This window comes from Ochotona princeps, chromosome 2 (assembly GCF_030435755.1).
Source record: "Ochotona princeps isolate mOchPri1 chromosome 2, mOchPri1.hap1, whole genome shotgun sequence".
NCBI classification, from domain to species: domain Eukaryota; kingdom Metazoa; phylum Chordata; class Mammalia; order Lagomorpha; family Ochotonidae; genus Ochotona; species Ochotona princeps.
In genome coordinates, this window is record NC_080833.1 from 26,729,266 (window position 1) to 27,000,294 (window position 271,029).

A 271,029-nucleotide genomic window follows, 5' to 3' on the forward strand; every position below is an offset into this window, starting at 1 on the left:
GCTTTCCCAGACCACAAGCAGGGAGCTGGATGGAAAGTGGAGCTTCCGGAATTAGAACCGGCGCCCATATGGGATCCCAGGGCGTTCAAGGCAAGGACTTTAGCCGCTAGGCCATGCCACCGGGTCCAAGAGGCAAATTCTTTTAGCTTTTCTTTACTGTGGAAGAATTTTGTTTCATTTTCAAAGACAAAAGAAAAGTCCTGGAGGAGGTTCCTGGTTCCCGGCTTCGGATCGGCGCAGCACCGTCCCGTTGCGGCTCACTTGGGGAGTGAAACACCGGATGGAAGATCTTCCTCTCTGTCTCTCTTCCTCTCTGTATATCTGACTTTGTAATAAAATAAATAAATCTTCTAAAAAAAAAGAATTTGCCTCTTTCAAACCTGCCCTACAAATGATACTTCAAGATGTTCTCTTGACAGAGAAGAGGAATAGCACTAAACAAAACCAAAGGCGAATGGGAAGAACATCCCAGTATAATGACAACAGAAGACTAAACCAATGAACAACCCATTCCTAAAATGACAGGACCAAAGTACCACCCATGTAGATGAAACTCTGAATGTAAATGGCTTAAGCTCAATCAAATGTCATAGATTAGTAGACTGGATTAAAAAACAAAACCCATCCGTTTATTGTCTGAAGGAGACACACTTCACCAGCAAAGATCAGCGGAAACTATATCACATGGGTTTTGTTGTTTTCTATTTGTTTCATCTCTTCAAAACACTTTCTTCTGGTTAAATCATTCAATGACTCGTAGATCATGCAGTGAGTGGCATCATTTTCTTCAAGAAGGTTCTTGATTTTCATTTCTTCAGGTACACGTTAGTCATTTAATAGCATGTTATTTAACTTCATGGTGTTGTTAATTTCTTTTTTCTCCCTGATGTTGATTTTGTTTTGGGGCTCTTCATTTAAGGGGATGTTTAGTAGCTGTGTAATGGAGTCTGTGATATCTAGTAACTTGTCATTTAACTTCATGGCATTGTAAATTTCTATTTTTCTTTCTATTGTTGATTTTGTATTATGACTGTTCATTTAAGGGGATGTACAGTAGCTGTCAAATGGAGACTAACATCCAGATGTGAGGATACAATGTAGTATGCATTTCTGCTTCCAGACAAAGATGGACTTAGAATGAAACTGTTTACTGTGTCTTGACAATAGGATGCTGGATTCTCTGCCATTGTCCATGCCCACAATGATGGACATATGATTGTGTATGAAGAACTATACTTTAGTAATAATATAGAGGAACTAGGGGGGTGGGGAGGGAATTGGGGCTGGGAAAAGGGAAATACCAGGAGCCTATGGAATTGTATCATAAAATGATAATAATAACAATAAAATGTAAAAAAAAAATGAAAAAAAAGCAAATCAGGGGTTGACAGGGAGACCAAAAACCAGTGAAAATAGTGCTAAAGATGCAACTGACAATAGGTGGAAGAGTTGAGGGTTGGTGAAATCTCCCAGGTCCTTTATCTTCACAACAGTCAGATGAGCGCCTGTCTGCACTGTATCCAGGCTTTGAGAAAGACTGAATGTTTTATTCTGTCCAGAGGATGAAATAATGTTAGCCTGGTAAGTGTCAGGTATAATTGAGATTAGGAATACTGTGCTGAAAATGGGCGGTAAGTGAAAGTTTGTGCACTAAATGTTGAGGCACTGTTGTAAGGACTAAATATGTATCAAACAACTTATTTTCTCCAACAACCATAAAGAAATATTTTATGCCCGATTTACAAATGAGAAGACAGACTAGATTAGTTGCCTGAGGTCACATAAATAGTTACAAAAGTGTGTTGATAGCATGTATGCTATAATGAATGATAGGGTAAGCACCTATTATCCACCACTCATTTTAACCAAAGGAAAAAAAGAGATTATTATTTTTGCCTTTGTTTTTGTCTTTGCTTTTTGAGGTATTGTGTGTACTCTTTCATATTGAGTCCTATTCTTTTCCCTCCAGATGTAACTTTCATTTTTTAAAATTTTAGTTTTAATACTGTTTACATAGTTCAGAGGGACACATGCCCATGTGGGCCTCTGATTAGGGTGGAGATGGTCAGGTATGGAGAAAGTTGAGTTGGGCACATGTTTCAGTCTTTTCTTTTCCTCCTGTGTCCACAAGGGAACAGGAAGGGAGGGCCAATCCTTGCTGTCAAACTACATCAGTACCTGGGGATGGGAGACAGTCCTTTGAAGCTACCTGAAAGACCCTGAATGGGAAAGCGTTCCAAGGATGTTGCTTGAATGGTTTCGAAAGCCCTGAGACACTGTTGGTTTCATTGGTCCAATGAATATCTTTTGAGAATATCTTTTCAAGGTCTACTGGTTGATAAAGTCTACCTTAGTGAATCTATAGATCCAGATACTTGCTTCAAAGCTTGACCAGGAGAATTGTCTACCCTTTTCTGTTTTCCATCTTCTGATAAGGCAATTGATGTTCCCTGCTAGCCTAGATGAGCTTGCTGTCATGTCGCCCGTGTGCATCTGGGCCTGCTGTCCTCTGCACAGACTTCAGCAGCTGAGCAGGTTCAGTCCCAATACCTGCACTCCAAGGTCAGATCACACATCCTGTGCTCTTGCTGTGGCCAGGATCTGAGCCCAGTAGTCCACCTGGGGAATCCCCCAAGAAACCTTGCCTCTGGTGACTTCAGATTTGACTCTTATGTGCATCAGTCTGTGCAGAGTCCAGTATGGTCTGTCACCTGTACTATCCAGCACATATACTGGAGAAGTCAGCTTGTTCAGTTCCACCTCAACCCCATATCTCACCCAAAACAATAGATGCTGTGTCCTAGCCCACATATACTGGAGAAGTCAGCTTGTTCAGTTCTACCTCAACCCCATATCTCACCCAAAACAATAGATGCTGTGTCCTAGCCCAGCCAAGACCTGGCCCTCATGCATACCAGCAGCTACAGCTGCCTAGTTGGGGAAACCCCCAATAACCTTCACCAGGCTTGCCCCCAGACCCAGTTTTTTGCATATACCAACCTTTGCTGTGGACTAGCCTGGCCCAGACTTCATCCCATCTACCTCTTGTGCACACCCGTGAGTGCTGCAGTTTAGCTCAGATGACCTGCCTGTGGACCTGGCCCTCATGTATGCCAACAGGTGCTACTGCCTTATCCAGCCCAATGCACCCCAGTCTCTGGTTCTTGTGCTCATCAGAGATAGGTACAACCTACCAGGAGAGTGCCTACAGTTCCCCTGCCAGTCATGTTTTAACAGGTGCAGCAGCCTAGCCGAGCCTGGCCCTTTCCCAGACCGGCCCACTCCCAGGCCCACCTTACACACTCAACAGTGGAAGTAACGTCCTAGCAAGGGAGTCCCTAAAGGTCCTCACCAGACCAGCTCCCAGCCTTGGGTCTTATGAGTTCTAGCAGGTACTGCTGCCTAGTCTGGCATGGCCCACCCCCCAGTCTCAACATTTGATAGCAGGTGCTACAGCCTGTCTTAGCCTGGCTTGGCCCGTGTCTTAACTGTCTCTGGTGGGTGCAGTAGCCTAGCCCAGTCTAACCCACCCCTAGCCCTCATGTGAACTAGTAGGTATTGTAGTCCAACTTGGCCTGGCCTGCCCCCAATTCTGACAGTTACTCATGCCGTTGTGTGCTGTGGACTGACCCTGCCATGTCTGTCTCCAGACCCAGCTAACATGTATGCCAGCAGGTGCTGCAGCCTAGCCTGGTTCCTGGTCTAGCCTGCTCCCAGCTCTGGCTCTTACACTCATCAGTAGGATCTATACCTAGCATGGGAGTTCCCCAGTTTCCCCTACTGGGCTTGCTCCCAGCCCCAGACCACATGTGTGCCTTTGGGTGCTGCTGCTCAGAGTTGTATAGCCAGCCCCCAGTCCTGGCATTCACCCATGGGTATTATGGCCTAGCCCAATTGGTCCGTCCCTTTTCTACTTCTCACCAATGCCCAACCTGTCTCACCCCCAAACCCAGCTCGTGTGTGAACTGGCAGGTGCCATAACTTTGCCTGGCCTGTCCCACACTCATACTGGCTCTCATGAACACCAGCAGGTGCTGGAGCCAAGACCAGTTTGACCCATCCCCAGATCCAGCGCCTATGCATGCTGATAGCTAGTATGCCCTTGCCCAAACTGGTCTTCCACAGCCCTGGCTCTCACACTCCACAGTGAGAACTGCAGCAAACAGGAGTCCCTAGAGTTTCCCATAGTAGGCCCGTTCCCAGTCTAGAGTCCTCCACATGCTGGCAGATGCTTTGACCTAGCCTGATATGGCCCACCCACAGTCTCAGCTCTCACTGGTGGGTGTTGTAGCCTGACCTGTCTACAGCCCACACAAACGCTGATGATTGCTGCAGCCTTGCCTTGTCTGGCCTGTCCCCCAACCCCAGTTCCCATGATCCCCATCAGAAGCTGCAAACTAGTAAGGGAGTTTCCCAAGTTCCCCTAGCAGGCCTGCTTCCAGCCCTGCATCTCATTTGTGCTAGCAGGGGTAGTAGCCCTGCTTGGCACAGTTTGTCTTCAGTCCTGGCCTTTGGATGCTACAGCTTGACTCCATCCGGCTCCAGCTCCTTTGAGTATCATATGGGTTCTAGTGAGATCAGTGGTTCAGCCTGGCTCTGCCTGTCACCACCCCCAAATCTTCATGTAAGCCAGCAGGCTTACAAGTACTGCAGTGTTACAGAGGTGAGCCCACAATTCCCCTACAGGATCTGCTCCTAGATTCAGTTCTTTCACATTCTGGTGGGTGCTGTCCATTGATTCACTTCCCAGGCAGCCGCAGTGCTGGAGCTGTGCCAGTCTGAAGCCAGGAGCCAGGAGCCAGGAGCCTCTTCCAGGTCTCCCACATGGGTGCAGGGTCCCAAGGCTTTGGGCCATCCTTGACTGCCTTCCCAGGCCACAAGCACTAGCCAGGACTTGAGCCAGGATTCCATGTCGGACATGGGCTTCTGAAGGATTGACTCTACCCATTGTGCTACATGCCTGCTTTACCATGAAATTTTGGGGGGGGTTTTTTGTTTGTTTTTTAGATTTTTTATTTTTTAGCTTCCATCCACTGGTTCACTCCCCAAGTGGCCACAATGGCAGGAGCTGAGCTGATCTGAAGCCAAGAGCCAGGAACCTGTTCCAGGTCTCCCACACGGGTACAGAATCCCAAGGCTTTGAGCCATTCCTGACTGCTTTCCTAGGCCACAGGTAGGAAGTGGAGCTGCTGAGATTAGAACCAGTGCCCAAATGGGATCCTGGTGCGTTCAAGCAAGGATTTGAGGCACTAGGCTACCATGCTGGGACCATGTACATTATTTCTATGCGTGCATGAGTCTGTTTTCAGACTCTGTATAGTAGTCCTTCCTTATCAAAGGCATCACTTTCTGCTGTTTCAGTTGCCCACATTCAACTGTGGTCTGAAAATATTAAATGAAAAATTCTAGAAATAAATAATTAAGAAGTTTTAAATTGTACAGTGTTCTGAGTAGCATAATGGCATCATGTGTTGTCCAGCTTGGGATGTAAATCATTTTTATATTCAACGTATCCATGCTGTATTTGCTTCTAGCATATACTACTCACCCATTAGTCACTTAGTACTATCTTTTCTTCTTCCTGTAACTGGGGGAAGGGAGGAGACAAGGGGAGAAACCACACCCAGCCTCCCAGCCACCTCAGTACCCAGGGATGGGGAACAGCCACCCAATGTCCTCCCAGGGCCCCCAGTGTGGAACATGCTCTGAGGATTCTGTTCAAGTGGTTTTGATAGTTCTGACATACTGTTGATATCGCCTCTCCAAGGATGAGGAAATCCTTCCAAGGTTCATTAGCTGACATAGTCTACTTCAGAGTCTCTTTTCGCCCAGAAATTTGCTGTCAAGCTTTGCTGAGATCATTGACCAATGTGTTCTGCCCTCTTACCTCAGCCTTGCCCACCACATGCCCAGCCCTCACCTACACCAAGGGGAGCTGCAGCCCAGTTAGAGTGACCCCCCCAATAACCCCCCACTGGACCAGCCTCAGCTCTGATTCCTGTGCCTGCCGGCATGTGCAGTAGACTGGTTCAGTCTGTCCCACGTCCAATTCAGATCTTGCATACATAATTAGGCATTGAAGCTAACTTGACCCAACTGACTCTACTCTCCAGCCCACACTCATGAAAGTGAGTGTCACCACCTTTCAGCCAGACCCCCCCTCATGCTCACCAGTAGAAGTTTCAGACCATCAGACAGGTGCCCACAGCCTCTCCACTGGACCCACTTCCTGCCCCAATATTGCACTCTCCAGGTGGTTCTGTAGTTTAGCTCAATAGGACTTTGCTCCAGGCCCAGCACCTGCCAGCTGCTGCTGTGGCAAAGCCCAACCTGCCTGCCCTTACTCTGGCTAATGCCTCCACCAGTGGGTACAGTCGGTTTGTCCAACCTGGCTCTCCCCCTAACCCAGTTCACATGCAGGTCACATGTGTTGTAGCCCTTCTCAGCCTGGTCTGCCCCCAGGCTCAGCCTCTAATGCTCCCCAGCAGAGTAGTGGCCCAGCAGAAGATTCCCCATCATCCCCCTACCAGGCTTGCATGTCCCCTACCCTACCCTGGTCTCATGTGTACTGGGACGTGCTGCGGCCCAGTCTGGTGTGGCCCATCTCACCTCAGCATTTGCCAGCAGGTGCTGTAGCCTGGCTTGGCCAGGTCTGCCCCCATTCTGGCTCTCAAGCTCATCAGTGGGAACCACAACCCAGCTGGGGTATCCCCTTATCTCCCCAGCCAGGCCTGTTCCCAACCCCAACTCTTGTGCATGCCAGTGGTTGCTGTGACTCAGCTCTGCATAGCTTATATCCCATCTTGACTTTTGCCATTAGGCATTGTAGCCTGGCCTGACCCGATCTGCCTCCAGTCCCAACTCTCACTGGCAAGTGCTATAGCCTGGCCCTGTCCAGTGTGCTGTAATCCCTGACTCATTCAAAACCATTGGTGTAATAGCCTAGCCTAGCATGTCCCACATTCTAGCCTGTGAGCTAAGGTTGGCCTTGCCTTGCCTGGTCTACCCCCTTCCAAAACCAACCTACACACTTGCTGATGAATGGAGCTACTCTGCCTGGTCTGACCAACGCCCAGGCCTGAATCACATGCTCACCATCAGGAGCCAAGGCTGTATGAGGGGAATTTCTGAAGTTTCCCCACCAGATCCATCCGCAGACCCAGATCTCGCACATGCCAGCAGTGTTAGGCCTTCACCGGGCATAGACTACCCCTTCTGTCTTGGCCTATGTATGAGCAGTGGATGTTGTAGCCCAGTCCTCCCCACACCATATTCTAGGATGTGCCTGCGGGTGCTGCAGCTTGGACCATCCCACCCTATACCCAACCCCAGTACCCATGAGTGTTGGAGGGTTCCATGGTCATGCCTAGCTCAGCCCATCACCAACCCCACCTCTCAAGCAAACTGGCAGAAATTTCAGGCCCATGGGGTGGGCCCACACATCCCCCACAAAATCTCCCCCAAGACCCAGTTCTCTTTTGTGTTGCTTAGTGTCATGGCACAACCTAATATTTTCCGTCCCCTGCTCCAACTCTCACTGGCAGGTACTGTGATCTAGCCATGCCAGGTAGGCCCCCAACACTAGTTTTAGTGTACACCAGTGAGTGGTATTCAGCATTGGAAAGTCCTAACTACACCAGCTCTGGTCCCCCACATGGGCAGGTGCTTCGGTCTGACCCTTAAAGGTCCTTGCATTGCCCCCTCAAAGTTGCACCACTGGGCAGGACCCCTCCCCAGGCACGTGGCAGGTGATGGATCTGGGCCTGCAGACCTGAGCCCCACCACCAAGAACCTCTCCCACGGGATGAACCAACCCATCTGGTTCCTAGCACCACTTAGTAATATCCTGTCATAGTGCTTGTGTTCCAGTAACCTTCGCTTTACTTAGTAATGACCCCAAATCGCAAGAGTATGCAGGCAGTTTGGATATGCCAAAGAAAAACCATAAAGTGCTTCTTTTCTTTTCTTTTATTTTTTTAAAGATTTATTTATTATATTACAGTCAGATATACAGAGAGGAGGAGAGACAGAGAGGAAGATCTTCCATCCGATGAGTCACTCCCCAAATGAGCTGCAATGGCCGGTGCTGTGCCAATCCAAAGCCGGGAACCAGGAACCTCTTCCAGGTCTCCCACGCGGGTGCAGAGTCCCAAAGCATTGGGCCGCCCTGGACTGCTCTCCCAGGCCACAAGCAGGGAGCTGGATGGGAAGTGGAGCTTCCGGGATTAGAACCGGCGCCCATATGGGATCCCGGGGCGTTCAAGGTGAGGACTTAAGCCGCTAGGCCACGCCGCCGGGCCCCATAAAGTGCTTGTTTTAAGTGAAAAGATTAAAGTACAGTAAGACATTCTGAGGGTTGTGATTGTGATGCAGCGGGTGTAGCCAACACTTCAGACATTCACATTTCACATCAAAGTGCTGATTTATGCTGGTCTCACAACTCCAACCATAGGGAGAGTGGTAGGACCTGTGATCTGAGAGTAGAGTGCATGATTCTGAGTGGGGCCTCCTCAGTTACTGAAGATGGTGCAGTGGATAGCATACCCAGATACATATGGAGGATTTGACAGTCCGTTGGAGCCTGTGTAGGATATCAGGTAGCTTAGCAGAGGAAGGACAGAACACATTGGTCAGCTACTGCAGTAAAGCATGACTTTCCCCTGATCCTCGACCCTTCACCTACCCTGATCAGCTATGTAAACATCATCAAAAGTAAAATAATTTTTAAAAAATGCTTCTTGTGAAAACTGCATCATTGAGGGGTGCCTGGATTTTTTTTCTGATGATTTTTGCAGTTGATTAGGGTGATAAGGGTCAAAGGCTACAGGAAGGTATGAGACCATTATTTCCACATTCTCTTTTTTTCCTTCCTGTATCTGGGGGAAGGGTGAAGATAAGGGAAGAAGACACACCCAGCCTCCCAAACACCTCTGTACTCTGAAATGGAGAACAGTCACCCGACACCACCCCCAAGGTCCCCAATGTGGGGCATGCACTGAGGGTCCTGCTCAAGAGGTTTTGATAGTTCAACAGTTCTAAATTACTGCCAATCTTTCGGAGTGCCTGGATCTTATTCCTGACACTGCTTACGGTCCCAGATTCCTGCTAATGTGCACTCTGGATCAAGTTCTTAGATTCCTGTGTGAGAGACCTAGAGTGAGTTCTGGGCTCGTGGTTTTGGCCACATTGGCCTAGCTATGGCTTTAGCAGGCATCTGGGGGTAAACAGCAGATGAAAGTTTTTCTCTCTGCTTTTTGGATAGAATGGAAATTTTAAAAAAATACTTTGTTATTATTATATTTAAATGATGAATGTATGAAAGTCAACTATTGTAGTCATTTCAATTTTGAGTATATTTGAACATCGCCATGTCTTATTCTAGAAAGTATTCCCAACAGCGTTTTGGTAGATTCTTAGTCCCTTTTTTTCTAGTTTGCTGAGAAGTTTTGTTCTTTATTTTTATCATTTATTTATTTTTAGAGTTATTTTTATTTGAAAGGCAGGTTTAAGGGCTGGCATCATAGCATAATAGGCTACTTTTCTACCTGTAATACTAGCATCTAATAGGGTGCTGTTGTGTGTCCTGCCTGCTCCAATTTTGATCCAGCTCCCTGCTTATTTTCTGGGAAACAACAGAGGATGGCTCAAGCCAAACCCAGGATCCTGGCCCTACATCCAGGTCTTCCACATAGGTGCAGGGGCCCAAGGAATTGGATCATCTTCTCATGCACACCAGTGGGTTCATGGGCCAGCTCTACTTAGTCCATCTCCTGTCCCACAGGAACAGGGACCTTTCCTGAAGGATCCTCACCCATTCCAGTTCTTGTTGAGTGCTACAGCCCAGCCAAGCCTGGTCCGTACCCAGACACAGCTCATGTGTGGTTCAGCAAGGGCAGAGACCTAGCCTAGCCCATTCTATACCCACTCTGGTTCTCCTGAGCACCAGTGGGTGCTGGAGTCTAGCCCAGTCCAGTGCATCCCAGACCCAGTCCACACCTGTGCCAAGAGAACCTGCAGCTATATCCAGACCAGATTGCAGCCCCCACCATCTCCATCATGCTCACCAATGGGAATTACACCTAGCCAGGGTGTCCCCTTTGCTCCCCAACCAGGCCTGTTCCCATCCACAGGTCTTGCGCATGCTAGTTGCTGGAGTCCAGCTCCAGCCAAGTTCGGAACTTGAGAAGGGTGCGTGGAGTAGGTGTAGAGAAAAGAAACGAACCACTACAATTTCAGGATCATAATGGACAATGCAAGAAAACTGTCCCCTTTATTTATACAGAAATAGTCACAAGCTCTGGCACAGACTTTTTACGTCATGGTCAAGTGGGTGTTTCCAAGGATAATTCTGCCGTTCGTTTCACCTTAAAGCTTTCAATAGAAGTTCTCAATAGATGGTACATAGTAATCAGTAACACATTCCTACTGCAATCTTCATTCTACAACTTAATCTTTTTTTTTTTTTAAGATTTTTATTATTATTGGAAAGCCGGATATACACAGAGGAGGAGAGACAGAGAGGAAGATCTTCCATCCGGTGTTTCATTCCCCAAGTGAGCCACAACGGGACGGTGCACACTGATCTGAAGCCAGGAACCAGGAACCTCTTCCAGGTCTCCCACGCGGGTGCAGGGTCCCAAAGCTTTGGGCCATCCTCGACTGCTTTCCCAGGCCACAAGGAGGGAGCTGGATGGGAAGTGGAGCTGCCGGGATTAGAACCGGCGCCCATATGGGATCCCGGGGCGTTCAAGGTGAGGACTTAAGCCGCTAGGCCATGCCGCCGGGGCCCTACAACTTAATCTTGAATCAGTTAAGGGAAGAAATGTATCACAAAAAGGGGAAACCTAAATATCAAGGATGGTCAATGGGAGCAGCAGAGATAGAGACGGTATGAATTGTAAAAGGCCCTTCATATCAACTTTCAAGCTCACACTGATAGTAAACACCAACTCCCGCAGCAGCAAACAATGCCTAAATACAGTGTCCATGCAAATGGAGGTGGAACTGCCATAAGATGGTTGTAGAGACATCTGCTGGGCCCTACCATGCAGCGGGAAATTCCTTGCGGCCCTGCCTGCAATGGAACAATTCTCTTCACATCTTCTTGTCCCCCACATCCACTGCATGGACCCCATCAGCTAGTGATTTCTTTGACCCTACCTGGCATGGCCCCTTTTCTATCTTAGCCTTTGTCTTTGGATGCTGCCACCTGGCCTGGCCTAACCAGCCCCTAGTCCCGATTCTTACTTGTGGGTGCTACAACCTGGCCCTGCTCAGTCTGTTCCCATTCCTGGCTCATGTAAACCAGTAAGTGTGATACCCTAGCCCAGCATAACCTGCAGTTCATCCTGGTTTCTGCACTCACCAATGGGCTAAGGTTTGCTCAGCCCTGCTCGGTCTGCCCCCTTCCAAACCAACCCACATACTTGCCAATGGATGGGGTCACCTTGCCCAACTTGTCCGACCCCTAGGTCTGGACCATGTGCTCACCAGTGGGAGCTATGACCACGTAGGGGAATTGCCCAGATTCCCCCATTTAGCCCCCTCCCAGACCCAGATCTCACATGCACTAGCAGGTGCTTGACCCTTGCCTGACATAGCCTGCTCCTCCATCTTGGCCTTTGTATAAGCTGGAGGATGTTGCAGGCTGGCCCTCCCCACATCCTGTTTTAGGATGCACATGCAGATGCTGCAGCTTGGACCTGCCCAGCCTATTCTCGGCCCCAGTACCTGTGAGTGTTGGCAGGTGCCATGGTCACACCTAGTTTAGCCCATCACCACCCCAACTCTTGAGCTAACCAGTGGGACTTGTATTTCCACAGGGTTTGGCCCACTTATCCCCCCTAGACCTGGTTCTCTCATGTGCTGGTTAGTGTCATGGCCCTGCCTAATGTGACCCATTCCCTGTTCCAACATTCAGTCAGGTACTTGGATCTAGCCCTACTAGACAGGTCCCCAGCCTTAGCTTTCATATGGACTGGTGTATGGTAGTCAGCAATGCTCCATGATAACAAGCCCTACTCAGGACTCCCATGTAGTCTAGTATATCAGTCCGACCCATACAGATCTTCCAGTATCTCCCCTCCAAACCACCAGGTCTCAGTCCCCTCGCTTACCTGCAAGTACAGTGCTTCTGTCGTTGGGATTTCCTTAGGATTCATTCCTCACCTACACACACAGTGGCCTTATCCTTGGATTTCCCTAGGCAGCAATTCCACAGCACCATAACCCCATAGCTCACCGCCAGACAGCCAGTGGGTAAAGCCCAGTGCCAATTGGCTCACTGCAGGACTCACCCATCATGTGGCAGCAATGGCTTTGGCTAGGGCCCCAAACATTGAGTCCGATCTGGCTCATGTGCCCCCAGTAGACACCATGCTTCTGGAAGCTCCCAGCATCCAAGCCCCAAGGTCGAACTTCATACATGCATTTTTAATATAGGTCTAGATTTATTTTATCTTATTTTTAAGACGTTCATATCCTTATTTATGTATGAATACAGCTGATAATATCCTCTTTTGTATATTCCATTGATTTGATATCAGTAATCCTGATATGAGGTGTATTGCAAAGTCTATGCCACAGAAAAATGTGTATAAAATTAGAATGAATATTCTTAACATTCAACAGATTTGTGCCGATACCATCTGAATGTGTATGTGTGTGTGTATGATTTTTAATTGCTGACTCTTTTACTTTAGTAATCCAAAAGCAATTTTTTTTAAAGATTTATTTATTTTCATTACAAACTCGGATATACAGAGAGGAGGAGAGACAGAGAGGAAGATGTTCCGTCCGATGATTCACTCCCCAAGTGAGCCGCAACGGCTGGTGCTGCACCGATCTGATGCCGGGAACCCGGAACCTCTTCCGGGTCTCCCACGCGAGTCCAATGTCCCAAAGCCTTGGGCCGTCCTCGACTGCTCTCCCAGGCCACAAGCAGGGAGCTGGATGGAAAGTGGAGCTGTCAGGATTAAAACCGGCACCCATATGGGATCCTGGCGCGTTCAAGGCAAGGACTTTAGCCACTAGGCCATGCCGCCGGGCCCTCCAAAAGCAATTTTTATAGTAGATTTGTTTTGTTTTTGATGATGTTTACATAGTTGAATAGGATGCATGTCCCTGTGAACCACCATTTAGAATGGGAAGAGTAAAACAATGGGGAAAGTGGCTGAAACAACTGCTTCTAATCTTGCTTTCTATTCCTTCTGTTTCTTGGGGAAGAGGAGAAAAACAGAGGAGAGGGTTGCTCCTAGCAGCCTAACTCAACCAGTACCCAAGGATGTGGGATGGTCACTCAGTGTCATCCAGGGTCCTCGATGTGAAGCAAGTTTAAATGGTTTCAGTAGTTCTGAGATGCTGTTGATTTTGTTGCTTCATTGTTGAGTAAATCCTTCCAAGGCCCATTGGCTGACATAGTCCATCTCAGAGTCTAGACTCACCCGAATACCTGCTGTTGAAGCTCAACCAGTAGTGTTGTCCATTTTGTTGTGCCTTCCATGGTATTAGACATCCTCTGCAGGCTTCAATGATCTGTCATTTCCCTCCATATGCATCATGGTATGTCGTCCCCTGCACAGGCTTCAGAACCAAGGAGGCTCAGTTCTGACACATGCACTCCATGGTCAAACCATAGATCCTGTGAGTTTCCCTGTGGTTGGAGTTTTGAGACCAGCAGTCAGGCTCAGGGGTTCCTCGAAGAAATCTCATCTGAGGTGACTCCAGATCTGACTCCTGTGTGTGCCAGCCAGTGCAGGGTCCAGCTCAGTCTGTCACCCACATCAGGCTACATACACATACTGGTGGTTGCAGTTGCTGGGTCAGTTCTGTCCTTAGCCCCATTTCATACACAAACCAGTAATGCTTTGACTCAGCTAACCCTGCCCACCACACACTTGGCCCTCATGCACGCCAGCGGGAACTATAGCCTAGTCGGAGCAACCCCAAATAACCCCAATAGGCCTGCCCCCAGTCCTGGTTTCTGTGCAAGCTGGTATGTGATCTAGTCTGTCCCACATCCCCAAAAGGTCCTCCAGTTTCCCTCCCTGAAATTCCTCCATCTCAGCCACCTCACTTATTTGCAAGTACAGTGACCTTGTCAGTGGAAGTTCCCAGACGTCATTCCTCACATGCATCAAAATCACTCAGTGGTCCTCCCTTCAACAAATCCCCTTAGGTCTCTCTGAGCAATCCACAGTCCCTATGCCCAGGAGAACATGGATTCCCCAGCCCAGTCTTCCAGAGCCTGGTCTTCCAGGGTGGCGTGTTGGCCTGTGTCTCTGCCTGCCCAACAGGGACCCAAACTCATACATGGGTCCCTAGATCAAGTCCTCTGGCATGTACGCTGGCCTGGGACCTTATCCCTCTGCCTGCCTGGGACCCAAGTACATGCATGGGTTCCCAGGGCCGGCCCTCTAGGACACCATGCCAGCATTGGGCATTTCCCTCCCCACTTCCCACCCACCTGTGGGACCCAAACATGTATGAGTGCCTAGGCCTGGCACACCAGTACACCATGTTAGCATGGAGTCTTTGCCTCCAACTTTCCCCACCTGCTTATGGGACCCAAACATGTGCTCCGGTTCCCAGACCAATTCTGAAGGCCCCAGGTGTGAGTCCCTAGACGCTGGAGCCCATGGAAGAGAACCAAGCTGCCAGCAGAACATAGCTGCCAGTGAGAGTGGTTTTGAAGGTGCTAAAAGTTTAAAAGTTCCAAAGTTTTAAAGTTCTGAAGGTGCTATTTCTATTGTTTCACTTGTTTTATTTATTTTTTAAAAAAAGATTTATGGAGCCTCCCATGTCTCCCACGCCGATACAGGATCCCAAGGTTTTAGGCCATCCCCAACTGCCTTGCCAGGCCACAAGCAGGGAGCTGGAAGGGAAGTGGAGCATCCAGGATATGAACCAGTGCCCATATGGAATCCTGGAACATGCAAGGCGATGACCCCAGCCACTAGGCTGCTGAGCTGGGCCCCATTTCACTTGGTTTTTAATTGAAGATTTGTTCTTTAAGCTCACCTTTAGCCTTGTCTTAAATAGTCCACAGACCTTTAGAACATTACTGTGATCATCCTACTGTCTTAACCTATTGTTGAACAGGCTTTTAGTACTATCCTGTTAAAACAAGCAAAAGAAAACCTCTAACCTTCTTGACCATATACATGAAGTAGTTGCCATCTTTATTTTTTTAAAGGTGTTTTATCTATTTGACACAGAAACACAAAGAGACATTTTTCATCTGCTGGTTCACTTTCCAATTAGCCCCAGCAGCTGGGGCTGAGCCAGGTTGATGTCAGGAGTCACAAAATCCATCCAGATCTCCCACATGGGAGTAGAGATTCACCTGCTGCTTCCCAGGACAGTACAGGAAGCAGATTCAGAAGTGCAGCCAATCCCATATGGGTGCCAGTTCCGGTCTGGACTGTTTCATTTCCTGTCTCCCTGCTAATGGTGTGAGAAGAGCAGCAGAAGGTGGCCCTAGTATTTGGGATGCTGCTACTCATGTGGGAAATCCAAATAAAGCTCCTGGCTCCAGCCTGGCTCAGCCCTGGTTGGGGAGTGATTCAATCAATGGAAGATCTGTCTCTCCTTCTCTCTTTGTAGTAACTGTGACTCAAATAAATACATTTCTTTTGAAAAGTGGAGCCAGGAGTAAAACACAGCCCCTCGAAAATAAAACATGAGCTCCCAAATAGCATCTTGATTGTTCCAAGCACTCACCTAGTTTTTCTAGCTTGATTATGAAAATTTACATATTAATGAAAATTGAGGGTATGAGAATGGGTAAGATGATATATGAGGATATGTCAAAAAGTCCATCGTAGGGCCAGGCACAATAGCCTAGTGTCTCAAGTCCTCACCTTCCATGAGCCACTATCCCATAGGGGTGCCAGTTCTAATCTCAGCAGCCCCACTTCCCATCCAGCTCCCTACCTGTGGCCTAGGAAAGCAGTCAGGGATAGCCCAAAGCCTTGGAACCCTGCACCCATGTGGGAGACCTGGAACAGGCTCCTGGCTCCTAGTTTTGGATCAGCTCAGCTCCTGCCATTGTGGCCACTTGGGGAGTGAACCAGCAGGTGGAAGCTAAAAAATAAAAAATGTTTTTTTCTTTTGTACTTAAAAAGATGTATTTATTAATTTTTATATTTATTATTATTATTATCTGGGATTTACATTTCCCTTACCCCCTTCCCAATTCCCTCCCACCCCACATAGTTCCCCTATATCATTACTAAAGTATAGTTCTTCATACACATTCATATGTCCATCATTGCAGGCATGGACAGTGGCAGAGAGTCCAGCATCCTATTGTCAAGATATAGTAAACAGTTTCATTCTAAGTCCATCTTTGTCTGGAAGTAGAGATGCATACTACATTGTATCCTCACATCTGGGTATGTTAGTTTCCATTTCACAGCTACTGTACATCCCCTCAAATGAAAAGTCACAATACAAAATCAACAATAGAAAGAAAAATAGAAATTCACAATGCCGTGAAGTTAAATAACATGTTACTAGATATGACAGACTCCATTACACAGCTGCTATACATCCCCTTAAATGAGAAGCCACAAAAAAAACCCATCAGGAAGAAAAAAGAAATTAACAACACCACGAAGTTAAATAACATGCTATTAAAGGACTAACGTGTACCTGAATAAATGAAAAAGAAAATGAAGAACCTTCTTGCAGAAAATGATGCTACTGTAAGATCTATGAGTCATTGAAGAATTGAATCAGAACTTCATGGTGAAGCAGACATGTAGCACAGTGGGTAGAGTCAATCCTTCAGTTGCCCATGTCCGACATGGAATCCTGGCTCAAGTCCTGGCTGCTGTACTTTCAATCCAGCTTCACACTAATGCACCTGGGAGGTATCTTGAGTCCCAGTCACCCGTGTGTGAGACCAGATGGAGTTCTTGGCTTTAACCCAAATGAGCTTCAGCAGTTGCAGGCATTTGGGCAATGAACCAGCAAATGGAAGATCTTTCTGTCTCTTTCTTATTTTGATTTTCAAATAAATAGTTTTTTTAATTCATTGAAAATGCAGTTAAAAGTATGAGTTTGTTTTGGTGCATAAAATATTTGAAATGCATGCATAGTTTTTTCATAATACACATTTTCCTATATTATGAAAAAATAGAATGTTGGACTTGTGACTGTTGCTGAAGATCTATACTGTTGTAATAATATGGGTGGAAATGGTCGTGGCAGGGAGTATGGAGAGAGAGGAAGGGGAGACTGAGAGGAGGAACCCTATATATACAAACAGTATCACGGAAAATAACAATCACAATAAAATATTCAGTAAAAAAAATTGTGCATTAAAAACTCTGACTTTTCGGGCCCGGCAGCGTGGCCTAGCAGCTAAAGTCCTCGCCTTGAACATGCTGGGATCCCGTATGGGCGCCGGTTCTAATCCTGGCAGCTCCACTTCCCATCCAGCTCTCTGCTTGTGGCCTGGGAAAGCAGTTGAGGACAGTCCAAAGCTTTGGGACCCTGCACCCGCATGGGAGACCTGGAAGAAGTTCCTGGCTCCTGGCTTCGGGTCGGCAAGCACCGGCCATTGCGGCTCACTTGGGGAGTGAAACATCGGGTGGAAGATCTTCCTCTCTGTCTCTCCTCCTCTCTGTATATCTGACTTTGTAATAAAAAATAAATAAATCTTAAAAAAACTCTGACTTTTCATTCCATTTTTTTTGTTTGTTTGTTTGAAGTGCCTTCATAGAAAGAAAAGACTGTCCTAGGAGTGGAGCAGGGAATGAAGGAATTGTCATGTACTCAAAGCCTGTAGGTGTTAAATTCTGTGCTTGGCCTTTGCCAGTATTCATTAATTAGTTATTCCACAATCCTGAGATTTTCAAAATGAGAAAACCACGATTGTGACCTGGGCTTGTTCAAGGTCACGTGTCTGTGGGTGGAACTGAGCTTTCTGCCAGGTTTATCAGCCTCCAACTGTATCAGTATGTAACACAGTGAAATAAAAAGGCAAAGAACAGAAACATTGTTACTGTTGTTGATAAATATTGCATACTTTGTTTCTGTAAGAAAATATTAGTGTAAAATGCCAATGTACTAGTTTTGTAACAGTATCTTTTGAAAGAATTTTTGAAAAAAGATTCATTCATGGGGCCAGCACTGTAGCACAGTAGATTAAGCCTTCTCATGAGGCACTGGCATCCCATATGGGCAGTAGTTCGAGGCCTGGCTACCTGACTTCCAACACAGCTCCCTCCTAATGGCATGGGGAAGAAGTAAAAGATGCTCAAGTGTTTGGGTCCCTGTACCTGCGTGGGGGACCCAGAAGAAGCTGCTTGATACTGGTTTCATATCAGCCCAGCTCTGGCTGTTGCAGCTGTTTGAGAAGTGAACCATCAGGTGGAAGAGCTATGACTCTCTCTCTTAATTGATGCAACAGCCAGAGGTGGGTCAAGCCAAATCCAGGAGCCTGGAATTCTATCTGAGTCTCCCATATCGGCGGCAGGGGCCAAAGTACTTGGACCAGCATGTTGCTTTCTCCGGTGCATTAGCAGGACGCTAGCTTTGAAGCAGAACATCTGGGACTGGTACTGACAGGCAGCTGCGACTTGAACTGTAATGCAACCCTTCCCCCACAATGGCATCTTGCTCCTTGAGTGTGTAATAAAACATTTAAAGTGAACAGGTATATAATTATTAATTGACTTTATCAGTGGATGAAAATTATAACCCTTTGTGTGCAGGCTTTCCTTTTCCTTGATACATTGATGTGCCAAGGCCATAATTATTGTAAATATTCTTCCACTGAGCCTCATTGAGGATTAATAGAGGTAAAAGAACATAATTGTGGTTGATTTGGCTCCTGTTGTAGCACTTTGGTGACATTACTTCAGTTAGATTATGGATAATTGAATTGTTAGTTCATATCCTGCAAGGAATCAGGCCCGGATACCCCTAGTTTACTATCATATATTTTGAAAAATATTTATTTTATTTATTTAAAAGTCAGAGAGAAAGGGAGAACAGAAAGAGATCTTCCATTTGCCAATTCAATCTCATAATGGCCATAATGGTCAGGGCTGGGTCAGGCTAAAGTCAGGAACAAGGAACTCCAGCCCCATGTGGATGGTAGGGGCATAATACAGATGGCCGTCTTCTGCTGTTTCTCCATGCACAATAGCAGGGACCTGGGTCAAAAGTGGAGCAAATAGGACTGCAAGCAGTGCTGCAATATGGGATGTTGGCATCACAGACAATGTTTTAGATTATTGCACCACAGTGCTTGCCACATGTCTACCAACTATGAACCTCAGTTGGCATAGTATTTCTGTATTTATCTCTGTTTCAGGGAGTATACTGCTTATACCTGACCCCAGACCTGAGTACCCTAGAGTTTATTCCTAGACTTAAATGTTGCTAAGATTCTCCAGCTTCATTGGGGGCAGCCTGTCCAAAGCTTCTACATCATATGTAGGGGTTTGTGACCTCTGTGTACGCTGCAGAAGATGCAGAAAAAAAAATACTTGATCTAGATCAGTTCACTTTTAGCTTAGATGGAATTGCACTGTAAATCTGGGAAAAATCATACTATGAATCTGCCTTGGGTGTCAGAACCAGGGACAGCTCCTCTTGTCATCTTGGCCCCTCTCCTGGCTTGGGCTAGGGAGCGAATGGGATGATTTGGTCTTGGTCTACTCCACTAGCCTTTTTTCTCACTGCTCTTTGCTTCCGTCTTTCTGCTAGAATATTTCTCCTCTCCCTCTTTTGCCTAGCTAATTCCTACTTATCTCCCAACTCTCTAAGAAGTCTACCCTGATTATCCTAGACTACATTAAATAAACTCCTCTTAGTTCTTATATCATGCATGTGCTTCTCTGATTCTACTCAAAGCTGTATTGAAATTGCTGTTCAGTACAGTAGTCATTTCCCACATGTGTTACACACTGGAATTGAGAAGAGTGGTAACTGTCAAATGCACAATTATTTCAAAGATGCATATAAAATATTAATAATTTCTATGCTGATGCCTTGTTAAGATGAAAATATTTTGTGATTTAAGTAAAATACATTATTAAATTAGTTTTACCTGTTCTAGTTTTACTTCTTGTAATGTGGCAAATAGGAATTCATTTTCTGGACCTGGCGTGGTGGCCTAGAAGCTAAAGTCCTTGCCTTGAACGCCCTGGGATCCCATATGGGCGCTGGTTCTAATCCTGGTGGCCCTGCTTCCCATCCAGCTTCCTGCTTGTGGCCTGGGAAAGCAGTCAAGGACAGCCCAAAGCTTTGGGACCCTGCACCCTTGTGGGAGACCAGGAGGAAGTTCCTGGCTCCTGGCTTCAGATCGGCATAGCTCCAGCCGTTGCGGTCACTTGGGAAGTGAGTCAACTGATAGAAGATCTTCTTCTTTGTCTTTCCTCCTCTCCTTATATCTGAGTTTGCAATAAAAAATAAACAAATCTTTATTAAAAAAAAGAAATTCCTTTTTTAAATGAATTTTTTACAATTTATTAATTTTCTTGAGAAACAGATGTATAGAGAGGAGGAGATACAGAGAAGATCTTCCATCCACTGATTTCTCTCCCCAAATGGCAACAATGGCTGGAGCTGAGCCAATCTGAAACCAGGAGCCAGGGGCTTCTTCCTGGTCTCCCAGGCAGGTGCAGGGTCCCAAGGCTTTGGCCATCCTCAACTGCTTTCCCAGGCCACAAGCAGGGAGCTAGATGGAAGCAGGGCTGCCAGGATTAGAAACAGTGCTCATATGGGATCCCAGGGCATTAAAGGCAAGTACTTTAGCCACTAGGCTACCACACCAGGCCCTAGAAATTCTTAAGTTACATATATTGTTTACATGATACTTCTGTTGAACAGCACTAATCTTTGTGTTTTTTTGTTTTGGGGCGTGAGATGGTTCACATTAATCCTTGTGTCTATTTCTGTAGTCTAGTAGTTAGGGATGGGTGAGAGTCCTGATGCTCAGTTAAGGTAATTACTAAAATCTAAAATATTTGCGTTTGTTTCATATCTCTGAATTAGAAAATTTTACTAAAAAATAGTTTCTCAAAACGTAAGAGTGGAGAAGAAAGGGTACAATAGAAATTATCGCATCATTTGATTTCTTGATTTTTCCTTTCAGGAGCTTGGCCTGTCTTTCTGGGTAATCCTGTTTTATTTGTTTGCTTGTTTGTTTTTGTTTCTTCAAAAAAAAATGATTTATTTGGGCAGAATGGCAGAGAGAGTGAGAGCTCATCCTCACCCATTCACTGCACAGCAGCCAGGGCTGGGCCAGGCTGAAGCCGAGAATGAAGCCAAGAACCAGGAATTCCCAACCAGATTTTTCACATGGGTGGCAGGAACTCTAGTGTTTGCACCACCATTGGCTCGCAGATACATAAGCAGGAAATTATACTTTATTCATTTTTCTTTTTGCTGTTTTTCATATTAAAAAGAGAGACATATGTATGGGGATGTAATTTTAGGGGATTAATTTTAGCTTCAGTTTATTCTGGATATAAAGGTGTATAGACTGAGGGCTCTGGCCCACATGTCAGAGACCCTGGGTGTGTCAGCAATGGATTCAAATGCAAAGATTGAACCAGAGGACCCAGCACCATAGTCTAGTGGCTAAAGTCCTTGCTTTGCATGTGCTGGGATCCCATATGGACGTTGGTTTGTATCCCAGCTACTCTACTTCCCACCCAGCTCCCTGACTGGTCTGGGAAAGCAGTCAAGGATGGCCCAAGGCATTGGGACCCTGCACCCACATGGGAGACCTGGGGGAGGCTCCTGGTTTCAGATAGGCTCAGCTCTGGCCATTGCGATCACATGGGGAGTGAACCTGTGGATGGAATATCTTTCTATATCTCCTCTCTGTAAATCTGCCTTTATAATAAAGGTAAATAAATCTTTAAAAAAAGATTGAGCCAGAAACTAGAATCCAATATGTTTTGGGGAACATATATTAGGAATTACTGCAAGTCTGTGTCAACATATAACTCAAAATGCTTCCTGTATTTCTCTTAAAATCTACCATTTTGTATATCCAGTAACAAAACTCTTAATGGTAGGGAAACTCTGTAGAAAGACCCATAAAAGCCAAGTTCAGGTTTCAGTTCACTTGCTGCTTTGGTGATGGATCAAATGGTGACCAGGGGCTAGCATCATAGTATAGCAATGCTAGCACCCCATGTGGGCCCTGGTTTGAAACCTAACTGCTCCACTTCTGATCCAGCTCCCTTTTAATAAGTCTTGGAAAACAGTGGAATATGGCCAAGTTCTTGGGCCCCTGTAGCTCCTGGCTTCAGCCTGGCTCAGTCCCAGATGTTGTGGCCATTGGGTAGTGAAACAGAGGATGTCAGATCTGTCTCTGCCTCTTCCCTCTCCTTCTCTGTTAACTCTGCATTTTAAATAAATACAAACGTCTTTAAAAAAATAACTACAGGGATTTTCCACAAAGATAACTCATGAGACTACAGTGAATGCTGTAAAACATTCTTTGTAGGTTAGAGTGAGCTCTTAGCTCAGTTTACCAGGACAGAGCTCTTGCTATTTCTAAGAGCTATTGATGCCATTTATTTGATTCAGATATACCCAAATTTACTGATCATTCTTCTTCTAGTCACTGCTTGTGCTTGGCACTAAAGGGGGAGGGAAAATATGGCTAATATGGCTTCTATCTTTGAAACTTAAAATACTGTGGGAGAGGTAATTAGTGATTATGATAGCAGCGGTATCTGTTCCAAAGTCAGTTTTTAAATTTATTAACTCATTCTCCACAACAGCATAATGAAGTAAGTTCTTTTAACATCACAATTTCATAGAAGAGGGAACTGAGGTACAGAGAAATTGAGTAATTTGCCCAATGTTACACAGATAGTGAATGGCAGTGCCAAGACAGAAGCCAAGACTAGGAATCAGATTTGGCCATGGTCTTGTTCTTAACCAGTGGTTTGCAAAGTGTGATCTGCACATCAACACTGTCAGTCTCATCTGAAAACTTTTTAGAAATGCACATTTTTTGATTGCACACAAGACCTGCTGAACCACAAACTCGGGAGGAAGGGTTCAGCAGTCAGTGTTTCAACATGCCCTGGGGTGACTTTCTTGGTTCTAGATGGAGAATCTCTGCTGGAGGGAAAGGAGGCATTCTGAAAAGTGTCAGAAATGAATCTCCTCATGAATATGGACTGAACATGGCCAATTTACTAGTCTTATGGCACAGAATCTGATGTTAAGCAGGCATCAAAAACCATGTCTGGATGAGTAGGCATGAATGAATAGATGGGACAGCTGGGTCTTCTGTCACTGTCCTACCATTGCAGCAGACCAATAGGAGGATGTTTTCAGAAGTTGTGAGACGAGCACAGAAGTAAGTGGTTATGATGCTGTGGCACAATATAAGATATGGTCAGCTCGAGGAACCAGGAAGATGGCAGCGGAGTCCCTGGAGAGCAGCTTAGGAGGCAGAGCTGTCAAATGTGGTCAAAAGTGAAATAGGAAGATGACAGAGGAGCTTGTCCTTTTGGCAGGAAGGTGTCATTCCCCGAAACAAGAAGCATAGGACAAGGGTGTAAGGGTGTATGGCTGTAGGAGTAGAGATAGGGGTGTGATTCGGACCCTTGATATTTGACAAGCTGGTAGGCCATCCAGGTGGAGCTGTCCAGCTGACTTGGAAATCAGAGATGTGGCTGGAGATGGAGATTTAAAAGGATAGTTGGGCCCTAAGAATGGATGAGGTTTTTGATGGAGGAATAGAGAGTGGAAAGACAACTGGATTTGCAGACACAACAAACAGCTATTTAATGGGGCAAAAGAAAGAGGGGTGCCTTGAGGAAGAATAAAAGGACTGAGGTAATAGGAGACTTCACAAAATGCTGACACCAAGTAGAAGTCTTAGAAAGGGAGAGGTAGCTTCAGATGTTGTGGGAGAAAATAACCGAGAATCATCCTTTGGATTCTGACATTTTAAAAGCGGCTTGGTGAGAACAGAAGCAGACTGGTAGTTTAGGCGTGAGCTGAAGATGAGAACGAGGGGGGCAGGTGCATCACAGGTGGGGCAGATGAAGTTCTGGAGCAGCACTTAAATGCAGACTGTGACATCCTCCAGGTGTAGCAGGGTCTTTTACATATCTGTGGTCTCTGCGCCCAACACATGGCCTGGAAGAGAGGGTGGCGTCAGTGAGTTCAGTAACTGGGGTCGGAGCAAGACTTGGCCGAGGCAGTCGCTTTGCAATCAGGGCTTGAAGGATGAGAGCGATTGGGAAGAGAGGTGGGGAGGCAAGACCCTTGCATGATGGGGTGCTCGACTATAAGGGAACCTGGGAATGAGGTGGGGTTTCCGTAAAGGGTGCATGGCTCCGGAAGAAGGGCGCGGGCTTTCTGCAGGTCTGGGAGAATAGACAGCCTGGGCTGCTGGAGGGGGCGGGGGTCGCCCCGCCCCACTTACGCCACTGCGCGGTTCCGGGCGCTGGCACCGGAGCCTTCCCGCTGGGCTGCAGGGTGACCCGGTGACCGCCAGGGGCCGCTGCCTCCGGTCCCCGGTGCCCCCGCCCCTCTCCATTGGCCTTTGTTGCCGTCGGAGCGCCCCGCTTGACTCGTTCCCGTCCGCCCCCTGGGCCCAGCGGACGCGCCTGCGCACTGGCAGCTGGCCGGGTGCTCGCAGGGGGAGCTGCTGCAGGCTCCGCGGCGGCGGCAACGGAGGCTGCGGGGGCGGCGGTGCTAGCGGCCGGGCTTGGGGGGGGATCCGAGCCCGGCCCGGGAGCCCGAGCAGCGAGAGTGCGGGGTACCTAGGCCTTTCACGCTGGACTCCACAGTCTCCGGGCCGCCTGACCTCCGCACGGGTATATGGGATGGAAGCGGGACCCTCGGGAGCAGGTAAGGGCCCTTGGGAGGGGGAGCGGTGCGTGCTCCAAGGACCAGCTGGCTCCCGCGCGCAGAGCATGGTTCCCGATGGCGAGGAGGGCTCCCGAGTGAGGAGAGGGGCTCTTTGAGGATGGTGGGAAGCCCAGTTTCCAGGGGGGCTGCGTGCAGTTCCGGGGGAGAACCCTGTAAGGAGAGCTCTGAGATGGGGGCCGCTGGTCCAGGAGGCTGGGTGCAGTTCTGAGGGTAGCGATCCATCCGGGAGAAGGGCCCTAGCGCTAGGAAGGACTCTTGCAGATCCGGGAAGGCCTAAGGAGAGGCCCGGCAGGTGGCACAGGGCGGGCTCCAGGTGTCCAGGAGGGAGGGGGGGCAACACAGATGGGTCTCGAGCTACTGCCTGCCTGGGCGGGGACTCAACCCGGGTGGGCTGAGGGAATGTCCCTTGGGCGAAGGCACCAGAGCTGGGCTGCGAGCTCCGCCCCAACCGGGCCTGACACGGGATGAGGGTCAGGGGGTGGTGGGTGGTGGGTGGTGGGTGGGTGGTGGATGGGGACCCAGCCCGGGGATTCCCCCCCTTGCGGCTGGGGAACCAGAGCAGAGGCGCCCAAGCATGCGCGGAGGTGGCAGCTGGAAGGGGCTGCCCGACATGGCTGGGGGCGTGGCTGCCCGAATATCCCCACCCTTCCCCCCCCCCAACCCCAGCCCTGTTTTGGCGTGGAGAAAGGATCGCGCTGTTGGGGTGCGTTCCCTCTTGAGCGTATGCTACAGACCGCATATGGGAATGTCCCTCTTTCTGTCTTAGGGGTACTTCACCCTGAAGCCAGACAGCTACAATTTATCTAGAATGAGTTGAGGGAAACTGCCCAAGTGTCGATTTCTGACAGTTGAGGAAAGCCAGGGAGAAGGGCTTGAGAAGAGGTGTTGGTTCCTGAGGGACCAAGGACAGGACCACGTCTACCTGGAAGAGCTTTGCCTGGCTGGCCCAATAGGGAGTAAAGGTGGGAACTTTAATCCCTGACTGCCTTTCTTTTCTATTGAGTTGTCTCCTGAGGTTGCAGGATGATCCTAGACTTGAATCTTTTCAAGGCTCTGGTGCCCCACGGGTGTGTCCCGCCTCCTTCCCAACCCCCATCTGCAGCCCAGAAACTGTTAGGACCATGTTTAGTGCCGAACTCACCCTTTAAGAAAGCTGTTTCGAAGAAGTGGTGTTTGTCCAGTTCACCATGGTGGGTCCGGAGTCACAGTCCTAATTGGTTTTTATGCGCACCGGCAGTCAGGAGAAAAGGAGAGAAAAACAACACAGGAGAAACTGAGTCAGGAATGGAGCCCACAGGATGGGTGCTGGGGTGGCTGTACCTCTTGTGGCTCAGGTCTCTTACTCTGCAAAGGGAGAAGCATCAAGTCTGTTAGACCACCTCTGATTACCTCCTTTCCTGTGGTCTGGAGGTGGGACTAGAATTTCCACTTGGCCCATGAACTTTCTTACCTAGTGGAAGAATCTTTGCTATTTAGACGGGACCTGATCCCCCACCCCCCACCCCCCATCCCTGGAAATAGCTCTTAACAGCCCACTTAGGTAATCCATTTAGTGACATACAAATGCTTATTGATTACTTCCCCACCCCAAATTTAAGCCCTCTCTTCTGACTGGGTTGGTCATCAGAAGCTGGAGTGAGAGGGAGCAACTGACTCCACGCCCTCTGTGCTCTTCCTGTCCCAGGAACACTCTTGGTTTTCTAGGCTGAAGACTTTCTAACAACCTGTGACCACAGTGAGGGCAGAAGTCACTGAGGTCCATGTGGATTGCTGAGAACTGGCACCCATTCCAGACTGCTAATGATTTTACCCTGATGCATTCCTGAAGGGCTCTGAAATGATGAAAAAATTGACATTGTTGTAAGAAACAAACTTCTAGGAAAACAGTTAGAAGCTGGTGTGGGGCGTTTGCTATAGCCTAGGTAAAACCCTAGTGGCTAGGCTTTGCCTCCTGGAAGGGTGTGAGTGAAGTTTGGTCTAGAAGCTACTGATGGAGGGACTGCATGACTGCCTCCTTGCTAGAGCTGGTGGAGTGGTGTCCCGAGGAGACAACACACAACTGAGGCCTGTGTGCAGGCTGTCTCTGGTTTAGCTGTGTTCCAAGCATGTGTGCTGGGACTCTGAGCTCCTGGAGGGTAGAGGCACTGTCTGGTTTAGCTTTGAATCCAGTGAATGCCTAACCCATAGACCCTGACACAGAGTGTCTGTTTATTGACTGAATTGGCTCACACTCAAGTGTCAACCTATGTGATTGCTTAATAATTTGTGTCCATTCAGGTACGGACAATTCCTTACTAGAGATTGATCTCTTGCTCTCTGCTGACACACTAGCTGACCTAGCTTTGAATTTGTGTCTTTTGAACAGCCTAGGGAGTCTGGTTCCTTGGGAAGTGCACGGGCCCTGAACTCCTGAGCCAGAGCTTGGGGGTGGGGGGAGGGGAGTGTCCTTCTCAGGGCCCCTCCCTCCTTGCTTTTGTCTGCAGGGAAGGGCCCCGCCCCTTTCCCCCAGGCCCGAGCTTTGTCCTCTGTGCTGGGGCCCTCATCTGCATTACAAAGTGGCCGTCTGTCCCTGTCTGGGCCTGAAGGGAAGTGTCTCTGTTTCTCAGGCTAAAAGCTGGGGGCAGGGGAGGGTTAAGGAGGATACTTTGTATAGATTGGGATGGCTTGGAAGAGAAGTGACCCCCCCTTTGTCCCACCTTCCCTTGCCTCGGGGTAAAGAAGCGCTGTGGGCTCCCGGGTTTTCTCAGAGCCTCCCCGCAGAAAAGGGTGCGTCCAGTCCTGTGGAGGTTCTGAGACCTGACTGCCTCTCTCCCATCCCCAGTGATTTCTGCCCAGCCCCCAGCTCGGGGGTGGGGAATGTTTTTCTCCCAAGGCCTCAAATACTTATTGAGCCTTAAAGACTTAAGGAAAGGAATGGATTCCAAAAACTAGGGAGGAGAAAAGGGTGCCTTCCCAGCTGCACCCCCAAGGGTGTACGTTGATTCTGTGCACAGTTTGTGGTTGTTCCCGTGTCTGGGTACTCGTGTGTTGGCGTGATGTGTCCGTAGTTCTGTTTGTTCACTCACTTCCTGTCTGTTGAGCCCAAGTCCTGCCTTCGCACCGCTCCCGTTGAGGGCAGTAAGGGTGAGAAGTAGGGAAGGTGAGCTGTCAGGACCCGCGTGCCTCTTTGCAGGAGTATGCCTGTGTCTGTGGACTTGTGCTCAATTACTGGCCCTCTCTTTCTGGGGACTCGCAGCCAGGTGCTAGTAGTTAGGCTTTCACTTCCCCGTGGGGCTGAAGGGCTTTTCCTTCCACGTGGGGCCTCCATTTTCCTGTCTGCAGAGTGGGGCTGGGCCTGAAGGTTGGTTGGAGGTAGACTGCGGTTTAGCTCTGGGAAGTATGCCTCTCCCCTGAATTGTTCTGACCTCTTCCTGACCCTCCAGAGAAGGAGAGGCCCCTTCCCCTCAAGCCTGTCTGCCTGAAACCAAAGCTCTGAGAATGGGAGGTTCTGGCTGGGTTATCCCTCTCTCCTCCCACCTGGACTGGTCTTCCACGCCAGGACAATGGTAGCAGTGGACAAAGGCTTCTCTTAGGAAGTTTCGTTTTTTCCTTCCTCCCTCCACCCCCCAAACTAGAAAATAAGATTGAGGCAGCAGTTAGGTGAGTGGCATAAGAGAAGGAAGTAACTGAAACTGGCCTCCCCTGTCTTCACATAGGTCCCCTCTGCTGTTGTCAGCACCCTCCCTATGGAAGAAATCAGTGGGGTCATAGAGAGAATGTGTGTTCTGCCCAGAGCCAGTGCCTCTGCCTTCCCCAGCATGCTAATTACTACTTCTGTCCCAACCCTTTGGCCCCTCACACTGTGGCTTCACAGCCCCCAGTTGCAGCCTCCTGTCCTAGTTCGCACCCCTGACCCTTAGCTCCAGCCTTCCCTCCTCCCAAGGCCCATTTGAAGCCTTCTGTTGTGACCTCTGGTTGTGGCCTTTTCTTCAGCCTGCTATTTCAGTTCCTCTCCTTTCTGGAGTCTCCAGTTGCTAGCTGTCCTTTACAATTTTCTTTCTCAAATCCTAACCATCTAGTTACCTTAGTCCTTTTTCAAAGGCTGTTCCTACCCTCTCCAGCCTGGCTTTATTTGATTCTTCTATCTGCCTGTGTTGCAGAGGAGCACTAAGATGATGCCATTTTACCTTCAGAATGATAATGTGTGACGTGACTATCTGCCTGACAGAGAGTAGGGCATTTTTGGTCTGTTAGATCCCTGGTGGAGGTAGCTGTCTGAAACTAAAGGAAAGAATAGAAGATTTTGTTCCTGCGATCCATATTTATTACCTCCCTGCTTAACCTGTAATGGTAACTTACTAATTATTGACAAAATTTAAGATAGATAATAAAGGTAATCTCTGAAACTAGAGGGAGATTTTTAAAACAATAATAACCAAAAAAATAAAAAGAGCATGGGATGGGATGTTTGACTTAGTGGAAGCCCTCAGTGTCCTTGAGCAGGTGGAGGGAAGCCTCTCCTGTACTCTCCTGTTCCCCGTTCTCAGAGGCCTTGTGCCTTCTCTAGAGGAGCTGCCAGACTCCACCCTTACTAGTTTCTTTGTTTTGTAGCTGCAGGTGCCTACCTGCCCCCCCTGCAGCAGGTGTTCCAGGCACCTCGCCGGCCTGGCATTGGCACTGTGGGGAAACCAATCAAGCTCCTGGCCAATTACTTCGAAGTGGACATCCCTAAGATCGACGTCTACCACTACGAGGTGGACATCAAGCCAGACAAGTGTCCCCGCAGAGTTAACAGGTGAGTGATACACCTGCAAGCTGCCATGTCTAGAAGTCTTCATTTTCCTGAATCTCAGAACCTTGAAAGCAAAACAGAAAAGGAATAGAACAATCAGCAGAGGGTAGTTAGTATCACCAAATACAAAAAAGTTTTTGAGGCAGATGCAAAAAAAAAAAAAAGTTTAACTATTAGAAGATAATTGGAGGCTTTTGTCAGAGCGGTTTTAGTACATCAGTCAGACTAACGTAATTGCAGTGAGTTAGGGAGGAAGGAAAGGTAATGTGGTAAGAGTAGTGAGAGCAGAGAGCTGTTTTCCAGATAGTTTGGAATTAAGCTGGAGGGAAGTTGTAAAGGCCGAGTGTAGTGCCGAGCATATCAGCATATTGGAATGAGTGAATGAATGAGTAGTTTTCAGGACAAGAGATGGATACTTTGTAAATGAGAAGGATCTAGTAAAGAAACCAAATGGTATAGGACAAAGGGAAGGACTAAAATACCCTTGCTGAGACAGGAAAACATTGGAGATACACAGTTGAAGAGATTAATGTTAGAAGAAATCATATTTCCTTCTATAATTCACTTATTTTAAGACTGTGTACAGTATTTTAAAAATACAGTATTTAGAAAGGGTAGCAGTAAGAAGTGTCTCCTTGGTATCTTGGTTCCCATCTCCCAGTTCCTTTCCCAAGGCAATGATTGCCATTCTTTTGTGTACATTGATTTTTCTTTGCTTATGTAAGCATGTATGAATATAACATATTTAGAAATCTTTTGTTTTTGTTTTTTAATGTAAGAGATGCATAGAGAGCTCCCATCTGCTGTTTCATTTCTGCGGTATGAGTAAAGGCCAAGGCAGGAGCCAGAGTCTGGGAACTCAATCCAGAGTGCTAGAAACCCCTATTATTTGAGCCATCACTTCTGCTTCTCAGCTTGTACATTGGTAGGAAGCTGGAGTCGGGAGCCAGAGTTCAAAATTGAGCCCAGGTACTTCTGTGTGTGACACAGGTATCTGTTAGACTAAAACCCACTTCAGATAATGACTCTTCAAGTAGGGTTCAAAGTAAGCTTTTAGAACTGTGTTTAAGATACTGCTTAGAATGCCTACATACCATATTGTAGTGTATGATTTGAGTCCTGGCTCTTTATTTTCCCATCCAGCTTCCTGCTGTTGCAAAGCCTGCCAGGCAGCAGACTGTGGCTTAAGTAGTTGATTCTCTGCCATCCAAGTGGGAGACTCAAGTTGAGTTCCAGGTATTTAGCTTCAGTCTGACCATTGTGGACATTTGGGGAGTTAGCCAGAAAATAGAAAATGGTAGACTGATATTTGTCCAGGTCTTTCTCTCTTATTTTAAATGAAAATGAAAATAAATAGGTAAAAATGTATTTTGTTTGAGTGGCAGAATTACAGAATGAAGGGGAGAGAGAGAGAGTTATCTTCCATCTGTTAGTTCACTTCCCACATGGCCACAATTGCTGGAGCTGTCCTGGTCATAAGCCAGGTGCCAGGAGCTTCTTCTGGGTTTCCCATGTGAGTTCAGGGGTCCAAGGACATGAGCCACACTCTATTGCTTTCCCAGGCCATAAGCAAGGAACTGGATTGAAAGTGGAGCAGCCAGGACTCAACTTGGTGCTTATATGGAATGTCGGCCCCATGGGCAGAAGCATAGCCTACTATATCACGGCACAGCCTTCAGACTGAAGTTTAAAAACATACATAGGACTCTGTAGATCTTGTTCTGCACCTTACAATTTTCCATTGGCATATTTTGGAAAATAGTACAAAGGATTTTAAAAAGTTCACGTAATATTTACCTTTTAATTGTAATTTTTCACACATTTTTTGAAGTCCCTTGGTATATCAGTTATACGGATCTCTTTCTGCAGAGCTCTATAGAAGTTCCATTGAATGGTTATTTATAACTTATTTAATAATCTTTCGAAATCTACTTATGTTGAGTATAAACGTCTACAGAAAACAAAATGATGTTGAGTATTGTTATATACAGATACACTTTGGCATTTCAAATATGAGTGCCTCTGAAGCAGACCTTCTTAGGAACAGAATTGCTGGCCCGATGCATTCTTTTATATATATATAATAAGCTTATTTTATTTTTGCTGATGTTTACAAAATTAAGAAGGACGCATGCCTAAATGGACTACCACTACAATTTTTAAAAAGACTTATTTATTTTTATTTGAAAAGCAAATTTATGGAGAGAAGGAGAGAGAGAGAGGAAGATCTTCCATCTCCTGGTTCGTTCCACAAATTATTGCAATAGCGGGAGCTGAGCCAATCCAAAGCTAGGAGCCAGGAGCTTCTTCTGGTCTCCCACATGGATGTAGGATCCCAAGGCTTTGACTCAGTGCAGATCAGATGTACAGAGAGGAGAGACAGAGAGAAAGATCTTTCATCCCCTGCTGCTTTCCCCAAATGTCCCCAGCATCTGGAGCTGAGCCGATCTGAAGCCAGGAGTTTCCTTGGGTCTCCCCCATGGACGCAGGGTCCCAAGGCTTTGGGCCATCCTTTGCTGCTTTCAAAGGCCATAAGCAGGGAATTAGATGGGAAGTAGAACAGCCAGGACACCCATATGTAATCCCATCACTTATAAAGTGAGGATTTAGCCATTGAGTCATCGCGCTGGGCCTGGCCCAGTACAGTTTAAAGTTGTAAGATAGTGCCAGTTTTTAAAAAGTAGGTACCAATTTATATCCCATAGGCAGGGTGTCCTAGTGCCCATCTGACATACCTGCATAACGCTATATATCTTTGTCATTCTGATAAACAATCATCTTAGTCTATTATTAAATATAATTCTGATGAAAAGCAAAATTTTATATGTTAAGAATTGTAAGTGGAAAGCGCATTGCAATTGTGAGGAAAAATTCATGCATATATAAATATGTAAATAGTATGTATAATATATAAAATTTGATACATATTTGTAGTAGAAACATAAGCAAATATGTTTATACATGGCCTGGGAATTTGAGAGTGGCTTCCCTGTGACCCTCTTCAGGAATATTCTAGCTGCTTTTTGGTAGCAGGCAAGAATAGCTTCTGGAATTAGAGGAAAGTGGAAACGCAGGTCCAACGTCATCTGTGAATGTTGTGCATAATCCGGCTAAAGATTTCTAGGCAGTATGGAAGCCTAACTGGGATTGAAATCATGTGCTTACAGTTATCTGAGGATACCATTTTGAATGTTTTTATCTGGGAGTAGTCAAGAACTTTGGTTCCGAAAGTGGAGAGACAAATATGTTAGGAAGAGTTGGGATTTCGAGAAATGACGGACCTGCTGAGATCTAAGTGATGGAGGGCAGGAAATAAAATCAAGGAACGATAATAAATGGAGAGTCAATGGGATGAGGGAGTTAGGGACTTTGAAAGATGGAGAAGATGCAAATCTTATATAGTTGATTCCTGTTCCAGTTGAGTTTGCTTCCCTTCCTTCCTTGTTTCCTTATCATATTGGGATTTGGAACAGCCTAGAATCTGGATAGATACAGGATCAAGCTCTTCTTTCCCCAGCCTCCTTCCCTTCTCATACAAAAGGCACTGTCACTCTGTTAGGTCCCTTAGAGCCTGCTAATCTGAGGACCAGCAGTGGTATCTGAGAGCATGTTAGAAACATGGAATTGCAGACTGTGCTGTACACCTGCTGAATGAGAAGCTGCATTTTAATAGTTTCTAGGTGTTTCAGAGCAATATTGAATTTTAAGAAAGTTGATGTAGAGTAGATGTTAGCAGTGAATATCATAGGTGGGGCATTGCCTGGGCATTGCATTCCTTCCGAAAGCTTGAAGTGGTAGTCTTGGCTTCTACAGGCCATTCCTATCCTCCACAGGGAAGTGGTGGAGTACATGGTCCAGCATTTCAAGCCTCAGATCTTTGGTGATCGCAAGCCCGTGTATGATGGAAAGAAGAACATTTATACTGTCACAGCACTGCCCATTGGCAACGAACGGGTAAGGTTGGGAGTTAGCCTTGGCCTGTGTCAGGAGTCTGGGGTAGAAAAATGCCATATAGACCATCTTGAATGTGGTGGTCCAGAGAGCCTTTTAGTATTTTGTCCTGAGAAAGTGTGTTTTAGAACAATAGGTGGGTAGGTGCCGTTAAATCTAATAAACAGACTGAGATGAACTTAAAGTCAACCTAAAGGACTTCCTGATAGGTTGAGAGTGACAGAAGCGCTGAGCCAAAATGGCTTCAAACTGAGGGGCTGAACCTACTGTGAGGTCTTGATTGTGTTCCCCATCAGCTGTGGAGCAGAATCCTGGCAGATGCAAGGGATGAGGGTATGGTTGGGGGCAGAGAATCCTGGTCTGTGGCAAAGTGTTGTCAGTCCTTCACGTCTTCTACTCTCCTGAAGGTCGACTTTGAGGTGACAATCCCTGGGGAAGGAAAAGATCGAATCTTTAAGGTCTCCATCAAGTGGCTAGCCATTGTGAGCTGGCGCATGCTTCATGAGGCCTTGGTCAGTGGCCAGATCCCTGTTCCCCTGGAGTCTGTGCAAGCCCTGGATGTGGCCATGAGACACCTGGCATCCATGAGGTACTGGGTATAGTTAGTATCTGGGTACTAATGTCAGCAGGACTGATGCTGGGGGGAGAGGGGAAGGAACACATATTAGGGTCCTATCATGTGCCATCCAAAGAAAAAAAATTATTTTAAGTCCTACCATTTGCCAGGCAAGTATCCATGTGTGTTTAAATGGTTGACAGCCCTAGCCCTGTCCTTAGATATCCTAGAGCCTCACCCCATCTGTCCCTGCAGGGCAGAGAAGGTCAGCCATGCAGTCAGTAAAAGATCAGAGCTGGCATTAAAGCCCTGGTGTCCTACCTTCCAGGCCAGGGCTCCTCAGTGCCCAGGATGCCTCACAGGGTGGGGGCCTGTGCCCGAGGGACCAGTTCTCTGCCTGTCCCTGCCAGGTACACCCCTGTGGGCCGCTCCTTCTTCTCACCGCCTGAGGGCTACTACCACCCGCTGGGGGGTGGGCGCGAGGTCTGGTTCGGCTTTCACCAGTCTGTGCGCCCAGCCATGTGGAAGATGATGCTCAACATTGATGGTGAGTGGGGAGAGTATGGAGCCAGGGGCACCCCAAGTCCAGTGACCACACTCCCAGCCTCATCCCTCCCAAATCTATTACCACAATCCTAGTCTAATTCCAACAGCCCTGGCACCCCTTTCCCCCCCATCCCAATACCCTCTAAGGAAAAGTGTGTGAATTCCAATGGCTCCATTTGCCCTGGGAGACAGGACCTGAGCTGAGCTCTGCTTACCCTGTCCCCACAGTCTCAGCCACGGCTTTCTACAAGGCACAGCCCGTGATTGAGTTCATGTGTGAGGTGCTGGACATCAGGAACATAGACGAACAGCCCAAGCCCCTCACGGACTCTCAGCGTGTTCGCTTCACCAAGGAGATCAAGGGTGAGCACCCAGCTTGCTGGGGAGGGAGCCAGTACTACTTACTCTTTAGTCGCAAGAGGGAATCAATCCCCTTGGGACATGTTCAGAGGAAAGACTCAGCCTGGGCACAGGAGCAAACTATTCTAAACCTGACCAGCAGTGTGTGTGTCTCAGGCCTGAAGGTGGAAGTGACCCACTGTGGACAGATGAAGAGGAAGTACCGCGTGTGTAATGTTACCCGCCGCCCTGCTAGCCATCAGACGTAAGTTGGCAGGGGTACTGAGCCATGCTGTCTCTGTGCAAGAGGGCTGAGATTTCAGACATGTTTTCCTTCTGTATTCCATCCCTGCCCAAAACAAGCCTAGATTGGCCTTGTTCGGGAGATAAGGATTTAGCATTCCCCTCCCAGCAGATCTGTTGATACTCTATTAATTTTACTTTTGGGGTCACTTTCCTCTTTGGTCTGTCTCTGTAGGGCAAGCCCATTACTTTGATTTCTGTTATGCTTCTATAAATGTTTGAACCCCTCTCAGTTTATTCCCCTGGAGAAAAGGAAGCCAGGCTCCTTGGCTTATTCTTGGAGAAATTGCCGCCTGCATTTTTGACTTGAAGCTATGCTGGGCTGTGTGTATCTACTGTGTATCTGGGTTTAGGCTCAGCGTCAGAAATGCAGATCAATCTGATATGGTCCTGATCTTTGCTTGACTTGTCTTGCAAGGCTTCGGCTTATCCTTTGGGGTCTTGTGTTACCTGTTTCCCCAGGAGTGACAACGGGCAAAGAGGTTGGGCAGGATGGAGCTTAATGTGAGGCTTTCCATGTTTGTAAGTCTGGAGAGGTGAGCTGAAGGCTGGGGTTGTGACACTGCCCTTCCCTTCTCCCAAACAGGTTTCCTTTGCAGCTGGAGAGTGGACAGACTGTGGAGTGCACAGTGGCACAGTATTTCAAGCAGAAATACAACCTGCAGCTCAAGTATCCCCATCTACCCTGCCTGCAAGTTGGCCAGGAACAAAAGCACACCTACTTGCCCTTAGAGGTGAGACTGGCAAGGAATTGGCTGGCCTGGAGAAAAGGCCTGGTACTGAACCCTGATTGGCAATGGTCTGTTTTTCCATTGGTAGTCTGTCATTCTCACTTTAGATTTAGGAAACTTGATGTTCTGGGAAAATATAAAGTAGTTCTGTGAAATACAGGCTTCATTCTTAGCTGCTGAGTTCATTGCTTATCCCCTGTCTGTCCTATACACGCTCATTCAGGGCTGCCAGGCAGAGGTGCAGCCTGTGTTTGCTGTTTAATAAGTAGTTCACTCAGGACAGAGATTTCAGATATCCACACTCATGTTCTCTTTTCTTTTCCTTTCCCTGCTCTCTGGAACTGGGAATCTTAAGCGATCTGGAGATACTGGGGCACTTGATTCTCTTGCACATGGAGATGAACATTATGTGTAATGTAATTCTTATTTTCCCAGTAGTTTAAACGCGTTCCTTTTCAAAAAGTTTTAGCTCTAAGATTTGTCATACTTTTTTTTTAGTTTGTTTGTTGAAAATCTGCATTACAGAGAGAAAGAGAAAGATAGAGATCATCTATCCTCAGATGGCTACAAAGGCCAGCACTGAGCCAGGCTGAAGCTAGCATCCTTGGGCTCCCACTGAATATCCCACATGGATGATGGGGGCCCAGACACTTAGGCCATCTTACATTCCTTTTGCCAGGCCATTAGAAGGAAGCTAGATTGGAAGTGGAGCAAGTTGGACTTGAACCAGCACCCATATGAGATTTTGCCATTGCAGGAGGTAGCCTTGCCCACCTTGCTGCAATACCAGCCCTTCATATACTTTTTTATATTCCAGAAGACCGTTGAAATTCTATAAAAGAAAGAATGGCAATGCTATTTAAGTCATAGAATACAGATGTAGAATCATTTGCATATGGCAAAAACAATGTGTAAAGAAAAGCTACTGCTGACTCCTTTATTGTGCAGTGCTTGTGGCGTAGTTCCACACTACTCAAAACATAGTGTCAGGGTACCAATTAGGTATCACCTGGCAGTTTATTTAAGGTGTAAGGTCTCCGGCCCTACCCATATCTATGAATGATATCTAACACTTTTTTAAAATGAGTCCAAAGTTCTTCACACTGGAGAGCTCTCCCTCAGCCTCATTCCCTTGAATCAGTTGTGACAGCCTAGAAACTCACAGAAAGTTAGAGCTTTAGCCGGAGCCACTTGACTCCACTACTCATTTAATAGCTGTTGATTCACAGACAGTGGGAGGAAGGCAATATATTCTCTGAAGTATCAACAGAAGCCTTTTGGGATGATCCCAGCTAAGTAAATACTAGATGGTATCTATTGCAAACTGAGATTTGCTAGCCAGTTAACATTATTTCTGTTTAAACAGTGGTTTACAAGGTGAATAATTCATGTAATGACTTAGATCTTGAATTTTATTGCTTATTTAACAAACGTTTATTGAACTCCTACTATGGGGTCATGCACTCCTTTTAAGGTCTGGGAATCCGGAGATAAAATCTTAGCTGTCATGGAGCTTACATCTGAGATAGACCATTTTAATTGATAAACATGGAAGATACTTTTAGGTGGTGATAGGTGCTTTAAGAACAATAAACCAAATAAAGGGGATAGAGAGTTACTTTAATTATTGTTAAGGAAGATCTTTCAGGAGACCTTTGGGAGCTGAATCCCGAATTCTAATCAGCAAGGAAAGAGCTTTCCTGATAGGAGGACCAGCAAGTCCAAAGGCTTTAAAAGGGACAGACAGAAGGCTCTAGTGTCTGGAATGTATTGGGAGGGAGAAAGTAATAGATGATGTTGGAGGTGGAGGTTCAAATTATCTAACCTGTAGTAGCTAGGTGGAGATTTTTTTTTTAAAGAGTAGTTGTAGCAAGATACTGTTCAGATATCATAAAATTTACTCTTAAAATATACAATTCAGTGGGGTTTGTAAAAGCATATTCATAGAATTGTGCAGCCATAACCACCATCTAGTTCCAGAACATTTTCGTCATTTCCAGAAAAGCGTAGTTATTAACGGTCACTTGCCGATCCCTTAGTAACTGCTCATTTACTTTGTCTCTGTGGATTCACCTATTTTGGACATATAATATGAATAGAATAATGTCGTGATCTTTTGTGACTAGCTTCTTTGACTTGTTTCTAAGTTTCATCTATTTTGTTCCATTGCACAGATGAATCTTAATTTATTTGAGAGTTACAGAGAGAGAGGGAGGGAGGGCGGGCATTTGGAAAGGAGAGAAAGAGAAGAGAGATTAATCCAGCTTCCGTCTGTTGGCTCACTTCTATAATGCACACAATGACTAAGGCTGGACTAGGCCAACGCCAGGACCCTGGGATTCCATGAGTGCCAAGGCCCGCATCTCCTCCCATCTGTGGCTGCTTTCCTAGGAGTATTAACAGGAAGTGGATCAGAAGGGGAGCAGCTGGGACTTAAACTTGTGCTTATTTAGGATTCTGGTGTTGCAGGCAGGAACTTAATCTACTACGCCATAAACTGACCCCTAGATCTATCGATTTAGTTCATTTATCAGCTAATGGACATTTGACTTATTTCTCAGAGTTGTTGGCTATTATGAATAAAGCTGCTGTAAAGAGTCATGCATGTGTTTGTGTGAACATCTTTTCATTTTTCTTGGGTGTTTACTCAAGAGTGAAATTGTCCATAACTGTATTTATCATCTGGAGGAGCAACCAAACTGTGTCTCAAAGTGCAGATGTCATTTCAACAATAAACAAGAATTCTAATTTATGTCAAGGTGAAATTTTATTCTGATTATAACAGGAATCCATTATAGAAGGTTGTAGGGAGAAGAACAGTATGGGTTATTTAAGTCAACTAGCTACAAACTAGAAACAGCCAGTGTCTCCAGTCTACATTTGTGTCTTCCTTACTAAAAAGTTATCCAGGCCAGTAAAAGTATCACCAAAAATCAAAACATGGTTCATTCCTGCGTATAGTCTTTTTTTTTTTTCAAATTATGGTAAAACTTGCCATATTAATTTTTTCATGTTAAACTTACCTTTTTAGTCATGTTTAAGTATACAGTTCTGTGGCATTAAGTCCATTTTATTGTACATTTAAAGTCCATTTTATTGTCTGTCTCTTTAACTTTTTCATCATCTCAAACTAAAGCTATTAGCCATTAAATAACTCTCCTTTGCCACTGGCATCCAACACTCTACTTCCTGTTTCTGTCAGTTTGAGCATACTAAGTATTTCATAAAAGTGGAATAAAAATATTTGTCCTTTCTTAACTGACTTACTTAAGATAATGTCTTCAAAGTTTTTGTTGTTACATGTTAGAACCCTCTTTTCAAGGCCGAGTAAAATAGTCCAGTGTGTGTGTGTGTGTGTGTAGTTAGCTGGCACATATAAATATCCTTTCATCCTTCAATGAACACGTGGGTTGCTTCTAGGTTTTGGCTATTATGAATGATGATGATGCTGTGAATGAAGGTGTGTAAGTATCTGTTCAAACTTAAAAGGGCATTTTGAGGAATCATATCATTTTTCACCATTTTATATTCCCATCAGTGACTCATAGGTTTCTGATTTTACTGCATCCCTAACGTTAATTCTAGAGCTATAACCAACTGTTGAATATTACAACTTTAATGCAACTTTAAGAGAGCAACCTCAAAAATGTAAACAATTATTGAGTTTTGTTAATTGGCTATTTTGTGTATTATTTTCAATATAGAATTTAAAGGCAAGTGACATTTACCTGGTTTTTTTCCCCCTCATTGTTGAGCGTGAACTCTGCGAATTAGGAAGAGAACCAGTACTTAACAGTGCTTTAGCTCTGTGAGAGCGAGTGATAGATTTCATTTCATCCAAATCCTCACAACTTCTGAGATAGCTGAGGTTCTTTTTTCCCCATGACCGAAATGAAAGAAACTGAGTCTCAGATTTAAAGAACTGCCCACAGTACCTAGCAGTGGCTAAGCTGGACTTCATGCACGGACCCGAAAACTTGCTGGCTGTCCATCCTACTACAAAGCCTTCCTGTTCGTGACCTCCTGACAATAGTATCTGGAGAAGAATCTTGGATCAGTAGATAGCCTTGACTCCAAGATGTCCCTCACACCAACAAATTTCAATGCAAGCTAACAGACAGTGATTTCTATGAGTCTGTATACCCAGTGACTGCCTTTAGACTAGACTTGAGTTTAGAACCAGCTCTGGTCTTCCTGGTGGGTTATAGAAAGGAACAACTAACTGCCAACATCAGGGAGAGCTGTCTTAGGAATCTAGCTTGGGTGTGTTGGGTTTTCCAGTATTCAGGAGAACTCCACACTTGGTCCTTTGGTATAGTAATTGTATGTTACAGCTTAATGTTTCCAACGTCCCCTAACTGTTGTTGGCCCTATAAGTGTTTAATTGCATTTGATCTCAAACAACCCTCTCAGATTGTTACTGTTTCTCTTTAAAGTGCATGTAACCTGAATCTAGTTGTGGCTCTGGATTCCAACTTTTTATTGACAAAGCAGCTGTCTTACATTTTGTATCATGCATACGTATTTTCTGATGTATCTGTCAACCAAGACTTCAAAGCAGAGCATATGGGTACACAGGGATTTTGCAGTCCCTTTCCTATGGTTGACCACCTAGGTCTACTTCCCTTACTGTGGAGCTCTGGGTATAGAATGGATAGTATTCAAGCCAGAGCCCGCTGTCCTTTTGCTTTCCTCAGGTGTGTAACATTGTGGCTGGACAGCGCTGCATTAAGAAGCTGACTGACAACCAGACCTCCACCATGATAAAGGCTACGGCACGTTCGGCCCCAGACCGACAGGAGGAGATCAGCCGACTGGTCAGTGGGACAGCACAAAACTGCATGCTTGCTTGCTGGGTCATTAGAGCCTGTGATAGCACACGGGCTTTAATGCCTCAGGAAAGCTCAAGTCTCAGCTTGTTGGCTGAGACTGCACAGGGCTGCTCTGGCCCCCTGGACCTGGAGATGCTTAGTGCCTGTCTGTGTGACTTTCCTATTTTCTTCCTCCACTTCTTCCACTTGTCGGGCTCTTCTTGCAAGCCCTGTCTTCTTGCTAGGGTTCTGTCTTGGGAGACCCAGAGAGTAAGTAGTACGGCCAAAATGCATCTCTGCTAAGATCCTGTTCTTTTGCCTTGTAGATGAAGAATGCCAGCTACAACCTGGATCCCTACATCCAGGAATTTGGGATCAAAGTAAAGGATGACATGACGGAGGTGACAGGGCGAGTGCTGCCGGCGCCCATCTTGCAGTACGGCGGCCGGGTGAGCAGGGTCAGGGCCACACAACATCTCTGGGGCCTCTGTGGGTGGATGGGCTGTATAGCCAGGGGCTTTTGTTCCCCTTCCCACCTGATGCTATTGAGGCTCACCTGGATACCCCCTTTGCCTATCCCCAGAACCGGGCCATTGCCACACCCAATCAGGGTGTCTGGGACATGCGGGGAAAACAGTTCTACAATGGGATTGAGATCAAAGTCTGGGCCATTGCCTGCTTCGCACCCCAAAAACAGTGTCGAGAAGAGGTGCTCAAGTAAGGAGGGCTGGGTATTGGGTTGGAAGGGAGGGAAGGACTCTAGAACTGTTTCCACCATCATCCAAGGGCTAAGTTGACCAGCTGTTCGGCTTTCTGTCTTGACTATCTGCCTGAACTGTCTAGCTCAAGCTTTTACCTGTTCCCCTTTTGTCAGTCTGTGGTTATGGGACTTTGATATCTATGGCAGAGATGGTTTTTTTTAAAGATTTATTTATTTTTATTGGAAAGGCGGATATACAGAGAGGAGGAGAGACAGAGAGGAAGATCTTAAATCGGATGGTTCACTCCCCAAGTGGCCACAGTGGCTGGAGCTGAGCCAGTCTGGAGCCAGGTGTTCTTCCGGGTCTCCCACACGGGTGCAGGGTCCCAAGGCTTTGAGCTGTCCTCGACTGCTTTCTCCGGCCACAGGCAGAGAGCTGGATGGAAAGTGAGGCTGCTGCTGGGATTAGAACCGGCGCCCAAATGGGATCCTGGTGTGTTCAAGGCAAGGACTTTAACTACTACGCTATTGTGCCAGCCCTGGCAGAGATGATTTTAAGGGCATGAATCTCCTAAGAGAATACTTACTTACTTTTGTAACTATTATCATTGGTAATAAGCAGTAGTGATGATCATAATATTTATACCAACATTGTACTTAAATTACTAATGTTTCTTCTCTCATTTCATCTTTGCAGTAGAGCAGATGGTGGTATTTCCATTTTGCAGTCTGAGTCTCAAAGATATTAAGTAATTTGTCCAAAGCTTGTATATAGTGAAAGTGTCTGAGTTGAGATCAAATCAGATATGAACTTGAAAATATTTGTTCTCCATTGGACACAAGCACCTTGTTCCATTAGGTCCTCTGAGCTGTCTTCCCTCATATGCAGAATCGGTTCAGTCTTTTCCCAGTTAATCAAATGAACTTGAATTGTCAGGGCCTCTGTTCCCATGTTTGAGGGTCTGGGTGTGGACAGCATCAGTGAGGAAAGTGATATAGTCAGCTGGTTTAAAGAAACAGGTTAGGGAAATGATAGCTCCAGGGTGTAAATGAATAAGTGAAGGAATCATTGGCCCTTCGCCTGCAGTCTTTTTAAAAAACAAACAAAAAATGTCATTGAGCTTGGTATATGCTTGCAATGAAAGAATCTCAACTGAATTTGACCTGTAATACTGCAACAAGGTGGAGGAATCCACCATGGGAGGAGGGGAGGGGAGGGGTTGGGGGAATCCCAGAGCCTATGAAACTGTGTCACATAATACAATGTGATTAATTAAAAAAAAAGTCACTGGGATAAGTTTAAAATATCATAAAATTCAACCACTTAAAATGTTCAGTTAGATGATTCCTGTGGTGTTTTAAAGTGATCGCAAATCATTCTCTGCATATAGAGTAGAGTTAGTGTATGCTAGGGGTGGGGAAGAGTATTGAGGTTTGCAATTGTGTGAAGTGATGAGAATAATAGAGTTCTGTGCTCTGGGACAGTCAGCTTTCTTGGATCATTCTTAAGAGTTGTTTTGACCATATTGGGTTACCAGAAATTGATAAACTTCGCCTCGAACTTGGAAAGGGTCATGTCACTGGGCATCTCCTTCTTTCACTGACCCATAGAAACGGGGATTAAGAATGTAGCTTGTGCTTGTGGGTCAGTGGAATGATTTGGGGCTAAAGATAAAGATTTCTGAGGCCTTGGTAGTGTATGAGGTTGTCCAGGGAGAGTATGCGTAGTAAGCAGAGGATAAAAACAGAACTCTAAGAAACTGGAAAGTAAATGGAGCAAACCCACTACATGTGGATGAAGAATCGGGATCCAGAACATAGAGGAAGGGTCTGTGTTCCAATGAGGCAGGGGTGAGAGTGGAGGGAAGACAGGGGGCTGTTGCTATGGGCTTGGAGATACTGGTAAATAGGGATGGATAAAGGAGTACGGGTTGAACCCTTGTTATTTTTAGGACAAGTTTCATGACTCCTATCTTAAACATCTCTCAATACATTTTTGCTGCCAGTATTGGACACAGGATAGCAAGTGTGGTCTTGTAGCAGAGACGTAATTGGGAAAATCACTCACCTTAGGGGCTGGCGAGGTGGCTCTACTGGGTACTCATCCCCCTCCAAGTTCATGTCTTGATTGTTCCACTTCCCATCTAGCTCCCAGTTTATGGCCTGGGGATGCAGTGGAAGGTGGCCCAAAGCCTTGGGACCCTGCACCCACACGGGTGACCTGGAGAGAGCTCCTTGCTCCTGGCTTCGGACTGGCCCAGCTTTGGCCTTGTGTCCATTTGGGGAGTGAAACGGGATGGCCTTGTGTCCATTTGGGGAGTGAAACGGGATGAACAATCTTTCTATCCTCTCTGTATGTCTACCTTTCCAATAAGAATAGATAAATCTTAAGCTACAACAACAAAAAACCCACTTGCCTTAAAACAGAGACCAGCTATTGAAATAATTTAGTAACACACTAAACCGTTTTAGTAATTATGCTATAGTTGCAGGTACAGCACCAAAGGAGTACCATTAGTAGTTCATACTAAATGGTTAGGTTCTATATGCTTGAAACATTATTTTGAAACATTAGTATTACTATTATTTAAGGATTTTGGTTGAAGGGCAGGGAGAGATTCCATTCACCTACTGGTTTATTATCCAAATAACCGCAACAGTCAGGGCTGGGCCAAGCAAAGGCAAGAGCCAGATATTGCATCCTAATCTCCTGCATGGATGACAGGGGCTCGAGGAGTTGAGTCATCTGCTACTTTTTTCCCAGGCACAGTAATAGGAGGTTCACCTGGAAGTAGAGCAACTGAGAATCAAACCAACACTCTGATCCAGGATGCCAGCATTACAAGCCCGGGCTTATATCTGCTGAATCACAAACTCCACTGGAAAAATAAAAAAAAATTTTTTTAAATTAGGGCACAAGGGTCAAGGGCTATAGGAAAATGGGTAAGATCATTGTTTCCACATTTTTTTTAATAATCTTACTTAGTTGATTAGGATACAAAGGGTCAAGGGCTACAGGAAAGTGGGTAATACCATTGTTTCTACACAAATATCATCATTTTTTCCCCTCTGTATCTGGGGTCAGTGGAGAAATAAAGGGAAAAGCCCCACCCAGCCTCCCACCCATCCCAGGTCCCCGATGTGAGGCACGCTCCGAGGGTCTCACTCAAACAGTTTTGATAGTTCAACAGTTCTGAATTGCTGCCAATCTCGCTGTTCCAAGCACGATGAAATCTCTTCAGAATCCACTGGCTGACATAGTCTCTTCATGGTTGGGGTTCTGAGATCAGTAGTTCAGTTGGAGGGATCTCCAAAGAAACAGTCTGAGGTGATCCCAGAAAAAATATTTTTAAATAATAGATGCAATGAATAATAGTAAATACCCATGTACTATCATCCAGTTTTGTCATATTTGCCTTACATATTTTTCTGAAGTAAATAAGGTACAGATATTTGGCATTGCAGTTGGGAATCCCATACTGCATATAGAGTATCCGAGTTCAAGTGCTGGCTCTGCTCTCAATTCCAGTTTCCACTGTTGGCACCCTGGGAGGTGATGGCAGGTAATGACTTAAGTGGATCCTTGGGTTCCACTTGGGTGGACACCTGGAGTTCTGGTGTCTTCAGCATGGCTCAGTCCCAGGCTATTGTGATCCTTTGAAGAGTGAACCAACTCATGAAAGATCTGTCTTCTTTCTCTCACTAACTGAAAAACTGATGAAGTAAACAGATGAATTTGGCAATTTTGTATATCGATCCAAGCATACTGTCTTCTGATTGCTTATTCACTCCCCAGATGGCCGCCACAGCTGAGGTGGGGCCGCGTTGGAGTTGGAAACTACTCTAGGTCTACCATAGGAACCTTGGCTCCTGGGCTTTTGTGCATTGCTTCCTAGCTGCATTTGCAGGGAGCTGTGTTGGAAGCTGAGTAAGCCAGGACTGTGATAATGGAACTTGGGTATGCCAAGCACTGACTTCACTTGCTGTGTCACAGTACCTGCTTTCTGATATGATCATTGGAATGAATTGTTGTAATCTTTCTGTGCAGTTGCATATTTTATATACCTGTATGTGTATACAAATGATTTAAATTTGTTATAACATTGTGTTTACCTTTTTTGTGTATTTTTGCAAATATATGGTAAAACTTATTTCCTCACTAAATTGTCATTGGTAGTTTATATACCTAAACATTTGCTTTTATTCTCCTTTTGTACGTTATTGCTCTTACTTTACTGCAAAGATTCACAAATTGAAATTTTTTTAATTTAAAAAAAATTTTTGAATTAAAAAAAAATTTTTAATTGAATTTTCTGTTGCTCATTTCAATCTGTCAATATATTTATAACTTGAATAGTCAGCTATTAGGCTCCAAAGATCCAGTTGGGGAGGGGGAAAATCATGTTTACTAAATGTCTGCTATGCTCCCATCACTGTTGCAAACGCATTTGTTTTGAGCAAGAAGACCTTATCTTGGGCATCTGCCTTTTTTTTTTTCCGCCATGTAATGGAGCACTTGTAATTAATTAGCTGCTTGGTTGGGACAAGGTGAAAATGCTGGGAATTCCCAAACACCTTCTCTGCATTACATTAGTTCTTTGTTCATGCCATTGAGTGAGCGCTCAGCAAGCTCTGTCATGTGTTAACTATGGGATTTTTTAAAAAACTAGTTATGTCCATTAATGTTGGAATCTCTCAGTGCCTCAGAGTGGGGAGCACCTATATCAGAGGCATTTGGTTAGAGATATGGAATGAGATTTACAGCCTCCTGTCATGAGCATGCTTGTGTTACAGGAACTTCACAGACCAACTGCGGAAGATTTCCAAGGATGCAGGGATGCCTATCCAGGGCCAGCCCTGCTTCTGCAAGTACGCACAGGGGGCAGACAGCGTGGAGCCCATGTTCCGGCATCTCAAGAACACCTACTCAGGGCTGCAGCTCATCATCGTCATCCTGCCAGGAAAGACACCAGTGTATGGTACAGTTCTTTTGGGACAGCACTCATCTTAGAGCCTTTCTCAGGGTCATTCCCTGCAGGCCTTCAAGAGGACCCAATGTAGATTCTTGCCCCTAGCCAGACCTGTTCCTCAGTGTCAGTACTTACATCTGGAGCAGCAGCCTGGAGCCGTTAAGTCACCAGACCCTGTTCACCTGCTCACTCCCTCCCAATAATGTTTAGTGGTGTCTTTTTGCTAAGCTGGTCCAGTTGTAGAGATGGGTGAACCCCAGTTCATATTCTTAGCAATGTGTATTGAGACCTGTGCAACACTTCCAAGCAGCATATATGCTGGTTCTGTTAGTGCCTGTTGCCTAATAATGACAGGGCTTTTTGAGCAGTTTTTTTCTCCTCCTCTGCTTCGGTTTAGTAAAAGAATGACTGTATGCCTCTCTGGTTCAGCACTTTTACTCCACTGTCCACCTCTTTGCTTTAGATTTCCAAGGGGGTTGTGCTCTTCCTTGGCTGCACTCCTATGTATTCTTGTTTCCATCCACTCTTGCTGCCTTTGGGACTACATCCCATTTTGCTCTCAGACATCTTTACATTCCTCATCCTAGGGCATATTATCACAATGTTACATTCTCTGTTAGCTTTTGTTCTCTTGTTTTCTTGATCAAACCTTATGAGTGAGTTCTCTTCATTCTTTGAGCATACTTTACCATCCACTTAACTTCTTAGACTTTTCTCTATCTTATTCTCTAGTTCCCTGTGTCTTAAACTGCCTCTGCGAAGGATCACCAGTGACTTTTCCAAATTTTCCTTTTCCCTTGACTACTGAATATTTTCTCCTTATTTTTGTCAGTATCATAAATGCTTAGTACTTTCATGTTTCTGTCCCATGCTTTCACTTTCGACCTTTGCCTTCTGTTGAAGTTTCATCCCTTTTCATTGTTTCTGTCATCACTTGTTGTTATTGTATGTTAAATGACTAAAATTTTGCTCCAATCCTTAAACTCTTTGTTTTTGCATTTTCCTTTTTGCAAGAATTTACTGAGGGTCCAACACAATGCCTCAATTGGCTGATCCCCCCGCACAACCCCCTGCATGGATTGGGATCCCATATGGACGCCAATTCGTGTCCAGGCTGCTTCATTTTTGATCCAGCTCCCTGCTTGTGGCCTGGGAAAGCAGAGGAGGATGACTCAAGTCCTAGCATCCTTACACCTACATGGGGGACGCAAAAGGCTCCTAGCTCCTGGCTTTGGATTAGCTCAGCCACTGCCACTGCAGCCATCTGGGCAGTGAAACAACAGATGGAAGATCTTTCTGTCTGTAAATCTGCTTTTCCAATGAAAACAAATAAATTTAAACAACAAAGATTTATTTAAAATTTTTATTTAGTTTTATTTGAAAGGCAGACACAGAGAGAGAAGAGATTCAGAAAGAGAAATCTTCCATTCCACTGGTTCACTCCCCAGATGGCTGCAACAGCTGGAGCTGAGTTAGCCACAGTGCTGACCCCCTAGCTCTTTCTTAAAAGGTTACTGAATGACACTTTGTACTTCCAAAAAAAAAAAAAAAATGCAATGTTTTCTGTTCAGTACTACTTGAAAAATGTTCAGGATTCTGCTATTATTATTTTTATCTTTTTCATTTTATCTTGTACTGTTTCCTTGACACATACTAGAATGATCAATGGTTCCTAAATTAGAACAGTGGTTATACCAGTCAATTGATTATGCTAGTCAGCTGGCTTAGGTAAATTACCTAACTATTCTGAGACTCATGAGTTAATTATGTGAAGGAAGAAAAAAAAATCATCTTGCACAGTGCCTGGCACCCTAGTGTTTAATATAAAAGCTCATTCCTTATCTGTGTTTCCCAGTCCCTGATTTTGCTTGCATAATTTGCTTTTGCCTGGCATATATGAAGATTTTTTACCTCAAATTTATCTCCCATCCTTCCACACCTAATTTATATGCTAGTTATTCTTTTTTGTCAAGGGTGAACGTGTCTCTTTGTGGACTCTTCTAGTATATTCCCCACTGAACATTTACTACCTTGCTTGATACTACTCTGATTATGGATTAGATCTAATTCTACTTTGAGGCCTTCTTCCTTCTGCACATGTGCACATAAGGTTGAGTTTTCCATCAAATGGTGATTCAGTAATTATTTATCAAGGGAAGTTAGTTGTTTTCCAGTCTGTATTTCACTTGGGCTTTAAATTGATGACCCTGAGATGGGAGATAGGGATGCTTATTAAAGAGCTACCTTGAATTAAGTATCCATGTTTCTGGTTCCTTTAATTAAAGGAAGAATCCAATGTTGTGGTTTATTTTGGGAGTCTGAGTGTTTGTGGAAAAATAGTTAAGAGATAAATTTACTTTTGTAAATCCATGCATATGAGTATAGCATACCTGGGAAAGCAGCATTTATTAAAAATTTCCCCTTCCTGGGGCTCGACAGTGTTACATGTCAGCCTTCTATCTTTGTTAAGACCTTGTGCTTCTTCACTGACATGAAATTCTTTGGTTATATCCCCTGACAGTGGCACTGTGCCTAAAAATTCAGCCAAAAGATAAGTCAGATACTTTCAAGGAGTTTCTACCCCTCATGAGTAGCTCAACAGAATGGCATTCTTTCTGTCATGGGCAAATTAAGGTCCCGTTGGTATTGTGCTCTCTCCTGAAAGTATAGAAGGACAAAGTCACATTTATCCAATTCTGATGGTACTGTACCACACGTCCTGTCTTTAGAGTTATTAACACCATCTCCAATAACTTCATACTATTGGCCTTTGTAAAATGTGGACTCTTAAATTGAGTTATTCATATAGAAAGCCTAAGTGTTGGTCCATCTCACTTTTACCTCACAAAGTGTCATAGCAGTGGAACCAGTGCCCAGGAGATCATTATCCTGACTCCAGGCACCAGTGCCTATAAAGCTCCCCCAGTGATAACTACTATTCTGATTGTTAGTATCATTGCCTGTTTCTGAACTTTTATAAAAATGGAATCATATATAACACATATTTTGTGGTGCATCTGGCTTTTTTTTAACGCTTATTTTATTTTTATGTATTTGAGACACAGTTACAAAGATAGAGGAACTGAGTTTCTGTCCACTGGTTTATTTTCCCAGATGGCTACAACAGCCAGGGCTTGGGCCAGACTGAATCATGGTCTTCCACATGGTGTCAGGGACTCAAATGCTTGGGCCATCTCCCACTGCTTCCCCAGGTGCATTAGCAGAAAGTTGAACAGAAGTGGAATTACTCTGGTAGGACACGGAACCTATATAGGACGTCAGTGTCGCAGGCAGCAACTTTAGTTGGGGGCCATAATGCCGGCCCCCAGTCTGGCTTCTTTCACTCAATATTAGGTTTGTTTCTTGTGTCTAGTTGTAGTTTCTTACAGTTTTTCCATCATGATTTTATAGCACAACTTACATGTGTCCATTGTATTAAAACACAGTTTGGAATTATTACCAATATTTGGCAATTATAAATAAAAATGCTTCCCTGAACATTTTGTATATGTCCTTTAACATATATACCCATTTCTGTAAAGTGTATATATAAGAATGGATTTTAAGTAGCTGCACCCCTACACACACACATATATAGTTCCACCGTCAGTATATGAGAGAAAATCCTAAATGTTTCACATTCTTTTCAAACTTGGCATTGCCTTTTTATTAACTATGTAACCATTCTTATTAGTGTTTGATGGTATTGTTTTTTCTTTTAAGATTTATTTATTTTATTACAAAGTCAGATATACAGAGAGGAGGAGAGACAGAGAGGAAGATCTTCTGTCCGATGATTCACTCCCCAAGTGAGCTGCAACAGCCGGTGCTGCACCGATCCGAAGCCAGGAACCTGGAACCTCTTCCGGGTCTCCCACGCAGGTGCAGGGTCCCAATGCATTCGGCCGTCCTCCACTGCTTTCCCAGGCCACAAGCAGGGAGCTGGATGGGAAGTGGAGCTGCTGGAATTAGAACCGGCACCGTATGGGATCCTGGGGTGTGTTCAAGGCGAGGACTTTAGCCGCTAGGCTATGCTGCCAGGCCCTGTTTAATGGTATTGTTGCAGTGTGATTTTAAATGGATTTCTTTGATAACTGATAGAAAATTGAGTTTTTTCATCTGCATTGGCTGTTTCAATTATGTTTTTTTAATTATTTTTTTTAAAGATTTATTCATTTTTATTACATCCAGATATATACAGAGGAGGAGAGACAGAGAGGAAAATCTTCCGTCCGATGATTCACTCCCCAAGAGAGCCACAACGGGCCGATGCGTGCCAATCCGAAGCCGGGAACCTGGAACCTCTTCCGGGTCTCCCACTCGGGTGCAGTGTCCCAATGCATTGGGCCGTCCTCGACTGCTTTCCCAGGCCACAAGCAGGGAGCTGGATGGGAAGTGGAGCTGCCAGGATTAGAACCGGCGCCCATATGGGATCCCGGGGCGTTCAAGGCGAGGACTTTAGCCGCTAGGCCACGCCGCCGGGGCCAATTAATTTATTTTTTTAAAGATTTATTTTTATTTTTATTACAAAGTCAGATATACAGAGAGGAGAGACAGAGGAAGATCTTCAGTCTGATGATTCACTCCCCAAGTGAGTCACAACAGGACGGTGCTGCACTGATTCGAAGCCGGGAACCTGGAACCTCCTCCAGGTCTCCCACGCGGGTGCAGTGTCCCAAAGCTTTGGGCCGTCCTCGACTGCCTTCCCAGGCCACAAGCAGGGAGCTGGATGGGAAGTGGAGCTGCTGGAATTAGAACCAGCGCCCATATGGGATCCCGGTGTGTTCAAGGCGGAGACTTTAGCTGCTAGGCTACGCCGCCGGGCCCTCAATTATGTTTTTGATGACTGTTGAAGTATTTTTCCTGTTTTTAAATAGTGAACTGCATTTTCCTTCTTAATTTATAGGTGTTCTTTTTCATTCTTTTGTTGAATATGTGTGTATGTTACACATCCTTGTGGTTTGTCTTTTTACTCTTAATTGACTTGTTGAAAGCATTTTAATTTTAATGTAGTCCAGTTTATTATTATTTTAACTAATATGTTTTTTTCTTTAAGATTTATTTATTTTTATTGGAATGTCAGATTTACAGAGAGGGCAGACAGAAGAATCTTTCATCTGCTGGTTCACTCCTCAAGTGGCTGCAGTGGCAGAACTGAGCTGATCTGAACCCAGGAGCCAGGAGCCAGGAGCCTCTTCCAGTTCTCATACGTGAGTGCAGGATCCCAAGGCTTTGGGCTGTCCTCTACTGCTTTCCCAGGCCACAAGCAGGGAGCTGGATGGAAAGTGGAGCAGCCAGGATGGGAACCAGCATCCATATGGGATCTCAACGCATGCAAAGGGAGGACCTTAGCCATTAGGCTAATGCACTGGGCCCTTAATTAATATGTTTTTAAAATATTTATTTTATTTGAAATGCAGAGTTACAGAGAGTAGAGGCAGAGACAGATCATCCATCTACTGATTCATTTCCCAAATGGCCACAATTGTCTGAATTGGTCCAGGCCAAAAACGGGAGCCAGGACCTTCATCTGGGCCTCCCATGTAGAGGACAGAAGGCCAGGTTAAGCCATCTGCTGCTCTCACATGTGCCTGAACAGAGAGGTTAGGCATAAATGTAGCATCAGATCTTGAACTGGTACTTGTGTGGAATACCAGTATTGCATGTGGCTATCTATTGTATTGTGCCACAGTGCTGGTTCCCTGGCTAATACTTTCTGTGTCCTGTTGAAGAAACCTCAAGGTTATGAAAATAACCATGTTTGGGCCTGGCGGCATGGCCTAGCAGCTAAAGTCCTCACCTTGAACACACCGGGATCCCATATGGGTGCTGGTTCTAATTCCAGCAGCTCCACTTCCCATCCAGCTCCCTGCTTGTGGCCTGGGAAGGCAGTCGAGGACGGCCCAAAGCTTTGGGACCCTGCACCCGCGTGGGAGACCTGGAGGAGGTTCCAGGTTCCCGGCTTCGGATCGGTGCAGCACCGGCCATTGCGGCTCACTTGGGGAGTGAATCATCAGACTGAAGATCTTCCTCTGTCTGTCCTCTCTGTATATCTGACTTTGTAATAAAAATAAATAAATCTTTAAAAAAAAATAACCATGTTTTCATGCCTGCAATGGTGATAGAGCAGGCTAATCGTCTGCCCTTTGCTCACACATCCCATATGGGTGGCGGTTTGTGTCTGTACTGCTCTGCTTCTGTTCCAGATCCCTGCTCGTGGCCAGAGAATGGAACAGAGGATGGCCTGAGTTTGAGACCCTGTGTCCACCTGGGAGACGTTGAGGAGGCTCCTGGTTCTCAGCTTTGGGTCAGCTCAGTTTTGGTCATTATGGCCATTTCGGGAGTGAACAAGTGGATGGAGAGCCTTCTGTGTGTGTCTCACCTTCTCTAAAATCTGCCTTTCAAGTGAAAATAATCTTGAAAAATAAAAAGAAAATAGCCATTCTTCCTTTAAACTGGCTTTATTTGAAATCTTTCATGTTTGGAACTAACGTGTCTGAAGACAATAAAAACTTTTGCTGCTTCGCTGTCCACTGCTGGTGGTTTCTCTGCTGCTGCAAAGCTTGGATTCTTACCCTGCTGCTCACACCCAGAATCAAGAAAATAATCAGGATAAAAGGAGCTGCTGAATGGAGTTCGTCTCTGATATTTTCCCTTCTCTGGAGTTTTAGACTCTCTAATTCTTAGGTCTTGGCCTTAGCTCCTGCCTTCAGAGACACGACTTGTGTATTTTGTCTGATTATTCTGGATGTCCTCTACAGGAAAATTGACTTGCCACTGACTGTACCATCTCCCTTGGATGTTTACATTATCCTGTTGGTTTTTTAAATATACTCATGTCTCCCTATAACAACATACCCAAACCTTTGTTGATCATGCACTGAAACAGTTTTTGCCTCAACATCACTAAATCCAAAAGACATTCCTGCTCCTTATTTTACCTGATCACATAGCTGCATTTGGCTTTGTGACTACTTGTTCCTTTTTTAAACATTCTTACTTTTCATGGCATTTATGATACAATGCTGTTTTGGACTTTTTTCTATCTCTAGATTTTTCTCCTTGGCAGATGTCTTCCTGTGCTGCCAATTCTGGCAGTTCTTTAAGATTTCCATGTAAGCCCTCTTCTCTTTCCATTTATTCTCCTTATTGATCACATCAAAATCATGTGTTCACTTAACCACCTATACCAAAATATTGCAAAAATCTGCTTCTCTATTTCAGACTACTCTGTTGAGCTTCTAACTAACTACTGTATCCATTTGTCTGGTTAATATATTCCCTGGGATGTATCCATGGGATGATTAAAAAGCAGGAATTCAAATTGTCTCAAAAAGAATATATGAATATATAGTTCCAGGAAATTTTGTTGTAGCATTTATCAGTTGTTAAAATTTTTCATGTTTGTTCAAATTAGTAACTTTATAATAAGCACTTTAAGATAGGCACTTTGTGTGTTTCTGGTTCCCATTGTGTTTCATGTCATCTTATATATTGCCAGGCATTAAACAGGCTATCAGTAAATATCTGTTGAGTGCACTAATTTATTCTCTCTGCCTGTAGCTGAGGTGAAACGTGTTGGAGATACGCTTTTGGGGATGGCTACACAGTGTGTGCAGGTGAAGAACGTGGTCAAGACTTCGCCTCAGACTCTCTCCAACCTTTGCCTAAAGATCAATGTCAAACTTGGTGGCATTAACAACATCCTGGTTCCACACCAGCGGTATGAATTCTGTTGTCTACTTGTTCTTGTCAAGGTATCATGCTGGGGATTAATGGGGAGATTAGGACCCTGGCAGGGAGAGTGAATTAGACATAAAGGGGGAAAGACCAGAGTGGGTACTGGATGGTGCTAGGGAGAGATGACCCAATTCCTCACCATTTTGTTTTTTCCTTCTTTGCTCAGCTCTGCTGTCTTTCAACAGCCAGTGATATTCCTGGGAGCAGATGTTACACACCCCCCAGCAGGGGATGGGAAAAAACCTTCTATTACAGCAGTGAGTGATACTTTCCAACTTCCTCATAAAGTTCTCTTGGCTTCAAATCCCAAACACCATACATTATTTTCATCCCTCATCTCTAGCTCTTGGCTCTTTGTAAGATTTCCTTGCAGCTCACTGGCTCAGCATCCTCGTTCGTTCCTCCCTTGTCACCTTTATAAAGTTAACTTTGTACAGTGTCCTTTTCATCAGGGATATTGGTGAACATACAGCCTATGACAGGAAACTTAGCCCTGACTGCCACCGCTCAGTATACATTTGAATTTTTATCTTTCTCTCCAAGTCTGCTCTTGGGCCATGTGGAAGTGACTATGTATCTCTTTTACAGAATTTCTCTTAAGATAGCTACTTAGTTGCTTGGACTGTCATTTTCTCTTGCCCATCCCCACCTCTCATTGATTTTGTAGGGTAGATGTCTGTCCAATCCCTCTCCTGCTTTTTCTGCTCCCTGTCCCACTGGGGCTTCCAGCTGCTAAGAATCAAACCTTGCTTGTGACTTGTGTTCCTTCAACCCTCACATTTCTTTGGGCCTGGGAATTGAAAGGGAATCCTATGTAGTCCTTATTTCTGTTTTCCTTGTGGCTATCCCTCCTAGATTCCAGCCACAAGAACATGGTTATAGTCTTGGTTCCTAGGTAGATTAGCAATTGAATGCAACTAAAGAAAAAACCTGGGGACTGGGTGAGGTTACAGTCTAATCTGGTAGTGCCAGACCTTTACACAGCCCTCTGCAAGGGATGGGGAAAGCAAGTTGATCTAGTACCTGCTATGATTGGACCTTGACGAACTTGCTTTATATGGACTACAACAACACTAGAGGTGGGTATTCCCATCAGATGAATTGAGTAAATTCTGCATGTCTGGTAGAATGATGATTACGAACAGGGCTCCTTGAATCTACAGCCCTACCCATTCATTTACCCAGTTTGCTTGCTAAGAAGCCTTCCTCCTAACCCACAGTGTGTCAACAAGGTTGAGTGGATTCTCTGAGAGCTGATCTGTTCCCTTTGATTGTCAGGTAGTAGGCAGTATGGATGCCCACCCCAGCCGATACTGTGCTACCGTGCGGGTGCAGAGACCTCGGCAGGAGATCATTGAAGACTTGTCCTACATGGTGCGTGAGCTGCTCATCCAGTTTTACAAATCCACCCGCTTCAAGCCTACTCGCATCATCTTCTACCGAGACGGGGTCCCTGAAGGCCAGCTCCCACAGGTAGAGCCCATCGTTGAAGGCAGAAACCTTCATGTTGAGTCCTGAAAACTAACTGGTTCTACCTTTTCAAGGCTGCTACACCAGGACGAGTCCCACTTCCTAGGGGCCTTGTGAAATGGGGTTGGCTTGAGGTCAGGGATCACCACTGAGGAAGTAGAATGCCTGAGTAGTATGTAGAGTCCTTGTAACAAAAAGCCCTTGATGCCTACTTACTGTTTGGTCCACACTGAATACTGTGGGTAGACAAGTGGTTCTCAATAAATATAGCATGCATCAAAATCTCCTGGAGAGTTTGTTTAAAGCAGTCTGCAGGGCTCTACTCTTAAGAGTTTCTGTTTTAGTGAATCTGGTAGGGGCAGTAGAATTTGGAATTCTCATAAATTTCTAAGAGATGTTGCTGATCTGAAGACCCTAGTATGAGAACCACTGCTGCTACTAATCTTCCCTTGTAATGTTTCTCTTATTTGTTCTCCATTCTAAACCTGCATTTCTTTTATTTAGACAAGTTGGTAGAACAAACTGGTGTCCTGAACTATATTTAGTAGTAGTATAATTTCCAATCATTGAGCACTCATTATGTACTTCATTTATATCCTGTTAAATCTTACAACCACCTAATGCCAGATGCCCGCTGACAGATGAGGAAACCAAGGCTTGGAGGTGTCAAAATGATTTTTTTTTCTGTGTCACTTAAGCTAATAAGCAGTGGAATTGAGAATCAGATACAATGGTCTCATTTCAGAGAATGTTTTCTTAACCATTATTTGATTTCCCCCCAAGTCACCTTTGTAATAAATACTAAATTATTAAATTTTTTTTAAAAAATTAAGAAGCCTAATTTAAATTGATTCCAAAGTCTATTCTTTTCTACCATGCAATTTTTTTTTAAGATTAAGTTATTTTTATTGGAAAGGCAAATTCCTAGAGATGAATCTTCCATCTACTGGTTCTCTCCCCAAATGGCCACAGTGGCTAGAGCTGAACCAATCAAAAACTAGAAACCAGAAACTTCTTCTGGGTAACCCATATGGGTGCAGGGTCCTAAGAAACTGCTTTCTCAGGCCACAAGTAGGAAACTGGATGGGAAGTAGAGCAACCAGGACACAAACCAGTACCCATATAGGATGCTGGTATTTGGAAGTGGAGTAGTAGCCAGTTAGGCCATTGCACAGGCCCCCACCAAACATTTTTGATGCCTTATATCTGATATTCATGGCTTCTATATCCATTCAAGAACTCTTTGTTCTTCTGCAGTGGTTCAAACCCTGCCTGCCTTTGGAGCTCACAGAGGAACTCCTGTTATCCTCTTGATTCTGACAGAGATTTGCCTAACTTTGGATGTTATGATTTTATTGATCTCTCCATGAACTTTGGCTGTGCCCTGATGTTAGGTCTCTATGCTTAGGACCCAGCTGACTGCTTTCTTCTGATGTCATGCATCCTAACCAAGACTTTATTGGAAGATATCTGGTGAATTAAGTGTGAAGGTGATTTTTCAAGAGGGAACTATCATCTGTAATTGTTAGGCACCAGCATATGCTGCCATGTTCCAGATGGCAATTTTTTAATTCATAAAAATGAGTAAACTCAAAAGGAGCTTGGTGTCTTTGTTTCCTTCCTCCCCTGTGTCTAGATCCTCCACTATGAGTTGCTGGCCATTCGTGATGCCTGCATCAAACTGGAAAAGGACTACCAGCCTGGCATTACCTACATTGTGGTGCAGAAGCGCCATCACACCCGCCTTTTTTGTGCTGATAAGAACGAGCGAGTGAGTATGGGATTGAGGAGAGCACCTGTTCCTTCCTCCTATATGCTAGTTTTGATAGGGAAGATAAAGCTTAGGGATTTTGTCCTTATCCTTTCTAGCATCCCTAGTCCCGTCCTTTCCGCTAGTTCTTAGTGATCTTTCTTCTCCTGTTTCCCTAAGTGTCCCCCTCCACCCCTTAAACTTTCCTCTTGGCTCTCTGAGATAGTCCTCTTATGTAGACCAGCTCCCAGAGAAAGGAAGGGGAACCACCATTTATTGCCAGACAGTGTACAAGGCATCTTCCTCACAGCAGTCCTATAGGGTAGGTACTGTTGTTATCTCCAGGTTAACCTTAGGAAGGTTACATGACATGGCAAAGATGCAGCTAATAAATGGCAGAACCACAACTTAAAAACAGATGTATTTGACTCGAGAAAACTATTGTTTTAAATCCCAGTACCCTCTGGGATAAGCACCTTTTTCTTTGCTCTTGATGTTTTGGTGGCATCAGAATAGAATTCAACTGAGGCCCTAGTTAGGGTCAGGCAGGTCTTGGGATCTTGGTTGTGTTTGTCTCTATACAGATTGGGAAGAGTGGTAACATCCCAGCGGGGACGACTGTGGACACCAACATCACCCACCCCTTTGAGTTTGACTTCTATCTCTGCAGCCACGCAGGCATCCAGGTAGCCAAGTTGTATCTTGGGGTTTCCACTGGGTCAAATGAATTGATTATTTCCAAAGCTGGTAAAATACATTATTTGTTACTGAAAGACATTCACATCAGGATTGTTCTCTTGGTTAGGCAGAGTGTATTTTCAGGTTGCCTGTAAGAATGTTTTGTTTTGTTTCAAAAAATTTGGTTATTTTTGGAAGGCAGACTGGCAGAGAGAGAGAGAAAGAGAAATGCTAACTTCCATTTGCTAAATGGCTACAGCAGCCAGGTCTGACCCAGGCTGAAGCCAGGAGCTCCATCCTGGTCTCCCACTTACCTGGCAGGGACCTAAGTATGTGGCTTTTTTTTTTTTTTTTTTTTTTTTGCCTTTCCAGGCACATTAGCAGGAAGCTGGATCAGAATTGGAATAGTTGACATTACTGGAACTCAGGATACCTGCTAGCATGGCAAGTAGTGGCTTTTCCCACTGCACCACAATGCCAGCAGCAAAAAAGGGTGTTTTTTGAAATTAGTAACATTGTGTCTGCCTGTTAATTGGGTGGGTCATATAACCCAGCTGTGTTCTTCCTTATCATCAAGTCACCCCCTCTGTCCAACCTGAGGCCCCTCACCTTTCTGTCTTCTCAGGGCACCAGCCGACCTTCCCATTACTATGTCCTTTGGGATGACAACCGCTTCACAGCAGATGAGCTCCAGATCTTGACATACCAGCTGTGCCACACTTACGTACGATGTACACGTTCTGTCTCTATCCCAGCACCTGCCTACTATGCTCGTTTGGTGGCTTTCCGGGCACGATATCATCTGGTGGACAAGGAGCATGACAGGTAAGGCCTGAGGTCAGGCTTGCTTCCTTTGTGCTTCAGGTCCCTGAACTAGATCCTCACAACCTTCCCTTTTATAGAAGGAAATGGGTGCTGTTTAGTTTGTGCTCATCTGCCCAAAGCTGGGTTGGCATTTTCTCTTAAGTTGGTATGGAAATTGGCACATCAGGGATGGGTGAGAGAATCAGTAGCAGCTAAGTTCACCAGGAAGGACTTCTTTGATTTTTTTTTTTTTGTTTTTCCTTTTCAGTGGAGAGGGAAGTCACATATCGGGGCAGAGCAATGGGAGGGACCCCCAGGCTCTGGCCAAAGCCGTGCAGGTTCACCAGGACACTCTGCGCACCATGTACTTCGCTTGAAGGAACGCTGTTACCTCACTGGATAGAAGAAAGCTTTCCAAGCCCCAGGAGTTTGTGCCACCCAAATTCAGAGGAAGCAAGGAGGAGGGAGGTGGGGTAGGGAGGAGTGCAGAAGGCCTTATTTCTTTCTGAAGAGTGGGTATAAGGATTGGAAGCAGGGCCAGCAAGACAGACCACCAGCGAGAAATCTCTAAAATCAACCTCATGTCCCCCACCCTTCACCCCATCTTGATGCATCTGGCCCTGACCCCACTGGACCAAGAGGGGCAGCACAGATGTCCACCATCCACACAGATGTCTCATGTGACTCACAGTGCTTAAAGACTCATCTGGACAGCTTGGTTAAGGTTGGCTCCGCAGCCCTGTGGACAAAAGCTGGTAGGTTTGGGTTTAATCCTGTAGATGGGAAAATGAGGGGCTTGAGAAAATGGGTGGGAGAGGGAAGGATTTTTTTAGGAGCCTTAATCAGAAAAGCTCTAGATTTGTTTAAGAAGAAAAATGAAATCAGACCCAGATCAATATTTTAGGATACTAGATGTTTTAATGGGTTCAGAATCCAGTTTGTAGCAAGATTTTTAATGCTAATGGTTTTGGTTGCTCCTCCCCCAGCTGCCACCACCCTTGCCCGTATTCCTGTCTCCACATTTTTCTACCCCACCTGACACCTCCCTGACAGACATCTAGCCCCTAGTAACACTTAAGGCACTATGGCACTTAGCTCTGAAGTGACACGACCCTGTCTTCCTTCCGCCTGCTGGTGGGTAACCAGTGCCTTCCCTGTAACGGTAATGCTGCAGAACTGCAACCTTTTGTACCTTTCTTTGGGGGATAGGGGTGGGGGTGGGAGAGGAGGTAGGTGGGGAAGAAATATCCAGAAACCAACAGGCCTCAAGCCAGCTATTTTGCATTTGAAGGAATAGACTTCTGTGTTCAATAAGCTTTTTAAAAGATCACAACCTCAAGATGGTTCGGATCCATTGACATTTGCACTTTCAGACACGACCAGTCTAGGAGCTGCTGAGATGACGGGCCCCAGGCCTTTCCACTGAAGCCTCCTTTTCTGCCCCCATCACCCCTACCTCCACCCCACAGGGGCCCAGAGTTAACTTTCATAACATTTCTCACTGTTGGTTTCTTTTTCTCCTCTGATGGTCAAATCTCTTAATTTCAATATTTCTTAACTGGGGTATCTTGCAACGAATGATCCTGGTCTCAAATGAGAAAAAAAAACACTGAATATTATTTTTATATCACAACTTGAGTCTGTTGCCAAAATCTGGAAGTCCCTCCCATACCTGATGAGTTTACATCCCGCAAACATTGAGCCGTCAGAAGGAACTCTGGACCTGACTTGTTCTCTGGCCTGGCTAGGTAGGGGCTAGAGAATTCCCCAAGATGGGGCTCAGGCCCTCACATTCCTCTGTTCAGATAGAACCTTTTCTTGTTACAGGCTCCCTCCTCTGCACTGGCCTGCACTCTACCCTGCAAGTGCATCTTTCCTTTCCTCTGGGCTGCCCTTTGATCCTTTGGCTCATCCCAAATTCCAGCATGTCCTGTGGATAGGCTGGGCATTTTTGCTGCTCCCAATTGCTTCTGTTTACACAAATGAACTTTTCCTGGTTTCCCACTAGGGCATGTGAGTGGGTGGCATGGGCTTTCCCCCCCCCCCTTTTTTTTTCTTGTTTTGATATGAGGGATTTGACTATTTTGTGGGACTGGAGAAGAAAGGTGTTCTGACTTTGTCCCTTCTGTCTTTGACTTTTTTTTTCCTGCCTCACTGGTTGGATGGGGACTTACACACTCAGTGTGGAGATTCCTCTTTTTGAGAGCCTGGGCTTGGGTTTGTCCCACTCTGGTCATGAAGCCATGGTACGTCGGGCCTAGCCCAGGCTTGGAGACCAGTCTGAGGAAGGTGGGTCTGAATTCTGGCCTGTGGAGTTGGAGCTGCCCTGTCTTCTCCCCAGCAACCCTTGTACAGACCCAGATTTGCTATGCAAAACAATCTTTCCCAGGTTCTGTTCTGATTGGCTACATTGTTCAGCAACTTCACTAAATGTAGCACAAACATTCATTACAGAGAAAGCATCAGGACTGTTGAGTAAACTCCTCTTACTCCTTCCTTTTTTTCTTGCTGGCTATAGCATGAGGTGCCCTATGGGCACAAGTCCAGCTGAAGAACAGAATGGAGGGCTCTGGGAGGAGACAGCTCACTGGAGAGCCCACATTCCTTACACAAGTGCCTAAAGAGAGTGATGCCAACACTCCATCTGCCCTGTCCATCGCCTTCATAAACAGTCTACTGCGTGTTCTGTCACCCTTTGGGGAGGGAGCTCTCCTTGGACAGTAGGCTCTGCATGTTCTCACTTGGATACATTTTGGGGCTGCAGTTAAGGGCACTATTCCTGGAGGGTCCAGTCATTCACCAGCATTTGCAAATGTCCCTAAGGAGCAGGAGGCAGCTACTACTCCCAGCAACAAGTTTGTGTTCTCTCCTTGTCCCTCTCTGCCTCACTCTCTCCAGTTGGGTTTTGAGCTGACACTTTTGATGCATTGTAGCCGTTTGGTGTTACACATGCCATGCTTGGTCAATGACAAGAAAATTACTTCTTGCTTTGAGTTTCACTTGCTTTTTTGAAAAGTACCCCTGATCTTGTGAATTATTCTTGCTTGAAAAGTGGTACATGTAGACGAAAACGTGGTGTTGGCAGCACACTTCAACTTGCATAGATTTAGTCTAAATGGTGCTTCTTACTGAAGCTGTGAGGAGACACCAGGGAGCACCCAGCCTCAACTTCTTAAACAGGTTTCTCACTTCCTTGATCCCACTGATTTGCCTTCCTTTTCCTCTTACTTTCCATGGATCCCCATTTCCTCCCTTTTCCCACTCTAATCACTTTGCTTGCTTTCTGGCCTGCCTATCTGCATGTGTGACAATGAATTCTCTGCATGGCTTCGATGATCCCATTGTTAGCTGGCAAGATCAGGCGTGGCTCCTTGGCTACAAAAGATCAAGAGTCTGTTCTCCATATCCAGGGGTGTTAACTCTTAACTCTGAGTTGGACTATTAATAAGCCTACAGTGGGACAGAGTAGCAGGCTTGCCCAGCTGACATGAAATTGGGAGGGCTTCTGGCAGTTTCCATTCCTATCAACTCCTTTGAACTGGTTTCTCTCTCATTGCTTTTTCTAGACGTGCTTCCTTTTCTCTCTGCCTTGGGCCTCACTTTTCTTGAGGATATCCAAGGGTTGAGCTACTTGGGTCTCCAGGGTTGAAAGTGAAGGGATGGATATAGGATAGCAGAGAGTGAAAATGTGAGAATGGAGAGAGCTTAGCTGAAAGATGGGAAAGGACAGCACTGCTCTTTGTTTATCCAGTCCAGCCTGGCCCATGGAGGATAAGGTGCTACTGCCAGCTTCTGGGATAGGCCTGAGGCTACCATTGCTGGGAATTTAGGCTTAGAATAAAGCTAAAGCAGGCACCTGCAGGTGTAAAAATCCCCTCCATTGCTCCTGGTTCCCACCTGCTAAATAGCTGTTCTGTGGCCTTTCTGGCTAAGCAGCAATGGTTTTAGATTGTTTATTTTGTTCTGTTTTTGTCCAGAGTCTTATCAATGAGGATTCATTTGTAATGGGCAGCCAAGGGGACACTGACTTCTTAGCTGGCCCACTGTTATGTCTGCAAGGCTCAGTAGGACAGTCCTTTAGAGATGGCATGATGTGTTAACAAAGGATGGAAATTTCTTCCCCTTTGGAGTAGAAAAGTTATCTCAAACTAGCCAAAAGGCAATTTTTGGGAATTATGTCTGGGAAAGTCATGTTTATTTATTTACTGGGCTTAGGCCGATCCAGGATGGTAGCTGGGATGCCTTCCTTCTTAGTCTGATCATGGCAGGGATGTGCAGGGCACTCTTTCCTATTTGGCCTTCTAAGTGGACTGGGGAAGAGGGCTTCTCTGGTTTTCTTTTTCTCCTCCCTCGCTAGGACTTGCCCTCTCCCTGGGCAGGGAGAGAGGCTGGGTTGGTGCTCTCCCTTTTCTCTACTCCTACTGACCTAGAACCTCTGGCTGCTGTTTGGGAGCTCACGAAAGGGAGTGGAAGAAATGAACTCAAAACAGAATGAATTGGGAAGGACAAATTTCCTTCTTTTAAAAGGAAAATAGGAAACCCTCCAAGAATTGTGCAAGTAAAGGCAATGTGTCAAATGCACTGAGTCCCCTGATGTAGTAGCAATAAGGAAAAATGAAATTCCCTGGGCACACAGTCCAATCTACTTGGTGTATGACGTTGCACTTAGCAGCCATGTGATGGGCATGTGTGACTACTCTGGGTTTCACTTTAGTTTTTACACTTTTTATCCCTCTCAAGTCCAGCATGGATGGGGAAATGTCCCTGGAGCCCCAGAGCTGTGTACTTGTATGCATTTGTTTCCCTTTGAGACTTGTGTTTGTGTCCTGCTTTGAGCTGTACCTTGTCCAGTCCATTGTGAAATTATCCCAGCAGCTGTAATGTACAGTTCCCTCTGAAGCAAGCAACAGCAGCACAATTCTGTGTTTTATAAAGACAACAGTGGCTTTTATTTCTAAAGTACGGTCTCTCTTTCTCTCTCTCTCTCTCTCTTTTTTTCCTGCCAGCAAAACAAACTTGGAATTAATTATATCTTTAATAGGTTTTTGGTTGGAGTAAGAGATCATTATGCAATAATACTTCATAGGCTGACATTCTTTATTCAACAGACATGCAAAGCACCGTGCTAACATTGCTAGTGGGGGAAGAGGTGGGGAGAAGGCCAGCACAGTTCAAAAATGAGGAAAGAACAATGTTTCTTTATGGAGTTTTTTTTTTTTTTTGTAAGGGTAAGGGTGGATATGGTTAGTCAGATAGTTCCCTTGGACAGGAGAAAGATAATGATGGACTGAAATAAGGCAATGGAGATAGACAAGAAAAGGTAAATTTGAGTGATAGGAGATGGAATGAATAGGTTTCAGTGGCTGGTGCTAGGGGTGGTGGGAATGGGAGAGGAGTAAAGAGTAGGGCCCAAGTTTCTCCCTGAGCATATAAGCTTATTGGGACATTTCTCTAGTCAAGGCAGGGATAAGAGGGGACTGTGGAAGGAATGTGGCCTGTTTTGTGAAGAATGACAGCCTTTTAGACTGAATTTTGAGGTTCCTGTTGGGCAGGGAGGTTAAGGTTTCCAATAAACGTAGATTTGGTGCTCAGGTAAGAGAATAAAGCTGCAGTTACACAGATTCCTGGCAGTAATAAGATTACCTAGAGGAGGGAATACACCTCAGTTGGGGCGAGGTCGGGGGAGAGCCAGCAGAACCTGAAGTGAGGAGATGGTGGATACCTCGTGTTTTCTTGAGTGGCTTAGTAAGGTGGAGAAATAAAATCCCGATCATAAGGAGGTCCACAAAGGGAGGGATTAGCAACATGAAGTACTACGGAAAGTGGATTTTTCTGCTCATTTTACTGAACTCCCCATTTTGAAATTTTACATCTGCATATGACTGACTTGGGTTATACAACAGTATTTCTTGAAAATGAGCATTGCGAATCCCAATTAAAAGAAGTCTAAGGTTACAACTTGCAAGTTGTTCACAACTACTGACACCACCACCTCAAACTTCCTCTTGTCCTTGGGAGATAAAGAATAAAATAAAACCTAGTTTTGTTCGTTACCATTATACTAGATAGCAATTAATAGCTTGCTTTCTTATTTTCAGTGATATGTTATCCCTGAGACCTGTCAAGTCCTAACAGCAGAAACTCAGTTCTATTAGTTTTTATCCTCTTAGGGCCATAGGTTATACCAAGGAATTAATATTTGTGAAAAGAATTAAAACGAACTAGAAATCCACATCATTCTTGAGGACAGGGTGTGGGTGCTAGGCAGGATGAAGAAATGATTCGGAGTGTGCAGAATGGACACAGTCTTCCTGAATCTTCAGGTAAGCACAAACAAAACCAAATCATTTTTCCCTACTCTCAACCCACCTTGGAGGTTCTACGCTTTTACCTCAAGCTGGTGATTCAACTGTTCAGCATGTCGGTTTTAGCTTCCCCTTCTGATCCTGCTAGAGCATTGTTATTTCTGTGCTCTTAGGAAAAATGGCTCATAGAAAGATGGAAAGAGTCTGGCAGGGAGCCCAGAAAGAGAACACCCCTAGCAGCCAGTGTGTACATAATGGGCCTAGCATTCCTCTGGAGGCCAAGTGTTGTGACTTTTCAAATTGCAGCGCTAACCTGTGGCCACCATCTGCATGATTCCCTGGGGAAACAGCCAGCCTGACCTATGCTTCATTCAACAGCAAAGGTTGGAAAAGCTTTGAACTTGAACTTCAAGAACACATTGAAAAATCGAAGCAAGACAAAATAGATGTGACCCTGTGTAAAGCAACAGTATTTACTAGAAAAGGAGTGGGTGGGTGACCATTTTGGCAGTTTGGTTTAGAAATAATTGGTGTTAAAATGATTCCAGAGTTTGGCTGTTGGTTGCTACTCAAGAAATACTGGGAGCTCCAGATGTGCATTTTCTGATTCTGGGGGCTGAAGTTTAGCAGGAAGGCTTGTCTTCCTCTACCAGATGTTGCTTTTTAGCATCAACTGAGTAGCCCTCATATTATCTGGTCAGTTGGAAAAATACATTGTAGTTCATTTTTTTAAAAAAAGATTTATTCATTTTATTACAGCCAGATATACACAGAGGAGGACGGACAGAGAGGAAGACCTTCCGTCCGATGTTTCACTCCCCAAGTGAGCCGCACGGGCAATGCGCGCCGATCCGAAGCCGGGAACCTGGAACCTCCTCTGGGTGCAGGGTCCCAAAGTTTTGGGCCGTCCTCGACTGCTTTCCCAGGCCACAAGCAGGGAGCTGGATGGGAAGTGGAGCTGCCGGGGTTAGAACCGGCGCCCATATGGGATCCCGGGGCTTTCAAGGCGAGGACTTTAGCCACTAGGCCACGCCGCCGGGCCCATTGTAGTTCATTCTTGTCCAGTAGTTGCCTTGGGGTGGAATGAGGCCTTGAGTCTGAAGAGTTTGTTAGTTTTGCAGGCCTTATAAGCTTACGGCCATTAGACTTTGATGGCTGGCGAAGTCTAGTTTCAAGTGCTGAGTCTAGCTATCTGCAGGCTGCAATAGGTACTCCTTAAATGGAAAGTAGCATTGATCTAGTAGATTAGTTTTTCCTTTTTGTCCAACTTTGCATACATTTATTCCTCTGGAAGAATTGGCAGGTTTAGCAGGTACACAGTCTGACACTCCTGCTGTGTCAAGGAGAAGGAACCGGGCAAGTGGACTTGCTGTGTAATGAGTACACTTAGAAGTTGTTTACCACAGCTACCTTCCCCAGGATGCCATGACAAGGCTCTTTAGGTCTTGTGGCTTATCCTGCAGGAGTGTGATGTTTTCTTGTTCTGGACTATAGCAGCGCCACTGCCAGTATCTTGGTAGTGTCTTTTTGGGAACACATGATGTCGAGAAACCTTTCTAGGCTGCCCTTTGGATCATTGCCCCATCTTCCAAAGGCAGGAAATGTATGAAAAGAGGCAGTGAGAACTTCCAGCAAGATCTTTGAGAAAGGGCCACAGGTTTTGAATGGGAGTGCACTGCAAAAGGAGTAGCTTGGGCACTTTTAAGTAGTCAAGCATCTGTTATAATTGCACCTTTACAGAAGAATTATTTTATCGGTTCAGTTACAGAGTTTCAGTTAAACTGGCTTACATAAGGACACAGTCACTTCACATGATAGACATCCTCACTTAATTTGAGGCTTGATTGATTAATCTGTCGGCTCAAATGATCACATCAAAGACCCAGGTTCATGTCGTGTTTTTGCCTTGCCATCGTTGATGTTGGATTATCCTCAGGCTAACTCACCTCATCCCAAGATGGTTATTTTAATTTCAGGAAGAATATACAAAACAATGTGTTAGGAGAAGAGAGACCAACTTTTCCCAGTGTTTCATTCTAAAGTAAGGAAATCTTTCCCTGGAGGCTGCAGCATGACTCAACTATATGTGTTATATATAGAAGTGGAAACTCATGCCTGGCGCAATGGCCTAGTGGCTAAATCTCACCTCTGAATAGCAAAGCAGATAAGGTCATCCGTCATGAGTGGTTTAGATTAACAAGAGCTAGTCTGAGTTATATGGACTAAGAAGACTAGTAATATCTACTAACCAGGAAAGCAAGTATGGGGTCAGTGCCATGGCATGACTGGCTAAATCTGCCTACAGCCCTGGCATCCCTTATGAGTTCTGATTTTCATCCTGGCAGCTCTGCTTCCAATCCAGCTCCTGCTTGTAGCCTGGGAAACAGAGGAGGATGACCCAAGGCAATGGGTCCTTGTACCCAAGTGGGAAACCCAGTAGAAGCTCATGTCTTCAAATTGGCTCAGTTCTGACCGTTTTGGCCGTTGTTTAGTGAATCAGCAAGTGGAAGATCTCTCTCCTCTCTGTAACTGTCTTTCAAGTAAAAATAAGGTGGGGTAGGACAGAGCTATTTGACATGCACCTAGCTTCTCAGATCAAGAACAAGAACCTCAGGAAGTTCTGAAGGGTCACAGAGAGTAGCAGAGTGTCCTCAGTCTTGGTTCTCTGAAGTCCTTACACCTTACATTGTCTGGCTGCAGCACAAAATTGCTTTCTACCATAGAAAGTATTAAGAGATTTGAACTTGGTGTCCAAGTTGACTGTAATATTGGCTCATTTGAGAGGGAAGAATTTTATGTAGTTACTCATTCAGTGATGATGTTTCTTAACACAGGAAGCACGGGAGTATGAAAGTTTTAAGTGGAGTAAGACAACAGTCACAGCTTGGAGGACGATGGGAGTTCTGAGCTTTGCTTGCTAAACCCTGGGACCTAACCAGCAGTTAGCTGACTACCCTATCTTTTTAACACACTTGGTATTTGGTAAACCATTGTGCTTCTCCTTAATGACAGTGCTCACTGTCCTTTTACCTTCTCTGTATCTTCTTTATATCATGTGCCCATTTTTTTAAATTAAAGATTTATACAAAGAAAAGGAGAGCGAGAGAGCTTTCCATCCACTGGTTCACTTCCTAAATGCCCACAATGGCCAGGGCTTGGTCAGGCCAGGCCAGGAGCTTCTTCCATCTCTCCATGAGGGTGCAGGGTCCCCTATACATGGACCATCCTCTGTTGCTTCCCCAGGTACATTCACAGGGAGCTGGATTGGAAGTGGAGCGACCAGTACTCAAGCCAATGCTCATATGGAATGTTGTCATTGCAGGCAGCTTCATCTGTATCAGTATGCCAACCACATTTGCCCATTATAAATTTTTGTTGTCTTACTGATATGTAAGAGCTCATAATAAGTTTTGGACACAAGTCTTTTATTTGATATATGTGTTGCGAATATATTCTTCCAGCTTGAATTTTAAATTTTCATATCCAGTTTAAAAATTTTGCTTGAAAAACAAAGACCATTCTGCTGGTTGAGCCAAAGCCAGGCCCCTTGGACTACCCTGTGTATGGCAGTGACACAAATACTTGAGCTGACATCTAGATGTGCATTTGCAGCAGGCTGGAAGTGAAGCCAGGCACTGCAACTTGGGATGCAGGTGGTATCTGCATCTGTGCAAACACCTGCCTCCTGGACCACTGTGGTTCTTCCTTCTCCAGTGTTAACAGGAATGAGGACAGTTTTATCCTGCCTGCTAAGTCCTGTTCCTGAACCCCAGTCTGTATTTATGCATGCAAAAGATAGTTATTAGGTGCTGCCATGTGTTGGACACCAGTACTGCTTTATTTTTATCTGAAGCAGATTCACAGAGAAGAAAACAGAGTGCTTCCACCCATTGGCTCACTGCTCAAGTAGCTGTAATGGCTGGAGTTGAGCTGGTCCCTAGTGAAGAGCCAGGAGCTTCTTCTGGGTACAAGAATCTGAGCCATCCTCTACTGCTTTTCTGCACCATAAGCAGGTAGCTGGATCCAAAATGGAGCAGCTGTGACCTGAAGCACTTTGGAGGCAGAAGATGGTGGCCAAGTTCTTGGGTTCCTGCTACTCAACCTGGTATTGTGGATGGAATTTCACTCCTTGTGTCTGCCTCGTCCAGCTCTGCATGTTGTGAGCATTTGGACAGTGAGCCAGCAGATGGAAGACCTTTTTCTCTGTCACTTTACCTTTAAATCTTTTTTTAAATTTTTATTGCAAAGTCAGATATATATACAGAGGAGGAGAGACAGAAATATCTTCTGATGATTCACACCACAAGTGACCACAACGGCCGGTGCTGCACCAATCCAAAGCCAGGAGCTCTTCCTCCAGGTCTCCCATGCAGGGTCCCAAGGCTTTGGGCTGTCCTCGACTGCTTTCCCAGGCCACTATCAGGGAGCTGGATGGGAATTGGGATTGCCTGGAATAGACCTGTGTCCACATGGGATTCCAGAGCGTTCAAGGTGAGGACTTCAGCTGCTAGGCCACCACGCAGGGCCAACCTTTAAATCTTTTACAAAATGTGTTGAATGGGGTTGAATCAGAGGGTTCAAATCCTGCTCCATCCATACCAGAAGGGTCATCACTGTGGCTTCTGGGGAAAGCCAGGGGAGCCTGCATTTGTTTTTGGGAGCAAGTTTCAGGATTGGGGATTAAGGATGTGATAGACGACTTCATCATGTTGGTATTTACCCTGTATGATGCTGCTACCAAGAGTTGGGTTAGTACAGATTGAAAATGACCTTTATGATGCTTTTGGTGACACTTGAGGTTTTTAAAAAAGATTTACTATTTTTTTTTTTTTATTATAAAGTCAGATATACAGAGAGGAGGAGAGAAAGAGGAGATCTTCCGTCCGAATACTCATTCCCCAAGTGAGTGCAACGGCTGGTGCTGTGCCAATCCGGAGCCAGGAGCCAGGAACATCCTCCAGGTCTTCCACATGGGTGCAGTGTCCCAGTGCATTGGGCCATCCCTTGACTGCTTTCCCAGGCCACAAGCAGGGAGCTGGATGGGAAGTGGAGCTGCCGGGATTAGAAGCGGCGTCCATATGGGATCCTGGTGCGCCAGGCCACTGTGCTGGGCCCGACATTTGAGATTTTTTTAAGTGGGCAAGGGGAGGTATTTCCAGTCACAGAACTAGGGATGTGAGGGAAGAAGGGGCGAAATTGGAGTCAGGGTTTTCAGTTTCCTCCTATTATTATGGATTTATTTTATGGTAGATTGTATTTAATAAGTGCTTTCAGTTGAAGGCTAAATACTTTCGTTACTTGTAACATTTAGGAAGAGTTTTCCTTGCTGTTTGTTCCCTAATCTCACAGCAATTATGTAGGGTACCTCTGTTCTTTCCCTGTTTTTCAGATGAGGAAACTTAAACCCCAAAAGGTCACATGATCCAAAGTTTCACAGTGAGTGGAGGGAAAGAGGATGGAGTTAAGGTCCTCCCCCCACTTTTTCCTTTTAAAAGACATTAAGTGTTAATAAGTTCTGATAACCCACTACCATCGGACCAGCCTAAAAGACATTAACTGTTGACTAAACAAAGTCTGAACAGTATTGATGCTTAGGGATGCGTGGAAAAATCGTCGGCCATTGCTTAGTATCAGATTTCATTAACGGCATGATATTAACGACCATTTGCCTGCAATGGGCAGACCTGGTTTCCTTATGCGGGAAGGGAGGAGCTCAGGATAAGGTGAGCGAATCACCGAGTAGGGGAGGCGTTGCCAAGGTGATACGGCAACTGAGTAAGAGGGGTGGTCCAGGTGAGGAGCTACGCAGTGGCCGCGGGGTGTTGTGGAGGGGTGGCAGGGCAAGGTGAGAAGAAAGAGCGAGGCTTCCTGGTACAGAGAAGCTCAGAGGCTCCAAGTCAGACGAAAACCAGCGCCCGATCCTCCTGAGGAGCCGGAAGCCGACGTGTAGCTACTGCCTATCACCAGGCTGAGTTCCGGCAGAACAGAGTTTTACCCCCGGAAAGGAGCTTAGGTCACTCAGTGTGACGAGGCTTTAATAAAGAGGTTTAAACACGGAAATTATGAAACAGCTTATTACTCATTTTCCCCCCAAACTACCGTACCGGCCCCCCTATTTAAAAAACTGAGGGATGCATGCGGGTTTAGACTTCAGTCTCGCAGGTCACTTGGCCGCCTGTGAGGCGGCGGCTCCTCGGCGGGCATGGCGGGAGGGTGGCCTCGCAGCTGCAGGCAGGGGCTTCAGTCAGCCGGGCAAGGCGGCATCCAGGTAGGCAGGCGAGTCAGCTCGGAGCCGCCGCATCGCCTCAGGCCGGGAGGCGGCCTCCCGAGGGCAGCGCGACCGGACCCGGACACACCCTCGGAAGCGTCCTCCGCGCCGTCCGCTTCCCGGTACTGCTTGGGTCCCGGAGGCGAGGCGAGGCGAGGCGTGGACGTGGGGTGAGGCGGGCAGCGGAACTGACGCCGGCGGGCTTCCGGGGCGGCCCCCGCGGAGGTCGACAGCTGCCCGCAGTTGTGGAGGAGTGGTGGGAGCGTCAGCGGCTGCGGGCGACGCCAGTTCCGGACGGGGCTCCCCTCAGCTCTCCAGGAGCGTCTCCTGCCTCGCATCTAGCCCCGGGCTGCCTTCCGACGGCGGCTGTTCCGGCTGACAACCTTGTGAGTGCGGGCACTGTGGGGAAGCCGTCGCCGCCCCCGCCTCGGGGCCGAGGAAGGGTGCCTGTGGCGCCGCGTCGCCCAGCTACGCCGCCTCCTAGCCCTCAGTGGCGGCCCGGTTCTCGCTGGAAGCACTCCCCCCAGCTCCATGAATGGAAATCGGCTCCGCAGGTGAGTGAGTCATAGCCTCCGGGCCGACTGGGGACCGGTGTCCCTCCACTGCCCCAGCCGAGGTGCGCCAGGTGAGCGCGGGGCTGGTGTCTCCCGTGGCCCAGGCGCTCCGCCGCAGTCCCTCCGGGTGCCGCCGAGTTGGCGACTGCGCTTGCAGCATTTGAGAGCGGGGCTCGATGACTCCTTAAGTCCCGGGAGACTTTGCTCTGGGCTCCAGAAGGCTTGGCCATAGCTGCCGCTGTTCCAGCTGACAGTCGATCGGGATGCGTGTCCCGTCCCCGGCGTCCCCTTACGTGCCCTCTGAAGGTGGTTGGCAGGGCGCAGTGGGATGACCCGGGAGAGTTGGGTTTGCAGTGCATGTGAATGCAGCCGCCAGCGCAAGGTGGCATTGCAGGCGTCCACGGTTTCCCTGCCGCTGTGGGCTGCAGCACCAAGGGGAGTTTGCCAGGAGCTTGGGTCGCTGCTTGTATGAGGACAAGGAGCTTAAAATTGCTGACAGGATGCTTTTCCCTTCAGTTCTCCATTACCTGGAGATGTGCTTATCATATTGTCAGAAATTGGAATTTTAGGAAAACTGCTTTCTCTCCCAAGGGGAAAGCCGGCAGTCTGGAGGGAAAATTGTAACAAGGATGTTCCTTTTAAAAAACAAAAAGCACTCTCCAAGGTTCTAAAGTAACTAATTAGGAGTATAAAGGAGGTATTACGTAACGGTTTGTTTACCAAATGATCACACTTTGGGATGCCAGTTTTAAATGCATGCTTCATCCAGATGAAAGGTTTATAAATTAATGTTCAGAGTATTTTCTATAGAGTATCTTGAATTTCACGTCTTTTTTGCCACCTTGAGAAGTACCTGCATACTTACATAAAAGGAACCAATGACATAAAGACAAGTGAAGCACTTCGTTGAATAGCTAATGTAGTATTAGTGGCAAAAGGTTACAGTGGGACTGAGAGAGCTTATTGTTAACTTTGAATAAATGGAGTTTTCTCCATATCTTCTTGAGAAGAGAAATTTTGTTTTGGCCTCTCATTCATTTATTATTGATTTTCTCCTGAGCCTGTGTACCTCTCTTCATTTGAAATTTTCTTCTGCAGTATTGGTTTTACTATGCAGGAAATGTGATTGGGGCCTAGAGCTGATTTTTCCATGACTGTCCAGTTGTCAAACCTGGGGAAAAAAATGAAAGTTAAACACTGTTAGTTATCCTAAAAGTTTTTTTAATATTAAAACATTTTTTATGTGTTTTTCTTTTTCTCCTTTGTTTTTTGTTTTTTTATTTGTATGAAATTTTGCACAAATAACATGGCAACATCTTGGGAGACACTGCTGTCAAACCACCTACTTGACTGGCGTAGCCTCCTAGAAATGACTCTGAAAATAAGTTTTGCCTCTTTTTTTGAGGAGGGGGGTGTCCCCTTGCTAAAATAGGTATCCAGACAGCTATCCTCATATCCCAGAAAATAGAGTTAAGTTGATCAGCCATATGCTCCTCCATCCTGAAATATAAACTTTATTCTTCAGTGCAGTTTATATGTTATCTGCTGTATAATCTGATAAGGAAGATAAGATATGGTGTGACTCAAGAGTACCTTTTTTTTGAAACTTATGTGTAACTGCTATCACGAATGGGAAATTCTTAGCATACTGGACAAAAACATATGGCTAACTTACTTTTAAAAAAAGATTTATTTGTATTTATTTGGAAAGCAGAATTACAGAGAAGATAGACAGAGAGATCTTATATCTACCACTTCACTTCCCAAATGGCTACAGTGATTGGAGCTGAGAGAGCTTCTTCTGGGTCTCCCACACCAGTGCAGGGTCCCAGGGTGCAGGTTTTGGGCTGTCCTCCACAGCTTTACCAGATCACAGAGAGCTGTTTAGGAAATGGAGAATCTGGGACTCAAACCAGCACCCACATGGAATGCTGAATATCACAGGCAGAGAGTTAACCTGCTATGTTATAGTACCGGCCTCACCAAAACTTTTAAATCTGGAATTTGACAGATACATATTTAGTTTAAATTTTTTTAGATGTATATGTGCTCTAATAGGATGTTGGTTAGTATTAAATCTTGGTGGCTTTTTGTGTGTGGAAATTTTCAGATATGATAATAGGATATTTTAAATTCTGTTTGTTACATACATAGAAAAGTATTTAGCGGTTGGAGGACTTTAGATACAAATACCATGTAATTGTTTCCTTGTTTATTTGAAAGGCAGAGTTACAGAGAGAAAGGGAGAGAGAGGTTTTCTCCAGGCTGGTTGACTCCCATATGGCTGCAACAGCCAGGGATGAATCAGGGCAAAACCAGGGGCCTGCAATTCCATCTGTCTCCCACACGGGTAATACGGCCTCAGGCACTTGGACCATCTTGTACTGCTTTCCTAGGCACCTGAGCAGGGAGCTGGATCAGAAGAGGAGCCATTGGGACTCTAACTGGTGCTTACATTGGGGGGGATCCTGTTATCCAGGCCATGGCTTAACAGTGAGCCACAACATGGAGCCCCATGTGATGTGTTTTGGTAATCATTTCTCACTAAAAGTTAATTGTTGTGTGTTCTTCTATTTGAAATATTTTAAATGATTTTTTTTTAAGATGTACTTGTGGGTGGGCCAGTACGATAGCTTAGTGGTTAACAGCTTCGTCTTGAATGCACCGGGATCCCATAGGGGCGCTGGATCTAATTCCAGCGGCCCTGCTTCCCATCCAGCTCCCTGCTTGTGGCCTGGGAAGGCAGTCGAGGACAGCCCAAAGCCTTGGGACCCTGCACCCGCATGGGAGACCTGGAGGAAGAAGCTCCTGGCTCGTAGCTTCAGATTGGCTCAGCTCCAGCCATTGCGGTCACTTGAGGAGTGAACCATCACACGGAAGATCTTCCTCTCTGTTCTCCACCTCTCTGTATATCTGATTTTCCAATAAAAAATAAAGTACACATTAAAAACAGGATGTACTTGTGGGGGCCCTGCACAAAGCCCTAGTGGGTAAAGTCCTCACCTTGCTTGCACTGGGATCCCATGTAGTTGCTGGTTCTACTCCCGGCAGCCCTTCTTCCCATCCAGCTCCCTGCCTGTGGCCTGGGAAAGCAGTCAAGGACGGCCCAAAGCCTTGGGACTCTGCACCCATGTGGGAGACCCGGAAGAAGCTCCAGGTTCCTGACTTCAGATTGACTTAGCTCTGACCGTTGCGGCCACTTGTAATCAATCAGTGGGTAAATCTTTATATATATATATATATATATATATATATATATATATATTTTTTTTTTTTTTTTTTATTACAAAGTCAGATATACAGAGAGGAGGAGAGACAGAAAGGAAGATGTTCTGTCCGATGATTCACTCCCCAAGTGACAGCAGGATTAGCGACAGCAGAAATGTTCTTGCAGATGCATGTCTACATAACTTTTCTAGAACCATACTATTCTATCTGTAGGCTAAGTGAGACCGGTTAAGAATGGAAGGAGTTATGTTTAATTAAAAAAAAGACAATATTTTTGCTCTAAATTAATGAAAGAATTGATTTGACATTTGATGCTTGAAAAAGGTAAAAAATGTCTGTATGTTTATTTGGAAGAGATCTTCCATCTGCTGGTCACTCCGTAAATGGTAACAATGGCTGGGACTAGACCAGGCTGATACCTGAAGGCTAGAACTCCTTCTCGGACTGCCAGTGTGGGAGCAGGATCTGAAGTGAAGCAACTACATTCGAATGGAGTCTCCTGTGTAATGCTGGTGTGGCAGGCAGTGACTTAACCCACTGTGCCATAATACTGGCCCCCTTGATAATTGTTTCACACATGGTCTTACAAAAATAAAACAGACAGTTTCTTTAAGGTTTGTTTTATTTTTGTTAGAAAGGCAGAGTTACAGATTTACTGATTTACTCCCCAAATGGCTGCAACAGCCAGAGCTGAGCAATGCAAAGACAGGTGCCAAGAGCTTTTTCTGAATCTCCCACATGGGTGCAGAGGTCTAAGGACTTGAGTCCTCCTCCACTGCTTTACTAGACCATAAACAGGGAGCTGGATTGAAAGTGGAGCAGCTGAGACTTGAACTAGTACCCATGTGGGATGCTGGCACTGCAGGTAGGGGTCTAGCCTACTATCCATGGCTCCAGCCTCGATTTTATCATCGGAAAGGCAGAATTACAGAGAGAAGGAGAGACGGAGAAAAATTCATCCACTGGTTCACTCCCAAGTGTCCGCAACAGCCAGAGCTGAACCAATCCAAAGCCAGGAACTTCTGGGTCTTCGTTGCTGGCACAGGGTCTCAAGGCCTTGAATCTTCGGCTATGCTTTCCCATGCCACAAGCAGGGAGCTGGATGGGAAGTGGACCAGTCCCATATGGGCTCCTGGTGCATGTAAGGTGAGGGTTAAACCACTAGGGTATTGCACCAGGCCTACTTTTTAAAATACTTATTTATTTTTATTTGAAAGGCAAATTCACAGAGAACAGGAGAATTGAATTGAGATCTTCCAGCCGTGAATTCAGTCCCCAAATGGCTGCAATGGCTGAAGCTAAGGTGTCTTGAAGCCAGGAGCTTCTTCCAGGTCTCCCACATGGGTGCAGAGTCTCAAGGATTTGAGCCATTCTCCACTGCTTTCACAGGCCGTAAGCAGGAAGTTGGAATCGAAGTGGAGCAGTCAGGGCTAGAACTGGCATCCATATGGGATGCCAGCACTGCAGATAGATGAATAGCTTGTTGAGACACTGCGCCAACCTCCTTTTCCAATGTCTGTAGTCATATTTCAGTATAGTTGTATTAGAGTTTGCGTTTCTTTAATATCAACTGAAAAAATCATTTGGGATCAAGTTTCAAAAGGATAGAAATTTCTTGTGTGGGAAACCAGAAGTATTGAATGAGATGGAGACGTTTTAGTTTCATAATGCTGAAATGTACATAGCATATGTTTATTATTTAAAATAATCACTAGCCATTTTAGGAAATGTCTATTGTTAAACTTTCTTTTGTTTTTATCTTAAGGGAAAAATGTCACATACTGCTTTGTCTTGTGGGCTTGAATTTTGAGAATAGTGAAATTTTTCTCCTGAGTTATTTCTTACAATTTTACTTGTGCTGCTCTGGAGTGATCATTGTAACTTTTTTTTTTTTGTATTTGCCACTTGTGACTGACAGACTTAAAGTGTGCCAGACTATTTTGATTTTTGTTCTGGAATTTAATTTTTTGTCAGTTATGGAACACCCTGGGAAAAACTGGGGACAAAAACATTTCTCCTGTAAACAGACTTAAAAGTGAAGAAAAGAAAAAGCACATATATAACTTTTAAATATAATTTGATTGACATGACAAAGATATTTAAAACATCACCCTTCATTCCGTCACCCTGATATATCATTTGTTACGTTTTAAACCTAAATAAATATTAATTTGTTTTTTCAAAACTAAGTTATTTTGGAAATCAGTATAGTGAGAAGGTATTTAGAAGCCACCTCCTTTTGCTTTTTTGTAGAATTTTATACGTAATACATTGATAATCTAGAATTACTTTTTATTACTTTATGTTTTCCAATGGGAACACTGCGTTTGTATCTGTAAGCCTGGCCCGACAGTATGTGGAGAGGCCTGGGGCCCTGCAAAGGGTACATTTCCTGAAAGAATAATCTTTTGTATATGGAAAAACCCTAGCTCAGAGTCGATATCCTGCCAGCTTGTCATAAGCTGTTGAATTCTAGTTGAATACCATTTGGGGTTGTAGCAGAATCATCTAGTTTCACATTGGTTTCCATGTTCTTAAAATATTTATGGGTTTACATAAAAAACAAATAGAAAACCATTGTTTTAACCTTACAAAACATAGTCTCTTATGCTACTTATGTCTTAAAAAGTAATGTATTCAATTTATGGCAGCTATTTCATAAGGAAAAAAAAAGGCCAAAGTGATAGCTCTGTTTTCAAGGATATAAAAGTGAAAAGATTATTTTAAAACATCAGTATCCTTTGTCTTGTGTAGTCTCAGAATGTTGGGATGAACAGTCTTCACCAGAAAGTCCTACTTGCTAATTCAGTTGTCTAGGATACTCAATAGGCCCTCATTCTTGGCTTATTAACAAAACAGATATGAGAAAGAATCTTGTGTGGTTTTTCAACCATAATGGTTATGCTGTTAGGACACATGAACAGCCTTTCTGTATTTGGAGCTTCTGTGGTTTTCTGTCATTATCTGTGTTAATATTAATGACTTTCCTGGCTAATCATGGCTGAAAGGAAAAAAAAAAAAGCTGAGCTTTAGCAAAACCTGTCACACAACTGATGGTTTCTAAATGGGGACGTTTGGTGGTTACAATAAAAAAAATTATGTGCACTTGGAGTATCATAATGAAATATTCAGTTTGATGACATATTCCAGAAGAATTCTGTTTTACATTAGCCAGTTACTTTATGCACTTCCTAATTGTTAAGTTCGTAGAAAATTTTAAAAATTATTAAATATGGATGAAATGTTTTTAGATTTTTCATTTGCAAAGAATTTTTGCAAAAGTGTTCTTAATATAGGATTATGTAATACCATTTTTGAGTTATTACTAATCCTTGACATTTTAAATTAAAAACTTCGAACAATACAAGAGATACATAGTGTTTCTCTAGATTTTCAAAATCGTTGAAAGGGGACTGGCATTGTGATAGAATGGTTTAGCTGCTGTCTGTGACAGCATGTTGCTGTCCACTTCCCATATGACACTCATTTGTGTCCAAGCTGCCCCACTTATAATCCAGCATCTTTGCTGATGTGCCTGGGAAGGCAATGGAGGATGGCCCAGATGCTTGGGATGCTGTCACCTGTGTGAAAGACCCAAGTGAAGCTCCTGGCTTCTGGCTTTGGTCTGACTAAGCTACTGGGGCTATTTGAAGAGTGAACCAACAGGTGGAAGATCTCCATCTCTCCCTTTCTCTGTAACTCTTTTGAATAAATAAATAAACTTTTTAAAAATAAATAAATAAAAATGATTTAAGACTAGGTTACAAAGTGAGCTACTTTAGGCAATGCCCACTTTTTATTATTTTTGTTAATTTAAAAGTATTTAATATTTATGAAATTTTAGTTAGTTGATAGTAGCAAGTAGAAGTATAGCTGCTGACAGAAAAATTTGAGCTGGAGAGAAATTCTAAATAGTGCTTTGTGTTTTATATATAATTAAACTTTTGGTTCTAGTAGTCAGTGTACATATTTGTTTTTTGTTTTGTTTTTTTTAAGGATTTATTTATTTTCATTGATAAAGCAGATATACTGAGAGAAGGAAATACAGAGAGAAAGATCTTCCAAGAGAAGGAAATACAGAGAAAAGCATCTTCTGTCCACTAGTTCATTCTCCAAGTGGCCACAATGGCTGGTGTTGAAGTGATCCAAAGCCAGGAAACAGGAACCTCCTCCCAGTCTCCCACGTGGGTGCAGGGTCCCAAGGCTTTGGGCCATCCCCTACTGCCCTCCCATGTCACAAACAGGGAGCTGTTTGGAAAGTAGAGCAGCCGGGATTAGGACTGGCACCCCTGTGGGAGCCTGGGCATGCAAGGTGAGGATTTAACTACTAGCCCATTCTGAGGGTCCCATCCATATTTGTTAAACAGCAGTATGTTTCATTGGAAGTATCCACTGTGTTGATAAAATTGCTTCATCTACTTGTAACTGTGGTGTTCTGCTCATTACTAATTCATTAATTTTGCTTTTATCAGCGAATAAAAAGCAAAAGGCAAAATAATTATTAAGGAGGAAAGAATTGGCACTATGATATAGTGTTAAAAAATGTGGGTTTTGGAGACAGATTCTGGTTCTTAAATTAACTGAGATATATTAATGAGTTAGTAAATTTTTTTTTTTTTTTTTTTTTTTTTTTTTTTTTAGAGTTAGTAAATTTAATTGTAGCAAATAAATTATTTTGGTGAGATATGCTATAGGTATATAGGAGCAGAGAGTAAATGAGAAACCCCTACCATTTGTTTATTTTACCTTTTTGAAAAAATTTTAAAACTTTCTTTTTGTTACATTGTCCTAGTCCACTGGCTTACTTTCCAAGTGTCCAGTGTGCCAGGAGTCAGAACGTTAGCCTGAATAGATGTCAGGAACCCAGTCCCAGGGACCATTACCTCTGCATCTCAGGATCTGTGTTAGCAGGAAGCTGGAATGGAGTGCAGGCATCCTGGTGTGGAATGTGGGCGTCTAGATTGCTAGCCAAACACCTACACTATGTACTCTGTTTACATTTTTGTTATTATTTTATTTGAAAGACAGAGAGAGAAAGATCTTCCATCCATTGCTTCACTCCCCACATGCCCACAACAGCTAAGGTGGAGCCAGGCTGGAGCCAGAAGCCCCATCTCTCCTTGGGGTAGCAGGGAACTGAACAGCTATGTGATTCATCATTGCTGCCTCTGAGCATGCACATTTACAAGAAACTAGAATCGCAAGTGGAGTCAGGTACTCCGGTATAAGGGCATGTTTGCAATCAGCATGTTAACTGCTGCCCCAAATGCCCCTGCCAGGTTATTTTGAAATGTAGACACAATGCTATTATCATAGCAAAAATAATCTGAACAGTCCTTTCTATTAAATACCTAGTCATTGTTTAAATTCCTACTTATCATCTTCAAATATACTTTAGCAGTTTTCCCTTTTCCCCCATGTTTTAAGAAAAAAATATGTTTTTATTTGAAAGACATTGCTACAACAGAGAGAGAAGGAGAAACCAATCTTACATCCGCTAGTCACTTCCCAAATGACCTCAATGGCCAGAGTTGGGCCAGTGCCGGAGTCCAGCTCCAGCCTGGGTTTCGGAACTCGGGAAGGGTGCGTGGACGAGGCGCAGAAAGAAAGAGACGGACCACTAGGATTCCATGATGATAGTGGACACGGCAATAAAACCTTCTGCTTTATTTATACAGAATCAGTTAAACTCTGGCTCAGACTTTCCACGTCATGGTCAAGTGGGTGTTTCTAAGGACAACCATGCCATCTGCTTTATCCAAAAACAATAGGAATTCCTGCTACAATTCTTATCCTACAACCTAATCTTGTATTACAAAGAAAAGGAGAACCTAAAGATTAAGGAAAGGATGAAACCCTAAACACAGGTCCCTTGATTAGCATAAGGTCAATGGGGACACCCAAAACAGTAGGAATAATAGAAGGCCCTTTTGTAAGACATTATCATTGACATTAACCTCCAAGTTCACATTGTGTAAAAAGCCAGTCTCACAATAGCGAAAATGCCTGGACAGATTAGAATTCTTCCGCTGAGCCGGCATAGTAGGCATGGCGAATGTCCAAGTGAAAAGCAGTGACACACAGAGACCATGGTGGTGGTAGAATTGCTGGGAGCCGTCTGCTCCAAAGCCTCCTTATTACATATTATCTCCTCTTCCCCCCAAGTCCATCAACAGGACAATAGGACGCCAATGAGTCTGCAAAGGCCAGGTGCTACTGCCTTAGGCCTGATTCCTGAGTGCTCAGCTAAAGCAATGTAAATCAGCTCCACAGCCCACAACAGGCCAGTCCTAACTCAGAAGTAGAAGGTTCATCTGGGTCTCCCATGTCGGGGGCAGACCCAGGGACTTAGGCCTTCTTCCACTGCTTTCCCCGGATACTCGCAGGAAGCTGGATCAGAAGTGGGGCCACCAGGACTCAAACTATGGGATGCCAGTGCTGTGACACCAGCCCCCATTTTTTTTTTTTTTTTGACTCAGGAGTCAAATAAATTTTATGCCTTGTGCTCAACTGATATGTTTTACAAATGTGTGTTAATCTATACATTTCTTCCTTCTGTCATGTATAAGTTGTTTATTCTTTTGAAGTTTCTCAGTTTGGGTGTTACTGATTCCGTCTTCACAATACAGCATGTTCTGGAGTTTCTCTGTAAACTGCTAGTGAATATAAGGCTTGTTGAGGTTCAGGCCATTTGCTTTGAACTTCAGTTGAGTTTATGACCTGTGTGCCTCACTGAATTTCTTTCTGTTAAGATCACTGAAGACTTCCCTAAATCCAACAGTCATTTCCTGGATCTTCATTTGACATTTTAGCCTCATCTGATTTTGTTATTGTATTCCTGAAACAGTATTTTTAAATTGATTTTTCGGAAACCCCTCCCTCTAGGTCCTCCTTCAATCATATTGGCCATCACTTTCCTCATTCTTTTGCTTCTTCCTCTTTTTTTACCCAAGCTCTAAACACTGAAAGCGTCTCAGGGTTTAGTGTTCTTCTGTATCCATGTCTTGCTCTGAGAGATCTCCCCTAATCAAGGGGCTTTAAATGCTATTTACATGCTGAGTATACCCACATTTGTGTCTCCAGCCTGTACCTCTCCTGTGAACTCCTCCACATCAGTCTAATTGTCTGTTAGAAACCTGTGTTTATAGAGATTTCAAACTTAACATATCTTAAAAATCTTGTTGAATTCCTGTTCAGATCTGATGCTCTCGCTGAGTCTTTCCTATCTCAGGAAATGACACTTCCAGTTTTTTCAGCTATGTAGACCAAAAATCCTTGAGAGCCCTCTCATACTAACATCTGGTCACTAGCAATTTCTTTCAGGCCTACTTTGTAATATTTTGTCACAACCACTTTGTTACTTTAGTCCTAGTCAACTTTATCTTTTGTCTGTACTGTCAAATAACCTGCTAACTGGACTTTCTGCTAGTTCTTACACATTTAATATTTCATAGAGCAGCTAGAGTGATCCTTTAAATTTTTTTTAAACTTTTATTTAATTGGGTGTTTGAAAGGCAGAGAAATAAGAAGATAAAGATCCACTTGTGCATTCCTTAAGTGCCTGCAACAATTAGGACTGGGCTAGGCAGGCAGTAACCTGAAGCCAGAAACAAACTGTGTGAGCTGGGCCCCATGGTAGCCTAGCAGCTAAAGTCCTTGCCTTGTGTGTGCTGGATCCCATACCGGTGCTGGTTCTAATCCTGGTGGTCCTGCTTCCCACCCAGATCCCTGCTATGGCCTGGGAAAGCAGTTGAGCACAGCCCATGTGGGAGATCTAGAGGAGGCTCCTGGCTCCTGGCTTCGGATTGGCTCAGCTCTGGGTGTTGCGGTCACTTGGGGAGTGAGTCAACAGATGGAAGATCTTCCTCTTTGTCTTTCCTCCTCTCTGTATTTCTGCCTTTCCAATAAAAATAAATAAATCTTTAAAAAAAATGTATGTGGCAGGGACTTACTTAACTAATTGAGCCACGACTGCTGCCTCCAGGGGTGCAGATTAACAAGAATCAGGATTAGAAGTGAAGGTGAGGGCCCGGCGGTGTGGCCTAGCGGCTAAAGTCCTCGCCTTGAACGCCCCGGGATCCCATATGGGCGCCGGTTCTAATCCCGGCAGCTCCACTTCCCATCCAGCTCCCTGCTTGTGGCCGGGGAAAGCAGTCGAGGATGGCCCAATGCATTGGGACCCTGCACCCACGTGGGAGACCTGAAGGAGGTTCCTGGCTCCTGGCTATGGATTGGCTCAGCATCAGCCATTGTGGTCACTCCCGTTGTGGGAGAGAATCATTGGATGGAAGATCTTCCTCTCTGTCTCTTCTCCTCTCTTTATATCTGATTTTCCAATAAAAATAAATAAACCTTTAAAAAAAAAAGAAAGTTTTTTATTTTGATTTCTTCAGTGACACATTGGTCATTCAGTAGCATGTTATTTAACTTCATGATATAAATTTTCTATTTTTTTTCCTGTTGATTTTGTTTTATGGCTTTTCGCTTAAGGAGATGTATAGTAACTGTATAATAGAAACTGTCGTATCCAGATATGAAGATAAAATGCAATATTCAGCTCTACTTCCAAATTAAAGATGGATTGCCAGTGAAACTGTTAAATATATATTTTGACAATAGGATGCTGGACTCTTTGCCATTGTCCATACCTGCAGTGTCAGGATACACTTAAATTACAGAATAATGGGCTTATGTCTGTTTATGAAGGACTATACTGCTGTAATAATATAGGGGAAATCAGTGGGTGGGGGAGAATTTGGGGAGATGGGAAGGGAAATCCCAGAGTTTATGGAACTGTATCATAAAGTCATAATAATAAAGTATTTTAAAATGGCAGGAAAAAAAGAAGATTCTAAAAGGTAAGAGTTGAGAAAATTAGATGTAGAAGAAAACAATGTATGCTGAGTAGTGGTTGGAATGCCAGTGACAGCAATGTTATTTGGTGCACTAGTGAAGACAGTGCTTGAGATCAGTATCAGAGTACCTAGGTTCAAACCTCTATGCCACTCCCACCTTCAGCCCCAGCTTCCTGCTAATGTATGCCCTGGAAGGCAGCAGGTGGTGGCTCAGGCACTGAATCCGTGCCACCCACAGGAAACACCCAGATGGAGCTCTTGTCAGTTTTGGATATTGCAGGCTTGTGGTGAGTGATTAAACAGACAGGAATTCATCTATTTGTCTGACCCCGTGTCTTTCAAATATATGAAACCAGTCAACAGAAATTTAAAGGTATAAAAAATGCTGAAAATAAATTTTGAAAAGTAGCAGTGTTGCCTAGAGCTCATCAGTTTTATCTTTTCAAATAATTGCGTTTTTGCTTAATTGATTGTGGTTTTCATTGTATATCACTTTTTATCTTGTTAATTTTTGTTCTTTATTTTCTCCTAGCTTCTTTATTTTGGTGTTGGTCTTGTGTTCTTTGACTTGCTCATCATGCCTACCTGGGTTTGATTTCCCCTGTCTTTTTCTCTTCTAGAAATGTATACATTTTCAATTTTTTAATGAAAAAAGGAAGTTGGGATGAAGGAAGATAAAGTACTAAATGTGTTTAAGTTGAAATTTGTCATCTTTCTGTAGTAGGCTTTAAACACTAGTATCTGTACTTAGAGTTTTAATATGCTCTGGTTGAAAAGATTATTAAATGTGGTTTGTAATAGTGTGACTCTTGTCCTTTTTCTTGGCAGGACCTGTTGGGGCCCAGCCCCTACTCATGGTGCCCAGAAGACCTGGCTATGGCACCATGGGCAAACCCATTAAACTGCTGGCTAACTGTTTTCAAGTTGAAATCCCAAAGATTGATGTCTACCTCTATGAGGTAGATATTAAACCAGACAAGTGTCCTAGGAGAGTGAACAGGTAAGAGTGGTGGAACAGGCCGCATCTTTGGCCGTTTGTCTTTGCTGTAGTTATTGCTTTATGTTTACTTTGTATCTCCAAATATGTAATAGTGTGACCAAGAACACGAGATAATTTGTTTTTAAACTGATTCCTTCAGACACATGGTAGTAGGGAAAATCTACAAACAGCCTTGAAATTATAACATTGTAGCATGAGCTCACTTAGTCTCTCTGTGGTAATAGAAAGAACCCAAGTTTTTTTATATATACTTTGAAATAAAGTTGAGCATCCTCATCATAGCTTTTTCCTTGCTCTTGGGTGGTACATCTGTTTCTTTGTTCTCCCCACCCCACCTTAGCTGCTACTCTCATATTTCCTTTAAGATGATGATGATCATGGTAGGCTATGATGCTGATTGTCATTCTTTGTGATTTCCTTGTCCTCAGCTCCTGAGTGTTTTTTATTGTTATGTAGAGATTGTTATATACTCATGTAGTAAGTTTCTCTCCCCTCCCCCAAGTGATGCATTTATAACTGGTGGTGGTTTAGATAATACAGAAAATAGAAGAGAAATTTATGAAGTAACATATATATATTCTGATTTTTAGAAAGACATTAAAAAAAAAATAACAAGGTGGTATTCAGTATAGCATTTGGGCTTGTGTTAATCCCAGACTTTTCCTATTTGATCAGTGTTTTTCTCACACATTATTTGGAAGGCAGAAAAAGACAGAGATTGAGCGCTTCTTAACCATTGTTTTGCTCCCTAAATGCCTACGATAATCAGGGCTAGACCAGGTCTTGATCTTCCACGTGGGTGGCAGAGACCCAAGTAGTTGAGCCACTGTCTCTTGTATTCCAGGACACATATTAGCAGAAAGCTGAATTTGAAGTGAGAATCTGTATCCCAGACCAGGAACCTTGATATGAGATGTGAAAATTCCAAGCATCAACTTATTCCTGAGTCATATGTCTACTCCTTAGATAGCTATTATTAAGGGCCTCCATTTAAGACAGTAGGCATTTGGCCTACTGGCTAAGATGTGCTGGATCCACCATTGGAGCGCCTGGATTTAATACCACCTCCAGCTACCGATGGATTGAGTTCCCAGTTCCTTGCTTTGACCAACTAAAATACATAGATGGTTCTTATTATTTAGTACAAGAGCATTGAAAAAATATGAAGGCCTAGTAACGTTTTCTTGGATTTAATAGCATAATTGTTAACATCTGTTACACTTGAGATTGAAGCACTATGAAATTTTGTGGTAATATGTTTGAAAAGCAAGAATAACTATTTGAATGCTATATTTAAAGTATCATAAAGAGTTCTGTAAAAGATCAAGAAAAACTGAATGTTAAAATTCAAGGAACTTCTAGAAAAGTAGTCTAATCCAGTATCTCCTTTAAAAAGAAAATAGCAGGCCCAGCACAGTAGCCTACTGGCTAAAGTCCTCCCCTCGCACACGGCGGAGCAGCTCAAACACAATCTGGCGCCCATATGGGATCCTGGCAAATGCAAGGCGAGGACTTTAGCCACTAGGCTACCGCACTGAGCTCTAAAGACAATATTTTTGACTTGAGTCAGATGGTAGCTTATTTTTCTGAGACCCACAGTACTTCGTATACATTTCTATTACAATATTTATAGTACATTGTGGTAATTTATTGTGCCTCCTTCTTCCCAGTATAATACCTTCATGAAAAGGAATGTTCTTTTTCATAATTTGTAGCCATGGTCTCAGTCCAGTGATTAACACAGAATACATACTACAGTGAACTTTAAAAGTAAATAGAATGAGTGTGATGATAGAAGAAAGTGAAGAGAACTAGGTAGGTGGATTAAGCCACTGCTTGGAATGCCAATATCCCATATTGGAGAGCTGGTTTGACTCCTGGGTCCCCTGCTTCTGATTCAGCTTCTTGCTAATGTGTCTGGGAAGATAAGTGGGTGGTGACTTCAGTACTGGGATTCTGTCTCGCACACAGGAGACCCTTATAAAATTGTAGGTTTGTGGTTTGAGCCTGGCCCAAGCCTATCTGTTGGGGGCATTTGCAGAAGGAACCCAGGAGGTAGAAGATGTCTGTTTTTCCTTCTCTCTCTGTCACTCTGCTTTTCAAATAAATAAAAATTTTTAAGATAAGTACTGGGTTTATGAATCTTAGGAAAGCACTTACCTGTTGGGATGTCTAATGTAGTTCTTTCTGAGCTGGACTGCTTATTGCTACCTCTCCAGCTCACCCTGTGTGAAAGAATTGATTGTAACCTTAGCAGTACATAGTGGAGAATTATTACGTGTTACTGAATAGAAGAATTATATTGCAACAATGTCAGCAAACAAAATCGCTTGAAACAAAATGGTTTAGAATTGAGGGAATGGTGGTCAACTGCAGCGTGAAGTATGCCCTTTAAGATGTCTTTAATATATCTGATGTTGTGAAGAATTAATACAGTGACAGCAATTTAGGTGAAAAAGAACTGAATTGTTCATTATGTTTGTTTTTTCTCCTACCTGTTTATTTTTGGTGGACTTTAGGAGGTTAAGGGACAATTTGTGTTTCATATATGTGTATATAAAGTTTCATAACATAATTTCACAGGCTCAGTATATTACGTTTGAGATAAATATATATAATAATGAAGTGTGGTATATTTTGGGTTTCACTTATGATTTTGTTGACATTTGGTCTTTAGAATATTTTGTTTTCTAGCATGTGTAATTTAGATGTTTTCAAATGGAAAGTTCTCTTGTATTTTCTACTTGAGTTTTGATAGGAACTATCAGAGTTGGGACACTTAGGAAAAGCACAAGTCAGCTTGATGTAGTCATTCCGCAGTGTGGGGTTTAGCTCCAGGACACCCTGTAGATACCAAATTCTTAGATGTTCAATTCTTTTATATAAAGTGGCATAGTATCTTAATATAACCTCCATATATTTTAAATCATCTCTAGATTACTTATAGTATCTAGCACAATTTAAATAGCTATTATACTGTATTTTTTAGAGAGTGATGATAAGAAAAAGGTATTCATGTGTCCAATGCATACACAATTTTTTCCTGAAGGTTTTTAATCCATAGTTGGTTAAATCTACAAATGTAGACCCATGGATAAGAGAGCGCCAATCATACGTTTAATAATATTTTCTTTTTTTTTTAAAAGATTTATTTTATTTTTATTACAAAGTCAGATATACTGAGAGGAGGAGGAGAGATAGAGAGGAAGTGGAGCTGCCGGGATTAGAACCAGCGGCCATATAGGATCAAGGCGAGGACCTTAGCCACTAGGCCACGCTGCCTGCCAATATTTTCTTGATTTAATGTCAATATCTATTTCCTTTATTTTTTTCAACAGGTTTGTATTATATAACTATTCAGTTAAAACTGTTTGTGGCCTTCCAAAATTGGCAATTCAAGTGCTTTACTTCAAAAACTAGAATTCTAGAAATTAGAAGGAACTAGGTAAAATTTTACAATTCCTTTAGAGCAAAACATTAAGTACCAAAATGCAGCAGTTCAGAAAAATGCAACTTAACTTGTCCCAAATATTAGAACTGTGAGAAATTTTTTTTATTAGTGTATAAGCTTTTGTCATTGTTTTCTGTATAGTCATGGTGATTGTATTCTAGCAACTTATAATATTTGGATCCCATGTGTGATGTTTTTCTTGTCCAAATGCCACATGAGCAAATATTTGGCATTGAGCATAATAATGGAGTATGTATTACAGTGAAGTGTGTTTCCACTTTAGTCAGAAGAGTTTTCTTGGACAAATTATCAAAAAATGTTTTGAATCATTTTTTGAGTCAACCTCTGTACGGATTTGCTCTAGATTTTATGCCTGTTGCTTTTTTGTCTTTTGATCACACGCCACTTTTTTAGTGAAGAGATCCTTTCATTTTTTCCCTATTAAGTGGTTTTGACTGCAAATGATAATTTGGTAAAAGATCATGTTACTAAGTAGATTTCTAATATTACTCTTTTAGGATTTTTTTTTTTTTTTACTGAATGAATGATCTCAAAGCCAAGTGTCTTTGAAAATATTCTGACATAGAACATAAATTTGTATCTTAAGATTTTATGCTAATTTGTTCACTGCGAAATATACATGGGGTTAAAACCATCAGAATGTTAGTGATTTATTCAGAGTCATTAAATGATGGAATAGATACCTGTGAAAAAGTTATATGGACCACATGATTATAACTACAAATCTATTTTATACATCAATAAGTACTTTTAGGGAATTTTGAAATAGTTGGTGATAGGTTGAGAGATCTTGCTGCAATGACCAGGCCCCAGAGTGAAACCGGGAGCCTGGAACTTCATTTGGGTTTCTCACTTGGGTAGCAGGGGTACAAGTACTCATGCCGTCTCATGCTGCTTTCCCAGGCACATTAACAGGGAGCTGGATCAGAAGTGGACAGCTAAGACTAGAACCTTGCTCCAAAATGGGATTCCAGTGCTGTAGGTGGTGGCTTAACTTGCTGTGCCACAATGCCAACCCTAATAAAAAAAATCCTCTATCAAAAGTAATTTAAATCTAAGACAGCATTACATTATGGTAATTTTTACTATTATTGCTGTTACATTTCTATAATGATTAATAGCGTAGTGCATAATCATGTAATGCTAAAGATTGGATTTTAAAAAGGGAAGAAATCTAAGTAAGTACCATTGTGGCTTTTTAAATGGGACTCTTAGATCAGTAGAATATTTGAAAAAGATCAATGCTGCATTAGGAATATTGTTGGTACAATGTTATGACTGGATAGTCATAATCGCAGCCTTATTGATACATTATTCACCTATCATATAATTCTGAAGTGTGCAGTCAGTGGTTTTTAGTATATTCACAGAGATCACGTATAGCCAAAACCACAGTCCAGTTTTAGAGCGTTTCATCTTCTCACTCATTGGTAGTCACTCTGCATTTTCATTCTTCCCCAAGTCTCCTGCCAACCATCAATCTAATTTATGTGTATAGATTTGCCATATCTGGACATTTATTGTAAATGTAATCCATAAGATATGTAGCTTTTTATTCTTGCTTTTTGAGTAATGTTTTTGGTATTCATGATGTTTTTAAAATTTTAAGGCTGTGTGTCATCTCTTTCTATTACCAAGTAATATTCCAGTGCATGAGTATGATACATTTTGTCTGTTCATTCATCAATCGGACATTTGAGTTGATTTATTTTTGTCTAGTGTGAATAATGCTGGTATAAACATTTATATACAGGATTTTCTGGGGGTGTATGTGTTCCTTTCCCTTGGGTAAATGCCCAACAGTAGAATCATGAAGTAACTAATATTAACTGTTTGAGAAACTGCCAGATTCCTTCCTAATGTGACTGTACCATTTTACGTTCTCACAAGCAGTGTATGAATATTCCAGTTTCCATATATCCTTGCCAATGTTATTGTCTTTTTCAATTATTAAAACCATCTTACTGGGTGTGAAGCAGTAGCTCTTTATCATTTGGATTTGCGCTTTCCAGGTGACTGGTGTTGTTGACTGTATTGTCACATACTTACCGTTTGTATGTTTTCTTCCTGGGAGTGTTGAATTGTAGGAATTCACTATACATTCTTTATGAAAATACCTTATCTGATACATGGTTTGCAAAAAAATTTCCACTTTCTGAATGTTGCTGTCTTACTTTCCTGATCGCACCTTTTATACCACAATTTTAAAAAACATAGATTTATTTGAAGGCAAAGTGATGGAAGGAGGGACAGATAGAGATCTTCCAATTACTGATTTACTCCCCAAATGTTCACCACAACCAAGACTGCGATTTTTTATCTTGATGGCAGGAAACCAAGTACTGGAGCTGTCAGCTGCTGCATCCCTCTTGAAACTGGATACAAAGGGAGGCAGAACTCTAACCCAGGTGTGCTGATAGGGGATGCAGATGTCCCAAGCAGCAGTTTAACCCACTGTGCTACAAAAATGTGTGCAACACCAAGAAATGTTCTAAATCTTGATGATACCTGACTCTTTTCCTTAGTCATTTGTGCTTTTGTTGTCATATCTATAACTGGATATGCTTCTAATTAAAATAATTTAAACGACATGTATCAGAAAACATTGTCAGTGAAGATCAAATGGTACAATTTTGAGTAAGTATCTAAAGAAACTGAAAAATACAATCTACAGAACACCAAGCTATGCAAAATGCAACCATATGGAATATGTCAGCTAATAAGTTTTATTTTCTTTGGTAACTTGAAAATTAGGAATAATTTGGAAGGTAGGAAAACTAACGTGATAATTACTTCAAATTTCCAGGTTCTTTGAAAGTATCATAATAAAAATACTCAGTGGAAATTAGAGGTTTTTTACTTATATTCCCATATTTGAAAATTGGAGAATAATTTTTATTTATTTATTTTTATTGGAAAGGCAGATATACAGAGAAAAAGAGAGACTGAGAGAAAGATTCTGTGTCCTCTGGTTCACTTCCCAAGTGACCACAATAGCCAGGGCTGAGCCAATCCAAAGCCAAGAGCCAGGAGCTCCTTCCAGGTTTCCCATGTGGGTGCAGGGTCCCAAGGCTTTGGGCTGTCCTCTACTGCTTTCCAGGCCACAAACTGGGAGCTAGAAGAGAAATGGAGCTGTTGGGATTAGAACCAGCAGCCATATGCGATTCAGATGCATACAAGGCAAGGTTTTAGCCACTAGCGAACCAAGCTCAGCCTCAGCCATTGTAGCCACATGGGAAGTGAACCAACAGACAGAAGATCTTTCTGTATCTCCTTCTCTCTGTAAAATTGGCCTTTTTCAACAAAAATAAAATCTTGAAAAAGATTTTTTAATTAAAAAATCATAGTGTTAGCAGAGTGTACAATAAATTATAGAAGAGAAAGAGAAGTCTTGCAGAAGGTGATTTTAGAAGTTTAAATCAAGTCTTCATACCGTTGATCACACAACAGCATTATCTTTCCAAGCATTCAGCAATAAATAAACCTATATATATATATATATATACATATATATAAAAAGTTATAATTTATAGATATGTATTCCTCTTAGTATATTGCAGAAAAATTAAAAGTGTAATAATTGACACTTTAAAATATACTTAAAATATACTTAAACAATGTTAACTTCAGAGTAATAACAGAGTAAAATCTGACTAATTTGAAGTAGACTGAGTTGCAGCATGCTGAAAACCAGTTAATGAGAGCATCCCTGTTAACTATTATTTTGTAGAATTCCGGTTACTTCCATAGGAATTCTGGATATTCCACACATGATACAGGGGCTAATAAGAACTAAGTAAAGGCACTATTGTTAATCCACATTCATGAATATTAGAAAAATATAATTTCTAATTGTCAGATAAAAAGTCAATATAATTATTTCCGTTTTTTTTTCATAGTGCAGCATGTTTCCTGATTTTAGTGAGTGTTATAACAGGGGACATCTGATGTTAGGCTGACATACAATATTAACCAGCACATGAGAGAACCAGATCTGGGGGCAGATTCTATGGGGAATATATGGGCTCATACCTGTAGAAATGTAATATCCACTGATTTGCTCAAGACACAGGTCGGGTGGGGTTTGATGAGCCACGCTTAACCATGGAACCCTCCGATACTCTTGGGTACTCTGGTCCAGGCTGCAGCACCCAGGAATGGGGTGTGGGACAGGCCGGGATACAACATCCACCAGCAAAGACTGGAGGGGGCAGCACCTACTGACACATGTGAGATCTGGGTCTGGGAGTGGGCCAGGTCTTGGGGAATTCTCCTGGTGGACTGTAGCTCCTGCCAGTGAGCACATAAGTCAGTGCTGGGTGTTGGTCAGGGCAGACAAGGCTGCTCTACTTGTTGGTGAGTGTGAGGGCTGGTTCCAAGGGGATTGGGGGACATATCGGGCAGGGCCAGGATGGGCAAAACAGAGCACTCTGGTCTGTGCAGGATCCAGGATGGGATGCAGGTCATGCTGGGCTAGGCTATCACATCTGCTGGTTTGTATGAAAGCCATAGATGGGAGCAGATTGGGCAGGGCAGGGTGTAGCTTCCACCAGTGAGAGTTGGGACTGGGGGTGGGCCAGACGAGGCCAAATTGCAGCATCAGGAAGAATCGAGATGGCGGAATAGGGTAAGGACACGTTTAAATGGACGGAGAAACATTTAATCAGGATGAAGCAGAGAGGACATATTCCAATAAATAGGAGAGGACAGAACAATAGCAGAGGGGTACCTGGAGTCTGACAGACACAGGAAAGCAGCGGACACAAGGTGTGGTGTTGCAGTGGCTGAACTCCAGCGGCATTCAGCTAACAGCGAACTGACCACCCCCAGCAGCCGGAACTCCACTAGCAACCAGGTGGGAATGGATTCTCATTGGGAGCTTGGGAGGTGAACCCAAGAACCGTCCATCCTGCTGGTCCATTTGATTTGACCAGGAGCAGAGACAGAGCAGCAGATCTCAGACGGGCAGTGCAAGAACAGGGTGGATTTCACAGCCCAGTCAGCCCCCTAGAGCCGAATTCGGCACCATTTTGCAGAAGGAGGCAAAGGCAAGGGAAAGGACTGAGCATGCACTGAGCTGGGAGTGAACTCATTTCTGACTCAGTGAACTGCATCAACGTGGCATTTTACAGGTTCCACCTGGGACAGGTCTGGGTAGCCCTCAGATCTGACGGCCAGCAAATCAAGAACCCTACGTCAGGTGCCATTTTGTACACTGGCAAATGCTTTAGGACTGCAGGAGACAACAGTGAACTGCACATGTGCTGAGCTCACGAGAACTCACTGAGTTCCATGGATTGCACTGGTCCTGCAGGAAAATAATGCCGACTGTGGCAACATATGGGTCAAAATAGGTCCGTGTGGCACCCAGACCTAATGTCCAGCAGGTTCCGGCAAGATCAGCACCACCAACAAACTAATTATGTAGGACACCTGGTGTCTCTCTACTCCTGGGATCTACTCCAACCGAAAGTGGGAGAAAAGTTGCAGAGACAACGGTGCAGCCTCAGCACGGTATCACAGGAGGTGGAGATTGGTGAGCCAGAAGTTGGGGCTGTGGAGTTCCTGGTGGAAATCTAACATGAGAACCCAGACCTGGAACTCACTGGAGGGAGTGGCACAATTGGCTGCAATAAGGAGTTGTGTACCAACTGCAATAAGTAAAACTGAACTGTAGACCTGTGGGTGACACAGCTTTGAAACCTACCCCAAGAAGAAGATTCTGCTAACCAGAAATACAGTGATCAAGAGCAAAAGAAGGGCCCGGCAGCGTGGCCTAGCGGCTGAAGTCCTCGCCTTGAATGCGCCGGGATCCCATATGGGCGCCGGTTCTAATCCCGGCAGCTCCACTTCCCATCCAGCTCCCTGCTTGTGGCCTGGGAAAGCAGTCAAGGACGGCCCAATGCATTGGGACACAGCACCCACGTGGGAGACCCGGAAGAGATTCCAGGTTCCGGGCTCCGGATCGGCGTGCACCGGCCCATTGCGGCTCACTTGGGGAGTGAAACATCGGACAGAAGATCTTCCTCTCTGTCTCTCCTCCTCTCTGTATATCTGACTTTGTAATAAAAATAAATAAATTTTTTTTAAAAAAAAGAGCAAAAGAAGAGACAAAGGCACAATGAATAATACTGAAAACTCCCCTGCAAAGGAGCAAAACCCTTTGCCAACCTCAAAGTTAACTGAGGAAGACATCGAAAATGGGGCTCAGAGAATTTAGAAAACTCATTTTAAAGCTTCTGATCAACTATGAGAAGCACATACAAGAGTTCAAAGAATTTAAGGAAGCAATAAAGCAAATCAAGGCTAGTATATCAGAAATTAAGAACACAGTAGAGCAAATTAAAAGTACAGCGGAGAGTCTCCAAAATACAATGAAGGAAGGAGAAGAAAGAATCTCAGAACTGGCAGATATTTCCTGTCATCAGGGGAAAGCAAACAAAAAGCTGGAAGCAGAGGTGGATCAGGCCAAAGAAAGGATTCAACAATTGAAAGACACTATTAAGAGGCCAAATATAAGAGTTATGGGAGTCCCAGAAGGCGCAGAAACTGATTTTACAAATATATTTAATGAAATAATAAAGGAAAATTTCCCTAATCTAGAGAATGAATTGGGAAACAAGATCCAGGAGAGGCACAGAACTCCCAACAGGCTTGACCAAAAGCGATCTTCACCAAGACACATGATCATCAAGCTCTCTTCAATTGAACATAAGAAAAAGATCCTTAAATGTGCACGTGAAAAAAATCAGTTGACATATAAAAGAATGCCAATTAAACTCACAGGAGACCTCTCACAGGAAACTCTACAGGTAAGAAGAGAATGGAGTGACATATTCCAGGAAAAAAGTTGTTGACCTAGGATAGCATATCCAGCAAAGCTTTCTTTTGTCTTTGAAAATGAAATAAAATTCTTCCACAGTAAAGAAAAGTTAAAAGAATTTGCCTCTTCCAAACCTGCCCTACAAATGATACTTCAAGATGTTCTCTAGACAGAGAAGAGGAATAGCACTAAACACAACCAAAGGGAAATGGGAAGAACATCCCAGTAAAATAACAGAAGACTAAACCAATGAACAACCCATTCCTAAAATGACAGGACCAAAATACCACCCATACATATTAACCCTGAATGTAAATGGCTTAAGCTCAATCAAACAGCATAGATTAGTAGACTGTATTAAAAAACAAAACTCATCTGTTTGTTGTCTAGAAGAGACACACTTCACCAACAAAAATCAGCGGAAACTGTATCTCATGGCATTTGATGTTTTCTGTTAGTTTCATCTCTTCCAAACAGTTTCTTCTGATTAAATCATTCAATGACTCATAGATTATAGAGTGGCATCATTTTCTTCAAGAATGTTCTTGATTATTCATTTCTTCAGCTGCACGTTAGTCGTTTAGTAGCATGTTATTTAACTTCTTAGTGTTGTTAATTTTTTTTTTCTTCCTGATGTTGATTTTGTTTTGTGGCTCTTCATTTAAAGGGATGTATAGTAGCTGTGTAATAGAGACTGTCATATCTAGTAACATGTTATTTAACTTCATGGCATTGTAAATTTCTATTTTTCTATTGTTGATTTTGTATTATGACTTTTCATTTAAGGGGATGTACAGTAGCTGTGAAACAGAGACTAACATATCCAGATGTGAATAAAGAGTGCAGTTTGCATTTCTACTTCCAGACAAAGATGAACTTACAATGAAACTGTTTACTATATGTTGACAATAGGATGCTGGACTCTCTGCCATTGTCCATGCCCACAATGATGGACATATGACTGTGTATGAAGAACTATACTTTAGTAATGATATAGGGGAACTAGAGGGCAGGGTGGAGGGGGAATTGGGGCTGGGATAAGGGAAATACCAGGAGCCTATGGAACTGTATCATAAAATGATTACAATAATACTTATAATAAAATGTAAAAAAAAAAAAAAAACAGATTGCAGCATCAAATGACAAAGACCAAGATGGGGAATGGGCTATGCTGAGCTGGGTCAGAGCAACCACTGGTACATGCAAGATCTGTGGCTGGGAGAATGCCTGATTGGGGAGCTGAGGCGAAATCCCTGCTGTGTTTTGGTTCCCACTGGTGAGAGTGAGAGCTGGAATGGTGGACATGACTGTAGTATACCTACCTCAGCATGGATGTGGATTGGGTCTGGCTTATGCCGGACTGGGCTAGGTTCCAGCACCTGTTGCTGCTCCTGAGAGCCAGAGTGGGTAGGCTGGTCTAGGACTCGGCACTGGATGAACCATGCAAGAGCTGGATGTGGGGCACAGCTGGATTGTAGAACCCAACAGTTAGATCCAGAATGACCTATCAGGCAAGGCTGCTCCTCCTGCCAGGACAGGAGGTGAGCCAAATCAGGCTGGGCCAAGAACCCACCAGTGTGTACAAGATTTGCCACTGGGAGGTGACCTGATAGAGAAGCTGGGAAACTCCTCTGTCAGGACGCAATTCCTACACATGAGTGCAAGAACCAAAACCAGGAGCAGCCAAGATGAGGCCAGGTTACACTACCAGCCATCATACATATGCGTCAGGTCTGGGAGTGGGCCAGGCTGGTCCAGTTCATAACACCCACTGGCAAATGTGAGAACCAGGATGGGGTATAGGACAATCTGAGGTGGGCCGCAGCACCAACCAGTTCACATTAGAGCCAGGACTGGGGACAGACCAGGCTGCAGCATCCGTCAACAAATGCCAAACTAAGGCAAGTCATACCGAACTGAGCTGCAGCACCCACTAGCACACATAAGACCTGTGTGTGGGGGGGTGGAGTTGGGGAGGGAAACAAGCCCCATAGGGGCTCACCAGGGGTTCCCCTGCTGGACTACTCCTGCTCGTGAGTGTGAGAACTTGGATCAAAGGCAAACCAGACTAGGCAGGGCTACAACATCCATTGACCTGCATGCGAAATGTCATGGGGAGAGCCAGGCTGGGCTAAGTGACTGTATCCACTGGTGCATGCGTAAGCTAGAATAAGTGCAGGCTGGTTGAGCTTTGCTACAGCATCACCTGGCCAGTGCTAGGACTGGGAGCAAGTCTTGTCAAGCTAGACCACAGAACTACCTGGAAAGTACTAGATCCAGGACTGGGAGTGGGCCTAGTAGGGAAACTGGGTACCTCCCTAATGGACTGCAGCTTACACCAGTGAGCATGAGAACCAGGGTTGGGGGTGTACCTGACTGGTCAGGCAGTTGCTCCCAAGCATAAGTGATGGCTGGATAGTGAGGTCGGTTAGACTGAGCTAGTCTGTAGCACCCATTGAGAGCCAAATGGGATGTAGGCAGACTGAATCAATCTGCTGCGCATGCTGGCATGCACAGGAACAAGGCTGAGGGCAGGGCTTGTGGAAGTTATAGGGGGTCACTCTGACCAGACTACAGTTCTCGCTAGTGTACATGAGGGTTGAGTATGTGGTGTGGAGGGCTGGTCTGGGCTGCAGCATTCATTGGTTTGTATGAGATGGGGCTGGAAACAACTGACCCAGCAACTGCAACCACCCGTGTGTGTATGTGTAGGCTGATGTGTGCAAAGGACTGAACTGGACCTCGTACTGGCTGGCACATACAGGAGTCAGGTCTGGAATCACCTCAGTTGAGGTTTGCTTGGGAACCTCCTGAACTGGATCACTGGACTCAGAACTCCAGCCACGGGGAGAATCACAGGATCTGTGGTTTCTCCGTGGAGTGCATGTGTCAAAACTAGGCCTCCTCAGTTACCTAAGAGGGTGCTATGGATGTCATGTCCAGATCTACATGGAGGATATGGCAATTCATTGTGGGCCTGCAGAGGACATCTAGTACATTAGCAGAAGGTGGAAGGCAGAACAAATTGGACAACTCTTCCTACCAGGTGTTGACAGCAAGTATCTTGGCTAATGGAAATTCTAAGGGGGACTGTGGGCTTCATCATCCCAGGAGCAATGAAATCAACAGCATCTCAGAACTATCAAAAGCTCTTGAGCAGTACCCTCAGAGCATGCTCCACCTTGGGGACCCTGGGATGACATCAGATGGCCATTCCCCATCCCCAGGTACTTAGGCAGTTAGGAAGCTAGGTGCATCCTCTCCCCTAATCTTCCCCCTTTCTCCAGATACAGAAAGAAAAAAGTAGATTGGAAGCAGTTGTTTCATCAATTTCCCCTATTCCTCGTTCCTCCTGCCCTAATCAGTAGTCCACATGGGCCTGCATCCTTCTCAACTATGTAAACATCATCAAAAACAAAATTCAAAAACTATAAAAAAATATTACAGACCCTGATGGACAGCAATGTTGGCTCAAACAGCTAGGTTTCTGCCACCCACATGGAGGCTTAGATTGAGTTCCTGGCTCACGGCTTTGACCTCAGCTTGACCTCAGATGAATACATGTGTACATGATAGGGAGTTTTATAGATCAAGATAACTGGAATGAGCATTGTAGTGTAACAAATTAAGCCACTGCTTGGGATGCCCACATGCCATAACATAGTGCCTACTTTGATTCGTGGTTGCTGCACTTCAATCCATCTTCTGCAGGGAAGGTGAGAGATGACAGCTCATATACTTGAGTGGCTGACATCCACTTGGGAGACCTGAATAGAGTTGCAGGCCCCTGGTTGTTGTGGGCATTTGGGAAGTGACAGCAGATAAAAGATCCATGAACTCCTCATTCTCTCCCTCTTTTTCTCCCTCTCCCTCCCCACTTTGCTCCCTGTGAATCTGCCTTTAAGTAAATAAATATCTGCAGGAGAACTGAGGTTAGATCTCTGGAGATATTAGCTAAGGTTTGCCAATGCAGACATATAGAGATGGAAAGATAAAAGAACTAGGACAGGGCCCGGTGTGGTGGCCTGACAGCTGGGGTCCTCGCCTTGCACACATGGGATCTCATATGGGCACCGGTTCTGGTCGTGGTGGCCCCGCTGCCCATCCAGCTCCCTGCTTAGGGCCTGGGAAGGCAGTCAAGGACGGCCCAGGGCCTTTTGACCCTGAGCCCACATGGGAGGCCTGGAGGAGACTCTAGGCTCCTGGCTTCAGATTGGCTTGGCTCTGAACACTGCGACCGCTTGGGGAATGAATCATTGTACAGAGGAGCTTCCTCTTTGTCTCTCCTTCTGTGTATCTGACTTTCTAATAAAAAATTTAAATTAGATTAAATTTAAAAATAAATATATATGAATTTTAAAAAACAATAAACAAAAAGAAGAATTAGGACAATGTCAAACTTATTTCAGAAAAGTCAAGACATGGGATATGATTTTTTTGAACAGTATAGTTCAATCACTGTTGCAAAAGTGAGGAGAAACCAGGAGTATAAAGGCTGAGAAGATGCTGTTGTATCTGGCTTTTAAATTGGTGGCTTGAGGGAAAAATATTCTAAAGGAGAGTTGTTGATGTAGACAGGTTGGGTTTAAATGTTTTTTTGCTCTAAAAATTGGATATGAAATACATGCAATTTATTCCCTTTATATAAATAAAAATTAGAAAAATATTTTTCTCAGTTGATTTATCAATTAGCTATGAATATAGTACTAGAAATTTTGCTACTCTGCCAGTTATGTGTGATAATGCGATAGTTCATACCCTGTGAAATTTTCTATCTAGTTTTAAAATAATTTATATGTGAGTGACTAAAGAGATAGGTTATAGTAAAATGCTCTGCTGTACAACAGATTTTATAAGCTATCAAGAATTTGATCTAAAGTACAATTGCTTTCTTTTCTCTATTGCATCTCCTAAACTTGATGCAGAAGTTTCTCCTAAACTGATGCAGAAGTATCCATTGACTACCTTTGCTGTTGCTTACTATGGAGCTCTGAGGGTAAATCAGAGATTGGAAGGATAGAGAAGAGGCTGCCAACTGTATCAGTTCTTTGATCCCCTGGACAATGTTGGCATTTTGTTGTGCCTTAGCAATCTTGCTTCTTTCTGTGTACACTGTAGTGACAGATTAATTCATTGTAACTATGAATACTTACTCATGTGAATATGTTTGGGGGAAAATGCTCTTTAATATCATGTGCTATATGCTACAGTAATATTTCCCATTTTACTTTTTGGGAGCAGAGAGACCTAAAAACAAGACAAAAGTGCATCTCTGCGCGCTTATAACAATTCATAGAAAAAATACTGGGTTTTTTTTTTTCCATTTAAGTTCCCTCTCCTAGAATTTTTCTGCTGTCTGACTAAGGTAGTAAAATGGAATTTACTGAAACCACTATTCAATTTTATTTTTATGGTCTGTGCACCAAAGCATGATGGAGTCAAAAGACTTGATACCAGAATGTAGGGAGTAGTGGTTGAGGTAAGAGTGGGAAGGTAGGCTGTAGACCTTGTAAGACCTAACATACTCAGTAGGTTCCATTTTTGGAATAGTTAGCAGTTATCCTGAAGGATATTTTGCATCATAGCTTAAGGTTATTAAAAAAAAATACATCGTCGGACCCAGCACGGTAACCTAGTGGCTAAAGTCCTCACCTTGTGCACTGGAATCCCATATGGCTGTCAGTTCTAATCCCAGAAGCCCTGGTTCCCATCCAAATTTCTGCTTGTGGCTTGGGAAAGCAGTCAAGGATGGCCCGAGGCCTTGGGACCCTGCACCTGCGTGTGAGACCCAGAAAAAGCTCCGGGCTCCTGGCTTTGGATTGGCTCAGCTCCAACTGTTTCAGCCACTTGGGGAGTGAATCAGTGGAAGGAAGATCTTCCTCTCTGTCTATGCTGCTCTCGGTAAATCTGACTTTCCAATTAAGAAAAATAAATAAATAAATAGTAAATTCTGTAAGAATTCTCTACCTCAACTTAGGTTAGTAATAAAAGGAAGCCAGTAAAGACTGGTAAAAGATTTTATCCCCATTTACCCCATTTTATCCCCATTTCTTTCTCAAATCATTTTTCTAAGTACTGTTTTAGAAGTAAAAAACACTTATGTATTATGATTATTAGGGTTTTACTTCTTACTGTAAGCTAAGAAACTGGCTTAACAATATACTATTAATTATTTTGCTAGAATTTCTGCATTCAAGATTAAGATTCCATCCAATCACTCATGTTCCGTAACTACAAAGAAAACTCAATCATCAGTTTCTGTCAATTACCAGAATTCATTCTTTGTGTTACCTTACTATATTTGATACTAATGCATTGTATCACATCGTTGTAGTTTTTGGAAAACTTCATAATTGCTGAAGTATATTTATAATTATGAGATACAATTTATATAATTATATAGCTTATATAATTATGACATAAAAATAGTATCACACATTTGCTCCTTTATCCAATTACTATTACACTAATTTCCCATTTGATCCCTGAGACCATTTTCCTAAAAATGAAGTTGAGACGCTGAGTAACTTGCATTAACAACTTAGTGACAGAATGAGGCTAAAAGCTCATGTCTACTTACTTCTTTCTTTTTTTTTTTTTTTAAGATTTTATTATTATTATTGGAAAGCCGGATATACAGAGAGGAGGAGAGACAGAGAGGAAGATCTTCCATCCCACGTTTCACTCCCCAAGTGAGCCGCAACGGGCCGGTGCGCGCTGATCCGATGCCGGGAACCAGGAACCTCTTCCGGGTCTCCCACGCAGGTGCAGGGTCCCAAAGCTTTGGGCCGTCCTCAACTGCTTTCCCAGGCCACAAGCAGGGAGCTGGATGGGAAGTGGAGCTGCCGGGATTAGAACCGGCGCCCATATGGGATCCCGGGGCTTTCAAGGCGAGGACTTTAGCTGCTAGGCCACGCCGCCGGGCCCAACTTATTTATTTCTTACCTGCCTCACCACATATTTAAAGGTTTTTCAAGTTTGCGCTTTCCCAAATCTAACTTTGTTCATAATACAGTAATACTTTTGCTACAATAGGAGATAAATTAACTGGGTGTGCTACTGTTGCAGAGTTGTCTCTCAAGTTTCTATGCCTGGCTGATAAACTACCCTTTGCTGTAGTATTTTCTTAGATAAGGAATCAGAACGTGGGATCCCTGCAGTCCTGTGGTGAGTTAAGCATCTGCCTGCATTACTAACATCCCATGTGTATGCCGGTTGGAGTCCAGCTGCTCCATTTCTGATCCTGCTCCCTGCTTATGGCCTGAGAAAGCATCAGACACTGATCCAAGTCCATGGGCCCTTACAAATAGGTGGGACCCCAAAGAAGCTCCTGGCTCTTAGCTTTAGACCTCCCCAACTCTAGCCATTGCAGCCATTTGGGAAGTGAACCAGCAGGTGGAAGATTTCTCTTTTTCTCTCTGTTTCCTTCTGTCTCTTTCCAATAAAATTTTTGAAAAAAAAAAAAAACTAAAAAGAACATGCAATGCCAAGATTTGTCATTTTGTTGATTTACATACTCAAAGTTCACTAAAATTTTAAATATGTCAGATAATGTCATTAACTCAGCAGGAGATTAGAGTGAAGATATGCAGTGATAACCACTGATCTTCTGAAAATTTGCTCACTTTGTAGCTGAGTGATAAAATTGTCCAATATATTACAGAGTTCTATTGCCATTCCCTTAAGGCTCTGAAGTAAATTATCAAATATATTCATAAAAATGTTTGTGTATCTAATGTGTTCATCTATAGTTTTACCTTAAATGTTGTTCACTCATTGAATTTGACTATCAGAGAGGGTTGCAGAGATTATCCATTTCAGTCTTAAACTTACGTCCTTCCAGGGCTGGTGTGGCATAGTGGGTAAAGCTGCCATCAGTATCACAAATGACCTGAAAGAAGCTCCTGGCTTCTGGTTGAAGCTATCTGGGAAATGAACCAGCAGGTGGAAAAATCTGTCTCTCCCTCTCTCTGTGTAACTCTTCCAAATAAAGTTTTTGCAGTCTTAAACAAACTTATATTCCCTGACTTTGGTCACATAGCAGCTCCTGAATTATTCTAGGAAGAATGAACTCAGGTTCTCTCTAATACATACATTTTTCTATAAGGCATAAACAGTAATTTTTTCTGCGTATTTTTTAATAACTGGCTGTTAGAAAATTTGGAAGGCTTTGCTTGAAATTATAGTTCCCTATATTTTTCAAACTGTTTCTATCATTTTAAAAGATTTAGTTTTTTAAAAAAAATTATTCTTATTTGAAAGAGACAGAGTGAGAGATAGAGAAATGTTCCATCCGCTGTTTTACTCCCCAAATGGCTAGAATAGACAGAGCTGAGCTGATCCAATGCCAAGAGCCAGGAGCTTCTTCCTTGTCTGCCATGTTGCTATGTGGACCCAGTAACTTGGACCATCATTCTCTATCTTCCCAAGTACACCAGCAGGGAACTGGACTGGGAATATAACATCTGGTACTCAAACCAGCACCTAAATGGGATGCCAGCATTGTAGATAGTGGCTTAGACTGCTTTGCCAGCTACGCCAGCCCACTAGTTTTATCTTGAATACATGATAGATTTTCTACTGAATTCTGCATAGCAATCCATAAATTGGCTGAAGATTTCCATAATTTCCCTTGATTCTCTCCTATTCCAGACTAAAAGTTGCACACACAGAGAAAGAATGTTTCATCACTGGTTCATTCCCCTGATGTCCAGAACAGCCAGAGCTGAACCAATCTGAAGCCAGGAACCAGGAGCTTCCTCGGGTCTCCTGTGTTGGTGCAGGGTCCCAAGCAGCTGAGCCGTCTTTTGCTGCTTTCCCAGGCGCATTAACAGGGAGCTGGATCAGAAGTGAAACAGCCAGGACATGAACCATCACCCGTTAATGACACTGGTGCCACAGTTGGAGTATGCCCTAACACTAAGCCCTTCTGATCCAGTCTTCTGATAGTGCACCTGAGGTGTGGCAGATGGAAGCTCAATTACTTGGGTTTCTACCATGTATATAGGAGACCAGAGTTCTTGTTTCCTGGCTTTAACCTGATCTAGCCCTGGCTACTGTAGGCATTTAAAAAGTCTCTTGCCTCTCAAAATTTTGTATGTATACAAATGGACATGGACATATAAAACATGGACATTTTGCTAGAAATTACTTGTAAAAGCTAAACTACCAGCGAATTAATATCTAGACTAGACTGTGACATCTTCAGTGAAACAGAAAGACTGGAATACCAAAGAAAAATGGGCAAGGAAGGGTCTGCTGCTGGGAGCATGTATGTCCCATATGGTGTGCCCATTCAAGTTCCCAGCTGTTTTGCTTCTGATTCAGCTTCCTGCTAATGCACCTAGGAAGGCAGCTGGTGACTGTTCAGTTATTTGGGCCCTAGCACCCACGTGAGAGATCCAGTTCAAGTTCCCTGGCTCCTAGCTTCAGCTTTACTCCGCCCTAACTGCTGCAGCCATCTGCAGAGTGAACTGAGGGATAAAAGATCTCTTTCTTACCCTCTATTTGTCATTCTGCATTTCAAAAAAAATAAATATTCTTGAAAATATTTTTAAGTATTAAGATAAATCTAAATTAAAACAAGTTTTAGGGGGTTAGTATCATAGCAAAGCAGGCTAAGCCTTTTCCTGCAATACCAACATCCCATATGGGCTCCAGTTTGAGTCCCACCTGCTCTACTTCTTATCCCGCTCTCTGCTGCTAATGGCCTGGGACTGCAGCGGAGGATGGCCCAGTCCTTAGGCCCCTGCACCCATACGGGAGGAGCCAGAAGAAGTTCCTGGTTCTTGGCTCCTGGCTAATACTGGCCCAGCTCCAGCTATTGTTGCCTTTTGGGAAGTACACCAGCAGATGAAGACCTGTCCCTGATTGTTCTCTCTGTAAGTCTGCCTTTCAAATAAAAATAAATTAAAAAACAAGACAAGACCCTGGCACGGTAGCCTAATAGCTAGCGTCCTCGCCTTGCAAATGCCGGGATCCCCTATTGGCCCTGGTTCTAATCCTGGCTGCTCTACTTCCCGTCCAGTTCCCTGCCTGTGGCCTTGGAAAGCAGTACAAAATGGCCCAAAGCCTTGGGACCCTATATTCACATGGAAGACCTGGAAGAAGCTCCTGGCTCCTGGCTTCAGATTGGCTCAGTTCCAGCCCTTGCGGCTGCTTAGAGAGTAAACTAGCAAACAGAAGATTTTTTCCCTCTGATTCTCTTTCTCTATATATGTCTACCTTTCCAATAGAAATTACAAATAAATCTTAAAAAACCAAAACAAAATAAAGAAAAACAGCAAGGAGCCTGTGGGATGGCTCAACTGACTAATCCTCTACCTCCAAACATGGTATCTCATACGGGCGTCAGTTTGAGTCCCAGCTGTGCCACCTCCCATCGAACTCCCAGCTTGTGGCCTAGTCCAAAGCCTTGGGACCCTACACCTGCATGTAAGACTTGGAAGAAGCTCCTGGCTCTTGGCTCAAGATTGGCTCAGCTCTGGCTGTTGCAGCCACTTGGGGAGTGAGCAGCGGATGAAAGATCTTTTTTTCTGTCTGTCTTTCTCTCTGTAAATCTGATTTGTCTTTTCAATGAGGATATATAAATCTTAAATAAATATAAAATTAAAAAATGAAGTAGAAATAAATACTTTAAAAATCAAGCTTTCAGTTTACGCCTAGTAGAGTACTAAAATTAGCCAATTCGGTAATGCCAACTCTTGCTTGGGATTTAGGGAAATCAGAACTTTAAGGAACATGGATTAGTGTAGTACTTCTAGAGAGAAGCTTAGCTATTTATCATCTAGCTAATAAAATTCATTTTGACGTAAGTCTGTTTCTGAGACTATAACCAGAAATTAATTCTCCTGCAGGCTCATAAGAGGTCATGTAAGACCGATAATAACATTGTAACATTGTTTTTGTAATTGGAAGTTAAAGATACTCTGAGTGTGCATTGCTAGGAGAATGGATAGACAGATTATGGAGTACTTTGTATCAGAAACCATAAACCAAAATTTTTTTTAATTTGAGAGGTGGAGACAGACAGAGCTCTTATCAACTGGTTCAGTCCCCAGACAGTGGCTGGGGCTAGGACTGAGCTAGACTGAAGCCAACATCCGGGAATTCAGTACAGGCCTCCAACATGGATGTCCGGATCTAACTACTGCTTAAGCTGTCACCTGCCACTCCAAGTGTCTGCTTTTGTGGGGAAGTTGCAGTCCAGAGCAGGAGCTGGGACTTGAACCCAGGGCATTCTGATATTGGATACATGCATCTTAACCTACATCTTAACTGCTAGAATAAACACTAGCCTGTTAAGTTAGTTCTAGATTGTATACAGGGTTTAATGATGAGCTCAGTGATTAAGATGTACTTATTCCATATTGGAATATTTGGGTTCAGTACCCAGCTCCAGTTCCTGAGTTCTACTTGCTGCTAATGCAGGCCTGGGGAGGTGATGGTGAGTGTGCAGTGAGTACCTGCATCATGTCAGGACTGTGGATTCATTTCCATGCTCCCCTTTCAGCCCCATCCCTGCCCCAGCTGTTGTGAACATCTAGGTAAAATAAAGATTTTTTTTAAGCAGTAAAAAAAAATTTTTTTTAAAAAAGAAACAAGGAAGTAAGCATGCTATAGCAACACGATTAGATCCTAAAATAGTAGTGCAGAAAGTAAAGGGAGGAATGCAAACATGTTATTCACTAAACGTATTACATGGATTAACTTCCTGGTAAGGGGATTGGGCATAATGCCAATGGAAGGAAAGAAACCAGTTACAAGGGGCGCTGTATATATTCCTTTTGTGTCTGAGGAATAGAAGTTGATTTGTGGAGTCTGTGACAGTGATGTATAAATTGGTTGGTGAGGGGAAGAAAAACTAGGAACATTAAAATAAAAAAGAAACTGAAGAAAATGAAGGGAATGGAGGAATGGAGGGGAAACTAGTGTAAGAAAAATACTGCAGGAAGATGGAGTCAGCAGTTTACTTGAGAGAAGAAATGAGTTAGGTTTTTAATATGGGTAACTGGGAATAGGGAGGCACCATTACAGTAAAGTAACAAGCAGAAGATAACCAGGTTTAACTAGGAAAAGGTATGTTGAATTTAGCTTTAGATCCATGTTCTATTGGAGTTCTAGCAGTTCATTGAGATAGATTATCCACAGTTATCAACAGTTTATGGAGGGCATACTGTGTGCTAGGCATCAAAGCAGGTATTTTTATCCTTTTTAGGCTGATTTAGCTGACTTTCCAAGAATTGCTAGGCTTGTGGGGAGATACTGTGATACAGTTGCTTATGCTGCCACTGGCATCTCAATCTGGTGCCAGTTTTGGTCCCAGTTACTCCACTTTCAGTCCAGTGACCTTCTAAAGTGCTTGGGAAAGCAGTAGGAGACAGTCGAGCACTTGGGCCCATGCCACCCATGTGGAAGCCACAGATGGAGTTCCTGACTTCTAGCTTCAGCCTGGCACAGCCTAAGCCTTTGTGGCCTTTGGGAGCAGTAAACCAGTAGATAGGAGTTTCTCTCCCTCTTTTGTGTGTGTGCGCGCACACATGTATGTGTATGTGTGTGTCTCCTTTTTCTGCAGCTTTGCCTTTCAAGTAAATAAATCTTACAAATAAAATTAGCAAGCTTCAAATTGAATCAGTTTGAGTAACGAAATGAAGCAATAAGTCAAAATATTATGGCCAATTAGATCTGTAAAATGTCACCTGAGAAATTAGATTTAGTAGAAATTGCCACAAAAGGAAACTTTGAACTGGTAGAAAGTCATTAAGATTATTTTAAGGGCCCGGCGGCGTGGCCTAGCGGCTAAAGTCCTCACCTTGAAAGCCCCGGGATCCCTTATGGGCGCCGGTTCTAATCCCGGCAGCTCCACTTCCCATCCAGCTCCCTGCTTGTGGCCTGGGAAAGCAGTTGAGTACAGCCCAATGCGTTGGGACCCTGCACCCACGTGGGAGACCTGGAGGAGGTTCCTGGCTCCTGGCTATGGATCGGCGTGCACCGGCCCGTTGCGGCTCACTTGGGGAGTGAATCATGGGATGGAAGATCTTCCTCTCTGTCTCTCCTCCTCTGTGTATATCTGACTTTGTAATAAACATAAAATCTTTAAAAAAAAAAAGATTATTTTAAATACAAAAATTAAAGGAGAATCAAATTTCTACTATTAAGTTTACTCTAGAAAAATTTGCAGTTAGCTTCAGCAAAACAAAATTTAAAAGAAAAAGTAGAAATTTTGTGTCATATAGAAAAAAATTGCTCTTAGATCAAGTGAGTTTGACACATGTACCTAGAAAGTGCTGGTTTGTTTTTCTAGTCCTCCTCAAATGGCTGGGCTTAATTTGGATGTCTTTTTTTCTTTTTTCTTAAGATTTATTTATGGGGCCCAGCACGATAACCTAGTGGCTAAAGTCATTGCCTTGCATGGGTCAGGATCCCATATGGGCCCCGGTTTGTGTCCTGGATGCTCCATTTCCTATCCAGCTTGCTGCTTTTAGCCTCAGAAAGAAGTCTAGGTCAGCCTAAAACTTTGGGACCCTGCACCTGCATGGGAGACTTAGAAGAAGCTCCTGGCTCCTAGCTTTAGATCAGCTCAGCTTCAACCCTTGCGACTACCTGGGAAGTGAACCAGTGGATGGAAAATTGTTCTCTCTGTCTCTCCTGTGTAAATCTGCCTTTCCAAACTAAATACATAAATAAATCTTTTTCTTAAGATTTATTTAATTTTTTTGAAAAGATATACAGAGAGAAGGAAAGACAAAGATCTTCTGTCCACTGCTTCACTCCCCAAGTAACCGCAACAGCCAGAGCCTAGCTTCTGTATTTTAAATTATATTAATGAGTTACTCTTTTTGTGTTATTTTTAGATTGCAGAAAGAGAAGTCACCCTATGACCTCATCACTTTTCTCGCCAGAGATGACAGTGTACCTGTTTAGTACATATTTTATAGATATCTTGTCTTAAAATGTGATTTGTGGAAATTTGAGGTCATTCTCTACATAATCTATAACTTTTTAAAAATATTTTTATTTCAAAGGCAGAATTACAGAGCAAGGGAGAAGTAGAGAAATTTTCTATCCAGTGGTTCACTTCCCAAATGGCTACAATGGCTAGAGCTGAGCCGATTAGGAACCAGGAGCTTCTTCTATGAGTGCACAAAGAGCCCAAGAACTTGTGCAATCCTCCACTGCTTTTCAAGCCATAAATGTGGAGCTGGATCAGAAGTAGAGCAACTGGGACATGGACTAGCACCCATGTTGGACACTGAGACCACAGGCAAAGACCTAGCCCAACAAACCATGATGTTAGCACCATAGTCTATAATTTTAAAAGAATATATAAATCTTGACTGTCTTTCCATATTTGCTGGGTAAATGGGAGATTCATAAATATCCTTACTGGCTGGTTGCCATGGAAAGGACAGAGAAATCCAAAGATTTCTGGTGTGTTCATTGCTTTGCAGAAGTTTACTGATAGTAGAAATGAAGGGTATCAGAATTCACTAGCCTAAGTTTTTAATGGAGATAACATGCTAGGTGCTGTTTACTTAAATGGAAAGAGTATCTCTAAGAGAGGTAAACATGTCATGGAGTACTCCGAGATGGTGAATGGGGATTTTGGATCAGTTTCTTAAGGGAATATGAGTACTTTGTAGGCCAGCTGTGTCCTGCAATAGTTAAGTTAATATACTAGTTTATTCTCTTGGATGACATGCCTTTTGTCATTTGACAGTTATTAATATTTTTGGTAACCTGGACAATGACTGAGGACGAAAGACTTCATCGTATAGGAACAAATGCCTTTTAGATTTTTGATGGCTTTAAGTAGTGCTAGAAATTGTTTTAGTTAATATTTTTGTATTCCATCTTGCAGAGGGTTATATGAATGTATTCTTTTTCTACTCTAGGGAGGTGGTTGACTCAATGGTTCAGCATTTTAAAGTAACTATTTTTGGAGACCGTAGACCAGTTTATGATGGGAAAAGAAGCCTTTATACAGCCAATCCACTTCCTGTGGCAACTACTGGGGTAAGATATGACATTCTATCATACTTTTACATTGTCATCTTTTAAATGAATTTGTTATTTTAAATTATGCATGTTAAAAAACTCATAAAAATCTGTTTTCTAAATAAGAAAGAATACATATATGTGTATGTATGTGATGAAAGGTATTTCAGAGCTTTTGTGGAAAAATGTAATGTTTATTTTGGTGTGAAAAAATTTAAAACCATGTGATTTTTCCATAGTTTCCATTTTCATAAACTTTTTTTAAAAAAGATTATTTATTTGTATTGGAAATGCAGATTTACAGAGAGAAAGAAAGAGAGAGAACAAGATCTTTCATCCGCTGACTCACTCCCCAAATGGCTGCAACAGCCAGAGCTTAACCAACCTGAAGCCAAGAGCCTCTTATGGGTCTCCCATGTGGTTTCAGGGTCCCAAGGTCTTGGGCCATCCTCCATTGATTTTCCAGAGGCAGAATTACTGAGAGAGGAGGAGAGACATATCTTCTGGTTCACTCTGTAGGTGGCCACAGTGGCTGGGGCTGGGCCAGTCTAAAGCCTGAAGCCTGAAATTCTGTGGGTCTCTCACCTGGGTGGCAGGGGCCCAAGCATTCTTCTGCTGCTTTCCCAAGTTCATTAGCAGGAAGCTAGTTCAGAAGTGGAGCTGCCAGACTTGAACCAATGCCCACATGGGCTACAGTGCCAGCCCTAATGTTCAGTGTTTTAATGTTTTTTAGTAACAAGTATAAGAAGAGTTTCATTATCAACTTCATTATCAACATTGATACAGTATTTCTATCTGGTCAGTCTATATTCTAATTGTCACTTATTGCAATTGTGTTCTTAAATGTTTTTCCTCTCTGATACAAAATCAAGTCCAGAATTAAAATATCATAAAATTAAAATCATTCATTAAAATATCATGTCTTTTTCGTCTTCAATTGAGAACAGCTCCACAATCTATTTTTTCTCCTTTCATGATAGTAACATGATTGAAGATTATGGGCAAACTATTTTGTAAATTGTCCCCCATTCTGAGTTTGTCTGATATATGCCCATGATTATATTCTGTTTGATTTTGACAGGAATATTAAGTTTTCTTTCCTTACATCGGGTCAAGAGGCATGTAATATGTATTTGTTTCAGGAGTGGTGATGTTAACTTTAAGCATTTAGTTCATTTGGTATTTGCCAAGTTTTTTTTTTAACTAGAGAAAGATGTTTTTCTTTCTCTAATTAATATATATACAACATACACACAAAATTTTCCATCTTAACTACGTTTGATGTACAATTGAGTGGTGCTAAACACATTCACATTATTGCATAGTCATTACCACTTTCCATTTCTAGAGCTGTCTTGCAAAACTCTAATTCCTTGTCTGTTAAGCAATAATTCTCATTGCCTCCTCTTTTCAATCTGAAAACCACCTTCTTTGTTTCTGTCTTTGTGATTAGAGTTACTCTGGATACCTTATGGTGGAATCATACATTTGTCTTTTTTGTGTGTGATTAACTTATTTATTTTTGTATAATGTCCTCAAGGCTTATCCATGTTGTAACAATATCTTAGAGTTTCTTTCTTCAGAACTGGATAATTTCCCATTGTGTTTATACAAAATTGTATATGTTCATTCATCTGACATCAGATACCTTTTGGCTATTGCAAATAATCCTACTATTAATTAGGTATACATACTCTGGTTTCTCTTCAGATCATTTAAATCTTTCACTTAATGAATTGGGTATACAAATATCTCAGAAACTCTGCTTGCAATTTTTTGAGTATATATCCAGAAGTGAAATTAGTTTATCATATGATTTAATGTTTGTTTTTTGTGTTTTTTAAAGATTTGTTCAATTATTTGAGATCAGAATTATAGAGAGACAGAGAAGGAGACATCTTCCATCTGCTGGTTCATTCCCTAGATGACTGCAAGGATCAGATCTGAGTCAGGCCAAAGCTAGGAGCCGATGCTTCATCCAAGTCTCCCACTTGGGTACCATGCGATCAAGTGCTTGGGCCATCCTCCTCTGCTTTTCCTGATCCATTAGCAGGGAAATGGGTCAGGAGCAGAGCTTCTGGGACACAAAGTGGTACTTACACGGAAAGCTGTCCTACAGGCACTGACTTTACCACTGTTTTCGTTACAAATTTTTTTTTATTTATTTGAAAGGCAGAGTTAGAGAAAGAGGGTAATCATCAAGGTCACTCCCCAGATGGCAGCAACAGCTGGGACTGAACTAGGCCAAAACCGGCAGTCTGAAACTTCATTTGGTGCTCCCACATGGGTGGCTTTCACTGCCTTCCCAGAGACATTAGCACTGAGCTGGATCAAAAGTGGAACAGCCAAGACTGTAACCAGCACTCATATGGGAATATGAGGCGGCTTAACATGTTGTGCCACACTGCCAGCCCCAGAATTACCGTTCAAAACTTTTTTGCAAAATGGCTGCACCGTTTTACATTCCCATCATTAGTGTGAAGTGATTCCAGTTTTTCAGTATCCATGCCAGCATTTGTCTTTTTCCCTTCACAGTGGCTGTCTTAATGGATGTTAGATGATATCTCATTATAGCTTTGATTTGTGTTCCCCCAATAATTAGTGATTTTGAACATTTTTATGCATTTATTGATTATTTGTCTTTAGAATATGTAAACTCATGTCCTTTTCCCATGTTTTTAATTTTTAAAATTTTTCTAAGATTTGTTTGATTTTTATTTAAAAGGCACAGTTATAGAGAGAAGGAGAGACAGTTTTCTATTCATTGGTCCACTCCCCAAGTAGCCTAAGGGTTGGAGCTGAGCTGATCCAAAGTCCCCTTTTCACATTTTTCAATTGGACTCATTTTTATTGTTATTGACTTGAGTTCTTTATATATTCTGCTTACTAACCCTTTATCAAATATATGATTTGCATACATTTTTCACACTTTTCTGAGTGCCTTCTCTCTCTTGATTGTGTCTTTTGATGCATAGGATTTTTTGAATTTTTTGAAGTCTTTAATGAGTGGAACAAAAAAAAATATATCTAAAACTGCAGTTTCTGGAAGAACCACCTGTTTTTGCCAGTCTTGTACCTCTCCTCAAACTTGATCTTGGCCTCCCCCGGGCCTTGCATTTCAAAGCAGGGTCTCTGAAGACATCCTTGTCCACCACAGTTTTGTCCAAGGGAATATCTACGGAGTACTTGGTGGGCGTGAGGTGGTTGTAGTTATAAACCTTCCCGAAGGACTTGATCTTGGAGTGCTTGGCAATCTTCTTCTTGCCCATGGCGGCCATCACTTAATGGGGATCGTGGTCTATGCTGGGCACCAGCGCGTGGCTGTAGGGGTGGTCCGAGGTGCCATTGTCGGTGTTCTTCACGATCACGGCTTTGTGTCCTGAGTAGCCTCCGGCCAGGACTAGCACCACCTTCCCAGGTTTCATGAACTGGCCATTTTGGCGGCAGCCACTAGGGCCTACAGCAAAGAAGGATTTTTTTAAAAAATTTTTTTTAAACATGTTTATTTTCGGCCCCGGTGAGCGGGTGCTGCGTCCGGCTGCCTGGAAGGAGGTGTGGGCATGGCGGAGTTGGCCGTGACCGATCCCCGGACTGGAGCCGCCGCCTAGGGCGCCATGGGGCCGTGTGGATGGCCCTGCTCCGGCGGGCCGCGCTTGCACTCCCGCTGCTGCTCCTGGTCGCCACCGCTGTCGCGTCCCAGGAGAAGGCCCAGAGCACCGACTGGCGGGCCACCCTGAAGACCATCAGGAACGGCGTCCACAAGATCGACACGTACCTAAACGCCGCACTGGACCTGCTGGGAGGCCAGGCTGGGCTGTGCCAATACAAGTGCCGGGACGGCTCTAAGCCCATCCCACGTTATGGTTATAAACCCTCCCCACCAAATGGATGTGGCTCTCCATTGTTTGGTGTCCATATCAACATTGGCATCCCTTCCCTGACCCAGTGCTGCAACCAACATGACAGGTGCTATGAGACGTGTGGCAAAAGCAAGAACGACTGTGATGAGGAATTCCAGTACTGCCTCTCCAAAATCTGCCGGGGTGTGCAGAAAACGCTGGGACTAGCTCAGCACGTGCAACCGTGTGAAACAGCAGTGGAGCTCCTGTTTGACAGCGTCATCCACCTGGGCTGTAAGCCCTACCTGGACAGCCAGCGGGCCACATGCATGTGTCGCTACGAAGAGAAATCTGACCTTTAAAGAGAATGCAGACAGCTGGGGACAGATGAGGATGGAAGAAATATCTTTGGGCACAGAAGCAGGCTTTTTGTGGCAAAAATATGTGTGTTTTGTATGCGAACGGATGAAGACTTCGCAAGACTTATATTTTGATGTTAGGACATCATGCCTGTCGTGATGGTCAGGTGGCTAAATCCTAGCCTTGCATCCACCAGGATCCCATAAACGCACCAATTTGTGTCCTGGTTACTCCACATCTCATCCAGCCCCCAGCTTGTATCCAGGAGGGCAACACAGGACAGCCCAAGGCCTTGGGACCTTGCACTTGATGGGAAATCTGGAAGAAGCTCCTGGCTCCTGGCTCCTGGCCTCAGAGGAGTTTAGCTCCAACTGTTGCGACCACCTGGGGAGTGAACCTGTGAACAGGTCTTTCTGTATCTGCTCCACTCTGTAAATCTGATTTTCCAATAAATCAATAAATCTAAAAAAAAATACATCAAGCAAATTAAAAAAAATGTTTATTTTCATCTTGAAAGAGCAACAGAAACAGAGAAAGCTAGATTTTCTTTTTTTTTTAAAGATTTATTCATTCTATTACAGCCAGATATACACAGAGGAGGAGAGACAGAGAGGAAGATCTTCCGTCCAATGATTCACTCCCCAAGTGAGCCTCAACGGGCCAGTGTGCACCGATCCGATGCTGGGAACCTGGAACCTCTTCCGGGTCTCCCACGCGGGTGCAGGGTCCCAATGCATTGGGCCGTCCTCGACTGCTTTCCCAGGCCACAAGCAGGGAGCTGGATGGGAAGTGGAGCTGCCGGGATTAGAACCGGCGCCCATATGGGATCCCGGGGCTTTCAAGGTGAGGACTTTAGCCGCTAGGCCACACCGCCGGGCCCGAAAGCTAGATTTTCCATCTGCTAGATGGAACTCCATCCAGTCTGCTACATGGGTGGCAGAGGCCCAAGCACTTTTGGTCATGATTTTCTGTTTCTAGCATTCATTAGCAGGAAAGTGTATCAGAAGTGGAGATCCTAGAACTCAAACCAACACTTGGATATAGAATATGAGCATCCCAAGTGCAGATTAACCTGGTGTGCCACCACATTTGCCCATCACAGGAAGTTTTAAATTTTTATGTAAAAGATATTTTTAGGCATCCTGTGTCTCATTGGACTTTTTATAGCAGCTGACCCTTAAAGGAATCATCACTACTATGTACTAATGCTGATTTGCTAATGGTGTCATTTTTACTACATTTTTTTTAGTTGGTATTCTGCTATAAGGGAGAACATTTTCTTCTGCCTTATTTGTTGAGCTGACTGCCCAAGTTGTGTCAGTTTTGGCCAGTAAAAGCACTTTAAGCTGTCTCCTGGGTTTCATATGACCCATTTTCCCCACAAACAATTCATTACTTTCTGGCACTATAAGCTACCCCAGGCTAATCTTAGTTTCCCTTGCTGTAGCCCTGCAACAGCCATTTCTTTTTTTTTTTTTTTAAGATTTATTTATTTTTATTTGAAAGGCAGATTACAGAGGAGGAGAGACAGAGAGGAAGATCTTCCGTTCTATGGTTCACTCCCCAAGTGACCGCCACAGCTGGAGCTGAGCCAATCTGAAGCCAGGAGCCAAGTACTTCCTCCAGGTCTTCCATGGGGGTGCAAGGTCCCAAGACTTTGGGCCATCCTCGTCTACTCTCCCAGGCCACAAGCAGGGATTTGGATGGGAAGTAGGGCTGCTGGGATACGAAGCAGCACCCATATGGGATCCCCAGCACATTCAAGGCAAGGACTTTAACCACTATGTTACGCTATCGCACCGGGCCCACAGCCATTTCTCAGAGAGCTCTTGATTTCTGTTAGTTGGAGAAGCAATTTTGAAACCAGGCATGTTCGTTGCCACTGGAGTATGTGCATATGTAAGCCATCTCAAAGGTCTGAAGCCAAAAAGATAGATAAATAAGTAAACATAATAGAAATAATACTTTTAAAAAAGATTTATTTTTATTAAAAAGGCATATCTACAGAGAGAAGGAGAGACAGAAAAATTTTCCGATCGCTGATTCACTCTCCAAGTGCCCACAACAACCAGAGCTGAGCCAATCTGAAGCCAGGAGCCAGGAGCTGCTTCTGGGTCTCCCATGCTGGTGCAGGTTCCTAAGGCTTTGAGCCATCCTCAAGTGCTTTCCCAAAGCCACAAGCAAAGAGCTCGATGGGAAGCAGGGTCACTGGGATAAGAACCGGCACCTAAATGGGATCTTGGTGCATGCAAGGCAAGGATTTAGCTGCCAGGCTACCACACAGGGCCAGAAGCAACACTTTGTATATTGAGAATTACTTACATGTCTTGGAAACCTGAATTTATATTTTTTCTTCTAATTTTGATTTATATCCCCAGAATTCTTCCTTTCCTCAACCCATTCCTTATTGTGTCTTCCTTATTCTTTACCCAGTTTCCTGGTACCTCAAGAACATTCTTTTTTTTTTCTCATTTGCTCATTCATACAGTGCATATGAGGGGGTCTTTAAAAGTTCATGGAAAGTGTGTGTTGTGAAAAAACTGCATGAATTTCAAGAATTTTCAACCCAAATAAACCATACCTTTTAATTCAGTTTTCATAAACTTTTAGGGATATGCTAGCATAAATACTTTCTGAATTACTTTATACAACTGCATAAGACAGACCTACTATTAAGAGTTTAAGGTTTTGTTTTTAATGGAGTTCTTCAAGACACGCTTTTTCTTCATCTACATCCTATAAATTGAGGGTAGAGAATTCAAGAATTTCTTGCATTATTGGTGTTTTCTTCATTTGAAATACGTTTTTGGTTCATTTGATTCTGTCTATATTCAGTTACAAATTTTCCTTCCATTCTTGTGATTATTTAGAGATGTTAATATGAAGTTACGTTACTATGCTTCCTAACATTAAAACTGTACCAAAAATACACTCATATTGTTCTCCCTTATTTCTTCTAATCCATTTCTTCCCATTTTTTGAAAGTAACCCACTTTCTTTGTTTCCACTCCATACTTGCTGTTTGTGAAAATAGATAAGTGTATATTTTCTTATTACCCTCTTCTTTCCCAAACAGAAGATGTCATAGTGTTGGTAATCTTTTATGCTGATACTTTGTATATTTAAAAATATGGCTTAGAAATTATTTCATAGACTCTCCAAGAGATCTTTCTCATTCCTTTTTAAATTTTTATAAACTGGGCCTAGCACAAGATGGTTCAATGGCTAAAATCCTCACCTTGTATATACTGGGATCCCAAATGGGCACCAGTTAGTGTCACTGCTGCTCCACGCCCCATTCAACTCCCTGCTTGTGGCCTGGAAAGCAGTAGAGGACGGCCCAAAGCCTTGGAAGTCTGCATCCACATGAGAAACTTAGAAGAAGCTCCTTGCTCCTGGCTTTGTATCAGCCCAGCTCTGGCCATTGAGGGTGCTTGGGGAGTGAATCAGTGGATGGAGGCTCTTTCTGTCTCTCTTTTTCTTTGCACATTGCTTTCTAATAAAAAAAATAAATCTTTAAAAAAAAAAGTTGGTTAGCCAGGACTTACTCCTGCGCCATAAGGGATGGCAGGGCTGCAGGCAGAGGTTTACCGTGCTATAACCCAGCACCAGCCCTTGCCTTATTTTTCTTCAAACTTTTTGCTTAAATCTTAGATCTCTTTATAAGTTAAACTTGAAGTTATTGTGTTTGTCTTTTTCAACATTTACCAATTGACTGTTCTCCCACCAACAGGTAGATTTAGATGTTACATTACCTGGGGAAGGTGGAAAAGATCGACCTTTCAAAGTGTCAATCAAATTTGTCTCTCGGGTGAGTTGGCACCTACTGCATGAAGTACTGACAGGACGGACCTTGCCTGAGCCACTGGAGTTAGACAAGCCAATCAGCACTAACCCTGTCCATGCCGTTGATGTGGTGCTACGACATCTGCCCTCCATGAAGTGGGTTCTTTTGGCTTTTATTCCTCTTTAGATTTTAAATATGAAGATTTTCCTTTTAAGAATGAGTTGTACAGACCTCCCTTGGATAAATTTTTTTTTGGATATTTTGATTATATCAGTTGAACCGGAATAGCATACATCTATAAATTCATTGAGAGACGTTACAGAATAGTTCTCTAACATTTGCGAATAGATACACATTATTAGCGTATTTATTCTAATTAGCACATTCAAAGAAAAATGTCTGACCCTTTCTCTTAGTAGTTATAAAACTTGGTTGACTGGTATGTTTTCACATATTTTCCTCTAGATGAATCACCATGCTTTTTAGTAAATGTGCAGCGGAAGCAAGCACAATCAGCTTGCTTTTTAAAAGTAATTTTACTATTTGTATAGCAATCTCAAATTATTTTGAAGTCACTACTCTTAATCACACTATTAGCTCACATGTGTATATGTTTACATGTGTATGTATACACGTATTTATACAGAGCCAGTGTATCTTTTTAAAGAAAAATACTGTGTCTTACAGACATACTTACAGAAATAGGTTTTTTTAATGTTTACTTCTTTATTTGAAACAATTACAGAGAGAGAGAGAGAGAGAAAGAGAGAGATCTTTCATCAGCTTGTTCTCTTCCCACATGACTGCAGAGGCCAGAATTGGACTGATCCAAAGCCAGGAACAAGGAAATTCTTCCAGGTCTTCCACATGGATGCAGTGGACTAAATACTTAGGCCTCTTCCACTGCTTTCCCAAATGCATTAGCAGGGAGCTGGATTGGAAGTAGAACAGCCAGGAATCAAATCAGCACCCATATGGGGTACCAGCATTACAGGTGACAGCTTTACCTGCTATGCCATCATGCTAGTCCCAGAAGTAGTGTTTTGATTGATAATTACATGTTCTTAAACTGGTGCTGTTGACTTTTTTCAACCTATTTGTAGGGAAGTATTTTAAATTACTCTTATGCAAACTAACATTAGTTTTGTGAACCGAGACTTTCCGTGAAAGATACTGAGGGATGTTTCATTTATGAAGGCTACTTCATGCCCTCACAGGTTTGGGAACTATTTGAGTTTCTGGAGTCATAATGGTAAACTGTCTGTGATTTAGTCCTCCCTGTTCTTCAGATTTAAATACTTGTATGAGACAGAAAGAATTAAACATGCTGTTTTAATTTTTGTAGGTACACACCTGTGGGGCGCTCCTTTTTCTCAGCTCCAGAAGGATATGACCACCCTCTAGGAGGGGGCAGGGAGGTATGGTTTGGATTCCATCAATCTGTTCGGCCCGCCATGTGGAAAATGATGCTTAATATTGATGGTAAGAAAACTAAAGCCATATTCCGAATTGGTCAGCTGATTCCTCTATGGCCTGTGAAAATGTTATACATAATTGCATGTACTGGTGTCCTGTCATAATACTTTTCACTTTAAAAAGCCTCTATATAGAACTTGCTCTGGAATGCTACTGAACCTGAAGAAAGTACCTGAAAACAAATTTAAAAGACCTGACATAGTCTTTATGCAGTTTTCTGTTTTAACTCATTCTTGTACTTTAACTCTACAAGTCATCATTTCATTTGAAATTTAAAGAAAGAACAGTCTTTTGGTCACAGTAACCTGACAACAGGTATTGTGTCTGCTGCTAGTGTGTGATGAGGTACCAGCTGCAATTGTTTTTAACGTGCTTTTTTTTTTAACCAATATTTATAAAAGTAGAGAGAACAATATGACATATTGCTGCATGTGTAGCCATTATCCAGATTGCCAGAATTTTTCCACCTTCATTTATGTGGCTAAATTGCGACATTTCTTCCCCAAATGGCTGGACTTGAGTCCCAGACAGCATGCTATTTTTCTCTTTTACTCCTCTATGCACTTCTTTTAATGTAGATGTTTTCTTACACAACAATGTCATTTTCATATCAGAAAGTTAAAAATATTTGGACCCTCTGACATTCTCTTTATAATTGAAGTTCCCTGTTTGTGTCAAATATTTCTTTTTTTCTTAGCTGTTTGGGTCTAACTAGACTCTAAAACAAGCTTCACATCTTAAAACAAGTCTCATCTTCAGTTATTATTGCATTTAAAAATCTAGTCATTCCATTTTCTTCTCTACTGTTTGTTGCTCTCTTTTCCTTTGGTATGCCATTGGCTTATTGCAGAAACTTATGGTAACTCCACATAAAGAATATACTCAAATCTGAATTTTTCTTGTGTGTGTGTGTTATTATTGTGTACCTCTATCCGCTGTATTTCCTTAGAAAATAGAAGTTGGGGTTTAGAAGCTTGATTGACATCTGTTTTAAAATAATTCTAAAATGTTTTGTATTATTTCATATTAGGAAGTATAGCATGCAGTATCTAGTGGTCCTAAATTGAAAAGGAATGCATAGGTTCAGACAATCAATAAATATAGGGATCTCTCCTGCAAATTTCCCAATCTTTTATTTATTGATGTTCTATTTAACAATCATTGTATTCCAAATAAACTTTCTTTTTTAAAGATTTATTTTTATTATTTTGAAAGGTAGAGTTATAGGGCAGGTATGGGAGCTAGGCAGACAGAAAGAGAGAGACCTTCCATCTGCTGATTCACTCCCCAGATGACCACAGTGACCAAGATTATGTCAGGCTGAAACTAGGAGCGTCTTTCCGGTCTCCCATGTGGATAATGGGGTCCAAGTACTTTGACCAGTCTCTACTGCTTTCCCAGGTCACAAGCAGGAACTTAGATCAAAATAGAGCAGCCAGGACTTAAAACGGCATCCACAGGGATGCTGACACTGCAGGCAGCCAGCCCTCAAATAATTGATTTAAATATGGATTATCAAAGGATAATTTTTCAGTTCGTTAATGTTTGATAGTTGGTTTCTGGCACAAGAGGATATTCCAGACTCACGTTTCCTGCCTGACAGACACTCTGAACAAGCCGTTCCTTTGCGGATCCTTGAATCTTTCCACATCACTACACAATATGCTCATTGTATTCAGCTGTATCTGCCATTGTGGAAATATTTTCAAGGTGGAGGGATATGCACTTTAAAAATTTGTTTTCAACTTTTCTCTTTTAATTTCAGAGAACCTATACACAGTTCATTTTCCCAAATGGCTGGCTGAATCCTAGAGCCAGGAACTAATACATATCTCCCACATGGGTAGGAAGAACCCAGGCACTTGAGTTATCACAACTGCTTCCCAGGGTCTGTGTCAGTGGGAAGCTGGTTTCAGGAGCTAAAGCTGGAGCTAAGTATCAGACTCAGGCACTCTATGGGAAGTGGATGTCTTAACAATTTAACCAAATGCTCACACAAGGAGGGAGTATTTACCAGTCCCTAGATACAAATACTAGGACTGTTTAATCATTTTCTCACATCAGAACATATATAGATGGATAGATAGATTGATTGATTTAGATATATCTAAATATGTATATTTAGATATATCTAAGATAATTTCTTAGAAATGAGATTGATGGGTTAAGGATAAATGTAACTTTGTTATTGATGTTGTTGTTTTGAGAGACAGAGAAAAGACACAAAGAGAAATCTTCTGTCTGCTCATTTACTCTCAAATGCCACCAACACCCAGTGCAGGGCCAAGCCACATCTTGGAACAAGGAATTTATTCCAGGTCTCCCATGTGGACAGCAAAGATCAAAGTGCTTGAACCATTACCTGCTCCCAGGGAATACATTTGCAGGAAGCTGGAGGCAATAAAAGAGCAGGACCTGAACCCAGGCACTCCTGCAGTGGGATGCAGATATCCTAAGTGCTACACCACCACAACAGCTCCCAAGATTTATTTTATTTATTTGAATGGCAGAGTGACGGAGGAGAGAGAGAGTGTGTGTGCAGGCATGAACTAGCTTTCATCTGCTGATTCACCGCTCAAATGACCACAGCAGCCAGAGCTAGCCTAGCCGTCAGAACTCCATCCAGGTCTCCCTTGGGGGTGGCAGAATCCGTCTTCTACTACCTCCCTAGTGCATTAATAGGGAGCAGAGCACATGATAATGCAAGCAGCACTCCAGTATTGGGTACAGGTATCATTGGCAAGGACTTTCACAGGTCCCTTAGAGTACAGTCTGAATTGGGCGATTACATGAATTACAGATATAACACTTAAGTTGTTGTTTGTCTTTTGACCTTTAGCTCTGTAGAGTTTGGTTTATTTTACCATGCAGAAGTTTATCTGTTGTCACACACATATACACGTATGTGTTAGTTGCTGACTTTTGTTGTGACTTTTTAAGATTTGGTAGGGCTAATCTCATTTTCTTTTTCCGGAATTTTCAAGGCCTCTCATACTATAGCTTATGTATGTTAGAAACCCCTAAAGAGAACAGGTTGTTATTTTTATTTAAAAGTCATTAAATTTATAAATCACCTTAGAAATAAGAGACATTGTTAAGGTATTGAGTCTTTCTATCCAGGAACATATGCTGTTTGTTCAAGATTATTTTTATTTCCTTAAGGCATTTTATTTATTTATTTATTTATTTATTTATAAAACTAGATTTACAGAGAATAGCAGAGACAGAAGGAACTTCCATCCACTGGTTCACTCCCCAGATAGCTACAGTGGCTAGAGCTGAGCCGATCCAAAGCCAGGAGCTTCCTTTGGATCTCCCACCTGAAGGTAGGGTTCCAAGGCTTTGGACCATCCTCTGCTGCTTTCCCAAGCCAAAAGCAAGGAGCTGAATGGAAAGTGGAGCAGCCAGGACTTGAACTGGAACCGCTATGGAATCCCATTGCTTGCATAGGAAGGATTAGCCAATTGAGCCGCCTTGCACTGGGCCCTAAGGAATTTTTTTTAGATATATACACGTATTTATTTGAAAAGCAGAGTTACAGGGGCCCTGCTTGTGGCCTAGCGGCTAAAGTCCTCGCCTTGAAAGCCCCGGGATCCCATATGGGCGCCGGTTCTAATGCCGGCAGCTCCACTTCCCATCCAGCTCCCTGCTTGTGGCCTGGGAAAGCAGTCGAGGACGGCCCAATGCTTTGGGACATTGCACCCGCGTGGGAGACCCGGAAGAGGTTCCTGGTTCCCGGCTTCAGATCAGTGTGCACCGGCCCGTTGCGGCTCACTTGGGGAATGAAACATTGGACGGAAGATTTTCCTCTCTGTCTCTGCTCCTCTCTGTATATCCAGCTCTCCAATAATAATAAAAAAAAAAAATTAAAAAAAAGAAAAAAGAAAAGCAGAGTTACAAATAGAGGAGGAGAAACAGAGAGAGTGTACTATCATCCATTGGTTCACTTCTTAAATGGCCCAGTGGAGCTTCTTCCAAGTCTCCCACTTGAATGCAAGGGCGCAAGCACTTGGGCCATCCTCAGCTGCTTTCCTAAGCATGTTAACAGAGTGATGAATGACAAGTCTCTCCTCTTTGTAAATCAATCTTTCCAATAAGAATAAATAAATCTTTTTAAAAATTGTACTTTTGTATTTTAAAATTTTGCTGTCCTCTGTACCCTTCAATGTATCCTTTGTGACTTTATTTTATGCTGCTCACTACAGTTCTTTTTTAAAAAGATTGTGTTTTATTTCAAAGGCAGAGAGAGTTCTTCCATCTACTAGGTCACTTCCACAAATGACCATAGCAGCCAATGTTGGGCCAGACCAAAGCCAGGGGCCAGGAACTCCAACCTGATCTCTCACATGGGTGTCAGGGGCCAACTTCTTGAGACATCATCTGGTTTATTAGCAGAAAGCTACATTGAAGCAGAGCGCCTAGTACTCAGATGTGCCATGCTAATGTGAAATGCTGGCTTTGCAAGCAATGCCGTAGCCCACTACACCACTAGCCTCATAGTCTTTATTTTGGGATTTTAAAAAGTCCTTTTCATTCATCTTTTTCCTGCAAAGATGTTTCACTTCCTCCTGTTTACTGTATTTCTTCCGTGAGTTATTAAATTTCTGCTCTGAGATTTTCTTGTTTTGTGGTGCTATTGTCTGTTGAGTTCTCTTTGTCAGAGATCTTGCCCTGCTTTTCTACATTTTGTTGTGGTATCTTTCTGTGGATACTTAACCACTTTTTTGTGCTCCAGTTTGAATGAGATGTGTTTTACCAAACCTATTAGAAGGGACTTTAAGGCTGTGGCAGGAATAATAGGAGGTCTTTAGTAACAAGATAATTTTCTAGATTTCTCTGCTCAAGGCCTCTATCCTTGGTTCTGATGAATTGTTTCTTCAAAATATAGTCATATCTTTTTTGACCCTCAGTAACTGAAGTGGTTTAAATCACATTACCAACCATGAGCCTCCCCAAGTCTTTACTCATTTCTATTACCAAGGGATAAAGCTTCTGCCTTTCAAATTGCCTGCTTTAGGGCTCGGCAGTGTGGCCTAGTGGCTAAGGTCCTAGCCTTGATCCCATATGGCTGCTGGTTCTAATCCCAGCAGCTCCACTTCCTCTCTGTCTCTCCTCCTCTCAGTATATCTGACTTTGTAATAAAAATAAAATAAATCTTAAAAAATATATATATATAGTTCAAATTGCCTGCTTTAGATGTTGACAGGGAGTTTTTAAAAAGCATACACGTGTTTCGTGTATTCTTTTTATAATATTTCTCTAAGTTTGAAACTATTTCAAAAATAAGTTGCCGAAGAAAAGTGCGTGTATCACTTTGAAAGGTGGTTGTTTCTGGGAGTGTCACTGCCAAGCCATCCTCTCCTTACTCTTGTGGTCTCTCTGTGCTCCCTTTCTCTGCTCTCTGAGACTGTTCCCTTCAGTCTCAGCTCTAAAAACTGCAGTTCACACCTGGGATAGGATCCCTTCTGAGAGTAAAAATTGGCAGTTCCTCCACTAGGGTCCTTTACACTTTTTGTCATCCTCCTACATTTTCAGATGTGACTTCTTACATAGATTCTACTAGCCTCAAGTACTTGGGGCCTTACTTACTTACAGTTTGGCATTTTTCTAGTTTGTACTATCTCCCAGCTTCACTGAAGATGTATGGGTTTTCTTTTTTCTTTTTAGCATTGTCTTTATTGTTCTATACAGGTTCTGGGAGAAAGATGGGAAATTTTAGAACAAAATTGCATGAAGTCTTTTTTGGAAATTATTACAAAGTAAATAAACAGCCTGTTGATTGACCAAAAAAATCACAAAAGAAATTTAAAGTATGTTAAATTGAAGGATAACAGCCATAGTACATTCAGAAGTGATACAGTCAGCTAAGGAAGGCTTAGAATTTGAAACTTTAAATCCATCAGTGACCTGGTCATTCATTTCAGCAGATTAAAAAAAAAAATTACAGAAAATTAACTGCAAAGAGAATAGAGAACCAGAAATTAATGAAATAAAAGCAAAATTATTCCTACCCTGTAGGTAGGGAGACTTCAGCAGTTTTAAGAATAGTGACATGATCATATTTATTTTCCAGAAAGAGACCTCTGAAAGCAGTGTGGAGAATAGATAGAGGAGAAAAAACTAATCTGAGAAGCCAGTTAGAAGGCTTTTCAATCTCTAGTTCAGGTAAGAGATGGTGATTGTCTGTTGTGGGATGATGAGGTAGGAACGTATTAAAAGGATTAAGTTGGGGAAAAAATAGGTATGAGAGCCATGTCTAGACATGGGGGAAAAACTTTGTGTATAGGTATTGTTATTTGGAACTGTTTGAAAACACATTGACCAGAAGCTCTATCAGGTTTTTGAAGAAATTGTTTTGTAAAGAAACTACACGTCTGATGTATCAGTAAATTTGAACAAGAGAAGCAGAACCAGTAGGAGCTATATGAGAACACTGAGAGCAGTTGCTGGGAATGGCTAGGCAACTCTGATATCTTTAGGGTAGGCTATTGGGAAGGACAATCTGGAAATCTCAGGCCCAGGCTGGATAGGTTGTCTATACATAGAATTTGTTTTTTTCCCCCCTCCTGGGAGAGCTTCAGCACTGCTTATCACACCTTCCAGGTAATTGAATTAGACTTGTCTAATTCAAAATCAAGCATCCAGGAAAGTGTCTCTGATTTAAAATTGACTGGGTTTTTTTTTGTTTGTTTGTTTGTTGTTTTTGTTTTTGTTACATTTTATTATTATTGCTATCATTTTATGATACAGTTCCATATTCCCTTATCCCCTTCCCAATTCCCTCCACCCCCACCTAGTTCCCCTATATCATTACTAAAATATAGTTTTTCATACTCAGTCATATGTCCATCATTGCGGGCATGGACAATGGCAGAGAATCCAGCATCCTATTGTCAACATATAGTAAACAGTTTCATTGTAAGTCCATCTTTGTCTGGAAGTAGAAATGCATACCACACTCATCCTCACATCTGGATGTTAGTCTCAATTTGACAGCTACTGTACATCCCCTTAAATGAAAAGTCATGATACAAAATCAACAATAGAAAGAAAAATAGAAATTTACAATGCCATCAAGTTAAATGACATGTTACTAGATATGACAGTCTCCATTACACAGCTGCTATACATCCCCTTAAATGAAAAGCCACAAAACAAAATCAACATCAGGGAGAAAAAAGAAATTAACAACACCAAGAAGTTAAATAACATGCTCTTAAATGACTAATGTGTAGCTGAAGAAATGAAAATCAAGAACATTCTTGAAGAAAATAATGCCACTCACTGCATGATCTACGAGTCATTGAATGATTTAATCAGAAGAAAGTGTTTTGAAGAGATGAAACCAACAGAAAACATCAAATGCCATGAGATATATTTTCCACTGATCTTTGTTGAAATGTCTCCTCCAGATAATAAACAGATGGGTTTTGTTATTCAATCCAGTCTACTAATCTATGACGTTTGATTGAGCTTAAGCATTTCCATTCAGAGTTTAATATACATGGGTGGTACTTTGGTCCTGTCATTTTAGGAATGGGTTGTTCATTGGTTTAGTCTTCTGTTGTCATTTTACTGGGATGTTCTTCCTGTTTGCCTTTGGTTTTGGTAGGTGCTATTCAACTTCTCTGTCAAGAGAACATCTTGAAGTGTCATTTGTAGGGCAGGTTTGAAAGAGGCAAATTCTTTTAACTTTTCTTTACTGTGGAAGAATTTTATTTCATTTTCAAAGACAAAAAAAACCTTTGCTGGATATGTTATCCTAGGCCGACAATTTTTTTCCTTTAAACTCTGGAATATGTCACTCCGTTCTCTTCTTGCCTGTAGAGTTTCCTGTGAGAGATCTCCTGTGTGCTTAATTGGCATTCCTTTGTATGTCAACTGATTTTTTTCACATGCACATTTAAGGATCTTTTCCTTATGTTCAATTGAAGAGAGCTTGATGATCATATGTCGTGGTGAAGATCTCTTTTGATCAAGCCTGTTGGGAGTTCTGTGCCCCTCCTGGATCTTGTTTCCCAATTCTTTCTCTAGATTAGGGAAATTTTCCTTTATTATTTCATTAAATACATTTGCAAACTCAGCTTCTCTTTCTGCACCTTCTGGGACTCCCATAACTCTTAATAGTGTCTTTCAATTGTTGAATCCTTTTTTTGGCCTGATCCACCTCTGCTTCCAGCTTTTTGTTTGCTTCCCCCTGATGACAGGAAATATCTGCCAATTCTGAGATTCTTTCTTCTGCTTCCTTCATTGTATTTTGGAGACTCTCCACTGTACTTTTAATTTGCTCTACTGTGTTCTTAATTTCTCATACACCAGCCTTGATTTGCTTTATTGCTTCCTTAAATTCTTTGAACTCTTGCATGTGCTTCTCATTTTTTATCAGAAGCTTTAAAATGAATCTTATGGATTCTGTGTGCCCCCATTTTCGATGTCTTCCTCAGTTAACTTTGAGGTTTGGCATAGGGTTTTGCTCCTTTGCAGGGGAGTTTTCAGTATTATTCATTGTGCCTTTGTCTCTTCTTTTGCTCTTGATCATTGTACTTCTGGTTAGCAGAGTCTTCTCCTTGGGGCAGGTTTCAAAGCTTTGTCACCCACAAGTCTACAATGCGATTTTACTTATTGCAGTTGGTACACAACTTTTTGCTTGCAGCCATTGTGCCACAACCTCCAGTGAGTTCCAGGTCTGGGTTCTTATGTCAGATTTCCACCGTGGTCTACACAGCCCCAACTCCTGGCTCACCACTCTCCACCTCCTATGATACTGTGCTGAGGCTTCACCGTTGTCTCTGCAACCTTTCTCCCACTTCTGGTTGGAGCAGGTCCCAGGAGTAGAGAGACACCAGGTGTCCTATATAATTAGGTTGTTGGTGGTGCTGATCTTGCCGGAACTTGCTGGACGTTAGGTCTGGGTGCAACGTGGACCTATTTTGACCCATATGTTGCCACAGTCGGCATTATTTTCCTGCAGGACCAGTGCAATCCATGGAACTCAGTGAGTTCTCGTGAGCCCAGCACATGCGCAGGTCACTGTTGTCCCCTGCAGTCCTAAAGCATTTGCCACAGTGTGCAAAATGGCACCTGACATACCACCACTACAGTTCTTGATTTGCTGGCCATCAGATCCGAGGGCTATCCAGACTTGCCCCAGGTGGAACCTGTAGAATGCCACGTTGATGCAGTTCACTGAGTCAGAAATGAGTTCACTCCCAGCTCAGTGCATGCTCAGTCCTTTCCCTTGCCTTTCCTCCTTACACAAAATGGCGCCCAATTCAGCTCTAGGGGCTGACTGGGCTGTGAAATCCACTCTGTTCTCGCACTGCCCGTCTGAGATCTGCTGCTGTGTCTCTGATCCTGGTCAAATCAAACGGACCAGCAGGATGGATGGTTCTTTGTCTGGGTTCACCTCCCAAGCTCCCAGTGAAAGTCCCTTCCCACCTGGTTGCTGGTGGAGTTCAGATCGCCATGCTGAAGTATCAGTCACTGTAGCACCACATTGCTGTGTCCGCTGCTTTCTTGCGTCTTCAGACTCCAGGTACCCCTCTGCTGTTGTTCTGTCCTTTCCTATTTCCTGGAATATGTCCTCTCTGCTTCATCCTGATTAAATGCTTTTCTGTCCGTTTAAATGTGTCCTTACCCTATTCCGCCATCTTGATTCTCCTAAAGTTGACTGGTTATGGTCTTGAGTTACATCCACAAAACGTAGCGCAACACCTTCTCTAGCATTTTATTAAATTAATGTCAACTAAGAGCTGAACCAAGTTGACACATTAAAAAACAAGAGACTGCCTTTCCGAAATTTTTTTGTGGTTACTTCAATCCTTTGAAAAATCTTTGGATACACTGACTTTGCTGTATTATAAAATGGCTTACATGAAAGCCATATATTTACAGTAGTGATTTTGAGATTTTTAACAGATAAGAATACTAATGTTGTCAACTGATGGTAAGAGGTAAATCTGATGTTTATCTTAAATAAATAAACCAAATGTTAACATGTCCAAAACTTGAGAGTTCCATGGAACGTGTTCATAGAGATATCTCATATGTAGTTAGAAATTTAACTTCTGGAAAATTTTAGTGATAGGAACTAAAAAAGAATGTTGGGACTCCTCATAATATAAATCCCACATTTGGAATTACAGAAGTGGGAAAAAAATCTTCAGAAATAGTAGTTAGATTAAAACAGGCAAGAGAAATAAAAAAAAAAATGGGGGAATACCAGCATTTAAGGAAGAATCAATAGCAAGTAATGACTAATGCATGCAATGTGAAAGTAAAAGAAAAAAAAAAAAACAGCTTTGAGGAAGCCAAAAGAAGAAACATACAGAATCTCACAGTTAAACTCATGAGAGCTTTCTCAGTAAGGTAAGATTGCATTGCTATGACTGGTAGTCTCTATTGTGTTTGCTACCTTCTGTTCTTAAGGTTTCAGTCTACGTGTTGCTTCCTTGAGAAGCAGTGCTTGAGCCCCTTTTCTCCCCATCCAGCCCTCCCCCAAGTCTGAGTTAGGTATTTCTCTTATGTATTCCCATAGCACAGCGTACTTCCCTCTGTAAGAATCTGAATTATAAGTGTTTATGGTTCCATATCTCCTGTTAGAATGAAAGTTCCATGAAGCTAAGAACTCTTGGTCTTAGTAGGCAAAGAAGGAAGAAATAAACCATAGAAGAGGAGTTTGAAATACCTGCACGAGTGACATTTTAGCTGAGCTGTAAGAAATATCATGAGATAAAGAGCTTGGAGTGAAAAGGAATGAAAGCAGTATATAAAATATTATAAAACTTTATTTGAAAGGTACAAGCAAATCTAAGTAAATGAAACAAACTCAGAAAACTCAATTTTGTAAGAGTACAGTTCTTCCAAAACTAATGAATTCTAAATAAAATCTCAATAAGCATGTCGGAAAACTTGGGAACTTACTAGTAGCATTTATCTAGAAAGACAAATGACAAAATCCAATATAATTTTTTTAAGATTTATTTATTTTTTTGAAAGGTGGTGTTAGAACAGGCAGAGAAGAAAAAGTCTTTCCATGCACTGGTTTACTCCCCAAATGGCCACAACCGCCAAGCCAAAGCCAGTAGCAGGCGCTGAGCACTTGGGCCAGCTTCCGCTGGTTTCCCAGGCCATTAGCAAGGGTATCAGAAATGGAGTAGTGAGGAATTGAACTGTTGCACCAACATAGGATGCTGGCACTCCAGGCAATGGTGATTTAACCCACAAAGCCACAGTGCCAGCTCCAAGTCAATATAATTTTTAAAGAAAAGCAGAAAAGCAGTAGCTGTTCTACTTATTAAAACCGTAATTTTAATGCATATCTTTGAGTGTAGGCCCAAACAGATGAATGAAACAGGAAGGGAGCTTAGAAATAAGACATAGTATGTGATTATGGAAACTGTAAATGCCTGAGGTATCATTTCACAACAGGCAAAGAGTCGAATATTAAATAAAATGTGTTTATGTAGTTATTACCCGCTTGAAAAACTAATTAGATCCATCTTATATAGTACACATTTTATAGGTGGATTGTAATGTAAATGTAAAAAAGCGAAACTGATATTCTTTTGGAAAAAATATGAGAATATGGGCCCGATATGATAGCATAGTGGTTAAGGTCCTTGCCTTGCACATGCTGGGATCCCATATGGTCGCCGGTTCATATCCTGGCAGCCCTGCTTCCCATCAGCTCCCTGCTTGTAGCCTGGGAAAACAGTAGAGGATGGCCCAAAGCCTTGGGACCCTGCACCCGTGTGGGAGACCCGGAAGAGCTCCTGGTTCCTGGCTTCGCATGGGCGCAGTACCAGCCGTTGCACTCACTTGGGGAGTGAACCATCGGATGGAAGATCTTCCTCTCTCTTTCTCCTCTTCTCTGTGTATCTGCCTTTCCAATAAAAATAAATAAATCTTTAAAAATAATAATAATAAATGAAAGAATATCTAACACTTAACAAAATACAAAACCTGAATGTAAAGTATCAGTCAGCTTACTACATAAATTTGTTTGGTACAAGATGCCATAAAGTTGAAATACTGGAAGAAAGAATATTTTACATTGACAAAATTGAGGGCTTTGCAAAATTAATAGAAAAATAGGTGGTTCTTAGAAGAGGGAATTTAAATGACTAAAAAACATGATAAGATTTCACAGACTCAGTAGTCAATAAGTAATGAAATCAGCAAGAAACCACTTTATGTATATAGCATTTGTAAAAATGAAAGTCTTATAAAGTACCAAATGCTGGTGAGGATGAAACAAAAGAGACTCACAAATCACTATTGGAAGAAATGTAATTTGGCACAAATGTTTTAGAGAACAGTTTCCATTATATTGAAAAGGTGACATAACTTTTTTTCTTATTGGAAAGGCAGACATACAGAGAAAAGGCGATACAAAAAGATCTTCCGTCCACTTGTTCATTCCCCAAGTGGCCACAACAGCCAGAACTGAGCCAAACCAAAGCCAGGAGCCTGGAGCTTCTTCTGGGTCTCCCATACCGGTGCAGAGTCCCAACACTTCAGGCCATCCTCTACTGCTTTCCCAGGCCCCAAGCTGGGAGCTGGATGGGAAGTGGAGTAGCCAGGACACGAACCTGCGCCCATATGGGATCCCAAAAGAGGCAAAGCAAGGATTTAGCCATGAGGCTATTGCACCGGGCCTAAAACTTCACATAATTTATAACTCATATTCTAGACATACTTTAGTAGGTGCCTGAGGCATTTCATGTGTAGCAGAAATTTAGAAATAACCTCACTTCATAGAATAATAGAATGAATAAATAGTACATAAATTGCTAAATAGCACTGTGTAGTGTACTTTAAATGGATGAACCAGATCTCTGTATCAGTATGGCTTATTAAAATAGTATTAGGGGAGAGAGTAAAGAACAAAAGGATATGTTATTGTTCACATAAATTTAAAACAACAAAATTATATACTTATTATAAAATCAGTAAAGTAATAAAAGCATAGAGGAGGTAATACTGAAAAATTTCATTATTTCCCTTTGTGAAAATGGAGGGAGTTGACTGACACAAGAAGCAGAGATGAACAAAAAGGGTGGGTGCTGAAGAAAACTATCAAAGTATTTGTATGCACAGTTATTTGTGCTATTTTGAAGCAAACAAATAAGATCTTCTATTCAAAAGATGAGATAATGAAATGAAATTATAGTCTGAAATGTTTAGATGGGTATATTTTTCCCAGCTTTGTTAGGTATCATTGACACTTAAAACTGTGTATATTTAAGGTATACAGCATGACATTTAATAATATGTATGCATTGTAAAAAAAAAATACTCCCATCATGCTAGTCAAATGTATCACTTCACATAGTTACCTCTGAGTTTCTTTTGGTATGCATATGAGATAGGAATGCTTGACGTGTGCTCTCAGCAAGTAGCTAGTATTCAGAACATCAGTTATTCATTTTATTCATCTTGTTGTGCACTACGTCTCCAGAATTTAGAATGAAAAATGTGTTGCCTTTCCCCAGCATCTCCCCATTTTGTACCTTTCAATGCCTTGTGACTACTACTCTTCTCTCTGTTTCTACAAGCTCAGCTTTTGTAGATATCTTAAAAGTGACATTATGAAGCATTTATTTTTCTTCATGTGCTTAGTTCACCTAACACAATGCAAATTCATTTATGCTGTCACAAATAGCAGGACCATTTTTTTTCCATGCTAATATCATTTTTTCCCCTGTATCTGGGATAAGGGAAGAAACAAAGGAAAAAGCCCCACCCAGTCTCCTACCCATCCCTGGTCCCCCAGTCCCCTGTGTGGGCCATGCTCCAAGGATCCTTCTCAATCAGTTTTGATAGTTCAACACTTCTGAATTGCTGCCAGTCTCGCCATTCCAAGCACGATAAAAATCTCTTCAGAATCCATTGGCTGACATAGTCTCTTCATGGTTAGGTTTCTGAGATCAGCAGTTCAGTTGGAGGGATCTCCAAAGAAACTTCATCTGAGGTGATCCCAGACCTGATTCTTGTATGTGCTTGCCAGTACATGGTCCAGCACAGCCTGTCGCCCCAGTCAGCTTATACACTTGCTGGTCATTGCAGTTGCTGGGTCAGTTCTGTTTCCAGCCCTGTCTTCCACTGGTACCAATGGTACCAATCCTGCCCACTTCATACTGGGCCCTTACACAAACCAGTAGGAGCTGCAGCCTAGTCGGAGCGACACTCCCCAAAACCCCCACCAGGCCTGCCCCCTGTCCTGGTTCCCATGCTTACCACTATGTACCGCAGACTTGTTCAGTCTGTCCCACATCCCATTTAGCTCTCATACATGTCAGTGAGCATTGAAGCCTAGTTCAACCCAACCAACCCCACTATCCAGTCCACACACATACTGGTGAGTGCCGTTCTGTCTAGCCACCCCTGCTCCTGTTCTGGTTTTTGTGCTCTTCAGTGGGCATGGTAATCCAAGAGGGAGGAGCCCAGTTTTTCCCTACTGGGCCACTCCCACTCCCTGATTATACACTCTCCAGGTGGTTCTGGAGTTTAACTTGACAGATTTAGCCCCCAGTGCCAGGCTCTGCCAGCTGATGCTGCAGCAAAGCCCAACCAATCCTCACCCACTCTAATTTTTGCTTGCACCAGTTGGAACAGTCAGCCCAACCTGGCTTTTCCCTGATTTAACTCACGTAAGGCCCACAGGTGTTGTAGCTGTGCCTGGTCTGTTCTGCCCCCATCCCAACGGAGACTCTCCAGTGGGAGTGGTTGTCCAGCAAGGGAGCCCACATTCCCCCTGCCAACTTTGCCCCCTCCCTCCCTGGTTCTCACATGTGCTGGTTGGGAGCTGCAGCCACATCTGATACGGCTCAACTCGGCATTCTGTAATGTACACTGGTTTGTGTTGCGAATGAACCTGGTCCAACCCACACTCTATTCTGGTGCTCGGATTCGCCAGCAGGCGATGTGAACTGGTTCAGCCTGTTCTTCCTCCAACCTATGCCAAATGTATGCTGGTGGGTATCTTTCTCTGGCCTGGTCTGGGTTGCTCCCTGTCATGGTTCCTGTGCTCACCTGCAGGGACCATGACCCAACAGAGGAGTTTCTCAAGCTGCCCCATCAGAACCTCTCCGTATGCCAGATCTTGTGCATAGTGGTGGTTCCATGGGCCAGCCCTCCTTGCTGGCCTTCAACCCATTCTGGTTCTTACTGTTGGATGTTTCAGCCCAGCCAAGGCTTATCCATACCCAGACACTGCTCACACATGGCTCAGTAGGGGTAGAGACATAGCCTAGTCCGTCCTACATCTACCCAGGTTCTCCAGACCACCAGATGGTGCTGGCACAGGACCATTTTTTAAGGCTGAATAGTATTCCATTACATATAATAATACTGCATATGCTTTTGTCCACTTACCTATTGATGGACACTTGTTTCCATACCCAGCCATTGTGAAAAATGCTACATGAACTTGGAAGAGCAGATGTCTCTTGAAGATGACAGTTTCAGATTTCCCTTGGAGGTAAACTCAGATTGCTGAATCATATGGTAGTGCTATTTTTAATTTTCTGAGAAACCTCCACCACTGTTTTCATTACGACTGTACTAAGGGTTTATTTGCTTGTTGCCAGTAAAATGTGGTACTGCTCTGACAAATAAGAAGAAAAAAAATATTCTACAGAGCCCTTACTTACATTTCTTTTATTATTTTTGTAATTTTGAGTTTGCAACCTTTGAATTGGTGTACTTAGCTAAACAAAACAATATTCTCTTCTGCAGCATATCAAATGCAGAAGAAACACGTAACAGGGATCTCCGTGTTTGAGGACAGTTTCCCTGAAGGAAGAGGCGGATGGGAGTTGGGTGAAATTGGCAGGAGAGACAAGCATGGAAACTGTTAAGAAAGGGAGTGATTTTATTTTCTCCAGTTGTGATTTGTTTTGATAATAATGTTAATGGTAGTTAATGCATTTGAAACTTTCTAATTAAACTTGCTGGATTTTGCCAATGTAAGACTTTTTTTTTAAAACATTTCAACATTTCTGAATGGAAAGATATCTCTTTTTTTTTAAGATTTATTATTTTTATTTTTATTGGAAAGGCAGATATACGGAGAGGAGGAGAAACAGAGGAAGATCTGCTGTCCGATGATTCACTCCCCAAGTGACCGCAAAGGCTGGAGCTGAGCTGATCCAAAGCCAGGAGACTCTTCCAGGTCTCCCACGCGGGTGCAGGGTCCCAAGGCTTTGGGCCATCCTCCACTACTTTCCCAGGCCACAGGCAGGAAGCTGGATGGGAAGCAGGGATGCCGAGATTAGAACCGGCGCCCATATGGGATCCCAGTGCGTGCAAGGTGAGGACCTTAACCACTACGCCATCGTACTGGGCCCTGAATGGAAAGATACCTTAAAATTCATAAATTGATAGATTTTTTTAATATTCATATTTTATTTATTTGAAAAGCAGAATTTGAGAAATACACACACAGACACAGAGAAAGAGGTCATCTGTCCACTGGGTCATCCCAAAATGGCTGCAAAAGCCAGGAGTCCATAGGGCTTCCTCCAGGTCTCTGGTCTTCCAGAGTGAAAAGTTCACACTTAATTTGCTTTCTTTGTAAGTAAAACAGACTCCCAGTAAATAATTCATTAATCACAATTACAGCTTATTTTATGATCTTCTTCAGTTCATTTCTAACTAAAATTAAGAAATAATTTTATTTTATAATATTCTAATTAGCCATTTCAGAAGTAGATTAAAACAGAACACATTGGGCCTAGTGCAGTAGCCTAAGAGCTAAAGTCCTTGCCTTGCACACACCAGGAACCCATATGAGTGCCAGTTCTAATTCCAGAGCCCCACTTCCCATCTAGCTCCCTGCTTGTGGCCTGGGAAAGCAGTCAAGGACTACCCAAAGCCTTAGAACCCTGCACCCTTGTGGGAGACCAGGAAGAGGCTCCTGGCTCCTGGCTTTGGATTAGCTCAGCACCAGCCATTTTGACCACTTGGAGAGTGAATCAACAGACAGGTCTTCCTCTCTGTCTCCTCTGTCTATATATCTGACATTCCAATAAAAATAAAAAATAAATCTTAAAAAAAAAAAAGAAAGAACGTTTTTAGGAAGTATAATGAGAGTTACCAGAGGATTTAGGCAGGAACTTTGTTAACATTTGGTCAAGCAAGGCAACTAAAAATGGGTCAGACTGGCTCAGGCAGTCTGTCCACACATTAGAAAAACAGTGTAAGGACTTGCTTCTTATGATGGTGGCATCTGATATCAGAATGCCAATTCAGAGACTGGCACTGTCACTCAACAAATCCTCCTCCACCCTAAGGCCCCAGAATCCCTTATGAGGGCTAGTTCATGTCCCAGCTGGTCCACTCCCTATCTAGTTCCCTGCTTATGGCCTGGGAAAGAAGCAGAGGATGGCCCAATTCCTTGGGCCTCTAAACCCACTTGGAAGACCTGGCAGAGGCTCCTGGGTCCTGGCTCCTGGCTGTGCATCAGCTCAGCTGTGGCCATTGTGGCCATTTGGGGAGTGAACCAGCAGATGGAAGATCTATCGCTCCTTCTGTCTATAAATCTGCATTTCATGTAAAAAAATAAATACATCTTTTTTTAAAAAGTCCCAGCTTCTGCATATTTCCCATCCAGCTTTCTGCTAATGCTGGGAAGGCAGCTAAAAGATGCCCCAAGTCCTTGGGTTTCTGCCATCCATGTAAGACACTAGGATAGAATTTCTAGCTTTTGGCATAAGTCTAGCCCAGACCTGGCTTTGTGAACATTTGGAAAGTAAGCTTGTAGATGGAAGATTTCTCTTTATTACTCTGCTTTCAAATAAATTCATAAATAAATCTTTTTTTAAAAAAAAAAGGTAGGGAAAGAAATAGATAGATAGAAAACGGTATGATTAAGATCTCGGTGTTAGCCTTTATCCTACCTCATTCTTGTTTCATGCCATTTCAGTCTGGTTGGGTGTACCCTTGACATTTTGGGACAGAGTGATCTAGAGATCACAATGCAGTATCAGCCCAGGGAATTCCTTTTGTCTTGCTTCTGTGTTATTCTGTTTGCTTTTCTACACTTGCCCCTCTTTTTTGTTTAGTTTTCAGATGCCTCATAGGAAAAAAGTTCAAATCGCAATAGCTTACATATTACAAAATTATTACCAGCAAATTTCAGTTATGCGTCATCTGAATTTCCATGTTGAGATTTTCTTTCTTTCAGACACTTAACAGCATTACTCCAGGTTTTTAAATAGCTATATTGAGATTTGTTTAATTCATATATTATAAAAGTCATCCATCTTAAGTATATATCCATGATCTTTGTATTTTCTTGGTTTACATTCTAAAAAGTTTACTCAGCTTCATGTTCTAACCCTTTTTTTTGGTTTTTCACTGCTGCTGTTTGCTGAATTTTATGTTTTTATGGCATAGTTTCAGTCTCTAGCTTAGTGAGCACACTATTTTGTGGCTATTGTACATCCTCACACTGCACCAGAATTCCTTTTTGTTTGTTTTTCTCTCTCTCTTGTATAGATGAGGCTTTTCGTCTGAGTTTCCTCATAGGTGACTTTAGTGGTCTAAAGTTGGAGAATTCTCAATCCTTTCATCTCCTCTTAGCTGATTAAGTTATCCATTGGTGTCCATAGGGTAGCATTCTGGTTACCTATCTTCTGGAAGTGGAGTTGGTGATTCTGGCTGGTAGAACTTCTGAATTCAGTGTTCAGTGTGTTTACTGTCATTTACTCCTTTGTTTTTGGTACTGTTGAGAGAGTGTGTACAGAGGGCTTTTATTGTACTTTTTCACAGCATAAATATTTCAGATTTATGCAAAGAAGGAATTCTGCAGCATGGAACTAGACACGAGATCTAGGGTCCTATCTGCTTCTCAAACTACAACCGCCCCCATCCTTTGCCCACCAGCATCAGAGGTACCTGGCACTGCCACTTATGCCTTTTGAAGGGTCCATAGTGCAAGTATAGTGGTTCTTGATACCATTTTCTTGGATCTGTTTTGTCAGTTACAACTTACCCACTTTCCATCTTCCAAAACATTGATGATTTTCCTATTTTGTTCTCACCTCCTTCTATGTTTATTCTCTTTTTTTGTTCTTTTAATTTCTTAACCATAGTTTAGTGAACTTTGGGAAACAGTGTAATGAGATGCTCATGTTTCATGCACTGTGTTAATCCAGAATCTGCTCTTAGGGGTCAGCTTTGGTGTCTAAATTCTAAGCCAGAAAAAAAGAAAATCTCTGATACAGTAGATACTTAATAAGGTTAAAGTGAATAATTAAATCCTATTTTATTTTACTTATCGTTGCATTTCAAATTGCCCCCAAACTTAGTGATTCAAAGTAACAATAAACGCTGACACATAGCTTTTATGAGTTAGGAATTGACAAGAGCCTTATCTGGCTAGTTCTGATTCATGGACTCTCATGAGAATGCAGTTATCTGATGTCCTTACTGGAGCTGGGAGCATCCAGTTGCAGGATGATTCACTCAGTTAGTAATGAGTTATTTCTGGAATCCTCATTATTTTGCCGTGAACCTCTCCATGAGCTGGTTGTCTACACAGACTTACAGCAAACTTTTCCAGTGCAAATAATCCATGAGAGAGCAAGACAAAAGCTGTAAGAGCACTAAGACCTGGCAGCGAAAATTACAGTCTACCGTTTCCATAGTGCTCTGTTGGTTACAGCGATCAATTATGTTCATGTGAAACAATACAAAACTGAAGCCTGTAAGTCGAGGGTTATTTGGAACCATCTTGGAAGCTGACAGCTATAGAGTTTCCATCTTAAGCTAACTGGAAAAATTAAAATTAAGCACAAAGTAAGTAGAAGATTAATACTAAAAACTCAGTAAAAATTAACTACTGCAGAAAAGCACTGAAGTCAACTGTTTCTTAAAGAGTAATTAATAACTCCAGCTGTAGGCAACTACCTAGGCTTCCTTGTACCCAGGTAAATGTTACACTTCTGGGAGAAAAGCAGCCAATAGCTGGCAGGCATTCTGGCCCTGGTTCATGCCAAATTTGTGTTAACTGTACCACTATGCCATTATAGTTGCCTGTTCTTTTTTTCCCCTGGAAATATTTGGGGAATGCCAAGCTGGAACATGCCACCCTGAGGACCAGGCCAGGAGGCTGGAGGTAGAACTGTAGATAGCCAGGGAAAGGGGTCTGGGGATGCATTGGAATGGGAGCAGCTGAGGGCATGTTTGACAGGTGAGGAGTGACTTCTGAGGTAGTCCATGCACTGGACCACTGCAATCGCAGATGGGTGAGGAAGCTGAGACCAGGTGATTTAGAGGGAGAAAACTGCAGGGCATCTCAGCCAGGACAAGGCATCTGCTTATGTGGGAGACCCGGACTGAGCTAAATTAGCATTACCCACCACCCATTGGCACATGCAAAAGCTGGGGCTAGGAGGTGTGCCTGGCTGGGCATCCTGTCATGTGTGTTGGAGCAGAGATTAGATTGTGAATGCAAGAAATCAGATCTAGGGGCAGATTCTGTAGGGGACTTATGGACTTACCTCTGTGCAATTCAGCACTCGCTGATTTGTGCAGAGTGTTGGGGGTGGCAATGGGCCAAGCAGGTTAGACCACAGAACTCACCAGACACTCACTGGAGTTGAGACTAGGAAGAGACCAGACTGGGCAAGGTTGCTGCACCTACTGGTACACGCAAGAGCCAGATTGGGTAGAGACCAGCAGGACTAGGCCACAGCACCTGCTGGCAAGTACTAGGACTGGATACAAGTCATATCAGACTGGAACACAGTTCTCCCTGGTGGGCACTGGATCTGGGGGATCTGGGACTGGGAGTAGCCCTAGGTAAGGGAACTGTGGGCACTCCCTGCTAGGCTGCAGCTCCCATTAGTGAGTGTGAGAGCCATGGATAGGGTAGCACCAGACTGGTGAAGGCAGTACACGTCTGCATACACGTGGGCTGGGTCTGGGGCCTGGTTGGTCTGAGCTAAGCCACAGTACCCATGAGTGTGCATGAAAACCACAGCACATGCCAAAAAGTCAGGGACAGGCCTGGTGGAGGTTATTAGGGATCACCCCAACTAGGCTGCAACAGCTGCTGGTATCCTTAAAGACAAGGGGCTGAGTTGGGCTGGACTGGGTTGAGCTAAGCTGAGCTGTAGCACCCATCAGTTTGCATGAGACATAGGATTGGGAGCAGAACTGACCAAGCAGCTGCATCTACCAGTATGTGCATTGGCTGATGCAAGTGACAGAACAAATCTGACCCTTCACTGGCAGGCACACAAAAGAGTCAAGTCTGAGGTCACCCCAGGCAGGGTTTCTTGGAGGATTCCCCAGCTAGACCACTGGACTCAGTTGCCGGCCACAGTGAAAATCCCCTTTGGGACCTGCAGCCACATGGGAAATGAGGAAGAAGCTCCTGGCTCCTGGCTTCGGAATGGCTTCTGGCTTCAGCTCAGCTAGACTCTAACCACTGTGGCCACTTCTTTCCAAAGAAGATGAGTAAATCTTTTTTTAAAAATAAACAAACACAAACTCTAGAGATAAAGGCAGATTACTAGTACTAGGGAAGAGAGACATCACTAAAGGTCTTTCAGAATTAAAGAGAATGAGGAAGCGGCAGGCATTGTAGCACAGCGAATTAAGCCACCACTTAGTATGTGCCCATTCCGTATCAGAGTACTGATTTGGGCCCCAGCCATGCAACTTCTGACCTCAGCCTGGCCCATTCCTTGCTACTGGGGAACTTAGGGTGGTGAAGCAGCAGACGACGATCTCTCTGTGTCATTCTGCATTTCAAGTAAATGAAAAGAAAAAAATTTAAAGCATATGCAAATAAGGAAATGTTATGAACAACTTATACAATATAATTTGATATTTTAGGTGAGACAAATTCTTTGACAAGTACAGGTTTATTGAAATTGACTCAGGTGGGGTCTCAATAACCCTGTGTCAAAGAAATTGAACCATTATTCCTTTGCACTGTGACAACTCCAGTCCCAAATGACTTCGCCTGAAAGTTGTATCTTAACTTTTACGAATAATGTATTACCAGCCTTTCATGAATTCTTTGAGAAAATAGAAAAAATGCTTTCAAACTCATCTTTCAGACTATGTCTGTGGCAGACATAGAAGCCTCTCAACAAAATAGAACATAAATTTTGTTTTTTCTTACCTGTTATAGTCTGCTATCTTAATGGTTAAAGTTTTAGTTTTCATACAATGAAAAACAAAGTGAATAACCCTGATGTCTTCCTCATGGAAAATTCTTGCATTCAACCTCTGCAAGGAATTAATTTGCATTGGCAAAATGATTCTGCCTACAGTTAAAACCCCAGTAGGTCATTGAGAAAATGACATGAGTAGCCACTTCTTTAAAAATAGGAAAAGGGCTCTGTGGTACTGCTGGTATGTTTCAGTACAGGTACCTTGCAAATCTTTACTCCAAAGCTGCGAGGTTTACAGATAAATGAATACAAGCTCCAGAGAAGTGGTAACCAGTAAGTATTTAGATCTACTTGGGTTTTTTTTTATTATTCTAACATGGCTACCCATTAAAACATTAAGCCAAATTGAAATAATAAACATTCAATAATTAAGTTAATAAGTTAAAGGATACATTTACTAAGAAACAAAAATATTTTTGCCAATTATTTGTAAATAAACCTAATAAAAACAAGACATGAGTTTTAGACTATATTATAAAACTTTAATGGCTTTAATAGAGTCAGGTATGCAGCGCTCATGAATTGAATGACTATCTCACTGGTATTCTGAAAATATAGTTTGTATCAGTAAATCTTTCCTGATTTTGTATTTATCTAAATATTGGATGGTTAATACATTCTTTCCCCAGACTCCTCTGTAGAAATATGTGCATTTTATTTCTCCGAATTCTAGTGTCTGTCCATTCATTTGAATTTTGGAATGTGCTCTAGCTTATCCATTCTATTGATGGCATCTTTAGGCTATTTCCATTGTTTCTGCTTTCATACGTGTGCTGCCATAAACATTCTTACTTATGTCTCTTCTTGCAAAGTGGGATTTTTCTAGACTATATAGTCCAGCATAGTGGAATTGCTGGGTTAAAAACATACACATCTTCAAATTATATATTATAATTTGCTCTCCTGAGAGACTAATTAGTTGATATTTAAACAACCTAAGATCTTTCATTCTTCCATTGGCTTGTCAGTGTGTTTTAACAGTTGAAATTTTCTGCTAACCTTGATTGATATAAAATGGAAGAATGGATTTTTGTTGTTGTTTTGAACCAGAGAAAGCATTCCTGTCCATATTTCAGTCCCCAGATGCCCACAGCAGCTGGACATGGGCCGGGACCAAAAGGTGGGAATACAATCCATGTGTTCTACATGGATGGCCCATACTCAGTTCCAGGAGCTAGAGGTAGGAATGAAATCCCAAGCACTCTAGTATTCCAATTTGGCCTGTGGCCATCTTAACAGCTCTTTTAATCACTAGGCTAAATTCTTGTCCCAAAATATTTTTAAAGGAGAGTGATTCAAAAAGTTCATGGACAGACCGACATTGTGGTGCAACAGGTTAAGCTGCCACTTGCAGTACTGGCATCCCACATTGGAATGCCAGTTTAAATCTCTGCTTCATGCTAATGCACCTGAAAATGCAACACAAGGTGGCCCAAGTACTTGGGCCTTGGCCACAAGAATGAGAGGACAGAATGGAGATCCTGACTGCTGGTATCAGCCTGACCTAATCCTAGCTATTACGGACATTTCAGGGGTGCACTAGCCGGAGGAAGTATCTCTCCCTCTCTCGTTGTCTATTTGCCTTTGAAATACTAAGCAAGCTTTTGAAAGTTTGTGATAAGTAGGATTAAGGGAAGTTTATTTTGATACAAAAAGGTTTTTTGGAATCCATGTACATACATGGAGTCCTCAAAAAATGGAAAATGTCTATTATGGAAAAATTATGCATGTGTTTCGTTTTTTTTGCCCCCAAGTAAACCTGTTTTGTTTACTTATTTGAGAGATAGATTTGCAAAGAAAGACAACTTTTTTTTTTTTTGAAAGACAACTTTCATCCACTGGTTCACTCCCAAAATGCCAGCAGTGGCTAAGACTAGTCAGCTCAAGTTAGGAATGAGGAACTTAATCTAGGTCTGCCATGAATATGGCAGCAACCCAATTACTTGAGCCTTCATCACTAGCAACTAAAATATGCATTAGCGGAGCAGGCACATATCAAATACAGATAATCCAATATTGGATGTAGATGTCCTAGGAGTATTTTAAGCATTAGACTGGATTTTCATCTCTTTCACACACGTTTTGAGGTACTCTCATATCTATTTCCTTAATTACAAATATTATTAGTGAAAATTTACATACTTGAAATTTGGGTGTTCTATGAAATGTCTGCTATATCTGTTGGCCTTTTTAAACATAATTATTTATTTGTTTGAACGGCAGGATTCACTTCTCAAATAGCTGCAGTGACCTAGACTGGGCCAGGATGAAGCCAGGAACCTGGACCTCCATTCGCTTGTTCCACATGGGTGGCAGGGGTCCAGCCCAAGTACTTGGGCCATTTTCCACTGCTTTCCCTACTATGTTAGTGCAGCACTGGATCAGAAATGGAGCAACTATGACCCAAATGAGTGCTCAAGTGGGATGCTGGTATCAAAGACAGTAGCTTAACCCACTATGCCACAATGCCATCCCAAGGTGCCTTTTTTTTCTTTTGCTTTATCTTGTTTTTTGGGGACTCTTTATATATGCTAGATAACTAATTATTGTATGTATTGTACATACCTTCTAATATATAGCTTCTTTTTTTAAAAGTTTTCTTTGTGGCATTTTTTTTCTTACAGTTTTTATGATTTGTAGTTTCTCACTTGAATTCTTTACCTCCAGTATCATATTCTACATTTTGTAATATTTATTTTCTTTTTCATATTTAGTTATTTGAATTGGTACTTGTTTTTGTTTATGCTATTAGGTAAGCTTTCAAATCTGTTCATTTGTGTTTTTAATCTCATAGCCCCTTAATTTGAATAGGATTAGAAAAATCTTGATGAATAAGAAGGCAGGTCTTATTCTAGAATTTTTTTGTTGGGACTGGCACTGTGAATAGTGAATAAAGTGTGGCCTGCTGTGCTGCCATCACATATGGTTGAGTGTAAGTCCTGGCTGCTCTGCTTCCCATCTGACTCCCTGTTAATGCACCTGGGAAACCATCAGAGATGGACCAAGTCCTTAGGCCGCTATACTGCTGCGGGAGACTTGAATGAAGCTCTGGCTTTGGCCGTGGCCCATCCAGAGTCAGGTGGCCATTTGGGGAGTGAAACAGTGGATGGACGAGTTCCCTCTGCCTCTCCTTCTCCCTCACTTCAAATAAATGAGGGGGTTTTTTTATTAATTATATTCACTATTCTTGTTTCATTGTTGTTTCAGTTTTATTTAGAATATCAGCTTCTTAAATTCCAAGGGGGTGTGAAGGTTGCTTGCTTCCTGTTCGTATTTTGACCAAAATTGTTTAGCATATTCAGATTCATTTGTGGTAATTTATATTAATAGGGTATATTACTTTGTTAATTTAGCTCTTGTGTAATATCTTTCAGTGATTCAAATACTTGTTACTCCAGTACTCCAATACATCTTTTGTTTACACTTTATCCTAGTGCCTTGTGTTTTTTATTGGGATTGTAAATGTTATCTTCTTTAAATTACATTGCTAATTCAGAACTGTTGAACTATCAAAACCACTTGAGCAAGACCCTCGGAGCATGCCCCACATTTGGGACCTGGGATGGGTGGGAGACTAGGTGGGACTTCTCCCTTAAAACACCCTTTTACATTAGATATATTAAGGAAACAATACGGAACTAATTGTTTTGCCCATCTTCCTCTAGTGCTTGAACCTTTTTACCCTAATTATGTCAAGATTGTCAAAAATAAATAAATAAATAAATAAATAAATAAATAAATAAATTACATTGCTAGTGTATAAGAATAAATTTATTTTTTTCGATTACTTTTTTTTTATTGTTGACAATCTTTACATAGTTAATTATGGTATAAAGTTTCAGGGGGTATAGGGAAGTGGGTAAGACTATTATGTCCATATTGTTTCCTTCATGTATCTGAGGTAAAGGGGGATATTGAGGGAGAAGCCCCACCCAGTTTCCCACCCGCCCAAAGTCCCGGATGTGGAGCATGCTCTGAGATATTTGCTCAAGTGGTTTTAATAGTTCTGCAGTTATGGATCGCTGCCAGTCTCACCACTCCCAGCTCGATGAGGTCATTGAAGAATCCGCTGATTGTCACAGTCTATCATAGAGTCTTCATTTGCCCAGTATTTCGCTGCCCAACATATAGCTGAGGTGGTTGATTGATTTGTTCTGTCCTCTGTCTTTTCTTGGCTAGGGTTCTGAGTCCAGCAGTTCGATTGGGGAGATCGCCAAAGAAACTTTGAGGTATTCCCAGATCAGATTCTTGTATGTTCTAGTAAGCACGGGGCCCGGCACAGTCCATCACCCCGATCAGCTGGTGGTTGCAATTGCTGGGTTGGTTCTGTTTTCAGTCCCGAGTTGTGCTGGAACCAATGGGTGTTGCAGTCCAGTCTGGTTCTGCCCAGCACATACTCGGCCCTTTCATCAACCAGTGGGGGCTACAGCCCAGTCGGGGCGACCCACAATAACCCCACCAGGCCCGCCCCTCACCCTGGCCTGCCAGTATGTATAGCAGACTAGCACAGTCTGTCCCACATCCCATTTGGCTCCCGTACCTGTCAATGGGCATTAAAGCTTAGTTCCCTCCAACCAACTCAACTATCCAGCCCTCACGGATATTGCTCAGTGCCTCTCTGTCTAGCTACCCCAGCCCCCGTCCTAGTTTTCATGCCCTCCCCCCAAGAGGGGGGAACCCCACCACTTCCCTCCTGGGTCTCTCTCAGTCCCGGTTTATGCACTCTTTGGGTGATTCTGTGGTTTGACTTGACAGAATTAGCCCCCAGTGCCAGCTTCTGCCAGCTGTCTGCGGCTAAGCCCAAACAACCTTCACCTACTCCAATTTATGCTTGTACTGGCAGGAATAATCAGCCCAGCCTGGCTTTTCCCTGATCTAGTCCACATGTGGCACTCAGTTGTTGCAGCCCTGGCCAGTCTGGTCTGTCCCCATCCCAGCCCACGCTATCCAGTGGGAGTAGCTGTCCGGAGAGGGGACCAGCCCCTCAATCTCCCCGCTGGCTCTGCCCTCTCCCTTCCTGGTTCTCATGTGTGTTGGTTGGGTGCTGCAGTCAGTCTCACCCTGGCATTCCATATTGTGCACTGGTTTTTGTCGCGACCAAACCTGGCCCGACCCACACTCTGTTCTGGTGTTCGGGTTTGCCAGTGGATGACATGAACTGATTCAGCCTGGTCTGCCTCTGACCCATGCCAAATGTATGCCAGTGGGAAACTTTCCATGGCCTATTCTGGGCTGTTTCCTATCGTACTTCTTGCGCTTATTTTGTGCATACCAGGGGGTCCATGAGCCAACCCTTCTCAGTTCACCTTCTGTCCTAGCAGGAACAGTGGCTTTTCTTGGCTGGCTTTCACCCCAAAGAATAAATTTATTTTCAAATATTGATCTTAAATCTAGCAACATTACTGAACTATTAACTAACTCTGTAATTTGTCCGTAGATGTAACGTCTATGGACAATCATTTTGTGCATAGAAATAATTTTGTTTCTCCCCTTCCAACCTTTTTTCACCTTTTATTTTTCTGAAATTGCTCTGCTAGTGAGGGCTTGATATTAAGTTAAATTTATCTGAGTTTTGGTAAATAACTTTAATGAAATAAAGAAACTTTCTTTCCTATCCTGATACACTAACAGTATTTGTTAAAAGTCTTACCCACTTTCCGGTAGCCCTTGAACCTTTTTACCCTAATCAACTATGTAAAGATTGTCAAAAAAAGTAATTTAAAAAATGAAAAAAAAAAAAGAGTACTTGTGGGCCCAACATGGTAACTTAGCAGCTAAAGTCCTCACCTTGCACACACCGGGATCCCATATGGATGCTGGTTTGTGTCCCGGCAGCCCCTCTTTCCATCCAGCCCCCTGCCTGTGGCCTGGGAAAGCAGACAAGGACGACCCAAAGCTTTGGGACCCTGCACCCACATGGGAGATCCAGAAGAAGCTCCTGGCTCCTGACTTCAGTTTGGCTCAGCTCCAGTATTGCAGCCACTTGGGGGGTGAATCAACAGACAGAAGAGATTCCTCTCTATCTCCCCTCCTCTCTGTGTATCTGACTTTCCAATAAAAATAAAAAATAAATCTTAAAAAAAATATTTGCCACAGTACTGAATTTTAGCAAATGCTTTTTTGGGAGCTGTTATCAATGGAAATGATGGTATGCTTATTTCCTTTATTAGTTAATATAATTTATTAGTAGATTTCTAAAACATTAAACACTACTTATTCATAATAATTAGTTAAATTGTGAAAGGCAACAAAGCAATAACATAAAAATTTGTTACATATTAAGGTTCAGCCAGTGAGAAGAGAGATAGACTTTTGGATATTAAAATTCACTCTTAATTTAAAACTATAGTCAATGATTTCTTAACTTTATAAGAGCTTTCACTATTGTATTTGGTTTTCAGTTGCTTGCCTTCCTGTAACAGTGATGGTAAAACAGTAAAATGATTGGAAGTACAATAGGATTAACAGAGGAAAAAAGAATTTTAAGCAGAACAAATAGTTCTCATCTGTTCATTTAGTGATTACATCTCAGCAATATGTGAAACGTTTGTTGTGAATGTTAACACTCCAATGAGAATTTACTTGTAAGATTACAAAAAAAAAAGAAAAAAAAATATTATGGGAAAAGTGGGCTCAGCACGGAGCCTAGTGGCTGAGGTCCTCGCCTTGCATGTGCCATGATCCTGTATGGGTGCCAGTTCCTGTCCTGCACCCCGATGAGAGACCCAGAAGAAGCTCCTGGCTTTTGATCAGATCAGCGCTGCCTCTTGTGGCTACTTGGAGAGTGAACCAGTGAACCCAAGATCTTTCTGTCTGTCCTCTGTGTAGATCTGTCTTTCCAGTAAATAAATAAATAAATATTTTTTTTTAAAGATTTATTCATTTTTATTGCAAAGTCAGATATACAGAGAGGAGGAGAGACAGAGAGGAAGATCTTCTGTCCAATGATTCACTCCCCAAGTGAGCCGCAACAGCTGGAGCTGAGCCAGTCTGAAGTCAGGAGCTTCTTCCAGGTCTCCCATGCGGGTGCAGGGTCCCAAAGCTTTGGGCCATCCTCGACTGCTTTCTCAGCAGGAAGCTGGATGGAAAGTGGGCCTGCCGGGGCTCAAACCATAAATAAATATGTTGCTCATATTTATTTTCCTATATATTTACTTCTAAAAAGTTAACCCAAATAAGTAATAATGAATAATTTTTTAATTTATCATCAGAGCTCACCTAAAAAAAGTTGTTTACACATGTATCTGTAAGTACATATTTTTTATTTTACTTTTGTTTTCCATTATACAGATATCTATCTATATATTTTTTTTAAAGATTATTATTTTTATTGGAAAGGCGGATATACAGAGAGGAGGAGAGACAGGAAGATCTTCCGTCCGATGGTTCACTCCCCAAGTGAGTGCAACGGCTGGAGCCGAAGCCAGGAGCCAGGAACTTCCTCCAGGTCTTCCACACAGGTACAGGGTCCCAAGACTTTGGGCCATCCTCCACTGCTTTCCCAGGCCACAGGCAGGGAGCTGGATGGGAAGCAGTGCTGCCGGGATACGAACTGCGCCCATATGAGATTCCGGCGCATTCAAGGTGAGGGCTTTAACCACTATGCTATCATGCCGGACCCTATTACAGATATATTTTTTAACATTTGTTTTATTTTTTTTTAAAGATTTATTCATTTTTTATTACAAAGTCAGATATACACAGAGGAGGAGAGACAGAGAGGAAGATCTTCCGTCCGATGTTTCACTCCCCAAGTGAGCCGCAACGGGCGGGTGCTGCGCCAAACCAAAGCCGGGAACCTGGAACCTCCTCCGGGTCTCCCACGCGGGTGCAGGGTCCCAATGCATTGGGCCGTCCTCAACTGCATTCCCAGGCCACAAGCAGGGAGTTGGATGGGAAGTGGAGCTGCCGGGATTAGAACCGGCGCCCATATGGGATCCTGGGGCTTTCAAGGCGAGGATTTTAGCCGCTAGGCCACCGTACCGGGCCCTGTTTTATTTTTTATTGGAAAGCAGATTTACAGAGAAAAGGAAAGACAGAGAGGAAGATCTTCCATCTGCTGATTTACTCACTGAATGGCTGTAACACCCAGAGCCTAGCTCTAATCTGAAGCCAGGAGCCAGGACCTTCTTCTGGGTATCCCTCATGGGTACAGGGTCCCAAAGCTTTAGGCCGTCCTCAGCTGCTTTTCTAGGCCACAAAGCAGGGATCTGGATGGAAAGTGGGGCAATCAGGAAATGAACTGGTGCCCATATGGAATTCTGGCACATGCAAAGTGAAGGTTTAGTGACTATTCTATTTGAAGGTCAGAGTTACAGAGAGAGGGATAGGTAGAGAGATCTGTCAGCTACTTAGCCCCTAAGTGGCTGCAATGGCTTCATCCTGGTCTCACATGGTACAGGGTCCCCGCCTTTGGGCCATGTGGAATTTTTTTCCCAGGTCTTCAGTAGGGACCTGGATTGGAAATGGTACAGCTGGAACTTAAACTGGCACCTACAAGGCATGTTAGTGTCATAGTGATAGCTTTACTAATCTAGACCACAGTAACCTCACCACTCAAATGAATTCTGAGATTAACTACTGAAAACATTCTAGTGAATGTCCTTGTTGATGTGGAGATATTTATGGTAGATATTTAATCCTAAACCAAATAGAGAAAGGGAGAAGAGCACTACATAAATAGTTCAGCACCCAGTAGGCATGTTTTTTTTAATTTTTTTTATATTTTATTGTATTGTTGTTGACAATCTTTACATAGTTAATTGCGGTTAAAAAAAAGGTTCAGGGGGTATAGGGAAGTGGGTAATACTATTATGTCCATATTGTTTCCATCATGTATCTGAGGTAAAGGGGCATATTGAGGGAGAAGCCCCACCCGGTTTCCCGCCCACCCCAAGTCCCGGATGTGGGGCATGCTCTGAGATATTTGCTCAAGTGGTTTTCATACTTCTCCAGTTATGAATCGTTGCCAGTTTCGCTCAGTGAGGTCGTCCACTGACTGATATGGTCCATCATGACGTCTCCGTTTGCCCAGTATTTCGCTGCCAACATATAGCTGAGATGAATGATTGACCTGTCCTGTCTTCTGTCTTTTCTTGGTTAGAGTTCTGAGTCCAGCAGTTCGATTGGGGAGATCGCCAAAGAAACTTTGAGGTATTCCCAGACCAGATTCTTGTATGTTCTAGCAAGCACAGGGCCCGGCACAGTCCATCACCCCGATCAGCTGGTGGTTGCAATTGCTGGGTTGGTTCTGTTTTCAGTCCCGAGTTGTACTGGAACCAATGGGTGTTGCAGTCCAGTCTGGTTCTGCCCAGCACATACTCGGCCCTTTCATCAACCAGTGGGGGCTACAGCCTAGTCGGGGCGACCCACAATAACCCCACCAGGCCCGCCCCTACCCTGGTTTGCCAGTATGTATAGCAGTAGACCAGTCTGTCCCCCAGCCCATTTGGCTCTTGTACTTGTCAGTGGGTATTAAAGCTTAGTTCCATCTAACCAACTCAACCATCCAGCCCTCACGGATGTTGCTCAGTGCCTCTCTGTCTAGCCACCCCAGCCCCCGTCCTAGTTTTCATGCTCTCCCGCGGGACTAGTGACCCAGGAAGGGAGAACCCACTTTTTCCCTCCCAGGTCTCTCTCAGTCCCAGTTTATGCACTCTTTAGGTGATTCTGTGATTTGACTTGACAGAATTAGCCCCCAGTGCCAGCTTCTGCCAGCTGATGCTGCGACCAAGCCCAAACATCCCTCACCCGCTCTAATTTATGCTTGCACCCACAGGAATAATCAGCCCAGCCTGGCTTTTCCCTGATCTAGTCCACGTGAGGCGCACAGGTGTTGCAGCCTTGCTTAGTCTTGTCTGTCCCCATCCCAGCCCATGCTCTCCTTCCGGTGGGAGTAGCTGTCTGGCGAGGGGACCAGCCCCTTAATCCCCCTGCCAGCTCTGTCCCTCTCTTCCTGGATCTCACGTGTGCTGGTTGGGTGCTGCATTCAAATCCAGTACAGGCAACCTCACCCTGGCATTTCATAATGTGTACTGGTTTTGTTGCAACCAAACCCGGCTCGACCCACACTCTGTTCTGGTGTTCGGATTTGCCAGTGGATGACATGAACTGATTCAGCCTGGTCTGCCTCTGACCCATGCCAAATGTGTGCCAGTGGGAAACTTTCCATGGCCTATTCTGGGCTGTTTCCTGTCATGCTTCTTGCGCTTACCTGCAGGGACTGTGTCCTGCCAGAGGAGTTGCCCAGGCTCCTCTATCAGAACCCCTCCCAATGCCAGATTTTGCGCATACCAGGGGGTCCTTGAGCCAACCCTACTCAGTTCACCTCCTGTCCTAGCAGGAACAGTGGCTTTTCCTGGCTTGCTTTCACCCCATTCTGGTTCTTGTTGTTGGATGTTTCAGCCCAGCTTTGGCTCGTCCATACCCACATACAGCTCACACATGGCTCAGTAGGGGGTTGAGACCCAGACTAGTCAGTCCCACATCTACCCTGGTCCTCCATGACACCAGTTGGTGTTGGGGTCTGAACTGGCCTGGTGCATCCAGTCCCAGCCCACACTAGTGCCTCGGGTGACTGCAACTGTTTCCTAGATAGAACGCAGCCCCCATTCCAGCCCACGCGCCCCTTGGTGGGAACCTCAACCCTGTTAGGGTGTCCAACTAGGGGAACTTGTATTTCTACAGGGTTGGGCCCACACAACCCCATAGAGTCTACCCCCAGACCAAGTTCTCTCGCATGCTGGATACAGTCTTGACCCTGCCAAATGTGACCACTCCACCAAACAGTTGGGTAATGGTACCCATCACTGCCAAAGAGGCCCCCATCCATAGTATTGGTGTGGGCTGGCGTGTGACGATCAGTGATGTTCTAGGCAAACAGGCCATTTCTGTATTCCGAATTGGGTTGGTGTATCTGACTAACCGTAATTGTCTCCTGGATACTTCCCTCCAAACCACCAGGTCTCAGTCCCCACGCATGCCTAAACCTTCCATGACCCTGTCACTGGGAATCACCCAAGACTGACTACTCACCTACACTAAAATTGGACTTAGTCATGGGTGTACCCAGGCAGCAAACATATCTTAAAAAAAACCCAGAGCAGGCCGCCGGGCGGCCAGCAGGCAAAGCCTGGCACCGCATGGTGTACTGTCCGCCCTGGGTGAGGCCGAGGACTCATTCATTGCCTTGCAGCAGTGTCTTTGGCGTGAGCCCCCAGCATTGGGTCCGACCCGGCAGGGGCACCCCCCACAGCCGCTACACTGTGAGGAGCGGCACTTGCCCCCAAACCCAAGGCCCAAACCCCTCCCAAACTCACCTAGCTGCAAGATATTAGCAGCTAGGCGGAGCTAGGAATTTTAACCCAGTTCCCAAGTTCCCTCATGGCGCACTTACCCTGAGGAAAGAGCTCTCTTGGGTCCTGGGTGAGGCCGAGGACTCGTTCACTGCCTTGTGGCAGTGTCTTTGGCGTGAGCCCCCAACATTGGGTCTGACCCAGCAGGGGCACCCCCCACAGCCGCCACACTGTGAGGAGCAGCACTTGCCCCCAAACCCAAGGCCCGAACCAATAGGCATGTTTTTGAGGGAAAAATATTACGATAGTAAAGTGAGAATAAAAATTGTTAAAGTAGATAAAAAGTTGAAAGTAGATTAATTGCTTTTATTTGGAGTTGCACCAATTTTTTGGCTCCTAAGACCAACAAATAACTACCATCCTTTAAAAGCTAAGAAATCCATAATATTACATATGGTGGCAGGAATTAGCAGTTCTTGCATACTTTCTCAGTAGATAAGGAGCTATTAACCTCTATTGCTAGATTCACAATCTAGTATTTTGTTTAAACTATATCTACAGTACATAATGCCGAGAATGATTTTAGGGTTGATTGATAGAAGGAACTAGGATTAGAGGAACTAGGTGGAATCATATTAGGGAGTGTTCATGTGTAAAGGATGGGGTTATGTTATTGATGTGATATGTAAGTTTTCCTTGTTGGGTGGTGGAGAGTATGCAAAGAGTATAAAGGGCGGTGATTAATATATTAGTTCCTGCTAAGATAATTGTAAAGTTAGATCAAGAGAATGATGAGATAATTATAAATAGTTCTCCAGTTAGGTTAATTGAGGAGGGTAGAGCTAAGTTTGCCAGGCTTGCTAGTAGTCATCATGTGGCTATAAGGGAGAGAATGGTTTGTAGTCCTCAGGCTAGAATTATTGTTTGGCTGTGAATATGTTCGTAGTTAGTGTTGGCTAGACAGAATAATATAGATGAAGTTAGACCATGGGCGGTTATTAGAGCTGTGGCCCCTATAAAGCTTCATGGGGTTTGGATTAGGATTGCAACGATTACAAGCGCTATATGGCTGACGGATGAATATGCGATTAGAGACTTCAAGTCTGTCTGTAGTAAGCAGATAGAGCTTGTTATGATCACCCCTCATAGTGATAAGAGGAGAAAGGAGTAGGCTATGTACTCTGTTACAGGGTTTAGGATAAGGGGTAAGCATGTTATCCCATATCCGCCTAGCTTTAGTAGGACTGCTGCTAGGACTATGGAGCCTGCAATGGGGGCTTTTACGTGGGCTTTGGGGAGTCACAGGTGTAGTCCACATAGGGGTATTTTTACTAGGAATGCTATCATGCAGGCCAGCCATAGGAGGGAGTTAGATCATGAGGAGTTGGTCAGGGGCGGGCTAATATTTGATTAATTAGAAAATTTAGTGTTCCTGTGGTATTATGAATATAAAGTAGAGCTACTAGGAGGGAGAGGGATCCCACTAAGGTATAAAATAAAAAATAGGCTCGTGTGTTTAGTCATTCCGTTTGATTACCCCAGCAAGTAATAAGTGTAGGAATAAGGGTGGCTTCAAATAAAACATAGAATAAAATCAGTTCAGTGACTGAGAATGTTATAATTAGGAAGATTTGTAATAGGACTAGTATTGAGATAGTTTTTTTTTCGTGGTAGGCTTTCTTTGGAGAGATGGTTTTGGCTGGTTTAAGCTATGATAACACATAGCTTATTATCTATTTTAGACTTCATTCTATTTTCCCGGTTTTTTTTTTTTTAAGGTTTATTTTTATTGCAAAGTCAGATATAAAGAGAGAAGAGACAGAGAAAAGATCCTCCACCTGATGATTCACTCCCCAAGTGACCTCATCGGCCAGTACTGAGCCAATTCGAAGCCAGGAACTAGGAACTTCCTCCAGGTCTCCCACATGGGTGCATGGTCCCAAGACTTTGGGCCGTTCTTGACTGCATTCCCAGGCCACAGGCAGGGAGCTGGATGGCAAGTGGAGCAGCCAGGATTACAACTGGCGCCTACATGGGATCTTGACACGCTCAAGGCAAGAACTTTATCTGCTAGGCCACTGCCCCCGGCCCTCCCAAAGACTTTTTTAACCTGGAGTAGTTATCAGTATTTGTTTAAGAAATGAGTGATGATGATCTACTAACCAATAGTGAAAATTTCTTAAACCTTCAAAATCCAGGTTTAAGAAATGCTGATTGACAGAAAACCACCAACTGTTGCTTTAGCATTGAGAACAAATTCCCTAGTATTGCCACCGGTAACTTGTATTAACACCAACATCCGGTGCCATTGTTTTCTCAATTACAAGGCAAGAAAAACTCATTGGAATAGATGAACAGTGTGAACTTGCATAGAAATCTTATTTAGCCTAACCCTTTCATCTGGGATGATTCAGTTACTCCTTATGAAAGAAAAACTGTAACAGTTGTAATATTTGGCCTTTTTAATGCTTTAGAGATCAAATTGAAACTTTCTGTTCTTCAGTTAAGATATATATGTCTATAATTGATATGTTAATAATTAATATGCTTCCTTCTACAATTTTATGTACCTGTGTACATAGATGTGTGTGTAGAAATGTATATAAGGATTCATTTTAACTCTGGTTACTCAAGTGTCATGGAACCTAAAATGAAGCTTTTGAATCTTTTAGGGAGACTCTAATTTGTATTATTTGTGTTTTTCTACTTAGTTTCTGCCACTGCCTTCTACAAAGCACAACCTGTGATTCAGTTCATGTGTGAAGTTCTTGACATTCATAATATTGATGAGCAACCAAGACCTCTGACTGATTCTCATCGGGTAAAATTCACCAAAGAGATAAAAGGTGAATTAATTAGCATTTAGAACAACTTACCCATAAATTACATGCATATTATATCCTTTTTTTGAAAAGTTTTTGTAATTTATGTTTGTAACATTACTTGTAGAAATTTAATTGTAACAAATTCATTGCTGTCAAAAAAATTCATTTTGATCACATATTGGATAGTGTTTGAATGAAAGATATACCAAATAATGGAATTAATATTGTCACTAGCTAATTTTTTGTTATGCATTGAAAATGTGCCTATGATACTATTAAAAAAGGAAGCTTATTTTATAAAAATATCGTTAGTTCAGAACTAGAATTGTTCTTTGAACGTATTCTGGCAAAGTGACTTCCTTGTTTTTCTGAAATGATAGATTAATTTTATTCCTTTTAAAATTTATGCAAATAGGGTAGTATGCTTAATGTGCATTTAAATTACGTGTGTTATAGATTTGATCATTGATACTCTAAACTTAATAGCTAAGATTGATCAGTGGTGCTGCATCACATGTACATTGAACTCACGTAAATTTGATTTCCCAAAATGAAAAAATTTTAATCGTATTCTAAAACCTACATTTTATATACTCTTTATATTATATTTAGATACGCATGTATGGCTTTATATTCAAACCGATATAAGTTGTACTTTATCTGCAATTTTGACAGGATTTTTAAATAATTTTTGATGATTTTTTAGAACCCGTAGTGATGATTTAGACATGAAGGGAAATAAGATGTTCTCTAATCAGGATGAATAGTCTAAATCCTCTTTAAGTATTAGTTCTTAAATATCTAGAAATAATTATGCTGTTTTTATTTTAAGAAATGACCTATTTGTTGCAGAAAATGTCCAGCTTGTGGTTTGAATGAAGCATTCAGGCATGTTCCCTGAACATCCTTCAATTCTCCAAATCAATTAGAGTAACACGATGGTTCAGTAATCAGTTCATTTTTTGTCATTCAATAACCAAGAGAAAGTCATTGTAATAAAAAACCTTAAAAGGAAAATTTTTCCTTCTTACAAATAAGCATCCATTTATCTCAGATTATTTAATTGCCCAAATAAGAAGCTATTAAATGTAACTGTTTGCAATCATAATCATTGTCTGTTCATAATCTGTGTTAACTGCACAGTTGATGTTGTCAGGAGGGTAGCACATTATCTCCCATTAGGGTATGATTATCTAAATGCTGTGGTACCCAGTAGAGTTGCTGCCTAGTTACCAACTCTGCCTTCATGAAGTCACCTAGTTATTTCGCAGTAACTATGCGATCAACTCATATCACCACTGTGTCACAGAGAGCACGAGATGTACCAAACCAGGGTTCAACTGCCTCCCAAAGAGCACGGACTCGAGCTTAGCTTCAGCTGCTCAGGGGCCCAAAGAAATGACTGAAAAATCACTAGAAAGCATGTTAAAGTTGATGTTATAGTGAAGGTAAAGCCAAGTTTTTAGGTTAAATATTTATTAAAACCAAATTTTTTGGTTGGATGGAGGGCTTTGGGAGGGACTTGGGCAGAGAGTTTTAAAGTTCCAGCTTTTTCCTAGTCCCTGGATTTCATTCTAATTCTTAAACTCCTATAATACTAAATTTGGTATGAAAATATTTGAATTGTATCTGAGTAGTAGATAATTTTCTTCTCCATTCAGAGTCCACAGGGCCTTTTTTTCTTGAACATACATCATGTATTCCTACCTCAGCAACTCAAGAGCATCAGAATTTTGAATTCTGTCCTGTATATCTGGGTTTAAATTTTAGCTGGCATGAGAAATTTGATGATAACTATTACATAGAAAGTTTGTCTATAATGAATAGGTTTTTAAAAATATCTCCAAATCCCAGTTGAACTTCTCCCTAATCATTTGCTAATAACTTTATGATTTTTTGTTTTTGTTTTTGCTCAGTAATTCGTAGTAATTAACAACAGAAACAGAAGGGTTAAAGTACTACAGTATTAAAAAGTGCCAATTTATTTTTTTGTAAAAGCATATTTAGTAGACTTGTAGAAGAGTACTAGTTTTTTTTTTTAATTAAGGGGAACAGTTGAAAACAAATTGCTAAGTGTTACAAATAGCAAAAAATATTTTAAATTTTTTCTATTGCATTTTCCCCCTAAACATAACATTATTATATCTTGCTTATTTTATTTTTTAAGGTTTATTTTATTTTTATTGCAAAGTCAGATATACAGAAAGGAAGAGAGACAGAGAGGAAGATCTCCCATCCAATGATTCACTCCCCAAGCAGCCGCAACAGCCGGTACTGCACTGATCCGAAGCCAGGAGCCCAGAGCCTCTTCCAGGTCTCCCACACAGGTGCAGGGTCCTAAAGCTTTGGGCCATCCTCGGCTGCTTTCCCAGGCCACAAGCAAAGAGCTGAGTGAGACATGGGGCTGCTGGGATTAGAACTGGCACCCATATGGAATCCCAGTGTGCACAAGGCGAGGACTTTAGCTGCTAGGCTACTGTGCAGGCCTGTTATTTCATATTATTAGTATTTTCTGTTTTTAAAGCCTCCCCATGGATTTTCTATTATCCCGTGTAGAATAAAGCCATAATTATTTAATTGATCTTAAATTTTAATTTTATAAAGGTTGTTACAATAAAAAACTGCTTCTTACTGATTAAATTAAGAATACGTCTCAAGAAAAGTCCATATCCTGTGGTAGAGGCACAGTATGTCCATTTAATGGCTAGCTTGGGCAAATAGAAGAAAATGCTACTTACTAGTTAGTAATTAGATAAACTAGTCTATTCACTAGCAGGATTTCTCAAACTTAGCACTATTGACATAGTGGACTGGATAGTTCTTTGTTGGTGTAGAGGGTAGTACTGTTCTTGAATTGTAGGATATGCACTAGATATTAGTAGCATCACCCCTTCCCCCAGTTGTTATAACTTAAAATGTATGCAGATATCACCAGATGTACCCTAAAGGCCAAAATTTTTCCATTCAGAACCACTGCACAGTAGGAAACATAAAAAAGAACTTGGGCCCAGCGTGATAGTATAGTGCTTAAAGTCCTCACCTTGAATGAGCTGGGATCCCATATGGGCGCCGATGAGTATCCCGGTGGCCCACTTCCCATCCAGCTCCCTGCATGTGGCCTGGGAAAGCAGTTGAGGATGGCCCAAAGCCTTGGGACCCTGCACCTGTGTGTGAGACCTGGAAGAGCTGGAAGAGCTCCTGGCTTCGGATTGGCTTAGTTCCGGCCGTTGCGGTCACTTAGGGAGTGAATCAGCAGACAGAAGATCTTCCTCTCTGTCTCTCCTCTGTATATCCGCCTTTCCAATAAAAATAAATAAATCTTTTTAGAAAAGAACTAATGCAAACCCTAATAACTATAAATATTATCAGAGAACTTAACGTGGCCTCCATTTATCTGTCATTCTTTGGAATCTAGATCAAACTTCAAAAATGGAGGTGCTTCTCTATGACCAGTAGTCTTTGTATGCCTGATTGCTAAATTGTCTCTATTTGATTTTTAAATAGTATAATAAAAGAGCTGTCACTGTATTATACTTCAGCAAAACTGTCATTCACTTTTGTTAAAGTGCCTGGCTCCAAAACTGTCCTTGTGTACACAAGTGTGGTAGCCACTGGTCTTGTGTAACTATTTCAACTTTTATTAGAAATTTCAGTTTCTCAAATGCATAAGCCACTCTTCATGTGCTCATTAACACGTTACTAGTAATTGTCTGTTAGCACGGATGTGGAACATTCATCATCTCAAAACTAATTGTGTTTTATAGCGCTTCTTAAGCAAATTCATTCACAAGAATGACAGCAGATAGTTGAAAGCCCATTTCTTCACTTTCTCTGTAGAGCAAAGCTCGGATCCTCAAGTGGCTAGTCTGTAGATGGACCACAGGACTCCTTAGGAACACCTAAAATCATCTCTAAGCTGTGTCTCTGCACATAGTTTACGTCTCTGAGAGTTTATTGCTTGCATCGGATTCTCAAAAGGGTTAGTGACTGTAAGAAGAAAGGGATCACCTGCCTTAAGAATTATTTTGGTTATATTTGATTTCCAATAGTCAATATTGTAAAAGAATTGTACCATTATATTACACTTTAAAAAAGATAAAGGAGGTGCTGTTGTTTCTTTCTTCCTGCATTGTAAAACTTTGAAGGGATTTCTCCTTGAACTTTAGGAAATTCTGATCTTCATTCACTATGTGATGCCTAGGCTATTAAAATATCACATACTCTGAAGGTTATAAAATGCCTGGAGTATTATTGCAATTCCTCCTTTATTTCCTTTTCCTTGGATAAATACCTGACTTTATTTTGTTATAAGCAATTTTTTAAAACTAATGGATAATTTTGTTTCTTGATATATGAGCTTTGAAAATATAATGATTCTATTTTTAATTAAAGGAGCTTGATAGAGTAGAGGATAAGCGTGAAGTCTAATTATGATTACAGCTGTTCATTTCACATTGCCTGTATCACAGATTTTCTCTATCAGAATTAAATTTTTATAGCAATGAACAGACTTTGTTAGTATAAATATTTTACATGTGACAATTCTGTAACTCCTGCTTATTTATTGGGTACAGGTCTGAAGGTTGAAGTGACTCATTGTGGAACAATGAGACGGAAATACCGTGTTTGTAATGTAACAAGAAGGCCTGCCAGTCACCAAACGTAAGAAAAGCTGGTATTTGTCAGAGCAGGGACAATGGGAAGCACCTTGCTGTAAGTGGGTGGGGAATTTTGCTGGCTCATGAGTGGGTAAGAGTTAATGTTCACTTTGTTTTTTCAGCTTTCCTTTACAGTTAGAAAATGGCCAAACTGTGGAAAGAACAGTAGCGCAGTACTTCAGAGAGAAATATACTCTGCAGCTGAAATACCCACACCTTCCCTGTCTGCAAGTGGGGCAGGAACAGAAGCATACCTACCTGCCCCTGGAAGTAATGCCTTTATGCTGCTTGTTAAGATCTTCTCCCTCACTCTTCTTTTAGGGTTTTCCGTGGTCTATAATCTACCTCATATTCTCACATTTATTTCGGAATACAAACTATTCTGAAAATTTATTTAAATTTTTCTGCGGTGAATAGATATGGAAAAAAGTTCATTCATACTGTAATGTAATCACTGTTAGCATTTATCCTTACTATTTTTATCGTGTGTACCATTTTTCCTCTTTATAATCATCTTATATAGAATTTTGTTGACCTCTCTTACCTAACATGATATTGAAAAGCAGTTTAATGAAGTAAATTTGAAGTTTTTATTTCACGTACAATTGGCATTGAACAAGAGCTCAAAATAGATTTTTATATTTAGTGTAATACTTTTTTCCTCTTGTAGGTCTGTAATATTGTGGCAGGGCAACGATGTATCAAAAAGCTAACAGACAATCAGACTTCCACTATGATTAAGGCAACAGCAAGATCTGCACCAGATAGACAGGAGGAAATTAGCCGATTGGTTAGTATTCAACTCTAGAAATGAGAATTTAAAACATGTTACATGTAGAGGGATGACATTTAACTAGTGGTTCAGTCCTGCCGTGGTCCCCTATCAGAATACCTGGATATGATCCTTGACTGCAGTGCCTGATTCATCCTCTTTATTTCTCTCTCTCTCTCTGCCTCCCTCCCTCCCTGTAACTGCGTTTCAAATAAATAAAACTTTTGTTTTCTAAAAAAAAAATATTTTTCTGCTTTTGTAATAAATGAAAATGCATACATTTGTATTTTAAAGAGCCATGTTTTTTTATCAGTCCATACTGTATTACCATCTCATTGACTACAGAATCATAAAAGTGATCTGGAAAAAAACTAATCTGGAAATAACCCAGAGATAATTGCTAATAGTTTGTAGGAAAAGGGCAAGATCCTTCTAATATAACTATAAACTCATTCATTAGATCCAGGGAAGAGATGTTTCAATCAACTGAGTTGGCACCTCCACTTAAAGGAGGAAAGAAGAAAAGCTAAGGTGTTATGACCAGCAACACTGAAAGTCCTAACACAGCCTAGGATTGCTTGGTTCCCAGTTTCAGTCCAAATAAAGAAATGAAAGATATCTTTAGTTTTAATCTCTATAAAGAATAGATTGGGGTGCATTTTTTGGTGCTACGAGTTAAACTGCCTCTTGGGAGGCCTGCATTTTATATCAGAGTGGCTGGTTGGAGTCCCAGCTACTCCAAGCTTCTGATTCAACATCCTGCCAATTTTCCTAAGAGGCAGCAGTGATGGCCCAAGTTTCTGCCACCCACATAGGAAACCAAATGAACTTCCTGGCTCCTGACTTCAATTTAGCCCAGCCCTGACTGTTGCAAGTATTTAGGGAGTGAATCAGCGATGAAAGATCTGTCTGAAGTACATTTATGCTGTCTCTTTCTCTCTCTCTCTCTTTCAAATGAAAACAAAAAAAAATTTTTTTGTAAGATTAATTTATTTTTCATTACAAAGTCAGATATACAGAGAGGAGGAGAGACAGAGGGGAAGATCTTCCATCCGATGTTTCACTCCCCAAGGGAGCCGCAACGGCCGGTGCTTGCTGATCCGAAGCCGAGAACCAGGAACAACTTCTGGGTCTCCCACATGGGTGCAGGATCCCAAATCCTTGGGCCATCCTCCACTGCTTTCCCAGGCCACAAGCAGGGAGCTGGATGGGAAGTGGAGCTGCTGGGACTAGAACCGGCACCCATATGGGATCCCGGGGCGTTCAAGGCGAGGACTTTAGCTGCTAGGCCACGGCACCAGGCCCGAAAACAAAAGAGGTTCCAGGTTCCCGGCTTCGGATCGGCGCAGCACCGGCCCGTTGCGGCTCACTTGGGGAGTGAATCATCGGACGGAAGATCTTCCTCTCTGTCTCTCCTCCTCTGTGTATATTTGGCTGTAATAAAATGAATAAAATCTTTTAAAAAAGAAAAAAAGATAACTAGAAATTCTTGCTTATTGTGAGAAGATTCTATTTACTTTTATTAATTAGCTTTTATTAAAATTTAATTTAATTGTATTTAAATGGTAGAGTTAGAGAAGGAAGGACAGAGAGAGAGAGACAGGGAGAGAGAGACCTTTCATCAGTTGATTTCACTCTCCACGTGGCTGCGATGGCCAGAGCTGGACTTGTCCAAAGCCACGAGAAGATTCTTTCAGATTTCCCATGTGGATGCAGGGGCCTCCGCTGCTTTCCCTGGCCTTCAGAAGAGAGCTGGATGAGAAGTGGAGCAGCCCAGAGAGGAGCGGCAGCCATAGGAGGCGCTGATGTCATGTGCTGCTGGATATGTAGCGTTTGGATATGGACTTTGACTCACAGAATTGAACATCAACTTTTTTTGATAACCCTCTTTGACCTTCATTCTGAGAACAAATAGGTATGTTTTTGAAAAAAAAATCAGTTCATGTAACATGAGTTAAAATAAGATCCAATAAATTCTTCATCTTTAACTGGACTCACTGATGCATTGTATTAAATTGCAGCCCATAACTCATATAATTCTTGTTTTTTTTTAATTATTTTCAAAGGTTTATTATTTTAAAAAATAAATCATTAAAAAAAAAAACAGAATTATTGGGCTCGGTGCTGTAGCCTAGTGGCTAAAGTCCTCAGCTGGCATGCGCCTGGATCCCGTATGGGTACTGGTTCATGTCTGGTGGCTCTGCTTCCCTTCCAGCTCCCTGCTTGTGGCCCAGGAAGGTGATCGAAGATGGCCCAAGGCCTTGGGACCCTGCACCCACATAGGAGACCCTGAAGAAGCTCCTGGCTCCTAACACTTCAGATCACCTCAACCCCGGCCGTTGCAGCCACGTGGGGAGTGAATCTGTATCTCTCCTCCTCTCTGTATTTCTGACTTTCTAATTTTAAAAATAAATAAATCTTTTTTCAAAAATTTATAGAGAGAGAGGGACAGAGAGAGAAATAATTCATCTGCTGATTCACCCTCACATAGTCACAATGGCCAAAACTGGTCCAGGCCAAAACCAGTAGCCAGGAGCTTCTTCTGGATATTCCATGAGGATACAGGGTTCCAAAGACTGGGCCATCTTCTACTGCTTTTCCAGGCTGTCAGCAGGGAACTGGATTGGAAGTGGAGCAACCATACTCACACCTATACCCATGTGAAATGCTGGTGCCTCAGACAGAGGCTCAAAATACAACCCCACGGCACCAGCCCCTCATGTTGCTTTTCTTATCTGAAGTGTACCCTAAGTATGCTTTATAGTATGTTACTGTTTATCTGAAAATATTAAATTTTATGTAAATTATAAATCAAGTCATTAGAAAAGAAGCTTTAGGGCCCGGTGCAGTGGCGTAGCAGCTAAAGTCCTTACCTTGCACGCACTGGGATCCCATATGGTCACTGGTTCTAATCCCGGCGACCCCGCTTCCCATCCAGCTCCCTGTTTGTGGCCTGGAAAAGCAGTCGAGGACGGCCCAAAGCCTTGGGACCCTGTACCCACGTGGGAGACCCAGAAGAGCTCCTGGCTCCTGGCTTCGGATTGGCACAGTACCGGCCATTGTGGTCACTTGGGGAATGAATCATGGGACGGAAGATCTTTCTGTCTGTCCCCGACTCTGTATATCTGACTTTGCAATAAAAATAAATAAATCTTACAAAAAAGCTTTACTCCATGTAAAATAAATTCATAATGTATGTCTGGATCCTTTATGATCAGAGGTTAAGTTCTGTTAATTTATTTAAGAGGCAGAGAGGTGGGGAGAAAGCAAGATTTCCCATCCACTCTTCACTCCTCATATGCTTGCCAATAGGGAAGAATTCAATCCAGGTCTGCCATATGGATGGAAGACTCCAATCATCTGAGTGACCACCACTTCCTCCCAGGGTTTATGCTTCAAAATCTGGAGTCAAATCAAGAGCTGGAGCTGGCTATCAAACTCAGATGTTCCAGCTTGGGACACAGCAGTCTTAAAAGTTAGACCAGGTTTTTGGACCTGGCACAGTAACCTAGTGAGTGGCTAAAATCCTCACTTTGCATGTACTGGGATCCCATATAGGTGCCAGTTCATATCCCGGCAGCCCCACTTCCCATCCAATTCCCTACTTGTGGCCTGCAAAAGCAGTTGAGGACTGCCCAAAGCCTTGGGACTCTGTATCCACATGGGAGAGACCCGGAAGAAGCTGCTGACTGCTGGCTCCTGTCTTCAGATCAGCTCAGTTATGGCCGTTGCAGCTACTTGGGGAGTGAACTAGTGGCATAAGATCTTTCTCTCTGTCTCTCCTCCCCTCTTTTGAAAAACAAAGCTGTAGGCCCAATTTTTAAAGTGAGGTGCTTTTATCTCCCTCCCAGAATGTAGGCTCAGTTATGTAAGTTACGAGTCATAAATGGTTGAAATTTCTTAGTGTTCAGCCCAATATATTACGCTTAAATATTATAAAAAATTAACAAGAATTTATAGTCTTCCTGTTAATGTCTTCATGATCCATTATCCTCAGGTTAAAAAATTGTGTTGTATAGTTAGTTGACTGTTGATTAAACCCATTGTGAAACATACAGTTGACACAGTGACAAAAGCAAAGATGATTGTAATGGTTAAAGAAGATTAGGGGGATTTTGAGAGTAACTGCAAACTTTTACTCTTGATAGGTAAGAAGTGCAAATTATGAGACAGACCCGTTTGTTCAGGAGTTTCAGTTTAAAGTTCGGGATGAGATGGCACATGTCACTGGCCGCGTACTCCCAGCGCCTATGCTCCAGTATGGAGGACGGGTAAAACCTCTTCACATGTTAATCATGTACATACAGCTTGTAAGTATGGAGAGAAGGGCATCCTAGCTCAGTTTGAAATTTATAAAGGTATGTTTTACTTTTTCAACAGTACATGTTTTTGTTTTAAGATGAGAGTCTTTGCAAGACTCTAGTAAAAGTTTTAGGTTTTTATATAACATCAGCCTAAAAGCCCATTCTATGTCCAATATCAGAAACATCAGTTCAGTGACTTTGACATGCTTATTTTTAACTCACTAAAATAGATGGCTTTTATTTTTATCTACCATGTTATTTCTCTTTCTCCCTCTTTGGCAGAATCGAACAGTAGCAACACCAAGCCATGGAGTATGGGACATGCGAGGAAAGCAGTTCCACACAGGAGTTGAAATCAAAATGTGGGCCATTGCTTGTTTTGCCACACAGAGGCAGTGCAGAGAAGAAATACTGAAGTAAGGCATGTCATGACTTAGGTTTAGTGACTTTTTTGTGTTTGGATTTTAAATTACTCATCTAGTGTTCTAACATGTTGTCTCAATGTGTGGTATCGTTCATCACTGAACCTTTCAAAGCATTTGTTTTTGATACTTGGATAAAGATTTCTGAATGCATTAGTTATATGAAGAATCATTGATTTATTCTTCTAGACATCCTGAAAGACTAACTTTTGTGTTGCAGCAGCATTATCTTTTATTGACAGACACGTTATGTTTAATTCTCAGCTTTGCCACTTCCTGACTTTAGTGCTATAAATAATTTAATTCCTTCTTCAGGTTTCACCTATGTAAAATAGCCAGGTGAGGATAGATCCTGATTTCTCAACTGAGGTTCTTGAAAAAGTGGTTAGACTTCTTGTTTCTATTTACTTATTTTCCAAAGTTTGACCTTCACCATCCCCTCTTTTTCACTTTTCCTCAGATTCCTATCTTGAATTCTTAGGTACTAAACAAACTTCTGTTAATTTTTTTTTAAAATCTGGAATCTTTAATTTACCTGACAGTATCTTGGGCTGCAAAATTCTACCTCTCCTCCTCCCTGGAAATCTTAAGGCGCTACTCTAACTGGTTCATAGAGAATCTCCTAGATTCTAGGCCGCTGTTTTTCTCCAAATAGAAAAGTACTTGAAAAAGTTTGTGGAAAATGGGACTAAATATTTATTCTGGTACCAAAAAATGGGAAATCCATGCAGTTTTTTCACAAAATACACTTTGTATGAACGTTTGTGAAGACCCTTTGTCTGTGAGGCACACAGACCTTTGTTTCGTCCACCGTTCCTTTCCCAAACTTTCCACTACTGGTTTATATGCATTGATGTCTAGACAGAAGTTTCATATTTAGTGGTTTCTCCTAGGGGGTTCACAGACCAACTGCGGAAGATTTCCAAGGATGCAGGGATGCCTATCCAGGGCCAGCCCTGCTTCTGCAAGTACGCACAGGGGGCAGACAGCGTGGAGCCCATGTTCCGGCATCTCAAGAACACCTACTCAGGGCTGCAGCTCATCATCGTCATCCTGCCAGGAAAGACACCAGTGTATGGTAAGGATGCCTTAAGGCTGCATTTTTCCTCAATACTTGATATTCCTTTTAGGAATATACTAAACATTCTAAAACTTCTAAGTATTAAAATATGTATTTTGTTATAGTAATTACTCAAGACAAACCAGTACTAAATGATTCAAGAAGTTGACCCTGTGAAAAGAATTTCAGTAACTAAAAATGGTACTTAAGGGAATAATTATTCAGTAAAAAACAGCTGAGATAATTTGAGTGTGGGAATCTAATGTATCAGTTAAAAACATAGATTCTGTTATCATGCTGCATTATGCAGAATTTTGGTATTCCCAGTTGTATTACCTGTGTAATTTGACTAAATTACTCGGTAAACCTGTTTGTTCATCTGTGAAACTGCAATATGAATAATAACTTAACCTGAATATTCAGTAGTTATAAGGATTAAATCTTATCTATGCATATGTTAAGGGCTAGTACTCAGTATATGTTGGTTGTTATTGTAAATAAATTTTTGTGAAACTTAAATCACTGAATCATAGAAGAACATGAAGAAAGCATTATTTTCTAATCACTGTGCGTTGTAAAATCATTTGATTGTAGATACTATGTAAGAAGTAACAAGAGAAAAGTAGGTGGTTTAAGGACGAGAGCAGGTTCTTGGCAACCTATGTTAGCGTGCCATTTCAAGTCCTCGCTGCTGTGCTTCTCATCCAGCTCCCTGCTAATGAGCATAGTAAGCCAGTGGAACATGGCCCACTTGATGTGCTCACTTCACCAGCACATATACTAAATGGCCCACTTGCTTTGGTGCTTGCTGTCCATGTGGAAACCAGGATGGAGTTATAGGCTCCTGGTTTCAGGCACAGTCCCAGCCATCGCAGCCATCTGAGGGGTAAATCAGTGGGTGAAAGATTATCTTTCTCTCTCTTTCATTCTGCCTTTCAAATAAATAAATCTAGAAAGAAAAAAGAGAGGAAATTCTCTAAGGACATACTGTATGTTCTACCCCCCCCCCCCAAAAAAAAAAACATGGGATTTATATTTTCTAGGGCTGGTGTTTGGCAAATTATGAGAATCCCTTGCTATTCTGATTATTAATCTTATCATTAATATATCTTACAAATGTTTTCTCACATTTTGGGGGTTACTTTTTTATTCTGTTGATAGTGTCCTTGGATACACAAATGTGATCATTTTCATGAATCCCAATTTATCTATTTGCTTTGTTGTTGCTTAGGCTTTTGTTGTCATATTCAAGAACTATCACCAAATCCCATGCTGTGAAACTTCCTCTGTGTCCATCTAAGAGTTTTAGTTATAACTTTTATTTTAGTTTTATTAATTTTTTATGTTGTTTACATAATTGTCTGCAGGAAAGCAGCCCCATGAGGACCATCAAATAGGGTAGGGAGGGTCGCAATACGGAGGAAGATGGGTCGGGAGAGTCCAGGTGTGGGTGGGTGGGACAAATGCTTCCAATTGTCCTGTTTCCTTTACTCCTGTATGGAGTTGGGAGAAGGGAAGAGGGAGGGGGCTGCTCCTGGCTACCAGACCGTATCAGTACCCAGGGGTGTCTACTTGATGTCATTTTAGAAACCACATGTGGAGAAGAACGTTCTGAGGGTATTGCGTAAGTAGTTTTGAGAGTTTCAAGACACTGTTGGTTTTGTTGCTCCAAGGTTGAGAAAATCCTTCCAAGGCCCATTGGCTGACAGAGTCAACCCTAGTGCTCTACTCATACACCTGGGCATGCCATCCACTGCACTGGCATCAGCAATCGAGGAGGCCCAGTCCTGAAACATGCATTCCAAGGTCAGACCACAAATTCTAGGATTCTCCCTGTGACTAGGATTTTGAGTACATTTGCCCAGTTTGGAAGTCCTCCAAGAAACCTCACCTGGTGTGACCTCAGACCTGACTCTTAACATATGCCAGCCAGTACAGGGTTTGGTTTAGTCTGTCACCCATATAAGCCTGCACACATGTTTGTTATTGTAATTCCCTGGTCAGTTCCATCCCCAGCACCATATTCCATGCAAATCAACAAGTGTTGCAGGCGAGTCCAGCCCAGTGTTCCACACACCTGGCCCTTGCACACATCAGAGAGAACTGCAGCCTAACTGGGGTAATCCTCAGTAATCCCTACCAGACTCACCCCCAGCCCCGGTTTCTGTGGATGCCAGTGTGTGCAGCAAACTAGTCCGGTCAGTGCCACATCCCTGTCGGGTTCTCATATATACCATTGAGTATTGTAGCTTAGCTCAGCCCACCCCATCCCAGGTATGCTGGTGGGTGCTACTGTCTTATCCAGCCTGGCCTGCACCCAGTCCTAGCATTCATGCAAAGCTTCAGCCCAGGAGTTTCCCTAGTAGGCCCAGGCCCAGGCCCAAATCTTGCACTTTCCAGGGGTACAGTGGACAGTTCTGACTCAACTTGCAGCCTGTCACAGCACTTGCTAGTGGTTTCTGCAGCACTCTAGCCAGTTAACACTTATTCTGGCCCTTGCATCTGCCAGTGAATTCAGTGACCTAGCCTAGCACAGTGCTCCCCCAAACCTAGCTCACATGCAGGCCAGCAGTTGTCATAGTCCTGCCCACAGCATGTTGCAGCCTGGTGTAATCCCAGTCCCTGCTGTCACACTCACCAGCGGGAACAATGGCCCAGCAGGGGAATCCCCACAGCCACCCCATCAGTTTACTTCTGGCCTGGGGTCTTACATGTACCAGTGGTGTTGCGGCCAAATCTGGCGTGACGCACCTCACCTCAGCATTCACCAGTGGGTGCTGCAACCTGGCTCCCCTAAGCCTGCCCACAGTCCCCGCTCTTTCTGAGGGGTCCTTAAGCCTAGCCAGCACAGCCAGTCCCCATTCCTGGCCTAATGTGTGAACTAATGGGTGTTGTGTCCCAACCTGGCCTGGCCTGTGCCCTGCTCTGACTCTCACACCTGCCAGTGAATTTTGCAGACTAGCCCAGCCCAGTCCTCCATCAGACCTGACCCACATGTATGTTGATGGATACTGTGGCCCAGCCATTGGGGCCATTTAGTGATTGAATCAGCAGGTAGAATATCTTTTTGTCTATGTCTCCCTGTATGTGTGAATCTGCCTTTCATCTTTAAAAAAAAATAAATAAATGATGGATAAAACATCTGTAGGGTAAAGCATATAGTTACAAGAAAGTAAGTAAGACTAAGGGTTGATCCTAGAGGTTGTGCATATCTATCAGGGTCTAGTATTTTATTTTAATTTGAAAGGTGGATCTACACAAAGAGGGAAAGAAATATAGAGAGGTCTTCCATCTGCTGATTCGCTCCCCATATGGCCACAACAGCTGAAGCTGAGCCAGTCTGAAGCCAGGAGCCTTCTCTGGGTCTCCCACATGAGTACAGGATTCCAAGGGCTTAAGCCATCCTCTACTGCTTTCCCAGGTGATAAGCAGGGAGCTAGATGGGAGGTAGAACAACCAGGACATGAACTGGCACCTCTATGAGATGCCTGCACTTGCATGCATGCATTAGCCAGTCAAACCACTATGCCAGCCCCAGTTCTTTCCATACCTTGTGGTATTGAAAATAGAATAAGTGCTGCTGCTATCAATGATAAAAGCAGCCTGGGGCCCAGCACAATGACTCAGTAGCCAAATCCTTACCTTGTAAATGCCAAGATCCCATAGGGGCGCCAGTTCACATCCCATCTACTCCATCTCCCATAAAGATGATAGAAAAAGATCTGGAAGATCTTTCTCCTCCATAAATCTGATCTTCCTTTCCAATACAAATAATAAGTCTTTTTTTAAAAAAAGAAAGAGAATAAAAGTAGTCTACATTGAGATAGAAAACACATTGTACTAAGTGAAAATGACAAGCTGAAAAATAGTACAGGATCCTATGGAAATCTGTGGGGAAAAAAACAGGGACGTTTTATTTTATTCTGCAGTTTCTCTGCTTTCTTAAAAATAACAGGATTGAAAGCTATCAGTGTATCATAATTATAAATGCATTAAAAAATTAGAAAATTACTTGGCAAGAATATAATAAAGTGATAAACAGAATTATGTATAATTTTCTTTATATTATTTTGGTTACTGTGCTTTAATTTTTAAAATGGTCCTAATGAGAAAAAAAAATAGTTTTCCCTGAGTCTAGTAATTTATGTTTTGGACAGACTCCTGTAACAAAAACAAAGATTTATAAAGAAAACAAAGCCGGTAGATTAACACATTACTGTGTGCACACTATGTGTGAAAAAATTGAAGGCAAATCCTTAGGCGTTTGGCTTACATACCGTATTTAATACAGAGCAATAAAAAAAATAGCAGTCCCAGGTTTTCAGAGATGAAAACTATAGGAAGTTAAATGTGCAAGAGAATGCTAATGGAATAAAGTTGGCTCCAAGATTCTTCTGAACTGATAAAGTTTGAAGAACAGTTTACATCCGGTCTTCAGTCTAGAAAAATAAGGGCGGATAAAAAAGGCCCTTTGCCATTGTAGTTCTGTCTTGTTTTTGAACAAACTGAAAGAGAAGGCAGAGATCCACTCTGCATCTTAATGCTCTTCATTCAATAATCATTCAAATTTGGGGTAGGCATATTCTGGTTTCTCCCAATGGGAAAAGCATACTTTTTGATAGAAGAGAGCAAAAATACAAATCTGTCATTTAACATTGAAGTTAATCTTCATGGCAGTATATTTTAAAGTTTTAGCCTTATTTTAGTTTTGATGTAATTTTTATTGCCCGATGATGCAGTGTTTCAAGAGAGAAATTATTTTTTTTTGCAGTTAGTAAATTTATTTTTCACGTCTTTTGACTAGAGATATTTGCATTTGTTCCATAGCTGAGGTGAAACGTGTGGGAGACACACTTTTGGGAATGGCTACACAATGTGTTCAAGTCAAGAATGTAATTAAAACATCTCCTCAGACTCTCTCAAATTTGTGCCTGAAGATAAATGTTAAACTTGGAGGGATCAATAATATTCTTGTACCTCATCAAAGGTAAGATAAGCTTTTTAATAATTTATGAAAATTTCCATAGTTTTCATTTACGTTTTTCCAAATACAGCCATAACTACCATAGAATGTGAATGAGACCCTGCATTAATTATTCCAGCCATGGGAGATAACCTAGACATTTTAATTATGAAAAATTAAGATAGTTTTGATTTAAAAGGATAAGAGATTTCTTTTAAAAATTTATCTCTCACACATACACCCAGCCCTTTTCATTTAGTGAAAGTACCTCCTGCCTACCCAGAAAGTGTTGAGAATTTAATGATTTAATTTTAATTAAAATCAAGTTCAATCCAGTATCTTTCATGAAGCCATTCATTTATTTAGAATGTGAGAATGAAAAGAAGAATTGAATGAACATTTGGTTAGTCAAGTAAATAAACCATATTAACCATATCACAGTCAATGAGACAACAGCTGCTGCTGTTGGATGGCCTTCATAGAACTCTTAAGAAATATGTGACATTGTGACCTAGAAACAGGAAATAGCCCATTCTTTAGGTCACTGGGGAAAAGTCAGTTATTTGAGAACTTGGAACAGGTTCTCTTAATATTTGAAACAACTGGGACTGAAAAAATTAAGTGTCTTGATCCCCTGCAGCAGAAAGGAGTTTTAAAATAAAGGCTGACCCACCTGTATTAGACACAAAGCCTTTGCCCCTGCTTTTTCCTCCTGCCTCTGCTTACTGTCCCTGTTCATATGAGGTTAACGAATGAAGTGAATGTAGAACTTAATCAACAAGTCTATAAATTAAGAGAAAGTATTTTGGAACTTAAAGGCTACAATTTTTTTTATTAAGACTTTTTTTTTTAAGGGGAGAACATCTGAGTAATTGGAACATCTTCCACTCACTCTCCTGAAATTTTAATAGGAAGCTAATCCAGAAACAGAGTACCCAGGACTTGAATCAGCACTCTGGGAGCCAGTGCTGTGGTATTCCTGGTGAAATTGCCATCTGCAGCACTGGCATCTTACGTGGGCACCAGCTCATGTTCTGCTGCTCCACTTCCAATCCAATACCCTGCTCATGGCCTAGAAATAGCAACAGAAGATGGCCCAAGTACTTGAGTCCCTATCACCCACGTGGGAGACCTGGAAAAAGCTCCTGGCTTTTGGCTTCAGCCATCTAGGGAATGAACCAGCAGATGGAGGATATCTTTCTCTGTCTTCCCTTATGTCTGTAGCTCTGACATTCAAGTAAATAAATTATAAGGTCTTAAAAAAAAAAAAAAAGAGTGTAGAAAGCAATCTGATCCTGCATGTCAGCATCACAGGTGGTGGCTTAGCATACTGTGCCACAATGCAGGCCACTAAAGGATCTAATTTTAAAACAAAAGGATATATTAGAGGGCAGACATTTGACATAGCAATGAAGGCACCACCTGGAATGTTTGCACCCCACATGAGATCCCAGCTTGTGCTTTCAATTCCAGCTTCCTTCTGACACATTTCCTGGGAGTCAGTAGATGAGGGCCTGGATACTTGTATCCCCACCAGTCACATGGGGGCATCCTGCTATAGATCCAGGCTCCTGGCTTTGACATGGCCTAGCCTTGGCTAATGTGGGCATTTTGGGAAGTGAGCTAACAGATGAAGATCTCTCTCTCCGCCTGCTTTGTTTTCTGCCTTTTAGGTAAAATGGAAAACAGATTTACTTTTTGATTTTTACATTTGTTATTCAAATTGGCACTTGTCTTTTAGAACCACCAGCACCACTGCTTAAGACAAAAACTTCCAAAGAAGACATTGAGCAGTCCTGTTACAATGATTTTTATGTCTTTGAGGATTCATCAATTAATAGTAACCAGAAGTTCAGGCCTATGAAGTTATCTACAAACCTCTGTACTTGTCAGTAACTTGCTACTTAGATTACAGTCTTGTGAGACAGATAAATGGATAATGAAAGGAAAAATTATCTAACCCTTTTAAAATGTGTTTAAGACCATCTGTGTTCCAGCAACCAGTGATCTTTTTGGGAGCAGATGTCACTCATCCACCTGCTGGTGATGGAAAGAAGCCTTCTATTGCTGCCGTGAGTACTATTAGACAGGTTTATTTTATGTTAAGATCAGACCAGAAACAGGCGATTAGCCTTGTGGTTGAGAAGTCTAACATCCTTGGGCCCGGCGGCGTGGCCTAGCGGCTAAAGTCCTCGCCTTGGGCGGCTAAAGTCCTCCCATATGGGCGCCGGTTATAATCCCGGCAGCTCCACTTCCCATCCAGCTCCCTGCTTGTGGCCTGGGAAAGCAGTTGAGGACGGCCCAATGCATTGGGACACTGCACCCGCGTGGGAGACCCGGAAGAGGTTCCAGGTTCCCGGCTTCGGATCAGCGCAGCACCGGCCCATTGCGGCTCACTTGGGGAGTGAATCATCGGATGGAAGATATTCCTCTCTGTCTCTCCTCCTCTGTGTATATCTAGCTGTAATAAAAAATAAATAAATCTTTAAAAAAAAAAAAAAGAAGTCTAACATCCTTGAGGCGGATGTTATAATCTAGCATAAGCCACTCACGGTATCTGATTCCCATCAGATTGCCTGGAATGGAGTCTCACTTTCACTTCTGATCCAGGTTCCTGCTAGTTTACCTGGGAAGCAGCAGATGATGGCCAAAGTACTTGGGTTCCTGTCACCCACACAGGAGACCTAGATGGGGTTCCTGACTTTTGGCCTCACTCAGCCCCCAGCTACTGTGGACATTTGTAAAGGGAACCAGCAGATAGAAGACTGACCTCTGTCACTCTACCTCTCAAATAAGTAAATAACTTTAAAAAAATCCAACTTTAGAACAACTTTGGGGTCAGCTCTTTTAATTTTCATGATATTTCTATTGTAGCAAACTTTTATAAATGTTCTTTGAATGTTTTGGAAGAATGTTTATTCTGGTTTGGGGGTCTGCAGATTCCATGTATAATTTTATCTGTGTTTTGTTTTATTTTTATTTGAAAGGCAGAGTGACAGAATCGTGCAGAAAAAAAGAGATCTTCCAGGCAACTGGATTCAAAGCTAAGGCAGGACTTATCCCAAGCATAATATTATGAAATGCTGTGTACCAAGCAGCAGCTTAACTTGCTGTACCACAACACTGACCGTTATATCTGTTAAATCAAGTTTGTTTCTCAAATATTCTTTTTTTTCTTGTTTTTTTTTTGTTTTTATTTTTTTTGTTTCTCAAATATTCTGTACCCTATTTTAATTTGTCTATTTGACCTCTCCATCATTGTGTATTCTCTTTCCTGTGATTTCAAAGAGTTTATATTTCATAGCCTGTTTGTTACAGAAATGTACCTTACATATACACTTGGTAGACTGCATTTTTTTGGTAGTATGCATTGTCTTCTATATTCATCTACTTCAATACTTTGTGTCTAACATTTTTTAACATTGCTATTCCTACCTTTAATATCTGCCTGGCTGTAAATTCCTGTAATTTTAAACTTAATTTGCTTTTTTAAACAAAATTATTTAGGGCCCAGCACAGTAACCTAGCAGTTAAAGTCCTCACTTTGCACACCCTGGGATCCCATATGGGCACCAGTTCTAATCCCAGCATCCCTGCTTCCCATCCAGCTCCCTGCTTGTGGTCTGGGAAAGCAGTGAAGAACTGCCCAAAGCCTTGGGACCCTGCACCCGTGTGGGAGACCCGGAAGAAACTCCTGGCTCCTGTCTTCAGATCAGTGTAGCTCCAGCCATTGCGGCCACTTGGGGAGTGAATCGATGGACAGAAGATCTTCCTCTCTGTCTCTCCTCCTCTCTGTATATCTGACTTTACAATAATAATAGATCTTTTAAAATTTTTTTATTATTTTTATTGAAGAGGCAGATTTACAGAGAGAAAGGTCTTCCATTCTCTGGTTCAGTCCCCAAGTGGCTGCAACAGCCACTAATATTTATTCATTTTGCAAATCACTTCAACAAGTGCAGATGTTGTTAAAATAGCAGCATATTTTAGATATAGCTGACAATTTTCAGGAATTATACTACAAGGCTTTTTGTTTTCTTCTATCATACATGCATTTTAACTAAGTGGTAAATCTTCTTTAACTCTGAAAATTATATTGGAATGAGAATTTAGATGCTGCTTGTGACATTCAAACCCTGTGTAGAGTGCCTGAGTTTGAGTTTTGATTCAGCTTTTCACCCAATTTCCTGTTAATGTGCATTCTTGGAGGCAGAATGATGGCATAAGTACTTGGACCCCTGCCACTTAGGTGAGAGACAAGCATGGAGCTCTAATTCCTAGCATGGTTCCTAGCGTCCTGGCCAAATTTGGGCACCTGGGGAATGACCCAGCAGATGGAATATCATTTTCTGTATCAGTTTACCTTTTAAATGAATACATCTGGCAACAGGCCTTGTGGTGTTGTAGGCTAAGCTGCCACTGGGATGGGCACATACCGAACCAGTGGAGTACCCGGAGTCAAGTGGTGCCTGTGCTTCTGACCCAGCTTCCTGCTCTGCACCGGGGAAACAGAAGATGATCCAAGAGTTTTGTCTCCTGCCACCATCCAGGAAACCTGAATAGGTTTTTCTGGCTCTTGACTGTTACAGGCATTTAGGAAATGAACCCATGGATAGAAGATCTCTGTCTCTCCCTCTTTGTCAAAGTCTTAAAATTTTTGTTAAAAGAAAATGATAATAGTAAATGTTTCTGCTAGTTTTCCACAGATTTTATTGATGAGTAAAATTGATTTTATTAACTTGTATGAATTTCTATATCTTTCAGATTTTTATTTATTTGAAAGGTAGAAAGATGCAAAGATCTCCCATCCACTGGTTTAATCTACTAGAACCCAATCCAGATCTCCCTCATGCATGGCAGAGGCTCAACTATGTGGACCTCACCCTCTGCTCTCTAGGATGTGCGTAAACGTATAGCTGGGGCTCAGACCCAATCACTCTGACAGGAGATTTGGAAATCCCAAGTGCCATCTTAGTGACCACACTGAATTCCCACCACAGGAAAAGAATTTTTGACCCTATCGTGTATATTTTACTCTGTTTTTCACTGGAGATTAGCTGTTTTTGATTATTCTCAAAGAAAATGTTATAAAACGATAAGATTATAATTAAATACCAATGTAAATGAAATCCATATATTTTATGCTTATTATTATTTATGTATTATTTTATTGTTGTTATTTTTTCCCACATAGGTTGTTGGAAGTATGGATGCCCACCCAAGTAGATACTGTGCCACAGTTAGAGTACAGAGGCCCCGGCAGGAGATTATTCAGGACTTAGCCTCCATGGTTCGGGAACTTCTCATTCAATTTTATAAGTCGACACGGTTCAAACCTACTCGTATCATCTTTTATCGGGATGGTGTTTCAGAGGGACAATTTAGACAGGTTGGTTGCCTGGAATCCCATCAGACTTTGCTTGAATCAGATGCTGGGTTTGTAATATGGTTTCTAGTTCTTGAGTTCAAAACATCAAGTTCCTAAAGTTAAAATTTGATGTTGCAGAGATTTTTTTTTCCATTTAAAATGAATGTATAAGCCTTGATTACTAAACCATGTTGTCATAAAAGTTAAAATGGAATGGAGATATATTTAGCTATAAAATGGTGAGTTTAAGCAATTATAAAACTGTATTATATTTTTCTTTGAAGTGTATAAAGGGAACAACTGACTGATAGTCTTTCCATTCATCTCCAGGTTTTGTATTATGAGCTGTTAGCAATTCGAGAAGCTTGCATCAGTTTGGAGAAAGACTATCAACCTGGAATAACCTATATTGTAGTTCAGAAGAGACATCACACTCGGTTATTTTGTGCTGATAGGACGGAAAGGGTAATCAAACATTTTGTTCATTTGTTATGTTACTGTCATAAGCTAAATTTGTCTCACATATTTCACAGAGCATTTAATAAGGGTTCTCTCCCAACAGCCGAGTTTCCAATATAGAGTGCCAAATTTCGACTATTTTAGTATGAGTAAAGAAGTTTCCAAATAGGTTTGCATTTACTTTTTATATGTTAGAAAGGCAGAGAGAGAAAGAGATCAGTCAGTCTTCATCTGCTGAGTCACTGCCTAAATGCCTTCAACAGCTGAGACTTGGCCAGGCCAAAATCATGCTCCAGGGAGTCCATCTGCATATTCCACATGGGTGGCAGGAGCCCAAGCACTTGGGCCATCTTCTGCTGCTTCCAGTTATGTTAGCAGGAAGCTGGATCAGAGGTAGAGGAGCCAGGGTTTGGCATTATAGTACAGCAGGTTAAGCCACAGTCTGTAGTGCCAGCATCCCCATGCAGGCACTAGTTCAACTCTCAGCCCCTTCCTGTGAAAGCAGTGTTAGGCCCCTGCCACCCACATGAGAGACCTAGGCTCCTAGCGTCAGCCAGACACAACCCCAGCTGTTCCAGGTATTCAGAAAGTGAGCCAGCAGATAAGATAGTGTTTTCTCGTCTCCTTCTCTCTCTCTTTGCCTCTCAAATGTCATTCCCTAGATCACACAACTAGAAAATAATGAAGCTGTGATATGTATCCAGGTATTGCTCTGTGTATGTAAACAAAATACACTTCACAAAAATTTTAATCAACTCATGCACATTTTTACTTTGTTTTGTCTTTTAATTAGAATCAGAAATAACACTGTTTCACTTCTCCAAATGGTTGCAACAGCCAGAACTGAGCTAGACCTAAGCCAGAAGCTAGGAACTCACTCCATGTCCCCACGCTAGTGACAGAGACCCACTAAGCTGCTTGGTTTATCACCTGCTACCTCCCAAAATTCACATTAACAGGAGGCTGAAATCAGGAACCAGAGCAAAGAATCAAATTCAAGCACTCTAGTATGGAATGTGTCTTAATTAGGAGGCCAAGCATTCCACCCCCACCGAGAGTACAACTTGAAAAGCAGAATTACAGAAAGAGGAGAAATGGCATCTTCTATCCACTGGTTCAGTCCCCAAATGACCACACTGGCCAGAACTGAGCTGGTCCAAAGTCAAGAGCTTTTTTAGGACTCCCTCACAGGTTTAGGGGCCCAAGGACTTGGGCCAGCCTCTGTGCTTTCCCACACCATTAACAGGAAGCTAGATCAAAATAAGAGCAACCAGGATTCAAACTGGCGCCCATGTGAAATGCCCAAGCTACAGGTGGAGGTTTAACCTACCATGCCACAATGCTGGCCCCTAGAGTATATTACTTTTGATAAGAAGTTTCTGTGTTGCCAGATTTATTAGTTAAAGTTTGGTATTTCTTTCTTTGTTCTTTTTTGTTGTTGTTGTTCTTTTCTTTTGAGATTAGGCATAAGTGAGTAGATTATTGCTGTTTTATTTTTAATAAATTAATTTTATTTTTTGTGATGCATACATAGTTGAGCGGGATGCATGCCCATATGGACCTCCAATTAAGATGGGGAGGGTTGAGGAATGGGGGAAATGGATGAGACAGCTGCCTCCAATCTGCTTTTTGATTCTGATATCTGGGGGGAAAGTGGTGGGATAAGGGGAGAGGGCTGCTCTTGGCAACCCCACTGCATCGGTACCCAGGAATGGGGGAAGACCATTGAATGTCACCCTAGGGTCTCCGATGTGGAGCATGTTCTGAGGATACTGCTTAAGTTTTGATAGTTCTGAGATGCTGTTGATTTTGTTGCTCTAAGGTTTAGGATGTTCTTCCAAAATCCATTGTCTGACAGTCCTCGTTAGAGTCTCCATTGACCCAGATACCTATCTAGGAGAGCAGTCCAATTTATTCTGCCCTCTATGGTACTAGACGTCCTCTGCAGGCCTCGGTGAACTGGTTATGATGTTCCCCATGAGTATCTGGGCATGTTGTCCACCACACAGGCCTCAGCAACCAAGGAGACCACATATCCTATGACTTTCACCGTGGTTGGAGTTCTGAGTCCAGTGATCCAGTTGGGGGTACTCAAAGAATTCTCACCAGAAGTGAACCTAGAACTGACCCTTGTATGTGCCAGCCAGTGCAGGCTGATCTCAGATCAGCCCCATCTCATGCAAACCAGTGAATGCTGTGGCACAGCCTAACCCTGCCCACCACATACTCTGCCCTCACACAGACCAACAGGAACTGCAGCCTAATCAGAGTGACCCCCGGTAACTCCCACTAGGGCTAGCCCTGGTTCCTGTGCATATCAATATGTGTAGCAGACTGATCCAGTCTATCCCACGTCCCATTCAGCTGTCATACACATCAATGAGCGTTGGAGCATAGCTCTACCTAACTAACCCCGCTGTCCAGCCAAACTCACACTGGCAGTTACTACCACCCATCTAGATACACCCATCCCCAGCCCTGGTACTTTTGCTCACCAATGGGAATTGCAGCCCATCAGAGAAGTGCCCACTGTTTCCCTGCTAGGTCCAATCCCAGCCCCAGGTCTTGTACTCTCCAGGTAGTTCTGCAGTCTAGCTTGACAAAAGTGTCCCCAGTCCTAGCATTTGCCAGCCGATGCTGTAGCAAAGCCCAATCTGCCTGCATGTACTCTGGCTAATGCAGGCCAACAGATGTTGCATCCCTGCTCAGCCTGGTCTGCCCACAGTCCCAGAGGTCATGCTCACCAGCAGGAGCCTTAGCCCAGCAGGGGAGCTAACCCCAACCCTCCATTTCCAGGTCTTACATGTGCTGGGGGGAGTTGTGGCCCAGACTGGCATAGCTCACCTCACCTCAGTATACTCCAGCAGGGGCTGCAGCTTAACTGAGCCCAGCCCAGCCCATCCCAACCAGGACCCGGTCCCAACCCTAACATGAACTGACTGGTGCTGTAGCCCAAACCAACCCTTCCCTCACCCTGTCCTGGTTTTCACATCTGCCATTAGGTGCTGTAAACTGATCCAGCCTGACCTGCCTCCAGACCTGACCCACACATTTGTGGGATGTTACTGGTCTGGATCACTCCCGCCTTTGGTTCTTGCATTTACTTGTAGGGACTGCATCCTGACAGAGGAGTCCCCCAAGCTCCTCTATCAGGTCACCTTCCTGTGGTAAATCACCTGCACACCGGTGGGTTCTTGACCCAACCTGACTTGGCCCACCTTCTTCTTGGCAGGTAGAGCAGCCTTGCCTAACCAGCCCACACCCATTCTGACTCTTACTTTTACATGCCTGGTGCACCACCAGACCCAGTTCTCACATGGTTCACTGGATGCCGAGACCTAACCCAGTCTGTCCTACACTTCTCATGAGAACCAGTAGGTGCTGGAGCCTCGTCCAGTTGGCACACCCCAGACCCAGTCCACACCCGTGCCAAGGGCTGTTGAGGCCATGTCCACCACCCCGATTCCAGCTCTCAGACTCACTAGAGGGAATCACAGCCCAGCCAGGACATTCCCTTAGCTCCCCAACCAGGCCTGTTCCCAGCCACAGATCTTGCACATGTCAGTAGCTACTCTAACCCAGCCCAACATAACCCATCATCCAGTTTGACCTTTGCCATCAGATTCTGCAGCCTGCTCTTGCCTGGCCCACCCCCAGTCCTAACTCACTTGTGCATACTGCAGCCTAGCTCGGCATGTCACACACGCCACATTCTGGCTCCTGCGCATGCCAGTGTGCTCTGGTTTGGCCTGGCCCTGCCTAATCCACCTTCTACAAAGCCAAGCCACATACCTGCCAACAATTGAAGCAGCCCTGCCTGACCTAACCAACACCCAGCCCTGACTAACCTGCTCACCAGCTGGAGCAACAGCCCACCAGGTTCCTCCACCAAACCCATTCCCAGACCCAGATCTCACATGTGCCAGCAGGTGCTAGGCCCTTACTCGGCAATCTGCCCCCAGTGTTGTGGCCTTTGTGTAAGCTGGCGGATGTTGTGACCCAATCCACCCCATACCTGGACCAATCCAGCCTGTCCCCAACCTTAGTATACATGAGTATTGAGTTTATGGTCATATGTAGCTCAGCCTGTCACTACCCCAACCCTCAAACTGGTAGGGTAATCCTACAATCCCCCACAGAATCTGCTCCCAGACCCGATTCTCTTGTGAGCTTGTTAGTGTCATGTCCCAGCCTAACATGATCCAGCCCCTTCGCCCACCCTGCCCCAACAATCACTTGTGGATATTGTGGTTAATCCCTGACAGGCAGGCCCCACAGACATGGCTTTGTGTGCCCTGATAGGCAGTAGTTGATACCAAAAACTCAAGGTCAGCTCTCCCATGTGGGTGGGTATATTGGTTTGTCCCTGAAAGGTCCTCCAGTTTCCCTCCGCTAAACCACCCAGTCTCAGCCCCCTTGTTTACCTCAAAGTGCAATAGCCAAGTTAGTGAAAGTCCCCCAGAAGTCATCCCTCACTTCAGCAGTCTTCCCTCCCACACATCTCCGGATCTACTTCACTGGAGTAATGGATTGTGGAGCAATCCACGACCCCTCATGCCATCAGACCCCCAACCCCAATCCTCTGATAGTGTGCCAGCCCCAGGCTCTGCCTGCCTACCCAGGGCCCACATACATTCATGCGTGGGTCCCCAGACCCTATCTGTTGGCATGCAGGCATCTGCCCCCCACCTATCTTTTGGGAGAAAAAAATACAGAATAGGCCACCATGCTGGCACACTGGTATGGTAAACACAAATTTGGCATTAACCAGGTCCAGGATGCCCGCCAGTTATTAGCTGCTTTTATCCCAGCAGTGTAACATTTGCATAGGTACAGTGCAACCTAGGCCAATGCCTGTAGCTGGGATGAGCTGTTTGTTTGATATTTGGCAAATCTAGATGGTTGGCAAATCTAGGTATAATTCAAGGTGCTATAACAGTCGCAATCCAGGAATCTTTCATATGGCAGAAATAAGCCTGAGTCCACAAAATAGTTTCTTACCTACTAGCCGTATAAATCTAGACATATAATGATGTTAAATGTTTTAGTGTTGGGCCCGGCGGCGTGGCCTAGCGGCTAAAGTCCTCGCCTTGAATGCCCCGGGATCCCATATGGGCGCCAGTTCTAATCCCGGCAGCTCCACTTCCCATCCAGCTCCCTGCTTGTGGCCTGGGAAAGCAGTTGAGGATGGCCTAAAAACCTTGGGACCCTGCACCTGTGTGGGAGACCCGGAAGAGGTTCCAGGTTCCTGGCTTCGGATTGGCGCAGCACCGGCCCATTGTGGCTCCCTTGGGGAGTGAATCATTGGACGGAAGATCTTCCTCTCTGTCTCTCCTCCTCTCTGTATATCTGGCTGTAATAAAATCAATAAATCTTTTAAAAAAAATGTTTTAGTGTTAAGCATTTAGAGATGAGTATAATACAGTTTCAGGTGTTTTCTTAAGACCTTTCATGGCCCCAGCACGGTGGCCTAGCGGCTAAAGTCCTCATCTTGAACGCCCCGGGATCCCATGTGGGCACCGGTTCGTGTCCTGGCAGCTCCACTTCCCATCCAGCTCTCTGCTTGCGGCCTGGGAAAGCAGTTGAGGATGGCCTAAAAACCTTGGGTCCCTGCACCTGTGTGGGAGACCTGGAAGAGGTTCCTGGTTCCCGGCTTCAGATTGGCTCAGCAACGGCCATTGCAGCCACTTGGGGAGTGAATCATCGGATGGAAGATCTTCCTCTCTGTCTCTCCTCCTCTCTGTATATCTGCCTTTCCAATACAAAAAAACAAATCTTAAAAAAAAAAAAAAAAAGAACATTCCTTTAAAAAAAAAGAGCTTTTCTTTATCAGGAATGTTGAGTCATTTCAGTGACATCTACTCAGAGAAAATCATGATACCATTTTTCTTTTCTAAGATGGTAAAACTGACGGTATGCAATAAGAGGAATAGGGCCTGTGCAGTCACTTTGATCGTATCCTAGTCTGTTGTATAATGTGTGTGATTAGGCAATTATTTTGTAGTCCTAGCCTTAATTTTGTTATACAAATGGATAATACCTAACTTGCAGGATTGTTGTCAGGAATTAAATGTATCCAAAGTGCCTGACATCTAATTCTTGTTGAATATTGTCAGATTCTTTGTTTCTAAATGTGTGCTATAGAATATTCCAAGGAAAATTCTAGCTTTATGAACTGACAGATTGAAGAGTACCTAGTGGGCCCAGTGTAATGGCTCAGTGGCTAAATCCTCACTGTGTATGTGCCAAGATCCCATAAGGGTACCAGTTCAAGTCCTGGCTGCTCCACTTCCCTCTTGTGATGTGGGATACAGTAAAGGGCCAAAGCCTTGGAACCCTGCACCCATGTGGCAGACCCAGAAGAAGCTCTTGGCTGCTGGCTTCTGGTTGGCTCAACTCTACCCATTGCAATCACTTGGGGACTGAACCAGCAGATGGAAGATCTTTCTCTCTGTTTCTCCTTATCTCTGAATCTGATCTGCCTTTCCAATTAAAAGGTATATATATTTAAAAAAATAGTACTTGGGCCCAGCACAGTAGCCTAACGGTTAAAGTGCTTGCTTTACACACCAGGATTCCATATGGATGCTGATTATAATTCCGGCAGCCCCACTTCCCATCCAGTTCCGTACTTTTGGCCTGGGTAAGCAGTAGAGGACAGCCCAAGGCCTTGGGATCCTGCACCTATGTGGGAGACCCGGAAGAGGCTCCTGGTTCCTGGCTTCGGATTGGCACAGCTCCGACCATTGCAGCTGCTTGGGGAGTGAAGCAGCATCTTCCTCTCTGTCTCTCCTGCTCTCTGTATATCTGACTTTCCAATAAAAATATAATAAATCTTTAAAAAATAATACAAAATTTTCAAAAATAAAAGAGTACCCACTGTCTTTCACTTTTACAGGGTCCATAAATTGGTGCACACAAGCTAGCAAGATTGTGTTTTTAAAGATTTATTTACTTGAAAGGCATAGTTAAAGAGAGAGGGGCACAAAGAAAGGAAGAGAGAAAGAGAAGTCGTCCATCTACTGGTTGGATGAAACCAGGAGCCAGTAGCTTTTTCCAGGTCTCCCACGTGGGTAGCAGGGACTCAAGTATTTCTGCCATCTTTTGCTGATTTTCCAGGAGCCATAACAGGCAACTGGATTAGAAGTGAAGCAACCAAGACTTGAACCAGCACCCATACGTGCTGCTCATATCACAGGGCGCATTTTAAACGCTGCATCACATGGCCCCGACAAAGTTACTTCAAATGTCTTTCACTGACGTTGGAATCAACTTCCAGTGAAGCAGAAGTTAAGACTCATATTGGGCCCGGCGGCGTGGCCTAGTGGCTAAAGTCCTCGCCTTGAAAGCCCCGGGATCCCATATGGGCGCCGGTTCTAATCCCGGCAGCTCCACTTCCCATCCAGCTCCCTGCTTGTGGCCTGGGAAAGCAGTCGAGGATGGCCCAATGCATTGGGACCCTGCACCCGCGTGGGAGACCCGGAAGAGGTTCCTGGTTCCCGGCTTCAGATCGGCGCAGCACCGCCCGTTGTGGCTCACTTGGGGAGTGAATCATCGGACGGAGGATCTTCCTCTCTGTCTCTCCTCCTCTGTGTATATCTGGCTGTAATAAAATAAATAAATCTTTAAAAAAAGAAGAAGACTCATATTAACAGCTGTTTATCAACACCAGGAACTGCATTGATCTGGGAAGTAGGAATTAGGAACTGTGTGAGGCAGCTCTTAAGCTCTACATTGCTGATTATATAGTGTCCCAAACTGTAAATAATGAAACATCAGATCAGCCAATATATGTGTATATTTCAGATTATCTGTAATTTGGGCCTGGCATAATGGCCCAACTGGCTGAAGTCTCACCTTGTAACTGCCAGGATCCCATATGGGCATCATTATGTTCTGGCTACTCTGGTTCCCATCCAGCTCCCTACTTAAGACTTGGGAAAGCAGTTAAGGATGGCCCAAACCTTGCAATCCTTCATCCATGTGGAACACCTGGAAAAAGCTCCTGACTCCTGGCTTTGAATTGGCTCAACACCCAGTGTTGAGGTCAGTTGGGGAGTGAACCAGCAGATAGAAGACCTTTCTCTCTGTCCCTTTCTCCATAAACCTGATCTGTCTTTCCAGTAAAAGTAAATAAATCTTTAAAAGAAATATCTGTAATTTATTTTACTTACTTGAAGGAGAGACAGGGAGACTTCTCCCATCCACTGATTCACTTCCCAAACGCCTGCAGCAGCTGGGGTTGGGGCAGGCTGGAACCTGAAAACAAGACCTCAGTCCAGATATCTCCCACATGGATGACAGGGACCCAGCTACTTAAGGTATCAGTCACCTGCTGCTCCCCAGGGTACGCATTAACAGGAAGCTAGAGTTCAGAGCAGAGCCAGAACTCGAACCAAGGTACTTCATTGTGGGATGTCAATGTCCCAATCAGTGTCTTTACTAAGCCAAATACCTGTGTCAATTTATACATTTTTTTAAGGCTCTCATATAAGTTATTTACTTTTCTCTTGTCTATTTAAACTTTGACGAAACACATCTAGGTTGGAAGAAGTGGCAATATCCCAGCGGGAACAACAGTTGATACAGACATTACACACCCATATGAGTTTGATTTTTACCTCTGTAGCCATGCTGGAATACAGGTAAGCCTTCCCTCTGAGTGAAATGTTTTAATGCAAAAATTTTCATTCTCACGTGAATTTTTTAAATCCCAGAAAAAGGAGTACTCTTCATCTTCTCCCTTACCTTAAGAGGAGCTGTTTTTGTGAGAACAGAACATAATTGGTTTAACAGACTATATCTGCCTAAAATAAGCCCTTAGTTTAGCCTAAAACTTTGAAAAAAAAAAACCACAAAACCAAACACTTAAAGTAACTTAGAGTTCTTTTGACTATTCCTCTCTTTGATGGTATCATATAGAAAATTTTCACATTTACTGGTAGCTGTTGACCATGGGAAAGAGTTTGATTGCAGAATTAACACTTAACTGTTTCAGTTAAACAATTTTAAGAGCCTATTGTTTCCAGAGAATTTTTTATTTACTTTCTGATTTTGCTTGGCAGTTAATTAGTTACTTATTTCTCAGACTTTGCAGCAGTAGGATATGCAAATATATCCAAGAGGGTATAGACCAAAGCTCTGAAGTTAGTGGAAATTTCAGAGTGATAGACCATACAGCTGTCTTACAGTTTAATGAGCCTCACTTTTACTAACTCCTGTCAAACTCCTGTCTTTAAAGTATTATTACACTCTTTTATCCATGGTTCTGCAGTAACAATCCGCAAAAAATAGTTCATGGCTAATGGTATTTGGCTAATGGTATTTCTAGGGCTAAAGTCTGTATCACTGGAGTACATATTTTCTTATTTTAATATTTTTGTTATTTATAAAAAGGAAACAAATTTCATATATGTAATTTGAAGAACGTATTTCTTCCCCTGGAGTGTGTATTTCAGCCTAGTATTTCTCCTCCCAACCCATGTTTCCTAAGGAACACTGTTGCTGTGGCTAGCTAATAAATGCCATGGAGAAGGGGAAAAAAAATCTGTTTAAGTTTTGTGAATATTGGCTTAACAGAGTGTTCAATAACTTTTAGAGGCCATTTATATGCAAATGGCCAATACGAATCTTCAGGGATATTTCTCTAAACCTTAAGAAGCAGTTTTCCTTTGGGACACCAATGTCAGGTTTCTGCTCTAGTAAGCAAATAATGAGAACTATTTCAAAGGGACTATGTTTTCTCAACTTTACTAAGAATTTTCCTTTTAAAAATTAATTAATGGGCCCGGCGGCGTGGCCTGGCAACTAAGGTCCTTGCCTTGAACGCCCCGGGATCCCATATGGGCGCCGGTTCTGGTCCCGGCGGCTCCACTTCTCATCCAGCTCCCTGCTTGTGGCCTGGGAGGGCAGTTGAGGACGACCCAGAGCTTTGGGACCCTGCACCCGCGCGGGAGACCCGGAAGAGGTTCCTGGTTCCTAACTTCAGATCGGCACAGTACCGGCCTTTGCGGTCACTTGGGGAGTGAATCATCAGACGGAGGATCTTCCTCTCTGTCTCTCCTCCTCTCTGTATATCTGACTTTGTAGTGGAAATAAATAAATCTTTTTTAAAAAATTAATTAATTGTATATATTTAAGAGGCAAATAAATACAGACAGCTCCCATATGCCAATTCACTCCCCAAACAGTTTGAGCCGGGCCAGGCAGAGACCAGGAGATGGGAACTCAGTCTGGGTTTCCCATTGTGATTGGTGGCCACAATTATTTGAGTTATTACCTGCTGCTTCCCAGGGTATTGAAATATGAGTGGGACACAGTTGTCCCAGTCAGTGTCTTAACTGCTAAGCCAAATGGCCACACCTTTTAAATTTTTTAAAAATTTGGGACAGAACCCAGCGTGATAGCCTAGTGGCTAAAGTCCTTGCTGTGCATGCGCCAGTATCCCATATGGGTGCTGGTTCTAATCCCGGCAGCTCCACTTCCCATCCAGCTCCCTGCTTGTGGCCTGGGAAAGCAGTCAAGGACAGCCCAAAGCCTTGGGACCCTGCATCCACATGGGAGACCCAGAAAAAATTCCTGGTTCCTGGCTTTGGATAACGTTGTGGCCACTTGAGGAATGAACCAACAGATGGAAGATCTTTCTCTCTGTCTCTCCTTCTCTCTCTAAATCCGACTTCCTAACAAAAATAAATAAATCTTTAAAAAATAAATAAGTAAAAACTCTGGGACAGAACTGCAGCATAGCAGGTAAAGCCACTGCCTATGACACTAGCATCTCTCATGTGGTGCCAATTGGAGTCCCAGCTGCACTGCTTCCAATACAGCCCCCTGCCAATGTCCCTGGGAAAGCAGCAGAGGATGGCCTAAGAACTTGGGCCCCTGCACCCATCTGGGAGACCCGGAGGAAGCTGCTGGCTTTTAATTTCATATCAGTTTAGTTCTAGCTGTTATGACTATTTGGGGAATAAACCAGCAGGTGGGAGACCTCTCTGTGTCTCCCTTTCTGTTTGTCTTTCAAATGCCAAAGACATCGCAAGCAATTACATATGCCCCAGCTCCTTTAGATTGAAGATCCAGTTGCTTGACTCCCTGGTTTTCTGTTTCTCTATTTATGTTCATTCCTCTTTTATTTTTTAAAAGATTTACTTATTTTTATTTTGAAAGGCAGCGCTAGAGGAGGGAGACAGAGAAAGAAAGAGAGAGACAGAGATCCTCTATCCCCTAATTTACTCCCAAAATGGCCTCAACATCCACAGCTGGGCCTGTTGCCTTCCCACCAGAGAGCTGGGTTGGAAACAGAGCAGCCAGGACTCAGATCAGCACCCACATGGGACATCAGCGCAGCAGGGAGTGGCTTTACGTGCTACACTGCAGGGCCAGCCCCATAACTTTAATTCAGAGTCCATAGCAGAGTAGGCCTATGGACTCTGAGCTCAGGAAGCACCCAGGTAGAGAATAAGATGATGAATTTAAGTCTCCACTTTTTTTTTTTAGATTTATTTTCATTACAAAGTCAGATATACACAGAGGAGGAGAGAAAGAGACAAAGAGAAAGATCTTCTGTCCAATGAGTCACTCCCCAAGTGACCACATCGGCCGGTGCTGAGACAATCTGAAGCCAGGAGCCAGGAACTTCTTCCGGGTCTCCCACGTGGGTGCAGGGTCCCAAGGCTTTGGGCCATCCTCGACTGCTTTCCCAGGCCACAAGCAGGGAACTGGATGGGAAGTGGAGCTGCCAGGATTAGAACCGGCACCCATATGGGATCCTGGCGCGTTCAAGGTGAGGACTTTAACTCCTTGGCTATTGACCCGGACCGTAAGTCTCCACTTCTAATATGCTTTAATTTTTATGACCAAATCTGTTAGAGTCCCTTACTTGTCTTCAGGTGGAGAGAATGTATTTTCCTCACGGATAAAGTTTTATGCTCTCACCAAATTCAAAGCCACTCTTCCTAAACTGTGAAAATAGGAGTGAGGTGAGAAGAACCCAGACCCTAGGATATTAGCGGTGGGATATCAATGGTAACACTTGTCTTGAAATTATTCCTTTCAGTGCGTCCATGGGGGACGATGGCTGCCTCTGGCTCCTTAGAATGGGTGGTATTTACCAGGCCTCTTCTCTCTGTTGAGCCTTATTTGAAATTCCTTAACAGCAGAAGGGAAAGCCTCAATTGGCGCACTTTTAGAGCATGTACCCTCTCCTGCTGACCTATCAAAAAAAATTCCAGAAAAGATAAGTGTTCCCCACAGAAGAATCAGAGTTGGCTTTGCCCTAAATCTAGCTTCCTGGTAGACTCCGGAGGCAGTCTTCGCTGCTGTTCGCTAGTCCTTTGATGCCTCTTTCATTAGCTCTTTATGCCACTTTTCTTGGACTTGTAAGCTTGGTCTGTTGCCTCAATATTCAGCACATGACCACTTTTACCATGCTAAGAAATTATATTGTCAGTCATGCCTACTTTATTTCTTCACAACAAAGGTCAGTCTGCAGTGTTCTCTCTTGCCTGCCTTAGAATGACCTTAATTTAACAGCTTTTTTCTTATGTCTTCATTCTCTTGGAAGCTTCTGGTCCCATTCTTTTTAAGAAAAAGATGGATTTATTCATCCATTCACTTGTTCATTTGAAAGGCACAGTCATGAGAAAAGGAGGCCTTCCATTTACTGGTTCACTCCCCAGATGGCTGCAATGGCCAGGGCTGAGGTAGGCCAAAGCAGGAGCCAAGAACTCCATCCTGGTCTCTCACATGGTTGGCAGAGGCTTAAGTATTTGGGTCATTTTATATTCCTTTCCCAGGCATGTTAGCAGGGACCTGGATTGGAATGGAGCATCCAGCACTCAAACTGTGGTTCTTCAGTATGAGATACCGGTATCATAGGCAGTGGTTTAACCTGCTGCAACCAACACCAGCTCCCCGATTCCACTCTTTCAGCCTGTACTTTCTCCCATCCTGAAATACAGTTGCTTGATCCTGCTACTCTGTGTTAGATTATTGCCTATGTCTTTATCCCATTTACCACTAAATTGTCCTTGAAAAACAATAGTAGAAAGTGTCAGCATTATGGCACAATGAGTTAAGTTTTTACCTGTAATGACAGCATCCCAAATGATGGAAGAGGTAGAGAGAAAAATATCTTTCATCTGATCGTTCACTTCGCAAATTCCCACAAAAACCAAGAGCAAGGAACTCCCTGTGTGTTTCCTAGGCACCCAAGCACTGGAACCGTCAAGTGCGTTAGTAGGGAACTTAATTGGAACTACAGTAAGCAGGACTCAAACTGGCACTTTGCTATGTGATCCCAACATCAAATGCTTAACCGACTATGTCAAAATACTAGCCCCTAATCTGCATTTTAGTATTCATTATAGCCCAATTTCTGATGGTTTTATTATATATTATCTTTCTCTTATCATTGTAATGTGTGTCTTATTCACTGGCATGCCCTGTACCAGTAAATTTTTCAATGTGAGAATGTACAATGTATGATATATACATTATAAACATATCATTGGAGGAGGTAGAATCTAGTAGAACTCAAGTTTTATCCTCAAAATCTTCCACAGCTTCTAATGCTAATAAGAAATATGGAGTAAAATAAAAATAAATAAATCTTTTTAAAAAAAGAAATATGAGTTCAAGTGTGAGCTAATATATATTCTTCTATATGTTATCACTGTCATTTTTTCAATTCAGCCCTTCATCCATTTTGCCAGAATTAATGTAACATTTCCCAACTACTGCTGTTGCTTTCAGTCCATTTATAATCCATATTCTGAAATTGCTGATGTTAACTTTTTAAAAAAAATATTCATTTTGGACACGGCACGGTGGCCTAGCAGCTGAAGTCCTCACCTTGAATACGCACTGGGATCCCATACGGGCGCCGGTTCTAATCCTGGCAGCTCCACTTCCCATCCAGCTCCCTGCTTGTGGCCTGGGAAAGCAGTTGAGGACGGCCCAAAGCCTTGGGACCCTGCACCCGCATGGGAGACCCGGAGGACATTCCTAGCTCCTGGCTTCAGATTGTCTCAGCACCGGCTGTTGTGGTCACGTGGGGGTGAACCATTGGACGGAAAATATTTTCTCTGTCTCTCCTCCTCTGTGTATATCTGACTTTGTAATGAAAATAAATAAGTCTTTTTAAAAATATATTCACTTTGTGGGCCCAGCAGCGTGGCCTAGCGGCTAAAATCCTCGCCTTGAACACCCCGGGATCCCATATGGGCGCCGGTTCTAATCCCGGCAGCTCCACTTCCCATCCAGCTCCCTGCTTGTGGCCTGGGAAAGCAGTTGAGGACGGCCCAAAGCCTTGGGACCCTGCACCCACGTGGGAGACCTGGAGGAGGTTCCTGGTTCCTGGCTTCGGATCGGCGCGCACCGGCCCGTTGCGGCTTACTTGGGGAGTGAAACATCGGATGGAAGATCTTCCTCTCTGTCTCTCCTCTCTATATATCCGGCTTTCCAATAATAATAAAATCTTTTAAAAAAAAATAAAAATAAAAATATATTCATTTTGTTATTTGAAAGATTTACAGGGAAAAAGAAAGACAGAGAGAGATCTTCTGTCTGTGAGTTTACTCCCTCAAATGATTGCAGTGGCTAGAACTAAACCGATTGAAGCCAGGAACCAGGTGCTTTCTCCGGGTTTCCCACACGGGTGCAGGGGCCCAAGGACTTGAGCCATCCTTTGTTGTTTACCTTAGCCATAAGCAGGGAGCGTTATCTGGAAGTGGATCAGCTAGGTCTCAAACTGGAACCCAAATGAGATGCTGGCACCACAGGTGGAGGCTTAGCTTAGTACACCACAGCACTGGCTCCTGACATTAACTTATAAAACCCTAATCTCCTCATGCCTGAAAGTTCTCCTAACTGCCCAGTGCTTTCCCTGAGGTATATAGATGAAATTCCAGAGTCCTAAGCATGTTATTCAGTCTGATTCCAAACTTTGATTTCATGTTCATCTTCTTTGTGTTATGTGCCACGCTCTGCTTAAACTAATCTGTTAATCCCCAGATACACCTTGAAATATTACTTTCCAGTACTTTTTTTAAGGCTGCTCATTCTATATGATGTCTTTTTCCCCTGTCTCCAAAATGCCAACTCTTACTTATTCCCTCTTGGTGAAGAGCCCTCAATCTCTCTCTCTCACAATTACTTTCTTTTGTATTCTCATATAAGACCAAATATGGCCAGTAATTCTGTAACTGTTCATTTGTTCCTTTATACCTGTAGGTGCTGTGTCTCCTCTACTGTACTAAATTGTTTTCCAGAAGACAAGAAATCCTTGGTCCTGTCAGTTTTGTTTTGAATCCGTAATACCTAGCATAATAAATGACATCCTATGTCTGTATGTAAAATTTACCTTAAATTCATCATTTTAGCCATTTTTAAGCATGCAGTCCAGTGACACTAAATATATTCATGTTGTTGTGCGTCCCCAGAACTCTTTCATCTGCCCTACTCACTTTACTTATAAAGCACCGACTCCCTCCTTCCCCTTCGCAGCCTCCTGACTTTCACCATTCTGTCGCAATGAATTTGACTGTTCTGGGTATCTCGTTAAGTAGATTGTACACAGTATTTGCCATCCTGGGGCAAATTCTTCCATTTAGTATGAGGTCCTCAGGGTTCATCTGTGTTGGCGTATGTGTCAGTTTTCTTCCTTTTTCAGGCCGAATGATAGTCCAGTGGATGTGTATACCTCCTTTTGTTACCCATTCATCCACTGATGGACGCTTGGGTTGCTCCTCCCTTTGGGTTGTTACGCATAACGCTGTTACGAACATAGATGTACAAGCATCTATTTGAGTCCTTCCATTACTGCTCAGTACATATCCAGAATCAACTAAATTCTTAGCTGACTATTAAATAACAATATGTTTTCCAAATGTACCAAGCTATTTTAAATTACTTAATCCACGCTGAATATGTAAAAGTTTGGCAGTCAACAGAACATGCCGTTCATTGCCTTCTCCATAGGGTACCAGTCGTCCTTCCCACTATCATGTTTTGTGGGATGATAACTGCTTTACTGCAGATGAACTTCAGCTGCTGACTTACCAGCTCTGCCACACATATGTACGCTGTACACGGTCTGTTTCTATTCCTGCACCAGCGTATTACGCTCACTTGGTGGCATTCAGAGCCAGATATCATCTCGTGGACAAAGAACATGACAGGTAATGTAAAAAACTGTAGCAAGTACCAATTCTCTCCCAAGTCCAAATACGGTCTGGGTGTTAGGATTTTCTTAGTAAATTCTATAGATGCTTCCCTGTAAGAATGGGCCTCTGTATTTACCATAAAGTACTACCATTTAAATTTAAAATTCCATGGTCTACTAGAGAAGTTGGTAATTGTGAAAAGCTGTGAAAGTCAGAACTAACTATCCAAGATAAAAAGTTTTCTGTTGCAATATGCTACCTGGGCTCATAAGCAATGGAATAATATAGTGATTTAGCTTCTTTACAAAATTAGTTCAAGGAACAAATCATTGGTAATAGTAAAATGAAACATATATTGGTAGATGAAATTATATGTCTAGGATTTGCTTCTAATCCTGGGAAGGGATAAGAGATGTAAAAAAAATCGATCTTGAATAATATATTGGAGCTGGGTGAGACACACATGATGTGTTATACAAGTCTGCAATTTGAAATGTTCAGATTTACTACATCAGAACAGAAGGTTTGCTTTTGTGTGCATTGCCACTTCTCTTTTTTTTTGTATTGTTTTTTAATACAGTTTAGTTGGCACTGGGGTCTCCCTTCCCTAAGTTCCCAACCCCCTCGCCCCCATTCTCCCCTCCAGTCTCACAATGGGTGTTTTTTGTGTGAATTTTCTCAAGTCCATCATGGTGCCACTGGAGTGTCTCCCAACCGTGTAAGAGACTGTCAGCCATTCTTTGTGAGTTCATTCTTGTATCCCAGGACCCTAATGAAGGTACAATGAGGACTAGATCTTCGTCATTTATGCATTACCACTTCTCTTACAGTGCCGAAGGAAGTCATGTTTCAGGACAAAGCAATGGGCGAGATCCACAAGCTCTCGCCAAGGCTGTACAGATTCACCAAGATACCTTACGCACAATGTACTTTGCTTAAAGAGTCCAAGTATATTCTCTGAGAGGAAGAACTGCATTGACACACAGCCTATGTTGAGTGAAGTCAATCGAGCAAGGAGGGACGCCTCCAGCCATACAGAAACCAACACAGTGGGGCCCAGGGTCAGATCCTTATGTTGGTACAATGAAGATTGTCTGCTTCATCAAGGAAGGCAGCACCATTATGCAATATGAAACCAGCCAACTGCTTTTTGTGCAGTCTCCGTAGGAAGTATTGCAATTGTTTTCTTTTCACTTCTTATAGTCTAACCGTTTTAATGCCTTTACCTCAAGTTGCTTGGCAGCACAGCTATCTTTGCAAAAAAAAAAAAAAGAAGAAAATGTAAATGATGGTTGAAAAAATACATACCTACAGGAATAATCACTGATTGTTCACAATTATGTGCAAAAAAATTAACATGCACTCATGTATTATCTTGTAAAAGTAGTCTGTGTATTTTTAAAATATATACATGCATACTTCCTATGCATATGTATCTGGATCTAGACTGATAACAGATATATATGTATCTGTGTATATATTTTAGAGCTCATTCCATTGGGGAAGCGTCTCCCTTTATTCCCCCGTCTTTGTTTCCCTCTCACACTGCTTGCCTTCATCAGCTGTATTTTTTCTCCTCTGATGCTGCCAGTGACATTCAAATGTTCATGCATCTAATTCACTTGACTGTGAAGCATGGCAAACTAGATTTCTATATTTATTTTGCACACCCTACTCCTGTCTCCTGTCTCATACACAATTTTGAGTCCTCAACCCTGATAGTGCTTTAAGAAACAAAATTATTTTCTATCTGTATCTTTACACAGTGTTGTCATATGTCTCCAGACTGAACTTCACATTTGCCCCTGAGCAATGTGTGCATAAGCAGTAGCAACCTAGTATTCTTTATCTTCAGTGAGTTTATCAAAGCTGCTACAAATATGAAACCTTGTCAGAAATTGTAACTCTTCCTCTCTGATAAGTGACATGTATTCTAAAGCCTTCTGCTCCTACAGGACAGACATGAAAATTCCTTAAAGCTTTTATAAAGGATAAATATTTTAAAAGGTTGGAACTCTGTAGGGTTGAGGCCTCTGAAATTGAGTAGAGGAAAGAGGATTATGGAGTTTTTGTTTTGTTTTGATTTGCTTTTTGCTGGGTTACTTGCTGCCTCTCAAACCTTAATGTGATTTTCATATATATTTTTATATATATGTATGTTTGTATATATATATATATATAAACATATATGTATGTGTTTTGAATTATAGCTTCCTTTTCTTTTATATTTATTAGAATAGTGCTTTAATAATTATAGGACCGTGTTGACAGCATCTTTTATAGAAATATAATCATGTTTATTTTAAGAACTGACAACTTGTTTTTTGCTATCTTTTAGTGCAATAAGCAGTTTTAAAGGAAAGTTGTATCTTTTTGACATCTCTACCATGGGTAATGGGAGGAATGGGCACCTCCATAATTTTATAAGGATGAAGTAATACAGCCTTAATTTCAGAAGGGAGATTTTATAATTTTCAGTTTTAAAGCATACCTTTAAAAATCGTAATGAAAATGAAGAAAGCCTAATTGCTTGCCTGAGTTTGACCTTAGATCTTAAAAATAAAGTTGAACGTTAACAAGTGACAATAAACAACCCAACACTTAAGAGATGTCTAAATTATTTGAAAATAGATTATGTTTATTGAAGATTCATACCAGCCAGGTGCCAATTTTTATTTACTAAGATGAATCAAGAAAGTGTGAATTGATATTTTAAAGAGAATTTTTGCTGATTTATCACCAGTATGACTTTCCTTTTAAAACTAATGTGATACTGGCAAAGGAAGTCGAGACTTCGATCATTTTAAATTATTTAAATCACTAAAATGTGGGTGGGGTGGGGGGAGTTCTGCAAAACTTTCGTCTGTTGATTTCACTTTAAGATGTTAAGTACTAAAAAGCTGTCAAAACCAAGTGTATCAATAACATTGGATTCAGAGGAGTTTTATGCCTTATAGTTCATGAAAATTGCGTTTTGACTTTTTTTGTTTGCACTGGTTAAGAGTATAGATATTTCAGATTGCTTCCAGCGGGCATTGTTATTAGCCTTTCAGAATTCCATCTGCACATGAAAACTAATGGATTTAGATCTTTAGTTTGTCTCTTACCTTCAATCCACTAACATTGCCAATTTACTGTATTTTGAGCCTAAAATCTGAGCCCATGCCCTTCAATAGGCATGAAATCTTTTGTCCCAATGCCAGAAAACTAAGAAAGTACTGTATTTTGTATCTTTATTATTTTGAAGCATCTGAAATGAGATTTACGATACTGTTTCAAAGCACTTTACATAATATTTATATAGTATATATACATTTTTTTCCTCCCAGCCTGCTACCATCTCCTCAGAACAAAAAAAAAAAAATCCCATTAAAGTATGCTTGTTTTCTTACATTGAAACTTCACGGAATAGAGTCAGGAGCATGAGCTAGAGAAGACAGCCATATACCCTGGGTGGTGCAAGTTTTATTTTTCTGTGCTTGCTCAGTATGAATAAAATGTCTTCCTTCATTCGTGGGAGCTACAGAGACTCATGTGGAAAATTTCAGGGAGCAACTGTAGCTACCCTTTCCCTACTCACTGCTTACCCTAATCTCCAGTCACTTAGTGTCACACGTGCTAGGGAGAATCCGTGAAATTAAATGTACTTGGAAGGACATTTTTTAAGATGAAAAGTATTTTTTCTAAAATATAGAGCTTTACCTTTTGAGTGATTTCTTTTTTAGAGACTTAACACTATTCAGCATTGTTAGTTTAAGGTTGATTAACTTGAAAGAATATGTATAGTATATTTCTATTTTGCTTACTAACAAATTGATATATAAACCTAATTATTTAAAAAACCTTATGCATAGAGTTTTAAGATAAAGGCTAAGTGGCAAATATTGGAATTTGTTCTTATTATTATTGCACTTTTGGTGCAGAATTCCTAATCTTTAAATTTTTAAAAAGGTTGCTTTGAGTTTCTTTGTAAATTTAAATATGAAACTCAGAATGATCTCTCTGCTTCTACCCTTGCTCATGACTGAATGCTAAATTTTGATCTGCTATTTTCTGTGATATGTCATATAAGAGAGACTTTAAAATGTCACCCCCAGCAACTGTTAAAAATGATTTTAATGTGAAGAAGGGTTGGGAGTTTAATGTATATTCCTGTTGGCAATGTCTGTGAAAAGTGCAGATACATGTTCTTATGTTACAGTATTGAGTAACTGGCATTGAGGACTACGTGTTTATAATGCTGTAGCTGCTATATTTATTTAAGTAGGGTCTGACAGTTACTGCACTAAACCTTAAGATGAACAGGATTCAAAGCTTGTGTTATGCCTATTGTTTTGTTTCATTTTCCCAAATTAGATTAAGGAGATAAAATACCAAGGTTAACAAAGGGTGCTGCCATTTAGTTACAATTTAATACCAGAATAATATTTTAGAATTGTAGATTTTCACTTCTATGGTTTGCAAAAGGGTACCTCAGCCTGGTTTTTTGGCACATTTTCACAGAACTTAGTTTATTCACAGATGCACTTTTTTTTCTTTAGCGTTACCTGTTCATGAATTTCTTGGAAAAACTGTCCCATGGAAATATTCCTGCTTATACCCTATTAATTTATTTCTCTTCCTAAAAGAGAATCTAGAAGGAATTTTCATAGGAAAATTTTTAAAAAATTGGATGTTTTATAAAATATTTGAGAAGATTCATCTCCACCTTCTAGCCTGGGGACTTAGATCCTCCGAAAGCCCCATCATAATTTCTCAGGCTAGGTTCTGTATGACCCACCACTGCTTCATTGTATCTGTTTATTGTCTGACGGATTTTAGGACAGCTGACAGAGGCGTCGTGGAAGACTTAGGCCTCAGGAAGTAAAAGTTCCATAGAAATGACTGGCAAAGGAGCTCAGTGTCAAAGGAATGAATGAGCCCCCGGAGTGCCAGGAGAGATATAACATACTCATATGGGTTATAGATCGGGCATTAGGCCATACTCAAGGAACTTAGGGGTCTTTCCAGACATTGACATGAATTTGTGGGAGGCAGCGTTTCTTATGAAATTCAAGAAGCTGGTCACTTGCACACAGCTAAAATGTTTTGTAGTCTTCCTGTTTAAAATTTGAGAGTAATTCTGATTCAGGATTTGTCACCCTGAGTGTAATGTGTGCTGAACTCCTGGGAGGCATTGTGGTAAAGAGGAAGGCTGGCATTGACAGGAACTTGCTACTTCAGTTCCCTTTTATATATCAGCCAAGTTGCAAAAAGACATCATCAGTCTGGCATGTTTATTTTGGCTTTTTAATCTTTCTGAAGTATTAGACATTTTCATTCTTTTTGAGAACTTGCGGATGTCTTGAGCAGAGGCAGGCTGGGTAAGGCCTTGCAAAATCATTTGATCTGCCTCTGCCAAGGCAGCTGCAGGTGGAACTTGAAATTCAGTGAATCTCATTTTTAAATTGATTTTGTGTGTCTCGCAAATGATGTTGTAAATATCCACAAACTCCTGGACAGAAAAAAAGCATTCCCTCCCTGCTTAAAGCATCAGTAATAATGGCTGGGAGACTATATCAGTGGGGTCTTCCAAATGGCGATGTAAGCCTGATTTAAGATCTGTCCTTTTTTTCACATTTTTCATCCAGTTGAGCGTACAAAGTACTTTTGTGATGCTATAGGAGTCAAAAAAATACATAAGCTAAGAGTGGTTGTGTTAAAAAAAAATGCAGAAATTGGAAGGAGAATTTTCTCCAAATAAAAAATATTTAAAACAAAAATTCTGTTTATCTTAAGAACATTCTTCACCATTAGCAGTGAAAGTCAAACTAAGTCCCAAGAGGAGGGAGACACAGACACACAGGGTACTTCAGAGTTTGTGGAAGTAGAATTAAAAGATAAGTTTATTTTGGTGTAAAACATGCATAATTCTTTTCATAATATGCAACTGTGAATGTCATAAAGTAAAAAAATATTTTGACTTGTTTTTGTGCTTTTGAAAATGTTACATTTAAGTTTATAATTTTCCATATCAGTAACAAAATTTTTAATGGACAAAGCTTATTTTAATGTTATCTACTGCTAGCTCAAGTTTATTTTACTTGACGCATCAAAAGTAGCACTTTCTGTTTACATTGTTGATAAAATCTTAAGAAGTTTTTGTTCTTAGAGTATGGAAGTTACGCATACTTTAGTCTGAATGAAAGATAGAAGGATTGTCCAGCCTTAAGGTTTACCAGTGAGGAGACCCTGTTGAACTAACAAGTAACTAACTGTGACAAAATTGGGACCCTGTCAATCATCTATCCCACCACTGGACTTCTTCCTTCTAGAAGCCAGTGTCTGAGGTAGCCAAAACCTGATGTTGTGTTAGGGTCTCTGTAAAGCAAAGATTTCTGTTCAGGTTCGACTCTAAATGAAATTTTAAGTCATTTTCTGAAACAAGGAGGTTCTTAGAAAGTGCCTTTACAGAGGATGGTGCTGTAGATTTTTATTTTTCAAAATTTAGAGGTAAATTGTTTTAGAACTCCAAGAGTGTGACAGTTTCATACAGATAGGAATAATGTTTTATGTTGTCCTTAATCTAAGGAAGCCAAGGAAAGCTTTATTGCAGTAAGTATCTAAGAAAGTGCTCACCAAATTTATTTTGTAAATTTGAAGACAAAAAAAATGTTAACAGAATTAGCCCTTTTTAATGAAGTTAAGGGTATAGTGGCCCGGAAAAGGTAACTTACAGGGAATTACCTGTTATCTGCTAGCTCCCTCTGCCTTTTTTCCTTCAACATACATTGACTGTAAAGGTTATAGACGTTGTTTCTGACTCACCAGTATTAGAGATGACTGCGCACAAACAGCCAAGGCATTGAGAGAGATTGTTTTAAGAAAGAAAACCAACTGCTAGATATCTTTATTTCAAGGGACTTTTTTTAGAACCTGATGAATATATTTTAAATGACTAAATGATACCTTTTCTTCTTTTTTTCTTAAAATAGGAAGATCTGTGAAAAATGATGACAATGCATTTAAAAGAATAGTGATTTAAAAATAAAGCATGCATAATTGGGCCTTAGTGATCCATGAGAAGGCAGTTTTCCCCCACACTGAGGCACAATAAACAGCAGGACATGATCCTGTAACTAGGTCTTACTTATGAATTTGTTGAGTATTCCTCCAGAAAAAAATAAACTAAAAACCCAAAGCACCGTACCTCAGTAACCTTAGATGCTGCATTATGTAATAATGATAGTAAAATTACACTGATTGTTTGGAGTGTACTGTTTGCAGATATACATGCACATTAAACTTTCATTTTCATAATGTTTCAAGCAATTATAATTTTATATTTTAAGGTTAATTTTTTCTATTGTGATGTGTATATTTATTGATAATTTGTGTGCAATTTTATATTTTGCTTAGATGCTGGTTTAAGGTATTTTATTTAATAGATATTTCTAGTTTTTCCTCTCTGTAATTTTAGCAGGATTTAAAATCAAATATTAATATACAAAACAAATTACTAATTCTATAATTTTTAGAGATGGATCTCTACCAATAAACCATTAACACTATTTTTTTGATTTACAATATTTGATGTTGTTTATACTGTGGGCATTAAAGATAGTCTTTAGGCAGATTTCTATGTATGGAGGAGAACTTTGACTTTTCTAAAAAGTTAAATCTTTTTCTTCTTTAATAGCAAACTGATACTAACAGATTGGGTTTTATTTTACCTAACAGCTGTTTTTTGAAAATGTGTCAATTAAGTGGTCATTGATATTTCTTTTTTTAACTTTAGGTGCATTGAAACTGCTTCAGTGGCCACATTGCTCAGCAATAGGATTACAATACCTTTTATAGCCTAGGAAAGCAAATAACCCAGAAATCATTGATTCCCTTTGAAGTGGGGGATTCCCTGCAACCAACCTAATGAGTATGCTATATGGAAGATCTGATCTTTTTTTTTTAATATTCATTTATTCATTGATTACATTGCAGATCTGATCTTTTAATTACTGGATTATCAGTGGAGGAACCAGAGATAAAAGAGAGCCAGGATTATAGACTGATTAAGAGCATTTCAACTAATTAAAATTTCCACTATTTCAGTAGTAAAAATGTATGAATGTGAGTTAATTAGAAGACAGTAAAAATTGTGATAGTAGTATACTCTTTTAAAGCCTGTAGAGTAACTCCAGTGTCCTGGTAGATGGATCAAGACTACTTGTTTTGGCACATGAGCTTTTCTTATAAAAGTGCATGAGAAAATATATTCCCTTTAAAAGGAAAAATATTTCCATTGTATTTTAACATGATGAATTTCTTTGGTAAGAACTCTTTCTGTAAGGAATTAAGTGATAAATTTTATCCCATTCTCTGATTTCTTAAATTCTCAATTACTGGAGTTCAGTGAATGACACTGTGTTGTACTGTGTTCTGTTCTTGCACTGAGAGGGAGGGAAATGGGAAATTTTTTTCAAGTAATTATAACTGGAAAAACTTTTATTTTTATATTGTGTAAAGTTTTACACTTTAAAATTAACCAGCATGCGGATTTTAGCCATACCATTTCTTAATGCACTTTTGCGCATTACATGGGTTTGCTTTATAATCTGCTGCTCGGAGTCGCTTCCTTCAACCCCACGTCAAGAACTCGTTGGAGATTGGTACTCTGACTATAGGCATGTATTACTTCTAATTAAGAACTAATATATTTCAAGCGGTCAGATACATTTTTGCTGCAAGAATGTCTCTCTTTCAAGGACATGTATTGTGCTCTGCGTTTTTATTCATCATATTTCGACATTTTCCTAGGTTGCCAGACAGGCAAGTAATTCTGGAGGACCATCTCTAGTGCTGCTTCCTACCTGGCATGTGGAGCATATTTTAACCAACTGACTCCACAGGTTCAGATACCTAGCATCAGCACTACATTAACACAGTAGAGTCCTTGATGACTTGTTTGGATTTGTAGTCCACCTCTTAAAAAAGACCTATTTGTGCAGTAACAGGTCATTCCAAGAAAGAACTTTCAGGAACAGTCTTTTGGGTAGAAGCCAGATGGAAGTGTTGATCAGTAGAACTTTATTTTATTTATCTTATTCTTATTTATCTTGTTTATCTTATTCTTTCCACAGATGGAGCTATATGAACACCCATAATTTCAGATCTGCAGTTTAAAAGGCTGCAGTGGAGAGTAGAGAGGGAGATTACTGTGCTTGTTAGTGCCCAGGCCTTCCATCTTTAATCGTGGCTTTCGGTTAGAACAAACAAATTCATTAATTTAACCCTTTAATGATCTTTTTAGACCCAAAGAAGGAAAGACTGGGGGGAAAAATCTGTTTGTATATACATATCATGATGTGACTCTGTTTTTCTCTATTATAATAATCTGTAGCAACAGGTCTTCCCAGAGAAGTGGGACTAGTGGAGTTGAGCAAATATGTAATGAGAAAAACTGAAGCTAAGGTTTCTTGGTTGAGATATTCAGACAGAAACCTTGTAACTGTTCCATGCTTGTCAAATTCCTGTGTCTACATAGTATTAGAGCAGCTGCTGCTGTGAACCTACAGAAGAGACTCAAGGAGAGTGCCTCTCTGTGTAAATTGTGCTTTGTTGTTCCAGGCCCAGCTATCCTCGTTTATGTTAAGAAGTCTTAGAGACTGCTTCTGAATGATAATAAGGGACTGAAGTGAAGTATTTTCCTTGCTCATGGCACTAGTATCAACACAACCTTAAGTAAAACAGTCTTTTCTGTGAAGAAAGTATTTTTGGTGACTTATTCGTAGAAAATGCCCGTACGAGGTCATACAGAAGGCATGTTCAGCACAGTTTAATCTAGCTAATGGATGCAGATAGTCCAAGGGAGTTTAACAAGAAGCAGCAATGATTTTGGTAGCAACTGACTCGATGTCCAGAGGTAATTAAATTGCCAATATCTTCCTATTTCAGACCGGAAATGACAAAAAAAACCTTCTTTCTTTGAAAAAGGTACAGAAAGAAGGAGAGAAAGAGTGAGCTCTTCCATCATCTGCTGGTTCATTTCCTAGATGGTTGGGACAGCCAGGACTTCATCTGGGTCTCCCACACGGGTAACAGGGCCAACCGCTTGGGCCATCTTCCACTGCCTTCCCCGGGCCATTAGCAAAGAGCTGGGTTGGAAATGGAGCAGGGGAGACATCAACCATCACCCATAAGCAATGGTGGCACCACAGACGGTAGCTTTACTTACGCCACAACATCAGCCCTGTTGATTATTGCCCTGTAAAAATGTGTTTTGTTTCTCTCTAACTAAAAAACCAGAAACGGCAAGCACTAACTACAATGTTCTGATAGTTTGCTCCTATAAAACTATTTGAAAGCTTTCCAGGAACATTATTATTTAACCACAGATGCAGCCACTTTCCCTTCTTTGAAAAAGAAGAGGGCCTGGTGCTGTAGCCTAGTGGCTAAAGTCCTCGCCTTGCACATGCCAGGGTCCCGTATGGGCACCAGTTCTAATCCCGGCACCCCTGCTTCATCCAGCTCCCTGCTTGTGACCTGGGAAAGCTATGAAGGACTGCCAAAGCCTTGGAACCCTGCACCCACGTTGGAGACCTGGAAGAGGCTTCTGATTTTGAATCACCGCAGCTCGGGCCATTGCGGCCACTTGGGGAGTAAATCAGTGGACGAAAGATTTTCCTCTCTGTATCTCGTTCTTTCTGTCTGTCTGACTTTCCAATAAAAACAAAATAAATTATTAAAAATACTAAATGGGAAAAACAAAATATACTTTTTAAAAAGGGTGGGCCTGGCGGCGTGGCTTAGCAGCTAAAGTCCTCGCCTTGAAAGCCCCGGGATCCCATATGGGCGCCGGTTCTAATCCCGGCAGCTCCACTTCCCATCCAGCTCCCTGCTTGTGGCCTGGGAAAGCAGTCGAGGATGGCCCAAAGCTTTGGGACCCTGTACCCGTGTGGGAGACCCGGAAGAAGTTCCTGGTTCCTGGCATCGGATTGGCACGCACCGCCCGTTGCGGCTTACTTGGGGAGTGAAACATCGGATGGAAGATCTTCCTCTCTGTCTCTCCTCCTCTCTGTATATCCGGCTTTCCAATAATAATAAAATCTTTAAAAAAAAAAAAGGTAGAAAACTATTTGTATAGAATTCTGTGTGTAAATTACTTGGGTGCTTTTAAAGCATTTTTAAAATACATGGAAAGGAGTATCACGTGTCACAAGAATGAGTTCTAGGAGAGCATCTGGCAGAGCAGTTCAGACGCGGCTTGGGACATCCGTGTCGTGTATCTGAGTGCCTGGTCCCAGTTCTGCTTGGAGCTTCCTGCTGCTTTGCAACCTTACGAACATGGGAGGGGTCAAACAGGAGGGTCCCTGCCATCTCAGAGAGATCCAGATTGAGTTCCTGGTTCCTGGGTTTGGCCTGGCCCCATCTCAGCTGTTTTAGGCATTTGTGGAGTGAGCAGGCGAATGGGAAACCTCTCTATCTCTCTGACTTTTTTTTTTCTTTTTTCTTAATTGGAAGCAGATTTACAGAGAAAAGGAGAGACTCTGACCTTCATCCACTGGTTCACTCCCCAAGTGGCTGGAGCTGAGCGGATCCGAAGCCAGGAGCCTGGAACTTCTTCCGGGTCTCCCACATGGGTGCAGGGTCCCAAGGCTTTGATCCATCCTCCACTGCTTTCCCAGGCCACAGGCATAGAGATAAGTGGAGCAGCCAGGGTACCAACTGGCACTCATGGGATCCCTGCACTTGCAACGGGAAAATTTAGGCCCTGACTTTCAAATAGTTTTGAGAAAAGAGGAAGACTGTTATACCATGTTTGTTTTCTGAAGTTTTGTCCTCTAATACACCATTTTTTTTATTTACTTGGCTGTCACCATTTTTGTGACATAACCAATGCATTTCTTCTGTCCCACACACATATATTCATAACACACAGAACCAAACAGGAAAAAAGGTAAAACAAAATAGAAATATAATAGGAACAATTAATGTTTTAATTAATATAGATGAAAAGAAATCCTAACTCAGTTAAGTGAGAGTGAAAGTTCTGAGTATTAATACAACAGGTATTCCCTCCAGCCATGTGTTTCTGACTGAATGCACTGTGTGAATGGAGAATGGACCTGGAATATGATGTATTATAGCAAAGTGATAAAACCTTCTACCACAAAAATCCCATAGCCCTGTAGGTGAATGTGTTTGTTCTGTCTTCAGGGTTGTGACTATCGTGTCATAGATGAGCCTTGACAAGTACAAAATCCCACCCTAAAAAATGTGTTAAGCCAGTTGTTTAGCCTGAGTTATAATGAAGAAGGCATAGGGGTTTTTTTTAAGATTTTTATTTATTTTTAATGGAAAGGCAGATATACAGAGAGGAGGAGAGACAGAGAGGAAGGTTTTCCATCCGATGGCTCACTCCCCACATGGCCACAACGGCTGGAGCTGCGGCAATCTGAAGCCAGGAACCAGGAGCTTCTTCCAGGTTTCCCACGTGGGTGCAGGATCCCCAAGCTTTGGGTCATCTTTGACTGCTTTCCCAGGCCACAAGCAAGTAGCTGGAAGGGAAGCGGAGCTGCTGGGATTAGAACTGGCACCCAAATGGGATCCCGGCGCATTCAAGGCAAGGACTTTTAACTGTTATGCTATTGCACCGGGCCCAGGTGTTTTCAAATGTAGGCACTTTTTAAAAGATTACAAACTGGAAAAGGGCTATTCAGAACTGCCTTGGGGAGTAGGAAGGAGCTCGGAATTTGACTGGAGATAGAGTTTTGTCCTGGCTCTGCTGCTGTCACCCAGAGCAGGTTCCTCAAGTTCCGTGTGCCTCATTTCCCCCTGGTAACCTGCCCTCAGCTACCTCACTAAGTTATTGTAGGAATAAGATGATGTCTGTGCATGCAAATATTTGCGTTCTCCAAAGGAAAAACTATTCAGAAGTTCAAGATACTTTGATGAGAGGTTCCTTCCCCTTTTGCCTCTGTGAATGTGTCTTAGATTGCTGTAAATCGTTTTGTTTTGTTTTTTAAATATATATATATGTATTTTTAATTTATTATTTGAAAGGCAGAGTTATGGGGTTGGGAGGACAGACAAAGTGGTCTTTCATTTGCTGGTTCACTCCCCAGATGGCTGCCACCACTAGGACTGGGCCAGACCAAAGCCAGGAGCTTCTTCGGATGCTCCATGTGGGTGCAGGGGTGCAAGCACTTGGGCCATCCTCTGCTGCTTTCCCAGGCACAGTTGCAGGAAGCTGGGTCCAAGTGGAGCAACCAGGATTCAAACTGGCACCCATATGGGATGCTCGCACTATAGGCAGAGGCTTAACCTGATTTGCCATAGCACGGTAGGCCACTGGTTTTTTTTTAAGTTTTTTGTTTGTTTTTTTAATTTATTTGAAAAGCAGAGCTGGACAGGGAAAGACAGAATTGTCTTCCCTCTGCTGATTCACTCTACAAATGGCCACAGTGGCCAGAGTGAGCCAAGCCAGAGCCAGAAACCTAGAGCCTGGAATTCTGGCAGAGAGGCCCACGCACTTGGGCCATCCTCCACTGCTGTCCCAAGGGTGTTAGCAGGGCTGGATCAGGAAGCACTGCATTCAGGACCAAAACAGGTGCCCCAGTGGGAGGCTGTTGTCACATGCAGTGGCTTATCGTGCTGCACCACAGTGCCACCCTCTGTAGATCATTTTATGAAACAGGCATGAGAGAAGCACAGGCCTTGCCATCATGTGATCACGCACAAGTCTGTCCTGCTTGCTTCCTACCAGATATCCACGCACAGGTTGTGCTTTTCTTCAGAAATAATCCTTGTGAAAGTATAGGCTTTTCACAAACCGGAACCCTTTTAATGGTGCTGTACAGCTGCAGTATGTTTTTAGAGTTGTGTGCTGAAACCACCAATTACTCAGAAACTAACTATGCCTTCTGCCTTCAGCCACCTTTGTACGTGTTGGGCATCAGAGCTGTTTTACAACCAGATAGCTGTTCCTTTGTTTCTTAGTGGATTCTTGGTCCCTTGTTTTGGATTAAAAGGATTGTTTGAAAGAAGAAAAATGTGCTTTGCAGAATTGAACTTTGCTTTACTTAAACAATTCCAGTTACTATGGGCCTATAAAAATTGAAGTAGAAGTCTTTACTTCATGTTAAGTCTCTTCTGAACATCTGCAGGTGGTACCAAGTATCTGACCCAGTTGTCTTTATAGAACTTACATTTCGACAGGTTTATGCATTTCCATGGGGCTGGGTGTCATGTTTCTAGGAAATCACACAGGGCACATCATCACAGGAGGGTAAAAGCAATCCCTTGTTACAAGCAACAAGAGTTTTTTTAAGAGAAAGATGCATTTTAGATACACAGGGTGTTGAAGCATTCAATATTGATCTCACCTGCCCTTGTTGCAAGCAGCTGGGCTTTTCTAGCCTGTGGCATTGGCATTAGTTTTACGGGACAGTGAGAATATTTTTTTTTAAAGATTTATTCATTTTATTACAGCCAGATATACACAGAGGAGGAGAGACAGAGAGGAAGATCTTCCATCCGATGATTCACTCCCCAAGTGAGCCGCAACGGCCCGGTGCGCGCTGATCCGATGCTGGGAACCTGGAACCTCTTCCAGGGTCCCAAGGCATTGGGCCGTCCTCAACTGCTTTCCCAGGCCACAAGCAGGGAGCTGGATGGGAAGTGGAGCTGCTGGGATTAGAACTGGCGCCCATATGGGATCCCGGGGCTTTCAAGGCAAGGACTCTAGCCGCAAGGCCATGCCGCCAGGCCCGGGACAGTGAGAATATTAAGTACTAAAGAAGAGGTGGAGAGACTCAAGCTTGAAACACAAAATCAAAAATCCACCTTGCACAGTGAGATAGCTGATACTGATATATCAGGAATACTTCTAAACAAATTTTGATGTAATATGTAGCTTTACTGTCTTTTTTCAGTCATGGACCACCAAAAGTATTAACTAGATCTTGCGAATAAAGATCATTTTGTGGACTAGTATATACAATGCATTCCCTAAGCCGTGGGAAGCAGCAGTGTGAGTGTGTATATGTGTGTGTGTGTATACATACGAATGCTTTATAGCACCAAGTGTGATCCACAAATTTAAATAGGAAAAAATGCTGCTTTCATGTTTTGAGAAGCTAAAATTTATATCATTCCAGTACAACTCATATGCTAGAGAAATTTCTGTTCCATGCAGTGCACACACACACACCCCTAACACACTGCTAGTTGGTTCCCACTGGAGATTAACTGCTGCCTTTTCTAAATCTTAACCAATGGAGAAAGAAGTGTTCTTTTTAAAAAGGGTCTTTTCTGAAGGGTGCAGTGTAAACAGGACGTGGGGAGGGTGGGGCCCTCCTGAAGAATGTCCTGCAGATGGACAAATGGCCTTTGTAATTTTGCTTTTTAATCACTTTGACCGTGTGTGCCTATTTGTATTGCAGATGTGAACTATTTTGGGGGATTGATAAGGGTATGTTGTGAAAATTAATTACTACGTAAAATCAGACTAACCTGTTTGTCCATTCTCCTTTTCACACAAACTGTTCTTGCCAAATATTTCTGTAAACACCAGGTTTCAGCAAGGCAAAATGATGGGACTCACGTCTCCCTCCCTATCCTCCCCTACCCTTGTGTCTTATGCCTGGCCTTATATATTTTCTATTGGCTTTTCCTAAGCAAGGAAATTTAGTGTTTTAAGGTGTTGTCTTTTAAAATGTCTAGTTACATGGTAACAGTTAAAGCAGTGGAATGAATTCAAATCTGTAATATGCTGTGGGACCAGGTTAGATCTGAGTGATACCAAACTTGGCTGCTGTGTTTTAAGAAGAAACTAGAACTTTCTGATGGGAAATAGATGGGAGAGGAAGTCCGGGAGATGGATTTGATCACTGTGTAATTAGAAACACCAAATGCTGAATCCTATCACTGTGTACTTGGAGGCCAGGTTTTGGGTCTGCTTGTCATTTTAATTCCTTGTAGATGATATGTAATTATGATTAACAGAGGCAAATAAAGTTTTTAAACAAAGTGCTTGTTTTCAATATTTGAAAATTGATGGTAAATTTTCTACTTTCAGTTAAACTATCTACTCACACACACACACCCCCAAAAAAAGTACCACTACTACAAAAATTTAAGGGATATGCTTGGAAAAATTTTTAAGAGTAGATTCTTAAGTGATTCAGTCACTAGTAATAATTGACTAAATAAACGGTCCTAATTCCCTCTGAGCCTATTTCCCACTAAACTGTCCTGTGACAGAACCACTCTGCTTTTCTCTGCCATTCTGCATAGGACAAGTGCTCTATATTGTGTTTGCTTTTAATCCTTGATTTAAAGAAAAATAATAGTTTCAGTATTGCTTAGCTTCATTTTGAAGTGTGACCTTCACTGATGACTGCAATAAAAGTAAATGCTTTGCTCCACACTTTGTGTTTGTGTGGTCCTCACTCTGGCTCTTCAGTCTGGGCAGGGGGAATTCTGGCTGCAGAGCTGTGGCATCCTGGACTCAAACCTTGATGTTGTGATCTGTTGGACTGTCTTCGATGCTTTTTCTGCAGTAACAAGGAAGATAATACAGCGGTTTGGGCCTTAAATGAAACAACAGTGCTGCTCACGTGAGTGGAATTTGAATGACTTGTTGGATTATTTTGGTTTCTTTGGTGTTTCTATAGTTTATTTTTATTACAGGGAGAGATCCATCTATCCACTAGTTCACTCCCTGTGTGCCCACAGTAGCGAGGACTGGGCCAAAGTCGGAGCTGGGAATTAAGAACTCAGTCCAGGTCCCTCAAGGAACTCACTCACACGAGCATCTCTGCTGCCTCCCATGAACCATGTTAGCAAGGAGCTGGGATCAGAAGCCCTGGCTCCTCTTCTGTTTCCAGCTTCCTGCTGACGATCCTGATACTGGCATTTCAGGAGTGAACCTGCAGAAGTGTCTTGGTCTCTGTCCCTCTGCCTTTCAATATAAAAACAAAAAAAAAAAGTTCACATAAAAATCCAAATTGTCTTCTCGTGAAGAATGAGGTTTCCGGGGCTGCTGTTGTGGTGCACCTGTGGCACTGGCATCCCATAAGAACACTGGTTTGAGTCCTGGCTGCTCCGCTTCTCGTTCAGGCTCCCTACTAAAACACCTAGGAATGCAACAGAGGGTCTCTCTCTTTGCGTCTCCTCTGCCTCTCCCTGTCCCGGTCCCTCTGAAACTCCAAGAGATCTGGTAACTTAGCCGGTATTCCGTTACAGTTTCCTTCAGAAGGTGCAGTCGTAGCTGTCCCCTTTTGGATGGGACAGACTCCATAGCCACAGCTACTCTTCTGGGCTTGCAGAGCTATTTGTGTGCCATTGCTGGACACAAAGCAATCTTGGTGAAAAGATGAGGGCTCCAACAAATGCAGGAATCCCTGTGAGGACATGCTGCTTTCCTGCAAGTTACTGGTTTTTAAAAATTGTTTTATTTGAGTGACAGCAGAATGGGAGATTGAGAGAAAGATTTCTCATCCACGAGTTCACTCCCCAAACGCCTGCAATAAAACCAGGGCTGAGCCAGACTGGCTCCAGGTACCAGGAACTCTGTGCAGCTATCCCAAGCATTTGGCCATCAACTGCCGCTCCCTAGAATGCACGTTAGCAAAAGTTAGGAGGCAGAGGAAAGACTTCAACCAGAGTGCTCTGATGTAGTGGGGCATCCAAAGTACTATGCTGTGATTCCAAACCCTAGGGGTGACTAGGCCCTCCAGCTTGTTTATAATTTTAAAATACCCCTTTATAGGTTCTCAAAAACATCAGAGAATTAAAATGTTGTATCTTCTTTCTGATATGTTTGCAGCAACACTACCATCACCCCCCTGTTCTCCCTGCTTGCTGTCCCCCGTGTCTGCACAGTCCCAGCAGTACTGGTCACATTCCATGGCTCATAACACTAAAACATAAGTAAGCTGCTAATAAATGACGGTTTGCAAAAAGAAGAAAAAAAATTTAGATGTACCCATTCATTGAGCCTGGTGGTGTAACCTAGAAGCTGAAGTCCTCACCTTACACACGCCAAGGTCCCATATGGGTGCCGGTCCTAGTCCCAGCAGCCCTGCTTCCCATCCTGCTCCCTGCTTGAGGCCTGGGAAGGCAGTGGAGGACACCCAAAACCTTGGGACCCTGCACCCGTATGGGAGACCAGGAAGAAGATCCTGGTTCCTGGCTTCAGATTGGCTCAAACTTGGCTGTTGCAGCCACTTGGGAAGTGAACCAGTGGATAAAAGATCTTTCTGTTTCTCCTTCTGTCTATGAATTTGACTTTCCAATTAAAATAAGTAAATCTTAAAAAAAAAAAAAAGTAACAACTGGGACATGAAGTGAAGCCCATTAGAGATACTAGCACCACAGACAGAGGCTAAAGCTATTATGCTGCAGCATTGGCCCCTGCACTTTTAATAGTACAAATAGAAGATTTTCCAGAAAATACTTAAATGTTACTAAATCAGTACTTAAAAATATTTGAGGGAGGGCCCAGCACGGTGGCCTAGCGGCTAAAGTCCTCAACTTGAATGCGCACTGGGATCCCATATGGGCGCCGGTTCGTGTCCTAGCAGCTCCACTTCCCATCCAGCTTCCTGTTTGTGGCCTGGGAAAGCAGTCGAGGACAGCACAAGGCCTTGGGACCCTGCACCCGCATGGGAGACCTGGAGGAGGTTCCTGGCTCCTGGCTTCAGATTGGCGCAGCACCAGCCATTGTGGTCACTTGGGAAGTGAATCAACGGATGGAAGATCTTCCTGTTTCTCCTCTCTGTATATCTGACTTTGTAATAAAAATAAATAAATCTTAAAGAAAATTTTTTTGAGGGTGCTAGTGTTGTGGTGTAGCATGAAAAGCCACCACATTTGACACTAGCCTCTGGTATGAGCTCCGGGTTGAGTAATAGCTGCTCCACTTTGGTTTTTTGGGTGTTTGTTTTTTCCATGTGTTGGAAAATTGTTTGGTAGTATAAACTTTATTTTTTGATAATTTTTACATGTAAAAATTAGGGTGCAAAGGGTCAAGGGCTAGAGGAAAGTGGATGAAACCATTCTTTTCACATTCTCTTCTTTCCTTCCTGTATCTGTGGGGAGGGGAGAGATAAGGGGAGAATCCCCACCCAGCCTCCCAACCATCCCAGGTGCCTGATGTGGGGCATGCTCTGAGAGTCCTGCTCAAGTCATTTTGATAGTTCAACAGATCTGTATTATCGCCGATCTTGCCACTCCAATCATGATGAAATCTCTCCATACTCCCCTGGCTGACACAGCCTACCTTAGAGCCTCCGTTTGTCCAGGTATTCACTGCCAACACTTGGCTGGGGTAGTTGATTGATTTGTTCTGTTCTCTATCCTGTGTATGGTACCAGGTGTTCTCTGCAGGCTGTATCCTCCATGTGCACCTGGATATGCTGTCCACTACTCTGTCTAAGCTACTGAGAAGTCCCAGCTCTGGCACATGCACTCCATGGTCAGACCATGGAACCTGCAATTTTCTCTGTGGTTGGAGTTCTAAGTCCAGCAGTTCAGTTGGGGGGATTCCCAAAGAAACTTCATCTGAGGTGATCCCTGACCTGATTCTTATGTGTGCTTGCCAATACAGGGTCCGGCACAGCCTGTTGCCCAAATGGGCCTTTGCGCGCACTGTTAGTTGCAATTGCTGGGTCAGTTGTCTCCAGCCCTGTTTTCTACACAAACTGATGGGTGTTGCAGTCCAGTCAAATCCTGCCTACTACACACTCGGTCCCCACACAAACCAGTGAGAGTTGTAGCCTAGTCGGAGCAACTCCCAATAACCCCCACCAGGCCCGTCCCTGCTCTGGTTCCCATGCTTGCCAGTATGTACAGCAGACTGGCCCAGTCTGTCCCACATCCCATTCAGCTCTCATATGTGTCAATGGGCATTGAAGCCTAGTTCAACACAACCAGCCCCACTATCCGGCTCACACATATGCTGATGGGTGCCACTCTCTATCCATGTCTGTCCCAGTCCTGGTTCTCATGCTCACCAGTCAAGTGGCAACCCAAGAGGGAGGTGCCCACTATTTCTCTAATGGGCTCACTCCCACTCCTGGATCTTACACTCTGCAGGTGGTTCTGCAGTTAAGCTTGATAGATTTTCCCCCTGGGCCAGCATCTGCCAGCTGATGCTGCAGCAAAGCCCAATCAACCCACACCCACTCTGGCTTATGCATGTACAGTCCGCCTAGCCTGGCATGTCCCTGATCCAGCTTACATGTAGGCCAGCAGGTGTTGTAGCCCTGTCCGGTCTGGTCTGCCCCCATCCCAGCTCTCATGCTCACCAGTGGGAGTAGTCCAGCAGGTGAGCTCTCTGTAGTCCCCCTACCGGGTTCACCTGCTCTGTCCTGGGTCTGATGTGTGTTGGTTGGGCACTGCGGCACAGTCTGGCATGGCCTGCCTCACCTCAGCATTTGCCAGTGGGTGCTATAGCCTGGTCCAGCCCAACCAGCCTCCAGTTACAGCTCTTGCTGGTGGGGAATACAGCTAAGCCAGAACAACCAGCCCCCAGTACCGGCCCTAATGTGAACTAACTGGTATTGTGGCCTGACATAGTATGACCCACACACCATTCTGGCTCTCAGATTTGCCAGCGGATGAGATGAACTGGCCCAGCCTGTCTCACCCCCAACCTGAGCCAAAGGTAAGCCCGTGGGTACCATAACCTGGCCTGTCCTGGGCTCCTTTTCTTGGTTTTCATGTTCACCTGCATGGACTGTGTCCCAACAGAGGAGTTCCCCAAGCTCCTCCATCAGAACCTCTCCCAATGCCAGATCTCATGCACACCGGTGGGTCCGTGGGCCAGCCCCACTTAGTACACCTCCTGTCCTAGTAGTAACAGTAGCCTTTCCTGACTGACCCTCACCCATTCCAGTTCTTACTGTTGAGTGCTACAGCCCAGCCCAGCCTAATCCACAGCCAGACACAGCTTATGCATGGATCAGCAGGGGCAGAGAACTAGCCCAAGCCATCCTACACCCACCCTGGTTCTCATGATCACCAGCTGGTGCTGGAGTCTAGCCCAATCTGGCACACTCCAGACCCAGTCCACACTTGTGCTGAGACTGCAGCCATGTCCAGACCAGAACGCAGCCCCCACTCCAGCCCCATGCTCACCAGTGGGACCCATAGCCCAGCCAGGGCATCCCCTTAGCTTCCCAACCAGACCTGATCCCAGACACAGATCACATGTGTACCAATGGTTGCTCTAACTCAAATTGGCACAGCCCCTCCTCCTGTCTTGGCCCTTTCCTTCAGAAGCTGCATCTTGGTCTAACCCAGCTGGCCCCCAGTCCCAGCTCTTGCTGGCAGTTGCTGCAACCAAGCCCGGCTCAGTCCACTCTCATCCTGGCTCGTGCAAACCAGTAGGTATGGCAGCCTAGCCCAGCATGATCTACACTCCATCCTGGTTTCTGCACTTGCCAGTGGGCTATGATTTGCTTGGCCCTGCCTGGTCCACCTCCTTCCAAAACCAACTCAGACACTTGCCAATGGATGGAGCTACCCTGCCCAGTTTGTCCAACACCCAGGCTTGAACCACGTGCTCATCAGCGGAAGCTATGACCCAGTACTGGATTTTCCAAGGTTCCCCCATTCAGGTCACTCCCAGACCCAGATCTCATGCATGTTAGTGGATTCATGGTCCTTACACTGCATAGACTGCCCCATCTGTCCTGACCTTTGTATGAGCTGCTGCAGCCCAGCCCATCCCACACCCTGTTTTAGGGTGCTCATGCAGATGCTGCAGCCTGGACCTGCCCCACTTGTTCCCAGACCCAGCACCAGTGAGCATCGATGAGTTCCATGGTCACACCTCACTCAGCTCATCACCATCCCAACTTCAGCTAACCAGCAGGACTTGTAGTTCCATAGGGTTAAACCCACATATCCCCTCACAGAATCCACCCTCCCCAGACCTAGTTCTCTTGCTTGGTAGTTGGAGTCATGACCCAGTCTGATGTGACCCATTCACTGATCCGACACTCACAGTCAGGTACTAGGATCTAGCCCTGCCAGACAGGCCCCCAGCCATAGCTTGCATGTGTGCTGGCATGTGGTGGTCAGCTATGTTCCCTGCTAACAAGCCCAACCCAGGACTCCCATGTGGGCTGGTGTATCAGTCTGTCCCATAAAGATCTTCAGGTCTCTCCCATCCAACTCACCAGGTCTTAGTCCCCTCGCTTACCTGCAAGTACAGTGGCTTTGTCATTGAGTGTCCCTCATGATTCATTCCTCACCTACATTTCCAGTGGCCTTATCCATGGATGTCCCTCGGCAGTAATTGATACCTCTAAGACCCCAGAGCTCGCTGCCAGGTGGCCAGTGGGCAGAGCCCGACGCCAGTTGCTGCACTGGCTGCCCACAAGCCTAGGAACCTACCCAACCTAGCAGCAGTAAATGGGGAGCTAGGGTCCCCAGCAGGCAGCCTGGTGCAGAACAGGTTCTCCCAGCCACAGCCATGTGGCCGGGAGAGTAAGTTACCTGCTCCACTGCTCAGACTTTCCTGGGCTCCACCCCTAGCTGCTCCACTTTGAATCGAGATCCCTGGGAAAGCAGTGGAAGATGATTCAATGTCTGTCCCTACACCCACGTGGGAAACCCAGAAGCAGCTCCTGGCTCCTGGCTTTCAACTGGCCCAGTCCTGGTTATTGTGGCCATTTGGGAAGTGAGCCATTGCATAGATCTTCTCCCTCTCTGTAACTCTTTTTTTTTTTAAGACTTATTTATAGTTTATTAGAAAGGCAGATATAAAGAGAAGGAAAGACAAGAGAGAAAGATCTTAAATTTGTTGGCTCACTCTCCAAATGACTGCAGTGACTGGAGCTGAGCTGAATTGGCTCTGAAACCAAGATCCAGGAGCTTCTCCGGGTTTCCTACATAAGTGCAGAGTCCCAAGGCTTTGGATCATCCTCTGCTGCTTTCCCAGCCCACAAGCAGTGAGCTGGATGAGAAGTAGAGCAACCAGGACATAAAGCAGGACCCATATGGGATCCCAGTGCCTGCAAGGTAAGAATTTAACTATTGAGCTATGGCTCTAAGCCCCTGACCTTTTTTTTAAAGATTTATTTATTCTCATTGGAAAGGCACATCAGATTTACAAAAAGAAGGACAGAAAGCTCTTCCGTCCACTGGTTCACCCCCTCCAAGTGGCCATAATGGCCAGAATTAAGCTGATCCAAAGCCTGGAACCAAGAGCTTCCTCTGGGTCTTCCAGGGAGGTGCAGGGTCCCAAGGCTTTGGGCCATCCTCTACAGCCTTCCCATGCCACAAGCAGGTTGCTGGAGGGAAGTAGAGCAACCAGGATATGATCCAGTGCCCATCTTGGATCCTGGCACTTGCAATGCGAGGATTAATCCACTGAGCCATTGCGCCAGACCGACTTTCAAATAAATCTTAAAAAATAAAAAGCTTTCAGGTGGTAGCAGAGTAGCTTAAATCTTAATTCATGTGAAGTTGCTATTTGCTCTGATTCGAGGGCTGTTCTAATGGAGTCGAGTATAATTGTGCTATGAAACAGTGTGGATGGTAATCTTATAAACATAAAGCTGTAATTACTGTCCACCAGTGTCACAGTTCTTCCATAAGTGTAGTGATTACTACTTAATGCTCCGGGGAAGATAGAAATGATAGGGCAGCAGAGGAACCATAATTGAAAAATGAAGCATCATTTCCAGAAATAGCTAATGTATGCAACAAAATTCAAATGCTCCTTGCATTCCCTCTATCCCTGAATACTTGAACAATATGCTCCAGGGGCCACTGAAATGTCTCACCTATCCTACGCCTCCAAGTGCCAGGATCCCACATGGGCATTGCTTCATGTCCCAGCTGCTCCACTTCCCACCCGCTCCCTGCTTGTGGCCTGGGAAAGTAGCAGAGGATGGCCTAAAGCCTTCGCACCCATTTGGGAGTCCCGGAAGAAGCTCCTGGCTTCAGAGCGACGCCGCTCCAGCCATTGAGGCCACTTGGGGAGTGAACCAGGGGAGGGAAGAACTTTCTATCTCTCTTTCTTTATATAAATCTGCCTATCCAATCAAAATAAATATTTTTTTAAAAGTAAGAATATGTTCCAGAGTGCTGACATTTTGACTGACCGGGTAAGGTCACTGTCTGATATGCCAGCATCCCATATGGTTCCCTTTTCAAGTCCTAGCTACTCCTGTTCTGATCCAACTTCCTGCAAATGCACCTGGGAAAGCAGCAGGAGGGGTCTTAAATTATTGGGCCCCTGTATTCACATGGAAGACTCAGATGAAGTTCCAGACTCCTGGATTCAACCTGACCCAGCCTGAGCCACTATGGTCATTTGGGGAGTGAAGCAGTGGGAAGACCTTTCTCTGTATCTCCCTTTATGTAGTTCTTTCAAATAAATACATCTTTAAAAAATTTTCCGCAGAAATTTTTATTTAAACAAGATGCTTGACTTGAGAGAAAAACATTACAGGATTCATTTTGTAAGAGTAATTTACAATGGTAATTGACCATTTGCCACGCTGTACTAGGCTAGGCTTCTGCCTGCAACACAGGGATCCCCGATGGCCACCTACTGGAGTTCTGGCTGCTGTGCTTCTAATCCAGCTCTCTGCTTGCGGCCTGGAAAAGAGAAGATGGGTCAAGTCCTTGGGCCTCTGCACCCATATAGATGAGACCCCCCAAGATGCTCCTGGTTTCTGATAGCTCAGCTCTGGCTGTTGGGGGCCATCTGGGGAGTGAACTAGCAGATGGAAGATGCGTGTGTGTGTGTGTGTGTGTGTTTCTATCTCCCTCCCTATTTGTAACTCTGCCTTTCAAATAAATCTTTTTATTTGTTGTTATTTTATCTGACTAGGAAGTCAGATACACAGAGAGGAGGAGAGACAGAGAGGAAGATCTTCTGTCTGTTGATTCACTCCCTAAGCGACCTCAGCGGCTAGAGTTGAGCCAATCCGAAGCCAGGAGCCAGGAGCCTCTTCCAGGTCTCCCATGCAGGTACAGGGTCCCAAGGCTTTGGGCCATCCTTCATGGCTTTCCCAGGCCACAAGCAAGGAGCTATATAGGAAGTGGAGCTGCCAGGATTAGAACCAGTGCCCATATGGGAACCTAACATGGGCAAGGCGAGGACTTCAGCCACTAGGCTACCACACAAGGCCCCATAAATCTTTTAAAAAGGTATTGTCCTACAGCTAATAACTATATAGGAACATTAAATTGTCCTTGGTTGGTCCTACACAATGGCTCAGTGTCTAAATCTTTCCTTCATAATCCCCAGGATCCAATATGGGTGCCAGTTCATGTCCTGGCTCCTCCATTTTCCATCCAGCTCCCTGATTGTGGCCTGGGAAAGCAGCCAAAGATGGCCTAAAGCCTTGGGCCCCTGCACCTGCGTGAGACCTAGAGGAAACTCCTGGCTCAGGCTCAGAACGACTCAACTCAAGCTGTTGCAGCCACTTGAGGGGTGAATCAGCAGACAGAAGATCTTTCTGTTTTTCCTTCTCTCTATAAGTCTGCCTTTCCAATAAAAATAAATTAATCTGGGCCTGGCACAATAGCCTAATGGCTAAAGTCCTCACCTTACACTCACTGGGATCCCATATGGACACTGGTTCTGATCCCAGCAGCCCCGCTTCCCATCCAGCTCCCTGCCTATGGCCTGGGAAAGCAGTTAAGGATGTCCCAAAGCTTTGGATCCTGCACCTTCATGGGAGACCCAGAAGAAGCTCCTGGCTCCTGGCTTTGGATTGGCTCAACTCCAGCCATTACCATCCACTTGAGGAATAAATCAGTGGACAGAAGATCTTCCTCTCTGTCTCTCTTCCTCTCTGTGTATCTGACTTTCCAATAAAAATAAATAAATCTTTAAAAAATAAAATGCACCTTTGGGAAAAAAAATGTTTTCCTTGGTTTTACAGAAAGTGAAAACATTACAATTTGAAATGCAAGGATTCTTAAGTTGCTGAATGTTTCTGAGAAAACAGTGGAAGCAAAAGAACTCACTGGAATGTGAAGAGCTGAATGAACATGACACTCATGGGGAAAGCAACTCTTTCCACAACCAGTATCTTTCCTCATTCCATGGTTTTTTGATGTCAATACAAACATACATTGGCCACTTATTTTATTTTTAAAGAAGAAGAACAACAACCAATGTAGTATGATTGGGCACATACACCAGTTTATCACAGTGAAGGAACCAGAAGGGGAAATGACGGAATGGAGGAGACCACCTCTGAAGTTCTGAATGGAGGAGCTGCTGTGTCTCCGCCCTCCTGGCTCCAGATCACAGGTGTCTCACTGACTGATGGGTTGCCCATCCAATCTGAATCTGATCAAATCCCCGTGGCAAACCCCATAGCCCCAGTGGGTCTTCCTGAGCTTCCTTGGTGATGGATGCTTCTTAGCCCATACCACGGAGCTATCCTGCCTGCCACCCTCCCTCTTGTGGGCCACTTTGAGTGCTGGAGTCCCCTTGGCAGCCACCTCAGAGCAGAGATTCCAAGGTGGCATCCAGCAAGCAACCTTTTAGACACTTAAAAAAACTACCCCAGGGCTCGGCAGCGTGGCCTAGTGGCTAAGGTCCTCGCCTTGATCCCATATGGCTGCTGGTTCTAGTCCCGGCAGCTCCACTTCCTCTCTGTCTCTCCTCCTCTCAGTATATCTGACTTTGTAATAAAATAAATAAATCTTTAAAAAAAAAAAAAAAAAAAAAAAAAAAAAAAAACTACCCCAGCTGTAGTCAACTGCCCAGGTTGCTTTGTACCTAAAGCAAGTGTTATACTGCTGGGAGAAAAGCAGCCAGTAGCTGGTGGGCATTCTGGGCCTGGTTAATGCCAAATTTGTGTTAATTATGCCAGTATGCCAGCATAGTTATTATTCTTTATTTCTATCGTTGTTGTTAAGTGGGGAAGGCAGGCAACACGGGATTAGGACACGCGACCCTTGTGTCCAGGCAGGGGGGTGCAGATTGCCCCAGGGAAGGGGGTCTGGAGATAATTTGGAGTAGGAGTGGCTAAGTGTATGTTTGATGGGAAGAATGACTTCTAGGGTCTTCTAAGGACCAGGACACTGCACTCACAGGTAGGCAAGAGAGCTGAGAATGAGCGACCTTAGAGGAGGAAGTTTCCAGATCACTTGGGGAGTATCTAGTGTCTGGGTCAGGCCAAGGTACCAGTCTGGGTGGGAGACCTGTACTGGGCTAAATAGCACCACCCATTGCCTGCTGCTGTACATAAAAGTTGAGTCTGGGAGCCCAACACAGTAGCCTAACGGCTAATGTTCTCACCTTGCACATGCCAATATCCCATATTGACGCAAGTTCTAATCCCAACAGCCCCGTTTCCCATCCAGCTCCCTGCTTGTGGCCTGGGAAAGCCCAAAAGCCAGCCCAAAGCTTTGGGATCCTGAACCCGCATGGGAGACCTGGAAAAGGTTCCGGGCTCCTGGCTTGAGATCGACGCGTGTCAGGCCACTGAGGCCATGTGGGGAATGAATCATTGGATGGAAGATCTTTCTCTCTGTCTCTCCTCCTCTTTGTATATATGACTTTCCAATTAAAAAATAACTAAATGGGTGTGGGACAGGCCAGGCTAGGTACCTGCTGTTTCACTTGAAAGCTGGGTCTGGGGGTGGGCCAAGCTGGGCTAGGCTGTAATACCCATTGGTGAGAGCTGTAACGGGTGTGGGCCAGTTGGGCTAAGCCAGAGTATCTACTGGTGAGTTCCAGGATTGTGGGCTGGCCATGTGAGTCTGGGCAGTAGCACCTGCTGGCACAAATGAGATCTGTTGCTGGGAGCAGGCCTGGTAAGGGAACCTGGGGAACTCCCCTGCTGGGCCACAGCTCCCACTGGTGAGCACAAGAGCCAGGGCTGGGAGCAGGCCAAAACAGTCTGGTTGCAACACCCATTGGCATGTATGCGAGCCAGGTCTGGGAGTGAACAGGGCAGAATCAGTCCACAGTATACACTGGCATGAATGAGAGCCAGAACAGGGTGTAAGCCAGGCTGGGTTAGACTGCAACACTTGCCAGTTCACATGAGGGCTGGGGGTGGGCCAGGCTGGACTAGGCTGCTGCACCTAGTAGTGAGAGCTGGGACTGGTCCTGGGCCAGGCTGTAGCACCTACTGGCAAATACCAAGACTAGAGGGGTAGGCCATCACAGACTGGACAGCACCACCTGCTGGTATATGGAAGATCTGGGGCTGGGAACAGGCCTGGTAGGGGAACTCCAGGGACTCCCTTGCTGGGCTGCTGCTTCCACTGGTGAGCATGAGAGCTGGGACAGGATATGACCAGGCTGGGCTAGACTGCTGCACCTACACTGCTGCAAGTGCCAGGACTGGGTGCGAGGTTATGTCAAATTGAATTGCAGTACCCCGTGGCAGGAGCAAGATCCTGGACTAATGGCCTGGCACAGTAGCCTAGCAGCTAACGCCCTCACCTTGTACATGCCAGGATCCCATATGGGTGCCAGTTCGAATCCCAAAAGCCCTGCTTCCCATCTAGCTTCCTGCTTGTGGCCTGGGAAAGCAGTCGAGGACAAGCACAAGGCTTTGGGACCCTGCACCCATGTAGGATACCTGGAGAAGGCTCCTGGCTTTTGGCTTCGTATTGGCTGAGCTGCAGCCATTGTGGCTGCTTGGGGAGTGAATCAGTGAATGGAAGATCTTCCTTCCTCTTTGTCTCTCCTCCTTTCTGTATATCTGACCTTCCAATAAAAATAAATCTTAAAAAAAAAAAAAAAAAAGATCCAGGACTGAGAGTATACCTAGCAAAGGAAACATTGGTATTCCCCTGCTAGGCTGTACCTTCCACTGATGAGCAGTTCTGGGGATGGACCAGGTTGGACAAGGCATCAGCATCTATCAGCATATGTGAGGACCTGATCTGGGAGTGGGTTGGGCTGAGCTTAGCCACAACACCCATGCGCATGCACAAGAACCATATAGGATGCAGGATGGACTGGGCTAGGCTGCAGCACGTGCCAGCACACACGAAAACCAGAGCTGGGGGAGGGCCTGGTGGTGGTTATTGTGTCACCCTGACTAGGCTACAGCACCTGCTGGTATGCATGAAGACTCAGTCTGTGGCAAGCTGGCTGGGCTGGGCTGTAGCACCCACCCAGTCAGCTGGGGCCATAATGATCAGGCAGCTATATCCACCAGTATGTGCTTTGGCTGGTTCAAGTAACAGAATAAATCTGACCCCTCAATGGCAGGCACACACAAGAGATAAGTCTGGGATTACCCCATTCAAGGTTTCTTGAGGGACTCCTCAGCTAGACCACTGGACTTTGTTGCTGGCCATAGAGAAAATCACAATATATGTGGTCCAACCTTGGAGTACATGTATCGGGACTAGGCCTTCTCAGTTGCTGATGCCCGTGCAGTGGACAGCGTGCCAAGATGGAGGGCATGACAGCCAGCTCATCTCGGCCAGCAAGGGACACCGACTGCCCTGTCAGAAGATGGAAAACAGAACAGGTTGGACAATTCACCTGGCCAAGCTTTGTAGCATGTTCCTGGGTCTGTGGATGCATTAAGGTGGACTTCATTAACCAGGAGATCTTGGAAAGATGTTCTCAACCTTGGTACATAAAACTGACAACGTCTCAGAACTATGAAAACCACTCAAGTAACATCTTCAGAACACCCTTCCCCTCTTCAAGATCTGATAGAGTTTGATCAGCAAGGAGCAGCACCTTCCCTCTCCTCCCCTGTGGACACTGCAGAAGAAAACGAAGCAAAAACAGAAACAAAACAAAACAAAAAACTTTTGTCTCACCCACCTGCTTCCACACTTGACCCTCCCCACCCTAATCAAAGGCTCACATGGGCATGCAGCCCTCTCAACTATATAAGCAATATTAAAAACAAAATAAAAAGTTAGAAACACAAATATGCTCTAGTAGACGGATTGGGTCACCAATGACGTCAGAGTTCAATTCCTCCAAACTGCGCAGGGATAGAGAGCTGACAGTAGCCATGTGGAACCCTCGGTTCCAGTGTTCCAGGTGTGTTAGCCTTTGGCACTTTGTCCTAAGCTGGGAAGACTTGGTGACCCTTGTGGGTGTTATTTTTTTTAAATTTATTTATTTTTATTACAAAGTCAGATATACAGAGAGGAGGAGAGACAGAGAGGAAGATCTTCCATCCGATGATTCACTCCCCAAGGGAGCCGCAACGGGCCAGTGCGCGCCGATCCTATGCCGGGAACCAGGAACTTCTTCCAGGTCTCCCACGTGGGTGCAGGGTCCCAAAGCTTTGGGCCGTCCTCGACTGCTTTCCCAGGCCACAAGCAGGGAGCTGGATGGGAAGTGGAGCTGCCGGGATTAGAACCGGCGCCCATATGGGATCCTGGGGCGTTCAAGACGAGTACTTTACCCGCTAGGCCACCATGCCAGGCCCCCTTGCAGGTGTTATTAGGAAATGAGCGAGGCTGGGGCAGTGGCTGAAGCTGCTGCTTGGGGTTCTCCCAGTTCCATGCTCCCTTGCAGCTGCCTGCCAAGGTGCACCCTGGGAAGATGCCTGCAAGGGCCCTGCTGCCCTGGATGTTGCAGTTCTCTCTCCTTCTGTCATGTTCCCTTTCAAATAAATACTTTGAAAAATTATTATTGGGGGCCTGACTTGGTAGCCTAGTGGTTAAAGTCCTTGCATGTGACTTGCATGTGACAGAATCCCCGTACGGGCACCTGTTCATGCCTTGGCTGTTCCACTTCCCATCCAGCTCCCTGCTTGTGGCCTGGGAAGGGAGTTGAGGACGGCCCAAAGCCTTGGGACCCTGCACCCACATGGGAGACCTGGAAGAGGATCTGGGCTTCTGGCTTTGGATCGGCGCAGCAAATGCCGTTGTGGTCACTTGAGGAGTGAATCATCGGACAGCAGATCTTTCTTTCCTTCTCTCGTCCACTCTGTATATATCTGACTTTGCAATAAAAATACATAAATCTTTTAAAAATAATTTTTAAAAAATATATTATGAGCCATTATGATGAATGCATCATTTCTAAAGTCAAGAACGATTTTTGCTGAGCCACTGAGCCAGCACCTAGCCTGCCCAGCCTGCCACCACCCCTGACTTTCATGTGAACTAGCAAGTACAGTAGCCTAATCTGGTGTAGCTCCATCCTGGCTCCCAATAATGCCAGTGGGTGCTATAGCTTGGCCCAGCCCAGCCTGGCCCCTGAGCCACCCACACACATGCTGCACCCTTGCCTGACCTGGCCTGGTTCTCCCCCCGTCCTGACTCTTGTGCTCACCAGTGGGAGCTCTAGCCTTTTAGGGGAGTTCCCGAAGTTCCCCCACCAGGCTCACTCCCAGCCCAGATCTCCTGTGTGTCAGCAAGTGCTAGGCTCCTGCCCAAGCATAGTCTGCCCCAGGTCCCAGCCTTTGCATGTGCTGGCAGGTGCACATCGGCCCATCACCAGGTACAACTGTCATGCAGACCAGTAGGTTCTGCAGTCCTACAGAAGTGAACCCACAAATTCTCTAAGGAATCTGCCACCAGGGCCCGGTACACTAGCCTAGCAGGTAAGGCCCTCGCCTTGCACGTGCTAGGATCCCATATGAGGATCTGCTCTAATCCTGGCATCCCCGCTTCCCATCCAGCTCCCTGCTTGTGGCCTGGGATGCCAACATCCCATCTGGTGCTGGTTCATGTCCTAGCTGCTCCACTTGCTATCTAGTTCCCTGCTTATGGCCTGCGAAAGTAGCAGAAGATGGTAAGGTTCTTGGGTCCCTGCGCCCCCATGGGAGACTCAGAGGAAGTTCCTGTCCCCTGGCTTTGGACCAACCCAGCTCTGACACTGTGGCCATTTGGGGAATGAAGCAGAAGATAGAAGGTCTCACTATCTCTCTCCCCATCTCTCTTTCTGAAACTCTAATTTCTAAGTAAAGTAACATAAATATTTTTTTAGAAAGAAATTTTGAATAATACACTTCACTAACAGGTAAGTCTAAAATTAATGGGAAGAATGGGCCTGGTGCCATGGCCTAGCAGCTAAAGTGCTCACCTTGAACATGGCGGATTCCATATGGGCGCCGGTTCTAATCCTGGCAGCCCCGCTTCCCATCCAGCTCCCTGCTTGTGGCCTGGGAAAGCAGTCGAGGATGGCCCAAAGCCTTGGGACCCTGCACCCGCGTGGGAGACCCGGAAGAAGTTCCTGGCTCCCGGCTTCAGATCGGCGTAGCACCGGCCATTGTGGCTCACTTGGGGAGTGAAACATCGGACGGAAGATCTTCCTCTCTGTCTCTCCTTTCTGTATATCTGACTTAGCAATAAAAAGAAAATAAATCTTAAAAAATAAAATTAAATTAACAGGAAGAAAAACTAAGACCACAGGCTGCACAAGCATAATCCTTGGACAAAGCTTGAAGGTACATGATTTATTTCGGTCTAGGCATTTTGTGTCTCTTAGGAGGGATCATGTCTCCCATGATTTCCAATGCCTTGTTCCACTCTGTGAGTCGTTTTTCCTTTTTAATCCATGGTAAAGCCATACGGATAGTCGGCTTGTTTAAACTTAAATAAAGAGAGCAAGCAGCCGAAGAAGATCACGATGAGGCCCATCCCGGTCACACACATCACCGTTGTCTTGATGGCGCCCCTGCGACACGTGGCAGCTTTATCCAAAAGCACCATGCCCAGGGTGATGCACATATAAAGCAGAGAGACAAGGTACGTTTCTGGGATAACCTGTATGGAATTCCTCCAGGCAATGTAACGCATCTGTCCTGTGTAACTGTCCCATTCGCCAAACGACGCCCCTCGGATCTGAACCCACATTAAGCCAGATGTCATCACAATCACAAAATGCAGAGCCACAGCTGCCCAGAAGACGTTGCTGCAAAGCAGCTTTCTACTGCAGCGACAGGAGAGCGCACACCCGCCCAGCAGAACCAAAAGCACCCCCGCTGTGATGCGGCCGTAGGGTACAGGCTGCCTGATGGCGATGTGCACGTTTGCTTTCTTGGCCACCCACTCAGCTATTTGCTCGGCTGTGATGCCCTTTTCACCCACGTGAAGAATGTCATCTGTTGACAGTATCCTTTTGTCAGAAAAGTAGAAGAAGTTGGGGACATTTCTCACTTGGAATCTTTGAAAGACCTCAGGGCTCTCTCTGTAATCCACTAAAGCGAAGAACACTTTGGTTGTAAAGGCACTGGGGTGCTGCCAGGAGCTGACCAGGAGCTGAAATGCTTTGGCAGCCTGGGTGCACAGGGAACACATCGTGAACTTATCAACCACGGTGAACAACACAATCACAGAGTAGTTGCTTGGTGCTTGTAATACATAGTGATGAAACATGCTGGTACTCATTCTGATGACCCCCTCCTTCTTGGCCTTATGTGTCAAGTAGTTCACCTTCATGGCTAGCGCTTTCTTCCCTCGCGGCTTGTGCATGGCAGCCTCACGAGCCATGAATGCCAGGACTAACATCGCAATCACAGGTACACGCCAAAGCTGTCGCAGTACCACCATATTTGCTACTTGTTTCTGGTGGAAAACATTTAAAAACAAAGTTGTATGTGTTTTTCCAGCCATTGTTGTCCAAGACCTGGCCTGCCCCCATCCCTGTTTCCGTTAAGCGTGGTGAAGGAGCTACACCACAGACTGCTGCACATGTCTGCTATATAAGACGTACTTGGAGAAGGCCAGGGAGACTGTGTTAGACGGACTTCAGCCTTCCGGAATTCAGGCTTGGGGTGCGGCCTGCCTGCTGGACAGCCCCTGCCTCCACCACACAGCGTCTGCAGCTCCTCAGAAGCCAACCCCTGCCTCCTGCATCCTGCCAGGTAACAAGGTGTGAAAGCTGAGGGCCAATTTTTCCTCATCTGTCACACCTGAGCTTGGCGTCAGGGTCAAGGCTGCCTGGGTTTGACTCAGTTGGTTAGTTCTGTGACCCTGACCCCATTCTTCACTGCCCTGTGTCTCACCTGGAAGACCCCCATGGAAGGCCAGCTACCCATCTACCTGGGTGTCCATCTTGCTTTTCGCTCACTCTTTCCCTCTCTCACTCTCTCCTTCCCCCTCTCTCATATGAAAAGGAGAGAGACAGACTTCCCATCCCATCCACTGGTTCACACCTCAGCTGCCTGCAGTGGTGGGACTGGGTCGGGTCAAAGCCAACAGACAGGAACCTGGAAGGGAGGCACAGCAGGGGCATGAACCCTCAAAGCGTTCCCACAACAGCATGGGGCTCTTAACCCTGACATTTCCACTCCTAAGTCAGACCCTTCTGTCCTCACCAACATACAGTCCTGCCCAGGGCCACCTAACAGTTGTCAAGATCCAGCGTGAACATTTCCCGAGGTACAGACAGCATTGAACCAGCAGACGTGGGTGAGTTTTTCCTCTTTTTTGAAGAAGTGGTAGAGGCACTGACTGGGCTGTGGTGCAGCACGTTAAGCTTCTGCTTGCTAAGCCAACACCCTTTGTTAGAGCAGCAGTTCTAGTCCTGGTTGCTCTGTTTCCTGTTCAACTCCCTGCTAATGTGCCTGGGAAGACAGCAGGAGATGGCCACAGCATGGGAGCCCCGAATGAAGTAGTTGGGGAATGGGCAGATGGAATCTCTCTCTCTCTCTCTCTCTCTCTCTCTCTCTCTCATATTCTCTCCCATCACTCTGCCTTGTAAGTAAATACATCTTAGAATAGATAACAACAAAAAAGAGAAATGATTGGATTTTGAAGGTTGCGTCTAAGACCTCAGTTCCCTGCCCTAGGAATGAGTAATTCCTGACTTTCTTCAAGAATGTGAAGGGGGGGGAGGGAGATGGCAGCAATGTGTGACTGACCCTAGCCCATCCCACCCCACTCCGCGAAAGTATTCGCCTCTGAAAGGGGCCCTGCAAGTGGCCGGCGCCTGAACAGAAAACTCGCTTTTCCTAAGTCTTAGCCCCATCTACCATCACGGTGACAGTACTTTTCTCAAAACGCAGATGTTTCATTCGTAGATGCAGTAGGTGCACCCCGCTAGTCTCCCGGCCCCAGCTCCTCCCGCCTGGGGCCCTGGGCTGCCCACTCCCCCTCTCCACCCCAGACCACCCCACCCCAGCCCAGGCGGGTCCCCGCTGCCTGGTTCCTACCCTAAAGGCTTTTGTGGACGCTGTACCGCAAGCCCACGTTGCGGTTGCCAAGGTAAACATAGGGCCTGGCTCGGCGCGCGCTGGGAGGGGCGGTTGCCTAGCAACAGGTGTGCCAAACAGCCGAGGAGCTGGGCGAGGGGGGCGCTCGGCGCGCGAGCCTGAAGGGAGGTAAGGGGCCGGGGCCCCCCGGCGGGGACCCGGGGGCGCGGCCTGCCTCCCTCCCTGCCCGGCTCCCTCCGCCTCCCGCCTCGGCGCCAGGGTGTGCTCCCGCGGCGGGGAGGGGCCGGGCGTGGCGCGGGACTGGGCTCGAGCTCCCCCAACCTAGGGTGATGCAAGCCAGGGAGGCGCTCCCCGCTCCAGCCCGCTCCGTCCCGCAAAGCTTCGGGCATGAGAGAACTGGGTGTTTTGATCCCTTAGAGCCCTCAGGGACCTACCCCTATCCCCCTTTCCCAAGGGAGCAACAGAAACAAGCTCCGGGACCTGTGTTTGCTGGCAGCCCGAGTGGGAACTGGAGTCGGACTCTTCCCTTGCCAGCCACACCGTCTTCCACACACATTAGGCCCCAGGGGCGCTAGTACCTCCTCGCCCTGTGCCAGGCCCCCACGATGCAGCCTGGGTAGGTGGGTGAGATGAGGAAGGGGACCTCGCAGAGCTGTTTCCAAGGAGACCTCTTGCAGACGTCTCTTGGAGCGTCCAGTGGAGGACGCTGTCGAGCCAGGAGGCTTCAGGTGGCTAGGAGTCTATAGGCCAGTTTCCTCCCATCTTCACCCTTACCCGCAGGTGGTGCGCCTTGGACCAGGCTTTGAGACGCTTCGGACCCCTTTGTGGCCATGGCCACGCTGAGCACCAAGCCCAGCCAGCGCTTCCGGCTGTCCGACTGGAACACCAACAGTTACCTGCTGTCCACCAACGCTGAGCGGCAGCGGGATGCTTCGCACCAGATCCGCCAGGAGGCCCGGGTCCTCCGCAATGATACCAACAACCAGGTCGGGGTGCCAGAGCCCTGGCAAGTGGGCCGAAAGGCAAGGGGAAAAGAGCTCCCCCAAGCCGCCAACACCCCTGCTTCTTCCAGACCCTTTGGGATGAGCATGACAACCGGACTCGGCTGGCAGAGAGGATCGACACGGTCAACCGCTGGAAGGAGATGCTGGACAAGTGTCTGACGGACTTAGACGCCGAGATCGCCGCCCTGGCAAAGGCACGGCAGGGGCTGGGAGCTGGGACATTGCACAAACACCCCTCCTGCCCTCCAAGAGAGTTCTTAGGTGTCACCTCCATCTAAGGCCCTCACTGTCCCCTCTCCCCAAAGCCAGGCTGGAGTAATTCCACCATAGATGGACTCACCACCAGCCTCGCGGGCCTCCTTTATTCCAGATGAAGGAGTCAGCAGAGCAAAACCTGCAGGCCAAGAACCTGCCGCTGGATGTGGCCATTGAGTGTCTGACCCTGCGGGAGAGCCGGCGAGACATCGACGTGGTGATGGACCCAGTGGACGATGAGCTGCGCAAAGAGGTGGAGGTCATTGAGACCACCAAGAAGGCCCTACAGAACAAGATTGGCCAGGCCTTTGAGCAGCTCTGGTAAGGTAGGGGGGAGAGGGTGGCGCCTGCTGCCGGGGCTCATGGGCCCCAGGGACCTTGGGCCTTAAACATGGGGCCTGGGTCTGCAGTTACAGGATACCGTGTGCCTGCGTTCAGCACCCTCCCCTGGAGCCTGATGCCAGCTCCTGCCAGAGCAGACCTCAAGAGGCAGTGGTAATGGCACAGGCAATGGGACTGCTGGCAGCTACACGGGAGATCTGCCCATGAGTTCCTTGTCTCAGCCTTGGTCCAGTCCCGGATCATATCTGGGAATGAACCAGGAAATAGAAGATCCCGCTCTCTGCATCTCACACAGAAGTACATTAAAAAATGTATTTTTATTTGAAAGACTGATAAAAAAATTAAAATAACAACAACAAAAAAGAAAGGCTGATTTTATAGAGAAGCAGAGACAAAGAACTTCCATCCACTGGCTCACTTCCCAAGTGGCCACAACGGCCAGAGCTGAACCAACCCGAAGTCAGGAGCTTCTTCCAAGTCTGTCATGGATGCAGGAGCCCAAGGACACAGGCCATTCTCCACTGTCTTCCCAGACCATAAGCAGGGAACTGCACTGGAAGTGGAGCAGCCAGGACTTGAACCAGTGCCCATATGGGATGCTAATCCTGCAGGCAGAGGATTAGCATGCTGTTCCTACCATGCCAACCCCCATAAATACATTTTTTTTAAATGTGGAGCACAGCTATGGAAGATAATGAGCAACTAGCTGGCTTCTACATACCTCTCACCTTTGTATCCATGGACAAATCCACCGTTTGGCTGTAGCACTTGTGCATTGCCTGGACAGTGTCCGGGTCTCAGGACATTTTTAAGGGTCCTGCACTAGGCAGTCATGACCAACCAATCAGAAGCCTGTCCACCACCACCCCGAGTATCTTACTGTGTGAGGGTCTGGGTGAGTCTCTGGGGTTGTGACTACCCTCCCACGAGTCCCTAGGGACAAGTATCTGCCCTTGCATGTCACCACTCTGTCCATAGGAAGCTCATCCAGCCTGTCTCAGCTGCAGCCGCAGCCCCTCCTCTCCCTCTCAGCCTCCTGCAGGAAGTCCGACAGCAGCTCGGCTCCGACCATCGGGGCAAGATGGAGACGTTGGAGATCGACAGGGGCTGTCTCTCTCTCAACCTCAATTCTCCAAACATTTCTCTGAAGATCAACCCAACCCGTGTCCCTAAGGAGTAAGAAGGCAATTTCCATCAGTCTCCTACAGGGCAGGTGGCTAGGTTAGGGTCCTAGAGCTCCTCCTGCCCACCAGTCAGTCAGATGTCTGCCCTCACCTGAGACTTCCCCTCAAACACGCTCCTTTTCAAACTCCTGAGAAGCCTGGCCACCAGCATGGCCTCTCCCAGGCCACCCCATTCCTGACCACAGCCCACAGGTGTCTGAGACTTCCTCACCCCCTTAATAAGCTGTTGGTCATATTTGTGCTGGGATCTCGCTTTTCTAAGAGGTAAGAACAGGGAAGAGGGACTTTAGCCCCACCTGCCTTAGTATTTCCTGCCACCACAGCTCCACCACACTGCAGGAGTGGGATGAGTTCAGCCAGTTTAACAAGGACCGGGCGGAGGCTGAGATGAAGGCAGCCACAGAGCTGAGGGAGGCCATCGTCTTAACGATTGCTGAGGTAACCCGGCTGCTGGCCCCACCTGCTGCCCGCCTGCCCCACCTGCTGCCCACCTGCCCCACCTGCTGCCCGCCTGCCCCACCTGCTGCCCGCACGGCTGGGGGCAGCCCCCAGTGTGCACCCAGTCTTCCTGCTTTGACCCCTATGAAGCAAGTAGCACCCTTTCCCCACACCTTCAAGATGGCCCTGTGCTGAGCGCTCCTCCTCCCCCCCTCCCTGCCTTCTCCTGGGTCCCTCAGACCAACAATGAACTCGAAGCCCAGAGGGTAGCAACAGAATTCACCTTCAGGAAGCGGCTGCGCGAGATGGAGAGAGTGTACAGTGAACTCAGATGGCAGGAGAAGAATGTGAGCCTCCTGGGTTTTGGATAGTGGGGTAGAGGGAGGAGGCCTGGCAGTGGGAAGCCCTGGGCTGGGGGCACCCTGGCCAGCCCGGCGGCAGAGGCCACCCTGTCCCCGACAGACCCTGGAGGAGATCACCGAGCTGCAGGCGGACATCCGGCACTTGGAGGAGGATCTGCGCAGGAAGCTGCTGAACCTCAAGCTAGCCCACACCCGGCTGGAGGCCAGAACCTACCGGCCCAACGTGGAGCTCTGCCGGGACCAGGTGCCGGGGGCTTCTGGGACGGGGGCATAGTTCCTTCACGACTACCCCCCAGCACAGACCCAGGGGAGGACAAGGGGGCTGGCCAGGGGCAGCAACCACAGGCTGCAAGACAGCACGGCTGGCCTGGAATTCACACACACACCTCTTGGCCTCCAGGCCCAGTATGGCCTCACGGACGAGGTTCACCAATTGGAGGCGACCATTGCCGCCCTGAAGCAGAAGCTGGCACAAGCACAGTACGTTGGGGGACACACCACCACCGGGGGGGGGCCTCCTGGCTCTCTTGGGCTATGGTCCTGCCTACAGGCTAAGGAGGGGAAGGGTTCACCTGGACCCTCCCAGGCTCATGCAGGAGTGCTGGGCCGAAATGCCCTCTCTCTAGGGATGCTCTGGATGCCCTATTCAAGCACCTGGCCCGGCTGCAGGCTGACATCGCTTGCAAGGCCAACTCTATGCTGCTGGACACCAAGTGCCTGGACACGCGGCGCAAGCTGACTGTGCCGGCGGAGAAGTTTGTGCCCGAGGTGGACACCTTCACCCGGACCACAAACCGCACTCTAAGTCCGCTTAAAAGATGCCAGCTGGAGCTGGCCTAGCTTCCAGGGATGAGGGAGCATGGGAAGGTTAGGCGAGACAGGGAGGTGGGGGCACAGGATGAATTTAATAAAGATTGCTGTTTCCAGACCAGATTGTTCTCTTACCCATCCCACACCCACTGCAGCCAGCAAGTCCAGACCCTCCTGTATGTGAAGGGGGTGGTGGGTACACATCGTCTTCCAACACTATGTGTTCCAGATCCAGTTCCTTCCTACCGCTACCCCAGCCAGGGAGCCAGCCTGTAGGTAGCTTAGCTCTGCCCCTCTGATGCCCAGGATGACATTTGGGGGAGAGAAGAGGGAGGAAAGGGGAGCATGGCCCAAGCCTGAGCTAGGGTTGCCGATGCTAAGTTGTATGTCCAAGGCATGTGGCCTGAGTGACCCCACGGGGTCTGGCTCAGTGCCTACTACGAGCGTCAGGAACCTACGAGCGTCCAGCCAGTTGGCGCGGACAGAGAAGCAGAGAACCAAGCAGCGGCGGGCGCCGGCTGCGGGTCGCCGCGACTCCAGGCCGCTGGGTGGCGCTGTGGGTGAGGGAGCGCCACCAGAACCCCGGGAAAGCAGCGGCGGCGGCGACACCGGAAGTGGAGGGTTGTCCAGCGCGCGAACGGCGGCGGCCATGGCGGCGGGCTGCGGCGGGGCCGGCCCGGCCCGCTCCCTCTCTCGCTTCCGAGGCTGCCTGGCTGGAGCGCTGCTCGGGGACTGCGTGGGCGCTGTCTACGAGGCGCACGACACCGTCCACCTGACGTCAGTGCTGCGTCACGTCCAGAGCCTGGAGCCGGACCCGGACGCGCCGGGCAGTGCGCGGACAGGTGGGCGGGGCCGGCGCACGTGGTGGACGCGGGGACACTGCGCGGACACGGAGGGAGGGACGGGGGGAAGGACGCGGGGCCGCCGCGGCTGTCGGAGACAGTGTCGGGCGGAGACGCCGCGGCAGTCAGGGAGGGTGTCGGGCGAGCCACGTCCGAGCTCCGCCTTCCCGGGTCTCCGCGACGGCGTCCTCCACCCTGCGGGCCGCAGATCTGGACGTGGTGTCCACCCCGAGCCGGTTCATGCGTCCTGCCCACAGCGGGCAGGGTCCTTCCTCCTCAGCCCTGAGCTTGCGCCTCTAAGGTGTGCCTGGCCCTGCCCTGCCCTGCCCGGGAGGTCAGCAAGAATGTCCTTCATAGAAGGATCGCACCCTTAGTCCTGGGGAGGAGCCAGTGTCGGCTCCTGGAGCGACTTTGTCAGCCCAGAGGGGGACATGGAAAATGAGCACACGAAATGGTTTGGCCTGAAAGGGAAGGGGCGATGAGCAGCGATTGCTCTGGTGGAGGTCAGAGGCATAATAGGGAATCTTTAAAATTTCTAGCTTTCATGCTAAGAGGAGGAACAAATGTGTTATTGCTGGACAGTGTTTTTAGAACCCTTTCGATGTGACAGAAAAGCCAACTTTTTGTAATGGGCCCACGCAGAGGGGCCTGTCCCGATGCAGTTCCCTTCTGATACACCTGGGGAAGCAGCTGAAGAAGGCCCAAGTGCGTGGGCCTTTGCTACCCGTGTAGGAGATGGTCGGTGGAGTCCAGACACCTGGGTCTCTGCCAGGCCCAGCCCTGGCCACTGTGTGCCAGGCCCAGCCTTGGCAGCTGTGTGGGACATGAACCTGCCCCTGGAAGACCTCACTCTGTCTGGCCCTCTCTCTCTAACTCTGCCTTTCAAATAAATAAACGTGTGTGTGTTTTTCTGCTTAAATGGCTTACACAGAAAGAAACCATGTCAGTAGACGTAACCGCCCTCCAGTGAGAGTGTAGCTGTGGATGGGGCCAGCTAAGAAAAGAAAGGAGAAAGTGGGCTTTGGAGCGGGGATGTACCAGGTGCGGTGCAGTAGGGGTGGGGAGAGGGGGGCTCTGTGGAGGGTTCTGCACCCTTTTCCATAACCCCCACGAGAGAAGTCACAATAACATGCTCCTGGCAGTGCCAGGGCAGCATGCACAGGCAGGCAGAGAAGGAGATGCAGGGTAAGGGTCTGTTCTGGAGGGACTGCTCTGAGATGGGTGCTGAGGGTGTGTGGGCAGCAGTGGGTTTAGGTGCCAGGGCTGTTCGTGTGGACCTCCCCCTAAAGGCAACAGATGGTCACTGGGAGGAGAGCGGGGTGCGGGGAGTGACCTGCTGAGGGAGGAATTTTGTTTTGAAGTTGAGAGAGCGAGCGAGCTCCCATCTGCTGGTTCACTCCCCCAAGTGTCAATCCCAGGAACCAGGGAACTAAACCCTGGTGTCCCACAAGCGTGGCAGGGACCAAGGATCTGAACCGTGCTGCCATGCAGGGTGCGCATCGGGAAGCTGGAGACAGAAGGGAGCCTAGCCTTGATCAGGCATCCTGAGTGCCATCTTAGCACTGTGCCAAATGCCTGCTGTCTTCCAGAAAATTCCCTGGCTGCTCATCTATGCTGGCTGAGAGGCATGGATGTGACTGGGAGGGTGGTGTCCTGTGGGCTGGAGCCGTGGCGTTGTCAGCCCAGGAGAGGGTGGGAGGTCTTTGTGCGGGAGTCCGAATGTTTGCAAGTCTCAGGGCTGGGAAACTGGAGGCGCTTGGCGTCCCACTGCTAGAGGGGACTGAAGGACGATGCTAAGAGGCGGCAAGCAGCAGGGGGGCTTTATCCTGAGACCTGTGCTCGCCCTCACCCATCCTCTGTCCACAGAAGCCTTGTACTACACAGATGACACGGCCATGGCCAGGGCGCTGGTACAGTCCCTGCTGGCCAAGGAGGCCTTCGACGAGGTGGACATGGCTCACAGGTGAGGGGCTGGGTGGCCTGGGAGCAGCAGGTGGGCAGAACCCCCTTGGCTAGAGGGATGTCTGCATGCCTAGGACGCCAACCCCAGCCCCGCAGGACTCTGTTCCTCAGACTGACCCAGCCCCCCAAGCTAAAAACAACAGTGCCACCGTTGTCACCGCTGTGTGCCACAGCTGCCTCCTAAAACAGGTGTCCCATGTGGGCACTGGATTGAGTCCCAGCTGCTCTGTTTCCATCCAGCTGCCTGCTAACACACCTGGGAAAGCAACAGAGGATGGCCCACGTGCTTATGGGAGACGTGGATGAAGCTCCAGCCATTGCAGCCAGCTGGGGAGTGAATCAAGTGACCGAAGGTCTCTATACCTCTCCCTCTCTGTGTAACTCTGCCTTTCAAATAAAGTGGTTTTGGTTTGTTTGTTTTTTGATTTTTGATTTTTTTTTTAAAACCAGTACCTCTGGCATCAATTCCTCAGATCCCCCTACTGCCTCTTTTTGCAAACCAATAAGATTTCTCTTGTAATCCTGAGGGATATCTTCCCCCTTTTAAAAAGATTTCTTATTTATATGAAAAGCAGAATTACAGGTAGAGATCTTCTGTTTACTGGTTCACTCCCTAAGTGGTTGAAATGGGCTGGGTAAGACCAAAGCCAGGACCCTGGAACTTTTTCCAGGTCTCCCACATGGATGACAGGGACTGTGTACTTGGGCCACCTTCTGCTACCTTCCCAGGTAACATGAGCAGGAAGCTGGATGAGAAGTGGAACAGTCGGGACCAAACCGGCTCTCACATGGGATTCCTGTGCTGCAAATGGCAGCTTAACTGGCTGTGCTGCAGCGCTGGCCCCTAGGGGAATCTTTTTTTTTTTTTTTTTTTTTTTTAAGATTTATTTTTTATTTTTATTACAAAGTCAGATATACTGAGAGGAGGAGAGAGAGAGAGGAAGTAGAGCTGCCGGGATTAGAACCAGCAGCCATATGGGATCAAGGCGAGGACCTTAGCCACTAGGCCAGGCTGCCGAGCCCCCCTAGGGGAATCTTAAACCCCAGTTCTGGCTTTCTTCTCTCCCCTAGGTTTGCTGAAGAGTACAAGAAAGACCCTGACCGGGGCTATGGGGCTGGCGTCATCACCGTCTTTAAGAAACTCCTGAACCCCAAGTGTCGCGATGTCTATGAGCCTGCCCGTGCCCAGTTTAATGGGAAGGGCTCCTATGGCAATGGGGGTGCCATGCGGGTAGCTGGCATTCCCCTGGCCTATAGCAACACCCAGGATGTGCAGAAGGTACCCCCGGGGCGGGCCGCCCTCAGGGTTCCGCGTGCTCTGCTGCCACGGGGGCCCTGGGACAGCAGCTCTTCTTCTCCCTAGTTTGCCCGACTCTCGGCCCAGCTGACCCACGCCTCCTCCCTGGGTTACAATGGGGCCATCCTACAGGCCCTGGCTGTGCACCTGGCTCTGCAGGGGGAGTCCTCCAGGGAGCACTTCCTCGAGCAACTCCTGGGCCACATGGAGGGGCTGGAAGGGGATGCCCAGGCTGTCCTGGATGCCAGGGAGTAAGTTGGGGCTGGAGGCAGGGCTTATGGGGGCTGGGGAGGGCAGGGAGCCCCTTTAGTGGGTTTGGAATCTCTCGGGGTGGCAGAGAACAAGATGACCTGCTCTTATCTAACCCCCCGCCAGCCCCCGGTGCCCTGGCAAGAGCCTGCAGTCTCTCTTCCCTGACCCTGCCTCCCCCTCCCCCAGGCTGGGCATGGAGGAGCGGCCATTCTCCAGCCGACTGAAGAAAATTGGAGAGCTGCTGGGCCAGGACTCGGTGACCAGAGAGGAGGTGGTATCTGAGCTAGGTGAGTGGACTCTGCCCAAGGCTTATCCCCTCACACTGTTTTCCTTTAGGGTGGCCTCAGGCTCGGGGGGGTGGGGGTGTGAGCAAATGGCATGCTTGCCATCACACCTGTGTCTGGCTGCCAGGCTCCGTGGTGTCCTTGGCAGGGAGCAGCAGCAGCTGGCCTGCAGTGTTTATGCCAGGGCTGGCAGTGGGCACTCTGACCGTCCCCCACAGTCTCACTCCATCCTCTCAGCAGCCCCTCTGGGGGCTGTCTACATTGAGGAGTTGAACCTAGAAATAGGAATCCCCGTGATGAGGTGGCTTGCCCAGTCGCACAGCCCTGGTGGGGTCAGGCTTTCCAACCAGAGAGTCCGGGTCTGGGGTCTGGCTTGCACCCCTGCTTGCAGCTGAGCAAATGGGAGGAAATCAGGGGTGTGGAGCAAGTTAAACCCATGGCTTCCTGCAGGCAATGGCATCGCGGCCTTTGAGTCCGTGCCCACCGCCATCTACTGCTTCCTGCGCTGCATGGAGCCTGACCCCGAGATCCCGCCCGCCTTCAACAGCCTCCAGAGAACTCTGATCTACTCCATCTCACTCGGTGGGGACACAGACACCATTGCCACCATGGCCGGGGCCATCGCCGGGGCCTATTATGGGATGGATCAGGTGCCAGAGAGCTGGCAGCAGAGCTGCGAGGGCTACCAGGAGACAGACGTCCTGGCCCAGAGCCTGCACCGGGTCTTCCAGAAGAGTCTGTGAATGCCACAGCTGCTGATTCTGCCGTGTCCCCTGGGACCAACTCCCGCCCCGATTGAAAGTCCTGAGGTCCTGAAGGCCTGACTGCGCTGGCCGAGTATATGCTGGGACATTTCCTGGAACCCTCAGCAGAGGCCTGGGCCGCCAGCTCCTCAGACATGGGAAGCGCCAGGCAAGTCTTCTTGGAGGGAATTACTGAGGCCATTTTCCTTTTGCATCCAGGACATGGAATTCGGGGAGGTGCAGTGGCATCAGTTCTCCAGGCTGGATTGTTACAAACTGGCCAGAAGCCTGTTTTTGCTGGGGTCGGTTGCTGAGCAGTAGGTTGGATCAAAGGCTGGTTATCAGGTCCATGCCTGACCCTTGGCCATCCTGGGCTTGGCTGACAGCCTCTGGTGCAAATCACAGCAATAAACAGGCCCCAGAAAATCCTGTCCCTGTTTGCTATGGTTCTCTTCTGCCCTGAGTGCCTCCCTGCTCCCACCACAGCAGCCTGACCTCTGGAGCCTATGGCACCATCTGCACTGGGCCCCCAGCGTAGAGAGCCGAATCCTACGCTCCTTCCCACTGGCTGCATCCTTCAGCCAGGAAGGCCCTGGCAGGCATGACATGTCACTTCCTGTTGAAGATCACTCCAGTAGCCTGGGCAGTTATGTCAAGGCAGAGGGCAGGACCAAGCCAGGTTGTCCCCAAGCAGGACCCAGTTCTGGCAGGGTCAGAATAGGAACTGAGTAGGAGGCCACCCTTCTCACAACACATGGGCATCCCCTCTGGTGCCTCCCACTGTGTCTCAGGACGCAAGCAAAGGGCCTCCCCTGGGACAGCACCCACTTTGAAGAAAAGAGAAGGAAGAGGAAGGGCTCCCTCCCTCTGCTGCAAGGGATGCTCTGTGGTCTGGAGGCTTTGCCAGGGAGTCCAGTGTGCCCAGCTCTGCGGCTGCCCTGAGAGTTCCCAGCGGCTGGGGTTCCTGTCCTCCAGGCCGGGGCGGGGTCATTCAGGTCCACTATCCAATCCCCAAGGCCTCGCTGCTGAGCATGATAGGTGGTAAGCTGATTGGGTCCACCCAGGACAGCTCCCCCAGCCCTGGCAGCGTGGGGCCAGTCAACAGCCCCACCCTCGGGAGTAAGGATGCACAATTTCATTCATAATTCATCTCAGATGTTGAAACTTGGCCATCAGGCCTGAGCCAGCTGTCATGCTCCACTGCCCCCAAGATCCTGCAGGAATGTTCCAGCAAAACTCAGTCCTGTTCATCTCCCCTTGCTCCAACCAGTGCAGGCCTTGGGGCTCCCAGTGTGCCCAATGGTGCTTGCTTACTGCAGAGCCCAGGCAGCCAAGGAGCATGAGACATTTCTGCGGTGGGGGTGGCAGAGCCCTTGGCTGGCTAGGGAGTTGGTGAGCAATGTGACACCCCCGGTGGGGGTGCTGGTACTTGAGCCACCCCCAGAGGGCTCTTGGGACAGTGGCCCGAAGCTGACCTGCCTCTGTACCCATGCCAGACCCAGCACAGCAACATTTTGTACAACAGGTTTTATTGAAGTTGCGTCAATACAATCAGATTGTTTTTCTTTTCAGAAGTCCTGTTTCCTTTGATTTCCAAGTGCATTTTTTTTCCCAAATCTTGCGTGACACAGAAGTATGTGGAGAACGAAGCTTCCTCTACCAATCACTAGTTGAAAACATTTAAACTTTAGCCTTTAAAAAAGAAATTAGGAACTAGAGTATAAAAATGCACAAAGTAATGTAGTTCTCATAGTTCCCACCTGTTTATCCAAGCCAGTCTGTTAAGTGAACACCTGCAGCTCAAATCCCAGAAACATCTCAGAAATGCCAGCCACCCCTTCCTTGGGGCTCCGGGAGTCAACGCTGGCGGAAGCTCGGCTCCTGTTTTGTTTTGTTTTGTCTTGTTGGGGAGCAGGGGGTGTCCCATCCAAAAGGCAGTTAATTTCTGCCCATCCAGATTCTTCTCTGACATGGGGCTGTGGTGGCTTTGACCCGGAAAGGTGGTGGCTGAGCAAAGGTGCCCCATCAGGTGTAGCTGGAGCCTTCAGCTGCTCTTCCCAGGCAATAAGGAAAAGGAAATGCACCCTGGGCCCCAGCTGGAGGCTGTCCCTCAGGCATCACTGGAAAATCTGGGCTTTTTCCTCAACAGAGTGAAATTGGTGAAATGGTGTCCTTTGTTTGGAGGAGTCTTGGGCATGAGAACAGCACTGGCACGTAGCCTCGGGACCACAGCTCAGCTGGGCACCCGGCAGCAGCCAGCCTCCCTTTCCAGCATGGGCACTGAGGATTTGGCCACAATCAAAGCAATGCACCCAGATCGCCTACCAGCAAGGAGGGCTGGGGAAGAGCCTTGAGCCACTGGGAAGCTGTCCTCCATCCCTGCCCCTGCCCCAGTCCCAGCTTAGAAGAGGGCCCAGTGCCTGGGCTCTCCCAGGGCTCTTGCAGAAGGGCTGTGACCTGGCAGAAGGACCCAGAGCCCACTGCTGCAGCGGGCTGCTGCTGGCGTCAGCTGGGGTCCTAATCCTGCTTAGAACAGGAAATTGGAACCAGAGGGTGAAAGAGAGGAAGCCCCCAGACTTAGCCCGGCTGGTAGACACAAGTACACACCATGTGGTTCTTATTAGGGAAAGGCAAGCAGAGCCTTCATCCTAGGGCTCGTGTGCTCCCTGGTCACAGAGCCAGACAAGTGCCTCCCTGCCCAGGGCAGCCTCCACATGGGGCAGCCTGCCTGGCAGGGAAAGAGAAACGGAGCAGCAGTGAGGTCTGTGGATGGACAGTCCCACCTCGAGCCATGATCTGCTTTGGGCATCTCCAGCTGCTAGAGCTCACACTCTCTGACCGGGGGCATCCCCCTGCAGATCAGTGTGCTCATGCCAAGGCAGAGCCCAAGCTGGGGAAGGGACATGGGCATAAATGCCTGGGCCCAGCTCCTCCCGAACCGCCTTCCCTGTGGCCATGGCTGGAGCAGTGAAAAGGGCTGGTCCTTTCCAGGATCCTGCAGAGAAGGTACCCAGCTGTACCTGCTGTGGATTGGTCTAACACCACTGCAACACCCCTGGGGCCACTGTGGTCCTGGCAGTGACCCCACTGGCCACCTGCACTGTCCTGTTCACACCCTGTCCCCTGGAGGAAACAACAAAAAAAAGTGCAGGGAGCCTTCTATCATTCAATGAGGCCCTAGGAACCAGGGAGACCAGCCAATGGCCACAAGGGAGGCCACATCCTATAGCCTGAGCAGGTAGCCTGAGGGCCAGCAGAAAGGACTGTCTCCCATGGGAGTAGGGGGCTTAACACCCCCCTGAGCTCCACCACAGACAAGTCCAGGACTGACACAGACTAGGCAGGGTGGGATCCAGGGTACAACCCCAACACTACACAATCATTTGAGGGTGGGAGGCCAAGGCAGGGAGGAATTCAGGCTAGCCCCTTCCACACAGTCTCAGCCAGTCAGTCACCCCGGGCCAAGGCCTCGGTCACAGCAGCCTTGGCCTCTTCCTTTAAATGGAGCTTGTCTGTAACTGAAAAGGTCACTCTACCACTAAGGAGGCGGAGGCCAGGGCGGCAGGGTCCACCAGGGGTTATGTGGGACACAGCAGGAAGCCCGAGAAGGAGGAGTGGATGTACTCAGTGGAGTAGAGGCCGTTGGCCTGGTCTGAGGGCATCTGCACCCAGACCTGATCGTTGGGCCGCAGCTGCAGCACTGCCCCGCCAGACGCCTGGTCCAGGTAGCCCTTCTTATATTCATCGTAGGTGTAGGTGGCCGGCACATTGTTCTTATACAGGGCCACCCACACGTTGGTGCCCTTGACGTGCACGTGGTATGCAAAATAATAGACGCCACCCACGGGGCAGGTGAAGATGCCAGTGGCTGGGTTGTAGCCGCTATGACCATTGTAGAGAGTCCGGTCGAACTTCACAGGTGCTCCGGAGGCTGGGAAGGGCGAGGTGAGCACAGCAGTGAAGGCTGGCGTGGCGTGGGCTGACAGCTCACCCAGCCCGAACTGGGGCTTGCCCCCCTTGCCCAGCACAGCCCCCTCCACACCTCCGTCAGGCAGGTGCAGGCCTGCAATGCCAGTCTCATCGAAGGTGCCAGGGGCACCGGGAGGACCAGGAGGCCCGGGAGGCCCAGGTGGGCCTGTGAGTCCTGGGGAGCCAGGAACCCCAGGGGGCCCTGTAGGCCCCACCGAGCCAGGCTCCCCAACTTTGCCCTCCCCTGGAGGTCCTGGCAGGCCAGGCTCACCCTTGAGACCTGGCAGGCCTTGGGGTCCAATAGGCCCAGCTGGGCCCTGGAGCCCTGGGATTCCCGAGGGGCCCCGCAGGCCAGGCTGCCCGGGGAGCCCCAGCTCTCCCTTCTGTCCCAGTGCTCCCGCTGCCCCCGGGCCACCTGGGCGGCCAGTGAACCCCGGCTCACCCTTGGGTCCAGTTGGTCCAGGAGGCCCATGGGCCCCAGGAAGCCCCCTCTCACCTGGGAGACCAGGCTTCCCAGCCAGGCCACTAGGACCCTGGTCACCCCGCAGACCGGGAACTCCTGGGGGCCCACCAGGCCCTGTCTCCCCCTTTGGCCCAGGTGGCCCCCGGCGGCCAGGCAGCCCTGCGGATCCAGGAAGCCCGGGGGGTCCTCCCAGACCCTGGGGGCCCTGCTCCCCTGGCTCACCATCCTCCCCCGGCTCCCCCCTGTCTCCCAAGAGCCCTGGGACCCCCGCTGGGCCCCTGTCCCCCTTAGGGCCTGGCAATCCTGGCATCCCATAGCCAGTGGGACCTATCAGGCCAGGGGGGCCCCGGCTGCCTGGCTCCCCTTTGGCACCTGCTGGGCCCTGTGGCCCTGGTACCCCTGCTGCCCCTGGCAACCCCACGCCATCTATCCCTGGGGGACCCTTGGGGCCCACAGCTCCTGGCTCCCCTCTGGGGCCTGGAACTCCAGGAGACCCAGGTTCCCCCTTGTCTCCAGGGGCTCCTGGAAGTCCATCCATGCCAGGTTTGCCCAAGCCTACTGGACCCGGGAGGCCAGGTGGCCCAGGGGCTCCCCCCTGCCCTGGGGCCCCCGGAAGCCCTGGCTGGCCCACTCCATTATCCCCCTTAAGGCCTCGATCACCTGGGGGTCCAGGCTCCCCCTGAGGCCCTGGCTCCCCCCGGAATCCTGGGGGCCCTGGCATCCCCTGAGCACCTGGCTTTCCAGGGACAGTGATGCCTGAAGGCCCAGGGAGGCCAGGGGGTCCTGGCAGGCCCCGAAGGCCCTGGTCCCCTCGTATTCCTGGCTCTCCCCGAAGCCCGGGCTGACCCGGTGGTCCAACCTTGCCGGGGAGCCCCGGGGGGCCTGCCTTGCCCATCCGGGAGAAGCCAGGTGGGCCAGCGGGGCCAGGCTGCCCGTGGAGCCCCGGCTTGCCTGTGCCTGGTTTGCCTGGGAAGCCGGGAGGGCCAGGAGGGCCCCGAGGCCCGGGCTTCCCAGGGGGCCCAGGCTCTCCTTTCAGGTCCATTGGCAGCAGCGGCAAAGGCATTTCTGAGGGAGACAGAGAAAAGCAGACAGTCAGAGTCCTGGACAGAGGTGACAAAGGACACGTCTAGCAATTCCCCCAGAGCTCCTTATCTGATTTTAAAGCCGTTTTCTCCGGGGTGGGCCACTCTGCTCCCATGGCCACATTGTGGGCTGCATGGCATCTTCACTCAGGGGTTGTGGCTGCCCCACCCCCATAACCACCCCATGAGTTTAGTATGATGCGCATCCCCAAAAGACCTCAGGGCAATGGCCATCAGGGGGCACTCGTGGCCCACCTTAGCACCAGTACCCTCCCGTCTCCCCTACCTTCCCGGCCCTACACCAGTGCCAGCCACATCTGCCCACAGATCTTCCGGGATCTGAGTGCACCCCTGGATATGGGGAGAGCTATGATGGGGGCTCGGGAACTCTAAGGAAGGGGAGTCTAGGGGACACTCACCCAGGTACTGGCCCTTGCCTTCACGGAAGGGCGGCCCCACAGGTCCTTTCTGCATGGGCTGCACGTACTTCACAGGCGCGTAGCCAGCTGCCCCGCCGCCACAAGCTGCCTGTGGCCCCCACCCCAGCAGCAACAGCAACAGCAACCAAGTCGGAGGCCCCCACATGGTGTCCGAGCGCTTCCTGTGGGGAAGAGCATGGAGCTCTCAAGCCTACCCTTGGGGGAAGAGGGGTTGGCAACAGATCCGAATTTAGGTAGGATCCCAAAGCAATTCCCAAGACCAGAAATTACTGCCTGAGTGGCATCCAGCTTTGCCCGTGCGCCCCACCCCACTGCCACCTCCTGAGATCCCTTGTCCTTAACTGTCACTCTCCATGGCTGAACTGCCCTTCAGACTGTTCTGGCCTCCTTATAGCTTCCCTGGAAATCCCTTCCATATCTTGTGGGGACTTTTTATTTTTTTTCCCTTAATTGCCAGGTGGAGTGACTAACACAGCGGGGTAGACCTCTTAAACACTTGCTGAGCCAGGTGGACACCAGGCACTGGGAACTCAATCCAGGTCTCCCACATGGGTGGCAAGGACCATCCACTCAGGGTCTGCATTAGCAGGAAGATAGATCAGGCCCTGGGGACTCAGGCTCAGCCACTCCAGCTGGACACAAGTGTCCTAACACATCACAGGCCCATGGATGCCATTACAATCCCCCACAGCAGAGGAAGCCCACATGTCTTAACCAAGCAGTGACCGCTACAGCTGGGAGAGCGATGCAGTTTAGCGTGCTTTAGCAACAAAAGCAGAAATTCTAGGCACAGCTACAGCATGCAGCAATCTTGGAAACCTCACGCTAAGTGAGAAAAGCAGGCACTGAATCATACGCCATGATCCCACGCATATGCAGTAACCAGAATGGGCAAACACCAGCACAAAGAGTGGGTTAGGGATTGCCCAAGCTTGGGACAGGAAACTGAGGGTGCCTGTTAACTGGCATACAACTTTGGTTAGGCTTAGGGTTGCACAACTGTGAGAAAACAGTGGCTTGTACACTGACATGGGGCAGGTGTCTGAGCTGTGAATTCTGCAATCAAACTGTCATTTTAAACAGGCAGGTTGACAGTCTGTGTCCCAGGATGCAGCAACGGGGAGCACAGCATGCCTGGAACAGGGTGGGCTCCTGTCTTTGAATGAGGGGGTCATTTTTCACATCCAAACAATGTCACACCTTCCTTGGTATCTGCTCTAGGCTCCACTCTTGCCACCCAGCATCCCCTGTGCTCCAACACCTGGCAGCAGGTGGGACTTGATGGGGAAAGGGTTGTGCTGTCAGAACCCTGTGGGGAGCGAAACTCAGCCTGGTGCTAGCTGGGTCTGGGGCCACAGCCAAGGGCTCCTTGAAGCCCAGGATCACGGAGAATGGTGGAAGGACTCTGAAGAAGGTCTGGGGAGCTGCTACGGCCAGCTTCCAGGTTCAAATCCCAGCTCCACCACCAACCTGTGCTGTGACTTTGGACACATCTCCTGCCCTAGCTGAGCCTCAGCATGCCGGTTATACCCATAACACCTGCCACCCCCAGGGCGCCCATGTGCCTGGCTCATCTCAAGCCATCTTCTCCATCAGCCACTAGGCTCACCCCATGATGCTCCCTTTTATAGTTATAGAAGTGGGATATAGATGGCAGGATCTTGCCTGGGACGTGGGACCCAATCGTGTGCAAACAGGGACCATCTCCACTGCCTGCCCTCAGCACACACCCCTGCTTCATCTCGGTGTGACTGACACCTGGACTCAGTGGGTGGGGCTACACAGGCCTGCCAAATCCTGCCAGGCACCACCCTTAACGTGCTTTTTTTTTTAATTATTTATTATTTTTACTTCATTAATTACATTGTATTATGTGACACAGTTACATAGGTACTTGGGTTCTCCCCACCCCTCCCCAAACCCTCCCACCATGGTGGATTCCTCCACCTTGTTGCATAACCACAGCTCAAGTTCAGTTGAGATTCCCCCATTGCAAGCGTATACCAAACATAGAGTCCAGCATCTTATTGTCTAGTCAAGTTCAACGGTTTCTTAGGTATACCCTTTCTGGTCTGAAGACAGAGCCAGCAGAGTATCAATTGAAAGCTCCAACATACTATCAGCAAAAATTTACATCATTATGGAATTAATTGACATAGTAATGAGCAACCAATATGTTAAAAGTAAATGCGAGTTCCCAGCCACCTTCTGTGACCACCTCACCTACACTTCAATTTTAGTTTATACACAACATATAACATTCATAACACAACATGTTATACATAACATCATATCATCTTAAATTAAGGCAAACATGTGGTATTTAACCTTTTGGGATTGGCTCATTTCCCTTAGCATTATGGTTTCCAGTTTGGCCCATTTGGCCACAAAGAACTGCATTTTGTCTTAACGTGCTTTTATAAAAGTTTCAGTTACAGGGTCTGGAACGGTAGCCTAGTGGTTAAAGTCCTCGCCTTGCACACACCAGGATCCCACATGGCTGTCAGGTCTAATCCTGATGGTTCCACTTCCCATCCAGCTCCCTGCTTGTGGCCTGGGGAAAGCAGTTGAGGATGGCCCAAACCCTTGGGACCCTGCACCGCCTGGGAGACCCGGAAGAGTCTCCTGGCTCCTGGCTTCAGATAAGCTCAGCTCCAGCAATTGCGGCCACTTGGGGAGTGAATCAATGAATGGAAGATCTTCCTCTCTGTCTCTTCTCTGACTTTCTGACTTTCCAGTAAAAATAAAATAAATCTTTAAAAAAATTATTACTACTTATTTTTATTCAAAGAGTGACACAGAGAAACTGATTTTCCTCCCACAGTTCACTCCTCAAATGCTCACAAGAGTTGGGGCTGGGCTAAAAGCCAGATGCGTGAAACTCTGTCTCGGGCTTCCCCCTGGGTGGCAGGGATCCACTGCTGGAGTCCTTGGAGTGCTGGCTTCCAGCATGTGCGTTAGCAGGAAGCTGAGCCACAAGCAGAGCAGGAGACCTGAATCTCATATGGGATGAGGGTATCCCTAACAGCACCCTAAGTGATGTGCCAAACACCTGCCAGGCCCTGATGCTGTACAGGCAGTCCTCAGACAGCCCCATGAGGTGCAGTATGCCTTTGAGGTGTCATATTCCCGTGAGACAAAATATCCCTGCTTGAGAAATGATGAAGTTGGAGGGGGGAGGGTTGTCACCTAGTACCAAACACCACCACAAGTGGAACCAAACTCTTGAGCCGCAGCCCCTCACTCACCTCTCCTAAACAGTGCAGGGCTGAGCTGAGGGGAGAAAGTTGCTCACACTCTTTCTCCCCAGAGTTCTTGGTAAGGTGTTCTTGGTAGGTGGTTCTTGGCAGAGAGCTGGGCAGCAGGTGCAAGGGGGAAGAGCATGCAGCAGGAAGCAGAGGGTCAGGAGGGAGTCACTTGCGGGCCAGGGCCAAGGTCATGACACCACTCCAGAAGGACACAGTACAAACTGGGATGTGTGAGCTCCACAGGGCTCGTGGAGGTGCAGGTGGGAGGAGCTGGGAGCATAGGCAGGTGCCATGGGCAGGCCCCAGGGAGCTGCCACCTTTCCTTCATCCTCTGTAACCCTCTCAAGGGCATCCCTACCCAGCCGCCTGCAGCTCCCTAAAAACTTGACCCTAGCTGAGGTCAAGATCCCCCGCAGACCCTCACAGCAGGTGTTTCTGGGAGTGAGCAGCTAGAAGAGGACCCAGGGTGAGGCATGACCACAGTAGGCAGGGAACAGGGTGTGTGTGTGGAGGAGAGTTATCATGGGCCCCCACTCTGCAGAGGACACAAGACGCCACGAGTGGAAAAGCCACGGAGATGCGGGCCAGGTGGTAGAGCTGGGTGAAGTTTGGTCAGGAACAGGTATGAGGGAGGAGGAGGAGGCAGCCATGGGAGAGGGAGGGAGGGAAGATGGACCAGGAGGGAAGGGATGGGGGGCTCTGGCAGTGAGCAGGAGGCTCCCTCCTACCCTTGCAGGTAAGGCAGGCACGTGTGGAGGTGAGTTCCTGGTGAGGAGAAGGGTGGACCAACATGCCAGGTGTGGGAGGATGGCCCCGGACCAAGCACAAGGCCCTGAACCTTGGGTTGCCTAAACCCCTGAGCCCTCCTGCCCTCCACCTCCCTCACAGCTTTGGCACAAGGCTCCGCCACTCACTCTCTGCCACACCCCCACCCTTCCACCCCAAGCATAGCACACAGGGTTGAACAACATGACATCCAGCAGCAAGGTGCTGCAGCCGGTGAAGCCCAGCATCCCATGGGAGCCACAATCAAAGACCTGGCCACTCTACTTCCAGTGCGACTGCCTGGGAAAGCAGCAGAAGATGGCCCAGCCCTGCTGCCACTCACAAGGAAGAGCCTGATGGAGAGCCAGGCTCCTGGCTTATGCCTGACTCAGCCCAGTCCCATGCACCCATGTGGGGAGTGACCCAGCAGATAGGCGATATCCTCTCTCCCTCCCTCCTTCTCTCTTTCAAATATATACACACTGAAATAAAGGGCAAGTTTCCGTCACCAGGTCCTTTCCACAGATGGCACATAGACCAGGGCATGTCAAGAAGGTTCATGGAAAATAGAATTCCGGGTTCAGTTCAGGTGAGTGCAAAAGACAGATGTCTGAATCCATGCTTAGGAGCTCATGGAAAATGCACGGATGAAAAGCTGATGGGGGGATTTCAAATGTCTTGCACCTAAATAAATCGATCTTTTAATTTGCTTTTCCTCAAAATTGTGGAAGTTCCCAGTACAGGTCACAGCCAACCAGGGCCCCCCCTTTCCCTAGGCTGGGAAGGCTCATCCGGGCCGGCACAGTTAAGAGCTGGGGACTTGGGCCTCCAAGCACTTTAGCTATGGTGGTGTAAAGAGAACAATTGACTCTTGTCTTCCCCCAGGGTGGGGAAGGGTGGCCAAGCTGGGTGTCAGGCCAGACCCTCCCTTTCCCAGCCAGGCTCTGGCCCAGCTCTGCTGCCTTCGGCTGGCTGTGTGATCCTGGGCAGGATGGCACCCTCTCTGGTAGGGGCAGGGCTGGCAGAAGCACTACATCCGGGAGCCAGGCGCCACCGATTCAGAGGCCTGCCGGGGGCGGCCACGGGGTGGATGCGGTGTTTGGACAGCTGCGAGTCCTCCACCACCGGGATGCACCCCCCCCCTCCACCACCGAGCCTGTAAAACAGCCTTTCGGCCAAGTCAGCGTTTTGAGGCAGCCTGGGCCTCCTCCCCGGGCTGCCGCGAGCAGGGAGGGGGTGCCGGGGTCTTCCAACCAGGGCGGAGTGGGGAGGGGGCCCAAGGGCAAGGGAACCCCTCTCCTTCCCCCGGAGAGGCCCGGGAGAAAAGGGGGTCTCGGGTCCACGCGCCCCTTCCCACGCCACGCCACCAGCGTCTGTCCCGCGCGTGACCAGCAGAGGGGGCCCAGTTCACAGAGGAACTAGCGGAGAGAAGCACCCCCCACCCCACAACCGAGAGAGGGGCTGCAGGCTCCTGCACCCCCAAGCCCGGCCTCATCAGCGGTCGTGCGGTCCTGCAACCCGGATGGACCTATCGGGCCCGAGAGCCCCTGCTCCCGGGCAGGGGACACGGGATGGGGGTGACGGGGTTGGGGGCGCAGCCCCTGCGGCTCCAAGCCCCCCGCCCAGGCCAGTCGGCGGCGGCCGCAGCCAAGGGAAGTGGGGAGCGCTCGTCGGCCCCGGGCCCCGGCCAAACCACAGGTATGTTATGAGACGCTTCCTGTTGTGGAGACATTTCTGCGGATCAGGCTGCCCGCTCGCCCGCCCGCCCGCCGGGTGCCTCCGCCGTCCCGCTAGCTCAGCCCGGCTCTGGGCTCTCTCCCAGACTCCAATCCTGACTCCCCCAGCCCTCTCCCTCAGCCCTGCTGGCCCTGCCCTAGTCACCTTGTTAGGTGAGCGGCTTTTGTTAACTCCAGCTCTCCCCATCAGGACCCCAGACACAAACCGTGACCCTCCTAGTTACCCCCAGCAGCCTCCTGGGACACCCATTGGGATTCTACCACCTGGGCAACCCTGGGCGAGAAGAGCCTTCATCCCTCGGGACCTGGGTCTCTCCTTGTCCTCATGTGGTACGCCCCACCCAGCCCCTCCTTTGTTTTGCCCAGGGCTGCTACCCTGGCAGCCAGGAAGTCCTCCCTTTGATCTGCCCTGAGCTCTGCCTGCTACAAAGCAGTGTCCCTCCTCTGGCCTTGCAAGAACCCATGTGACTAGCTGCCACAGGCCAGGGCCCGGTGGAAGGACCTCAAGGAACCTGTCTGACTTCGGGCTAGGACTGAGTTATAAACCTCGGCAAGCAGCCAGGCCAATACCCTCCTCACCCACTGGGCATAACCTCTACCCACAGCCACCTGCCGGGTGCCCCTCCTATCTCCCAGCCGCCTTTCCTGAACCTCAGAAGAAGGGGTCCTGGCTCCCCTACATCTCTTCCTCTCCCTAAGGATCCTGGCCCACCCCATCTCCAGCTTCTACATGCCTCACCCCCTCACACACCCCCCATCCTCCTCCCTGCCACCAGGGCTGCCTGGGCCAGGCCTCTGGAAAGAATTGCCTCTTCCCTCCACGCCCCACTCACTTCTCACCTGGGGGACCCTGGCACCCAGCTTCCCTCCTTCCTTCTGGGCTCCCTGCCCCGGCCTACTCGGCAGTCACAGAGCTGGCTCAGGCCTCACTCTGCCCTGCCCATGTCCTGCCAGCTCCAGCTGCAGTCCCATCTCCCGGAACCGTCACATCTGCCTGCAACAGCTGCCCACCTCCACTTCTCAGCACTTAGCCGTGCCTAGTCTGCACCCTGCCCCCACTCTTGTCTCCAGCCTCCACACTTGCTCTATAGAGCCCAACACTGCTTCCCAAGCTCCTACCAATGTCAGACTCATGGTGACAGGTTGTGAACACCCTGGGTCCTACACTCCGTCCTGACTCAAGTGGTGTGGGGGACGGACCAACATCACAACTCTGACAAGCTCCCAGGGGCTGCCGATGTGCCTGTCCATGGGCCGCTCCTTGCCACAGTCCGCCCATCATCACCCCTGCTTTGCGTTCTGCTGCGACTCCTTACACCAACAGGAGCACTCAGCAGTCACACATCATTCTGCAATTCTCAGGACTTCCTGGAAGAGGAAGTGTGCTATTTAAGATTTATTTATGGGCCAGGCGCGGTAGCCAAGTGGCTGAAGTCCTTGCCTTGCACACACTGGGATCCCATATGGATGCTGGTTCATATCCTGGCTGATCCACTTCCTTCCAGCTCCCTGCCTGTGACCTGGGAAAGCAACAGAGGACAGCCCAAAACTGTGGGACCCTGCACCCACGTGGGAGACCCGGGAGAAGCTCCTGGGTTTGGATCGGCTCAGCTCCAGCCATTACAACCACTTGGGGAGTTAACCAGTGGATGGAAGATCTTTCTATCGCTCCTTCGATCTGACTTTCCAATAAAAATAAACTTATTTATTTATTTGCAGATAGAAGGAGACACACGGAAAGACCTTCCATCTACTGCTTCACTCCCCAAGTGGCTGCAACAACAGGACTGGCCCAGGTTTAAACTAGGATCCAAAAGCTCCATTCAGGTCCTCCCATATGGGTAGCAGTCACCCAAGCACTTGGACCATCACCTGCTACCTCCCAGATGTGACAGCAGGAAGCCAGATAAAAAGCAGAGGAGTAGGGCCAGCTCTGTGGGGTAGTAGGTAAAGCCACACTCATCCCTTATGGACACCAAGCTGCTCCACTTCCATCCAGCTCCTTTCTAATGCACCTAGAAAAGCACCAGCAGATGACTTGAGTATTTGGGCTTCTGGCACCCATGTGGGGCACCTGGAAAGAAGTTCCTGCCTCCTGACTTTGGCCCAGCCCAATACTGGTCATTGCAGTCACAGTCATTTGGGGAGTGACCTAGTGGATGGAAGACCTTTCTCTCTCTCTGTAATGGTGCCTTTCAAATAAATACAAACAAATCTTCTTTTTTTTTTTTTTTTTTTTTAAGGGAGCTGGAACTCAAACCAGGCCCTACAATATGCAGTGTGGATTCCCCAGATGGACCTTGCCCTGCTGTGCCACACGCCCACCCCAGGAACTCAAGGCACCTGTCTCCAGGCCAGGCAGGATAGGGGCCAGCGAGAAAGCAGGGGTTGTGAGTAAAGGGATCCACAGCATCCCAGGGGACACTCAGAAGAACCTGCTCCGGGTCTGAGTGTGGGTGCCAGGAGGGCGGGGGCTGCTCAGTGAGGGCACCAAAAGGTGCTCTGTCCGTCCTGGTCCCTTCCTCCACGTCCCACTTCTCACCTGCCTGGGTTGCAGACATCGCTTTAGGAGTCACCATCCCCTCGTCTGTTCTCCCATCTCTGTCTCCTCCCGCGTACTCGGAGAGGCCGCCCTGCCGGTCCGCCTGCTCTGCTAAGCTGCTGGCCATTCGCTGGGCCCTCTGCAAGGTCGCCCTGCTGGTCCACCTGCTTGGCTCAGCTCAGCTGTGTGTCTGATCTCCTTGGATGACATCAGGATGTCCCCACTGGACCATGACGGTGACATTGGGGGTTCTGCGCCCACAAACTGGGTTGTGCTCTCTGACTTGAGGATCACAAACCCATTTAAACATAGGGGTGAGGCCTGTATGATGCTCTCTGCCCCCCTGCCCTTTATTCCCTCATCCTTCAAATAAATACATGTCTCTTCACTTAAGACCCTGCTTAGAGGTCAGCGTGAGGGCTCAGTTGGTTCATCCTTCCCCTTGCAAGCACCAGCATCCCATATGGGCAGCAGTTCATGTTCCGGTTAATCCTTCCCATCCAGCTTCCTGCTTATGGCCTGAGAACACAACAGAGGATGGTCCAAAGCCTTGGGACCCTGCATTCATGTGGGAGAGCCAGAAGAGTCTCCTGGCTCCTGGCTTTGGATCAGCTCAGCTCTGGCTACTGTGGTCATTTGGGAGTGAACCAGCAGAAGGAAGATCTTTTATCTCTGTTTCTCTCTGTGAATATGATATGCCTTTCCAATAAAAAAAAAAAAAACTGCCCAGTGCTGTAATGAGTGAGAAAGCCACCATTTGGGCCATCCACATCGCAAAGCACCAGTTCGGGTCCCCACTTCTCTGCTTCTGGGTACCAGTGTGCATCTTCAGAAACAGCAGGCACAAGTATTTGAGTCCCTGACCCACATGGGAGACCCAAATGGAATTCCAGTCTCCTGGTTTGGGTCTGGTCTTACCCCAGGCTTAGCTGCCACATGGGAGACTGGGAAGAGGCTCCTGGCTTCAAATGAGCTCAGCTCCGGCAGTGGCAACCACTTGGGCAATGAACCAGCAGATGGAAGATCCTTCTCTCTGTCTTTCCTTCAGTGTGTAAACCTGACTTCATAATAAAAATAAATACATCTTTAAAGAAACTGACCCTTTGTTGAAGAAAAACAAGTGGACTAGTATTCATTTGTGGCACCAACATTGCATATAGGAGTGCCAGCTCAAATTCTAGCTGCCCTGCTGCCAACCCAGCTCCCTGCTAACGCACCTGCAAAGGCAGTGGCAGACAGCCTAGGTAGCTGGTCCCTGCAATCCACGTGGGAGACTTGGATGGAGTTCTTGGTTACTGGCATCAGCTACAGCGCTTCAGCCCTACCCAGCTGTTATAACCACCTGAAGAGTAAACTATGTAATGGAAGATCTCTCACACACTCTTCATTTTTCAAATAAACAAATAAAAGACCCAGCCCAGGAGCAGGTGGGTGGCATAGTGTATGCCCCATGTTCTGTCACAGTGCCTGCTTCCAGTCTCAGCTCTCCCCGCTGCAGATCCGGCTTCCTGCTACAGTGCACCCTGGGAGGCACCAGTGATGGCTCCAGCACCTGGGGCCCCTGCCACCCATGCGGGAGATGTGGATGGAGTTCCTGGCACCTGGCTTCAGCCTGGCCCAGCCTGGCTGCTGCAGGCATTATGGGAGTCAACCAATGGACAGCAGCTCTCTCTGCTTCTGTTACTCTACCTTTGTGTCAACTAAAGATAAACAACTACAAAACAGAACAAAGACCCAGTCCCAGTGCCTCTTCCTCCAAAGCAGCCTTCCCTGATTGGCTCAGGCAGAACAGCCACTTCTCCAGGAGCTCTTCCCCTTGACCTGTGGCCTAGCGCACAGGAATTCAGCATTCCCGCTGGCAGGGTGGTGGGGCGGGGGGATCTGACCTCTGACATGCCCACCTGCTCTCTCCAGGCAAGCCCTCCTAGGTCCCTCTTTCCCTGGCCCTCCCTGACCCCTGGGACTTCCTCCCTCTCTGAAGGTGATGTACCTGCCCAGCAGGTCCCAAAGCTGGGAAGCCAGGCTCCCTGCCCCCGTTGTGGGAGGAGCAGCCAGGCCAAGTAAGCCTCCAGGGAGGGCAGAGTGGCCCCTGAAGGAGCAGATGAATCAGGCGCACAGATGAGGCCTGACCTCAGGCAGGCAGCTGCTCTTGAACCGCCTCCCCCAGCCCCGGCACTCGGGGCCCCAGCTGTGACCACTGTCTGCCTCTCGGCGGCAGCACAGCCTTCGTGCTTCTAACCTGGACTGCACATCTGAGGGTCCCCCACAAGACCCAGCCAGCCCCCTGGGTCTCTGGCTGGGACAGGCAGAAGCCCCTCGCCTTCTGGTTCTCATTTACAGCCTTTTCCTGAGCGCCACCCGCCGCCCGGGGCCGCCCCACGCCTGCCAAGATTCCTGGGCCTCAGTGGCTTCCCCGCATGGCGGCGGCGGCGGTGGCAGCAGCAGCGGGAGGAGCCGGGCTGGCGGGAGACTGGCCAGGCCACTGCACCCAAGCCAGGCCAAGCAAACATAGCCGCGCCAAGGAGCCGAGCGAAATAGTTCACAAATGAGAAAAAGCTGCATCCGTGTTGGGCCAGGGCTTGAAAGCTGGGGCTGCAAGGAGCTGAAGTCACCTACAGAAAGGGCCGCCTGCAAGGACACCCTGGGTCTGGGAGGGATTTCCGCTGCAGCAGGAGAGAGCAAGGTGAGACCACATCATGCACAGGCCTCATGCAGGCTGGAGGGTAGGGGGTCAGGGTGAAGACCTCGGCCCACCCCAGCATGTGGCTTACCTGTCAGCTTGCAGGGGCCTGGAATGGTACCAGAAGAGGCAGAGCCTATGACTGAATAAGAGGAATAGTGAGAAGACAGCAGGAGCCTTGAAAGCTTCCTGCCTCCGCCCACAGCCATGGTATTGCCTGCTAAGACTGTGGCCCCAGCTTTGGGGCGGCTTCTCTGACCCCTTCCTCTCAGGGAGCACCCACACTCCGCCTATGCACCTGCTGGGTGCCCGACCTGGAGGGCTCAGGAGGAGGGGGTCCTTTCCGGGTGCCAGGGTACTCTGGGTAAGTCCCTACTCTATGTGAGGTCTTGGGTCGCATGCTGGGCAGGCACTTCCTGGATGAGCTTCAGGTCACAGAAATATCCCTACCCCATGCCTTGTCTTGATCTGCAAGGAGCTAGGAGGTCCCCGCCACCCCAGAGGGCTTCCTGGAGGAAGGGACATTGGAGCTAGACGCTGAAAGATGACTAGGAATCTGAAAGGCAGAGAAAAAAAGGAATTTCAGACACTAGGAAGCCACTTAGAAGCAAGTCCAGAGGCGCCATGGAGTTGGGAAGTGAGAAGGCTTGTGCTTCTCTGGCAAGCAACAGGGAGCCCAGGAAAGTTGTGAAGCCAGAGAGGTGATGCCAGAGCTCTGAGAGTCAGGTCCCCATTTCTGTCACAACCACGCCTGCAGCCAGCCCCTATCAGAAGCTTTGGTCCAAGGTCCCGCTGCTGGACACCAAGGAGCCAGGGCTGTAGGCCAAACCCAGACGGGACTCCCGGTGGATGGGGAGGGGCTGGCCAGCCAGCCCACCTGGCAGGGAGGCCGCAGTCACGTCACTCTCTCCCCCAGCTGCTTGCTGGCCTCTCCTGCTCCCATGGAAACTCTGACATCCCAGCCCTGCCTCGGCACACATGCGCCTGTGCAGCCAGATGTGAAGCCGCTCAGACAGCGAGGCTTTCTCCCCAGCTGTGTGCTTGGGACATCTAACCCCACTTTTTGAGGCTGCAGCCTGACAGATGGAACCTTGCGGGGGCGGAAGAGGGGCAGGTCCTCACCATCTAGTGTAACCCTAGCTTCTCTGGCCCCAACCTTTCACCCTACCATGAGTTTGAGGATGGAGCTGGGCTCTGGAGGCAGGGGCGTGGGGAACAGTCAGCCGCAGTGGGCTTATGAGGGTCCCAGACTCCAACAAGGAACGGCAGGAACAAGAGAACAGGTGAAACAGGTCTGTGCTGGGGCCGTTCAGTGGGCACCGGCTGGGCACAGGTCTGTTCCAGGTCTTCCCTGGGGTCACTGCATTGAACCCTCCCAGTTTCAGGAACACTTCATCACTTCTTGAGGGGAAATTCAGGGACAGAGAGGCTGACTGAGCACTCTGGAGAGGCCCGATCTGCAGCTGCACTCTCCAAAGCTTGGGCTGTACGGGCAGTGCAAGGGGGAGATGGGCAGGCGGGCTGGCTGGATCTGCCTGGGACTCCACCCTATCAAGACCAGAGACCCCCCCCCTCACACACACACACACTCAGCCGGATGCTGCCTCACAGCCCCTCTGCCCGCACCCTCCTGGAAGCCCCAGTGCCTGGTCCACAGCAGGCACAGCCCCAGGGTCTGCTTTATGAAGCTCTCCTGCACCCTGCAAGTCTGGAACTGCTGTCCCTTGTGACTGAGGAGCGCTGAGGTTGGGGAGGTGACAGTCCTTGTCCCAGCTGGCAGGGCAGGATTTGCACCCGGGCCTGCCCAGCTACCTGGTTCCTCAGGCCTACTACATTTGGCCTTCCTGGAGACCTGGTTTCTGTTCCTCACATCTGCCCATCCCTCCCCCTCCCCTGCCCCACTCCGCACCCTGCCCTGCCACCTGCCACCTGCCCTGGCTCAGTCCCAGGGTCAGGCAAGGCTGAGCAGAGTGCAAGGACCTCAGGAGCTCCCTCTAGTGGACCAAGGAGGACATACCCTGGCAAAAGTTGTAGAGAGCAAGGGTGTGGGGGTGTGAGGGGGTAACGGTGTCGGGGGGATGGTAAGTAGGTATGTGCTGACTGATGCATGAGCAGACTTTTCTAACTCCTGCCCCTACCCCAGCCCTGCCTTCCCTAATCCCCTCTTCTGGTGACATCTCCCCGTTGCACGGAGCCTGCTACTATGAGCTAAATCCCAGGCCAGATGTGTGTGTGGGGGGGTCTGCAGCCCCTGCCCCCTGCTGCAGGGCTCTGGAGGGTGCCAGCCGGGTCCCCAGGCCCACCTCCCCACCTGGCCATTCCACACTGGGTGCTGCTGGCCATGAGGTGAACATCAGCTACCCCCGTCATGGCGTTGGTTTGGGGTGAGGGAGTCCCCACTGCTGAGACCCCACCAAGGGGAAGCTTGGGGATGGACTCGGAGCAGCACTCTGGAGCCTGCGTCTTAGCCAGGCTTGCACCCCTACTCATTGCCAGCCTTGGCTTCCTCATCAATAAGATGGCAGTAATTCCTGCTAGATAGGGCAGCTGTGTGGTGGACTCACAGCCACATGGGGCACCAGGGATACTCAGCAGGTGTGCGTTAGCATCAGTACAGCTCTGTGAAACCAGGACTAGCAACTCCACCTTACAGACAGGCAGCTGGTGCCCACACTCACCTCACCCACCAGGGGGGCCAGTCCCAGAGCGTGGTCACAAGCTGAGCCTGGAGTTGACCAGCACAGCCCCCCAACTCCTGGAGTCAAGGCTCCCAGTGGTGCTGGGGGCTGGGGAGGGTCGATCCTCCACACCCTGTCAGTTCCTGTCCACTCCCATCCAGGGGCTCCACCCCCACCCACAGCCCCTGCTGCCACTGCAGCAGGGGGCTCTGCATTCCTGGCTAAGCGGCCGGATTTGCTGTGCTCCAGGAACTATGAAAAGAATGTTTGCCACGAGCTGAGCCGTGGTTGCCTGTCAGGGAGCGTGGCCCGCAGGGCCCACGCAGAGCCTGTAGCCGCCAGCACAGTGGGAGAGCAGGCAGCTAGACACAAGGACAACTTCTGGGTGGACACTGGCCCGGGGCTGGAGACGGCAGCCGGCCTTCAGGGATCTCTCAGGGGAGCAGTAACAAGTCTGCTGCCCTTCCCCTCTCTGGCCTGGCTTTCCGTGGGGTGGGAATGGGGGCAGGCATGCATTGCCGGCCTGTCTCATAGAGGGGGCAGCTGGAGACTCAGAGGAAGACACCCCTGAGGTCACACAGCAGCCAGGGACACTATTGTAACCAGAGGCCCTTCTTCCTGGACCAGGTTGGTCCCCTCCTGTTTGCCCAGGGGGAACTAAAGTTTCTTTTTTTTTTTTTAAAAAGATTTATTTTATTTTATTTTTATTACAAAGTCAGATATACTGAGAGGAGGAGAGATAAAGAGGAAGTGGAGCTGCCGGGACCAGAACCAGCAGCCATATGGGATCAAGGCGAGGACCTTAGCCACCAGGCCACGCCGCCCAGCCCACTAAAGTTTCTTAGTCACTCAAAAATGCCACCCACTTTCCTGTCTTGGGCTCTTCCCTGAACCCCTAGTGCCTGCTAGTCCCAATGCTCCCTGCCCCCTTCCAGTGCCTGGCACACTGGGATTCCCAGGGTTAAGTCTCCATGCCCTTTCCCCACTAAGCCCTGCAGGGGCCGAGCCTGAGGGCTGTATTCTCCTGGGCCTGGGGGTGACTCTGTCCTCCAGGGCCTCCTGGCCCACTCTGCAGAACCAGCAGCTTCCTCTCCACCCTGAACTTGCGAAGAACTCAGACGATGGCAGCTGGACCAGGTTTCCGTAGTCTAGCCCTGGGATCCCATCAGAGCACAGTGCTGGCCACTGAACAGGAGACGGGTGACCATGCCAGGCACCACAGCCCCTCTCAGCCAGGACCTGGGCCTGCTCCTTACCTCTCTGAGACAAGTATTAGCATTCTCATTTCACATAGAGGGAAACCGAGGCTCAGGTCCAGGCAGATCTTCAACCGGTGTCCCCCAAAAAGGAGCCCAGATCTTCTTGGCTCCACAGACCTGTTCTCCACGACACTGTGTGTGATGATTTCCCTTGGGACCTGCCGTCCACACCCTCACCCACCCTGGAAATGCCCACAGAGATGAGAGGCTCTGGAATTTTCTTTGTGGAAACATGTCTTCCATGGTTGCTGTCTGGGTCCAAGCAGGTACACACCTAACCTCACACATGTACCAGGCTTCTATGTACACCCCAGGCCTCCAACTCTAGGCCAACCTCTGCACCAGCTCCCACTCAGCTCATATCTGACCCAAACCCACGTGTCCCCTGCACCTGCCTCTTCTGGGGACAGGCAGTGGCCACCAATGCATCCCGGCCTGCCCCTCTCCTCTTGCCCACAGCCAATTGGTTCTGCCATGACTCTTCCATCCTTTTCATCCTCTCATCCCCATGGCAACCACCAATCCAGCCCCCATCACCTTCCCCCCCAACCTCTTCCATGGTCTCTCTGCCTCTAAAAGCCCCACAGAGGCCTGGGTCACACCACCCTGCAGCCAATACCAGCCCCTTCCCCGGGACAAAGCCCTCAGAGATCTGATCTCAGGACAGATGGTGGCGTCAACCCCTACCTCCACACCTGCCCTTCCCATTCCTGTCAAGGTGCCCCTCACCCCTGAGAGTCCAGCAGGCTCACTTTCTGCAGCTGCTGCTCCCTGACTCCACACTTCACCCCCGCCTTGCCTTGTACCTCCCCACTGGGTACCTTCTCAGACACCCTGAGACCTCCCATACCCCATATGGGAGATTCTGCTACCTCCACTCAAAACGTCCCGGGCCACAGATGAAACAAGCTCATCTATGTAACCCACAGTGGTGCCCCACACCTGCTCCTGGGCAGGGTGGGACAGCCAACTTGGGCCAGAAGCCAGTAGGGTAGGGAGGCTAAGGCTGGGCCACCCTTTAGTCTGGCGCAGGCCTAGAGCCAACGAAGCTGTGGAGAGCAGGGGCTCAGGCGGACAGCCCTGTCTGGTGTCTCTCCCCTCCCTCTTGCTAACAGATCATTCAATTGCATTTTTTTCCCCTTTTCCCTTCCTCCAAGCCAAGAAACGGAAATACTCATTTTCACTGCGGTGAACAAAGTGAAACCGGAGAGAGAGACCCCGGTGCGCACGTCTGCATGTCAGCGCCAGCGTGTGCTGCCCTGCCCTCGTTCGTCTGGCTTGGCCACGTGGGGCCTGCTGTGTGTCTGCAGGAGTGACTGAGCGTGTGCGTGCACACACGTGCACACGCCGCTTGTCACTGTTTTAGCACTGGCAGGACTGTGTGTCTCAGGAGAGGAGTGTGTCTAATGAGTGTTTGACTCCATGTGTGATTGTGTGTGACTGCCGGGGGAGGGCACGGAGCTGCGCGTGGCTGTGCGTGTATCTGTGGTTTGTTCTCCTCATGGTGTGGGGGGTAACTGTGCCCAATGCGTTTGTCAGCCATCCTGGGGCACCTATGCCCGGGACCGCCGGCTCCCCCTGGCATTTCTCCCACATGCTCACTCCTCCCCAGCCACACAGGGCACTAAGAATCCCTCTATCCTAGAAGGCACCCCAGGCTCTGTCTAATCATCAGGCCAGCCCAGCCCCATAGCCTCACCCCAGATGCCCACCACTGGAGGACCCCTTTGCTTCAGCCACAGCCACAGGGGAGGGTCAAAAGAGGCATGGGAGGCAGACAGGGCACTGGGCAGGGACACCCTGAGGAATCTTCAGTGTTCTTACTGAGAGCCTCACACGTGTGTGTGGACACACACACACACACACACACAGGAGCTGCCCCTCCCCACACGCAGCTCCTGGTCCTTTGCTTGGCCTCCTGACCCAGTGTGTCCCTGCTTGTGGACAGAGACGTGAGGGGGGTCTGTTATAGGAAGGGGGACCCTGGGACTCCCTTCCCTCTTGGCCGAGCTAACCTCTGCCCAGACTTGGGGGGATGATTCTTCAGAACATCAGTGTCTCTCCAACTGGTGGGGTCTAACAGGGCACCTAGACTGGGGGTGGGGGGACTTGGGGAGCAGACGCAGAAAACCTTCCAGTGTGACTGGAAGATGGCCAGCGAATCAAAAATGGCAAACTGCAGGGTTGGGAAGAAAGGGTCTTTGGAGTTCCCTCTACTCCCCGCCCCAAACCTCGCCAAGGGCGCTGTGATGCTCCCATTTCACAGGTGCTTGGGGGACCTGGAGAGGAGAGGTGGGGCCCCCAGCCACCCTGAACTCCACCTCGCCCTGTCTGATGGCTCGGTCCTTGCCTCTCAGACAGGAAGGCCACAGACTCCATCTGGATTTCTGCCGGGGCGGGAGGGGGGCCAGGGGAAGCCAGGGGCAGGGAAGGGGAAGGACGCCCCCATCCTAGCGCCCCAGCCTTCCCGCCAAAGCCGTCCCCACCCGGAATCGGAGTTGCAATCGCCCGCCCTGCTGTCCAGGACCGTCTTGGGAGACACCCGGCCAGGGTCGTGTCCTCCGAACCCCTCTCCCCACGCCCGGGGCCGGCGCCCGCTTCCCGTCTCCCATCCTTACCTTGCCAGAGCGGCCCTCGAGGCGGCCGGAGTAGCGCGGACTCCGGGCAGGGACGGCGGTGCGCGCGCGGGCGTCGTCGTGGTCGTCGTCGTCGGGGTCCGCACCGCCGGGCTCCAGCCTCTCTGCCCGCGCCCCTCGCGGCCGCTGGAGTGGGCGGGCGGCGGGAGGGGCGCGGCGGGGCGGGGCCTCCACCCGCCTCTTTCCACAGCCAAGGCCAAGGCGCCCCGCCCGGCCCGCGCCGCCTGCCGCCACTCGGCGCCCCGACGCCCCGGCCGCCCCCCACCTGTCCCGCCCTGCCCTCGGCGACCTGGACAGGGGCGGCGGGAAGGCAAGAGGGGCGAGGTGGGCGGTTGCGGCTCCCACTTGACCTTAGGGGACACAGGGAGTCCCGGAAGGCTCTGCTTCCCCGTGTGTGCCCCTTGGCTGCTGGGGGGAGGCTGATGGCACTGCCCTGGCAGGGATAAGTGAAGGAAACAGGGACAGTGAACCCAGCAGGATGAACAGGCAGGGAAAGAGAACGGGGGTGCTGTGCCGACCAGAGCTCTGGCCGGACCCCCAGGTCTGAAAGAAGGGTGTGGGTTGTGTGGAACTTGATGTGCCTGTGGCACTTCCAGGACCCCTCTAGGGATCGTGAGAGTCATGGGGGCTGGAGTGATAGCCCACGGTGTACAGACGGTAGTCACTGAGGGTGGCTCCTGGAGGCGAGGGGGGCGGGGAGACCTGGAGGTAGTGCAGTCCTGGCCCGCTGGCTGAGGGGGCGTCCATAGCAGTCTCAGGCGAGCAGAGGCTTAGTGGTGGGCAAGGCGGACAGAGAGGGTGTTTTGTCCCAGAAGGCACAGAGGGCAGAGAGCGGCAGGTGTCACAAAAGAGTGACCTTGAGGATCTGAGCATAAGGGGTGGGAGCAGGGGCTGGAGCTGGGCAAGGCTGGCGAGACCAGAGGGGCAGCTGCCAGCCCTGGCTATGGTGAGACTGAAGAGTGAAAGAACTCAGCACCCACTGGACAGGGCCCTGGCAACCTGTGAGTCGGGCCCTCCCATTCCCCTCCCCCTCCCCCTTCCTGCCTGCCCTCCCAGGGCCTCCCACTTGGCTGTCCCCCTGCCAAGGTACACAGCAGCCCTCCGCTCCACTCTGGCCCCTCACCTCCGCCCACCCCAGAACCCGCTGCAGCTCGGCCCCATTCCCCAGGCTGTGGGGACTGCCGGGATGGGGGTCAGGGTGCGGTGTCCCTGGGTCTAATTTTCTGGCCTGTGGCAGCCTACCACCCCTCCTTTCTCTGGTTGGCAGTGTATTTATAAAGCAGAAGGGACATGGCTGGGGTCCTCCCCCAAGGCTGGAGGGAAAACCAGACCCTGGAAGGGGATCCAGGATCGGGGGAGGGGAGGGAACCAAGCAGCCAAGACAGCAATGGCCGGCTTACTGGCCGTGTGCCCTGGAGCCCACGGTATGGTTCACCTTGAAAGCGCTCCTAGGTGTGTGGCCAGGACCCTGTACGTTCCTCCAGACAGCCCCCGAGCTGCCAGCACAGGCAGAGCTGGGCAGAAGCAAACAGGCAAGGGGTATGTGTGTGGGTGGGGGTGTGGTGGGAAGGGACTACCATGGGCCACACCTACAAAGACCCTCCTTCAGGACACTGTTGCCACCGCCTGACTTCCTCTCGTCCCACTTGTCCCGCAGGCTGTGACCTAGGCCTGGTGGTACCCGCTCTCCCCAGCTGCTCCCCTTCATCTTCCTCCCCAGCCAGGGCCCTGCGGGAAAGGGGGTGGGCAATTTCCTCTCCTTTCAATCAGCCCTGGGACACCAAGCCAAGTCTTGTGGCCCCCAGTGCTCCCCACTTAGACACAGACCCTGCTGCACCATGAGCTTACAGCCACTGTCCTCTTGCCCACCAGCTATCATTGCCCCAGTGAGCCTCAAGACAGAACATGTACAGCTGGGACCAGAGGCCAGGGGCTATCCGAGCCAGGCTGCCTGCCCCACCTGCCAGGGGCTTCTTTCCACCCCTGTTCTCTCTTTCTGGTGGTATCCCAGATGCCCGTGGGTCAGCTGTTCTTGTGGTCAAGCCAAGCTGCTACTTGTCTCTGGGTTCTAGCTCCCTCAGCCATGAGAACCAGATGCCAGCAAGCAGGGACTCAAGGGCTTCCCTGGGCCTGAGCAGGGGTGTGGAGTAGGAGAGGGTGCAGGTATGGTGTCATTGTGCACACAGCTAAGCTGTGATGGCATCCACATCTCAGCTGAAGTCTCAGCTGCTCTATTTCCAGTCCAGCTCCCTGCCAATGTATCTGGGAAGTACCTGAGTCCCCATCGCCCACATGGAAGACCCAAATGGGGTTCTAGGCTCCCTGCTGGGGTTTGGCCCAGCCTGGGCTGTGTTTGGGAGAATGGACCAACAGATGGGAGAGATCTCTGTTTCTCCTCTTTTCTCTGTTACTCTACTAATTAAATAAGTAAATCTGAAAAAAAAAAAAGAAATAAAATGGGGGTGGGAGTAGGAAGTTGTTGAATGGAACCAGACAAGACATTGTTAGCCTGCTTAGCACTGGCCCAACGGTCCAGAGTAAGCTGAAGAGCCAACTGGAACTGGGTTTGGACCCCAAGTTACCTCTCTGTGGCTGTGGGCAGGTGACCTCATTTCTCCAAACCTCAAATTCCTCTCTGTGGAAGGGGATTCCAGTCCTGATGCCTGGCAGCTCCAGCAGGAGGTACAGGGCTCTTAGCCACTACCAGGCACTGCTTGGAGCACTTGAGTGGATTAGCTCACCGAATCCTTGCAGCAACCCTTGTGACTGGTCTTGTAGGGCTCTACTTCGTGGATGGGGAAACTGAGGCATGGGGAGATTCACAAACTCACCCAGGGTGGCACAGCCTGGGAGTGAGTGAGCTGGGATTGGTGACAGGTAGGATGGCTCCCCAAGACTCCTGAGCTCTCACTGTGCCACTGAGGCATGACTCCTACCCACCATGTGGAGCTCAGGAAGATTCCACTGGTGGCTGGGAAGAAGACCCACCCACAACACACCCACACTGGGGTCCCGAGCCCAGGTTCTCAACTTCCGGAATCAAAAGAAGTAAGATGTTAAGAAAACAAAAGAGGGACAATTAATAAAGAGCTTAATACAAACCTGTCACACAGTAAGGCCTCCAAAATAATCAGGCATTTAATAATAATAAATGTCAGTAATCATTACTGCTAATAGTTAATAGTAATGAATGTTAATAACCCTTATTACTGCTACCATGATTCTCTCATTGCTTCTGAATTTGTGTCTTGCTCTGGGATCCAGCTGCCCCATGTTGGAGCCAGGGGTAGAGCTGGGGGGGACCCTGCCCTCGTCTCCCTCCTGTCAGGGGTAGAGCTGGGGGGGACCCTGCCCTCGTCTCCCTCCTGTCAGGGGTAGAGCTGGGGGGGACCCTGCCCTCGTCTCCCTCCTGTCTGGTGACGGGCAAACAGAAGGGAAGGGGGGGGATGTTTGCACAGATGTGTGGCCAGCGGTGGGGGTGGGTCATCTGGGGAGGGGGTGTGGACCTGCCGAATTCCTGCCCCACCAGTGTCCACCCCTTGGCCTCCACACAGGTCAGACGGCTCAATTCCCAGTTCCAATGGGCCAGGAAGTCCTTTTCCCTGTCTAGCCCTCATTTGTTTTCAGTGGCCAAGGCATTCTCTGATAACTAGGGAAATGGAGACCACTCTTCCACGGCCCCTGCACTCTCCCCACTTCCACCCCTGGGGATCTCTAAGCTCCATCAAAACTCCCAGTAATGTAGTAGCAATTAAAGTTACCTTAACTGTTCCAATCTTATAACAATTTTGCTTCAATCAACATCTAAATGTGACCACATGTGCCCAGACCACCCAGTGGACTGCTGGAGGTGGGGTGAGCTGAGGGGTACAGAGAGCTGCTCTCAGACCTGGGTCTAGCTCTGGGGGTCTCTGGAGTGGGTGAGCTCTGTGTGGCCTCCTTCCTCCCTCTACCTCCTCCTATGTGGCCACACAGAGCTACCCTTCCCCTGGTCAGCCACTGCCCCTCGGCAGCCTGAACCCCCCAGTGCTCCCCACTCATGGGGTCTTGGTCCAACACTTTGCTGGGTCATCTTGAAATCCATAATGATTTCTGAGCCAGTGGCTGTACACATGCCTTGTGCACCAAGACTTAAAACTTAACTGGCCACAAGAGGCCCCAGCCAACACAGGCCTTCCTCCATGGGCTCTCCCACCTCAAACTTCTGTGCTGCGCAGAATCAGGCTGGACTGCAACACCCATTGGTTTCAGTGGAAGACAGGGCTGGAAACAGAATCAACCCAGCAACTGCAACCACCAGCTGATTGGGGTGATGGACTGTACCGGGCCCTGTACTTGCAAGTACACACAAGAATGTGGTCTGGGATCACCTCAGACAAAGTTTCTTTGGGATTTTCCCAATCAAACTGCCAGACTCAGAACCCATGGTCTGCCATGGAATGCAAGTGCCAGAGCCGAGCCTCCTCAGAGGCTTAGACAGAGCGGTGGAGAGCATAACCAGGTGCACATGGAGGATATGACAGTCCATCGGAACCTGCAGAGGATACCTGGCACCACAACAGAGGACAGAACAAATCAATCAACTACCCCAGCCATATGTTGGCAGTGAAAAACTGGGCAAATGGAGACTCGAAGGTGGACTATGTCAATCAGTGGATTCTGCAGCAACTTCATTGTGCTTGGAATGGCGAGATTGGCAGCAATTCATAATTGTTGAACTATCAAAACCACTTGAGCAAGACCCTTGCAGCATGCCCCACATCAGGGACCTGGGATGGGTGAGAGACTGGGTGGGGTTTCTCCCTCTATATCCCACTTAACCTCAGATACAGGAAAAAAAAATGTGGAAATAATAGTCTTAACCCAGTTTCCTGTAGCCCTTGAACTTCTGTGCCCTAATTAGCTACGTAGACTGTCAAGAATAAAGAAAAAAGGCCCCCCCAGAACAACTGTGTTTGTCCTGACAATTAGAGAATATTCAGAATATATCAGAAAGTGTATTTTTTTTTAAAGATTCATTCATTTTATTACAAAGTCAGATATACAGAGAGGACAGACAGAGAGGAAGATCCTCTGCCCGACAACCCACTCCCCAAGTGAGCCGCAACGGCCGGTGCGCGCCAATCCGAAGCCAGGAACCTGGAACCTCTTCCGGGTCTCCCACGCGGGTGCAGGGTCCCAAAGCATTGGGCCGTCCTCGACTACCTTCCCAGGCCACAAGCAGGGAGCTGGATGGGAAGTGGAGCTGCCAGGATTAGAACCGGCGCCCATATGGGATCCTGGGGCGTTCAAGGTGAGGACTTTAGCCGCTAGGCCACGCCGCCGGGCCCGACCATCAGTTTTGTGTGTGTGTGTGTGTGTGTGTGTGTGTGTGTGTGTGTTAGGTTTTTTTTTCTATTCATTTATTCATTAATTACATTGTATTACATGACACAATTTCATAGGTACTGGGATTCTCCCCCCTTCACCCCAAATCCTTCCCCCATGGTGAATTCTTTCACCCTGATGCATAACCACAGCTCAGGTTCCGTTGGGATTCCCTAATTACAAGCTCACACCATACAGAGTCCAGCATCCCACTTGTCCAGTCAAGTTCAACGGCCTCTTAGGGAGGCCCTCTCAGGTTTGAAGGCAGAGCCAGCAGAGCGTCACCTCGATCAATTAGAAGCTCCAACATATCATCAGCAACAGTCCAGGTACGATGAGACTGGTGCAGAGTCCACTGACTGACATAGTTCATCTTAGAGTTTCCCCTTGTCCATTTTTTCGCTGCAAACATATAGCTGAGGTGGTTGATTGATCTACTCCATCTTCTATCTCCGAAAGTGTATTTGTATCATCTTCATCCTCAAAACACACAAGGCCCGGCACGATGGCCTAGTGGCTAAAGTCCTTGCCTTGCACACCCGGGATCCCATATGGGCGCCGGTTCTAATCCCAACAGCCCCGCTTCCCATCCAGCTCCCTGCTTGTGGCCTGGGAAGGCAGTCGAGGACGGCCAAAGCTTTGGGACCCTGCACTCGCGTGGGAGGCCCGGAAGAGGTTCCTGGCTCCTGGATCTGGATCGGCACAGCACCGGCTGTTGCGCTCACTTGGGGAGTGAATCATCGGATGGAAGATCTTCATCTCTCTCTCCTCTCTGTATATCTGACTTTGTAATAAAAATAAATAAATCTTTAAAAAAAAAAAAAAAAACAGCAAGATGGGCATGAGCGTATTCATTCCCCAGAGGAATACTGCAGCTCAGCATTCAAACCATTTGTCTAGCATCACACAACCAGTGAGCAGCAGGGCCAAGACTTGCCCATGTCAGTTTTTTGTTTTGTTTTGTTTTTCAAGATTTTATTTGAAAGGCAGATTTGCGAGAGAGGAGACAAAGAGATATTCCACTCAATGGTTTATTCCCCAAATGGCCGCAACGGCCAGAGCTGGGCCTATCTGAAGCCAGGAGTCTCTTCCAGGTCCCCCATGAGCAGGGACCCAAGGGCTTGAGTCATCTTCTTCTGGTTTCTCAGACGCATAAGCAGGGAGCATCTGGGACTCGAATTGGTGCCCATTTAGGACGCCAGTACTGCAGGTGGAGGCTTAAACTACTATGCCACTGCACCAGCTCCAGTCTTTTTATAAGAGATTATTTATGGGGCCAGTGCGGTGGCTCAACAGGCTAATCCTCTACCACATATGTTTGTTGGTGTCCCAGCTGCTCCAATTCCAATCCAGCTCCCTGTTTGTGGCCTGGGAGAGCTACAGAGGATGGCCCAAGCCCTTGGCACACTGCACCCATGTGGGAGACTCTGAAGGAGCTCTGGGCTCCTGGATTTGGATCAGCTCAGCTCTGGCTTTTTGGGGACTGAACTAACATGTAGAATCACTCTCCTTCTCTCTGTAAATCTACCTCTCAAATAATAAGCACATCTTTTTTTAAAAAAAGATTCATTTTTTCTATTTTTTTTAAAGATTTATTTTATTTTTATTGGAAAGGCAGAAATACAGAGAGGAGAGAGAGAGAGGAAGATCTTCCGTCTGATGTTTCACTCCCCAGGTGGCCGCAATGGTTGGAGCTGAGCCAATCCGTAGCCAGGAGCCTCTTCCGGGTCTCCCAAACGGGTGCAGGGTCCCAAAGCTTTGGGCTGTCCTCGACTGCTTTCCCAGGCCACAAGCAGGGAGCTGGATGGGGAGTGGAGCTGCCGGGATTAGAACCAGTGCCCATATGGGACCCTGGCACATTCAAGGCGAGGACTTCAGCCACTAGGCCACCGTGCCAGGTCCCCAATAAGCAAATCTTTCAAAAGATTATTTATTTAATCTTGGTTATTTATTTGAGCTTCTGTCTGCTAGTTCACTCCCTAATGGCTGGGCCAGGCCCAAATCAGGAGTTGAGAATTTCCTCTGAGTCTCCCATGTGGATGGCAAGGACGCACATGGGCCTTCATCCACTTCCTCCCTGGTATGTTAGCTGGAAGCGGAGTTGGAAGTAGAGCAGCCAGGCCTCAGCTGGGAGATGTGGGATGTAGCTGTCCCAGGAATCAGCCTACCCCAGGGTGCCACAGCGTCAGTCACTCTCCACCTCTTCTCTGTCCTGCGGGAGCTTCCGTCATTTCCCTCTCCCCAGCTCCTTTTAACACAGAGCACATTGCCTGAGAAACATGGGGAAACAAAACCGCACTGATATGGAAACACACGTGTAACCTTTCATGAACGGGGTGAGTGCCAGGTGTCCAAGCCCAGAATCCACCTGGCCGGCTGCGTACCTCAGTCTCTCACTTGCAAACTGCTGTTAGGGCTGTCGTGAAAGGCTAAATAGCAAATGCACAGAAAGGATTCAACCCTGGGTGATACATACCCACTATCGCTCACACTCACACGCGTTCTGCCCTGTGCACCGTCCTCCACCCCTCTGCCTGCTCCAGCCAGCCCAGACCCCCAGAGCTAGGAGGGAAGAACAGCTGCTCCCCTGCACCCCACCCTGGGCTCCACACCTGGGCCAGCCCTCACAGAGTGGAGGCCATCCACACCAGAAGGCTTCCTGGAGGAGGCAGCCACGCAGTAGCAGTAAGGTCCTCCCTGTGCCTTGCCTGCCACTGTTGTTCCTCTCCACACACCAGCCTTCCCCACAGTAGAAACTTTCCCCTCTCCTCCTGCCAGAGTGTCAATTGCCCCCAGGAATGTGCTGCATCCCTCGGCAATCCTGGCAGTGGACAGCGGCGCTGTCCTGGGGTCAGGCCTGGCCCCACATCAAAGGTGCTGGGATCCTAATG

The 271,029-nt window shown here is 45.5% G+C and overlaps 7 protein-coding genes and 1 pseudogene across 11 annotated transcripts; 5 read left to right on the plus strand and 3 right to left on the minus strand.

Annotated features, from left to right (window-relative positions):
* The first annotated feature begins 24,527 nt into the window (after window positions 1-24,527).
* Window positions 24,528-60,701, plus strand: LOC101519628 (protein argonaute-1). Of its 2 annotated transcripts, none has more exons than XM_058678814.1 (19): window positions 24,528-24,849; window positions 29,461-29,644; window positions 33,475-33,595; window positions 34,000-34,181; window positions 34,559-34,695; window positions 34,923-35,057; window positions 35,211-35,298; window positions 35,923-36,070; window positions 40,765-40,884; window positions 41,205-41,336; window positions 41,462-41,595; window positions 46,373-46,557; window positions 54,112-54,271; window positions 54,455-54,545; window positions 55,567-55,761; window positions 57,395-57,529; window positions 58,093-58,194; window positions 58,812-59,011; window positions 59,259-60,701. In XM_058678814.1, the coding sequence occupies exons 1-19, from the start codon at window positions 24,825-24,827 to the stop codon at window positions 59,365-59,367; spliced, it is 2,583 nt and encodes an 860-aa protein (XP_058534797.1). In that variant the 5' UTR covers window positions 24,528-24,824; the 3' UTR covers window positions 59,368-60,701. The 2 variants fall into 2 exon arrangements, with proteins under 2 accessions (XP_058534797.1, XP_058534799.1); XM_058678816.1 differs by having other exon boundaries at window positions 24,531-24,849; window positions 41,205-41,327.
* Window positions 60,702-71,772: 11,071 nt separating this feature from the next.
* On the plus strand, window positions 71,773-198,745 carry AGO3 (argonaute RISC catalytic component 3). Of its 3 annotated transcripts, XM_004591586.3 has the most exons (19): window positions 71,773-72,117; window positions 85,029-85,200; window positions 110,390-110,510; window positions 118,425-118,633; window positions 119,824-119,960; window positions 156,156-156,290; window positions 160,844-160,931; window positions 161,050-161,197; window positions 161,598-161,717; window positions 165,848-165,970; window positions 166,286-166,419; window positions 167,319-167,503; window positions 172,313-172,472; window positions 174,430-174,520; window positions 177,643-177,837; window positions 178,147-178,281; window positions 186,819-186,920; window positions 194,254-194,453; window positions 195,269-198,745. In XM_004591586.3, exons 1-19 carry the CDS (start codon window positions 72,099-72,101, stop codon window positions 195,375-195,377), a joined length of 2,583 nt encoding a protein of 860 aa, XP_004591643.1. In that variant the 5' UTR covers window positions 71,773-72,098; the 3' UTR covers window positions 195,378-198,745. The 3 variants fall into 3 exon arrangements, with proteins under 3 accessions (XP_004591643.1, XP_058534813.1, XP_058534821.1); XM_058678830.1 differs by lacking the exons at window positions 71,773-72,117; window positions 85,029-85,200 and having other exon boundaries at window positions 110,388-110,510; window positions 118,425-118,502; XM_058678838.1 differs by lacking the exons at window positions 71,773-72,117; window positions 85,029-85,200; window positions 110,390-110,510; window positions 118,425-118,633; window positions 119,824-119,960 and adding an exon at window positions 135,410-135,438.
* Window positions 113,520-113,929, minus strand: LOC105942167 (large ribosomal subunit protein eL27-like; annotated as a pseudogene).
* On the plus strand, window positions 114,014-115,164 carry LOC101530469 (group XIIA secretory phospholipase A2). The gene has a single exon (XM_004591585.4). It carries the CDS (start codon window positions 114,121-114,123, stop codon window positions 114,691-114,693), a length of 573 nt encoding a protein of 190 aa, XP_004591642.2. The 5' UTR covers window positions 114,014-114,120; the 3' UTR covers window positions 114,694-115,164.
* A 28,038-nt stretch (window positions 198,746-226,783) lies between the features above and the next one.
* LOC101519381 (magnesium transporter protein 1-like) lies at window positions 226,784-229,575 on the minus strand. Its single transcript, XM_036494242.2, has 2 exons — window positions 229,499-229,575; window positions 226,784-227,909 (listed from the first exon to the last, which is right to left on the minus strand). The coding sequence occupies exons 1-2, from the start codon at window positions 229,556-229,558 to the stop codon at window positions 226,893-226,895; spliced, it is 1,077 nt and encodes a 358-aa protein (XP_036350135.2). The 5' UTR covers window positions 229,559-229,575; the 3' UTR covers window positions 226,784-226,892.
* A 726-nt stretch (window positions 229,576-230,301) lies between these two features.
* TEKT2 (tektin 2) lies at window positions 230,302-234,011 on the plus strand. Its single transcript, XM_004591584.3, has 9 exons — window positions 230,302-230,484; window positions 230,571-230,696; window positions 230,873-231,078; window positions 232,132-232,275; window positions 232,607-232,721; window positions 232,961-233,068; window positions 233,184-233,327; window positions 233,484-233,563; window positions 233,710-234,011. Exons 1-9 carry the CDS (start codon window positions 230,329-230,331, stop codon window positions 233,921-233,923), a joined length of 1,293 nt encoding a protein of 430 aa, XP_004591641.2. The 5' UTR covers window positions 230,302-230,328; the 3' UTR covers window positions 233,924-234,011.
* Window positions 234,012-234,251: 240 nt separating this feature from the next.
* Window positions 234,252-239,617, plus strand: ADPRS (ADP-ribosylserine hydrolase). The gene is made up of 6 exons (XM_004591583.3): window positions 234,252-234,735; window positions 236,602-236,698; window positions 237,769-237,976; window positions 238,061-238,245; window positions 238,433-238,533; window positions 238,981-239,617. The coding sequence occupies exons 1-6, from the start codon at window positions 234,267-234,269 to the stop codon at window positions 239,271-239,273; spliced, it is 1,353 nt and encodes a 450-aa protein (XP_004591640.2). The 5' UTR covers window positions 234,252-234,266; the 3' UTR covers window positions 239,274-239,617.
* Window positions 239,618-242,573: 2,956 nt separating this feature from the next.
* Window positions 242,574-262,902, minus strand: COL8A2 (collagen type VIII alpha 2 chain). Of its 2 annotated transcripts, XM_058660833.1 has the most exons (4): window positions 262,754-262,902; window positions 256,290-256,334; window positions 245,207-245,388; window positions 242,574-244,770 (listed from the first exon to the last, which is right to left on the minus strand). In XM_058660833.1, the coding sequence occupies exons 3-4, from the start codon at window positions 245,370-245,372 to the stop codon at window positions 242,852-242,854; spliced, it is 2,085 nt and encodes a 694-aa protein (XP_058516816.1). In that variant the 5' UTR covers window positions 245,373-245,388; window positions 256,290-256,334; window positions 262,754-262,902; the 3' UTR covers window positions 242,574-242,851. The 2 variants fall into 2 exon arrangements, with proteins under 2 accessions (XP_058516816.1, XP_012784284.2); XM_012928830.2 differs by lacking the exon at window positions 256,290-256,334.
* Window positions 262,903-271,029: the final 8,127 nt, after the last annotated feature.

Bases quoted from the DNA above. Each gene is read 5' to 3' on its own strand.
- LOC101519381 (XM_036494242.2), bottom strand. From the start codon at position 229,558: ATGTTTACCTTGGCAACCGCAACGTGGGCTTGCGGTACAGCGTCCACA. The intron at 227,910-229,498 runs GTAGGAACCAGG...GTTTTCCACCAG, and splicing joins CGTCCACAAAAGCCTTTAGG to AAACAAGTAGCAAATATGGT.
- AGO3 (XM_004591586.3), top strand. The intron at 85,201-110,389 runs GTAAGAGTGGTG...TTTCTACTCTAG, and splicing joins TGTCCTAGGAGAGTGAACAG to GGAGGTGGTTGACTCAATGG. The intron at 194,454-195,268 runs GTAATGTAAAAA...CTTCTCTTACAG, and splicing joins GTGGACAAAGAACATGACAG to TGCCGAAGGAAGTCATGTTT.
- COL8A2 (XM_012928830.2), bottom strand. From the start codon at position 245,372: ATGTGGGGGCCTCCGACTTGGTTGCTGTTGCTGTTGCTGCTGGGGTGG. The intron at 244,771-245,206 runs GTGAGTGTCCCC...TGTCTCCCTCAG, and splicing joins AGGCAAGGGCCAGTACCTGG to AAATGCCTTTGCCGCTGCTG.
- TEKT2 (XM_004591584.3), top strand. From the start codon at position 230,329: ATGGCCACGCTGAGCACCAAGCCCAGCCAGCGCTTCCGGCTGTCCGAC. The intron at 233,328-233,483 runs GTGCCGGGGGCT...CTTGGCCTCCAG, and splicing joins TGGAGCTCTGCCGGGACCAG to GCCCAGTATGGCCTCACGGA. The intron at 233,564-233,709 runs GTACGTTGGGGG...CCCTCTCTCTAG, and splicing joins CAGAAGCTGGCACAAGCACA to GGATGCTCTGGATGCCCTAT.
- LOC101530469 (XM_004591585.4), top strand. From the start codon at position 114,121: ATGGCCCTGCTCCGGCGGGCCGCGCTTGCACTCCCGCTGCTGCTCCTG.
- ADPRS (XM_004591583.3), top strand. From the start codon at position 234,267: ATGCTAAGTTGTATGTCCAAGGCATGTGGCCTGAGTGACCCCACGGGG. The intron at 234,736-236,601 runs GTGGGCGGGGCC...CTCTGTCCACAG, and splicing joins GCCGGGCAGTGCGCGGACAG to AAGCCTTGTACTACACAGAT. The intron at 237,977-238,060 runs GTACCCCCGGGG...TCTTCTCCCTAG, and splicing joins ACACCCAGGATGTGCAGAAG to TTTGCCCGACTCTCGGCCCA.
- LOC101519628 (XM_058678814.1), top strand. From the start codon at position 24,825: ATGGAAGCGGGACCCTCGGGAGCAG. The intron at 40,885-41,204 runs GTCAGTGGGACA...TTTGCCTTGTAG, and splicing joins AGGAGGAGATCAGCCGACTG to ATGAAGAATGCCAGCTACAA. The intron at 58,195-58,811 runs GTAGCCAAGTTG...CTGTCTTCTCAG, and splicing joins GCAGCCACGCAGGCATCCAG to GGCACCAGCCGACCTTCCCA.